Source organism: Anastrepha obliqua, chromosome 4, assembly GCF_027943255.1.
Source record: "Anastrepha obliqua isolate idAnaObli1 chromosome 4, idAnaObli1_1.0, whole genome shotgun sequence".
NCBI lineage: Eukaryota > Metazoa > Arthropoda > Insecta > Diptera > Tephritidae > Anastrepha > Anastrepha obliqua.
In genome coordinates, this window is record NC_072895.1 from 99,306,687 (window position 1) to 99,595,044 (window position 288,358).

Below are 288,358 nucleotides of genomic sequence, written 5' to 3' on the forward strand. Positions count from 1 at the left end.
TGCATTATTTTTGTTTTTTTGACGTTATAATATTCTTTTACGGTCTCTGTTCAACTCGAGAATATTCTGTTTTTATTTTATTTCTACAAAAACGTTCACTTGGAAAATTTATTATCAATTTTGATGAAATAATGCTTGCTAGATTCGGAATGGACAGAGGTATGAGTAAATATACTTAGTTATATACGTATTTCGCGAATAATAGCGGAGAACCGCATTAATTTGCAAATATGAAAGTAGTGAACAAAACTTTCCGTTTACGGTTTTTTTTGTTTTTTGGTTTTCAAAAAAAACCGGTACTTGGACACTTTTTGATCTATTTTTGAAATTAAATGCTTTTTTTTCATTCGGAATAGATAAAGCTAAAAGACTTTCTTCTAAAAAATAAACCTTTCATTTCACTATTATCGACAACATCCTCATTTCAATATTATCTCAACATAACTGTTTCAAGATTGAAAATCGGATAAAATGCAGACGAGCTACGAATTTTTAAGTGTCGGAAAACACTCAACATCTGGTTTTTAACGATAAATAAAAAATTTGAGGGTGTTGAAAAAAATATCACAGAAAAGTCTAGAGTTACGTCAGTTTAACAGCTGATTCTACCAAATTCACTAAAAGTGGTCTGCGAAGACAGCAATTTTCTATATGTTCTTAACCGTGTAGTCTGGTAGATAGTACAATATATAAAGGGTGATCAATCTATCGGTATCGCGTTTTAAATTGAAATAAAACAACGAAGATTCAAATTTGTGTAGAAACATGCGTGATATTTATTTTTTGAAGATAAGTAGCTGCACGTGAAACAGAAACCCCCTATTGGCAAACGTATCTCCAATCTGGTTACCTTTTACTACATACATACAGGGTTTGATTGAAAAGTAATAAGCCTTATTTTTTCTAAGCAGTTTTATTAAACCTTTTGGCTTATACAACTAATATTCTTCAAAATAGGACCTTCGAGCGTCAATACACCGCTGGTAGCGGCCCTTCTACTGCAGGAAACATTTTTTAAACTCATCCGCCGGAATCGCGTTCAATTCGGCTGTCACAGATTTTTGGTCAAACCCCATCAGGAGCAAATTGGTCACTTTTCTTGCTAGCGATAGGTAAAAGTTTATTTGCATATCTTGGTTTAATCTTCTTGAGGGGACCCGGTGGTCTAGAAATTTCAAAAAAATCGGTTTTTTGATTTTAGCTTCTATAGCCCAATATTATAGCTTGTACAGCCCATTAACTAGGTAGAGAGCGGCCCGCGCGCTCCTGTACCTCAAACTTTAAACTTATTTGTCTCGAAACGACTTTTTTCGGCTTGGCGTTGTCAAACCATTCAACCGAATTGTTGTTCACAACGTCAATGGCTATCGCCGGTACTAAAATCATATTATCATTTCAATTATTTCGTTTTTTTTATTACTAAAAAAACGATTTTTAGAGCATCAAACTCAAAACGGCACTATTTTGTCAAACAAATTTTTATTCTAGCAGCGGGGCATAGCTAAAGTCATACTGATTAATAACTTTTTAGGTTTGTGTGTTTGACCCAAGACTAACTGAAGCGTTTGGCGTTCTGCGTTGAAGCGATCACAGAAGAAGAACACGTGTTCCAGGCCCAATTTTCCTGGACGGCCAACTTCAGCGCCATTTTTAAAATAATTAAATTTAAAAAAAAAACCCTTGTTTTTCATTTTTGTATGTAAAAGAAGTTAAATAAAAAGCTTAAAAAATTTAAATCTCGTTTTTCATTTTTGTTATTGGTAAAAAATTGCTGAAAATACCCTCAATTTTCGAGTTCTAGACCAACGGGACCTCTTAAATAAATAATATCCTGGTATTAATAAAAATAAAATTATTATTTTTTTAAGTAGAAATCTGTGGGAAAGTTTCTCCATAATTAAATTTTCATTACTATTTAATCCGACCAGAAATTATTTAAATTTAGAAATCCTAACTATTTTCTTCAAACAGGGCTCATGCACATCGATTAATCAATTTGTTGGGAACGTTTTATAAATAATTTTATTTTCTCAATAATCACCATTAAACGACTCACAGTGCATTAACTGCACACAATCAACAACAATATACTCAACAACATCAGCGTAATAATTGGGCTATCGCAGTGGGGAGGCTCCACAACACACCACCAGCAGATAAACACCGGCAGTATTGGCAGCGGCAGCGGCAGAGGCAGCGCCGCCCCCCATCATACCATTGCTCTTCATTTAAACAGTGCTCTATGCAATTGCCCTCGCCTTAAAATATAATATTTGTTGGGTAGCGTCGCTAGCAGCGCCGCACCGTTCGTTGTGGTTATTCGGCTCATCGGTTGTTCGGTTCGCGACCACAGAACGTAGGCACATTACCCATGATGGAAAGAATAATGAGATAGCGCCTATCGTGGTACCGTTGCTTTGCTCTCAGCGAATTTGAGAATGATTTACGTGGTTTTAGCACCAGTATGGCCAGATTACCATTTTCGTAACCTGATTTAGCATGTTTTTTTTTTGTTATTTAGTCTCGGAGTTTTAGTTCTTTTTTCATGACATTTTTCTAGCCTGTTCTAATTAAAAGTAATGTTTATAATTTTGTAAAATTAACATTTTTTAAAAATTAGTTCAATAATTCACTCAGTTTTATTTAGCTTTACTTTTTTTAATATCTGGTCACATTGCCCGAGATTGCAGTTGTTGTTGGTGTTTTTCTGCTTTCAGCAGGCAAATCTCTCTCTCTCGCTGCTGCAGTGTTGCCTAGCTTTGGATATAAAAACGCACTAAAAAGCCCATTTAAAGAAAATAAAATACCAAATTTTTATTGAATTACTTAAAGAACTTTGTATGCGTGACAAATTGTCTTTAAAATGTGCGCTTTTTTAAATAAATGTGTTATAGTTATGTACAGTTTGATGTATGCGTTTTTTTGTTCAAAGAAACTCTTTTATTAAGGGTACGACTTTTTTGCTATATTTGAGGTTATGTAACTAAATAAAGTACTCTTTTTGTAAAAATGTCGTTATGCTTTTTTCAGTATTTTCTGGTATTTTGTTGCTTAGTTTTACAATGAATACATCTCTTGATGCCCTATGTCCCACTGAGGATTGAGAACCGGACGAAACGGTTACACCTCTATGGTTTTATTTCGCATTAAGTAAACTCAAACGCTTTTTAAAATGTGTAAAAAGGTTTTCAATATTAAGAAGAGTTGAAAGAAAAACATTTAATATGCATTAACTTAAAAGTAGCAAAAAATTAAATTTGCACTTTCGAAATATCAAATTTTATAAGAATCAACAAATTTGCATTAGCACTAAAATTTTCTCTTCTGACCTTTTTTAACCTTCTTTTGTTTAAAAAAAAAGAAACAAACACCAAACTTAAAAATTTTCGCATTTTGGGTATAAAAAAACACTAAATTTATTGCAAAGAGCAAATGGTTGGCAACACTGCACAACTCGGCAAACGTGACGTCACGCACTCTCTGAAGGGGCGCAATCTTGTTTCTGTCATTCTTGCATTAACCAGTCGAATGTTGATTTTTCCTCATCACCGTTGAGATGTTGAGCTGTTGAGAGTGCATAGCATTCGTAGTCAGCTAGCCATATAAGCAAGCTGAGACATTGAGGCAGTGACGAGCCAAGCAGCAGTCATTACAATCAGTTGCTTTTGGTATCTACAGCGAGTTGGTGTATTTAGATCGCAAAGCGTTGTCGCGAACTATTTTCCATACAAATTGTAACATTTGTATTGTGTATTGTAATTCATGGTGTGTTTTATTGTAATTCTAATTGGATGTGCGCGCGCGAGTGTGTGTGTGTGAAGCACATAGCACATTAGAATTAATAAAAATAAAATAGCAAAACATTTCGAACATTTTTGAATTCTCTTACCTGTACGAAATACTTGGCGCAGTGCGAAAGTGGAAAGGTAAATTGTATAGAAGGTGAAAATGGGGAATTCGTCTATTAAACAAAAACAAAATATAACAATGTTTATGTAAACTAACGGATGAAACGTAAATAATGGGAAGTAAGAATTTGGGATATTTAATGAAAATAGAACTGTTGTGTTAAGAAATTAAAAAAAAAAACAAGTTTCGTTTGTTTTCAAAAACAGACGCGGAAAATTTTTGTTTGTATTGTTTGTGTCAAAAAGTGTGGTTAGTGTTTGTTAAAGTGACCAAAAAGCCAAAAATAAGAGAAAATAATATATAAACTTTCTTAATGTTCAATTAGGCCCTGGTACTTAAATGCGTACAGATTAACCCTAGCTTGTAAGATGTATAGCGGAGGTTTTTCATAGTAGTTTTTTCCTTCGAAAAAAAAAGAAAAAATCGGTTAAAAAACCAAACCTGTGATAAATATACAAATATAATGATGTAGAATTAAGATTTATATCATATTCTGTAAATTGTGCGATAACATAAATTTTGTAACGTTTTCTACTTAATAAACTCTTATCTAATATATAAATAATATTTATTGTAGAACTTTTGCATTAAAGAAATAGTCCATTTTAACGTTTAATTGCTGCTAGTTATCTGAAAAAAGTGAAAAAAGTTCGTGTTGCATAAAAAGAAGTTTTAAAAATTCTAAGGCAAGGGATTAATGAAAAATATTTAAAAAAATATGAAAAAATGCCGTTGCCGTGAATAAAAATATCGGACATTGGAAATTAAAAAAATTATTATTAATTATTATTGCAAGACAAGAAATAAAAAATAATAAAAATAAAATAAAATTAGATAAACAGTGATAAAGAAGTGAAAAAAATAAAACAGAAATTAAATAATAAAAATTAAAAATAAAAACAAAAAATAAAAATGAAATAAACCAAACTGAAATGACTGAAGCGAAATGAAATACAATTTGAATAAAAAATATCGGACATTAAAAAAAAAAAATTTAACTATTATTGTTGTAAATGCAAGACAAAAAATAAAAAAATAATAAATAAAATAAAAATTTATAAAAAAATAAAGAAGTAAAAAAAATAAAAGTTAAAAAATTAAGTGAAAAAAATAAAACAGAAATTAAATAATAAAAATAAAAAATAAAAACAAAAAATGAAATAAACCAAACTGAAATGACAGAAGCGAAATGAAATACAATTTGAATAAAAATATATCGGACGTTTAAAAAAAAATTTTAACTATTATTGTTGTAAATGCAAGACAAAAAATAAAAAAATAATAAATAAAATAAAATTTTATAAAAAAATAAAGAACTGAAAAAAATAAAATTTAAAAAATTAAGTAATAAAAATAAAAAATAAAATAGACCAAAATGAAACGGGAGAAGCAAAATTAAATATAATTTTGTTGAAATAAAATGAAATTAAGTTAAATTAATCGCAAGTAAGAAGAATCGAAAATTGAAATTTGAGGAAGTTAGCCCAAAACAGCAACAATTATAACTTTAAAAAAGAAAAGTTTAAATTGTTAGAAATAACAATTTTCAAGAAAAAAAAAACAAAAAAAAAACACGCTATTCACAAAGAAATCTATAAAAATAGTAAAAAAATTATAACTTAGGAAGAACTTTCGAAACTATACACCTTTATGCTACCGAAGGTCCCAGCTAAAAACTAATAAACATAAGTAGGCCTATTAAAATTTTCAATTTAGACAAAAAAAAAATCAAAAAACGTTTGCTTGAGTTTACTTATAATTTTATTATTATGTAAGCTTTGAAAAATAAAAAATAAAAATAAAAAATAAATAAAAAAATTAAAAAAAAGATCTTATAAAAATGTCTGAAAATAAAAAATAAATAAAAAAATAAAAAGAAAAATCTTATAAAAATGTCTGAGGATTTGAAGTTTCTTTACTTCTGATGCCAAATATATTTCAAAGCGCAGCTTTTTTCCTATAGAAGATTTGCAACAAAGAGGTCATCAAAGTACAGCTTTTGGCTTCTAACTCCTTTATTTGTAAAATAATAATTATTCTCAGATCTATTTCTCTGCCACCAACAAAAAAAAAGAAGAAATTTGTGAAATGCTAAAATTTCAACTTTTCTAGAGATTTACACGCTTAGTTTTTACTCCTAAAACAGGCTAAATAAATAAAAAAAAATCCACTTTAGGATTTTTAATTATTGGAACTGCTTAGTTAAGCTAAAAAAAAAACTAAAGTCCGACTTGTGCAAGTAAATATCCGGCACATGCCGAGTAAACGTCTCTTGTTTGCAAAGCTGTTATAAATTTCACGGTTAATTAAAATAAAATACAACATTTGAATCAACTGAAAATTTGAAACAAAGCAATATACAAAAAAAACTACAATACATGCAAAAGTTAGCGCCATTTTCGCAAAAAAAAATAAAAAACAAACATCTAACGAATTACACAGTGCAGCGCAGCGGTGTTTTACGCATACCAACCCACAAATCTTATTTTGTTTTGTTTTTGAAAAATCAATAGCGACCAAATCTCAAATCAAAACAAATCCACCAATTCCGTCTGTGTAACACTGAAAGTGCTTCAAAAAGGCAAAAAAAAAAAGCAAAAAGAAAAAACAAACAAACAAATACAAATATAGAATTTATAAGAACAACTGTAAATGGTTTAACATAATAGCAGCTGCTGCATTCAAGGTTAGTACAAAATCTAGTAAATAATTAAAAACCAAAAAATAGAAAGTCTAGTTAAATTTTTGCAATACTCGCACTTACAAGTGTATGAGTTCAGTGAAAGGTGTACAAATGGCAGTTGGGGTAGAACAGGAAGTTGTGAGCGTGAAATTCCTTGACACCAATGCAATTTCTAACGCTGACAGAGCAATAACAATCAAGAATATTATCACCAACAACTTACCCATGAACAACAAATCGCAATGTGGCAGCGCAATGTGTAAAATGCATGTGTGTGCATTTGTATACACACAATTACATTTTTGTTGTTGCCTACCTTCTGTTGGTTGCCAAACATTTTCCTTAGCGATTCTCAATTTTGTTTTTGCTGTCCGCCTTTTCAGTTTTCTTTGCTGCTCCCATTTGTTAATGTGAGTACACCCGCGGTTGTTTGATTTTCCAACACCAATAATCATAGGCATCAACAACAACACAATGGTAACAACAAATGTGTTGATAACACATACCACCGGTCGTTTGGCCACTCACGTGTCGCTCACTTCTTTTGGATTTCTCTCTTGCATGGGCACTCACTGGCTCCCAAAGTGCATGAATACCATATATACGTTCTCACCGTTTAATTGCTTGACTTAGCGGTTATTGGAGTTGGTTTATTTAGTTAGGCGCATGCGTTGCATGCGTTGTTAGTGTACTCGTATATTTGGGACATTGTCAGTGTTGCCATACTTGGTATTTTTTTTAGTAACTTCATTCTGCAAAAGAGAAAAGTCGTCCATTGCAACTGTTGTTGGGTGTCAGGTTAATCGGAAAATACTATTTTTAAGCCATTTCTTTATCGCTTCTCCTATGAACCGACAAACAAATAAATAATCGACGAATTTAAAAAAATTGAATGCAAGTTTCATTAGTTGACGCAAATGCTGTTTAATTTATTCAGGTTCCTCGTTCCATCGACATGGTTATGGTAAATGTGTCCTTTCTCACATCCTATGCATATTCCCTTTGTTGTCTTGTTATTTGCATGAAGGAAAATGTAGAAACATGAAATATTTACCCAAAATCTTCGAATATTTTGAAGGCTTGAAATTGATGTTTGTTGATTTGGTTTTTGTTTTATTTGGAATACATTCCCTTAACAATTTCTTTAAACTCAGAGTATATTTTGCCATAATCGTCGTTTTCTCAACAGACGGTTTTAGTTTACCGGATTTGCTGGAATATCCAGTCTTGGGTTGTCACTTCAACAACACTCCGCAAAAACATACGTGGAGGTTTTTATGCTACTAAGTATAAAAACTTCAGAACAATAATAATTTTTAGTTTCGTTCTTAATCGAATTTGGTCCCTTTCAGTCTTTTATATTCACTATTATATATTATATGCAGCTAAAGCTCTAAAGCTGTTACTGACCGTTGTAAACGAATGTTTTATGCTTAATATACCTACTCTAGGCCTTGGTTTAAGCCTCACTGCAAACATAGAAAACCAGGATGTTTTCTAACAGCGGTCGCCGCTTGATTGGAAATAACAAATCTTTGGTCTATACATTCCCATAAAACTATCTATCTTTTAGAGTCGATAAAAACGGGCCCACTTGTGGGCTACGTTAAGGCGCACTCCACAAATTCGATGAAGCTTAGCCTAAATCTACCTGTGATGTACTCCTATGTATCTGTCACATATTATTATTATAAAAATTATTAATATTTTATTAAATTATTAATATTGCGTCTATGACCTAACATCAGCTAATTTTTAAAAGCATTAAGCGAAGCTAATGTAACTCCATTATGAAATCCAAATTCTTACAAAGCATAATTTTCTAACTAATATTTATTTGTCTACAAAAATTAATGATTGTTCTCTTACTTGGTGAATTGTAACTCTGATGGTTTATTTGAGTATTTCCTGGTAAGAGCGCTGCAGAAAATGTAGAGTTCGCTTGTGTTTCAATAGGAACTCTGGCCATTGTTATTATTGAAAAGTTGTGTGTAAATGTCGTAACTATATTTTTAACGATTATATTTAATGATTGTATGGGTCTCATGAGAGTAATATTTGATTGCGAGTGAGCAAATTAATCTGATACTAAGAAGGCCTAACCCATGTAAAGAGTGCGATAATAGCCATAGTTTTAAGTACGGTTGAGAGAACAAACTTCTCTGTGTAAATCGTGAATACCCGGCTCTTAGTAGATTTGACAGAATCAGCTGTTGAGGTGGCGTAATTATGGAGTTTTGTTTTAAGTTTTTTGTTTACAAAAACATTTTTTAAATTTTTTTTTCTTTTTACTCTCCTTTCTATTATTTTTCTTGTTTGCTTTGACCTAACCTAACATTTGATTCCTTTTGACAAACCGACTATTTTAACATTATCTTCCTATTTTTCGCACACATTTCTTCTCCAAGCACGTTGCCGTAAAGTTACGCTAATTTTCTATTTTAATCTGCTTAATTTTGTATTTTACCATTCTTGGGTGTTGAAAAATTTCACCGGGCATTAAAGCCTGGAGCTTCTTGTGTTGTTGTACTGCAGTTACTTTCAAAATCAACGCCATGTGACAGCTTGTAATCATTTTCAATAGAAACGGGTTTTTTTAATATATTTTTAGAGACCTTGCGTTAATGGTAGTAGGTGCCCTTGTATGTCTGGTAAATGGGGTTTAATACTTTTCCTCATCGTTCTTTAGCTTTGTTTTTTTGAAAGATCAAAGTTCTCTTGGTTAAAATTATGTAACGGGTGGTTAGGTTTCAAGGGCTGGTGTTGATTTTGAATAAAATACAATTTTTTTAGGAAATTATTATCATTTCTCTTTATTATGATAATATTGGTATGGTTCAATTACTTACTCCATCCGATGGTCCAAATTTTCGATGACGCTGAGGCATAATTGAGGTTCTATGCCGTTAATGTGCCGAATTATCTCATCCTTTAGCTCTTGAATTGTTGCTGGCTTATCGATGTACACCTTTCCTTTCAAATAACCCCACAGAAAGAAGTCCAACGGTGTCAAATCACATGATCTTGGCGGCCAATTGACATCGCCGCGACGTGAGATTATTCGGCCAACAAATTTTTCGCGCAAAATAGCCATTGTTTCGTTAGCTGTGTGACAAGTGGCACCGTCCTGTTAAAACCACATATCGTCCACATCCATGTCTTCCAATTCGGCCCATAAAAAGTTCGTTATCATTTCACGATAGCGAACACTATTCACAGTAACTGCCTGACCGGTCTCATTTTGGAAAAAATACGGCCCAATGATGCCGCCGGCCCATAAACCGCACCAAACAGTCACTCTTTGTGGGTGCATTGGTTTTTCGGCAATCACTCTCAAATTATCATTCACCCAAATGCGGCGATTCTGCTTATTGACGAATCCACTGAGGTGAAAATGAAGTGCGCGATATGCATTTTGATTAGAACGTCCGTTTTCATAATAAGCCTGAATAACTTTAACGCGTTACTCGATTGTATATCTTTCTATAGTTTAAATTGAGTTAGTCGGAAATTGAAAAATGTCACATGGAATGCAGAAAAAGACTTGACGTTTAGCTGTCACATTCAACATCGGCCCTTGAAATTGAACCACCCTTTAGATGTAATGTAGCCTCAAATTTGTAGTATAGAACAAGAGTTTATTTTGCTGTAAGCGAGAAGTTATAATATTTGAAAAATTCGGTTTCCCGCATGGACTATTGCCAATAATTGAAAACGGTGGTAACCCTCCTGCGCTTTTGCGCTTCCTGTATTTGTGCCTTTGCTGTGCCTTCTTTCTTGGGATCAATCTTTTTGCTCCAAATTAAGGAATTTTACAAAACAATCTTATGTTATTATTATCAAATTAAAAATTTCCTTTATTTTTGTCCAGCTAAGATGAAGAGTAATAAAAGCAATATGAGAGAGAGAGAGAGAGCAGTCTCACACGTTGGCTAACAACAAACGCGCTGGCGCGCTCTTCAAAACATTTACTTGTATATTTTCTCATATGTTTCGCACAAATAAATTTCATGAATATTTCTTGTGGTGTTATTATGGTTGTATTAAATTTTCGCCAAATATTGTGTTTTATGGAAATTCAAAGCGAAGTGAAACTCGGAGAAGTGCAATATGAAAATGAAGCAATAAATAAATCAAAGGGGTGGAATGGGTTGTGAAAACCAAAAAGTGGTGTAAGGCGATGAAGTGGCAATGAATCAGATACTACTTAACTGTGATAGCAATATTGGCTGAGAGGTAGTGCCAAGTTTGGCCGCCATAAATGTGTGCAGTGTAAATGTGCTTTTATCTACTGGTTAGTTAGTGCGGCATGCAAATTTTTATTTACATACGAGCGACTATTTGAGTGAATATTTATTTTTTGTATATGTTGGTAGTGGCAGTGCACATGCATACACACATAACGTGCGCTGCTGCGTACCCTGTTGGGAAACCGAGAGCACTGAGATGAGTGCGGTAAGGCTGATTGCCTTACATTGGACACATACTCACTAGTTGCAAAGAGATTAAATTTGGAGAGTGGTGCAGTAGGCGGGAAGCACTTGGGGAAAACGGAAATGATATTGCTTTGAACTTGTACATAAGAGGATTATTCTTCCGGTGTATTAAATATGCAGTGATGTCTAATAAGAAAAAGTGTCTAATAAGAAAAAGTCAAAAATCAGTCAGAATACTGCGCTGTGGTCTGTTCTTAGATGCCAACTCTTGCCATCATAAAACATTTTTTATTTAGCAATGACTCGCTGATACCGAACCCGCCCGCTGCTCTACGAAATCACTCGGTTAATGTAAGACAGAACACAACAAAGTTTGTATTATTTGGGTGTCTGGACATTGCACTATTACAGGGGACGAGTTGGCTGATAACTGGCTAATGAAGGCTCTTCAAGCATGCCACTGGGCCCTGAACCCTTTCTAGGTGTGAGTTCTGCATCGGTTCAACTATGGATTAAAGACTGCATGAGATCTACCCATAGCAGACGTTGGTCTGAGAGTTGGGCTGCTGCAGAGTAGGTAAGTGGTTTGTGAAAGAACCAAATTAGCGACCTCTCTCCTAAAACTTAGTAGAAATAACCTGAGAGTACTAGTGGGTGTAATCATAGGTGTAAGCCACTGTAATCAATCTGGGTGTAGTACAATTGTCTTATTCACTGAGTGCTTGGATTTGTCCAACCTCGCACAAATCTAATATCATCTAACCGAACCCGCCTCTAAAATACAAATACTTATAGAGTATGTGAGTATCCCTAAGAGCGCACTGATGTGACTCACAAAAAGAAAACTTGCATTTCGGTAACGTTTCTTCTAACAATGATTGACCGTCGGCAGGCAATAATAAATCTCTGAGTAGATGTTTGGAAAGAAAACTTGTTTATAAGAATTTTCGTCATTCGGGGGCAGTACAGATCCCTCTAACAACCAGCTAAATACCTACTAAAAGTTGTACGCACCAATTGATTATACTACTACCTGATGTCCGAGACTCTGTCTGCGAGTTTTCCAACGCTAATAATAATTTTCATTTGCAGATTACAGAAGAACAAGAAAGAAGAACAACTAAAAAGAAAACAAAAAAATCCGTATCTACAACATTTTTTTGAAAATAATGTATTCGATTTTTCTGCAGCTAAAATTTTTGTTTGTATGCAGATATAAAAGTTGGAATTGGAATTATAGTTATCCGAAAGTTTCCAAGCACTCAAATCACTGAAACCCTCTATTGGGTGTTTGGCCGAGTCCCTCTATCTATATATGATGCGCGTCTTGTTGTTTTTCTATAAATTGAGGCACCTACAGTTTTATGCTGCCTCCGAACGGCAGTTGTTCTTTTTTTTAAGGCGTTTTTTATGGCAGAAACTCACTCGGAGACTTGCTAATGTCAGCCGAGGAGTGACCGCTATTACGTAAACAAATCTTTATCTACCATTTAGTGCTTCACATTCCAGATTTTGAGCCCGGACACTACCGATTGGTAAACAGCAACAAATCCATTCGTCTGCGGCGGCTGCCAAACCAGTTATTTCTGTTAACATTTAATTATTATATCATGCAAGAAAATGGTAGTTCTGTTAAGTAGAAAACTGTTTCTTACCATGTAACTAATATAAAGCGTGGTTAAGTTTTAAGGGCCGGTGTTGATTTTGAATAAAATACAATTTTTTACAAAACTATTATCATTTCTCTTTATTATAATAATATTTGTATGACTCAATTACGTATAAAACAAAATATCGGCCAAACGGCCGCCGCGATCTCGGCGGCACACCTCCATTCGATGGTCCAAATTTTCGTTGACGCTGACGCATAATTGAGGTTCTATACCGTTAATGTGTCGAATTGTCTCAACCTTTAGCTCTTGAATTGTTCCTGGCTTATCGACGTACACCTTTTCTTTCAAATAACCCCAAGGAAAGAAGTCAGCGGTGTGGTTGACGTTAAGGTGTGGTTCACATTCAACATCGGACCTTGAAATTTAACCACCCTATACAACTGTTTTGCGGCTTGGCACAGGCGGCACTGTTTACGCCGACAAAAGAAGAAAAATAGCTTTAATCTATCCAGAGCACTTTTGGGTTGTTGATACCGAAAAGGCTTTAATGATTGCGTGAGCTTATATAAGAAAAAATTAAGATTTATCATGAATATGAAACAAATCGCACCCTAAATACGATTTTTCTAAATATCTCGTCTGTAGCGACCTCTTATTGCGTGACGCGACCAGTTGTATGGGAATAAATTGAAAAAAAAATAGTGAATTTTAATAAAATTTTTAACCACATTTGAAAGAATGAAATTTACTATAACTTTGTTTATTTATTTGTTATTTATTTCCATTTATTTATATACATATAACCTATACCTTTTAAAGCGTAAGATCTCAAACTCCTAAGGATTGAGCTACAACAGCAATTTGGTTAGGTGAAATGATTGAAGTGCCACTCTGGCACTCCGCTCGACAGCTCCAAAGCGCCGTTTTAATAGTGGCAATTTGAACGCCCTTCCAATGTATAATATTTTCTGGCGAAGAAAGCCATTGTAAAACAGACTACTCTCTGATAGGCTTTCAATACTAACTAAACCATCCAACACTCCCTTCGTTTTCATGTTAATCTCTCGAAAGAGCATATTTACTGGATATTCTGTTGGATGATCTGCATTTTCCTGCTGGGTATCCACAAATATACCTACCTATATACATTCATACATACATACGCACACAACTCTCTGTGAGTGCATTGAACCATCTGTCAGTTGGCAAATCTAGTCGACATGCCATATTTAATTTTTGCCATTGCTACTGCCATTAAATATGTATAGACTCGTACCTGCGGGTAAGTTTGTAAGTTCAAAAAATGGCAACAACAAGTGAGTTGGCAACCAGCAAAATACAGCAATATAATGACTGGTATTTGCTAAGCATTTATCTTGTATAAATATTTAATGCAAAAATGTTTTGCACCTCCACCCACTGGCTGGTTACACGCCTTAAATAACTTAGCAACAATTTTGTATATGTATGTAAATTCAGATGTGAGACCTGAGCAAATGCTTTTACGAATACATTAACACATTAGTGTGCCTTATATACATATATATATATGCATGTATGTTTGTATGTATGTTTGTTTGTATGTTTGTTTGTATGTATGTATGTATGTAATGATTGCACGTAATTTTACATATCACCTTATCATTGCTCAGTCTTCATTTATCTGCAATTGCATTTTCCGCTTGAGCTGCGACAAACCGTACAAATCTGCTTTAATCTTTTAATTACTTCACTGTTTTCTTCAATTTGCGCTTTTTTAACTCATTATGAGTGCCTACTTTGCTGCTATGCGTGTATGAGTGTACAGTTATAAATACTGAAATTTGGTTGTTGTACTCTAACAATGCTAATACTAAAGCGCTGCAATTAGCCACATATATAGTTACATACTCGTATATGTGAGACTACAGTGCTAGAGCGAATAGAGTATAAAAAAGTCGCGAAAATATTTTATATATATTTTTTATCTTGATTTTTTTAATATTTTTATATTATTTTTTTCTTAATTTTTTTAATTATAAGTTTTTTTTTAATCTTTGTTTTTTGTGTAGTTAAACTTTTTTCAATTTTTCTTCATTTTTTTAATTATTATTTTTTACAATTTTTTTTATACTTTCCGTAATTTTTTTTTTTACGTTTTCAATTTTTCTTAATTTTTGTAATTTTTATTTGTTTTTATTTTTATACTTTTTGTAATTTGTTTTTTTTTTTTGTTTAGTAAAACGTGTTTTTAATTTTTCTTAATTTTTGTTATAATTTTTTAATGATTTTTTTTTTTAAGTTTTTTAATATGTGTTTTTTTATAATTTTTTGAATTTAATTTTTGTTTAGTTAATTTTTTTTTTAAATTTTTGCTTTATTTTTTTTTAACTTAAACTTTTTTGTAATTAATCTTTTTATATTTTCATAACTTTTTCTCTAAAAGCGCATCTAAAAAATCAACTTCTCATAACTGTACCATCAAATTTTAAAAAATAATAAACTTTCGTTTTCCTCTTTTAATAATTTTTTTTTTTTAATTTTTTTTTTATACTTTTTGTAATTTGTTTTTTGTTTAGTAAAACGTGTTTTTAATTTTTCTTAATTTTTGTAATAATTTTTTTATTTATTTTTGTTTTTAAGTTTTTTAATTATGTGTTTTTTTATAAGTTTTTAAATTTAATTTTTGTTAGTTAATTTTTTTTTTCAATTTTTGCTTAATTTTTTTAACTTAAATTTTTTTGTAATTAATTTTTTCATATTTTCATAACTTTTTCTCTAAAAGCGCATCTAAAAAATCAACTTCTCATAACTGTACGATCAAATTTTCAAAAATTGCAAACTTTAAACAAAATTTTGTTTTTTTATATTTTTTGCATAAAGGCTAGGCCTATGCAGTGAATCTCGAATTCTGCGCATAAAAACATTCGAAATTTAAGAAATTTACATTTGTCTCGTTTACCACTGTTACCTGAAATGTCTGGGCATACCTCCACGACGGCCCCGCTTACCTTACCAGAATGGCACAAATTTTATATCTGACCACGAACTGCCGCCCCAGTAGTGGCACATAAAAGTTGCTTGCAAATGCTTTTAGTAAGACAAGATCAATAATAACCGGTTTGATTTGCCCAATTTTCATTAAAATTTCAAATTTTTTAGTCAGAAACTTCGTAACCTATGCAATTTTAGTATAAATAATCAAGTGCAAGTTTCAATTGGCTCAAAATTCGCCTGATTTTTGATGTTTTTTTTCGTTGAGGTGTTGCGCATTTTCTCCATATAACGAATTCACAATATTTATTTATTCATCAAATCCTCATCTTGATCATTGGAAATCTAGCTTGCGCTTATCACAATAGGAACTAGTGACCTTGGCTTTCGATTGGAAGCCGAATATGCTCAAGAAATCAAGCGATCTTTTATCACATCTTGCTTTGGATCAAGGTGAACATTTATTTAGGGTTATTATAGAAATGCTCCTGGATTCACCAAGTCGAGTAGTGTGATATTTTTCTTTTTCTTAAGGAATGCCAGAATATCCCTTTTTGCAAGGGCGCAAAGTTAATCAACCAAATTTGTTTTGAATAACTTTTGAATATATAAAAAATTTTGTTTTGAGTGATGGAAATCTTTATTTTGACCTTTACGCGTTCCATTGCTTGTCTGTTTGTATACTGCAGCAGTCAAGTTCAATTATAAATCTTCCGGTAGGGTGATTAATTTTGCGCCACTGTGCATAAATGCCTCCTCTAAGTTTAGCAGTTGTAGCAAATGCCCTAGCAAAGGCCAGAACGTGATCTATCCACCATATTTGTGAAGTGGAGAGAGAGTTTCTATTTGCCTAACAAACCGTCTGTTCCATATCTGTTTTTGTGAGCTTAGCGATTGTCTAAATGCCGCAAAGTTTAAGGAGAAACAAATTTTAGTCCCTCTATGTGCCGGATGTTTAGAGTAGCGTCAGAGTCTCTCTTTCTCTTTAAGTTATTCTCTATAAATTCTAAACCATATTTGCTCTTTTGAGCTCAGCGATTGCAGAAAACGTTCCAAAATCTAAACAAAACTTGATTGTAGACTGCTCACCATATCTGTAGAGTCAGTTTGATAATAGTCCAAGAATGATAGATTAAAAGATTGCGACATCTATGAGAATATTTCTGGCTGCGACGTAACAGTTCGATACAAGAGCTATAAACTACTAGGTTTGGTCATTCGAAGCAAAATTGTGAGAGTAACTTCGGTTGCCACTTCACCGGGAATTCGGCAGCAGAGTTTTGTCCACTCATATCACACACATATTCACACACTCGTGCAATCAGTTGTTGTGCAGACAGCAACAAAATAAAGTGAGTGAAGACTCTGTTGTTTTTTTTTCGAATAACACCAACCAAGGCAAATTCATTATAGTCCGGGAGCCAGGGGTCATTTTGATCTCATCATTTCATGCCGACTGATTTTAATACTGAAGGCAGACGCCATCCAATGGATGACGAAACCAACCGTCAGCTGGTGCAGTAGCGGTGGGTACGTGCGTGGGATGCTAAGAAACGTATCGAAAAAAAATTTCTACCAACTCATTTAATACCGGCTGAAATTTTTTTTGTGTATTGCTGACATTTAATAGAATAAGAAAAAAATAGTCAGCTGCGCCGTAGAGGGGGGAAAATTCGTCAGCTGAACAGGCGAACTTGTAAAAAAAAATTGAAAAGTAAAACTACTTAATGCCGATTGAAATTTTTTGACATAATTTTGGACACATATAAAAATATAATAATGATGGTCAGCTGCGTTTATAGGGGTGGGCAGACCGTCAGCCGAAGCAAGAATGTATCATTGCGTTCATACATCTCGGCGGCGCGCGGACTTTTCAATGCTACGACTGACGTCTTTTCCCCCAGCGGAGAAACAGCTGACTATTATTTTTCCATTTTCATTTACTACATATAATATTTGAAAATTTCAATCGGCATAAAGTAGTTTTACTTTTCAATTTTTTTTACAAGTTCACCTGTTCAGCTGACGTGTTTTCCCCTCTCTACCGCGCAGCTGACTATTTTTTTTATTCTACTAAATGTCAACAATACATGAAAAAAATTTCAGCCGGTATAAAATGAGTTGGTAGAAATTGTTTATTGACACATTTCGTACCCGACCACAATCACACCCACCGCGGGTGCGTCAGCTGACGTTCACTTTCGTTACTCATGAAAGCTAAATCACAAGTATAGTCAAGAACTTAACGGTATAAAAACGCAGTCCAAAATCGACCCCTGGCTCCCGCACTATTAAAGGTGGTGGCCCTAGGTCAACAACAATATTTTGTACATTTGATTGTCAAAGAAAAGTAAAGACAAAGTAGAAAACAAAGGATGAATTCGCCTTGTTTCACGCTTTGTGACACGACGAAAGAAAAAAATAAATCAACTGATTTACCGATTCCACCTTTCATAGATTTGCCTTCGCACCAACAAAAAATTTCAGTGTTTTCGTAAAACAAAAATCGCTTTCATGATCCCAATTACAGCAGAAATCATCTGGTTCCCTCAAAATCGCCGAGAGCAGATTAGTGCTCTGCTGTCTGTACATCGTGTGTTCGATAAATCTGCCCCTTAATTACAATAATGAAAACATTTCCCCACCTACATCGTATGCCAACTCAATAGCTGATTCCGTTAAATTTACTCAGAGTGGCATAGCGGTCACCGGCTTTTGTATTCTCTGCAACGTGATAACAACCTTGTATTACGGCAGAAGGGAATGAATGAAATAATATTTAAGTTCAGTTTATTCTCGTCTCAATTTTCTATTTTCTATTTGTTTATTTGTTTTTATTAGTTTGCTTGTCAGAGATTTAATAAATTTGTTTACATAATTTCTGAACCTATTGTAATCTCGTTTATTTGAAAATTAATTTACATCTTATTACTTCACATTCGCTTATCACATTTTTGCCTCTACTCTCCAGGTATGTATGTAGCTCTTATGTAGACATAACTACAGCATCTGTATGTGCGACATTTAATTGGAAAAAGTCACAAACATTTCAATTAGTCTTATTCATGTAAGCACATGGCAAATTAATTTGCAAAATTAATACTAATTAAATTATATTAACGACACTATGACATAATTTTTGTTTCTTTTGTGATTACTACTCACGCGTATAACCGAATAAATCTAGACGAAAACGAACATTCAGTAGACAACAAAATTCAAATCACAAAAATCAATAGCACTTTGTTGATAATTTTTTGCTCTCGCAATGAGTTCATCTTACATACTCATATTCGTGTGCTTGGCTTGGGTTGCTGCTGTTGGCAGTCATACAATACGTTTTGATTGCAATACGATTGACTTTGTGCTTCAGCATTCCTACATACATTCGTTTCGACGAATACGAATTTTGATGTTCCCAGTGGCGCTATCAATTGATTAACCGGGCCAGGCCGGTCAATCACCAACAAGTCAGTCAGCTAGAAAGTCAACAAACCGGCCATCACCAGCCGAATTGTCTGTCATGTGCAAGTATGGGTAAATGTGTGTGTGTGTGCGCGCTATGACAAATGACCAGTCAGTAAATGATGATTTTCGCAAGTGATAAGTTTTAAAATATATACATACATATGTACATACATACATACATACATACACGCAAGCATACGTAGTAACGTACACAAATCAAAACTAAAAATAAAATCAAACAGAAAACTATTTAATTGTAACCGGTTGGCGTATACAGGCTGGTAAAAAAGTAAATGCCCAGCTGCGCTTGACTTTTGCAATTAATTGAGTGAAAATCTGTGTCGGTTGTAAATATAAGATTTAAATGGATTTACAAGCAGATGGATGGAATGTGCAAATAAATTGATTAAAATATATACTCGTATATTTTTAAGTGTCTAGTAAAGCGAAATCTATTGGATTGGCTGTAGAGTTCGTTAATTTTGCATGAAATTAATTTGATACTTTATTGCATTTTTGATGAGCCTTATTTAATTAAATATTGGAAGTTATATATAAAGGGTGGTTAAGTTTCAAGGGCCGGTGTTGATTTTGAATAAAATACATTTTTTTTAAGAAATTATTATCATTTCTCTTTATTATGATAATACTGGTGTGGCTCAATTACGCATAGAACAAAATATCGGTCAAATGGCTGCCGCGGTCTCGGCGGCACACCTCCATTCGATGGTCCAAATTTTCGATGACGCTGAGGCATAATTGTGGTTCTATGCCGTTAATGTGTCGAATTATCTCATCCTTTAGCTCTTGAATTATTGCTGCCTTATCGACGTACACCTTTTCTTTCAAATAACCCCAAAGAAAGAAGTCCAACGGTGTCAAATCACATGATTTTGGCGGTCAATTGACATCGCCGCGACGTGAGATTATTCGGCCATCAAAATTTTTCGCGCAAAAGAGCCATTGTTTCGTTAGCTGTGTGACAAGTGGCACCGTCCTGTTGAAACCACATATCGTCCACATCCATATCTTCCAATTCGGGCCACAAAAAGTTCGTTATCATCTCACGGTAGCGAACACTATTCACAGTAACTGCCTGACCGGCCTCATTTTGGAAAAAATACGGCCCAATGATGCCGTCGGCCCATAGACCGCACCAAACAGTCAGTTTTTGTGGGTGCATTGGTTTTTCGGCAATCACTCTTGGATTATCATTCGCCCAAATGCGGCAGTTCTGCTTATTGACGAATCCACTGAGGTGAAAATGTGCCTCATCACTGAAGATGGTTTTCTTCGAAAATTGGTCATTCACTGTAGCCATTTCCTGCCACCATTCTGACCATTGACGACGCTTGAAGTTGCCAATTGCACCTTGTAAGCGTGTAAATGCAAGTCTTTATGCATAATCTTCATCAACGACGAGCGGGAGAGGTGCAATTGTGGGGCACGACGACGAGTTGAGGTGGACGGCTCTCCAACCACACTATCGCGAACAGCAGCAATATTTTCTGCAGTCCCGGCTGTACGAGCATGCACTGGTGTTTTCACATCTTCTACAGACCCGGTTTGCTCAAATTTTTGCACAATTTTTCCGATTTTACGCACATTTGAACGACTAAATTGACCGAAAAAATCACGAAGTGCGCGATATGCATTTTTTATTTGAACGCCCGTTTTCATAATAAGCCTGAATAACTTTAACGCGTTACTCGATTGTATATCTTTCCATAGTTCAAATTGAGTTAGTCTGAAATTGAAAAATGTTTAATGAAATGCAGAAAGAAACTTGAGGTTTAGGTGTGGTTCACATTCAACACCGGCCCTTAAAATTTAACCACCCTTTATATAATTGGGACTTACCCCCGGTTTGAATGTTTGGCCGAGCTTCTCTTCCTATTTTTGGATATTATTGGTTAATCTTGGCTTGGTTCATTTTTGGGTAAATTTATCTTTCCATCAGTTTTACTTCAAGAGCTTTTGAGCTGTCAGCCATCAGCTGTTTCAAGTGTCAGCTCTCAGCTGTTTCAAGTGTCAGGTATCAGCTGTTTCAAGCGCAATTTTTAGACCTCTCCGTAGTTCAACTTTGCTACTGAATAATTGCAAGTTTTGGAATATAAACCCAAGACTGTATGGTTAATGCATCAAAACTGCAAAACTCATTTTGCTCGACATGTAAAAGACGCATGCGATGCCACACCGAAACTTGACACCCTTTCTGTGCATCAATACCAGCCGCTGTAATTAAATTGTTTGCTTGCATGCCATAAATTGTTGATTTTAAAAATTAATACAATAAATACAAATACAAGTAGTTTGCTCAGATAACGGCCTCTCATACTCGTAGGTCTGTTCATCTCATTTAATCGTTAAAGGGAGCTTTGCTAAGGTATTTCTATAATAACTTTAAAGTGCCTGCTAATTCCAAGCTTGGCTAGTGAGGTTTACTAAACATCTCGATAAATTCCTGCTAATATGAAGAAGCTCTTCAATTCTTGTCGTTTTCTCAAGTGAAAAAGATAAATTTATAGAATAAAATGAGAAAGTTAAATTTACCAGCTTCGAACTTTGCTAGTGAGCTTTATTAATTGAGTAGTTAAACTATTCTTTCATTTAAAGTGCAGTTTAATCATGTAAATTTTTTCGCAGCTGACAAAGATAAATGTGCAAGTACTGAAACTAAGGTTGGTAATGTCTGTGAGTAAAACTAGGTGCTCTTTATTTAATTTTATTTTACTTCTCTTAATTAATTTCACTTTACTTTAGTTCACATTAAAGTTAACTACACTTCTCAAAGCTCCCACTTACTAACCGAAAGATTTCAGAAATAAGAAATAAACTCTGATTTTCTGCTTGGTGAAGTGTTTTCACTCCTCTTTATTTTACTAAAAATTGTTATATTATTATGAACTGTAAGGGGAACCCTTTATTGGTTCTTTGGCCGAGCTGGTCCTTCTGTTCATCGTGCGCGTCTTGATGGTTTTCTGCAAATGAAGGAAGCTATAGTTTTATGCCGCCTCCGAACGGCCAATAGTTTTTATAGTTTTGCCAGTTTTATAGTTTTTTATGAGGAGATTTTTCATAGCCTGCCGGGGGGCGACCGCATTTAGAAAACTTTTTTCTACCATTTGGTGTTTCGTGCCCGGAGTTTTAGGTCTGGGCGCTACCGAAGGGTAGTCATGGGTCAATGCATTCCGGCTACGATGGCCGTGGCTAAATTAGCAAACTTTTAAATTTGTATGCGAATATTTATGTACATATATTCGTCGGATATTCCAAAAATAAATTTTTTTCCTCACAAATTTATTGGAGCCCTATTTCTATTAATTTTGCGACCACAACTGCTGTGACATGGGTTGGTGCATTGTCGTGGTGGAAAAGAAAAGTCACTCGACTTCCGCGATCAAACGAATGCCAAACACAAAGAAATAGTCCGATCTGGCGGAAACTTAGTGTGTGCTCTTCTAGAAGATGCTACTAACGAAACATAACCTCGATACGCGCTGGTAGTGTCATTTCTTTGATTTTGCACGTACTTTTCAAAGGACCCTTGTATAATTTTTCTTTTATTTAATGTTGGCCTGTGTCACTAGCACTTTAACAGTTACGATTGAGTTTGAATTTAAATCTAAATTTGGTATAAATTCATCGATATTATTATAAAACAACTCGTTTTTTATTTTCTCCTCACAAGTACCTGAAAAATTGTACCAAAAATAAAAAAAATTAGTACACTTTTTTCTTGGTTTTTTAATTTTCATTTGTTTTTTTTATTTTTCTGTTCTTCAGAGTTATTTTAAAAATGATTAACATTTATTTAATTTTGGTTATTATAAGAAATATGTAAATTCTCTTTTTTTTGAATAAAGCTGGGGTATCATTTTCCGGTCCCTAGTAATTGGAAGTTAAAGGAGAAAATTTAATAATCGCCTTAGAGAGCTTTTTTATTATTTAATTCGCCAGCAGAACCTTTTTTGTGTGTTGCATTTCGCATTGCCTGTCAAGAGATGTCTAGCCGAGTGGAGTATCCCAACACTGGGATCTCTCTGCATTATTTGCTGAAGCTTACAGTGCACAATTTCTGTTTCCTAAAGTCAAGTGGTCACTGAACAATAGTTGAAGCCGTTGAAGCAGTAAAAGAAAATGCAGTACTCGTTTTAAAAGAAATGGACTTCCAGCACTGTTTCGAAAAATGAAAAATTAGCATTGGGAGCATTCAACATGATTCCGCTGCAGCCCATTAGGCAAAAACCACCCAGTAGTGGCTAAAAAACAATACTCCTGGGTTCATAGCCGCAGAAGATTGGCCGTCTGGAAGTCCAGATTTGAATACATTTGACTACAGTTTTTGATCAGAATTAGAGAACATGTCCTGTTGAAGATCTCGCAGAAATTTGGAGATTCTCAAACAATCTTTGGTTCGTGCAGCGACCCCACTATCCATCATGGAAACCGTGCGTGCTGCAATAGCTGAATGGCCTAATCGTTTGAAGGCTTGTGTAAAAGCAAATGGGGACCATTCCGAATGAAAATTTAAAAATTAATTTTTAACATGATTAAAAAAAATTATTAAAAAAGAATTACTAAAAAAAAATATTAAAAAGAAAATATTAAAAAACAATTATTAAAAAAGAATTATTAGAAAAAAATATTATAAAAGAATTAAAAAAATTATAAAAAAAAATAAAAAAATATTAAAAAAAATTATTAAACGAGTATTATTAAAAAAGAATTATTAAAAAAAAAAAAAAATATTAAAAAGAAAATATTTAAAAACAATTATTAAAAAAGAATTATTAAAAAAAATTATTATAAAAGAATTAAAACACAATATTAAAAAAAAAAATATTAAAAAAAAATTATTAAACGAGAATTATTGAAAAAGAATTATTAAAAAAAAATAAATATTAAAAAAAAAAGATACAATATTAAAAAAAAAATTATTAAAAAAAAAAATATTTAAAAAAAATTATTAAATAAAAATTATTAAACAAAAATATTAAAAAAAGTATTAAAAAAAAGTATTAAAAAAAATTATTAATATAAAAAAACATATTAAAAAAAATTATTAAAAAACAATTAAAAAAAATATAAAAAAAAAAATTTTTTTAAAATTATTAAAAAAGAATTATTAAAAAAAAGTATTAAAAAAAAGATATTAAAAAAAATTATTCAAAAAAAGTTATTTAAAATTATTAAAATTTATTAAAAGAAAGTATTATAATTTCATACCTATTTATAACGGACTTCACTTGTAAGAGAACTTATGACAGGACTAAGTACATCCCTCTTCGTTGCAGGTATAAAGAAGAGATGCGTATTGAATATTGATATTTGGAATAAATAAATATGCATGAAATGACAGTACATGAAATTGAAATTGAAATTTGAAAAGGTCGAGCCAAGGAGCACCAGCAGATTTGGTGGCTCCTAAAACACTTAGGCTAAAAAGCCCATTGTATTTAAAGCTCTGGAAAGGGGGTAGATAGTCAGGGAGGGAAGGAGACAAGTATCAGAGAAAGAGATAGGAAAGGATAGAGACAGAGATACAGATAGTTAGTCCTGTGAGAATTTTCCAGATTCTTTTGCAAATCTGTAAATATCCTCCAGTTTTAGAGAACGAATATTACTCATTCTTACGACATCGCAACCCAAAACTCGCAGCCGTGCTCTAGCAAAGGCAGGTCACTCACAGAGAAAGTGCTCAGTGCTATGCGCCTCCTCCAAGCATGACAGGCACACTGGGTCCTCAATGATTCCAAAGGTGGTCATATGCTGACCCCTTGGGTTGTGTCCTGTAATGATACCGACCATCAACCGAATGTCTTTTCTTCTAAGTTTTAGTAGAAAGTTTGACAGTTTTCAGTTCGGACTTGTCACAAAACACTTTGCAGTTCTGCAGCGTTCTAGACCGGACCATCGCTCTTCCCGCTCCATCTCCTCTCGATTATCCATTCGGCTTATTTCATTCTTGGACCCATGCATTCTGGATTGTTTTATTGTTCATGCAATGGAAATTTGACACCGAATTTCTTTCCAAATGAAACTGTGGGTGTCAGGTCGTCTTCAGTTGCCAAAAACAGTGGATACTGCTCCGACAGCAATTTGAAGATTTCTCTGCGTCTCGAAGTTCCATCTTCGTGCCAGAAACCATATTTATGGAGTCTACACATTGCTTTTATGGCTTCCTGTTGTATCTAAAGATCCAGGGGGAGCAAATCAAGCATAGCATTTAGGGCATCACTAGAGGTTGTACTCATAGCACCCGTGATGTATAAACATACACTTTTTTGCAGCCTGTATAGTTCCCTGATTGTGGACTTAACCATGCTCCGTCGCCACCAGACCACAGAAGCGTAAGGGATGATTGCTGTGTATATCCATAGGACCACAGCAGGTTTCAGTACATAGAATGTTTCATAGTGTCAATCGTGTGCTTCAATAGCCACACCTCGTATGTACGAGTAGCTCAAATAAAAGCGAAAAATTTTCCATCTCATTTAGCAGTGCATTCGCTTCCCTTTATTCATATATATTTACTTTCAATGATAATTATATTTTTGTATAAATCTGCAATTGTTTTCTTATCTTCCCGACGCTCTCAACTTTCTAAGCCATAGACACACATTCATTAAAAAAAAAACAAATACTTTGTTGTGATTGCACAAAACAGTTATTAACTCATTAGCCAATTGTCGCCACTCAAATATGTAAATTAAGTAATTGTGTTTGAATTATTTAAGAGTTTGAAAGAATATTCACATACCCGTCCATACGTATGTGTGCAAGTACGTGCTAGTCATGTGTCGTAATTGCGCGCGGTGAGATGCGAGAGAGATGCCCTAATTGGGCACCTAATTGATAAGAGTCTGGAAGATGTTAAATAACACTGTGGAACAAATTCAGGTTAGCAAAAGTTAGGTCCATTCTGAGAGTGGCGGGTGAAAATAGAGGCGAAATTAGAAGACCCGTATCGCGGCGTTTGTTTATGTTAGTTCGAATTTTTTTTTAATCGGCCTTCGAAGTTTGCAGTCAAATGCCGATTTTCAGTATATTGTTTATATGGTTTTTTGGCTATAACTCGTCGACTAATTGATATTTTTTCAATCTGTAAAAGCCAAATTATTGCTAGAGCCCTGTGTAATAATTACAATTTTTGAAAAAATTGATTTCGAAAATTTTTATGGTACTTATGAGGCAAAATGTTGGAAAAATTATTTTTTTTTCATGTTTTTTGAAAATATTTTCAACAAAACTAAGTCTTTTTTACATTTTGTGTGGTCTATAATATGCTTCTCAGTTTCTTAAATAAATGTAATTTGAAAAAAAATTGTCTTAGTCGACAATTTGCGCTTTAGGCATACAGTCATAATACAAAACTTGCGTTTTTTGAGCTTAATATTAATTTATTTCTCATTTTTTATTTACCAATTTTGTTCAGTGTTGGTTTTGAAGAAACATAGAAAAAGAAAATATAAAAATATGGAAAAAATATAATTTTGAAATGTTAATAATGAAAAGTTTTAAGTAGAAAAATAAAATAAATTAAATTAATAATTTGGCCAGCTGCCGTTTAGCAGGCGGCTGTGGATCAACATCACTGCTCTCTCTAATGTCTTGGTCATCGTCATCATCATCAGAGAGATCGATTATTTCGTCCAACAGATATTCTGGATTTTCATCTGTGTCTTCCCCTTCTTCCTCTGTTTCCTCGTCTTCCTCTTCTTCAAAGGTGTTTTTATACCACCAACAAATTTCAGCGAGTATCGCATCTGGAGATTTCTTTCCTCTGTACCTGAAACGAAAATAGTTTTCAATCGTTAACATGTTTAAATTGTGCACTCTGACCAAGATATTAGAAAAATCTAGGAATTCAAAATATGCACACTCTATAGTTACCTTATTTCAAATGGAAGCGCAGTTTGGTGATGACGTTCGCCTTGCTCATCAGATTCAGTTGGCAACTGTTGAGCGAGTTTTTCAAGATGCTGATGCAAGAGATGAATTTTGTATGACATATTAACCCCAATTTCAGCGAAAGCTGCCAACATGTTTGCAACAGATTGCCTGTAGTTTTCTTCACGTTCTTTACCCAAAAGTCCTTTGATGACTGCTTTCAATGCGAGCCATCCATTTAATTCTCGGTCTGTCAGAACTTGCTCAAAATCTTGACGACTCATTAGTTTCCGTATGTCGGGACCATTAACAACCCCTTCCTGAATTTTGGCCTTACTTAGTCTTGGGAAAATATCTTTCAAGCGGTTGAATACTGCTGGTCTTTTTGCGATACATTTCAAAAAATTTTTAGCAATGCCAAGTTTAATGTGGAGCAACGGCAACAAAATTTTCATTTCAGGAACAAGACTTTCGTGTAGCCTATTGTCATTAGGCCATTTTCGCCCAATTCGACTACTCCAGTTATGTTGTTTGTACTGGTTTCTTCCTTTAATACCTTCTCCGTATCGTGAATCCCAATCGCACAAAAAACACGGATATTTTGGACGGCCAGATGCTGTTAAGCCTGTAATCAAGGAAACTACTTTGAGGTCGCAGCAAATGCGCCATTGGTGTTCGTTATATTCGACTACTTCCAGAATGTCTTTCAATTTATCGAAAGTTTCACTAGTGTCAGTGCTATACGCAATCGGAACAGAAGGCATTCTATTTGTCTTGTGCAAAAGCACAACTTTTAAGCTGATTAGTGAACTATCGATAAAGAGACGCCAATCATCTTTTTTATAGGTTAACCCTATCGCCTCCATTAACTTTTCAATATCGTTGCAATAAGCGAAATTTTTTGCATCATTGACATTGAAGAACTTTTGTAACTCTTTTTGGCGTTTTCGATATGCTGTTACTTTTGTACCTTTCGTCAGCAAATTATTTCCTTTCAAAAATGACGCCAGTCGTTCTGATTTTTTCTGAGTCAAACACAAATTTGCAACAATTCCATCCAATTGGTTTTGTGTTATTAGGATTGGGTCCTTTGATGTTTTATTTGATGTACCTTCACCAGGGTTGAATTCTGAGGAGAAATCCATGGGTGTGGCAGGGGTGGTTGTAGTACTGATACCTGTTTGAAGATCAGTACTTCGGTATGTTGGTACTGGAACGAATTCTGAGTGCGGTAATGGTAATTGGACACTTGACACTGCTACATAAGTTTTATTCTTTGTTTTCCTTCTATTCAAAGTTTTATTGTAGTTGGTACATCCATAGCAATTTTCTTCTTGATGTGGGCTATTATCTGACCAAATCATTGGTACACCAAAAGGCATAGCCTTCTTCTTTTCACTTTTCCATTGCATAAGAATTGAATAGCAATTAAAGCAAACTTTTTTAGGGGCATAGTTTACGTCATTGATAAACTCTTGCGAGAAATATTGTCTATAGATTTCCAAAAAAGAATCAGTCACATTGCCGCATTTTTCATCGCTTACTATGAAACGTCCACAAATATTACAAAAATGGTTCATTTTACATGTTGGTTCCGACATTTTTAATACAATATATATTATAGAATGTTTTTTTTTGTTAATTTTATGAAACTGATACACTTAACTTAAATCACTCAATAAATGAAATAGGTTCCAAAAGAATGAATAGCAAATTTTATCACGACCGAGCGAAAATTAAAAGACATCAGCTTCGGCTGAGTTTCGAGTCTTAACTGAATCTTTATTTTTAAAATTAGTTCGCATGCAACACAAATGTTTACAAATATTATTTTAATAGCTATTGATTGTTCCTGGAAATTCCCTTTCTTAATTGTATTCTGGGAATTTCCTTTTCCTTAATTATTTTTGGAACATGCATTCTTCTCGGAAAATCCCTTTTTTAATCCATACTTAGCATTTCCTTTTCTTTAATTGTTTTTGGAATGTTCCTAATTCTTGAAACATCCCTTTTTAACTACTTCTACCGAAATCGATATTTATTTAATGGTTTCGGGAATTTTTAATTACTATGTGTTTACTAGGAATTTTGGGTTTTTTTACATTAGTTTTATGTAATGAATGTGTGTATATCGCACAAATTTTCGACTGATACTATATTTTTTTCCATGATATTTATGTCATGGATTGAAAACTATATTTTAGATAAGAAAAAAAGCGAAAAAAATGAGTTGCTTGCCAGATATTAAGAAATAATAAGGAAAACGTTAATTTTTCGAACATTTTGTGACTTTCGTCAAAGTAGCTGCCAAAGTATTTAATCCCGTAATTTTCTTTTCAAATTACATTTATTTAAGAAACTGAAAAGCATATTATAGACCACACAAAATGTAAAAAAGACTTAGTTTTGTTGAAAATATTTTCAAAAAACATGAAAAAAAAATAATTTTTCCAACATTTTGCCTCATAAGTACCATAAAAATTTTCGAAATCAATTTTTTCAAAAATTGTAATTATTGCACAGGGCTCTAGCAATAATTTGGCTTTTACAGATTGAAAAAATATCAATTAGTCGACGAGTTATAGCCAAAAAACCATATAAACAATATACTGAAAATCGGCATTTGACTGCAAACTTCGAAGGCCGATTAAAAAAAAATTCGAACTAACATAAACAAACGCCGCGATACGGGTCTTCTAATTTCGCCTCTATTTTCACCCGCCACTCTCAGAATGGACCTAACTTTTGCTAACCTGAATTTGTTCCACAGTGTAATTATTACTTCGTGAAATGTTAATTGTTTGACGGAAAACCAGTGGGGAATATGGGAATTCAGTGGAATTTACACAAAGAAAGGGTAGGCAGATTATTGGAAAAATTTTAGTTATTTGCAAAAAGTAATTACCCACTTTTTCACTGCACCAAAGTGCAAAATCAAAATACATATGAAAAGTTTAACTCTGTACTACTGCTACCACCTGGTGTGAATTCGCTTTACTATGTCCTCAAATGAGGTAGAACTACTTTTGCAATTAAATTCCATCTTGCCGTTTTTTTTTCTCACTTTGCTAGCAAATGATGTATCAATTTTCCAGCGCAACTTCCGACGCACATTTGCCGTTGGCCTCATTAGCGCCAAACTCCATCTACTCATTATTCTACATCACGAGTATTACAATTAATAGCCGTAGTTAAGATGAAAAGCGGGTAATTAAAAAAAAATGCACAAATAATATTAACAGAAATATGTCAATTAACCCATTTATTTGATTTACTGAACTCATTTAAATTTCTCTGGCGTTTTTATTTGCTAAACTTATTTTGTGCGCTAAAACAACGAAAAAAGTAGCCCGCCAGGCAACCACTCAGCGTGACAGTTAGGTAAAGCAACACGTCTATCACTTACTTTACGCTTCAACGCTTTGTAAGTACTCCAACAAAAAAATCGCGCCTAAAAATTAGAAATAAAATAAATAAAAATAAAAAGAAAATGAAAAAACAAAGGAGTGTTAAAAAAGTGAGTACTCATATCCACAAAAAATAAAAAAATAAAAGAAAAATGAGAAAAAGTGCACTTCAATGAAGTCAAATTCATTTACTAAAGGGTGGCTAAATTTCAAGGGCCGGTGTTGATTTTGAATAAAATTCAATTTTTTTAGAAAATTATTGTTTATTCTCTTTACTATGATAATATTGGTGTGGCTCAATTACGTGTGGAACAAAATATCGGCCAAATGGCCGCCGCGGCCTCGGCGGCACACCTCCATCCGATGGTCCAAATTTTCGATGACGCTGAGGCATAATTGAGGTTCTATGCCGTGAATGTGCCGAATTATCTCATCCTTTAGCTCTTGAATTGTTGCTGGCTTATCGACGTACACCTTTTCTTTCAAATAACCCCAAAGAAAGAAGTGCAACGGTGTCGTTGACGTTTACGTGTGGTTCACATTCAACATCGGCCCTTGAAATTTAACCACCCTGTATTACACACAATTGAACAAACGAATTTATAAGCCACCGTCACCGCGCTGTTATTGTTCTTACTGTTGCTGTCATTGACAAACGTCACTCATTCAATTAAGATGTCGCGTCGCAGGGAAGACAAAATATTGCCATGTCGTCGACAGCCGATTGATGCGGCTGAGCGAGTTGTAATTGTGACGCATAGATTTTAATAATCCGATTGGAATGAGTCATAGGCAGACGCAATTAGGCGTTTACATACTTTTATGTGTAACTATGCACATTAGGGTGTGTCGATTTGTGTGAAAATTATTACAAATATTCGAGTATAAAAGAGAAGAGAGGTCTAAATAAGGTGTAAGGTGTGTTTTTAAAGAGCTTTTTTCGTCATGAAGATATCCTCACAATCTTTTGTTACAAGCCATACCGCCTTTTTACTCAGTGTTGCTTAAAATTACTTAGTACAGAAGCTGACCTCTAAGTGGCGTTTTGCAAATTATGAAATTTTTTTTTTTTTATTATCAAAAATCTGTAATCTGTAAAAATAAAATATTTCTATAGTTCACGAGCTGCCGATACGCGCCTCGAAAAATGTTTTTTTTAGTGCAGTTTGCGTCCGTTGGCCAAATCGTACTAGTTAGAGCCAAGCTCGACGATTTTTTTTCTTTTCAAAAGTGCTCCGATTTAGCCTCATGGATCTTTCGCTTCAGTAGGTGAGCCAACCGAACCGTCGATTAGAAAGCATACCGCTTGATTTTATTGTTCTTAAAACCACGTGAGCATAGTCCCAACGATCTTTCTCCCTTTCAATAGGTGTCCCAACCGAACCGTCGATATACAACCGCATCCCCAGATTTTTTTATTCTCAAAAGCATCAGTGATCTTCCATTTTAGTAGCTGGGCCCAACCGAACTATGGATATAGAAGCACACCTCTTAATTTTTTGTTCTCAAAAGCATATGAGCATAGCCTCAGGGATTTTCCGTTTCAGCAGGTGCCTCACCCGACTATCGATATAGAGTCACATTCAAAAATTTTTTGTTCCGAAAGTGTGTGATAATGATCACAAAAACCCATTATTTTCAGCGGTACGGTAACATAGACTCTACGGCGATCAATCATCAATGTTTTCACGAAAGTATAAATTATTTCCGAAATTGAGCTGTATAATCGAACCTTAAGCTCATGTGATTTGATGCTTTCAGATTAATTTTTCTGAGACTATTTGAAAATATTGCTTTAATTAACAAACCATCATCATTCTCGTAGCATCACACTTCGAGGTGAACCATAGCTTCTGTTACAATTCGCTTCCACGTTACTCGGTCAGCAACTTTCTTTTTGATATCTGATATGCCCATAGCTCCAAAGTCGCCTTCAATGTCATTGCTCCATCGTTTTCTCGGCCGCCTCTTCTTCTGTCACCTTGTAGATTTGTTTGGAAGATCTTTTTAATAGCTCTCTCGTTGCTTATTTGTAGAATGTGAAGGTGCCAACGAATCCTTTGCGATTTGATGTACCTGATTACATTAAGGGTGTACCTTGATAAGTGTGTCTAACTCGTCGGAATGCGGTAAGTAGCGCCTTCAAGTCATACAGGTACATATATTTTTCTTAGAATCTTTCTTTCAAAACATTTTAACTGATCGGTTTAATGGGATTTCAGCATCCAGACTTATGAGCTATAACCTCACATCACAACCACAATTAAAATAAAACAGAGTTGACGACAGCCGCGAACTGCTATTCTGCTCGCAGTGGATTTGATGGAATCAGCTGATTTGCTGACTTAATAAGATAAAACTTGTTTTAATTTTATTTTTGCATTATTTCTGAGTGGAAGGAATGGTCTGCACAAGACTGTAGTGCTAATGATGATGACTGTTTTTCAGTCTAGTTGTTCTCCTTCTTGCTTATTTATTGTTACTTCACAGTCGGAACTACTCTCCTGTGTTCGCTGGCCCGTAATATATTATTCTTGGTAGTAAACGAAAATTGCTCCACCAGTCTGACCTGTTTCAGATGCTCTCGTGTTAGTTAGCATACATACATGTGAAATAATTTTGCGTTATCAATTTCATTAAACTTAAAAAAAAAAATATTTATTTGACGACTTAAGAGAAGCTGAGAACTGAGAAGCTAAACTGAAAAAAAGGAACCACATAAAAAAACCTTAAAACGAAAAAAATTTCGAATGCACTAAACCAAAAAAATATATAGATAATTTAGATATTTGAACACTACTCTCATGGGATATTTTTTTTACAAAAAATTAATTTAAAAAAATAAACTGAAAAAAGGAACCACTTAAAAAAAAACATTAAAACGAAAAAAATTTCAAATGCACTAAAAAAATATAGTTTAAGTATTTTAAGACTATTCTCTTTTTACAAAAAATTAATTTAAAAAAAAATATTATTAATTGAAAAGAAGTATTTATAAATATTTGAATAAAAAAAAAATTTATATATATAGATGAAATATTTTTTATATTATATATAATTTTTTTGTTTTACCATACGAATCAGCTTCAAAAATTCAAAATTTGTGTTTTCTCGCTATGTGTAAATTTTGAACTTTGCTCATCTAGCTCATCTAACTTTGCTATCTAAATAAATTCACAACATTTGCAGAGAATACAAATAGACAAAATTTACAAAAAATGGAGAAAGGTCGATCGGTGTAGGTAAACGCCGGACACAAACCATGGCAATAACGCGCACTACTCCAAGCGTTTATCACCCGCACAAACGCAGCGATTCCAGGACCGTAGAAACGGCACAAATTAACGCAAGGCAATACCAATAAATCCGACGCCGCAATGAGTAGCCCTTTATAGTACGCACAAGCACTAGCCAGGAAAGGGAAATGAGCGCCAAAAAGTAGGCACCAAAAAAACGCCAAAAAAATTGGGACCAAAAAACGCTCCAAACAGTAGGCACCAAGGAAATATAACGCCAAAAAGTAGGCACCTAAAATATATCTCCTACAAGTTTGCACCAACAAACAAGCGACAAAAAGTAGGCAGTGTTATTTCTCACTAGAAATTAGCAACCACAAAGAAAAACTCAGGAAAAATAGCCGAAAGCGTATGTAAGATTCATATAAGGTATAGCTCTCTCTCTCTCTCCTTTTCCTCTACGTTATATGTTTTTTCTCTCTCGCGGAACGAAAATGCCCAAAACATTGCATGATCTTGAAATTTTACTCTCCATTCTCGATGGTCCATCGACTCCTAAGAAGTTTAACTTAAAAAAAAAATTCCAAAAATTTCATCTAAATGTTGAATTTTTGTATCAATTTGTGTGGCTACTTGTGTAAGAATTGAAAAACTCGTAGTTTTAACGCGTTATGTTGTACTGTAGGGTTCCATAATAAATTTCCAACAATTCAATTATAACCTACAAAAAGAGAAAAATAAATATGTCAAAAAAAACTTTTTTGTGCTTAACATTAGTAGGTCTTATTTGACCCACCCTGTATAAGGTATAGCTCTCTCTCTCTCTCTCTCTCTCTCTCCTTTTCCTCTACGTTATATCTTTTTTTCTCTCTCGCGAAACGAAAATGCCCAAAACGTTACATGGCCTTGAAATTTTACTCTCCACTCTCGCTCATCCATCGACGCCTAAGAAGTTTTACTTCAAAAATTACAATATTTTATTTAAATTATGGTTTTTTTAATATAATTTTTTTGTTCCACCTTCAATTTGTGCTTACTCGCTATATGCAAATATTAAATTTTGCTCAATTGAAATGAATTTTCGGTGCCAGATTACATAAATTTATGCATTTGCTCTCTTTTGTCATTGCACAGCGCAAAAATACGCTCACCCTAATGCACGAGTACGGATTTGCATTTCAGCCCATTCTGCTGCATTGCTCTGTATATTAGGCGGCCTCATAGTCATAACATAGCTCAAGCTGCTGCGTTGCTGCGTAAATTGCTTAACTAATTTGTGGCCAAAAGTGTTCATTTGCTCATTAGTGACGTTTTGCTGTGAAAATGACACTTTGTATCGATTTTAATTTTTTGTCATTCCCCATCGTAGTAGAAATCGAGACTTTTGTTCATGAAATGAAATGGAATGGAAAATCTACTGGCGACAGTTGGCTTTGCATAATCCATTGATGGGCTTAATGTCGGCTGGAAGCACTCTGCGGAGGATGCACACAGATGTACTTATACATGTATATTCACTTATGCATACATATGTATATATGTATATGTATATGCATGTATGTGTGGAATGTCGGAGTGCCACTAGGATGCGTATGAGCAGTAAAGGAGGAGAACTTAAATTTGGCTCCTGCTGAGTACTATTAGGCCTTTCAGATTGACACGATAAAATGCTTTTACTTAGTTGAAATGTTTTAGCTACATATTTTCAAATATCTTTTGCATCCAATTTCAAAGAGGATTTTATTCTGTTTGTAGATAGTTGCGATTATAGATAGACGATAGAGAAGACTATATCTCAAAGGCAGGTAATTAGCAAGAGTAGCAGCTTCTGGTTGTACATTTGGCTTTGGGCGACTTAAAATCTGTTAGTGTTGCCCTATAGGCCTGACAAATGTACATACGTACATATGTGCAAGGTGGCACAAAATTAATCATCGAATTTAGTTTTTGAATAACTGTTTTACTAAATAAGAAACAAATAATAATTTTGAGCGATGGAAATCGTTTTTTTTATCTTTACGCGCTCCGTTGCTTGTCGGTCTGGGTGTTGGCAGCTGTATATGTCGTTCACAAGTGTCAAATATGATTGACGCACAACGTCATTTACAATTTAAATCTCTCGATAGGGTTGAAATCTCTCACCCAGTGTTGAATTTCATTAGTGATGAACTGAGCAGAAAATGTTGCTCCCATATAACGAAACCTGTTTTTGCACGTGCGGGTCTATTGCTGGGTAAGTGAGATATAATTTCAAACAATGTTAGGGAATACGACAATTCGGTAAGGTTTGACTAATAATGTTTCCAATATAGTTTTATAATTATTATTTTTAAAGGGTAGATACCTGTAGACTGCTATATTTTCCCTGATTTTCATTAAGATTGTTCAAAATGAAGAAGTCAATATATTTTTTTTTAATTGGCTACGATTTATTTATACATCAAAATAATATAAAAAAATTTTTTTTTATTTTAATCGTTTAAAATAGCAGATGTGCACTCAATTCTTTCAGGCAGGTTGTAGTGGGGCTTCTCAATCGGCGGCCATTGTAGCATCGGCGTCAGTGACCTGAACACAATAAATCAAAAATTTGTTTGTTTATTAATGTCATAAATTCTATATGAATTATCAATAAATGGAAAAAAATTAGCGGAATAAAATGCTTAAAAAAAAATGAATTTTGGGGCGAATTTTCCACTATTTTTCCTTCAAAAAAAATTATTTTTTCCAAAAATTTTCGAGAAATTGTAAATTCACATAGAAAGGAATGTCATAAAAAAAGTGTGTGCAAAATTTCAGGGAGATCGGTCAATAACTTTTCGAGTTATCGTGTACGCCAATTCGAAAAATATAGTTTTGAAAAAAAAACGCGTCTAAAGTTTGAATACATGAAAATTCACCCTCTCCCAGCGCTCGAACGCAAAGACCAGAGTCGTCGTCACGGTTGACGATCTATAATATAAGAAATACTTCAATTTACGTTCTAAAAATTTTTTGACATATTCTAAAAGGATTATAATAACATTTTACCAAAAAAAAATTTTTTTTCGAAATTTTACAGGTTTCTGTCCCCTTAAGTATTTTTAAATTTTTTTTGAATTATTTTTTTTTAACTATGAAACTTTGTAATTATATTTCCAGACATTTTTTATATCTTTTTCTTATAAAATCATAAATCAAACTACAACGAAATCCATATAAATAAAGTTTCAAACTATGTACAAAGTTAAAAACAAGTCGACACATTTTCTTCAATATCGCAATTTTTTTAATAAGAATTTTTAGAAAAATTCCTAGTACGCAGTTTTATAGTCCATTCAATTTTGGTAGACAATGTTTCAGTTTAAAGTGGCTCAAAACTCGCATTGATTTTTGATAATTTTTTTTTTTTGCGGAAGCTATGAGTTTTTTTCCTGTGATTGCTAGCAACGACAAAAGTAGGAAGTGCAGAGAGGATTTAGAGAAAACTTTAGAGCACCTTCTGCGTTTTTGTCCAGCTCCCAGGCATGGGAGCCCCAAAAAGCTTGAGTGTCTGGAGGATATCCCAAGAACAGACCCTCCTGCGCTACTTAGTTTTGCTAAAATCGTTCATATCCTATATGATGTCTACTTTAAATCTTAATAGAGGTCAGTCTCCATCCGGCATCGCTAGGAACCAAAAGGTCTATGCGTGGCTTAATGCCAGCCGGGTTAAGCTATGCATTTTTTCATGTAACGATTGCTCGATTTCCCTTTAAATTCAACGGGCTACAAAACTGCATATTCAAGATTTTTCCAAAAAGTTTTACAAATAAATGAATAGTCTCAACTATCAATTGGTAATTGGTCAAATGACGGGTCAACAATAATAGAGTTTAAAAGGAAATCAGCAGAATTTTAGCTCTTCTGCTACATAAATTAGTTATCCACGCATTCAAATTGGGATTTTTTCAATTTTTTTTATTTGTTTATTTTCTTTTAATTAATGAATGAATACCCACTTATTATTTTTTGTAAAAAAAGTATAGCCATTTCTCCAGCAAAATTCATATAAAACCATATTTACAACTTTTTACTTAAATTTAAATGTTCATCCCATTTCCACGGTTTTTAATTAAAATTTCTAAAAAAATTTCTCCATACAGTTTAAAAGCTTATTTAATTTTAGTACAATAAAGTACAAGTTTGGGGTTGCTAAAAATTCAGTAAATGACTTTTTTATATTTAAATTTTCATCCCAATTCCTCGGTTTTTAAGGGGGGCAGCTCCTCCAGACAACGAGTTTTTCAATATTATTTTGCAAAAAACTGAGAGTATTTATTACCGTAAATTGCATATTAATATTCATGCTTAAATAAATTTACAAACATTTTTTTGAAAAAAAAAAAATGGCGGCGCCATAGCTGCTCAAGCATGGATCCTTTAATTTGCGCCGTGGATTGTACAGCCTCTTGTAATCAACTGAAATCAACTAGATAAGATTTTTTCATTAAAACAATTACCCGCTTTACAATTACCTATTTTTACCGAAAAAAAAAAAAATTTATAGTGATAAAGAAAAAAATTACACGTTTTTTTATGAACAAACTGATCAAGACAATATTTTGAGTGACAATTAATATAAAATTTTAGATGCATGTAAAGACCAATATGTTAAGGAATATCCCTGCGAAATTTTAAGTTGATATCTTGATTATTTTTTAGTTATGTTCGCCAGCGTTAGTTATGTTCGAGAAAAGCGCGATTAAAGTTTTCGTTCTTACTCATCTTTCGTTCGACGCGCATCACTTCACTGACTTTATAGTGGGTTTTTAGACTTTCTATTAAGCTTATAACATTGCAAAGATATTCTGTAAAATAATATAAATGAATTTTTAAAACAAAAAAAAAAAAAAAAAAATGGCTAACTTGAAAGTGCTGGAGGAGCTGCTCCTCTTAATAAAAAAATTTCTAATATAAAAAATTAATTTCTATATGCAATTTTATAGATTAATAAAAAGAAAAGAAACAATCTCATTCCTTAAACCCAAAAACGTATTCTTTCCATCCTTACTCCCGCACAATAGTCAGCGGTTACACATTGCAACATTTACACATTGCATCAGTCGCGCCAGCAAGAGGAAGTGGGCAACCGCGGTAATAGCGCAGACCCACCCAAATTTAGCAAAGTTCTCAACCATCTGTGCGTTCCATCTGCCAGAAAAATGTGAAACACAGATAGCGCTTCAAGCAGTAAGAAGGCGTTGTTCCTAAGCAACGACAGGTGGGCATTCCCTTTACTTAGGACTGTAAGCGGCAGGCCAAACACCTACTCTGTCAGAAATCAAATAGATTAACGAAACCAACGCAAGACAAGTCTTGTCGAGGCCATATGCTCTCGAGAGGAGTGAAAAAGAAAAATTTAAAATAAAACTGCTTACCCAGATTTTTTTTAGTTTCTATTAGAAAGTTTGAAATTTTGATGAAAATTTTGCGAATTTTATAAATCTTGTATAATGTCTTAAACTTGGATTTATATGGTTTTTGTGAGATAATTTGCTATACTTTTCTAAAAAAAAATAATGAACAAGCAAAAAAAGAAAAGAAAAATAGGTCAGAACTGGTCAAAGTGTTGAGCTGCTGAAGCTTCTACGCGTGCTGTACACTTCAGGTTTTTCACATTAAGCGGCTAAGAAATCGATGCAAAACTGTTTTAGTACGGTTGAACCAAGGATGGTATAGCAGGTTTGGCTATCGGCTATTGTGAAAAAAAAAAATTGTGCGTGCAACTTCGGCTGCCACGTCACTGGGCACTCGGCAGTCGATTGCTGCTCGCTCGTTTCCCACGTATTCACACACTCCTCCAAGCAGTCGTTGTTCAGACGGTAACATGAGCGAAGACTGTGGTGATTTGTTTCGTATGTCACCAACATAATCCCAGTTTTTTTTTGTAAACATATCTGCTGTAACGTTAGCCCACCAGCTGCTTCCATCAAATCCGTTGAGAGCCGGTTAACGGTCAGACATTGGCCACACCTCTAAAATCGCTCACCATGCAATTGAGAAGATCATCGGTTGGGTGCTGCGTCACATGACGGATCTTGTGCTGGTCAATTTAGTTCAACAAATCCAATTTATACAAAATTGGAAAACAAATTAATGTTTGCGGTTAAAGCGACACGAGCTTGACGATTTCTATATATGTATAAACGACATATCAGACAAGGATTCGAAAAAAGATTTAGCTTCACAGCTTAAAATAGAAGAACAAATAGACATAGGAGACAGCTGGTCATACAAAGGTACTGGCTGTTATGCAGAGAATCGATTAAGTTGGTCATACTGCGCATTGTAGTTGGCCTATCCGTGGGGTTATGTAGTTAAACACAGCATACGTGCACACATACGCATGTAGGTACTATTTAATTTTCATAAAAGGTGTACTCACATCCTTAGCAGGCACAGAGAAATCCTAGAAAGAGACTAAGTAAACATGAATGAATGTATGTAGGTGTGTGTGTGTGTGTGTTGCTACGAACAAATAGCTGAAAGCGTACTGCTATCTATTGTAAATACGCCTACATATGTTTCTATGTACTTACATGCACATACACAGGTACATACATGCAACTCTAGCAGATTAATCAGAATACGAGTGAAATGTCATTTTCCAGAGCTATACGCATTTTATGTTTACATTCCTTACACTATCAAAAAATACATACGCACGCATGTCTGTATTTGCACATGCAAATGAAAGGCACTCCAGCCATAGTCAAACATACAAACACCCATACACATCTACATACGTGCAAGTCCATGCGTAGCACATCTTCAAGCTTTTGCTACAACCAAGCAGCAGGCAGGCAGTCACAAATCGAAATGTGCCATGTCCTCAGTAACGAGAAAAGTCATTGTATTCATAAGAATAATTGCGAAAATATTTAATTAAACTTTAGGCGATGCATTGCCAACAACAACGTCATTCACAACGTCAGCATCTTCAGCGAACGACCGACCTGCTCCCAGTCATCGCACAGCGCCACACTCGTTTTTCTCCGCCATTGTTGGCAACACAGCAACACAGTAGCATTTTATTTTGTTTACATTTGGGCTTAAACTGGGCGCCATTGTTATTACATAGTATTTATATGCAATTAATTTAAGTTGCTTCCTGTGAAATTTTCATTGCTGTTAATTGTATGCAAAATAATTCAGTTTCAAGCCTTTAAAGGTTATTTAATATTTAAAAATCATTAATCATTGCTTTAGTTGCTTTTGCTGTGTTATTGCTTTTGTTATTGTTGTTTATCTACATACGTAGACGCGTAGAAAATGACAGCTGCAGATTTTGTAGTTGATGAATGCATAAAAAATATGTAAATCCATAGCGTTCAACGACACGAGCGTGCAATGACACTGTCATTGAAATCGATAAAAACAAATCTAAAAATATAACTTGTTTACATACATACATACATACATACATATTCCTATTTCTATACATACTCACATATTCATATGTGCCTAGACATACATATACAGTGCCGCTCAACTGAATAGGTTTTGACTTCTTCTACCATTAGTTTGTGCTTGTGCGACGACCATTCACAAGTCTCAGGGAAGCACGTATTCTGAAGTTGTTTTCGAATATGATAAAAAACATTCGCAGTCATTAGTTTACGTTGCTTTATCTCGAGTCACTTGTATTGAAGGCTTGTGGACTATAACGAACGGAAATGATTTTAGATTCTACCATGGTCGACGAGCATCAGTCAGTATGTTTCATTTACAAGATGAATTCCGGAGACTATCGTTAAATGGACTGGAAACTGTGGATAAACAAATAATCGATTTCATGACTCAGAGAAGAGAGCTATCTGTATATACTCTTAATTGTCAAAGCCTACGAGCACATTCCGCAGATTTAACAGACTCTGTCATCCGCAAATCGAGTATAGTACTTTTGTCCGAAACTGGGTTAAACGATAACGAGGATATTAGTATACCAAATTTCAATTGCGTCATCAAATATAAGCGACTAAATGTTAGAGCTGGCGGTGTGGCAATCTACCACAATCAAGAAGATAGCGTAAATACTCGTATCGTCACACCAAACATGGAAATGACTGCAAGGCAGTCTCAGTCATATTCATCAACAGTCACATCAGTTGGCGATGTTTGCATTGCAGAATGTCAAACGATGAATGGAAAAACTATTGTCATAGCCGCCATCTATATCTCACCGAACCAAAATCTTGATGACATAATATATTTCATTCACCGCTCACTACTGGTTCACAGCCACGCAGGTGCAAATGCATTTGGAAGAGGCGAAGACAAAATTCCATTGATTCTCGGGGGAGATTTCAACGTAAATTTTGGATCCAATGATTCTTTGCCATTGATTCAATTTCTTCGAGAAACATTCGGTTTGCAGATAAACAATAACCCTAAAGAATCAACAACAAAATCCGGAACTACACTAGATGCAATTTTCACACGTTATCTAGAAAATATTGAATCACGTACATATATTTCATATTTCAGCTTCACAAACCAATTACATCAGTATTACCAATTGAACCACCAACAGATGACAGCATAATGCATGTATAGTTAATAAAATCGAATTTTGGTTACACAAATTTTATACTGTTGTATTTCTTTTGAAATTATCCCTGTCTCCTACTCTTCCTCTCTCGCTCTTTCTCTCTCTCTCTCTCTTATTCACACTCATTCACACCCAGAAGTTTCACTTCTACCACGTGTACGATGCTGCACATGATGTTTTTTTTTTGGCTTGGTTTTTATATTTTTTTTATTGTATTTTCAAAAACATAGCTGAAAATCTACATAATTTTTGGCTCAAGTGAATAGGTTTGACCAACAAAACTATAAAAAAAAATTATTCACAGCAATATTTCATGGCACTTGGTAACTTAAATAATAAAATACACTGTTTCTGCATTATTTAATATTTTGTATGACCGCCCTTATTCTTAATTATTTCAAACATTCGAGTTGTTAAGGAATCGTAATATTTTTCAATTTCACTCAGTGAAATAGTTGACCAGGCTTTTTTAGTTGTTTCAACCAGGGTCGCCGAATCTTGAAATTGTCTTCCCCCTTCACACACTCTCCTGGATAAAAATCCCCAAATGTTCTCGATAATACTCGTATTTATGTCTGGGGAGTATGGCGGCCACTCGAGCAAGTTGACATTCTGTTTCTTAATCCACTGTTTTGCAACCCGGGCTGTATGGATGGGGGCGTTGTCTTGTTAGTACATCCATTGAATAGGTCCAAAAATTTCGGAAAACCGGAGAAAAGCCTTTTGGAGCACAGTCTTATAGACATTTGCATTCATCTTTGATGAAACAAACTGCAGCTCGCAAGTTCCAAAAAACGATATACACCCAAACCATTACGCTACCTGTACAGGAGTGATGATGACTCAAAAAGCATTCCTCTTTTCGCATATCGTGAAAATAATAGTTGTAGCCATCCGGTCCGTCGAGATTGAACTTTTTTTCGTCGGAGAAGACCACAGCCTTCCACTCCTTGTTCCATGTCATGTGATCCCGCGCAAATCGAAGTCGCGCTTCCTTCCATGCATCATTGAGAGGAGGTTTTTTTTTTATTTTTAATCTCTTTAAGTGTTTAGCACTCCGAATAACTCGTTTTACCGTTGCCAAACTAGCATTTACACCACATTCATCCCTGATTTTACTGGCAGAGAGGTGGGAACTCGAAACAGTTCGAAGGATTAGTCGCCTATCTGATGCCGTTGTAGCATATTTTTTTCCTCCTTTCATTTTTTCCTGTAATCGGCTTCATTACGAAGAAAATTGCTTACCATGTTTTGGCTTCGGCCAATTTTCTTTGCCAATTCATTATGTTTTAGGCCAGATTCAACATAGCCTTCAATTTGACCTTTTTCAAAATCGGTTAAAGATTTTCCGTGACCCACATTAAAAAAAAAAATGGTATCAATTACTTTAAATTTAAGTAGACCAAAAAAATTATATGTTTTCAATCACGCAATCAATCAAAAAATGAAGTGAAAGTTGTCAAACCTAATCAGATGAGCCAAAAATAGACCACACGTTTAGCGAATTTCACGATGAAAGCATATCCCCCCTTATATTTTTTTGTCACATAAATTATGAGCAAACAAATGAATGTTCAAAACAAAAAAGAAAGAAGGAAAAAATGCCAGAGGAATAAAGAGAGAAGAAAAAATAGAAGAAATAATTTCAAGCCTATTCAGTTAAGCGGCACTGTATGTATGAACATATACGCTTGCATTCATATGAGATTAAAAGCGCATAGCCACCACACACATGGGCGCACGCCTAGTTGCCCATGCATTCATTCAGTTAATAGCATAATTTTTGTGCATTGGCCACAAACCGCTTTTGATCTTATCTTGTCTGAAGACTATTGGCAATACGTGAATTCGTTGCACTCTCCGTGCTGTGTCAGTGCATGGCATACTGCATATCAGCATACTGGGCGGCCAGCCATACTGCAAGTAAAAAAAAGTTGCCAACTATGGGTTGAATATTACAGTTTTACTAATAGCTGAGCGAATATAGAGAGTTGTGCATATCCACGGTGAACAGAATGCAAAGGTGTGACCAACATCAAACCATTAATCGGCACTCAGCGAATTTGAATGAATCAGCTGATTTGCTGACGTAATAAGGGATATGACAACGGTTTATTTACAAAAATATTCAGCAAAAACTGAGAGTGTGTTCATCAAATATGAGCAAATCAACGCAGCCTGTGCTACTTCGTTGCCGACTGATTGGAAGAGCGTAAGAATACGAGTGGGCAGAATTTTGCTGTCGAATCACCGTTGGCGTGGCAGCCCGAAATTACTCTCACAATTTTGCTTCGGATGGCCAAGCCTTGTAATCTAGTATCTTTTTGTTTCTAAAATAACATTATGGGTATATCACTTTTGGAAATTAAAGTTGTCGCTTTCAAAGTAATTGAAAATTTTCAAATTTTGTTCACATTTTTATATTAAGAAAATATTTGAGATTACGTTGTGAGAAGAGGCGTCAAGCTAAACGTTTTCTCCAATAAATTTATCAATACATTTGAACTTTCAACCAACCTTCGGCAAGGTTTTTCACACAATTTTTATAAATAAACTCTCTGTCTACGAAGTTAAAGGGAAGCTTTCAAAATTTTTCACTGCCTTCGGAATTAAAGAAAAGCTTTCAAAATTGATCAGTATTTTTTTCTGCCTTCGCAATTAAAGTAACACTTTCAAAATTATTCAGTATTTTTTTTTTTTAATTGGGTAGCTTTTTGTAAAAATGGGTGCTGTGAAATCGTCCGTCATAGTAAACGCGTGATCTGGCATACCTCAGGAGACACACTGTGGTGCACTGTTCTTTCACATTTTTGTTAATGATTTACCAATTCAATTTCTTAAAGCGAAATGTTTAATGTTCGCGGTTGATATGAAGTTATTTTTGAGAATCCGTAACAAGACTGACTGCAGTAATTTTCCAAATGAGTAGTTTACATCATTTGCATTATCCAAACTTCATTGGCCAAATGGTGTGCTGATTATTTGGATAAGCGCAAACTGTTGGACTTTCAGAGATAAGCTCTGATAGAAGAAGTTACTGTTCAATAATGTTTGTATACAATGCCCTTCATGGTTTCGTAAACTGTGGTGAAATTTATGAGTTGCTAAACCTCGATTATTTATCCTAAATGCGAATTGAGACAAATTAGAATTTTTAAGGACGCTATACATAGATCTAATGATGCATACAATGAACCGATGCATCCGAATTACTCTGTAGTTATAAATTTTAATTTAATTGTATTTAAACTTAATAAATAAATAAATAAACCCGCAAAATTTTGAATAAATAATATTCTTTTTTCCCAATAAATTTGTTGAGGTATATTTTTTTCAATTTTTTTCAATTGTAGTAGTTAATTTTTTTTACTTTTTTTATGAAAATTTCAAAAAGACCAATAATATTTCACTTTAAACAAATTATTTAGTACGAATGTTTTCATTATTTAATGAATCTGAAAATTTAACAATTTTTTTCAAAATTTTTCAATTTACTTCTTATTATACTTAGACCTATAAATGCACCAATTTGTAATAGATTTCGCGACAATGTCTGAAATACGTGAATCACGTGACATGAAATCGCTCAAAACAAAACAAGTAATGAAACTAAGCTTTGACTAACCTTGTTGACAATTTATTTAATAGAGTTCACCTGGATAAAGCTTAAACTTTAGAGAAAAACTAGCAAAAAAAGAAAAAACGAATATCTACTTGGTCACCCCCGAAGCAATCAATACTTTATTCATCGCCAATTTCGTACGATTATCAGTATTCGCGACTGTTGCAAGCTCGCTAGTAGTTCGTCCTGTTTGTTTTGTGATACTTTTTCTATGAGATTTCGTGAAACACAAACTCAACTCTTTGGAAATAACCTTCATCTTCTTTCAACCTAGCCCAATTTTCAACCTAGGTTAGGTTAGGTTGAAGCGGTTGTCCTGTGGGACACACTCAGGCTCATAGCCCATTGCGATGCCGCGTGGGGAGCTTTCCCTATTTCTCCTAAAACCAGTGTGTGCTTTTCAAAAATTTTAGAATATCTCCTATTTCTGCGGAACTGAGATCTTCCGATTAGTTAAAAAATTGTCTGCCGAGAATAGCAAATCTCCCTCTGTATAGAGCAGGACAATGGCACAGAAGGTGTAAGATTGTCTCTTCCTCTTCCTCATCAAGACAACTTCTGCAGAAGTCATGTGCTTGCACACCCATCCTTTGGGCGTGCCTACCTATTAGACAATGCCCCGTTATGCCTCAAATCAGTGTGCTAAGACTGTGCTTATTTTGGCTTAGCAAAGATTCTGTGCGTTTAGCACTAAGAGTCGGCCACAGTTGATGGGCGATTTTGCAGGTAGCTTCATTACGCCATCTTTCGTTTGCTTTCCTTACGATTTCTTCAAGGACAAGTAGCTTACATGTTTGTAAGGGTATGCCTATGTCATTGTCTATGCACTCATCGGTCAACTTGGTGCCGAGTCTCCCTAGTTCATCGGCTCTACAGTTACCCTCAATGTCGCGATGGCCAGGGACCCATATTATCCTTAGACGAAATGACTCAGCCATCTCGTTAAGAGATGTGCAGCATTTCATGGCTACCTTGGAGGTTGTGGACTATTTTGTGAGGGTTTTTATCACCGCCTAACTGTCAGTGAAAATGTAGATGTCATTCCGAGATATCGCATCACACTGTATCAGTGTCGCGGCTTTTATTATGCCATCAATTCAGCCTGAAAGACACTACAGTAGTCGGGGAGCCGAAAACTGAAGGAAATCCCCATATGTTCGGAATATACACCTCCGCCCACCCTGCCCTCGAGCTTTGAGCCATCTGTGTATACACGGATGGACTCGCCCTGTCTCACATCGTCCCGTTCCCACTCTTCCATTGACGGTAGGAGGGTCGTGAACGTTGTAATGGAAAGTGTGGGCGGGAGTGTTCAGCCTTATTGCCGTGCTACGCACGATATATAATATTTTGCCTGAAGATTTACCGGAAGGAAGTTTAATGTCGCATATAATGCTTTCGATGGTGTGGTTGACATCGCGCCAGTTATGAGAACAGATGCTAGTCTCTGAACCTTGTCAAGTTTTTTGATGTTTACCCCCTTCTCAAGGACATTCCACCATATTACAATACCATAGTAGAGAATAGGCCTAACCACTGTACTCCAGTACAAGTCCTAGATATTTCGCCTTTTCTGTTACTCTAAGTGGTTTACCTCCTAGGAATATGTGTTTAAGAGCAGGTGTTTTATGTTTTCTGCTAAATAGTTAATACATTTTCAACCTAGCTCTTATCTTACATCGCACTATCATTCCGATACTGAATGCTATGCTAGAATTTTCTTTTTCATTTGAATACTTTGTTCTATCCATTTCGACTTCTGCCCCTTGGCAACCCGTTTTTCTGGTTGTCATTAGTAGACGCTGCAGTGCCACACTGCATAATTATGGCCTGCCTGTTAGGGGTGGCATAGCTTGACTAATCTCAAGTAACAGTCAGTACCAAGCACATGTACGAAGTTACGAATTTATAATTTGTAGTTTGTTTTTATTTGGATTCTATTTTTATGTCGCAAACTAACACCTGCCTCAAGCTTTTATGTCATGTGATCTGCTGAAATTTTCCAAAATAAACTCGCTTCTTCACTTGGCCGAGCTTTCCCACGCACTAAATATTATTGACAAAAATTATAAAAACACATAAAATTTGATTCTTTGTAGGTTTAGAGCTTGTTTGGTATGTGGAATTAGTTGGCAGCTGAATGAAATCACTGTAATTTATCAATGAGCCGGTAAAGGTATTAAAAATAGTTTTTTTTTTGTTGGATGAAGGAATTGATAAGAAAGTTTTAATGGGATATGTTAACGATGCGTAAGAGGTTAATAGGCAATTTTACGGTTCAATTGATTTGATTTGGTACAAACCAGTTTAGTATAAAGTTTTGAGACTCGTAAATGGTACAGTAAATTCATTTTATCTTAAATTATGTAGTTGTACCAGAGAATGTTTTGTGGTTGATATTGGATACTGGATTTTGAAGAAGAAGTTGTTGTTTGATTAAATTTGTAAAAAAAGCGGATATGTCAGGTTGGAGGTGGCAAGATAATGTGAAAAAATTGCTAATTGTGAGAAAGTATTAAATGAATTTAAATTTTATCTACATTTTGAGGAAGATAAGAACGGAATGGAACGATACGAACGTCACCAAATATGTATGCAGAGGCACTCCGCATGGTGGGGTACTATCGCCGCTATTATGTTTAATTGTAGCAAACGAACTGCTCAATAAATTTGGCGGAGGGGCACCAAAACTAGTGGCATATGCAGATGACATAGCTGTAGTATGTAAATAGTTACGGGAAAGTACCTGGACACCATCAGTAATGTGATGAATAACGCACTTAAAACGGTACACCAATGGACATCTGCGCAGGGCTAGGGATAAACGGGGGAAAAACTGACATAGTACTTTTTACCAGGGAGTACAAGGTCCCGGCGTGGATTCTAGGCAACAACGAACTAATTCTCAAAGATCTTGCGACGTACTTCGGAGTAATACGAGTATTAGACAGTAAATTGCTGTGGAAGCACAATGTTGAGGAAAGGATGAAAAAGGGCAGTAATGCGTTCTACTGATAAAAAAGAAGGCTGGGCGTTACTTGGGGTCTATCACCCTCTCTGATGCATTGGTGCTACCGGCAGTAGTTAGACCGCTATTGCTGTATGGGGCCTTAGTATGGTGGAGTGCGACAAGAAAACTGACATACTTAATGTCACTGGAAAGGATTCAACGACTCGCTGCTCTGTGCATAACAGGAGCGATGAAAACCACTCCAACGGTGGCGCTGGAAATGATACTCAGCATGCCACCTTTTGATCTTACGGCGGAAAATCTGGCAGCGAAATCCGCGAGGAGGTTAATGGCTGCTGGGGTATTCACCTATAGAACCTTCGGACACAGCCCAATAGGAAAGTGGAGCTCAGATTGCACAGACTACATGATTCCGTACTTTAATTGAGAGAGAGGTTTCGCACTACAATTGAAGAGGAGGGATGGCACAAAGGCATGAAGCTTGGCCATAGAACTTTTCACATCTATACAGACGGCTCTAAAACTTTAGATGGAGTGGAAGCGGGTATTTACTGCTCAAAACTAGGGATAAGGCAGCCTATCAAGCTGCCAGACCACAGCAGTATTTTCCAAGCGGAAGTTTTTGCTGTGGGGAAAGCCGCGGAGCTAGCCTACACAAGAGCAAGAAAGAACTCAACAATTAATATATACGTGGACAGTCAAGCAGCAATAAGAGCAATAAGGTCATATTGTATTAAGTCCAAAAATGTTCGACGGAGAAGGGAGGCCATAGAAAAGCTAGCCGCAAACAGTAGGATGCATATCTATTGGGTGTCTGGTCACAAAGGCGTTATGGGGAACGAAATAGTAGATGAGATAGCAAAAAGCGCTGTTAGACTACCTTTTGAACAAGAGAACGACATACCAAAACCGCTAAATACTACAATATATAGAATGAAATGGACGACTACATGAAAAGGCGAGTGGAAGCTAGGTGGACTACCACATGGGACTATGGTGGAGTATCACGAGGTTTGACCACATGAAAAAGAGCAGAAGTTATGTGTAGAACTAACGACAAAAAACTGACTCAATTCGTACTTAGGCTCTCGCGAAAGGACTGCAGAACTATCATAGGTTTGTTAACAGGTCATAATCTATTGGCTGCACATGCGTACAAGTTAGGTATTGCTAACACGGACGAATACAGGAAATGCAGAGATGATGTAGAGGAAACTTTACAACACCTTCTGCCCGTTTGTCCGGCATTATTAAAAACGCGTTTAAAATGCCTGGGAGCCCCATTGTGTGAGGGTCTGGAGGACGCCTCAAAGTGGATCTCCCAGCTCTGCTTAGATTCGCCAAAAGCGCTGACATCCGACATGATGTCTACTTTCGGTTTTCATAGAAGTCGGTCTTCATCTGGTATCGCTAGGGACCAAAAGGTCTATGCGTGGCTTATTGCCAACCAGGCTAACCTAACCTAACTTAAAATAGTGCTAAACGCTTAAAAAGTTCTAAATTTATACAAATTTTAAAATACTAGCCGTAATTTTAAAATTGGCGAAAGATTGGCATGCACATTTTCTTAAAAAAGAAACATCTTTTCTTTTTCAAAACAAGTACTAAAAATGTTTTCTATTTGCTTAAGTGTTCGAAACGTACAAAATTTCAATTAAGGCTAAGAAAATATCTCGGCCTGTTGTTTTCGAAAAAATTCTGAAGCTTTAAAAAAGTACTAAATTTGTTAAGTTGCACAAAAAGTTCGAAGTTCTAATTATTAAAAAAAAAAGAAACCAAAGCAAAAAACTGAATAAAGTAAAGCTACAGGGTTTTCACAATATGTCAATTTTTTTGCGCTATTTAAAAGCTGTTGCATTAATTTTTAATACGAGGCAAAATGGCAAGTGTCATTTATATAAAGGGTGGTTAAGTTTCAAGGGCCGGTGTTGAATGTAAACCACACCTAAAAATCAAGCTTTTTTCTGCATTTCATTTAACATTTTTCAATCCCAGACTAACTCAATTTGAACCATGGAGAGATACATAATCAAGCAATGGTCAGAATGGTGGCAGGAAATGGCAACAGTGAATGACCAATTTTCGAAGAAAATCATCTGCAGTGATGAGGCACATTTTCACCTCAGTGGATTCGTCAATAAGCAGAATTGCCGCATTTAGGCGAATGATAATCCAAGAGTGATTGCCGAAAAACCAATACCAATGCACCCACAAAGAGTGGCTGGTTCGTGGTGCGGTTTATGGGCCAGCGGCATTATTGGGCGGTATTTTTTCCTAAATGAGGCCGGTCAGGCAGTTACTGTGAATAGTGTTCGCTATCGTGAGATGATAACGAACTTTTTATGACCCGAATTGGAAGATATGGATGTGGAAGATATGTGGTTTCAACAGGACGGTGCCACTTATTACACAGCTAACGAAACAATGGCTCTTTTGCGCGAAAAATTTGATGGCCGAATAATCTCACGTCGCGGAGATGTCAATTGGCCGCCAAGATCATGTGATTTGGCACTGTTGGACTTCTTTGTTTGGGGTTATTTAAAAGAAAAGGTATACGTCGATAAGCCAGCAACAATTCAAGAGCTAAAGGATGAGATAATTCGGCACATTAACGGCATAGAACCTCAATAAGCCTCAGCGTCATCGAAAATTTGAACCATCGGATGGAGGTGTGCCGGCGAGGCCGTGGCGGCCATTTGGCCGATATTTTGTTCTGTACGTAATTGAGCCATACCAATATTATTATAAAGAGAAATGAGAATAATTTCCTAAAACAAATGTATTTTATTCAAAATCAACACCGGCCCTTGAAACTTAACCACCCCTTATTATACAAAAACTGATTTAATATAAGAAAGTGTTTGTGTCAACATAATGAATTTGAGCTGTAGTTTGCGTACAACTACTATTTCACTTGAATTACATTGTTTTTTTTTTCGAATTAAAAAAATAATCATCCCTAATTTTTTGCTCACTAGGATTTCTGCTGACCACGAGCAATTAATTAATACTGATGAAAAAGTTATAAATTTTATAAGCACATTGTTTACATCTATACACATAAACACTTGACGCTATTTACTATTCAAATATTTTGCTATCGTAAAATCAAATAAATGTATCATATTTCATATATACATAATATACATACGTACGTTTGCACATTTCTCCCACGTTCGTTGCAAATATCTTCCTCGCCCAATGCCATCATCACTCAGTTCAGTATACAATTTATTCATTTCAACTGTCAATTTCGTTTCCTCTTCACAAACTACAGGCACTGTCACTTTCAATCGCTCACATAATTCGCTCCCGCTACTCTTCTTCCCCGCAATTTCAAATATATTTTTCGCATGTAGTTCCGTAATTTCTATTTGGCATTCACTTCAACAAATATTAATCAATTTTTCATTAAATCGTCCATTCAAACTATTTGCTTTCTACTTATTTACTTGCCACTTCACAAAAAGCTCGTGCCAAACAGTTATAGCTAACGAGAAATGAATTAGAATTTCGGTTTTTGCCGGTCCATTCTGATTAGAAGATGTTTGCGAGTAGCATTAACCGGTATTAGCCACAATAAATGACGGTTTGGGCAGCAACCAAAACTTTTATGTATTTAGATACAAATATAGCCGCATATGTAATTATGTATGATAGTTAGTTAGTGTGTGTGTGGGTGTCGCTTTTAACACCTTCAACCATTTATAATCTTTGCTGTTTTACTTCCTGACATTTAAATATAGGGGGCTGAGTTTGTATGTACATACAGTCCACGTCAAAAGAAAGTGTACGTTATAAATTGATAACTTTTGACTACTTACTTATTAACCTCTTAATTCCAATATATCTTTTATAAAATAAACGCACAAAAACTATGTAAATTAAAGTTTCAAACCTGGCATACAATTTGTAAGAATTCGGCAAATTTACATCTAATTTTTAAACTTTTTACTCAGAGTTTCTGAAAAAATTTCAACTATGCAATCCTACGGATGAGCAGGAGATAGTAGAAAGGTGGTTCGAGTACTTTAGAGAGCTGCTGAATGCTGATGAAATTGGTGCTTTTACAGATATTAACATACTTCATGCGAACAACAACACAGTTCTAGACCACCCTGACGAACAACCACCTACATTACAAGAAATACTCAATGCAGTCAACTATATGAAAAACTTCAAAGCGCCTGGAGAAGACAATATAACAGCTGAGCTCCTAAAAAACGCAAGTACTAGTTACATTGAACGAATGTATCACCTGACCACATTGATGTGGAACAATGAAACACTGCCAGGCGTATGGAACACAGCAATAATACTCCCCATTCACAAGAGAGGCGATAAATTAAACTGCAAAAACTATCGCGGGGTTTCCCTACTCAACTAAACGTATAAAACCTTCACAAGAATTGTTAACAAAAGACTTATAGGCCACTCGGAAAGAATACTTCCAGAGTATCAATGCGGATTTCGACCTGGAAGGTCAACAATAGACCAAATTTTTTCTCTCAAACAGTCCATGGAGAAATGTTTTGAGCATAACATTGGGCTGCACATGCTGTTGGTTGCTTTCAAGCAAGCTTTCGATAGCATCAACAGGAGGGCGATCCCCACAATATTTCATAAATGCAAAATCCCGGACAAACTAACCGGAATAGTGATGATGACTCTGAAATAAACTGTATCCAAAGTAATGATACAAGATAAAAAATCCGACCCCTTCAAAATTAAGACTGGAGTAAGCCAAGGGGATACGCTCTCATCAACAATCTTCAACCGTATGCTATGCTGTGCCGTCGATGAAGTAAGTGACGTAAAAAGGAATGGACATATTTTAAACAGAACTACCCAATTATTCGCATACGCAGATGACATAGCAATTGTCAGCAAAAATTTCCACGCCCTAACCAAAACCTTCGCTGATATTGAAATTGCTGCTAGTAAAATTGGTCTTGAAACCAACGAAGATAAGACGAAATATATGATGATGTCCAGACAAAATAAACGAATATCAGGCAAACTGAAAATTGGCGATTTTTCTTTTGAAATCGTTGAATTCTTTACCTATTTAGGCTTCAAACTGAGTAGAGACAATTCAATGAGCCTCACCATCGATGAGAGGATTCTAGTAGCGAACAGATCGTATGCGTCATTAACGAAACTCTTTAAATCAAAACTACTAAACAGACAATGCAAATTGACTCTGTATAAAACCATCATTAGACCAGTATTATGCTATGCAGCTGAATCGTCGAAGCACATAAAACAAAACTGCAAGCCTTCGAACGAAAAGTACTCAGAAGAATTTTTGGAGTAATCAAAGATCACGGCGAGTGGCGGATAAGAGGGAACGACGAGCTAGATCAACTGATAAAGGGCGAAAGTGTTATACGTTTCATAAAAGCGCAGCGGTTAAGATGGCTGGGTCACATTACAAGAATGGGCGGTACGAGAGCAAGAAGAAGGCCGAGAACAAGATGGACCGACGAATTAGAGGACGACATCAAGAAACTTAGGATAACGAACTGGAAGAAAGTCGCAAGCGTTCGAGACGTATGGAGGTCCCACGTGCAGCAGGGCAAAGCTCACAAAGAGCTGTAGAGCCAAAAGGTGATGGTGCAATTTTACAGCCCATTAAATTTTGGTATAATAAAGTGCAAGTTTTAAGTAGTTCAAATATCACACGGGTTTTTGAGATTTTTTTTCGGTTGCGGTCTTGCGCATTTTCTCCATTTAACGCCTACTCCTCATTTTTTATATGGAAGAAAACACCCAACGCCGTCGGCGGAAAAAATTGTTAAAAATCAAAGCGATTTGTGAACTACTTGAAACTTACACTTTATTATACCAAAATTCAATGGGCTATAAAAGTGCATACTCGAAATTGTTTTGAAAATTCTGAGCAAAATGTTTGAAATTCTAAGTAAAATGTTTGAAATTTTGATGAAAATTTGGCGAATTTTTACGAATTTTATACAAAGTTCGTAAGTTTGCTTTGTATGGCTTTTGTTGTAGTATGAACTATATTTTTATAAAAGAATATTGAGTTTACAAAATAGCTAGTCAAAACTTTTCAATAAGATACAGTGGTGCACATATAAGTGTGACTAATGATTCTTTGAGTGATTAATTTAAAGAAAAAAAAGAAGTGATTAATTTAAAGACAAAAAAATGTAACCAACAAAATGCCAAAATGCGCTTTTCTATGCCAATCATGGAAACCGTCACAAAATCGCATTTTTCAGCTAAAAGTTGAACGAAGCCACGATAGAGCTACTCCCTTCCTGATAAGAAGTTTTGTTGAATGTGGATAGGCATAAGCCCATACGGACTAGAATCTGTACAAAGAAAGTTTTTAGTGTTTGCATTAAGAGACTTTCGAGTGCACTCGACTTCCGAGATTCACCTCTACAATAGACATTTAAAGCTCATCAAACATGGTGGAAAAATTTAGAAGGTGTTACCAAGGGCAGACCTTTAAACTCTTCTCTGCAAATTCAAAAGAATCAACTGATTGGCTGGCCAGGGCCATGACACCAACATTCGCTTATGAAAAAACTAAAATTATGTTGGTGATACACGAAAAAAATGACCAAAGTCTTTGCTGATGTTACCGTCTGCATAACGACTGATTGGACGAGTGTGTGAATACGTGTGAAATTAGCGGGCAGCATTCGGCTGCCGAATATCCGGTGACATGGCAGCCGAAGGTGCTCGTACAATTTTGTTTTTCATCATAGTAGATCGGCCGAACTTGGTAACCTATCATCCTTGTCAATCCTCCTACTCTTGCAAACCGCAAAATTTGAGATTTATATTTATGGTTAAACTGCTCTAAATTTCGATTTCTAACCCATTTCTTCTGGAGGAAGTTAACCTTAATATTCCTTATCCAGTTCAAGGCACTCTAGGCCGCCCACAGGGGGAGTAATATCTCCACTCCTCTGGTTATGTGTTATTAGTAAAATCTTAACAAAACTTAAGGAGGAGGGGTAAAAGTGGTCCCGTACGCTGATGATGTGGTGTTAATGGCATCAAGACTGTGTCCCAATACGATCAGTGGGATCATTCAAAAGGCGCTAAGCGAGCTTAACTCTTGGGCTACAGGCTGTGACCTATTTACGACCAGATATAAGGTACCAATTTTTACTTTACCAAGCATTAACGGACAAACCCTCTCACTTTCACCCAGTGCAAAGTACTTAGGGGTAATTCTGGACATCAAACTTAGCTGGAAATTAAACATTGAAGAACGGGTAAAGAAAGCAGAAATCGCTTTATATGCCTGTAAACGTGTGCTAGGAAGAAGATGGGGTCTTCAACCCAGGTATGCGATACGGTTGTATAAGGCGGTTATACGACCAATTTTAACGTATGGCTCGGTAGTTTGTTGGTAAGCTCTAGAGAGAGAATACAACATCAAATTACTTAGCAGAATACAAAGATCAGCCTGTGCAATAACAGTCGGTGCAATCAGACCATGTCCTAGGGAGGCCCTGAACGCTCTGACACACGTTATTCCGGTATTCTATTTATCAAGAAGATGCCAACAATGAGTGCATTTAGATTAAATGAAGCGGGTCGCTAGAAGGAAAAAGCTCATGGCCATGCCAGTGTATTACTAAGACAAACCCAGTATAACTCGAAGAGGACTGACTACATCGTCCCGATGGTAACATTCATTTGGGAAACTTGTAGGCTACTAATCGCAGATCCCTCTTTTAAGGGCGATATCGCTATTCTTTCGTATAGCCAAGCTGCAATCCAGGCACTGGATTCGGCGACAACAACCTGTTAACTGGTGGAACAAAGCAGGACTAGCCTTACCACCTTGAGCGAAAACCATAAAGTTACCTTAATCTGGGTCCCGAGACATCGGAGCATCGAAGGTAATGAAAAAGCGGATGAACTGGCAAGAAGAGGATCTGCCATGAATAACGCTGTCAAGAGTTCAATTTCCCTAAAATGCCTTCGAATCGCAGGTTGTAGATGGAGAGACCAACCGAAATGCAAAATTAGCAGAACGTTATGGTCCACCTACAACCTCAAGCAATCGTCGCTATTAATAAGAACGAAACGACGGGACGCCTGGAGACTAACGGCAGTCATAACTGGCTTTTGGTCTGTGGGAGAACAAGCAGCCAAAAGGGGCATGTCTCACAAAACATACTGTCACAGTTGTAAACAACCGGAGAAAGAGGAAACAATCTTCCATTTCCTCTGCGAATGCCCTGCCCTATGGAAGGACAGAATGTTAACTCTGGGCAAACCGCAGTTCGAGAGTCTCGTGTAACTGTCTGGCTTAGATGTCAACAACTTGATAAGGTTCCTGAACCGCCTGGATATAGTCTTGCTGTAAATAACTGGTAAACATGTTAGTAACGAGGATGTGGCAACAAAATGGTGCGGAAGCGCTAGTTGGATTCTGGAAGAATCACCACTTAAACCAACCAACCAACCATAGTACAAGTATAACTATGTATAACTTCTTATTACGCTGATGATTTTTTTCCTGTAGCTGAACAGTTTTCGATTTCGGGACATAACGAACTCTGGACTTTCTTGACTTGATTCCAGAGAGAAAAAAGGTTCGTTCGTCGATTGGGCAGAAGGAGGGCAAGCTTTGGACTGTTACAATTGTTCAAAACAGTCGGCGGAAATAATAAAAAAAAGCAATAAGGGAACACTAAATAAATGGGTACATTTCGGATGAAGATTCTAGAAGACAGCTACTGAAGGCAGTAACTAAAAAGACAAATCTGGATAGCCGCAATATAACGTGTTCGCTTAGTCCTCTATAAAGGAAGTGATCTTGTGATCTTACCTAGAAAAACAAAAAAATAAAAAATCCAATTACGACTGTTGATATGCCCGACGATTGGCTTTGTTGCAAACATGTCTGATTGAGCGCGTAGTAGAAAATTTTTCGGTATTGCTAGATATATGTACGAATATAATGTGGCGCACAAGTAATCATCCAATCTAGTTTTTGCTTAACTTTTTAATAAATAGAAAAAATAAAATTTTTTTGAAGTGTTGGAAATCTCTATTTTGACCTTTACGCGTTCTATTGGTTGTCTGCGTGTATGAGGCTGCTGTCTACATAGTTCACAAGTGTTAAATATGGTATGATTGACGTACGATGGCATTTGCAAAAATTATACAGCTTAAGCACCCTAGTTTTGCACCACCAATGCACAGAATGGAATATTTGCAAAATACAGATTACTTTAGTTTACAGCCAAAATAATGCCCGAACCAGACTATACCATTCCTATATAAAACCGGTCGCTGAATACGAAAATTCACATATTTTTATCCCGGTCATGTAGTTTACGAGATATCGCCAAATAGCTGTTTTGGATTGAGGAAAAAGGTAGACGGAGATTCGAACCAACGTACTTCACGCACCATCCCATTCGGCCACGGCTGCTGCCTGGAAGGTATTTACAAAAAAGTAAAAAAATAAAAATAGTCTTGTTTTGCAAACATATGGAAATTGCGGATTTATAATATTAGTTTTGGGGAAAAAGAAATCCATTATGTTCTCTTAAAGTTTATGCTCGTTGTCAACGTGACATTTCACACTAAAAAAATCTTCTGCCGTTTTTTGTTCCTTCCGGTCAGTTGTGAGTTACAGGGTGTGGGTGTTAACAATGGAAGTCAACAAACAGAGAATTCGGTATATTTTACAGTTTTTCTTTGACAAAGGCGAAAATGCAAGCCAGGTCACTGATATTGTGAATGGTGGGTCGATTTAAAAGTCGCTCATTGCTCTGTGAAAATCGTATTCTAGGGATCAAAATAAGAAACTTTGCCGAAGGAACTATGCCTCTAAGCCGAATTCTGATGTGCCCCGATTCGGGTCGAACGAAAAATCCCACTTTGACCCATTTAGAGTGCTCCAATCGAGTCCAAATGTATGGCCGACCCCCACTAACTTTGGACGGCCGATCCACCCATGCCAGTGGCACACCCCCTGAAACTCCCCTGGGGGGTTCCCCATACAATCATTTCAAAATATCACCATTTTTGGCCTTTACATGAGAAAAGAAACTAAAAAGTTCGACCCAAATTGGGGGGCATTAGAATTCGTTTTAGAGGTATGGTTCCTTCGGCAAAGTTTCTTATTTTGATCCCAAGAATATGATTTTCACAGAGCAATATGCGATTTTTTTGCCTCCCCGGCTGCGCTCTGGTGCCGTTACGACAGAAAAAATATCTAATGATGCAACATAACCTCAATTATCGCACAAAATTTTAAGTTTTGCATTTTTAAGCCGAAATAACTGAAAAATATAATGTTGCGGGCAGTTTTGGACTTAGAGAAACAAAATGGGATCTGATCCTGTCACAAACACCAAAAAAAGAAAATCTCACAGTGTTACATAACCTCAAATAAGGCAAAAAAATTTAATTCTTGCACTACTAAACTGAAATATTTAAAAAGTTCGATGTTGTAGTCAATTTTGGGCTTAAAAAGGTGAAAAGCTGTGCTCTAATCCTAATACGACTCATTGATTACTTTCAGAGCCCGAGCTATGTCTTTGCCGTCGTAAAGCTCATGCAGCCATTGCCTGCGATACTCGCCGTCAACAACGTGAAAATATCCAAAAATCTTCCACAGAATCTTTCTCTCAAACACTCCAAAGGGCGCCTCATCGGATGTTAGCATTAGCTGTAGAGCTAATTACGTGCAATTTTGGTTTCGTCGATTTCGTTCAGGCTTTTTTGATGCTAAAGAAAAGGTCGATAATGTTGAAAATGTCGATAAAATTACAGAAATAATGCCGCTCAACATGTTAGTAGTCGTATCATCGCCCAGGAGCTAAAGAGCGACCATAAAACAGTTTCCCCAAAGTAATACATTGTAGGAAATATTATTTAATATTAATTCATTATTCATCTCTTAAAACTTATTTCTCTAGTAAAAATTTTAAAATATAAAAACTAGGTAAACAAATAATTAATTGGTTGTTAGTCGATTTTATCATCTGCTTGCCAGAATTGCGGCACTCTGCACTACGCAATCCAACTCGCTAAAACTAAAAACTAAATCGAACCGCTTCCTTCATTTGGTTTCTTTTCAGCCAATTCCGCTGGTGTTTTTTTTATTTCATTTCATTTCGTTTTAATTGATTTCATTATACTTTTTACTCAAAGCAGTCATTAACAATTTTTCGCTCGAAATTAAAATTCAGTTCATTGTTTAATTAAGCAATTATCGCTCTTATTTATGCCAAAAAAATCTATGAATAATAACTCCATTAAAGTTGATAACTGCATGAATCCATATGAAAAGCAAATATCTGTCGAATTGAATAAAAGGAAATTACTCTACAAATATGTCTGTATGTATTTCCAGTTGTAATTTTCCACAAATACATACATACATACATGCATACATATGGCACCTATGTAGAAAAGTAATTAACAACTTACTATTTTGCCTTTGATTATGAACTCTTTAGCCACCCACACAATCGCTCGAACATAGTAAACGATGTTTATTGGTGTTAACTGTAATAGACTCTTATCTGCAGCCATCCAATGTATAGACGACATAAATATTTATATATGTATGTGTGACAAAAACAACTAGTTTTTGTTGAAAGCTTTTCGGAACACACGATTTTTGCGGGAATAGGAAGTGGCATCAAAAGTTATCTCACTTAGCTATTACTATGCACAGCCACACATACATACATACATATATAGGTACGTAGGCACGTGTACACACGCATTAGCAAATATTAGCAGCGATACAATGAAATTTATTACGTGATGCTGATCTTCCTGTTTTTAGTTTTAGCTTTTATGGAAATGAGTTTAAGAGATAATACTTTTTTTACAATAATTAAAAATAAATTTATGTATTGTTTTGGTTAAACTCCGTCAAAAATAAGCAAAATGCAAGTAGATTTGCAATTTTTGAAGCTTTGGAAAATAATAGTCTTATATGAGGCACTTTGAGACCCATCGGAATTTTGAAAAAACTTTAAAATGCCGCAAGCTGTTGGAGATCGAGGTAGTGTGTTTTTTTAACTTATTGGCCCTGAAAGCGTCAGACGGATTTTTATAAAAAGTGCAGACCCAACTTCTCTGCTCGCTCGGCAAAAAAATTTGCATATGAAAGCAGCAACCAAGTTATTGTTTATGATTCGCCGCTGGCGAAAATGTTTATGTTTCATGAAACTGGTAAAACTCACTACTTTCAGTGCTGCCAAATCTCTCTCTTCAAGTGTTAGACAAGTTTTATTAGACTGCGTTCATACAGAGCCAATTTTGTTGCTTCACTTTGCAATTGTTAGTTTACAGTCAGCAATAACACTACGAAGAAGGAGAAAAAAGGGTGCTGCCTAAAGCATGAGCATCACAAGTACCGAACTGAAGCAGAAAAAAAATTGCCCTGTATGAATGCGGTCTTACTAATACTCATTAAGGTAGTAGTCTTGTCAAATACTAATTTTTTATATATATTTTTTAGGAATTTGTTTTTAAGAAAATAAAGTGCGATCGTTTGGATTTCACAGTATGTTATTATTTACATCAAATAGTATACAAAAATTCAAAAATACTTTTAAAAATTCAAAAGTACTTTTAAAAACTCGAAAATATTTTTAATGCTTCGAAAAATGCAAAAGAATAATTTGAAAAAAAAACCGTTTTCCATCACCAATGTTAAGGCTAGAAATATAAATAGAAACCCTCGGATTATGAAAAAATATCATTTAAATTTTATAAAAAGAAACTTTTTTTATTTATTTAATATTCTAACATTCTAATTATTTTGAATAATTTTTTTTTTTTTTTAATGAAGGGTGGTTGGTATTTTAAAGCATTTCGTTTGGTACAGGGGAAATTTAAAACTCGGTCCGAAGTAACAAAAAAGTTAAGTAAAATTTAAATTATTAAAAAAAAAAATATTTACCCAAAAAACTAAAATTAAAATTTTTTGTTGATTTAATATTTGGTTAATTTCACGCTTTTTAAATACTTTAATATTTTCAGTAATTTTTATTTTATTTTTTTTTTCATTTGTATTTTAAAGCATTAAAATGAAAAAAAATCGGTTCGAACTAACTAAAATTTTAAGTGAAAGTTTTTTCATTTGTTTAAATGAAAACTCTGTAATTTAAAAAAAAAGTAAATTAATAATCTGTAATCTGAAAAGTACTTGCTCTATAACATATTCAAATTTTATTCAAATAGAATGAACAGTTTCAAAACTATTAATTTTTAAAAGAAATGAACAATGAAAAGCTAAATTTTCAATTTTATTTTAAATCCTTTCCATCGCATTTTGAACGCATAGCGCCGACGACCAAACCTACAGTTTTACGAAAATTTCTGAAAACCCTGGAACAGTGTATTTCTGCACTTTGTAATATTTTTGACTTGTGCTTACCTTTAGTCATTCTGCTCTCATCGGCTGGAAAAAAATCACACATTTCCCTTTAGGTGCGCAACCAGGATTTTTCTAAGTCGCATGAAATTCAAAGAAAAACTATCTATAATTTCTATATAACTTACATATTTATAATTTCGACTCGTTCCTTATTTTCAGCAAATTCTTCTAAAATTCTCTCCACCTCGGGTGACTGAATCTCTATATATAGGGGTTTTCAGTAAGAGCGCTTCAACTTTTGAACTTTTTTGAATAAAACACAAACGGTTTGACTTTTTTAACTAATTTTTCGATTTCTTTTGTATGACCACCGAGTGCACGTTTTACGAAGTCCAATCGTTGAACCCAATTTTCGACCACTCTTTTGCATAAATCGGCCGAAATTCCAGCAATTTCGTGTTCAATATTGGCTCTGACTTCACATAACCCCAAAACAGGACGGCTTGTTAAATGGACCGTAAAATGGCCGTAATGCTCTTAAAGTAGCAGCAACAGAACGATTATTTTCATAAAAAATTTGCACGATTTGCAATCGTTGCTCAAGTGTGTAGCGTTCCATGATGAAATGTATTCATTAGTATACAAATGACAAGCGAAAAATAAAAAATATTGCGTCGTTCGCCCTCCCTATCGGAAAAAAGATATAAAGAGGTGTTTCTCCATCCAACTGTTCTTGTGACATCAAAATTCTTAAATGAACTCCCTCTCCTTTGATTAATGCCAAAATGTTTTCGCATTTCCACAAAATCCTCTTCACTCGATACCAATTGTGACTTAAAGCCTTTTTTACCTCGACAAGTTCTTTGAGTTTGTACCCCAAACCCCAGCTTGGTTGCGCGCATTCTTCCTTTTCAGCCATCCGTCGAAGCAAACTCGTACATTTCATTTTCGCCAGTAAATTTGCAAGCCATAGGCTTGAGATATTATGATTTAATAGTTTCCACTGTTGCCATATCAGCTGGACCGCAATAGCGATTTGTGCGTTTGAAATTTAAAACACTTTCAACATCGATTGTGAAACTTTTTGTGTTACAAAATTAGTTCCATAACAAACTTTTGCTGCGAAATGACTGTTTGCATTTCATTTAATTAGACGCTTAGTTCAACACAAACTAGAATGTGAAACTATTCACATTATTAGCTCTAAAAAAATCGAAGAGATTCCCTTTCAAATAAATTTCAATTTAAACAAGTGCAATAAAAATATTAAATGCACATCATGATATAGCCACCCATACACCCACGATTGAATCGATAAGAAATTCATGCTGTAGAAGACAAACAGCAAGCGGCAATTTCCACACACACACACACACACACACACAGGCGCATTCATATGTACATAAGGGTGCAGCGCTCGCCATACAAAAATTAAACAAAAAATTGGTAGTTTTCCATCAGAATTATAAAATTTATTATATTTGAAAGCTTTTGCCAAAATATGACACTTCGGGAATACGAGTATATAATTTTGGGGTAAAGGAAATCCATTATTTTCTCGATAGATGGCGGTAGTGATCGATATCTCGTGAAGTATGGATCAAACAGTTCAAAGTTTATGCTCTTGACATTTCACACTAAAAATTTCTTTTTGCTGTTTCTTGTTTGTTCCATTCAGTTGTGAGTTACAGGGTGTTAATAATGGGAGTTAGCACAGTGAGAATTCGGTATATTTTACAGTTGATAAAGGCATTTGGCGAAAATCCAAGCCAGGCCACTGTGAAGAGTGTATTGCGAATGGTGTTTATGGTGCCGATACTGTAACATGAAGCCTTCCTCTTCCTCTGCTACCACCGGCTGGTATCGCATCGATTACTTTCAGAGTCGGTGCTTTTATATCCATTCGGGCGACATGACTCAGCCAATGTAGCCGCTGGATCTTTATTCGCTGCGCTATGTCTATGTCGTCGTAAAGCTCATACAGCTCATCGTTCCATCGTCTGCGATATTCGCCGTTGCCAACGTGCAAAGGTCCAAAAACCTTCCGCAGCATCTTTCTCTCAAACACTCCAAAGGGCGCCTCATCGGATGTTGTCATCAGCTGTAGAGCTAATTACGTGCAATTTTGGTTTTGTCGATTCCGCTCAAGCTGTTTTTGATGTTAAGGAAAAGGTCGATGATGTCGAAAATGGCGATAAAATCAGAGAAATAATCGAAATTTGAAAAATTTTACGCAAAAATTATGGATTTCTTTTATTTCTTCTAATAAAGAGTGGCTAAAGTTCAAGGGCCGATGTTGAATGTGAACCACACCTAAACGTCAACGACACCATTGGATTTCTATCTTTGGGGTTATTTGAAAGAAAAGGTGTACGTCGATAAGCCAGCAACAATTCAAGAGCTAAAGCATGAGATAATTCGGCACATTAACGCCATAGAACCTCAATTATGCCTCAATGTCATCGAAAATTTGGACCATCGGATGGAGGTGTGCCGCCGAGGTAGCGGCGATCATTTGGCCAATATTTTACTCCATACGTAATTGAGCCATACCAGTATTATCATAATAAAGATAAATGATAACAATTTCCTAAAAAAATTATATTTTGTTCAAAATCAACACCGGCCCTTGAAACTTAACCACCCTTTATTAAAATTTATAGTGAGTTGAGCTGATTTGAAACTCAAAAAAATTTGAATGCAAAAATCTCATTACTCTGATTTTTTTTTGCTAAATTTGTTTAAAAACATTTAGGCAAACGCTTCTTCTATCATTAGAAGTAATTTTTCTTTATTTTAAATATTTTTAAAAATTATTTTTATTTATACAATAAGAAACTCCATTTTTTAGGCATTTGCAAATCAGTTCAGTTCATAAATTTTAATATATTAATTACCTTCTGAAATATTTTAGCGAAGGTCTTAAACTGCAATAAATTTATAACTCCGCTGGAAGAACGCCCCCTTTTTTCAGGGAGTCACCCTAATGAACACACATTCCTACGTACGTATGGGCACATACACATACATATATGGATGCTTGTAATTTCAGCTGTGCGTCCTTGCTGTGGCAGCAAAAGTTTCAACTGCAGCCGTCGCAGTGCAGTGCAGTGCGTCATTTGACCTACAAGCATAAAGTTTTCATTTTTATCAATTCGTTCTTGCAATTCCGAATGTGGTTGGTGTGTTGGCGAAAATCAAAATTTATTTCCAGCATGATTTTTATAATTTTCCATTTCTTTCCATTCTTTTAAATTTCTATGCATTCATATTCCTTTTATGCCATTAATGTACCTCGTTTCATTTCGCATTGGTTGAAAAAGAAAAAAATTATGGTGATACTGGCGGGACTTGTTAGTTTTAGTTTGCAAAAGCAAATCACTGCAGCATAAAGGGTGAAAGAAATGAAACTGAAAGTGAGTTGGAAAAAATAAAATATTACTAATTCTATGGATATGCGCCGCAAGCGCTAAAGTAATACAAAAATATATTTCTCCCCATTGGTTATGTGCGGGGGGGAAATGATGAAAATGATATTATGCAAACGTTTGTGCTTTGCAAATAGAGAGTTGCTTTGAAAGTGGGTCGTATGCGGCGCACCAAGCCAAACCGGTTCAACCGTTTCGTTTGGCATTTTCATTTTCAGTAATCCATTTTCACTGTGCTGCTTTCTTTAGCTGGCACTAAAATTTGTTGTTGCTCTGTGGTGTATTGTTTTTGCCCCGCTGCAGGGGCTGATAATCACAAAGGAATCAGACTATGAGATTCTGACAAACCCAAAAAAAAGGAAAGAAAAAAAAACAATGAAATAGAGTAAAATAAAAGATCTAAAATAATAATATTAATAATAACACCATGCAACAAAAATTTTCTTTTTTTGTTATCTGGCGTTTTTACCGAATACATTTATTTAAACAAAACAGAATGATTAGATCAATAAGTTAATCAATTATAAAGGGTGGTTGAGTTTCAAGGGCCGGTGTTGATTTTGAATAAATACATTTTGTTTAAGAAATTATTGTCATTTCTCTTCATTATGATAATATTGGTATGGCTCAATTACGTATGGAACAAAATATCGGCCAAATGGCTGCCGCGGCCTCGGCGGCACACCTCCAAAGAGCACCAAATGCAAATAGTTCCTTATCTAAAGGGTGGTTAAGTTTCAAGGGCCGGTGTTGCACACCTCTACCGGATGGTCCAAATTTTCGATGACGCTGAGGCATAATTGAGGTTGTATGCCGTTAATGTGCCGAATTATCTCATCCTTTAGCTCTTGAATTGTTGCTGGATTGTCGACGTACACCTTTTCTTTCAAATAACCCGAAAGAAAGAAGTCCAACGGTGTCATTGACGTTTAGGTGTGGTGCACATTCAACATCGGCCCTTCAAATTTAACCACCCTTTATTTTCGCCGTTGCTGTTTACAACCTCTTCCCACCTCACGACCAATATGTTGATGCCGCTCCGTCAAAACTCGCCTGCTCTGATGTTAAAAAAGTTGTTGAGCCTTTTTTTATCGCAGGTAAGACCCTTCTTATGGTTTGACAGGGAGCGGAGAAGATGCTAATCGGTCGGTGCAAGGTCTGAAGAATCCGCCGGGTTCAACTCTTGGAGTGTGGCTTGGACGACTTGTGCAACATGGGTATGGTTTGGACAATGTCGATCAGGTATTTTCAGTTGAATAGCCTCATGTACGCGATGTAGTTGGGCAATGTAGAGCAACTTGCTGTCCGTGCCATTCATTTCCAGTGCACCATGCCCTCCCAGTTCCAGCAAACACATATCATGATCTTCTTCGGATGAATATCCGGCTTAAGTCGCGACTTTGGTGTATCTCCTGGAGCCACCCACTCCTTTCTTTGCTTCATTTTGATGTATAGGCACAATTTCTTATCTCCCGCGAAGATTCTGTACACAAAGCGCTATTTATGACCGCCTGTTGCTGGATGGCGCGCGAGCTGCTGAGAAGCAATTTGAAAGCGACTTTCTTTGTTTCTTTCGTTGAGCTCGTGAGGCACTTTAGCTCCCGGGCTCCCAATTTTTCGGTAAATCCCATTGAACGAAGGTGATTAAGAACCGTTTTATGTTTGGGATTCATTTTTTCGCCAATCCATAACTGATTTGGCGAAGCTTCCCCTTCAAAAGTAATTTGAGACTTTCTTCATTGAATTCAGAAGGCCTTGCGCTGCGGGTCGTATCGTCGACACCGCAGTCGACATTTTTGAACTTTGCAAACCGTTTCCGTGCTGTAGACTCGCCTATGACACCTTTACCATACACGCCACAAATGTCCCGTGCTGTTTCGGCAGCTTTTTGACCTCGATTAAAAGCAAAGAAGAGGAGGTGTCGAAAGTATTGATTTTTGCCTCCTGGGTATTCCATATCTAAGCCTCAAAACTAATAAGAAAAAAGCTTAAAGTTTCAAAAGTCTAACTGAGAAAGTTAAAAAGGGAAAGTCGGTGGCATAAAATATTTCTTTAGCCGGCGGCATAAAATAATTCTCAACACTTAGCACGAAAAGAGCAAAGGTTCTACTCTGTATTTCGTTTTTTACTCTTTTTTAATTTGTTTTGTCCGGAGAAACTAGCAAGGACTTAGCCAACATTAAGTTGATTGTACTGCACTCGGGTTCCCTTTTTAATTTTCGTTAAACCTACCCGACCTTGGAAGAAATCCGAGTAGATCTTGTGGTGACAAGGAGCCAAGGTGGTCGCTTCTTAACACATCAGTGGCAAAGACTTCACGCTTGATTGGAGCGAATGCCGGGCAGTCGCACAGAAAGTGGTCCACCGTCTCATCCTCCTCTCCACATGCTGGGCAGGGTGCACTGTCTGAGATGCCTACCTTTTCCATGAGCTTCGCAAATAGAAAGTAGGTCGTCATTAGTACAATCAGCTGCCTATAGTCCCTTCTGCTTAATACCAGGAGAATCTGCGACAGTTGGTCGGACATGACGGATGGTAATATTAGTTTTATCCATCTGTAGCCTCTCTCGGGATGCCAAGCTCGCTTGTGGGTTGAAGTAACCCGTTTTCTAACCGTGGCTTTGATGGTTGCAGAAGGTAGTAGCAGAGCTCATCCTAGCTACTAAAGAGTCGGTCATCTCGTTACAAACTATACCCACGTGTCCCAAGACCCGTCTTAGCACCAGGATATTATGCCTACTGACATAGTTCAGCCTGGATTTACAGGACTCGACTTCAAGGTAGTGGTTGGGGGGCTGTCTATGGCCATGAGCGAAACTTTGCTGTCGGTGCAGACAAGTTCATTGCCTCTTGAATACCATATTCCTCCACTTGAAACACAGATGCGTACATTCCAAGAGCAAAGTTTAGTTTTATCCCGCTGGATTTCATGTATAAATCAGAGTCATACCAATTCCCATTGTGTGCTCAGCCTGCAGATAACTTTCAAGGCCTCCCCTTGGATAAAAACATTAAATGGTGGTAGGCTACCGTACCTGAAGTAGTCGGAAAAGCTCCGGTGCAATAGATGACTACAGTGCATTGTAGTCTCGATAAGGTCTTCCTGACTCCCATGAAAGAGAGTCTACTCATCCAAACCATTGATGCATAGGTGATAATAGGTCTTATCACAGGTGTGTGCATCCATAGGACAGCCAGAAGGCAACGTGTAACTTCCAGTGCTGCAGAGTTTCCTCTGAGCAATCAATGGGAGTAAATACTTTTTCATTAAATTTCCATAGCTCACACCGTCCATTATTAGCTTCATTAGTAGACTGTCTCTTAAGTGTTGCCATCTTTTAAACGCTACATATCAATTCCATTTAGAGTCCGGGTTCATCGGAAGTCAGCCACAATTTCCCCGCCTTCTTTTTTACGTACAACCATTTAAGTGTAAAGTTAGCGCTAAAATGTTGCAAGAAACTAATAACCACAAATTTTAATGTTGCTGCGGTCGTTGCTGTGGAAAGTGATAGTGACGTTGACTTGAAACTACCGTTCCGCATAGCTGCTAATATTGATACTGACAGCATGTTATTGATGTTGTTGCTGTTGTTGGTTATGCTTGCTAACACCGATTTTGATCAATTGTAAAGATGACAAAAGAAACTTTACAGCAGGAGCGCTTTTCCCGTTTAGGTTGGGAGTGCAGTCTTGAATTGGGTGGTTGGATTAAAGCAAAGTTTAGCTGTGGGCTACTTGATCCACTTACAAGACGTGCATTTTTGTTTACGCTAGAAAATTGTTGTAACAAGTAACTGTTGCGATCTGCAACTGAAAAGTGAGTGATGGCATAATAATTTCACATGATATCCAACGTAGAGACGTGTTTTGCCGCAAAATCGCAACATGAAATCAATCATCGCTATTGTTGCGTCTATAGGCCAAGCGGCTATGCAGCGACTCATGAATTTGAGTGGGACGCGTTGAAAGTGAAATTATTTTTTGGGTTCACAGTAAATAAATAAAAGTGAGGTAAATAAATGTAAATATGAGACAAAGCGGTTTTGCATGGAGAAAAACACACCAATACTTGTGTGTATGTGTTTGTGTGCGGATAATTGCAAAGTAAGCTGATTTTTGAGTGGGAGAAAATTGAAAATATAACCGAGATACAGTTTAAGCGTGGGATTATGTGGAATTATGAATTATGTGGGTAAAATTTGTTAACGAAATTTTTGTTTAAGAGAAAGTGCACTTCAGCTATAATATAAAAAAGAAATTTTTTTTATGTTGCACTAATTGCCAGTTTTTTGCATTATTACTTAACGAGCGAGATTAAAAGTGAGAAATAAAGTAAACAAATTTGGCAAAAATTAAAAAATGAAATGCAACGACAGTTTCAGGGGTTTTTTGTTTAGTAGAAACGAAAATCGTGTTTGAATTTAAAAATTTAGAGTGGAATTTTAATTTTTTTAATTTAATTTAATTTTTTTTTTGTTTAAATAAATTTTTTTAATATAATTTAATTTTTTTTATTTAATTAAAGTTTTTTAGTTTTCAATAAGATAGTTTTTTTTTAAATAGAAAATTAAGGCTGTTTGCTTTAGAAACGAAAATCGTGTTTCAAGTTAAAAATTTACAGTGAAAGTTTAATTTTTTTATGTAATTTAATTTTTTTGTTTAAATTAATTTTTTTAATTTAATTTAATTTTTTTTACTTCATTTAATTTTTTTAGTTTGCAATAAGATAGTTTTTTTTTTAATTAGAAAATTAAGGTTGTTTGCTTTAGAAACGAAAATCGTGTTCGAAGTTAAAAATTTAGAGTGGAATTTAAATTTTTTTTATGTAATTTAATTTTTTTTGTTTAAATAAATTTTTTTAATTTAATTTAATTTTTTTTATTTAATTTAATTTTTTTAGTTTTCAATAAGATAGTTTTTTTTTAAATAGAAAATTAAGGCTGTTTGCTTTAGAAACGAAAATCGTGTTTGAAGTTAAAAATTTAGACTTTTTTTATGTAATTTAATTTTTTTTAATTTAAATTAATTTTTTTATTTTCCGTAAGACAGATTTGTTTTCAGTTTTAAGTAGAAAATTAAAGGCTGTTTGCTTTAAGTTTTAAATTAGATTAAAACACGTTGTGGTAAAAAAAACTAGAGAATTTTTAAATACACATTTTTAAGCGAAACTTTGTTTATTTTATTTTTATTGAACATTTATTAAGATTTCTGTGTTTTTTGGTTTGATTAATTAAAGTTTATCTACTTCTGTTTTATTAGCTCGAGATGCCGAGATTAGTCAGATGGTTATTTTTTTGAGCATTTACTAAATTTTCAGTATTTGGTTTGGTCTTTTAAAGATTGCCTATTTCGGTTCGGCGGCCGCCGTAGCCGAATGGGTTAGTGCGTGATTACCATTCGGAATTCACAGAGAGGTCATTGGTTCGAATCTCGGTGAAAGCAAAATTAATAAAAATATTTTTCTAATAGCGGTCGGCCCTCGGCAGGCAATGGCAAACCTCCGAGTGTATTACTGCCATGAAAAAGCTCCTCATAAAAATATCTGCCGTTCGGAGTCGGCTTGAAACTGTAGGTCCCTCCATATGTGGAACAACATCAAGACGCACACCACAAATAGGAGGAGGAGCTCGGCCAAACACCTAATAGAAGTGTACGCGCCAATTATTTACTTTTTTTTTTATTTCGGTTTTATTAGCTAAAGTCCAGTTTTTAAGAAAACCAATAAATATAATAACAATAATAATCGGCGCTTACACCCTCTGTCCGGTATATCGCGGAGCTCCTGCTCCAATTTGTGGGGTGCGCCTTGATATTGTTCTACCAATCGAGGGATTTACATTTTTATGTCGATCCTAACGGAAGCTTACGACGAGCTTTTTCATGGCAAAAATATACTCGGAAACTTTTCCGTTGTCTGGTGAGGGGCAACCGCTATTAGAAAAACTTTTTTTCTATCATTTGGTGAATCATTCGTGGAGTTTTGAATGCAGCACAACCGAAGGGTTATTGAATTCCAAAACACTAAAAAAAATATAATTATATAGAGAATATCGTTGATCGATTATATTAAAGAAACTATGTATAAAATAATCGTGGCTTTAAGCGAACACCACAAAAAATTACAAAAATTTATGAAATTAATACTATTGTGAACTGGAAAATAGCAAGAAATTACAAAAATCGAAGGATATTCGTTGTTGTTGTTGGTGTAGTTGTAGCAGCATAAACATTCCCCATACATATACGAGGAATGCTGCTGAAGTGACAGTCCTTGATCGAATATAAATCCGGGTCGTTCCGGTTACGTAGAATCGACTGTCGTTGGAACGCTCATAGTCTCGCGTCAATTCATTCGGCTGCATCGGCCGCGTGTTATCCATAAAGAATTGGAAAGTAGAGTGAGAAGTGAGAAAAAATTGATTTATTTCAATTCAATAGATTTCATAGATTTTTTTTTGGTAAACATTTATTATAGATTTTTAGCCAGTAAATATTTTTTATTTATTAAATTCAAAGTTAAAAATTCTAAAAAAAATTCTGACCTCTTTATGTTGCTGACGCTTATTATAATTTTTTGTATTTTTATAGATTTTATTTCAACTTTTTTAAATGGAAAAAAGTAAAAAACTGGTGAACCTAAAAAATTGTAAAGCTAAGCATTTAAAGTGAAATATTGACTCCTTTTAAAAAAAATTTGACCTCCTTTAGTTATTATAATTTTTTTTTTATTTTTATGGATTTTAATTCAATTTTTTCAAATGTCGCGAAGCGTTTAAAGTGAAATATTGACTTCTTTTAAAAAACCCCTTTCTGTTATTATAATTTTTTTTATTTTTATAGATTTTATTTCAACTTTTTTAAATGAAAAAAAAACCAAAAAAATTTGGTGCGCCCAAAAAATCGCAAAACTAAGCAGTTAGGTGAAATATTGGCTCCTTTCATTTTTCTTTCAGCATTTAAACATATTTTAATTTTATTTTAATTTTTTTTATTTTAATATTATATTTTATTTTTTATTTAATACTGGTTCTTTATTTATTTAAATGCTGCAAATAAAAATTAAATGCTTTGTGAAAAAAATAAAAATATTTTTAAAATATTAAAATAAAATTTTTTTTTTTTTAATGGAAAGGAAATTTAGTTTTATTTTAGTTAATTTTAGTTTATTTTATATTCCGTTGTTCTACCAAAAATATTTTTTATACACGTACTCTCTTAAAAAATAAATTTGTTTAGGCTTTAAAGTAAAAAATGAAGTCTGAATAGGTTGCATTTTTTTTTTAATATTTTGTGTGCAGGTCTTGTCTTAGTAAATACATTTTTTTAGGCTTTAAATTGAAAAAATTAAATCTTTAGAGGTTTCGCTCATTATTAAATTTAAATTTAAAAATTTAAAATCTGCAGCTATGGAGTTTTGTTTATTTGGTTCGCTTTTGATTTTTGTAATTTATTGCCATCAATTTATAGTAAATAGTTTTTTTTTTCAAAGATTAAATTTAAAAAATATTTTTTTAGCAGTTCTGGTTTTCACATGTTTGATTGTCTTATTAATAATAATTATAGTTTTTTTTTTGACAAATAGTGTTTTTTATGTAACTGAATTTTTCTTCCACAAAAAATTATTTTTTGAGTGTTAGGTTTTCATTTTTACTAACAACATTAATTTTATTAACATTATTATTATAACTTTGGGTGTTTTTTTATTATTATAGTTTTTTTTACTATATGAGTTTTATTTCATCATTATTATTATCATTAATATTAATTTTATTAGTTTTATTCTCCGTTAGTTGTTTAAGCAAATTAAAGCTAAAGCACTGTCGGCTGAGTAAGCAAATATTTCATTGCTTTATTAAATTTTTGGCATTTTTGAAGCAAAAATTTTGTTTTGAAACTACTTTTTCTGTTTTAACTAACTTTCAATCGTTTAAACCAAAATTACTACTCGAAAAAAAAAACAATAAGAAATACATATTAAAAGAATTGATATTAAAAGTTACTGAGTATTTAATATTCTCCTTATCAAAATATTTATTGAAACGCAGATTCTTGTTGGAACCAAGAATGATAGAAAGAAATTGCCCCCATCAAGAGTGCGTGACGTCACGTTTATCCGAGTTGTGCAGTGTTGCCAACCATTTGCTCTTCACAATAAATTTAGTGCTTTTTTATACCCAAAATGCGAAAATTTTTAAGTTTCGTGTTTGTTCCTTTTTTTTAATTTAAAGCTACCGAAACTTTAAGTTAAAAAAAACTGTATTATTAAACAAAAGACGGTTAAAAAAGGCCACTCTGAGAAGATTTTAGTGCTAATGAAAATTAGTTGGTTCTTATAAAGTTTGATAATTTGAAAGTGCGAGCTTAAATCTTCTTCTCTCAACTCTTCTTAAGAATGAAAACTTTTTACACATTTTAAAAAACGTTTGAATTTACTGAATGCGAATTAAAACCATAGAGGTGTAATCGTTTCGTCCGGTCATCAATCCTCAGTGGGACATAGGGCATTAAGAGGTGTATTCATAGTAAAATAAGCAACAAAATACCAGAAAATACTGGAAAAACCATAACGACATTTTTACAAAAAGAGTACCTTATCTAGTTACATAACCTCAAATATAGCAAATAAGTCGTTCCCTTAACAAAAGAGTCTCATACAAAAAGAACTCATAAATTAAATTGTACGTAAGCATAACACATTTATTTAAAAAAACGCACATTTTAAAGACAATTTGTCACGCATACAAAGATAAAAATTCAATAAAAATTTGGTGTTTAATTTTCTTTAAATGGGCATTTTAGTGCGTTTTTATATCCAAAGCTAGGCAGCACTGCAGTAGCGAGAGAGCGATTTAAATGCTGAAAGCAGAAGAATATCAACAACATCTGCAATCCCGGGCAATGGCGCCAGATGTTAAAAAAAGTAAAGCTAAATAAAACTGAGTGAATTATTTAACTAATTATTAAAAAATGTATATTTTACAAAATTATAGACATGGCATTTTAATTAGAACAGTCTAGAAAAATGTCATGAAGAAGGAACTAAAACTCCGAGACTAAATAACAAAAAAAAAAGCTAAATAAAGTTACGAAAATGGTAATCTGGCCACACTGGTGCTAAATCCACGTACCTCATTGTCAAATTCGCTGAGCGCAAAGTAACGGGACCACGATAGGCGGCATCTCATTATTCTTTCCATCGTGTGTTGGAACGTTTTCTCGTTTATCTGCACTTGCTGTGTTTGCTGGTCGACCTCAGCTTTTATTTAAGTTACGTCTATTCGCATACAATAGGCCTTTGGGATCTGCTACTTCATTTCGTTTTCGTGCTTCGAACTCCTCTAATAACTTCACTTTCAGCATTTCAAGTTTCGGTAGTTTTTCATGAGTCTAAATTGCAGTTCTAAACGTAACGAATACGAATACTGTACAATAGCAGGGTGGTCAATGGTTCATCTATTACGACCATATCCATTTCTACTAGTTTATCAATAATGTCGAAAAATTGTCGTAAATGTTCGTGCATATCATCAACGTGCATCATTAATATAAGCGATTTGAGAAACATCGCGTGACGTGCTGGTCCGCGGGATTGATATACCGAATGAAGCTTATCCCAAATACCCTTCGATGTACGACATAAATGCTTAATTTGCTGTAATTCGCTTGGAAAGATTGATAACACCAAATCTGACTTTGCCTTGGCATCGCTATCTATCCATTCGTTCACTGCTTCGAGTGGCGCTTCTGGTTTTGTACAGCTGCCATTCACGCATTTCCACATCACATTATTTATTAAGAAGGCATCAACCTGTACTTTCCAGGTATCAAAATTTTCTTTATTCAGACGTTTAATGTTAATTGTCGAAAAACTCATTTTTAAATTTGTACTTTTGAAAATCACGTTTTTGCGTTGCTGTTTCTATTGATTTCTGCTTTCTTCTGCTGTCAAAATCTTTTCTTTGAGGCTTTTGCTCACAGTTGTGGTTAAATGGGAGCCATCCAGGCGCCGTGGAAGCGTGCTGGGCCCATAACCTATTAAAAATATGTATGGGGTGAACGATATGAAGTGTTACTTATTCAAAACGCCTTCACTTTTTTGTGTGAAATTAGTTCTTATTGATTTCAAAGACAAAGTTGTTCAAAAATGATTACAATTTTAACATATATTCACTTTAGCTCGATATGACCACCTTTTTGCCTTGACTTAGCCTTCAAACGGTCAAAAAATTAGTTGCATGCTGCACGAATGTGATCTTGAGGTATTTTGGCCCATTCTCGTATAATCACTTTTTTCAGCGCATCCATACTGCCATATTTTTTAGTCCTCACCTTGCTCTCCAAAATGGACCAGATGAAATAGTTCATCGGATTTGAGTCTGTCGAATTCGAAAGCCATTGTGTGGACGAAATGAAGTGTGGAACATGATTTTTTAACCATTCTTGGTTCACACGAGCTTTATGAGACGGTGCCGAGTCCTGTTGGAACGTCCATGATCTACCACCGAAATTTTTGCGTGTCCACGGCTCTAAAGCATTTTCCCGACAATAAGTCGCATTCACTTTGACACCAGGCTCGATAAAAACGATTGGAGAGCGTCCATCAGCGGTCACTGCGGCTCAAACCATTACTTGCGATGGGAAATTGCTTCGAGTGGCCATACGCCATACGTAGGCACAAATTCTCGTATGAGCGTTCGGTTAAGTAAACACGATCGTTTTGAGTGTTTATGAACTACTCAATTGGGAAATTTTTTTCATCAGGAAACACAATGTTAGGAAATTCGCCACGCTCGTGCAAGCGCAACATCTCCTTTGCTCTTTCGCACCGAACTTTTTTTTGCTGGGGTGAAAGATGAAAGATCGTGTGCTTTTTAGAACTTGTAAGCCTTGACCCTGAGCTCATTTTTCAATATGCGTCGAATGCTGTCTTGCGATATGTTCAGTTCTTTGGCCATTTTTCTTCCACTTCGACGTGGATTTCGTTCAAGTCGAGCCTTCACTTTCCGAACCATTTCTGGCGTTGTTGCAGTTTGTTTTGGTCCTACTCCATAGCATTTTGCAATGCACAAACACAAACATTTTATTCACTTTGAGGTGACTGAGCTCACGAACAATGGCTGGTTGTGATTTTCCAGCCAAATATAACGCAATCACTTTATTACGTTTGAATTCCATCACAGAAAAAAAAATTCAACAAAACTGAGATGCAAATGCTTTTAATGGCTTATAAACAATATATTGAACTGTCATTCGAATAATTTTGACGTTGATGTCATAAGCTGTTTTACAGATAGAAGCAGTGTGAAGTTGCTAACATTTCGTATCACCCTGTATTGAAACGCAGAGTCTTGTTGGAAAGTGTTCTCGTTTGTTCGATTAAACAGGAAGTGAAAAAATGTGTGATTCAATAAACTGTCATAATTGACATTTAGTCTGTGTAATATAGGTGATGCCAGATTTGTGATATATTATCCATTTCAACATCCATTAAATAAATATAAAAAAATTAAGTAATTTCTGAGCAGAAAAAGCAGAAATTTGTGCTCTAATTTTTTGTGTTTAATTTCAAATTTCTGTTTTTTTTTTGCAAATAAGAAAATAATTACTGAACTGCTGGTTGTTTTTCTCGATGCTTATTTACTGTGCTTTTAACGAACTAAATACTAAAATGACTTTTTTTACATTTCACCATTTACTCTAAATTCATTTCTACTTACCAAATTAATTAAATCAATCTGTAATAATTAACTCATCTCTATGACACTCGTTTGCCTCTTTGCAAACAAAAAATGCACACTGATTTATCAAACCGCAAAAGCCACATATTTTTGATCACAACATTTTGCGTAATTATGTGCAAAGTTGAATGTAAAAAACGAGTCTTTGCTCAACCACAACAATCAAAAATAAAATGTCAGTCATTTGCTAAGCCTTTGCATTTAAATAAAAATAATCGCTTTATTTTGTTAAAAATAGAAAAACTATTCGCTTAATATTTACATTTACAATTACTATTTCCAAGTTAATTGATTGGTATTTACATATCCTACCAAATCGCACACATACATACATACGTATGACACAATGAAACTCGCCATATCATGAGCACTTGCGCTTATGTAAACATGATAAAAAACTTGTTGTATAAACACCAATTCATTAACTTTGATGCCATAATTTATGATGCAATTTCCACCACCTATTGAAAAATATCTACCTTTTATTAAAATATCAAAAACTTATTACCTCATCAATAATTTTTAATTAATATTAGCAATAATGGCGTGGCGAATATAGCCTTGAAAGTTGTTTATGGCGAGATATCCCCGCGGGTGTTTGTTGCGCGCTACTCAATTTTTCTATTATATTTTTCACACAAATGTCAACTTTGAACAGTAGATGGTTTTTATAAGAACTTTTTTTTTCAGAGAAGTTTGCCGAAACTTGGCAAGAGCGGACCAAACATAAAATAATACTTTTTTAAGGTCGGAAGCAGAGCTCGAACTTACGTTCCTCGGGTTAAAAAGCGATATTCCATACAAAACTTTATTCGGGTAATTTTACTGGGATGTTGCAAAGTTAAAATAGTAAAGGGTTTTCCCTTCAGAGGTGTTATTTTGATATTCTAAGAAAAATGCTATGTTTTAATATAAATGATCGGATGTTTATTTCATTATAAAGAGGAAGGTATGCCGTTAATAGTGAAAAATAACATCAGGCAAATGACCACCGCGACCACGCTTACAGAAAAAAAGGAAATACGGATTTTTTATTTAAAAATTAATGTTTCAAAAAAAAAAAATCAGAAACAAATGTTGGAACAAGCTTAAAATTTTTCTCTAATACAACATATTCTAGTACGGGAGCCAGGGGTCATTTTGACCTCATCATTTCATGCCGGCTGATTCTAATACTGAAGGCAGACGCCATGCAGCGGTAGCGGTATAAAATGACTTGGTAGAAATGGACCTCTGACTCCCGGACTATTCCTTTTTTATTAAAAATGAAAGTTTTCAAATTTCGATATAATGCAAAATTAAAGATATGAAATTTTTGTACAAAACAATATAAAAAATGGCAAAATTTAAAAACAAAAAAAAAAAAAACAAAAAAAAAATTAATTCTAGGTGAAAAATGTGAAATTTTGTGAACAAATAATGTAAAAAAGTTGGGTTGGCAACGAAATAATTGCGGATTTCACTCATAGATGTCTTGAATAGAATTGAATTTTTAGGTTTGCAGGCGTAGTAGAAATGTAAAACACATTTTGTTATTTGTTAGTTGGCAATTCAGCTGTCAATCAGTAAAAAATGGTTTTCCATCGGTTGCGTAGTTTTCGTTTGGCGTTCGTTGAAAAATGGAAAATCAAAAGGAACATTTTCGTAATATTTTGCTTGTTTATTTCCGCAAAGAGAAAATCGCATCGCCAGCTCATAAAAAGTTATGTGGAGAAGAAGTTTATAGTGACTAATCCATAAAAGAATTTGCCATATTTCGTTCTGGTGATTTTTCACTCAAAGATGAAAATCGCTTTGTTCGTCCAGTTGAAGGTGATGACGCCCTAATCAAAGCAATCATCGATTCGGATCGTCACAGTACAACACGTGAGATTGCAGAGAGGCTTCATGTATCACATGCATGCATTGAAAATCATTTAAAACAACTTGGCTATGTTCAAAAACTGGATACATGGGTTTCTCACGAACTGAGAGAAACGCATTTAACGCAACGCTTTAACAGCTGCGATTTGCTAAAGAAACGTAATGAAAATGAGACTCATAACCGGTGATGAAAAATGGTTTGTTTACAACAATATCAAGCGAAAAAGATCGTGGAGCAGGTCAGATGAACCAACGCAAACAACATCAAAAGCTGATATTCACCAAAGGAAGGTTTTGCTATCAGTTTGGTGGGATTACAAAGGAATTGTCTACTTTGAACTCTTACCACCCAACCGAACGATCATCTCTGATGTCTACATTGAACATCTAACGAAATTAAACCATGCAATTGAAGAAAACCGGCCCGAATTGACAAATCGAAAAGGTATTGCATTCCATCATGACATTGCAAGGCCATACATATCTTTGGCCACTCGGCAAAAATTATTTGAGCTTGCTTGGGTTGTTTTGCTATATAGTCCTGAACTTGCGCCATCTTATTACTTTTGTTTCGATCGTTACAAAATTACTTGAGTGGTAAAAATTTCAATAATGATGATGATGTCAAATTGTACCTGATTCAGTTTTTTGCTAATAAAAACCAGAAATTTTGTCAACGTGGGATTATGCTGCTGCCCGAGAGATGGCAAAAGGGCATTAAAAAATATGAGTTTGTTTATATGATGATTAAAGTTTGGAAGCAAAGTATGTCGTTTTTAAATAAAAGTTAAATTTAAAAGGTTAAACATTTTAACAGTAACAAACACAAAACAAAAAAAATGGAAATAATTAAAAAAAATTCAAACTGAAAGATATGAAACTTTGTAAGCAAATAATGCACAAAACATAGGTATAAATTTGGAAATAAATTTTGGTAAAAGTTGAATAATTTAATAAAGAAGTTAAAAAACATAAAAAATATAGATTTTTTGTATAGAATTTAAAGTTTTGGAAGTTCGAGTACGTCGGAAGTTAAGTATGACTTTTTCGAATAAAAATTAAAGCTTTGTGAAAAAATTGGAACTAAATTTTGGAAAAATTAAAAAACAAAAAAAGTTCAATAACCGCGTTAAATTCGTTCTTTCTTCTATTTTTTTGCAAGGTATGTGACTGCTCTAAGAGTATTTTATATGCAAATACGCTATGATCGAAAAGTACCGGGAAGGTTATGTTTACTGTTTTCTTCGATTGCCAAGGCGTAGTGCACCGTGAGTACCTTCCATCGGGCCAGACAGTCAATATAGAATATTATTTATCTGTTTTGAAGCGTTCGAGAGATGCTGCGATGCGACTTCTTTTTGTTTCCCAAGTTGAAGTTACCCCTTCCTGGAAGGAGATTTCAGTCGATAGAGGAGATCAAAGCGAATGCGACGAAGAAGCTGAAGGCCATCTCTTCGTCGGCCTACCAGTGGTGCATGGAGTACTGGGTTAAACATTGGCACATGTGTATTGCTTCAGATGGGTCATATTTTGAAGGAGTTAAAATAAATTTGCCTGAAATTTAACTTTTTTTTGTTTTATTTAAACATTCCCGGTACTTGCTGATCATAGGGTATAAATATAGTATTATAAATCCATTAAATAAAAGAAGTGTGATTAAAAAAAATAGATATAAAAACAGTACTTTGAAGCAATTCTGATTAATCGGTTACATGGGTTTCGTTGGTTTAAAAAATCCATTTATTTTTTTTTGCCTTATTAATTTCTACAACATCTCAGGAATATTATTCTAAATTTTCAAGTCGATCCGAATAATAAATTCAGAGATACAGCCTTTGAAATGTGTGCGCTCCAAGCCATTTTTATTGTTATAAAAAAATTTTAAACGCGTTTTTCTCGGAACTGTGTTTTCAAAGTCGGTTGTCAAATGCTTTCGAAAACTACTTAACCGATCTTGATGAAATTTTACACGGGTGTTCGAAATACAATTTACTCGTGCCTGAACGAAGGATTTTTTTTTTTCAATTACAACTATTTAAAAAAAACAAAATGTCATGCAAATTTGACCGAAATTTTCATTTTTTTGCAAAAATGTCTGCCAAAATTCCAATTTTTACTTTTTTTCGTTCCTTCGTTCAAGCACGAGTTTATGGTCTTAACTAAAGAACTTATTTTTGTTTTTTCATTTTTGATGAGCCTGTCAGGAGTTATGCTGACAACGCGAACGCACCTTTTTTCGAGGGGTCAGCGGAAATGATGTCACAATAGAGGAGTTTTAATTTTTTTTTTTTGAAAATTTCAGAAATTATTCTTTAAATATGTATCTATAAGACAGAACAAAGTTTGAATTAAATAAATAATTTTTTACATACAAAAAAAAAAAATATTGAAAATAGGCTTTTTTTACCCGACGAAACCCATGTAATCCCTTAAATTTAAATATTTCTTTATCTACTTTCAATTCCTTTCTCCTTTTTCATGCTTCTTCTTTCCCACACAGTTCCACATTTTGTCTGGTTTTTTCTCTACTTCAACTACTCAATTGAAACTGCGTGAATCCAAATACGAAGACAATCAATACTATCAGCCAACATTTGCACAGCCGTAATTCATTTATTGCCAAGGTGCCACGCCAAACAGACAAACAGCCACACATGACACGCTACATCTACGAACTGGCCACGTTTTGTTTTCATTTCGTCCAAATTAAGCAACGCAGATAAACTGAAAAGAGCAACATTGATTTTCTCTTACTGCTAAATGTTAAATGTTGTAAAAATAAATCAAAGTATAGCGCAATAGAATCCAATTAGTTGTATTTGAAAGTGGCTCAGAAATATTGTGGCGTGCCACTTGCCGCTGGTGGTGGGCTGCTACTGATTTGGCGCGATACACCCATTCCTACACTCACACACACACACACACACGCCCTCACATGCATAAGTGGTTACATGCACATGCATTTATGCGCCGACATTTAGCCGCCCGAGCATGGCATGCCAGCTCAGTCTGTCAGCAATTAAATCCAGTTTGTCATGTGACGTAATGTGACACTGCTGCTGTGGCCGCTGTGGCCGCTGCGGCTACTTGCACTACTTGCATCAGCCCACCGCCAAATCAACTTAGCCACACATGCCGCACATATGCCAGTGCACTTATATACTTAGGCATCTACTTAGACACTTATGTGTCTATCTACTGCCATACTTTCATATCTACTTTTATGTGTTGTTGCTAGCCTCAGCAGCTAACGAACTTATCGTACGAATTGCATTTCAACTAATTGCTTTTAGTTATATTTGGTATTCAATGAAACAAGTATTGGCTATATACATACCTACATATGAACATATACATTATTTATATTTGATTTTCAAATAGCATTGCTATTTTCGCAACAAACTCAACCAGTTTTAGATATTCGCCATTGTACACAGAATTTTTAGATTGATTTTGCGATTATAACGTCTACGTACGCACTATGCACCGTGATTTGTAGATTAGCACATACATAGTAAGTACATACAAATGTATATATGTATGTGTGAGTATTTGTATGCGTGTATGCATGAATATGTTCCAGTTTGTATATGTACAGCAAATATGCATAGAACTTCTTTCTAATCACTGCCCGCCCCTTTTGAATAGCTGGTTTATTAGCTTACTCGTTTGGACCCGGCATTTTGTTGTACTGAATCTTAAATACTACCGGCAGCAGACTTTGCTTTTGCTGTTTCCATTTGAAAAACGTGCAAAAAAACATTTACTTAATTCATTTAAACAGATTTTGTTACTCATTATGCAAATTCGCTGTGGTAGGCAACATCAAATCGCAAATAGCGTAATTTTAATTTGACACATTTTTATTTTGTTTTTTTACTGCGTGTTTTATGTACATTCACCTAATTTAATCATTTTATCTTTTAAAAACATTCGTAGTATTTTTCATGCAAAATTTTCCTCGTAAACTTTTTATAAAAATATAGCTCATTGTGTAACAAAAACTTTATAAATCAAAGCTCTAAATTTTGCACAAAAGTTAACAAATTTTAAAAAATAGTCATAAAAATTTTAAAATTTTGATTCAGAATTAAAGAAAAAAAAACATTCGTTTATGCATTTTTAGAGATCATGGAATTTCGGTACAATAAAGTGTAAATTTTGCGTTGTTTTCTGAAATTTTTTTCTACTGATGGCATTGGGGGTTTTCTTCCATATAAAAAAAATGTGGAGTAGGCGTTAAAGGGGAAAATGCACAAGACCGCGTCCGAAAAAATTCTCAAAAATCAGTGTTATTTTTAATCTACTTGAAACTTTTATAAACTTTATTAATGAGCCTTTGTTTTTGATATATAATGAACTATGTTTTTGTAAAAACTTTACTAAAAAATGTAGCATGGAAAATAGGGCGAATGTTGGAAAAAGATGAAGTGACTAAATTAAATGACCAGAACTGTACATACAGTCAACATCAAAAGAAAGTATAAAGCATATATTGACAAGTTTTAACAATTTATTTATTTACTTTTCAATTTCCATTACTATTTTATAAAAACACAGTTCATATTACAACAAAAACTATGCAAAGCAAAGTTTCAAACTTTGTACAACATTTTTAAGAATTAAGCAAATTTCCTTCTAAGTTTTGAAGCGACGTTATCTTGCTCATGCGTCGTTACCTTGCTTGAACTGCGAGCGAGAGCGCGGAACGAACGACAAAGAGGCACAATCGGCTCCCGCGTTCGGCAACGTTCGACACCTGCCTCTCTCCTACTTGAGTGAGAATATAGGTATATGTATGTGTATGTATATATATGCGCATATGTATATAAATTCACATATTTGTATTTGCATATGCCTTCTTCCTGTGTGCATGGTAATGAACCATTTCTCTGTTGAGAATAGGACGATGATAGGAAAAGTAGGAAATGAGAGGGAGTGTTTCGAGTGTAAAGTGTCTTGAAAAAGGCAAATCGATGATGTTGCCTCTTAGTGTTGTTGACTTATTAACGTCTAATGCATAATCGGAATTGCACCTTCCATGAATTTGATAAATGTTTCTTAATTTTTCACCTTTGTGTAAATGTAACTTGATCAATTCCATTGCGATTCCATTTACCTCCTTCTATATCCATACAAAATATCTGTCAAACAAATAAAATTAAAATTTTCTTTTGAACCATTCCATTGAGAGAATTTAATAAAATTTCAAATTTTTTTGTTTTTGATTTTTCAGCTTTTATATATTCAAATTGTCGCTGAATGAATCATAGAGAAAAATATGAACTATTATTGTTGAAGTTTTTTTGTTGTAGTTTGTAAGGAATCATGCATTTCTAGATTTATATATATGTATATATATACAATTGGCGCGTACACCCTTTTTGGGTGTTTGGCGGAGCTCCTCCTACAATTTGTGGTGTGCGTCTTGATATTGTTTCGCAAATGGAGGGACCTACAGTTTCAAGCCGACTCCGAACGGCCGATATTTTTATGAGGAGCTTTTTCATGGCAGAAATATAATCGGAGGTTTGCAACTGCCTTCCGAGGGGCGACCGCTATTAGCAAAATGTTTTTCTTAATTTGGTGTTTCACCGAGATTTGAACCTACGTTCTCTCTGTGAATTCCGAATGGTAATCACGCACCAACTCATTCGGCTACGGCGGCCGCCTAGATTCTAGATTTACTCAGAATAAATAAGTAAAAAAATATGTTTTTTGTTGTAGTAGGAGTTATACCTATTTTTATAAAAAAGAAATGTCAATAAAATTAAAAGCCAAAAAAAAAAAAATAAAAAAAGGAATTCCAAAAAATTAAAAAAAAGGTTTAAAAAAAAATAATAAAAAAAAAATGTAAAGCTTTCAAATCGTCATTGAATGAATTATATTGAAAATTATGAAATATTATTTTTAAGGTTTTTTGCTGTGTCTCTAAGAAATCATGTGTTTCTAGATTTACCAAGAATAAATAAATAAGTAAATACAATTTTTCTTGTATTAGAAACTATATTTTTATAGAAAGAAAATTAAGAAACAATTTTTTTTTTTAATAAAAAAAAAATATTTCAAAAAATTAAAATCAAATTTAATTTTCAAATTGTGACTGAAGGAATTATAAACAATTTTTTTAAAAATAAAAAAAAAAAATATTTCAAAAAATTAAAATCAAATTTAAAAAAAAATTTAAAATTTTTCAAATTGTCACTGAAGTACATATGTATATAGATAAGTGTGACCTATTATTGTTTAAGCTTTTGGCAAAAAACAATCCATTTCTAGATTTACGGAGAATGAATAAATAAATAAATACAGTTTTTCTTGGGGTATTATATTGTATTGAAAAAAAAAATTAAATAAATAAAATTAAATTATAATTAAAAAATAAAAGAAAAATAAAAAATTACAAAAAAAAAAGTTTTAAAAAATATAGCCAAAGCACTCCCTGAGTGGTACGCCAGTACACCATCCTATCAATTATTGCGCACGAGAATAGAATACAGCAGAATGCGCTAGTATACAGTTTTATTTCGCTTGAACATAATTCAGTAAACTTAACACTGGTTCGTAACTAATGCAAAATGCAGGCGGAGTATCCTGCATCTTATCTGTCGAATTTAGTGCTATCGAAAACCAGATGCAATTGACACTTCTAGGACTCTGTCATTCAAAATTCCCCTGTTCTTTATGTAAAAAAGAGAGGAGGAATGCGAACTAGTTCTGTTGTCAAATACACCAGAAACGAACCAATTTGATATTTTTGAATTTTCCTGCAGGGATTTAATGATTTATGACTGTTGTATAGGGGGATTACATAAGTACATAAATACTTACATTTGTATATGTTCGTATAAATAAGTTCAAGTGTTACCGAACTGACTTTGAGATTGTTTCCTTGTTCATAAATAACGATCAATACTACTTACATATTTTCACGTTTGCATATTTCAAGCACAATAAATTGTCTTAGCGAAATATGTGTTTGCACCCATACTTACATATGGATATGTACGGGTATTTTTTAAACGTAAATGGGCGTAAATTTACGCAATATATTACTTATGCATCACAGTATCCATTATTCAGGTGGGATAAAAACAATTACCGGGTTACTCTACCTAAATGTGGTCATAACTTAACTTCTATTGAAAATCTACGCAAGCAATAAAAGTACTCACACCAGCAGCCGGCAACTGTAGAGTGAGTGGGAGACCTTCTCATTGCGCCTATGTACCGTAGGTTTGCGAGTATAAGTAACGTCATGGCTCTCGCTCTCTCAGAGCTGTTGTTGTTTTTTTATTTCACCGCAAAAATGCTAAATGTAACAATGAAGTTTGTATAAAACTTTGTATGAAGCGTTATGTGTATAAATGCCGAAGTTATGAGGTAAAATGAAAATAGGCTACGTTTGGCTAAAAAAAAAGTTCGGGATTGCCTTGCAAAACTCTTTTAAATTTTTTAACATTTTAACATTTTTTTCACAATTTTTTTTTTTTTAACTATGCACATTCTTTGCTGATCTACGACAAGTTGAAAGTTGTAAGCAACACATTTTATGATTTACCGATGTCTGCTATGGTTGTAGTGACTGTAGCAATTCCCAGAAAGTGTGAAAAAAGCTAATGGAAGCGTAATTAATAGGCTTTTAAAAAAATTAACATTCTTATTTAACTGCGTGATATATTTATCTATTTTATAAAGTCATTAAAATGTTCTTTTTTTGTTTTGATTTTAATAATTAAGCCATTTCCATACGGCAACAGACAAAACACTTTTCCGTTTATTAATGATCAATCACATTTCAATAAATGTTTAATTGTCTAATTTAATTTATGGATACAAAGACTTATAGTGGCGACTTGGTTATTGCTATTTTTTTCACAAGCATTTTTATAGCCAATAAACTTGATCACAATATTGGGCGACTTATACGTTTGAGCAGTGCGAATTGAAAAGGCGGAGGTAAATAAATTTCATAATTTCTTACGCGCCACTGGCTGCTGTGAGCATAAATGAAAGTGCAGTTAAATGTATTTAAAAATAGGCAAATGTATTAGCGATGATATGTACTAGAGATCGCGGGATTTCGGGATCCCGATTTGTAAGTCCCGAAAATATTTGCCAATCGCGGGATTTTCAGGAAAATGTAGTTGAAAGTATGTAAAAACATGCATATGTATTAATGATGAGTGGGGATAGAAATCGCGTGATTTGCGCATCCCGATTTTTTTTTAAGAGAATTTCGGTATTTGTATTTTTTTACGAAGCATTTGCTTATGTAATAGCTGTTTTGGGTTGTTTTGTCCTTTTCATTATATAAAGCAAGGTAATAAAGGGTTTTCCACTAAGGGGTGTTATTCCCGTAAAAGATCAATGGTTTCGTTGCTTGTGTGGCACGTAGCGCGGTCTTGTTGTAAATAAACGTTGTCCAGATCAATACCATCCAATTCCGGCCATAAAAAATCGTTAACGATTTTTCGATAGCGCAATCCATTCACCGTAACTGTTGCTCCAGCTTCATTTTCGAAAAAAGTAAGGCTCAATGACACCACCTTTATGGGCTAACCGCACCAAACTGTGACCTTTTATAGATACATTGGCAGCTCTTGCAATTGTTCTGGCTGATCTTCACTCCAAAATCGACAATTCTGCTTATTTACGTACCCATTGATCCAAAAATGAGCTTCGTCGTTGAACACAATTTTTCGATAAAAAAGTGGATCTTCGGCCAACTTTCCAAGAGCCCATTCACCAAAAATTCTGCGTTGCGGTAAGTCGTTCGGCTTCAATTCATGCACCAGCTGTATTTTGAAAGGTTTCACACCTAAATCCTTTCGCAAAGTTTTCCACGTTGTTGAGTAACAGGTAACAGAGGCCCAATTGCTGCGAACGGCGACGAATCGACAATTGATGGTCATCATTAACACTGGCCGATACAGCTGCGATATTTTCTTCAGTTCGCACTCTACGTGTTAAGCGTGTTGGTGGTTTGATGTCCAATAATGTAAATTTGGTTCTAAATTTAGTCACAATAGCTCGAATAGTCGCTTCAGTGGGTCGATTAAACTGACCATAAAATGGAAGAAGCGCGATAAACTTTCTTAGCAGAACACGCATTTTTATAATAAAATTCAATGATTTGCAAGCGTTGTTCGTTTGTAAGACGATTCATGGTTAAATTATAGACCAAACTGAAGATGTTTGACAGTGAAACAAAACACGAAACGTGCGTCAGCTGTTTAAACCAACTGTTCAAAAAGCTAGTAGCTAAAAAATCATCCGTTATATAGTCATTTCCCACCTTATCGTTTTTTGAGGGGATTTTATATTAATATTTTTTGCATGATTATCAGAAAGTTGTAGCAGACTTTGACTTACGCTACGCACCATGTTTTTTGCTTTTCCTTATAAAATTTTATACACTTGAATATTGTTTGAAACTATCAAAGTTGTCTGCGCCGAAATAAGTTGGGCAAAATACAAGCGGTTTTATCTACCTACCTCTGGTGCCTAGATATACATAAGTACGTTTGTGTGTATGTGCATAAATACACGTGTTATAACACATAAACATATGTTTCTTGCTTGTTAATGTGCTGCTTTTTATTATAGAGACAATTAATGGTACAATTAAATAATTTCATTCACACTCCACATTTGTATGAAAGTTTTTTCAGCCTCTGTAAGCTGGTTTAAGACAGTAAAAATATAAAATTAAGCGGCAAAGTGTTTTTTGTTTCAATAAAAGTTGTTTTAATAGTGGACTGTATACATGCGTCTGGTAATTTACGTGAAAGTCGATTAACATTTTTTTATTGTAGTTTAACGATAATTAAAACATACGGACAATTGCATGTTAAACATTTATTGTTATATGCCCATATTTTAATGAAGGCTAAGCCAAAAAACACTTGGCAGAAAATGCGAGAGCATTCATAAGTTCTGTGCTCACAAGCAATAGCCGAAAATGGGGATTTTAAGAATAAAGATTTTATAATTCAATTTCTTCCTGAGGCGACTTAGGTACTTATTGCATGCGATAAAAGAACGATTTAAAGTTCAAAGATTTTACTAAACTGTTGGGGCGCTGCAGGCGGCGAAAAAAGTTTAGTTGGAGAATTTTGTTCAGCAGAACAATGAAATAAATCGAAGTTCAGATAAATGTCTTTTAATATGTCTATATATGGTAATAAATGTCCTTTTACATATAAGTATTTTTCTTTGTTAGATTTTGTTCGACTAATATAAAAGGAAGCTGTACGGCTTTTTTTCTGCAAAGTCTTTTTTGAAGGGCACGCGGCCTGAGAAATTTTTAATTTGCGGTGAACAAAATGTTCTTCCATTTAGACATATGAATAGCTATAGAATTGCGGTATATTTTTTTGATATATCATCATTTGCAAGAATTGCGCTCTTTGTAAGTTGTCGAGACAAAAAAAATATTTTTGATATTATTGGCTTTAACGAAAATGGCGTGTTTTTTAAGTTAAACATTTTCAAAAAAAAACATTTTTTTTATAAAGGGTGGTTAAGTTTTAAGGGCCGGTGTTGATTTTAAATAAAATACAATTTTTAAAAAATTATTATCATTTCTCTTTACTATGATAATAATGGTATAGCTCAATTACGTATGGAGCAAAATATCGGCCTCGCCGGCACACCTCCATCCGATGGTCCAAATTTTCGATGACGCTGAGGCATAATTGAGGTTCTATACCGTTAATGTGCCGAATTATCTCATCCTTTAGCTCTTGAATTGCTGCTGGCTTATCGATGTACACCTTTCCTTTCAAATAACCCCACAGAAAGAAGTCCAACGGTGTCAAATCACATGATCTTGGCGGTCAATTGACATCGCCGCGACGTGAGATTATTCGACCATCAAATTTTTCGCGCAAAAGAGCCATTGTTTCGTTAGCTGTGTGACAAGTGGCACCGTCCTGCTGAAACCACATATCGTCCACATCCAAATCTTCCAATTCGGGCCATAAAAAGTTCGTTATCATCTCACGATACCGAACACTATTCACAGTAACTGCCTGACCGGCCTCATTTAGGAAAAAATGCGGCCCAATGATGCCGCCGGCCCATAAACCGCACCAAAAGGTCACTCTTTGTGGGTGCATTGGTTTTTCGACAATCACTCTTGGTTTATCGTTCGCCTAAATGCGGCGCGGCAATTCTGCTTATTGACGAATCCACTGAGGTGAAAATGTGCCTCATCACTGAAGATGATTTTCTTCGAAAATTGGTCATTCACTGTTGCCATTTCCTGCCACCATTCTCACCATTGACGACGCTTGAAATGGTCTAGAGGCTTTAGTTCTTGAGTCAATTGCACCTTGTAAGCGGTGAAATGCAAGTCTTAATACTCATCAACGACGAGCGCGAGAGGTGCAATTGTTGGGCACGACGACGAATTGAGGTGGACGGCTCTTCAACCACACTATCGCGAATAGCAGCAATATTTTCTGCAGTACGAGCTGTACGAGCATGCACTGGTGTCTCACATCTTCTACAGACCCGGTTTGCTCAAACTTTTGCACAATTTTTCCGATTGTACGCACATTTGAACGATTGAATTGACTGAAAAAATCACGAAGTGCGCGATATGCATTTGGATTTGAACGCCCGTTTTCATTATAAGCCTGAATAACTTTAACGAGTTGCTCGATTGCGTATCTCTCCACGGTTCAAATTGAGTTAGCCTGAGATTGGAAAATGTTAAATGAAATGCAGAAAAAAACTTGACGTTTAGGTGTAGTTCACATTCAACATCGGCCCTTAAAATTTAACCACCCTTTATATAATTGGCGCTTACACCCTTTTTGAGTGTTTGGCCGAGCTCCTCCTCGTATGTGTATTTAATTCTTTGAGCTTCGCCGTTTTTAAATAGGCAGACTAAGAAATGAGCTCACATACTTAGACTAAAAACTACAGGTATGTCCATCAGGTTGTCAGAAAACATTTACGGTCCTGTAAAAAAGTGGTCATAAGAACCACTAACTGAATTATTTGAATACAGTCGACTTGAAAAACATACTTTCAAGAAAAAGGCGTTAAAAATTTTCGGTGCACCACCGACATATTATGTCAAATCTCTGAGTGTATTTCTGCGATAAAGTAATATCTCATAAAAATCATCTGCCGTTCGGAGGTGGCATAAAACTGTAGGTCGCTCCATTTGTGGAACAACATCAAGACGCACACCACAAATAGGAGGAGGAGCTCGGCTAAACACCTAACAGAAGTGTACGCGCCAATTATTTATTTTTTTTTATGCAATTTCTACTGTATTAAGTTACCTTTTAAACAAAAAATAAAATGATATAATTATAATAATTTTTAAAAATTACCTGACGTACTTCAAATGCCTTCCCAGAAAGAATTTACGACTTTCAATGGCATATCTTCACTAATCGATAGTAAAGTTGGGAAATATATGTAGTTGACTGACATGATGTGCGCTCAGAGAATTAATCTGAGCCCATCTATGAGCTGAATGAATATTAACCAACTCATTCCTCTACTCGTACAGCAATGTATCTTTCCTCTCTACTTTGGCTCTCACTATCACATAGATTGAATTATGGCAGCCACAAAAAAACTTAACTTTAAGCTGCAATTACTGATGCCATAACCGTAACCATAACAATCAGCTGTTCTGCTCAAGCATATGAGCATCTCTGTGAACGATTATAGGTGCCACACCATAACGCCATAACCATAACCGTAGCCATATGTATCTATTGGATTTTGGTTTTTCCCCGTAATCGTAAGCAGCTGTGAAATACTTTACATTTGTTTTGATATTCGCGATAAAAATTTAAATATCAGAAATTTGTTTTGCGATAAAAATATGGATTAGTAGAAATGAAAGAAGAAAAATTAATTCAGTTAGTAAAAAATTATCCGTTATGACTAAATGCAATAAATTCTACCTCAATATCAGCTGCTTATGGCTACGGTATGACTAATCGGCAAGTGCTGTAATGTTGCGCGTATGGTTATGCTAAAGGCTATGGCGATATGGCTGCGGCACCACTAATTGCAGCTTTAGGCAGCTGAGTATTTTTTAAAAACAATAGCAGGGAGTTAAAATTCTTTGTAAACACATTTCTGATATGCATTCCATGGCCACCTTGAATGCTATTCTTCAAGAAAAACAGCATACGTAGCTATGCTGTGGGCGAAATAATATTGAAAAATATCAAACCATTCCATTGAAAAAAAAAAAAATTTGTGCCCCAAAGTCATCTAACATCAAGCAGCGAGGCTCATAATACCAATTTACTTTTTGTATAATTTTTTGTTGCTGTTAATTTTGTATTTTCTTAACTAGTGTAATGTTATTTAAAATGATTATTACCGTGACGCTGTCACTGACCTTCGAAAATTTCTTCAATTATAATATTCCGCAGCAAATTAACGCCACAGGCTAATCGAGGGGCAAGCCTGCAATTATTAACTTCCATGAAACTTAAAATAAATTGCTACGTACCTAAAATAAGCATCAACATACACATATACACCGACGCAGGTAGTTAAAATAAAATATACGGTATTCTGCATGATGAAACCTTAAGCCGACTAAGCTGGTCATTTTGGCGCACCATTAGCATCATTTCATGACCCCGATGCTGCATTTGAAAACAGATAAATAATGATTTTTACACTTTGCACAGTTGTGGTAGTTAAAGTTTTCAGTGACTAAATATGTATTAAAGGCTAAAAATAACATAGAAAAATTGAAAATAAAAATATTTCATTAATACAAATTATTGTGGTTGGAAACAAAAGAGGAAAGTAAATGCTTCAGCCTAAAGTCAGGGTAGTATTGCCGAAAAATTAAAATTAATTATAGTCTTATAGGTATGAATTTCATGTTTTCTATAATAAATTATTTATTGTGAAATATTTACGATTTAAAAAAAAATGCTAAGATTTGTACACTTTACAAGTCTGTAGTAGTTAAAGTTTTTAGTGACTAAATATGTATTAAATGCTAAAAAAAATAGAAAAAAAAGTTCATTGATGTATTAAATGTTAGATAAAACAAAGAAAAATTAAAAAAAAAGCGGAACTTTCTCCACCCATATTCCATCAAGGGAGGAGTGGACCGGGGGCAACACTTGGGGATAGGGCCTGGTTAACCTGTTCACGGATGGCTCGAAGTTGAACGGTAGGGTTAGAGGAAGAGTATTCTGCAAAGAGCTCCCCATCAAACTCAAATGCAGGCTACCGGATCACTGCAGTGTGTTCCAAGCAGAGGTGGACGCAATTTAAGAAGCACCTGACTGGCTACTTACTTGCGTAATAACTGTTAAGAAGGTTAATGTTTACTCCGATAGCCAAGCGGCAATTAGGGCCCTAGGCTCTATTATGGTGCATTCGAAACTGGTCAGGGAATACCTGGTCTCTCTCTCGATTGCATCAGAATTCTTCGATATAAAGATAATTTGTATGCCTGGTCACAGTGACATTGCTGGAAAAGAGAGGATCGGGATCCCCTTGACAACATGCGCTCTACTTCTGGAAGGATGAGCTTTGCACCAACTCAGCGAGCGCTGGGTAAGTACACGAACGTGTAGGGTCGCGAAGTCCTTCTGACCACGTTTGGATAGGAGGCGTTCGAGGGATATTCTGAGGATGACAAAATCTCATGTCTCACATTTCGTGGGCATCCTGACGGGGCACTGCTCGCGGGGTACACATGCCGTGAGACTCGGAATCAATTCGAGTCCTTTTTGCGTCAGCTGTATGGAGGATGTGGTGAAATCATCTCAGCAACTGCTCCTCAGCTGCCCAGCTCTCGTGGGACTAAGATTCAAACATCTTGGTTCTCACTTCTTTTATGCGCGTTCATAGTCCACAAACACACAACCCTCCCCACCCCTCTCCCTTTTGTCCTATCGTCCTTTTCCTTCACCTATGTTCCCCCTCTTGCAATGGTATCACAAAGGATGAACCAAACTTCTTTCGTCCATGTGGGCCCATTCTATGGGCAACCATCACTACTTAACCTAACCTAACCAAATATTCTTTTAAAAGTTGAAAAAAAATTTCTTTTTTTTAATTTTTCTAATATTTTTTTAAAAGTTGAAAAACATTTTTTTTTACTTTTTCTAATATTTTTTTAAAAGATGAAACATTTTTTTTTCTAATTTTTCTAATATTTTTTTAAAAGTTAAAAAAAAAATTTTTTCCTTTTTCTAATATTTTTTTTTAAAGTGAAAACCGTTTTGTTTACTTTTTCTAATATTTTTTGAGAAGTTGGAATATTTTTTGTTTTTTAGTTTTCTAATATTTTTTTAAAAGTTTAAAAAATTTTTTTTTTCATTTTTCTAAATATTTTTTTAAAAGTTGGAAAACATTTTGTTTTTAATTTTTCTAATATTTTTTTTGAAAGTTGAAAAAAAAAAATTTTGAATATTTCTAATAGTTTTTTAAAAGTTGAAAAACATTTAGTTTTTACTTTTTCTAATATTTTGAAACAAATTTTTTTTTTAATTTTACTAATATTTTTTAAAAGTTGAACATTTTTTTTTTAATTTTTATAATAGGTATATTTTTAAAAGTTGAAAAAACTTTTTTTATATTTTCTATCTATTTAAAAGTTGAAAACAATTTTTTTTAATTTTTCTAAAATTTGTTTTTTTTTAATTTTTTAGTTTTTCTAAAGGTTTTTTTATATACAATTTTTTTTTTAATTTTTCTAATATTGTTTTAAAAGTTAAAAAAAAATTTAATGTTTCTAATATTTTTTTATAAATCTCTAGTTTTTCTGAATTTTTTTTTGTAATTATTCCAAATTTTTTTTCTTATGTTTTTCTTAATTTAATTTAATTTTTTTTTCCATTTTCGTTTCTATGCTTTTTTACTTGCACCACACCTTTCCATTTCACATTGCGTTACTTACTCGCCCTTCGCCATATTTCTTTTCAGTTGTTAAAAAATAATTAACTTACCCACCCAAATTTTCGCAAATGTTTGTTAATTACAAAAGCAAACATTTTAGGCAACAAAAGTTATTTAACATATAATTATTATATGGCTCAATGTGCTTAGAGCAATTTGAAACTCAACTTAGAGGAATTAACAAAACCAACAAAGAAACTAACACAAACTCAAAAATATAAAACAAAAAAACAAAACAATATACCAGCTCAAATATTATTTCGTTTTATTTTATTAATTGGATTGGCTTTAGTGCATTTGCCTTACTGATTAACATTAGAATGCCGATAGATCATAAAATTGATAATACAAGGTGGGACAAAATTAATCTAATCTACAAAATATCTACATTTTAATAAAGAAAAAGTTTGTAAAAGTTATGTGGGAACTCTCTTTGTAATAATTTTTAAAATAAAACACTTCAAATCTATTAAATTGTATATCTACAAGGTGGCGCAAAATTAATCACCCCACCGGAAGATTTATACATTTCTTTTTCAAATGGCGTCGTACGTCAATCCTAATTTAATTAAAAGTATGATACAATTAAGCAAAAAAGATACTCAAATACGGGTGGCGCAAAATTAATCACGCTATACGCAGATTCATAATCATATTTGACACTTGTGAACTAGACAGCTGCAACAGCTTCAGTACACAAGCAGACAAACAATGGTAAAAATAAAGATTTCCATGGTTCAAAATAATGTTTCTATTTAGCAAAAAAGCTAATCAAAAACAAGATTGGATGATTAATTTTGCGCTGCCCGTATATGTGTACCTTTTTTTTTAATTGTATCATATTTTTAATTAAATTATGATTGACGTACGACGCCATTTGAGAAAAATATATATATACGTCTTCCAGTGGGGTGATTAATTTTGCGCCACCTTGTAGGACCAATGACAATCGTTCCCTTGACAGTCGGTTCTACGTTACCGGAACGACCCGGATGTATATTATATCCGGCCAAGGATTGTCGCTCCAGCAGCATTGCCTGTGCATGTATGGGGAATGTGCTGCTACAACAACAACAACAGCAACCAGTAATATTTAAATAGAATTTGCAATCAATTCTTGAAGCGTGATTATTCATTTAAAGCATAATTGGTTCGTTGTGAGTTTATGTAAACTAATTTATTACTGGAGACAGTATTTACGTTTATTAATTATGGGCCCCATAAAAGTAAAATTAATATCTTTGCAGTTTGAAACCACATTTTTTGATTCCAGTCCCACTTTTTATAGCGCACAAATTGATTCTGCATAGCTTTAATTTGTTTTTATTTTTGTGTTTTCAGGTGCCAATTTTTCGCTTCGTTATTTAACTATCGCAGACTCAGCTCGAGGTAAGTTTTTTTAAACATTTGTAATAAGCCTTTATTTTGAGTTGTATACAAGTTTGCGAGGCCCTATGCTTCCACAGGAAGTGAAGCAAGGGAGGAAAAAATGCGCGTAAAATGTATCACTAATGGACAGATTTTCTATATAGAATTTCAAAATTATAATTTGCGTCAGCGTGAAATCAGCCTTTCTTGGAAATATTGCCAAAACTAATAAATTATTTTTCACGTGCTTGAAAAGTTGAGTTCTTTCTTTTTAATCAAATGCAAAGTATTTCGTATTTCTTTACGGCTTTCTAGTTTTAAATGATATCGTTCAGCTTTAGCAATTTTTTATATATTTCTGGACTTCATTAAGGGATTAGGTACGGTATGAAATTCAAAAAATATTTTTTTTATTAAGGAGTTAGGGGTAGTCAGAGGCCCGAAAATATTATGATTTTCAAACATTTTTATTTCCTAGTGAATTGCTTTATTTTACAAAAATAAAAACATGGCATTAATACATCATGTTCCGACTTGACTTTAGCAAAATTTCAAATACAAACATGAATAATTGTAAAAGTTATCGCTGTTTGTGTGGAGCCCGTTTTTCCAGAAGTCCCTTGCGGTGATCATCTCAAGCCCTTGGAGGTCCATCTAAAATCAATCGGACAAGAGAAATTAGTTTTACTAATAAATAATCTTGTGCCTGATCGAAGCGTTGTTTTTTTTTTCAAAATTAACAATAGGGCGGCCTTAGGAAATATTTTTCAGATTTTCGAGAAAGAAAAAACCGAGAACTAATTGTTAAAAAAAATCTAAATTTTGAAAAAAAAATCCCTCGATCAGGCACGAGTTTTATATATATATCAAAAGCAGTATACATTTATTGAAATTCACCAAGCTGTTTTTAAGTTACAATGATCCCCAGTTCAAAAAACATAGTTTTCACTTCAAATTTTCACACAATATTTTTAAGATATTATGCTTTAAGAAAACCCAAAAAATTCTATTTTTTGAAGATTCTGACTACGCCTATCCCCTTAAGTATTTCAATATATTACATAGTTTGCTTTTTATAAAGACTTTAAGTAAAGTTAAGTTAGACGGACTGCTTTCAAGAGTTCACACATTTCACTAATTTTAATGTTGAGAGCATTGAAATTTCCCTAAAGTTACTTACAATTTTCCCTACAGTTTTCTAATATTATGCTTCAACCTTTCCCACGAAAGGGTATACTCGCACTCGTTTAGAATGTCCAGCTCCTCGGAGAAAACCGAAGCTCTTTTTTCGATGTGCCAGAAATTTATTCGACAGAGGTTGTCTTTTTCTCATGTAAAACCCCCTACAAAAATCGATTTGCACTGGTCTGCTCAATTAATAATTACCAAATTACTTATACTCGTACTTAGCTTCGTTAGTATTTCGGAAGGCAGTCGCCTGCTCATTTCTAGTCCAGCTCTTCCGTATTAAGAAAGAGTTGAATGAATTGGAGTGAATTTCAGCGAGGTTGTGGGAGATCAGTGAACAGAGGGGAATTAAACGTTTCAAATGATTGACAACAAGTACATTACAAGAAATTTTTATTAAATTAAAATTGTTGTGGCATACAGAATTGCATTAAGAATGAGAATACTACCACTACAACAATTTGGTTGTTAGCTAAAGACAATGGGAGTGATTTGTTCAGAAAAAAATTTCTAAGAGAATATCAGATACAATTTTTTTCTTAATTTAAGCATTTCGTCTTATTTTTTAAGGGCAACTGTTTATTACTTATAAACTAGCATAGTTCAAAACATGAAAAAAACCTTTAACAGGGTTGCCAAAGATAAAATAAAAATAAAAATGAGAACACTTAAAAACAATGTCTACGTTATGAATATCAAAGTGGAAGTATTTAGCGCGCTATCATTCAACAAATATTTCGAATAGGGTTACCATGGCTTTTTTATGATTTAGTTTTTGTTTTATTGCTTTGTCGTTTCTCAAAATGCAGTTTGTGATATTTATACAATAAATTAATTTAAAACTTGAAATAAATTTGCCAAAGCGCAAAAATATGTAAAATAAAAAAAAAACACTTAAAAATAAACACTGCATTGTGGACATGAAACTGGCAGCATTTGGAATGTTATAATTTAAAAATTATTTCATATAGGGTTACCGCGTTGTTTTTTTCATATTTATTCACTAGAGGAATGTAAATATTTTAACACAGTTCCACAAGATGTAAGTTTGTAATACTTATAAATTAATTTAAAACTGGGACAGGGTTGGCTTAATGCAAAACTGACTTTTCAGAAGGTTACGACATAATTTTTTCTACAGAAATACAAATACTAGGTGGCGCAAAATCAAACACCCTATCAAAAGATTTATAATTTTTGCAAATCGTGTCTTACCTCACTCATATTTGACGCTTGTGAACTAAACGGCTGCAATGGAGAGTTTAAAGGGCAGACAAAATAAAGATCTCCGTCCCGCAAAATCATTGCTTTCATTTGGCAAAAAAGTTATTGAAAATTTTGCGCCAGCTTTTATGTGAACTTTTAGCGCCTTTGCATGAGTTGGCAACAGATTTTAAATGTAAAGGGCGGTTAAGTTTCAAGGGCCGGTGTTGATTTTGAATAAAATACAACTTTTTTATTACAATTAAGCAAAAAAGATACTCAAATACGGGTGGCGCAAAATTAATCACCCTATACGCAGATTCATAATCATATTTGACACTTGTGAACTAGACAGCTGCAACAGCTTCAGTACACAAGCAGACAAACAATGGTAAAAATAAAGATTTCCATGGTTCAAAATAATGTTTCTATTTAGCAAAAAAGCTAATCAAAAACAAGATTGGACTTGCGCCACCTTGTAGGACCAATGACAATCGTTCCCTTGACAGTCGGTTCTACGCTACCGGAACGACCCGGATGTATATCCGGCCAAGGACTGTCGCTCCAGCAGCATTGCCTGTGCATGTATGGGGAATGTGCTGCTACAACAACAACAACAGCAACCAGCAATATTTAAATAGAATTTTCAATCAATTCTTAAAGCGTGATTATTCATTTAAAGCATAATTGGTTCGTTGTGAGTTTATGTAAACTAATTTATTATGTCTCCAGTATTTAAGTTTATTAATTGTGGGCCCCATAAAAGTAAAATTAATATCTTTGCAGTTTGAAACCACATTTTTTGATTCTAGTCCCACTTTTTATAGCGCACAAATTGATTCTGCATAGCTTTAATTTGTTTTTATTTTTGTGTTTTCAGGTGCCAATTTTTCGCTTCGTTATTTAACTATCGCAAACTCAGCTCGAGGTAAATTTTTTTAAACATTTGTAATAAGCCTTTATTTTGAGTTGTATACAAGTTTGCGAGGCCCTATGCTTCCACAGGAAGTGAAGCAAGGGAGGAAAAAATGCGCGTAAAATGTATCACTAATGGGTGTTACAGATTTTCTATATAGAATTTCAAAATTATAATTTGCGTCAGCGTGAAATCAGCCTTTCTTGGAAATATTGCCAAAACTAATAAATTATTTTTCACGTGCTTGAAAAGTTGAGTTCTTTCTTTTTAATCAAATGCAAAGTATTTCGTATTTCTTTACGGCTTTCTAGTTTTAAATGATATCGTTCAGCTTTAGCAATTTTTTATATATTTCTGGACTTCATTAAGGGATTAGGTACGGTATGAAATTCAAAAAATATTTTTTTTATTAAGGAGTTAGGGGTAGTCAGAGGCCCGAAAATATTATGATTTTCAAACATTTTTATTTCCTAGTGAATTGCTTTATTTTACAAAAATAAAAACATGGCATTAATACATCATGTTCCGGCTTGACTTTAGCAAAATTTCAAAAACAAACATTAATAATTCTAAAAGTTATCGCTGTTTGTGTGGAGCCCGTTTTTCCAGAAGTCCCTTGCGGTGATCATCACAAATCCTTAAAGGGAAAAAAAAAATCAGTCGGACAAGAGAAATTAGTTTTATTAATAGATAATCTTGTGATGCCTGATCGAAGCTTTGTTTTTTTTTTCAAAATTAACAATGTGGCGGCCTTAGGAAATATTTTTCAGATTTTCGAGAAAGAAAAAACCGAGAATTAATTCTTTAAAAAAAATCGAAGTTTTTGAAAAAAAATTCTTCGATCAAGCACGAGTTTTTTATGTTTTCCAAAAGCAGTATACATTTTATTGAAATCCATCAAGTGGTTTTAAGTTACAATGATCACCAGTTCAAAAAACATGGTTTTGTGAAAAACGCATTTAAAGTTTTTGTTTTTGTTTGTTTCTGCCCGAGCTGCCTTTGTTAATTGTTGAAAATAACTCGAAAGTTATTTGTCGGATTTACTTCAAATTTTCACACAATATTTTTAAGATATTATGCTTTAAGAAAATGCAAAAGAATCCACTTTTTGAAGATTCTGACTACGCCTATTTCAATATATTACATAGTTTGCTTTTTATAAAGACTTTAAGTGAAGTTAAGTTAGACGGACTGCTTTGAAGAGTTCACTCGTTTCACTAATTTTAATGGTCAGAGCATAGAAATTTCCCTAAAGTTGCTTATAATTTTTCTTACAGTTTTCTAATATTTTGCTTCAACCTTTCCCACGAAAGGGTATACTCGCACTCGTTTAGAATGTCCAGCTCCTCGGAGAAAACTGAAGCTCTTTTTTCGATGTGCCAGAAATTTATTCGACAGAGGTTGTCTTTTTCTCATGTCTTTTCCCCCTACAAAAATCGATTTGCACTGGTCTGCTCAATTAATTACTTATACTCGTACTTAGCTTCGTTAGTATTTCGGAAGGCAGTCGGCTGCTCATTTCTAGTCCAGCTCTTCCGTATTAAGAAAGAGTTGAATGAATTGGAGTGAATTTCAGCGAGGTTGTGGGAGATCAGTGAACAGAGGGGAATTAAACGCTTCAAATGATTGACAACAAGCAGGCAAGCACACACAAGTTCATTACAATAAATTTTTATTAAATTAAAATTGTTGTGGCATACAGAATTGCATTAAGAATGAGAATACTACCACTACAACAATTTGGTTGTTAGCTAAAGACAATTGGAGTGATTTGTTCAGAAAAAAATTTCTAAGAGAATATCAGATACAATTTTTTTCTTAATTTAAGCATTTCCTCTTATTTTTTAAGGGCAACTGTTTATTACTTATAAACTAGCATAGTTCAAAACATGAAAAAAACCTTTAACAGGGTTGCCAAAGATAAAATAAAAATAAAAATGAGAACACTTAAAAACAATGTCTACGTTATGAATATCAAAGTGGAAGTATTTAGCGCGCTATCATTCAACAAATATTTCGAATAGGGTTACCATGGCTTTTTTATGATTTAGTTTTTGTTTTATTGCTTTGTTGTTTCTCAAAATGCAGTTTGTGATATTTATACAATAAATTAATTTAAAACTTGAAATAAATTTGCCAAAGCGCAAAAATATGTAAAATAAAAAAAAAAACACTTAAAAATAAACACTGCATTGTGGACATGAAACTGGCAGCATTTGGAATGTTATAATTTAAAAATTATTTCATATAGGGTTACCGCGTTGTTTTTTTCATATTTATTCACTAGAGGAATGTAAATATTTTAACACAGTTCCACAAGATGTAAGTTTGTAATACTTATAAATTAATTTAAAACTGGAACAGGGTTGGCTTAATGCAAAACTGACTTTTCAGAAGGTTACGACATAATTTTTTCTACAGAAATACAAATACTAGGTGGCGCAAAATCAAACACCCTATCAAAAGATTTATAATTTTTGCAAATCGTGTCTTACCTCACTCATATTTGACGCTTGTGAACTAAACGGCTGCAATGGAGAGTTTAAAGGGCAGACAAAATAAAGATATCCGTTCCGCAAAATCATTGCTTTCATTTGGCAAAAAAGTTATTGAAAATTTTGCGCCAGCTTTTATGTGAACTTTTAGCGCCTTTGCATGAGTTGGCAAGAGATTTTAAATGTAAAGGGTGGTTAAGTTTCAAGGGCCTTTGTTGATTTTGAATAAAATACAACTTTTTTATTTACTATTGTCATTTCTCTTTATTATGATAATATTGGTATGGCTCAATTACGTATGGAACAAACTACCGCGGCCTCGGCGGCACACCTCCATCCGATGGTCCAAATTTTGATGACGCTGAGGCATAATTGAGGTTCTATGCCGTTAATGTGTCGAATTATCTCATCCTTTAGCTCTTGAATTGTTGCTGGCTTATCGACGTAAACCTTTTCTTTCAAATAACCGCAAAGAAAGAAGTCCAACGGTGTCGTTAACGTTTAGGTGTGGTTCACACTCAACATCGTCATCATATTAGTTTTGAACAGATAAAGATAATAAAGGGTTTTACAATAACAGGTGTTATTTAAATATATAAAAGGCTATCAAGAGAGGATTAACCACTTTTTATGGCCGGAGTTGGATGGTATTGATCTGGACAACGTTTATTTTCAACAAGACGGCGCTACATGCCACACAAGCAACGAAACTATTGATATTTTACGGGAAAAGTTTCCGGACCGAGTTATCTCTCGAAGAGGTGATCACAATTGGCCACAGAGATCTTTTGATTTAACACCTTTTGACTTTTTTCTTTGAGGCCAAGGGAAAGAGAAGCTCTATGCCAATAACCCAGGGTCGATTCAAGACCTGAAAGATGGAATTCGTGAGGCTATCGAGGACATAGGGCAGCCACTTTGCAATTCGGTTATGCAAAATGTCATGACAAGGATATTGCCCTGTAAGCGTAGCCGTGGTGGTCATTTGCCTGATGTTATTTTCCAGTATTAACGGCATAACTTCCTCTTTATAATGAATTAAACATCCGATCATTTATATTAAGAAATAGCATTTTGAATACCAAAATAACACCTCTGATTGGAAAACCCTATATAATTCTAAATAAATGAAACCAACATGAAACCAGGCACGAAAATTTTTGCGGCAAATTTAGAATATCAAATTTGAAAAATATGACGGTAAAATTTTTCCAACATAAATTCTTTAATGCCTCCCTGTAAGCAAAAAGCTGTCTGTACCAGAGTGCATACTTGTACGCGTGCACTGGTATAAAAATTTCAGCTAAAAAACAAAAACACTCACAAACTATTGTAATAAGAAATAATTGAAATCGATCCGTAAAAATTATAGCTGCGGCACCTACGTCAATAAGTAGGAAACATGCGATAAATAAAATACACTACCTTTAAGTATTTCTTTATTTACCTATGCTATTGCACGTATATGTGTATTTTGTCACGGGAGCTGATGGCAAACGAAACGATTGTGGAAATTCTAAGTGTTCTACTATTTTTAGTCGATAGTAAATAAGAACACAGTTTTTCTTCACCCGAACTATGAAAAGAAACAACCTGACGACGCAAAACAGTCAAAACTGCCAACAAAAAAAAAAACCAACTAAGAAAACGTAAAGGAAATTCTACAAAAATGTAGGCGCTGGGAAATGTGTGCACTATTTATTCTAGAATTGTGTTTAAAAATAGAAGCAAAACACCATTGGGGTATTTACATGCTTGCATTCATGTTGGCACATAAAGAGTACGGAAAAACCAACCCATTTCCTTGCATTCATCATTATCGCTCATTTTCTTTTGCTTCCTTACCTGCCCCACAAAAAAAAACAAAAACAAAAAAAACAACAAACAGTCGCAGTTGTATTACCCACAAATGCTTTCATACTAAATGGCTTGAAATGCGCTTATTTTTAGTTACTCATACGACATGTGCGCCCACAGGTACTTATAAGCACACACACACATACATACATGCATTAAAAGAAAAACACACCTCTTGGCTTGCTGTCACCGCAAGTTGACACTAAACTCAACTTGACAACTAACTCAACTGATCAAATATTAGCAGCATTGAAATGGAGTGTTTTTGTTTTCTTAGCGTATCGCACTCAAAACGGCCATTCATTGAACGCTGATAAATGGCGCGAATGGCTGAAACACGTGCCAATCGCACGTTGGTTTAGTGAAATTTTAGATTTTGCGCGCAACGACTAATGATTTGTTTTTGTTTTTTTTTTTTGTTTTTATTATATGATAAATAATAGTTGTGTGGTTTTCTTAAATTTTGCACACTTGGCATGTTAGACACCCAGTAAATAGTAAATAATCATATTCTCAAAAGAGTCAATTTCAATTAAAAATCTGACACATTTTGCTGGCAGCCGCTGTCATATAAAGTAATTACCGATAGCTTTCTGTACATGCACTGATGCATGCTCACATACTTGCATGGGTATTTACATACAAAATTTCCTATTATTTTCTCAATTTTGTAGCAAATACACACATCGGGCCTTTTGGTGATGCACTACAATATTTAATATTCAACAACTTTCTGGTGCGTTTGCTTTAATAAAACCCCGCAAACCAAAATACTCGATATGTTCTTTCACTTCGTGATTGGCAGTGAATGAAGAGAGTTAACTCAGCTGACATTTCTAACTTGTGTTAGCTGTTCTAAAGAAAGTCTTGACGTGAACTCACTTTGTGCTCGAAAGATGCGCGGAATTGTAATCAAATCACTAACCAGACTAAATACCAGAAAATACAAATATTCTCCATGAAGATCTATACACTTTTGCATGCGTTTGAACCAATTGTCGAAGCACTTTTGCCACTCTGAATGAGGTACCTCCAAAACATGCATTCTGAATGCCGCAACCGCTTCTTCAGGTGTCGAAAAACGTTGACCTCTCAGTTTGCTTTTTTACGTACGGGAATAAAAAGAAGTCATTCGGTGCCAAGTCAGGACTGTACGGCGGATGACCCATTAATTCGATGTTTTGGGTGCTCAAAAATGCAGTTGTTTGAGCCGATGTGTGAGAGCTCGCATTGTCCTGGTGAAGAGTGATCCGTCTTTAGCGATTGGTTTTCCTAATTTCTTGGAAGACAACTGGCAAACAAATGGTTGAGTACCACTCAGATTTTACTGTTCTGCGTTGTTCTAGTGGTACGGTTGCGACATGTCCAGTTTTTCCGAAAAAACAGGCGACCATTTGCTTAGAAGTGCTTCGTGCACGAACAACTTTTGTTGGATTTGGCTCATCGTGAAACACCCATAGAGTCGACTGCTGTTTACTTTCGGGCTCATACGCGTAAATCCATGATTCATCACCTGTCACGATGTCATAGACGTGTTTCGAAGCCCCGCGATCGTATTTTTTGAGCATTTCCTTCGACAAATCGACACGAGCCTTTTTTTGAGCGATTGACAAATTGTGTGGGATCCAACGCGAACAAATTTTTTTGACAGTCAAATGTTTATGCAATATTGAATGTATGCTGGTCCCACTAATGCCTAAGATTGTCTCAATCTCACGATAGGTCACATGATGATCTTGCAATATCAGTTCGCGCACAGCATCAATGGTTTTCGGAACAACAACTGATTTTGGACGACCTTCACGAAATTCGTCTTGGAGTGAACTACGACCACGATTGAATTCACCATACCATCGATAAAAACTGGTCCTTGATGGAGCTTCATCGCCAAAAAATCAATTAAGTTCATCCATGCGATGTTGCTGAGTTAATCCACGTCGAAAGTTGTAAAAAATAATCGCACGAAAATGTTCACGATTTAATTCCATTTTTGGACCGAGATGAATCTTTTAAGTTACTGTAAACAATACAAATAGCGCTGGTATTTCAAAACGTTCTGAGTACGTAAAAGCCAAAAAATGTCAAACTTTGCGATACATCTGCCAGTTGCCAGAATGCAACACCAGGGTGGCACTTACTTTTCGAATGCCTCGAATATTGTAGGTCCACACAACACAGGTTGAAAAATACTTTGGTACGTCAGAAAAAGTTCTACTGTTTGATTTAATGAGCAAGCAAAGTTCACATTAGGTTAATACAGGTTAAATGAACTTCACTTACATAAAAACACACCGAAAGATTTCTCCAATCCCATTGCCACATGCCCTCAAACCAAGGCTATGATCTCGTGAATCCAATCAGGTCTTCCAGCTGGACTCTCAACGATTGAAACAAAGAGCAGCCTTTGCAGTTTACTTAGCTTGACTACCTGTAATTATTAGAGGAAATGAAATATGATGAGCCTTTCCCCCGCTTTCTCGAAATGGCTTTAGTCAGCCATATCACACAATTTAAAGCACTGTTTTAGGGCGGGTTGGTAAACAATGTTTCCTTTGTTTTGGTCGAGATTATTTATCTATTTACTTATTTAATTTACTTGTACATCCTCCCTGGGTCCGAGAGATACTTTTTCCATTTATAATTCCTCAACGGAGAAGCGAGCGGTGTGCAACATTTGGAGACAAGGCATGGCAAACATGTTTACGTGTGGCTCGAAGTTGGACGGAAGTGTTGGTGGAGGAGTATTCAGCGAAGAGCTTCCCATCAAGCTCAAATGTAGGCTTCCGGACCATTGTAGTGTTTTTCAAGCGGAGGTGGCCGAAATTAACCCCTTGCCGTGCTTTAACGAGTTTGACTTTTGATGGAAATTTTGGGCCAAACATGAATATGATGAGCCGGGCAAGTCGGGTCAAACGTAAATATCACGAGCCGAAGTCGTGCACATATGGTCGGGACAAACATAAACATCACGAGTCTGGGTTGTGATTGAATGTTCGTTTCTCTCTGTACGCCACCAGAGTTAGTCACCAGGCTCATAATTGCTGTTAAATCATCTTTAGATCTGTTTACCACGCCTTGAAGCGTAACACTTGGGCCCGAGTTTCGTCGAGCTAAATAGCAAGGCAGGGGGTTAAGGAAACATTGGAAACTGTAATTACTGTAAAGAATCTAAATACCTACTCCGACAGTCAAGCGGCAATTAGGGCCTCGGGATCGATGTTTGTGTGTTTCAAATTAGTCGGGGAATGACTCACTTCTCGCTCGATTACATGTAAATACTTCGATATTACGCTTATCTGGGTTCGCGGCCACAGCAGTATAGAGAAAAACTCCTGGCCTGATGAGCTGGCTAGACAGGAGATCTTGAAAACGGTTTCATTTCAAAACGAGTGGATTAGGATTCTCTTGAGAATTTGTGGGCTACTTCTGAAAAAATGGGCCTCGTGTCAACTCAGCGAGCATTGGGCTAGTGCGCAAGTGTGCAAATATGCAAAGTCTCGAGATTCTTTTGCCCACAGGTAGATCGGAAGCGCTCGAGTGAACTTCTAAGGCTAACAAAGCCGCAGCTCTCGAAATTTGTAGGTACCCTTACTGCACATTGTGCGTTAGGGGTCCATGCGGTGAGACTTATGATTGCTTTAAGTTCATTCTGCAGAAGCTGTCTCAAGGATGAGGTGGAATTATCTCGTTACCTTCTCTCCAGCTGCTCTGCTCTCGTCGGGCAAAGATTTAGACATTTGGGCTCTCGTTTTCTGGTTTTCTAGTACATCTGCGGATATTGCTGGTTTAAATATTTTACAACTGGTGAAATTCATCTGTAGCTTGAAGCTGTTAATACGAACGTTGTTGATCGGCATCCTTAAATCCAAAGCCGCTTCTTCAACTTCTTCAGGGAATACAGGATATGCCCTTGCCATGGTGTAATTTAAATGTCCATGAAAAGAGAATCTATCTAGAGTCAAATACCACACGAAGATCAATAATTTCACTTGGATTGGGCTTAGAACCGCCAACTTGGTATGAAGTAGGTGCAGGAAGAGAACAAGATTTAAAATGAGATACATAAAAACACTTCTTATGACCAAATATAGTATCGAATGCCAGCCACAGCAATGCGGTGATTTCTAACATTTCGATCTGGTAATACAGGAGTCGAAGGTGGGGCATGCTCTGGTAGACCAGTCATCGAAAATGTAGATTAAATCTCGGAAAGCATGGAGTTGGATTGGATTGTGAGCACTGTATTTAATGTAAAAGAGGATATTTATCAGAGGATGAGAGGATTTATCTGATTTATTCATCAGAGGATGCTGTGTATTTAACCCAAGTTATTATACGTTAGCTTCATCGTCGAAATAAGGCAAAAAATACTCAGCAAATTTTGTTTCACCCAAAAGTACAAACGCTCAGCGAACTTCTCAATGCGCCCTTTTAGTATTGATTTCATAGTGAGCCGTAGTTCCTTCTTGTTAAAAATCTCTAGTTATATGCCTGACTGGGTAGCAAAACCCCACCTGTGCTCCATAGAATCTGCAGTTCATGGGCGCCACTCTACGCGATTCATTTATTCACATGTGTGTGTGCACGTGCACTTGCGCATATGTAAGCCAGTGCGCTTATGGCTGATATCGCAATTTACGCTTGAATGATATTATAGTTGACATTAACGCGCTTTGTTCGAGGCTTGTTTGCTGTGTATGTATGTGTGTATGCATGTATGGAGTATATTGCCTTCACAAGTCTGCCCGCCCGCGTGTTTCCAAGAACCTGCAGTGGCTTTTACTATCACCGGCACTGTGGCAACGCAGCAGGTAACCACAATTTCCTGGCTCGCGCTTCGCTTGAGTAAACACCTACATGCATACATACCCTACACATCATTACGCAGAGTCAAATGAGTTGGTAAAAGAATTGCAATGAAGCCATTGTTTGTAGCAGCTCAAAAACAAAAAAAAAAAACAAAAAAAACGAAAAAAAGAGGAGAAAAAAGAAAAATTGAGATTGTCGAACGCAATTATCGCTAGCGGATATGCGTTATTTTACTCAGTGGCTGTGCTATGAACTTTTTCTGACTCACACACATACATACACATTGATGGCTGTTTGGCGTAACAGCATAACTGACTTTAAAACTTTTTCGCTCATAGTTCAATAGAGCCATGCTTTCACAGTAAAGTTTAATATTTGCATTCAATTTTATCGAGACTTCTGCTCAATATACAGATTTTAATGAGTATTGCTTTGAATATTGCATTAAAACTCAGCATTTTCGCGCACGGCAGGTAGAAAGTGCTAACTCAACATATGCGGTTTTATCGAAAATTACCACTATGTGAGTTTTACTATATTTATTTTTGCTAGAGCACAAGCTTGCAATTCAGAGCGTGCCAATATAATTCAATTTTAATAGTTGCATTATCAGTTTTTAAATAGTTGGACTTCAGTCCAATGAGCCAATGCACAATCATTCGAGCCAACTTTTTGTGTATTTGTATAGGAAACTACGATTAATTGAAAGAGGAAAGTTTCACATTTTGCGATTTCATTACAGAAGTCTTGCTTAATTAGACCCTGAAGAGAATGCACATTTATGAGGGTATGCACGTAGGTATGTATACTCGTATGCCGTCCTCCAGATTCTCGCCACCTTCTGGTTTTTGTCTGCTTTTTATTGATTAATCGGGGAAATTCGAAGACATATTTCTTTTCGAAAACAATCGCTTATTAACATTTGTAAGGTAAACTATTTTGTCGATTGATTGAGGAAATTTGAAAATATGTTTCTTTTCGCTAACATTGGAATTTATTTCTATTAGTCAGTGAAATTTGTGGAAACTTTTCTCCTATGTTTTTGCGATTAACACAAATGGTGGTTAAGTTTTAAGGGCCGGGGTTGATTTTGAATAAAATACAATTATTTTAGAAAATTATTGTCATTTCTCTTTATTATGATAATATTTGTATGGCTCAATTACGCATGAAACAAAATATCGGCCAAACAGCCGCCACGGCCTCGGCGGCACAACTATAAATTGAGATATTTTTCCCCGATTTTTTTTCGGCGCACGGCTTTTCAATAACACAAGATTTTTTTGTCGATTATTTGTGGAAAATAGAAAATATGTTTCTTTGCAAGAACATTTTCTTCTCTAATTTTTTTATCCATTAATGGGTGAAATTTGAGAAAATTTGTTTACCGATTTTTTTACGATATTTTTCCGATTAATATATTTTTGGATCGATTTATTGGAGCAATCCCAAAGCATTCGCCTTTTCGATAACACGTGATTTTTTTGTCGATTATATGTGGAAAATTGAGAATATGTTTCTTTGCAAGAACATTTTCTTCTTTAATTTTTTTATCCATTAATGGGTGAAATTTGAGAAAATTTGTTTACCGATTTTTTTACGATATTTCTCCGATTAATAAATTTTTGAATCGATTTATGGGAGCAATCCCAAAGCATTCACCTCTTCGATAACACAAGATTTTTTTGTCGATTATTTGTGGGCAATTGAAAATATGGTTCTTTGCAAAAACATTTGTTTCTTTAATTTTTTTCATCCATTATTGGGTGAAATTTGAGAAAATTTTGTCACCGATTTTTTTACGATATTTTTCCGATTAATAAATTTTTGAATCGATTTATGGGAGCAATCCCAAAGCATTCATGCCAAGCAAATATGTTTCTTTGCAAAAACATTTGTTTCTTTAATTTTTTTCATCCATTAATGGGTGCAATTTGAGACAATTTTGTAACCGATTTTTTTACGATATTTTTCCGATTAATAAATTTTTGAATCGATTTATCGGAGCAATCCCAAAGTATTCGCCTTTTCGATAACACATGATTTTTTTTTCTTTGATCTATTAATTTGGGAAATTTTTTCATCGATTATTTTCGATATTTTTCCGATTAATACAATGTGTTTTTGTATCGATTTATCGGTGGAACTCCCAGCCGCTCGTCTTTTCGATAACATGTGGTTTTGCAAAGTATTTAATCGATTAGTTGGGGAGGTTTAAAATGTGTTTCTTTTCGATAACATACGTTTTTTAATTTTTTGATCTATTAATCAAGAGAATTCGAAGAAATTTTTTTCGATAACTACCGCTCATCAAAATAGTTTTTGAACGATTTATCGTGGAAATTCGAGGATGTTTGTCTTCTCGATAACATGTGATTTTATCAATTAATTAAGGAAATTTGAAAAAATTTCGTTCTTCAATAACACATATTTTAAAATTTTTGTTTGATGGAATTGGTGGAATTTAGATGCACGTTCGTTTTGATGACACTATTTTTATTGTACTTTTGTTATCGATTAAATTAGTACATGTTTATCGAATAACTAAGGAAACCCGAGAGCATGCTGCCATTCGCGAAAATCGATTGATTTTGGAAACTATTTTGCGCTTATCTTGCGGAATTAAATAAGCGCAAAATAGTAACTTTTGTTCTTCGCCCATTTTTCAATCGATTAATTGGTGAAGATTAAAGCATGCTATATTCGATTGCACTTATGTTGTCACAGACTGTTTACTAGAATAATCGCGAAAATTTAAGTGAATTTGTTTTTTTCGATTGCAAACGTTTTTTCCAACTATTAATCGGTTAATCAGGAAATTTGAAGAAGTCCCATACTTATTTTCAAACAATTTTTTGATAAAATATTAAGGAGAATTCAAAGGCGTATTTATTTTCGATAACTCGCGTTTTTATAGATAAGTCGATACTTCTCTTTTATCGATTTTTTATCTCTTTATCGAGGAAAGTCCATACAGAAGCCGTTTTTTCGACGGAACTTGTTTTCCAATCAGTTATGCTTATGTGGAAGCCTCTCAGTTAGGCTAGAAAATTTACTAGTATATATTTTGCTTGCCCAATTTTTTTGGCCGATTCGCTGTCAGTATGCAGGCATTTGCGTGCGTGAAAATTGCCAGAAAATGCGCCAAATTTTAGCATTCCAGCATAATTATAATATTAATTTGTATTCAATGCAATTAAATTCAATGTAATTTCCATACAATTTTTTCAACTAAACTTTTGTTTTATTGCTTTTGTTGCACTACATAAACAATTCTCTATAATATTTATCACTTATTTTAATTTTGTTAAAAAGTCAACACGTTTTATCTCTGTAAAATGTAGCAAGGCAAGGGGAACGAACGCAAGTGCAGGCAGAAGCAGACGAGAAGGACTGCAGTGGAGTGCATGAAACGGAAACACTGTAACACTGATTACAAACTGCGCATAGCAACAACAATAAACGACAAGAATTATGTATGTAATATTTCTGCAAACAACATAACAGACACTGCTCTCGTTTGTCATGTGGCAAATAATAGTAATGCGTATTTGTTATAATAAAATTTCGCTTATTTGCCTTTGAACTCGCATTAGCTGTGCAGTAGATAAGATAAAACTGAAATTTATTTACACGTGTCTACTACTACTATTACTGCATTGAAGCCATGAATGGTAATGTAAGGAACGAAAAAATTGGATTCACAGCTAGCTTAATGATAACTCTGTGCGCAAAATACTTTTCTAGCGAAACGCCAGCAGACATACATACGTACTTGCATATTATGTCCGTTCGTAAATTGCGCGAGGCGCCAATTTTAAAAAAAAGTTTTTTGTTTTTATAAATAAATGGAATAATATAAAAAAAAATTGTTCCAAACAAGATTTTTTTTTAATTTATATGTAATAAAAGTATATCATCTATATAACATATTTGTAATGTTAATTTTTATTATTTTTCCATATTTTAGGTTGAAATATACTTAAAATACTATACAATTTTCGTTTTGGAAAACATTTTTATTTTGTAGGAAAATATTTTTTTGTGAAAAATTTTGGGAAACATATTTTTTTATAAATTTTGTTTATAAAATTTGTGTTTAATAAATTTTGATGCTTCATAAATTCTTTTATTTCACTATTTTATCCTGTTTTTTTAAGATTAAATAAATTTAAAAAAATTTACTATAAAAAAGTTATTTTGTTCGAAAAATGTTTACTAAAAAATTTTATAAAAAAAAAAATTTATAAAAGAAAATTAAAAACAAAATCTTTCCTAGAATCTTTTTTGGATAAAATATACTTAAAAATTTTCGGAATTAAATATATGGGCATTTCCACAGAAATGTCAACCGAAGCCAAAAAATTCAAAGTCTATAAAATTATGTTGTTTTAACATATTTTTATAGGGAATCTATTAAATGTAACTAATGTAAACAAATTTTACATTTGTACAAACCACATTTTGAAATATTCGAATGCAAAGTCGAACCAGTGCAAAATTTCCGTTTTAAGCATTTCTGTTGCATGTTTTGTTTTGATTAATGATCTTGATGAGATATATTATGCCGTGACATTTGCGTTTTTAAATCTCGGTTTATATGTAAAGAATGTAAGAAAAATGTAAAAGGAACGATGCGATTGCCAATTACGGTAAATTTCTTCTTTGATTTACCGTATAACTCGATGTCGCGTGCGACATTGAAAAAGAACATTTGTTATCAGTGATATATATATATTTAAAAAAAATTTATTTTATAAAAATTTATTTTGTTCCAAAAATGTTTACTAAAAAATTTATAAAATAAAATTTTATAAAAGAAAATTAAAAACAAAATCTTTCCTCGAAACTTTTTAGGATCAAATATACTTAAAAAAAAAAAATACTTGGAAAAAAATTTTATTTAAAAATTTTGGGGAAAAATATTTATTTATGAATTTCTTTATATAAAATTTTTGTTTTATAAATTTTGGTATTTTATAATTTTTTTTAATGTATACTTTTTTTAAGATTAAATATGTTTAAAAGTATTTAAAATTTATAAAAATTTATTTAGTTGTAAAAATCTATACTAAAAAAAATTATAAAACACAAATTTTAAAAAACAAAATCTTTCTCAAACAATTTTTAGGATAAAATATACTTAAAAAAATTCTTTTTTTTTAAATAAAAACAAAATCTGTTACAAACATGTTTTAGGATAAAATATGCTTCAAAAACATTCTTTTTTTGGAAAAAAGTTTAGTTTGTTGTAAACATTTTTTGGGAGAAATTTTGTGAACAGCTTTTTTTTATAAATATTATTTAATAAAATTTGGTTAATAATAATAATTTAATAATTTTTTTAGTATTAAATATGTTAAAAAAATGTAAAACTGAAAAAAAGAAATATTTTGTTGTAAAATGGTATCCTAAAAAAATTTATAAAAATTTGACCTTATTTGTATAATATTTGGCTTTATTTATATAATAATATTTGGCTTTTAAAACTCCATACCGAAATTTTCAACATTCAAGAAATCTCAAAACTATTGATAGTTTTAAAAATTTTTTCAGCTTACTCCTTCTTATGTAAGGCTTGTTTTTTTGGTAGAAAAACAAAAATTATCCGAAAATATTTATAAAATATTTGGCTTTAAAAACTCTATACCGATATTTTGAACATTAAAAAAATCTCAAAATTATTAATATTTTTCGGAATGTTACTTCTTATTACCCAAGGTGGCGCAAAATTAATCACTCAATAGCAAGATTTATTTCATAATGGCGTCGTACGTCGCACTTGTAAACTTGTATAATGTAACTGTATACAAACATACAAGAAATGGAGCTCGTAAAGGAAAAAATAGCGATTTTCGTCACTCAAAATCATTTTTTTACTTAAAAAAAGTTTTTATTAAAAAAAAAAAATAGTTAACATTTTTGGAGACTGAATTAAAACTAAACTATGCAGGGGAATAAAACTTGGAACTTTTTACATAAATTTATAAAGCCTACAAATAATTAAAAACTCTCAAGCCAACAACAGCAACAATCTAAAGTACTCGAAAATTAATTTGTAATTAAAATTAAATTGATCGCATGCAATGACTGCCACTTCCGCACTCTCTTGCTGAGTTAACGCCAAGCTGCAATTATCTACAAAAACCCAACAGCTAACAGTAGCACCAGCAGCAGCAGCAACGATCACTAGCGGCTGGTAAGAGCGGCAATTTGTTATTATAAACGAAACAAAAGCAAACTATCAACAACAATTTCTCCTTTGACACCCAGTCAACAGTAATCGAGTGAAAATATGATTAATCACAAATGCGGTGGCAATTGTTGCTACCACAAAGTGCCTATCGTTGCGGTTGCAAGTTGCCACAATAGCATCGATGTACCACACATCCATATGCATGATGAGAAGCATCTACGCCTGCTCCAGCAAACGACAGAAATGTGGCATACAATTCAATTAAACTTGCATTACAAGAGTTTTACTTCGAGTGGAAATTAACGCGGTTTCATTGTTGCAGTTGCAAACAGGCTGCTGCGCTAGGTTAGTAGCATCAGCAGTTGCAAAAACAACGCGCAATATAAACTGGGTGCAGAGTTTAAAAATTCACACCAAACGGTGGCAATTCTTCTGGCACCTCGCAAGCCAGTGAACGAATTCTGTGTATACAGCTGTATATGTACATAGTATGTAAGTAAGCACGTGTGTGTGTGTGTGCATGGGTGGCTGTATGTACGCCACAATTTAGTAGTCATTATCGCTTTGACTTAGTTGTTTATCCATTTGCTTGTTGTTGTTTTTATAGCAGCAATTGTGCTCATTGTGATATCGCTACTCCGCCGTGCATCTGCTGTGATCGTGGCACCCATCCCGTGAGTACCCAACCCATATACATACTTAAATATCTACAAACATATGCCATCAACAGCCGCCACTCATTTCATATGACATACTGCTGCATGTCTACCCATGTCTATCGAACTGGTTGACTGGCTGCCTGAGAAACGGATGTTGTTGCAACTTCATTATCACTGACAGAGCAACGCCCAGTGGACTACTGAAGCAGCCAACGGAGTAACATCAGCAGACATAATTAAAGTGTCATCAATTTGTAAGCGTCAATATGTAGTTGATTGCTATTGCCGCTAACCGTTTGTAAGTGAGTGTGTGTGCGTATGTGTGTTTTTGGATTTATGTGCGCATGTGTTGCCATATGTTTGCAGTGCTTCTAAAGTGGGTAGCAATGGCAATGCATACATTTCACAATCACCACACAGATCTTATCGATGTGTAAATTCGTCACATTTGCTGTAGACACAATATATTTACATATGTATGTGTGTGTGTGTATGTTAACAGGGTGACTTCATGAACGCATTAATGCAAAGTGGCAGCAGTCTCTTTGTTTATTTCCAAGCGTTACTAGATGAAAATTATCATTTTGCGCAACTATTTAGTTGGGAGTTTGTCTTCCACTTTCGTTGAGTCTATGGGGCTTTATTATTTCTCTAGAGACAGAAGATTGCTGCTTTGCAATAGAGCGTTTCCATGTTCAAGTAGTTGGACATTGTCGTCAATTCTTCCAAAATTAGTTTATTTTCATGCTAGGGTGTAAAAAAAGTGCACTGAGAAATTTACGAAAAAAAAAAATTTATTAATTCAATTTAGGCACGGCACATTGACCAGGTAGTATCAGTAGTGCTGTAATTTAGATTTATTCTATTTCATTTGGTTTTTAAATTATCAAATTTTAATTAGTTTAAACTGAATTGTCAATATTTCTTTATAGATTTTGGCCTTTTATAGACCTAAAACAAAAACAAAGAATACATTGTTATTCTTGTGTTTGCTCTACTGCTAGTAGCTGTTCAATGTGCCTTGAATATAGAAAATTTTGGTATATAGTTTTTTAACGTAAATAACTTCGGCTGTTTTTAATGTTTTTATAATCTTTTTTTTTAATTTTAGGATGAAATTTACTTTTTAGAAAAACTCTTTTGGAGCAAAAATATAGTGTTTTGTTGAAAATTTTAAAAATATTTTTTTTTTGTCATAAAGATATTTCCGCCCACTACATTAAATGCTTTGCCGTTGGCTAATATGGTTTGAATTTTGATTTGATTTTCGCAAACATTTTTACCCTTATTTTTGCGGCAATACATTTTCACCTTTTTATATGCTATTATCAGTATAAATATGTATATATTGTATAATACTTGCACAGCTAGAGCAGAATTTATCAATTCTTTATACTAATACAGTATTAGCAAGACTCATAAATAAATCGATGGGACTCCCATACATAAAAGCAGATTTCTCGTAAGGCTTTTGCTACGTTTTATTTGAAATTCGGACGTTATTATTAAAGAAATAGTGAAAAGCGCGTATCTTTACGTACATTCGTAGATACTTTCTGAGTTTATTTCATAGGTCCAAAAAAATTTTTTTTGCTGACTAGTGTAGTGATAAAAAAACGTATTATTAAATAATAATATTAAAGAAATTGTGAAAAGAGCGTATCTTTACGTACATTCCTAGAGTTTATTTCATAGATCCATTTTTTTTTTGTTGACTAGTGTAGTGTTAAAACACACGTATTTTTACATACTTTCATAGATATTTTATGAGTTTATTTAATAGGTCCAAATACATTTTTTTTGTTGACTAGTGTAATTTACAGAAAATAACTCGTATGACTTTTACTACCTTTTATTTGAAATTCGGACGTAATATTAAAAAATGGTGAAAAACATCTATATTTACGTACATTCATAGATACTTTCACAGTTTATTTCCAAAAAACATTTTTTTGTTGACTAATGTAATTTACAGAAAATAACTCGTATGACTTTTGCTACCTTTTTTTTGAAATTCGGACGTAATATTAAAAAAATGGTGAAAAACGCATATAATATATTAACGAACATTCATAGATACTTTCAGAGTTTATTTCACAGGTTCAACTAAATTTTTTTTGTCGACTAGTGTTGTGGTAAGAAACACGTATTTTTACGTACTTTCATAGATATTTTATGAGTTTATTTCATAGGTCCAAAAACACTTTTTTTGCTGACTAGTGCAATATACAGAAAATAACTTGTATGACTTTTGCTTCCTTTTATTTGAAATTCGGACGTAATATTAAAGAAATGGTGAAAAACGCGTATATTTACGTACATTCATAGATACGACTCAAAGTTTTTTTCATAGGTTCAAATAAATTTTTTTGTTGACTAGTGTAATGGTGAAAAACGTATTTCTTTACGTACTTTCATAAAGTTTATTTCATAGGTCCAAAAATCATTTTTTGTTGACTAGTGTAATGTTGAAAAGCCATATTTTGCGTACTTTCATAGAGTTTATATTATTATATAGGTCCAAAAAAATTGTTTTTTTGTTAACTAGTGTAATTTACCGAAAATGAAAAGAAATATTTTAGAAACCACTTAATGTTTCTCTGCCACATATATTTACAATTATCAGTGAAAAACCACCGCTTACTGACTTTTGGGCATTGGCATGTATGAGGCGCACCTCTGGGTAGATTAAGTTTGAATATAAAATAATTTGTATAACAAAATAGTTTTCCTTCGGCCGGCAATTTTAACATTATCAAGCATGTTCTGCAAATCGTACGATCTGAAGTCAGTGCTGTTTTAGAAGATCACTGACTTCCACGGTACTGAGACCTTCCGTTTCATTAAAAAATTGTCTACTTCAAATGGTAATTCTACATCTGGATAGAGCTGGATAATGGCAGAGGAGGTGCGAGATCGTTTCTTCGCCTTCCTCATCTAAACAGCTTTTGCAGGCGTTTCGGAAATTTCTTAACCACAAGGCGAACATTTTTCCGCTAAAGCGTTGATGATGCAGTCTCCATTTGAGAAACTCATTACTTTCATAAGAAATATCAAAAAGAGGTTTTTACAAATCACACGAATTTTAGAATATGTCTGTATACTAACATTTTGAAATATACGCATTTTTTATTTTGAAAGTTTTTAATTTGCGTTATTAGTACCTAAATATCAACAACAATGCCATTGCCTTGTTTACCATTTTCCGCGCATACTACAATTTTATTATGCAAATTGCTTTATATAAAAATAGCAGCAGCAATCATACGCAGCACAGTAAAACACAGCAAATGATAACAAATACAAGTACAAAAATAAAAATGAAAACAACAAAAAATTACAAGAAGTAAGTGCAGCTTATACAGTATTTGGATTTCAACATTTCCATTTGATTACATTACAACAGCCTGTCAGCTAGCGGCAGATATTGTAATTTTTGCTCAACAACATTTGCGCTTCAAAGCAAAATAAAAAAACAAATTGAATGAGGAAAAAATTAAAATTACAATCTAAAACAACATTTTCCTTCCACTTTGTTGTCCAGTCCATTTTCTGTTTTTTAGTTTCTTTCATTGACTTCTTCATCTTTCATGCTGCTTGTTCTTGCAGCTCTCTTAAATCCATTCGTACTTGTTTATAATTGTCGCAATGCGTTTGTATGTGCGTGTGTGTGTGCAACATCTGTGTGCGATTATTCTTTCGACCATTCATTTGCTGGCAAATTGTTTTTAACTTTTTGTTTTTTTTTTTTCGGTAAATTCAGCTGTTAGAAGAGACTCTTTTTCGCACTTCAGCACTCCTTTGATCACTTGAGACCGTTTCAATTTTTTATTTTTGGTTTTGGTGTGTTTTGGTACTGAATTTGTATTCCCTTTTGCTTTCATTATTTGCAGCAAATGTTCTCAGCTGCTTAATTTGCAAAGTCTTTTATTAGTTCTCTGTGATTTGTTGCTTTTTGTTTTTTATTTGTATTCACGTTGTAGCCTCCAATTTCCATGACCACTTGCGATTGGGTCTAATTAATATCCTTTTGCTTCAACAGCTTTTCACTTATTTAAGAAGATTTATTTGTTGCTTCAGAAAGGCTGGTAGCAAAATAAAGAGAATTATTACATACTTATATGTGTATGTATGTATGTGCGTATGTATGGACACACAACCCGTGAGGAAAGTTTGTAGGAAATAATAAAGACAACTTTCAGCGCAAAACTAGTACGATTTCAATAATTGCAACTGACTTTCCTGCTTCTGCTGCGAGTAGGGACATCTGGCTTCAGATTATCATTCAAAAATTTTGGAGTTTCGTGTTTGTTTCTTTTTCCTTTAATTTAAAGCTACCGAAACTTTAAGTAAACGAAACTTTATAATTATACAAAAGACTGTTAAAAAAGGCCACCCTGAGAAGATTTTAGTGCTAATGAAAATTTTTTGACTCTTATAAAATTTGATAATTTGAAAGTGCAGATTTTATTTTTGTCTCCATTTCAGGTTATGCAAGAATATTAAATCTTCTTCTCTCAACTCTTCTAAAGATTGAAAACCTTTTTACACATTTTAAAAAAGCGTTTGAACTTACTGAATGCGAATTAAAACCATAGAGGTGCAATCGTGTCTTCCGGCCAACAATCCTTAGTGAGAAATAGGGCATCAAGAGGTGTATTCATTGTAAAAATAAGCCGCAAAATACCAGAAAATATTAAAGAAGCCATACTGACATTTTTACAACAAGAGTACCTTATTTAGTTACATAACCTCACATATAGCAAAAAAGTCGTTCCCTGAACAAAAGAGTTTCTTTCAACAAAAAAACTCATACTTTAAATTGTACATGTTAACTATAACACATTTGTTTAAAAATACGCACATTTTAAAGACGATTTGTCACGCATACAAAGTTCTTTAAGTAATTCAATAAAAATTTGGTATTTTATTTTCTTTAAATGGACATTTTAGTGCGTTTTTATATTCAAAGCTAGGCAACACTGCAATAGCGAGAGGGAAATTTGACTGCCGAAAGCAGAAGAACACCAACAACAACTGCAATCGCGGGCAATGCCACCAGATGTTAAAAAAAAGTAAAGCTAAATAAAACTGAGTGAATTATTGAACTAATATAATTTTTAAAAAATGTATATATTATAAAATTATAAACATTACATTTTAATTAGAACAGGCTAGAAATATGTCATGAAGAAAGAACTAAAACTAAGTTAGAAAAAAAATGCTAAATCAAGTTACGAAAATGGTAATCTGGCCATACTGGAGCTAAAATCAAGTAACTCGTTGTCAAATTCGCTGAGAGCAAAGTAAGGGGACCACGATAGGCGCCATCTCATTATTCTTTCCATGATGTGTAAATATGATGAAGAGCTCAGCCAAACACCCAAAAAGGGGTGTAACGCCTTGATGTTGTTCCACAAGTGGAGGGACCTACACTTTTAAGTCGACTCAGAACTGCAGATATTTCTTATGAGGAGCTTTTTCATGGCAGAAATACACTCGCGATTGTCTGTCGAGGCGCAACTGCTATTAGAAAAAACTTTCAATAGTTTTGGCATTTCATGCGTGAATATTCGAACTTGCACACTCCCGAATGGTAGATTCATTAGCATTCACAGCAATCAATTCGGCTATGGCGCCGACTACTTCATTTCTTATTAACCTGTCGTTGCCGTGCATCCAAGCTTTGTGGTGAGTAGCTACTTGGAAGAGCCTTGGTGAGTCTGCTTTCGAAAAGGATAAAATACTATATGAGAGCAGATTAAGACTGTCACTTGCAAAGAGAACAAATGTGACGAAGCGAACGGTTTGGCGAACGCGCCTAAAATTTGCATTGTGAGTGGCGAATGCACTACTTCGCCGGTATTATGTCATTGCCATTTAAGACCAATAAATTAGTTCATTTGCGTGATTTATACTTGCAAATTTGTGTACTTATACGAACTTCAACAGACATTCTAGGCCGGGAATTTTATGATGACGGTACCAAATCTATATCTTGTTATAAATTATCTACCGGGCGCTTTTCTGGGTAACTTTCTTTTTCACCTTCCGTTATCGTTCCCCATGATGCGTCTGTAAGATTGACTGCTTTTTGCAGGCGCAGCAACCCATCCACGGTAAGTTCCAATGGCGTTAAGCTTCGCTACGTGTACGACTCTACTCCTTTGGCCTTAGTTTCGCGTCGGTTTGTCGAAATTTTTCATTAAGTTTTAGTTTGCAGTTCAATCAAACCTCAATAGTACACGCAAGTAGGTAACTACGGCCTCACAAAGTAATTAATTTCTTACCTTATTCCACTACGCATTGGAGGAGCAATGGCGTTAAATTCGGCAGCGAACTCAGCTCTTTTTAGTTGAGCCGAAATTTCCCATTCCTTTAGCGACGTCTGGGGTTTTCTCCACTACTGCTTTTGGAACTGCTGCGTTGTTGTCCGTTTTGTACTAAAAATTATACAATATTTTATTAAATAGATTTCCATTTTTTTGATGCGAACAAAATAAGCAGTAGCCAAAGTTTGACAGTAGTGGCGAGGCGAAAGTAGTTTTTTCGCCAATGGCAGTACAGAAAATTAATTTTCGTCACTCGTTCGCCATTTTGTGGCGAATTCGCCGAAAATTCGCATCTCACAATTCGAGACTGCTAAATTCGCCTATATTTTCATACACTTCGCAAGTGGCAATACCAGCCTAAACCTTTTTCATTGCATTCTACTTGCTCGTATAAACAAATTGCCACCCTTTCATAATTTTATCGATTCTATTGGTTGGTTCATTTACTTGGACTAAGTATTGCAACTGAGGTCAATACTTGACACTATATTTCTTCACAACTCTCGACGCCTGTAGCCTCAAACGAGAAATATAAGTCGGCATTTGAAGGAATTCGTAGTTCATTGGCTATATACAAAAGTTGCCTAACCCTAATCCCATGTCGTTTCATTGGGCACCTTAGTCCCATGGCCATGTGTCCGTTCTTATTTCTACTATATAACGCCAACAGAAAATTTTTTTAGGTGGAAATACCACACTTTTGTGGGAACCTAACGTCTAAGAATACCAAGTCAAAGTTTGTCACTTATAGTTTTCATTTATTTATTTGCGGAATCTGAGCCTCTAACTATAAAATAACATCTCCTAAGACTTACACCCTTAAGACTGAAGACTTAACGCAACGGGTGAATTTACCTGTAAAACATAAGGGCATGGAATTGGATGAAGAGATTCCGAACAACAATAGAATATGAAGAGTGGAAAACAGAAGCATGAAACCTAGCTCCAATACTCTTCATACATTCACTGATGGCTCGACAATGTTTTTTGGTATGATTTATTGGGCAGAGCTAGGCATCAAGTGGCCATTTAAGTTCCCTGACCACGGCAGTATCTTGCAAGCAGAAGTTTTTGCTGTAAGAATGACTGCAGAAATAGCACTTGCAACGACATCGAGCAGCTCTAAAATAAATTTAATTTAGCCCTAAACGCATACGAAATTTCAGCTCAAAACGATTCGCACAGAACGCAGTCGAATTACAAGAAGTCTACTACAAAGAAACGTACAGATCAAGCTCTATCAGGTACCACTAAGGGCTAATATGTCCATGTGATGGCTTTCAGCCAGCCAGGTCAACCTCATCTAAGTCGTAATCACATATACTGCCACCAGTTGCCTCAGAGAATTTATTCCTTTTAAGAAAATGGTGCATGAAACACATCACAGAAGAAAAGATAACCATCCATACGCCCGTCGGCTAACAGCTATAAGTCAACTCCAAAGTACAGCGATATAATTTCATTCAATTTCTTTGCATGTAGGACAGCAAGAAATCCAGTAATGCTTTTCTCGGAAATCGATATCGCATACTTTATGAGCTTTCTACGCTGCGTCGCGCCATTTCCGGCATACATTCTGGTCTGATAATTACAGGCACAGCCTAGCTGTGGAGATTAGAAGCAATTATTCATCTATTTGGCTGCCAAATTTTTGCACGTTGTCTATTATGAAGTGATAGATGAGCTTGCGATGTCACTCAACTGGTCGTAGTTATCATAGCTGTAGTGATAAAAGTTTGTCCAGATTATTTATAAGTAGATTAACGAGCCGTCATAAAATGTGTTATTCAAGCAAACTTTTGCGGGTGGGGTACTTTTGTTCTATTGAAAATTACAGTCCTTGTATAAGTATTTATTTTACTAAATTGAATAAAATAATTAACTCACGTCTGTATTCATATAATAGGTGCTCGACGAATTACTAAGCTTTGAATACTTTTTCGTATTTAAGGGGGGAGCCTGCTTTAGAGGCTACAAAAAATCGATTTTTTCGTGGATTTTTTTGGGAAGGAAAGAAATATTCGATTGAATCGAAACTTTCAGGTTTTATTGCTATATATTTCAACAGTCTTCTCAAATTTTTTCATTAAAATATATGTCATATTATGCCTGGTACAAGCTTTTTGCCGAGGCGCCTGCAGTGTGCATGTGTCGTGCTGCGGTAAAGATGCAAGTCGCAATTTTCATCAGAAACCAAAAACAAAAAAAAAAATTATTTTAGTATAGCATAGCTTCTAGTTAAACCAAGAAAATTAAACAAAAAGTGAGAAATTCAACAATTTTTCGCTAATTAAAAAAAAAAAATATTTTTTTTTGAAAAACAAATTCACTTTAGATTGTTTAAAAAGTGGGTTAATTATAATTTTCTTAAGGTTTTTTAGGTTCAACTAGAAGAGAATTTAATTCCGAATACAATCAATGTTAACTCGTTTCGATAGGACGTTTAACTTTTTCCCTATCTTTGCCGCCAATTAGGAAAAATCGTAAAAATAAAAAACCGAGAAATCGGTTTGCTCACAATTTCTTCTGTAACTCCGAAAATATTTTGAATTTGCTTCTAAAATTTTGAGGACACATTCTTGGATAGTTTGGAAAGACATTTCAAAAAAAAAAAAATCGATATTTTGAAGCCTCTAAAGCGGCACTCCCCTTAATTTCTTGGTTTTTAGCAATAGGTTCAGCCCTATTTACTCTTTCATACAAGCATTTTATGTGAGAGCGCGCCCAGGAACTCCGCTGAGTACTTGGCAGCACTGCCATTGCCTGGCCTGATAAACAGCTGATATACGAAATGTTGGGCTGTCAGGTATAAGGCGCTAAAAACTAATTGACGAATTAATGGAAAAGTGCCCGATTTACAAAGATTATCAAAAGTCTATTTCCATTGGTTTCAAAGTCCAAAAAGTTTACTGAAAGTTCGGTTGGTAAAACTTTATTTGAAACCTTTTTATAATCGCAATAAACTATTTAAAAAAAATCAATTTTCAAATTAGTGTACATAAAAAGCGATGGTCCGGTCTAGAACGCTGCAGAGCTACAAAGTGTTTTGTGACGGGCTTGTCAGAAAATTGTCGAACTTTCTACTAAAACTTGGAAGAAAAGACGTTCGGTTGATGGTCGGTATTATGATTATGACACCTCCTCTAAGCAAACAGTCAAATCGGGTCCTCAATGATTCCAATGGTGGTCATATGATGGCCCCATGGGTTGTGTCCTGTGATAATAGCGGCCATCGACCGAATGTCTTTCCATCTAAGTTTTAGTAGAAAGTTTGACAGTTTTCTGTTTGGGCTTGTCACAAAACACTTTGAAGTTCCGCAGAGTTCTAGACCGGACCATCGCTCTTTATGCAGATTGCCTACATAATCGCTGATCCAATTCCTGATTCCTGCAGAACTGATTCCGATTATTGGCTCTGGTCCTTGCGGGGGAACCGCTGATCCAAGGTTGGCCAATTCGTCGGCGATTTCGTTTCCTTGAACACCGGAGTATCCCGGAACCCATATAAGTACAAGCCTGTTTTGTCTTGCGACAGAATTGAGCTTCTTCTTACATTCTTGAACCATCTTTGAGGTTTTCTTCGCGTTCTCCAGGACCTTCAGTGCAGCCTGACTGTCACTAAAAACTCCAATCTGTTTCCCGCTCCATCTTCTCTCGATTATCCATTCGGCTACTTTCAGGATGGCAAAAACTTCTATTTGGAAAATAGTTGCCATTCCCCCATAGCGTAGTGATACTTATTACTATCGTTTAAGTACTATCCGGCTCCAGACCCTATTTCATTCTTGAACCCATCGGCAAAGAAAACATCCGTCAAACCTCCCTGCATGCATTCTGGATTGTTCTATTGCTCACGCAATGGAAATTTGACACCGAATTTCTTTCCCAATGATACTGCTCAGATAGCAACCTAAAGATTTCTCTGTATTCCGAAGTTCCGTCTTCGTGCCAGAAACCATATTTATGGAGTCTACACATTGCTTTTATTGCTTCCTGTTGTATCTTAAGATCCAGGGGGAGCAAATCAAGCATAGCATTTAGGGAATTACCAGAGGTTGTACTCATGGCACCCGTGATGTATAAACATACACTTCTTTGTTGCCTTTATAGCGCCCGGATTGTGGACTTAACCATACTCCGTCGCCACCATACCACAGAAGCGTAAGTGATGATTGGTCTGATAAGTGCTGTGTATCTCCATAGGACCACAGCAGGTTTCAGACCCCAGGTTTTACCAAAGGTTCTACGGCATTGCTGAAAAACCCTCAATGCGCGATTCACCTTCAGTGAAACGTGTGTCTCCCAACTCAGCTTCTTATCCAAGATTACTCCTAGATATTTAACTTCATCGGAACACCTTTCAGTGTTGGAAGACTGAGCCATCCAATTTCCGTTTTCTCGTAAACAAGGCTATGGTTGTTTTGTTCGGATTAACGGAAAGACCTTGTCTCATGCACCAGTTATCGATTTTGTCAAGAATCCTCTGCAATTTCGGGCAAAGCCTCCGTAAGGATTTATCCGATGTTAGCTCACTGACATCGTCCGCATATGCTTGGACATGAAAACCGAGTTCCTGCATCTCCGCTAGTAGAGTCTACGACGAAGCACCGCAGCAGCGGAGAAAGAACACCCCCTTGGGGACATCTTTGCCTGGCCCTGACTGTGATTTGTTCGTCACCGCTCCCACCAGCGGTTAACAGCCTCATAGAGAGCATGGAGTATATCCATTTTACAGAGGTTTGATAAACTATTTATATATTAACGGCAGAAGAACATATTGAACCGAAAGTGGCATTATCAAAAGCCCCCTCAATGTCCACGAAAACGCCCATTGTGTATTCGTCAGCTTCCAGCCCGGCTTCAATCTTGCTAACAAGATCGTGTAAGGCTGATTCACATGATTTTCCACTCTGGTAAGCGTGTTGATTTCTACTAAGTGGACTTCTCGGCAATACTCCCACTCGAATATGTTTCTCCACCACTCGTTCTAGACTTTTCAACACGAACGATGTCAAACTGATTGGTCTAAAACTTTTTGCCAGTGAATAGTCGTCTTTTTCTGGTTTCGGAATAAATACTACTCTTACGCGTCGCCATTGGTATGGTATATAACCAAATGCAAGACAATGAGATGTGGCATTACTGCCGAAAGGTATAAAAAATGCACATTATGACATCTCGCGTTCACGAGAAAAAGAGTTTCGCTCTCTGGTCATCTACTATATGATAGAAGAAAAGAAAATGTGCAAAACCAACGGTAATTGTTTTCAGTTCTTCTTCTTCTGCAATACAGTAAACATAAATTTTAAAATGCAATGCGAATGCAAGCAGAAATTAATCACAGAGGCTGCCCGGCACTTCTTCTCACTGTTTGTGAGGTTTTTCTTTTGCCTTTCCCTTCTATTCATCTCCTGCCCTTCGCATGAGAAGGAAGAAAAATGGACTGTCAAAGGATTGACTAAGCACCATGTAGAGAAGGAAATAATGGCCTAGCACATAGTTTGCTATCTACAAGGTGGCTCAAAATTAATCACCCCATAAAAAGATTTATAATTTTTGCAAATAGAGTCGCACGTCAATCATATTTGACACTTGTGAACCAGACAGCTGCAGTATACAAACATTCCAGCAATGGAGCGCGTAAAGATCAAAATAAAGATTACAATATAATACATACATATATCGAAATACTTGTTTTTTGTTGTATGTAGAAAATATTTTTTATTATTAGATAATAATTTTTTATTATTAGAAAACATTATATTATTAAGAAAAAAAGTTATTCAGAAACAACATTGTATGATTAATTTTGCCCCCAGCTACTTGAATCCATTTTCTAAGGAACTTTACTGCGTTGGTGAGTACTGCACTTAGTTGAGCGAGTTGTTGCTATGCTCTCTTGGCAAATCAATCACACACTCTGCTAATTATCGAACTTCACTACGTAAATGTATTTATATGTATATGTACATACATATGTATGTAGCATGTGTGTAGACAGACAAGCAGCATAAACATAGCGCATGCATGCATTTGTATAATGTTTGCTCTCTTTATTGATTTCAAAACACCACCACCAGCAAGAACATGCACAGCAGGAGGTGCTATAAACTTATTGAGTAATCAGTGCACGCACAAAATACAACGAAAAACAAGTGCTCAGTATATCTAATTACAAAAACAGTAAACATATGATTGCGTGATTAACTAATTATTAACATGCGCGAAGTAAACAAATAAAAATAAATCAAAGCCTAAAGAAACAAACAAACAAAAGTACGGAAATTGCGATTGCTTTACGAAATTCCAAAAAAAAAAGGAAAACAAAAGAGAAAAACAGAAATAATGAAATAATGGAATAAGTTATGCTTAATTTCATATGTACATTCATACCAGACATATTCAAATCAATGCACTTTCATTTAAAACAATTTTCTATTTACATAAGAATTCTATTCAGCCATGCGCTTTACGTAAGCATGTAAGTCACTGCTTAAGTAAACAAATTGCACAATTGAAATTAGAAATGAATTCTTTTGTAGTAAAATTCTAATATGATTTGTGACGCAATAAAATGTGTGCAAAAGGAGAATTTGCCTACTTACATATACATACATACTCATGCATGCACTATGTATACAAGGTGGCGCAAAATTAATCATCCAATTTTAGTTTTAAATAACTTTTTTGCTAAATAGAGGGCGGAATGTTTGGTGAGCGATGAAAATCTTTAGGCGCTCTATTGCCTGTTTGTTTGCATGCAGCAGCTAAACTATTGAAGCGTCTGATTTTCGCTGTTACTAACTGTGGGTATTTGCTTATACATTTTCGTCAGAAGCGGCTGCTCAGTCATGCTATGTTATTTTCTTTCTTGGTAATTATTTAAAGCCTGTTAGGTATGCTGTTAAAAAAATTAAATGAAAAAGGAGAAAAAATTAAATAAAAAATAAAAACTGTATGAAGGGAAGGTGCGTATTTACCAAGCCAAAATCAATGGCGCAAACTTTTGTTTTCACTGACTTTTGTTTACGCGCGGCGTTGCACTCTAGCATTATTTTTTATCTTTCATTTCTTTGGCGTTTATTCGCTGTTCCTCTGTACGATTTTCATGTGTTTATTTCTTTTTCGCTTTAAAGTAATTGTTATTTTGCTTTACCTGTTTATACATTTTTTTTTTGTTTTTCACTGAAGGCCCACAATTATCAATGCAACCCGCAAAAGCCAGCGAAATAAATAATAAAAAATAGCACAAAATAAATTTCAAACAAACAGAGTAGTGAAAGAGCGCTACATGTACGAAATAGAAGCAAAAATAATGTGAAAAAAAGTTGTGAAAAAACAATTTTTTTTTAAATACAAAATAAATTTTAAACAAACAAAGTAGTGAAAGAGAAAACGAAATAGAAGCAAAAATAATGTGAAAAAAAATTTTAAACAAGATTTGTAGAAAAAAAATTTATAAAAAAAAATTAAAAAAAAAAGAAATATTTAAAAAAAATGGGAAGAAAAAAAAATTACTCATTCACAATGCTGTAAAAACAAATTCAAATAAATAGCCGCATTGTATAACTTAATAATTCAAAGCATAAATCCCAATCGATTTTAATACATAAAATTGCACTGGCAGCAGCTTTGTCAGCCGCCACAATCAGCAGCTGCATACGTATGTATGTATGTATGTGCATGTAATCTGAATTTTTTCTACAACAGCACGCTTTGTTGCAATATTTTGCTCGTACAGCTTATGGCTTTTTACTGAACTTGCACATACACACAACATACATCCATACACATACATACATATGTACATATATAACACAATACTTCGCCCACAATGCCGCGTCTATGCACCGCAGAGAGTATTAAGCAGCAGCGCTGCCGTCAACAAAAAAAAACCAAACAAATAAATAAAAAGACTCAACTACATAAAAGAAAAAAAACTAAAAAAAAAAAAATATAAAAAAATAAAAAAATAAAACAATAAGAAAAGCTCTTCAAATTTAATCGTTTGTTGTTGGAATTTTGTGGGTTGTGCAACATGTTTTATCATTTCCTTTCAGCTGCTCTGTCGCTGCTTCAATTTTAGTTTGGCTCATTTTTTATCATCATTTATATTTATTATTTCATTTTTTTTGCGTTTTTTTGTGGTCTTTCCCTCAATTTCTAGTCTGGATGACAATAAATCATTGCGCCATTTTGGCCCGTTGCCAAATGTTACCAAATTCCCAGTCGCTGCATTCGAATAGAGGGCAAATATAACACGCATTCACATACATACATACATACATCCAAACATACATACATACATACATACATACATCCATACATACATACATCCATACATACATACATACATACATACATCCATACATACATACATAAATACATACATACATCCATACATACATATTTACATAAATACGTGCACATGTAACAGACTTCGAATGTTGGAAGTAGTGTGGCTTCAGTCTATTTGTATTATTGTAATAACCCACTTTTGCAGCATAGTGAAAGTCCCATTTAACTTGAGTAGCCTTTTTTCAAACTACTGATAACCTTAACCTCTCATCACTTTTATGAGAGCACCGAGTGGATTTCTCGAATGCCATTGTAATATTGTACACTGAAAGCAAATGACATCGAACATTGCCAGCATTTAGAATGCAATATGAAAAGTGTACTAAGCTTCTTTCATGCAGAAGCCGCGCCGTTCCTTTGATGCTACATTTTGCAATCATTGATTTTCGAATTGTATGTGGTTGTTGTTGTTGTGCTTGTTGTTGCTGTTCTAATTCTTTAGCGACGGTAAACACTAGCCAGCAATTTATGAGGACTCCTACTGCGGTGAAGTCCCTTAAGCGGCTGCCAATCTGCCCGGTTGCGATAACAAGGACTAGACTGTATATCTACAACTATGACAGCTGATTCGTCTTTTTTTGGGTTTTTTTGTTGTTTGAGTGGTAGTGTTTTCTGAACTAGGAGACACTTAATTGGCGTCTAGCGCCATTTTGATACCTAAATTCTCGATTGCTTCGGTAGTTGAGTTTGAATTTACAGGAGTACTTTTTTCTACAGCCATTTCGCTGTGTCTAGGAAGAGTAAAAGATACCTAAATTCCGAGCCTGCGAGCTCGTCAATGCCGTTGAAGAATGGTTCGCCTAAAGCTAGTAAACTAGTAAACTAGCTTTTGATAGATTCGTATAATTGCGAAGATAGTGAACAGGAGTTTCCTTCTTCCTCACTTCCTACAACTGCTACTTATATTTTTGTGTGATAGGTTTAAAATCGTCACGTGCCCGGCTATCTTCCAATGTTCTATGAGAACCGCGGTTAATCCTGGTGTGTGCGGTCGTCCGTACCCAGCAGTTGTTTGGTCTTTGAAATGTTATAGTCAGGACGTGTCTTCCTGTACATCCTCGGTAGCCCCTTGCAATGCTGGGATATCGAGACTATTGAGTTGTGCCTTAAAATGGCTGAATGGAACCTCTGCTAGTTCCGCTTCATCCCAACCTAAGGTTGATCATAGTCCAGCAAGCTGGTCCATCTTCGCATCACACTCGACGTTCTTTTGTTCCAGAACCCACACTAAACTTGGGTCGAGCCATTGACTAAGCTAGTTGAGTTCCTCTACAAACTGTTTATAGTTTCTCTGGCAAGTTTGGAAGTTATAGTGTTTGCGTTTACCGTCTTCATAGCAGCTTACCTAGCCCTGATAGCAGCTTGCCTAACCCTCTTGATTCCAGCTTTTGAGATGTCGGAGATGGATTTGCAAGCTTCCCTCATTGCTAGAAATTCTGCCTGGAATGCGATAGCTTTGTTTCGGGGCATTAGATCGTTTTTAGATGGTTGTAGAGACTCAGAGTAGAAATATGACCCTACACCGCGGTCCACTTTGGGCCCGTCGGTGAAGATTTCAGCACCAAAATATCTAAAGATTTGTCTCTAATTGGAAATGCCACAGACAAATCTTTAAGAAGTCAAGGCTTGGTGATAGGTAGTCGGTCTGTTATAGGTAGTGGTGTTAACAAATGAGGCTAAGGGAGGTTTGCTGGCAACAAACTAGGGGGCTACGCCAGGCGAAATCCTTACTGGGAGGATTTAAACCAAAGTGGTTTAGAAAACTTTTAACCCTCCGCAAGGATAATCTAAGAATGCTCACGGGATATCTTCCCGCACAGGTCACTGCAGACTGCGAAGTCATCTGCATGTGATCGGAATTTAATCTACGGACTCTTGCCGTTTCAGCGGCCAATCCCAGGGGACTCCAATGCACCTTCTGCTGGAATGTAGCGCTATAGCGCGGAAGGGGTTGAGACATCTTGACCAATTGCAGGCAGAGAAAAGGCACATACGCTCAATCCAACCCAGCTTTATGCTGAGTTTAATTATTAATTTAGGGAACTGGGTTTGTATGGGGTACTGTGTTAAGTAAGAGTAGAGGGCACAAAAGACCATGTGGTCGAAGTGCAAACCTCACTCATATATCTATTTGTCTATCAAGCGATGGTCTTTGTAGAAGGGTCTTGCTGTGAACATACGCTTTAGTGGTCCAGCTTCCTATTTATTTGAGTCTGACCGCGCTGAAGATCTGTTGGATGAGTAAATTAAGTGCATCGCTTGATCACGCGCATAATGCCTCTGTTACTTGAACACAAACTGATCTTTGTAACCCCTGGTTGGTTTGGCTTGGATGCAGCTTTTAGCGAATTTACTTGCCCCTCACTTGCAGTATTGTCCCTTTCTGTCTACAATACGCTTAAGCCAGTCTCCTACCTAAATCATATCTTATTAGAGTGAGTGTTTTCGAGATTACCTACATGTTTTGTTTGTCTTCAACGTCCACTTTTTTCATCAGCAAATAAACATTATGGATGTGAGAAATACTGTAATCTTTACAAAAATTCTCTCCATAGACCGTTAAGATAGCCTGGTATCTCCTCAATCACATTAAAAAATCGACAGCCCGGATGCCTTAATTTAAAGTTGGGCAGCTTATGAGTAAGCGCTGAGTTGATGTTCCCTCATCATCCTCGAGCGAGCTACCGAAAATTTGTTGGGCCTTACTGGATGGCGACCCATCCGACTACGACCTTTTCAAGACAACTACCGGCATCGCGAATTGTGGATTTGTTAATTCCAGAGGCTCCCTCAAACGCATCCGATCCAGACGTGAGCAGACGGACTTTGCGTACCTGATTATTAGTATTTTCGCTATTACTTGTTAAAGAAAAAAATTAAAACAAATCAATAAACAACTTCAACTTTGCTCTTTATTACATAAAATTTGATAAGCTATAAAAGTGCATACCAAAACTTTTCTATAAATCCTTATTAAAATCCGTAGGGTTGTGATGAAAATTAGTGGAAATTTTCTAATTTTTCTATGAAGCTTAAAATTTGGTTGGTATATTTGGTTTAGATTTATATGGTTTTTTCTTAGACAAAATTGGTAAAAATGTTCAGGTGCTTAGTTTTTTTCGCGGGCTGTAGCGCTTAACTTCATTTTTAAAGAAAATTGCTAAGAAAAATAAATGTGTAAAAAATTGAGTTTCGCTTAGTGTTTCCATTAAAGCGCCAAAGCCAAGCAGTGGTCTTGTAAATCCACTTATACCTAACCTATATTTTCTTACTTTTTCGAAAGTTTTATTCCAGCGCTCGTATAAGAGTGTGCGAGTGAGCCTGTATTTACATATCTTCCTACTTAAAATAACTATTAGCATACATTTCCTTGCTTATCTCATTCATCTCGCAGTGATTACATAGTTTAAGCCCAACTCTTGAGCCAAAAACAGCGAAGCACCAACCTGCTTCCAACTACTTGCAACAATAAAGGATACCACTTCACATTAGGCCCCGCTAAGCTCGACCAATCCCAAAACGTGTAACTGTAAAGCAGGAAAAATCAATTTCCTTACTTTACTGGCAACGCCGCACTGCAGTGGATTGTTGCCAAAAGTAGGCTAAATGGAAAGAGCGAATGGAGTAAACCGCGCAACGCTGCCAACTACCAACTGCATCTTCCAAAGTAACGCAGCCACCATCCAACGTAGCCACAATTGGCAAAGCAGCGAAGTTGGCGCGAAGCCATTTAAGTTAAGCAATTTTTACACTTTCTGTTGTTAATGAAACATGTGCAACGAAATGTTGCGCCTGCTCCATCTCCTCCACAAGTCCCCAACCTTGGCTAGATGTGTAAACGCTTAAAAGGAGAAAATAAATTCTTGAAAAGAAAAGTTAAAAGAAGACGACAGTGAATGTGCTATATAAGTAATTGATGGAATGCGCGTGGTAGGCGATACGAAGAGTAGCTTGAAGTAGCAAACATGGCAAGTTTTTCCACTCGCCTCCACCCATCTTCAGAGCGATGTGTGCGGCCATTATGTGCGCGTGGTTTTTTTTTTTTTTTTTTTTTTTGCGCGAAGCATTTAAGGACTTCTGCCATGTATTCCACCAAGTGAGCGTGCTCAAGTCCAAATCGATGATGAAACAGCCAATAGATGTATGGCGCGTCGAACATGATTTGCCACTGTCGAGTGACTTAGCGACTTCACTACTTATAAGTTTGCAGCAGCTTTGCTTGCTTGCTTGCCGAGCAAGTTGGTAAACAACACGAAAACGAAAAACTAACAAATGAGCTGTCGAGTGTAAATACTAACAGCCAGCTAGCCAGCCGGACAAGCAGCGACGGAAGTCACGTTTTTCACTTGAAGCATTGCTACTAACCAGCCGGATGGCGGGCACGTTGACTGCATGACGAACTCACCACCGAATGTCAAGAAAATGCATGTCCATAAAATGGGGCGGCGTTGGATCGAGGCGAACCGCACGGGAGTATACGGTGGCCGAAGAAACTTTGCATGGTTTTATACCATTAACGTTTGACGGTTTCAGAAAGGAGCGAAATGGAACCTCTTATATAGATTTCATCAGGATTATAAGCAGTGTCGGTAATATCACAAATTGAATCATTTCCAAACCCTCCCTGGCTCACTGTGTGCCAAGAAGCTGGTTCAGAGATTTTCCGGATAGAGAGTTTCTTTGGGATACATTGATGCTTGCCAGCGGTGGTTGTTGAAGTGACGACTGGCATCAAGTGGTCTCTATTCACATAGACAGACACTTTGTGTTTCGGTTTCTAAACGCTCTCGATTGCTTGTCTCATCTCCCAGTAGTTCCTCTGCCCGTGTAATTAGTCGTAGAATGGTGCTAATGAGCTGATTTTATGCGGTTCATCGAAATCATCTTTACGTGTAGTACAGTTGAATTTTCTCAATAAAGAAGATCTTTAAAAATATCTATCTGAGCTTTCCATGACAGTTGGGCGTACCTTACCTGAACGATCTGGATATGTGTCCGACCAAGCACTATGACTTCAACGGCATTCCATAAAATGTATGAAGAATTTTTTTTGCTGTCACAATAAGAACCACAACATTTATCTGGACATCATCTCTTTTTCTGAATTTTCTGGTAATCATTGGTCTACTTCTTCAAAGTTGAATGATTTTCTCACAAAAACAGTCGCCATTGCTGGAAAATATGAAATTTAGGAAAACTTCTTAGCAGAAATTTAGCCACTATTTTCAAAAAATTTGCCATACTCAGTCTTAAAATGAACTGTATTGAACACGCAGTTAGCAAAATCCACGAGGGAAGAAGTCTGCGAAGAAAGATTTAAGTTTCCCATCGTATTCTATAGCCTGCATATACTCAGATGTCAAAGATGATAGATTACCAGGTTTGCTGTTTACCTGTGGTGAAAAAGGAAATTGTGAGGTGAACTTTATCTGCCATGTCACTTGGGGATACCGCAGCCGAATTCCGCATGATAATTTCACGCATATTCACACACTCGTCCAATCAGTCGTTATTCGGACGGCGCTGAAGTGTCATTGGTTGATGTTTTTCATATAGCACCAACACAAACTCAGTCGTTACTCCTTAATACACGTGAAGTGACGTCAGCCCATGAGCTGATTCTGTCAAATTTGCTAAAAGGCGAATAATGGTCTGTTAAAGAGCTAACTTTTGAAAACTTCTCACCATGCTTAGGTGTAGTAGTTGGATGGGGAAGCGTCAGGATCTCTCAACACGGCTGAAGGGAGACAGAGAGTTGAGCATTTCGCGGTCCGCTCCTCGACTCTTAGTGAATTTGACAGAACCAGATATTCAGCTGAGAAAGTCTAAATTTTTATTTAGTGTTTTTCACTATTCACTATTTTTTATTTTATTTTACTATTTACATTTTTTCTGAATAATCTTCTTTGTTTACTTTCATCTAATTTTGCTTTTAATTTTTTAACAAATCTTCGCTCTTTTTAGCTCTTAGTGATAGATGAAATTAATTCTGTATTTATTTTTAAACTTAATTCATGCCATTAAATATGGAATTTCTTAAATGTAATTCAAATGGCTGTCGCTGCTTCACCAGCACTGCTTCAGTGTCTAATGTAGGCTAAGGAATTCACGTAGAGAAAATAATCGAGGGATGTCAATTCGCTTGACAGGGGCGGCCAATTAATGAATGCCCGACATGAGAAGACCCAGCCGTCAAGTTTCCTTTTCACAACATCAACATCGTTGATTGGCTTTCTATGGCCATACTGTGAACGGATATATCGATGTTGTCAAGCTCTGGTCATAGAAAGCCGCTTAACATCCCTCATAGAACAGGGCTTAACATAGAGAACCATTAATGGGAACGATGGTTCATTCCATATTTCGAAAGAAATAAGGTCCGATGATTACGCCATGCCATAAACCGCACGGAACAGTCAATATTTATGGAAGCAGGCACTTGTGGATTTTATTCACTCAAATAATGACAATTTTGTTTGTTGACGTTGTGGTTGTGCTAAAAATTGACCTCGTTCGAGAAGATGATTTTTGGCTAAAATCTCGATCTGCGTATTTACAACTGAGCTGGAGTTTGGATAATATTTTTTAAAAATTTCCACAAGCTCGATAAGCGTGAAATGCCGGGTAAAATGGTGAACCTTACTGAATATTTTGTTGTGATTAATAGCTGCTGTGTCATAATTCCTTGGAAAAATTAACACTTCGAGTAATTTTCGCCAAAGCGACATGTCGCTTCTGTCGCTTTTCTACTTCGGCTTGAGAGCTACGTGTCTATAAAGCTCGAATACAAGCGAGCTTCTTGTGGCTTCTACTCCGAGGTTGCCCTCAATGCACCCTAAGTTTCAACACAATAACAGAGCACTTCTTACATCCCTAGATGCCCTGGTCCTTTTTTTGTTTTTTGTTTTTCGTTTTTGGTTTTTACAAGCAATTTTGCTTCACTGTACATACAACTGGAACCGTTGCTACGGAAGTTTGACGCTGCATTACTGGCCAACCAAACTTACAACTTTCCGTCGTCGCCGTTGGCGTTGTGCATGTACCAGTCAGTTCAACTTTTAATTCCTTTCCGCTATATTTTTTATTGCATTATTTGCTGCTTTGGATATTTTTCAAAGTTTTTCTCTTCCTTCTCACTCCTCGAGCAATTTATTTTACTTAAAATGTTTCGTGTTGCTTACTTTTTTTGTGAATGTTTTTCTTTTTTTCCTGGAAACTAACACATGTTTGCTTGGGGGCATCCACAGAAACAAAAAAAGGAAAACAAAAAAATTATAAAACTTATGAATGCAACGCTCGTTGCTGCAGGCGCTCGTTGTTAGTACGTTCGCCGTCCGACTGTATGCAGGGGGGCATGATGTGTGCGGTTTTGAAACGTGAGCATTTTGGAACGTGATTTATGGTGATTTTTGAATGAAGTAATTTTTCTACGATTTGTTGTTGCAACTAGCGCAAGTTAGTCGCTGGCCAACGACCGACGACCGACGGGCGTATACGGATGGATACATCAAAAGTTAATACCGCCATTGGACGCAATCGTTCATCCGTTCTAGGCAATTGATGGCTTGTGGCAAGATTAACCCGCCAGCCGAATGAGTGTATGATGCAAAGTTAATAAACTTTAGTCGGAATGTGTGTATGTGTGTATTTGTGCTAAAAGAATTTTCTTTTGTAGAGTTTGCATAACAATTTGAAGAATTGGGTAGGCACTGCTAGCGGTCTTGTACGAAATGATGAGAGTGTATTAAAAAATGAGCACAGAAAAATACCACAAAATTAAGAGCAATTCATTAAAATTGAATTCTTGCTTCCTAAATAGTGGCGGCTCTAACAAAGCACATAAAAAATTTACAAATTTAATTAATAACAACAAAGTAAATCAAATATAAAAACTAAAATGCATATAATATACCAACATCCTGAACTTTGTTTTAATCTTAAAAAATAAAGCAAGATTTTCATAATAAAAATTAAAATATAAAGAAAAAAATAAAAAAAACAGAAATAAACGAGGCAAACGACTCACTACCATATTACTGTAAAGGAAAATAAAACAATAAAAATAAAAAAATAACTTAAAAAATAAAAAAACTAAAAAGAAAATATAAAAAAATTAAAAAATAAAAAAAAAAAAATAAAAAATAAAAAATGCGCTACGATATTTCTCGTTAAAAGGAAATAAAAATAAAAAAATACTCAAAAATAAATAATAATATTATAATAAAAATTACAGAAGAATACAAAAAAAAAAAAAGTAAAGAGTTCTCGGATTTTTGCTGAGACTTTAGAAATAAAAATAAAATTAGAGAATTAAAATTACAGAAGGAATAAAAAGACAAAATAAAAAGTTTTTGGTTTTTCCCGAGACTTTCCAAATAGTAATCTTAAAAAAAGGGGAATCATTACTTCTATCAGATTCAGCTATATATCTAGGAGTTATTCTAGATAGGAAGTTGAGTTGGAAATTGAACATTGAAAACAGATGTAAAAAAGCTTTCATAGCTCTTTATACTTGTAAGAAAGCTATAGGCAAAACCTGGGGTCTTTCACCTAGGATCATTTATTAGATATATACCTCGATCATCAAACCAATACTCTTCTACGGTGTGGTTGTATGGTGGACAGCACTCGAAAACGGTGTAGAGTAGCCACAATTGATCGAGTCCAAAGAACAGCCTGCCTCCTGATAACAGATGGTTCAAAACAAGACGGAAAAGTGGGATTTGGAATCTTTTCCAATTCCCCTCACATCAATCTATCATTTAGATTACCCGACTACTGTAGTGTATTCCAAGCGGAAGTATGCGCTATCTGGTATGCTGCGAAAACTATCTTAGAAAAGAGAATATCACTTGAGGATATCCGCTTTTTCACTGGCAGTCAAGTGGCCGTTCGAGCACTCAGCTCCTCTTATATCCACTCAGAGGTAGTTCGATCCTGTCTCTTATCTTTTAACGAGATAAGTGTTCAGAATTCTGTCCAAGTTATCTGGATACCGCAAGAGCTGGAGCTGCGCAATCAAATGTTAGTAACTTACCCACAATCCATATTCCGCTCTCAACATGTAAAATGCTCATTGATCGAGAATTTCACAGTATTGCTGATCGGAGGTGGCGAATGGAAACTACTTGCGTTACGACCAGACAAATCTGGCCATCCTACAATCTGAAACAGACAAAAACCCTTATAAGTATTTCGAAACACGAACTAGGCATATAATATCTCTTATCACCGGCCACTGCCTTTTGAGCACTCACGCACGTCGGCTCGGGGTTCCTCAAAACGACCTGTGCAGATACTGCGAGGACGAAGATGAGGAAGTATCGAGCACGCATTTGCTGTGCAGTTGTCCCGGTCTAGCCAGAAGTCGACTCGCTCTTCTAGGCTCTCCAACAATTGGCAATATTTCAGTACTCTCGAACCTGAAAATCGAATCTCTCATCAAATTCTCGAAACGAATTAATATCTTGGACCAACATCTATATTAAAAATTTCGGTTAGGTGGGGAAATCATATAATATAATGAGCTCTAGGGCAACACAACGGACCCAACTTGCGGTCTATGTGGCACTCCGATGTGGGGTCACCCTTAAACCAACCAACCAATCTTAAAAAATAATAATCATAATTAAAATTAAAAAGAAACCAAAAGTTAAAAGCAAACTAAAAATTTAAAAAATGTAAAATGTAAACCAAAATTAAAAATACCTAACAACTAAAAAGATAACAGAAAATATAATAAAAAAAGATCCCTGATTTTTGCTGAGACTTTTTAAATTATGTGGTAATCGTAAATCAATAAAACAATTCACGAAAAAGCATTAAGAAGCATTAGTAGCAATAACATATACGACAAATTGAAAGTAAACAGAAATGAAAATGTAAAAGTAAATAAAAATAAAAGTAAAAAAAATCACAGAAGAAATACAAACAATAAAAAAAACTTTAAAAATTTAAAAAACAAATCACTACATTGCTCATCAGGAGGCAACCCAAACCCATTTCAATTTTCCACTTAGTTATTTTTTAAAACACAAAATCTATTAGAAAACAAACACCTGTCGTATCTGGCACACGCCAAGTCATTCAACCAAATCTTCGAGAAAATTACTAAACATTTCCATTTCTTCAAAGTTTTCTCTCCTCGTTCGGATGCAAATATAATATTTAGTGTATGTACCTATGTATGTAAGAATTTTTCGCTATATGAGTGTTGAAAGTATTTCTAAAATTAATTTCGTCAAAAATTCCGCAACGGAATTTCCAATTTACGTATCGTGTTTTTTTGTTTGTTTTGTTTTTTGTTGTTGATGGCATTCAAAAATAGTATTGATGGGTGGAAATATTTTTTTTTGTTTCGCGGTATTATTTAAATATTAGAAATCCAAGAATTCTACTAATTAAAGCAAGCAAATATGTAAATGTATGTGTATTTGTATATGTATATGTATATGTACATATGTATATGTATAATTGTATGATTATTAGAGTGCGGTTCATAGGAATTTGGAGGCGTACGATTCATGCAATTCGAGGTATTAAAATTTAATGTTGCACTGCCAGGAAACTATGAATTACCGTTGTATATATTGATGAATTGATATAAAAATGGTAACTTTTAGTCAAATGCATACATGAAATTGTTGTAGTACTCAACTGGCACTCCCCAAGTAGCACTAAATACCGACATAGGTACATAGAGTAATTTCGGGTATTGTGATATGGGAGGGTAATGTGGTATACCACATTACATTAAATGTACAAACTATTGGCACCAAAAAAATTATGTACTTTGCTTTATTTTGTTAGGTCATGCCCAAGAAAGGCGATATTCGAAAATGGGATGCCGAAAGTATGAGGAAAGGCATTTTAGCTGTGAGAGGAGAAAAGATGGGTATACTCTTGGCTTGAAAAACATTTTGTGAGCCATTTGCAACGTTACAAAGAGCCGCTCGCAGTGACCGATCTATAGACGATAGTTTGAACACGCCATTAGGACGTAAACCCGTATTTAACCCAGATTTACTAGGTAGCGCAAAAGTAACCTTGCGATGTTTTTTGGCTGTAATTTAAAAAAAAAAAATGAAAAACTTTGATTCTTCTTGTGGATTATTTTTATTTGGTCTTTTAATTTTTCTTACATCACGTCGAGAATATGATGTCATGTAAATGGCCGTCGCCACAGTTGATTGCCATTTGAGCCCTTTTTATGGCATTTTCCATCACTTTGGCCAAAACTTATGGCGATAGGTCCTCACATTCTTGACGGATATTCTGTTTAAGAGCTGCAAGAGTCTGAGGCTTGTTGACATAAACCCGCGACTTCAAAAAGCCCCACAAGAAGAAGTCTGGAGCGGTCAAATCAGGCGATCTTGCTGGCCAGTGCAAATCGCCAAAACGGGAGTAGGCGCCCGGGAAATGCATCCTTCAGCATATCGGTTGTGGCATATGCAGTGTGTGCCGTTGCACCGTTCTGTTGGAACCACATGTTTTCCAATCCCAATTCATCAAGTTGCGTCAAAAAGAACTCGTTGATCATTGCTCTGTAGCGCTCACCATTCACAGTAACCGTTTGGCCCGCGACGTCTTCGAAGAAAAAAGGTCCGATGACTCCTGCAGCGAAAACAGCACACCATACAGTGACTTTGAGCGGGTGTAATGGCTCTTCGTGGGTTACACGCGGATTTTCAGTGCCCCAGAAGCGTAAATTTTGCTTATTTACGTACCCGTTAAGATGGAAATGGGCCTCATCACTCATGATTATTTTTGATGAAAAATCATATTCCTCTTGGTGGTGATTAAGGATGGCTTGAGCGTATGTTAGACGCGATTGGCGGTCAGCAGCTAACAGCTGATGTACCGTCTGGACTTTGTACGGAAACATCTTCAAATCTTGTACCAAAATTCGCTGTAAAGACCGTCGACTGATACCCATTTGCGTGGCACGTCGTCTGGTCGATGTCGACGGCGCTTCCATGACATCCTCGGCTACAGCAGCAATATTCTCTGCAGAATGGCTACTCCGGGGTCTGCCACGCTTGCCAGCATCTCGTGTTGTGCCAGTCTCGGCGAGGAAATCTGCGACAAAATTCACGTTGTGCCAAAGTCGCCGACCGACTATTGGTCAAATAAATAGTCAGCAATATTCCGCGTTCTGGAGCAGTGTAGCGTAACATTGTTTATTAACGTGTATTTCGCATGTGTTTACTACACAAATGTCAAAACAGCACTGGCATTAGGGGCCCATCACAAAATTTATAGCATTTTCTGATAGGAGGATTACTTTAGCGCCACCTGTTAGAAATGGAAATAATAAAGTATGTTAAGGATATGGAGTCGCGGTTTTGGGGACTCACTCGCAGTGATATCCGCTCTCTCGCGTTTTAAATAGCAAAGCGCAACCATATTGACAACCCATTATTTCTTAAAATTATAATTAATAGAAGCTGTTAAGTCAATATTCTGAGTGACAATTCGCTTTACTTTTTACGAAATTACAAAAACGTAGCATTTAAATAGTTTTTGATGTGAATTTTTAAATATAATTTCCGTTTGTTTTTCGTCAAAATATTTGTGCCCACTACTGTATATTAAATACTTCTATATACTTACTTACTCATGAAAATTTTTCACATAACAACAGGTTTCTAGACCCATCTGTATTAAGTTTCGTAAACAAATTTTTGCCCCAAGAAAACAACAATTTTCACGGTATAGGAATGCAAGTTTATGAATTGAAAACAAAAACAAAAAGAAAGCTAAATGAAATTTTTACAGACAAGCAGCGAATGGAAAGCAAATAAGTTTTAAATGCAAACAAATTCTAATAGGACACCACACTAATTTCACTACTCTTAACACCTTTACTGCCACAATATTTTTATATGAAAATTTACTTACTCAATTCTTTTATTGTTGCAATTAGTTGTAAACTTTGAAGTTTATCATAAGTATTCTCTTTTGAAATAAAAGCATTTTGCTGAAAATTAAAAAAAAATTTCATTCATAAATTTAAAAAAAAAATGTGTTTAATTTTTATTTTTGTGCCGTAAGTGTCATTAATGCACATGCACTGATTATTCAGTATGCTAATACAGAAAATAAACGCTTTTCAGCGGCGCCTAAATAGCACATGGCACTCAACGCGTTAAAGTGTTTAGCCGTGAAAGCGAATATGCATACGATTGTTTTTTTTCTGTGATTTAAAGATAAATTTACTAAAGTACAAGTGTATAAATTTATAAACAATTTGTATTGTACGAGTATATGCGCACAGGTTTATCGCTTCGAATCTAAATTTTTATATATTTTATATTCTTAGTATAAATACAAAAATAGAATTGTTTACGAATTTAGAATTAAATATGTACGAAAAATGCCAAGGCACTAAATTAGAAAGCATAAAAAAATAACTCAAGGTACACTAGTGGGAAAAATTAAGGGATACACAAAAATACATTCCCACATCTTTAGTTGGTTGTTTCTTTTTTAGTTCTTTTTTTATACTTAAAAATATTAATGAAAAAAATGTATATGTCAAATAAAAAATAATAAAAAAAAATATGTTTATATATAAAATAAAAAATTAAAAAAAGAATTTTAAGTTTTAAATTTTTTATTAATATTTTTAGTATCATAAATTTTTTAAATGCGTAGTAATGCTATTGCTGTAACAATGAAAGTTGATTTTAAATTTATATTTAAAAAAAAATTATTTTAAATTTAAATTTATTTAATTTTTTACTTAAACAAATAAATTTTTGTTTTAATTTTGAGAAAGTTTAATAAAATAAATCTAATTTAAGTTTAAAAAATATTATAATTAATCTTATTTTTGGTTTGTTTTTAATGAAAAAAAATACAATTTAAATATCGTTTTTTTTATAAATTTTGTATTTGAAATTTGAACTTTTTTCTAATTTTTTTATATCATTTTGGTGTCTTAAATGAACAGCAATGCAACTGCTATAACAATGCAATTTTTTTTATTTTATTTTAAGTTTTTTATTTAATTTAAGTATACTGTTTTTTAATTTTAAAATTTTTATTTTTTTTTTATTTTGAAAGAATTTCATTTTTAAGTTTAATTAAATTTTCTTTTTTAATATTTTAATTAAAAAGAATCTAATTTTAAGTTTAATGTTATTTAAATTTTTTTTCTTAGTTTTTTAATTTTAATTTTTTTTAATTTAAAATTTTTTATTAATATTTTTAATATCATTAATTTTTTTAAATGGATACTAGTGCTACTGCTGTAACAAGGAAAGTTTAATTTTAAATTTATATTAAACAAATTATTTTAAATTTTAGTTTATTTAATTTTTTACTTAAATAAATAAATTTTTGTTTAAATTTTGAAAACGTTTAATAAAAGAATTTAATTTAAATTAAAAAAATATTATAATTAATCTTATTTTTCGTTAGTTTTTAATTAAAAAAAATACAATTCAAATATAGTTTGTTTTTATTAATTTTGTATTTGAAATTGAAACTTTTTTCTATTTTTTTTGTATATCATTTTGTGTCTTAAATGTATAACAATGCAAGTGGATTTTTTTTTTTTAATTTTAAATATTTAAATTTTTTTATTTTATATAATTTTTTACCTCAATCATTTTTTTTTAATTTTTAATTTTAAAATTTATAATTTTTTTTTTGATTTTGAAAGGATTTAATTTATAAGTTTAATTAATTTTTTTTTTAATATTTTAATTAAAACTAATCTAATTTCATTAAAAAAAATGTAATTTAAATGTTTCTTTATAGTTTTTTATTTGATATTTAAACTTTTTTCTAATTTTTTTAATATAATTTTTATGTTTTAAATGGATTTATTTTTTAATTTTAAAATATTTAAATTTTTTTATTTTACTTAATTTTTTATTTTAAGTAAAACAATTTTTTTTTATTCTAAAATTTTTTAATTTTTTAGTTCAAATAAAACTTTTTTTAATTTTAAAAGATTTTAATCAAAAATAATCTAATTTTAATTTAAAAAAAGTGTAATTTAAATGTCTTTTTTTAATTTTTTATTTCATATATAAACTTTTAAAAAATTTTATTTTTTAATTTTTTAGTTCAAACAAATTTTTTTTTATTTTAAAAAGTTTTAATCAAAAGTAATCTAGTTTTAATTTAAAAAAGTGTAATTTAAATGTCTTTTTTAACTTTTTATTTCATATATAAACTTTTTTAAAATTTGTTTTTTAATTTTTTAGTTCAAATAAATTTTCTTTTAGTTTTAAAAAGTTTTAATCAAAAGTAATCTAGTTTTAATTTAAAAAAGTGTAATTTAATGGCTTTTTTTTAATTTTTTATTTCATATTTAAACTTTTTTTTTAATTTTTTATTTCATATATAAACTGTTTTTAAATTTTTTTTTTAATTTTTTAGTTCAAATAATTTTTTTTGTAATTTTAAAAAGTTTTAATCAAAAGTAATCTAGTTTTAATTTAAAAAAAGTGTAATTTAAATGTCTTTTTTTTAATTTTTTATTTCATATTTAAACTTTTTTAAAATTTTTTTTTTTTAATTTTTTAGTTCAAATAAATTTTTTTTTAATTTTAAAAAATTTCAATCAAAAGTCATCTAATTTTAATTTAAAAAAAGTGTAATTTAAAAGTCTTGTTTTTAATTTTTTATTTCATATATAAACTGTTTTTAAATTTTTTAGTTCAAATAATTTTTTTTTTTAATTTTAAAAAGTTTTAATCGAAAGTAATCTAATTATAATTTAAAAAAAGCGCAATTTAAATGTCTTTTTTTTAATTTTTTATTTCGTATTTAAACTTTTTTCTAATTTTTTAATATAGTGTTTTTTCAACTAATGCTACTGCTGTAACAATGTAACTTAAATTTCTTTTTAATTTTAATGAATTTTAATTTTTTTTCCTACTTCTAATTAATTTTTTACTTTGCAGAAATCAACTTTTTTTAAGTTCAAAAAGTTCAAACAAGAAATTTAATTTCAATTTTAAAAAATTTTTTCTTATTTTAAAAATTTTAATTTAAATATTTTTTTTTTATTTCATATTAAATTTTTTTAATTTTTTTTTTTTTAAATACATTTTTTTCTGAAATGGTGACCAAAGCTACTACTACAATATCGTAAAAGTAGAAGAAAGCAAAAGCAAATGCAATGCAATGAATTTATAATTCGCTTTGAAACTTAATTTGCAATACACAGCTGACCTTCTGAGAACTTGAAATGAAAATGAAATACTGAAATTATCGCGTCTATTGAGTGAAAGAAAAACTAAAATAGCACCAAGTTGTTTATTTAAAAATTAGAGCTAAATGCCAAATTATGTATGTATATATGCATGCAAATAGACTGAAAATTTGCATACAATTTTTGGCAAAATAAATTTGTGGAATTTTTCGTGCACTGACCCCGAACGAAATTGGATTGAAAAATAAATACAAATACGAGTGCAATGGCGTGGATGCTAATAGACAGAGCAGAGCCACATATACATATAAGTATGTACTTATACTTCTAGTGAAAGGTATGCATGACATTATATATGAAATGCTTTTAGCGATTTTAAGGCGGTTTTTAAATTGATTTGCGACATAGACTGCACTTTCGTTGTTTAGTCGAAACTTCAACTGATTGCCTCTTCTATAAGAAATCGGCGAAAAATTCAACAGATATGGATTACGATTGGAAACATATCACATAGAATATAAACGAAGAAAAAATGTGGCATGTCTGCAATCGCAAGAATCAAAAGACCAAATCAGAACTAAATTTGTTGAGGTAGGTAGCCAGAGCATTTCTGTAACCGTGGGTATATTAAAAGGGTCAATGCCTTAGTCAAATACTGTGTAGATTGAGATCACTAAATTTCAAGGCATGCACTTGACCAGCCCGTCCTGAACAGTATGAAACGTAGTGGCGTGCCGTCGACATCGAAAACTGATGAAAACATCAATAAAGTGAAACAAAAGTTGATCAATAACCGCAAATTACCCAACAGAGAGCTGGCAGAGGACTTGAGCATTGCTTATGTATCCGTTCAGAACATTCTGGTTAATGAGTTGGGTTTGCGCCGTGTTGCCACAAAGTTGGCTTCAGAGGACATGCATTTCAGGCAAAACAGGACCTAACCAGATATAAATCGTGGTCGTTCCAATTACGTAGAACCGACTATCGTGGAAACGCTCATTGATATTGCCAAAGACACGATTTCCTAGACTGAATCCGACCCAACATTCATCGCGCGCATCACTACTGGATACGCGGCATGGGTTTATGAGTACGACACGCAATTGATACATCAGGCGAGTGGGTGGAAAGCTCCGAATGAACGAATGAATCAAGACCAAAAAATACTTAGTTTTCTTGTAAAAAAGAAAGCGTTGCTTTGGTCATGGTTTTTAGGGATTGCAACGGTGTTGCACATCACGCAGTTTATTTGGCCATTATGAGATGTTTACATGAAGCAATTCGCTAAAAAACAAAGAATTTCTGGGAAAGCAACTCGTGAGTTTTGCCCCATGAGAACGAGTCGTGCAGTGCCCTGATTATCTGCGAATTTTTGTCCAAGAATTCACCTGATATGGCTTCTTGGGATTTTTTTCCGTTTGATCGAGTAAAAAACAGCCGAAAGAAGTAATGAAGAACTCGAAGAGGGCTCGGAAGGCTATACCCAAAATGGAGTTCCAGAAAATTATCGAGAGCTGGATCAAACGCTGGCATAAGTGCGATGCAGTTATTGGGGAGTACTTTGAAGGCGATAATATCGCTTTTGAAGAATAAACTTCTATTTCAAATGATCTGAATATATTCCGGGAAATTTTTGCAAAAGATGGCATCAGAACTTTTCAAATAAACTTTGAGTTTTTTTTCGAAATTTCAAAATAGACTGTCCTATGTACGAATAATTTAGAAAATGTTAGTAATATATTGGACTTAGGACATAGACCCGTCCATAAAAAAAACCCACGTTCCCGTTGTGATCATACATTTTAAAATTTAGTTTTTTTTTTAGATTTTTGTTTTTCCTTGTTTACTCCTCTCGGGAGCATAGGGCCTCGACAAGATTTTTTCCTCGTGCACGGCTCTGTGCTGTTGTTTTTGCACCGTCCCATGTGATGTCGGCTTCTGCTAGTTCTGTTTTGGTCGACCGCGACCTATAATCCTTTGCGGGTTCCAGTTTAGCGCCATTCTCTTGATGCTATCTGGTGGTTTTCTCAATGTGTGACCCATCCTTCGCCACTTTCTGCGTTTGATGTGCCTAAGGATGGGTTCCTCATACGTTAATCTCCACAGTGCATCGTTACTGATGGTGTTTGGCCAGAATATTCTGCAGTTGATGCGGAGGCATTTTTTATTTTTTTTATTTAATTTTAACTAATTTTCAATAAAAACATAGTTCGTTCTTTAGCGAAATCCAAGTGAATCAAAGTTCCAAGCTTTGTGGGAAATTCAGCAAAATTCCTGAAATTTTCATCAAAATTTCCAACTTTTTATTAACATTGCAATAAAATGCAAAAATTTAAAATTTTAGTGTTATAAAGTGGGAGTTTGAAGTGCTTCGAAAATGGCGTAGATTTTTAACAACTTTTTCATTCATGGTGTTGTGGATTTTCTTCCAAATAAAACATATTGAAAAGTGCTTAAAGTTAAACAAAAGGAATTAACTATCAAAATGCGCAATCACAAGGAGTGCGTGCTTTTTCTACACCTACGAGTGTACATATGTATATACTTTACATCTTTATTTGTTACCCATACTTCCATATGCAACCCTATAACCAGCCTAAACTGTGCTTCCAAAAGCCCACGATTCTAAGTTGCTTACATGATAAGTTGCTCAAATGCATTATAACTTAGTTACATTTGAGTACTTTTACTAATAGTCTCAGCAATGATTTGGAATTTAAACTCCTCCCGCCTATTTAAGTCACATGCATAGGAGTATGCAACACGAACATTTTAGTTGCCATTCCAACTGAACTTCATAAGCCTTTGAGCCACTTTAGCAAAAGCCAAACATTTTTTACGTGTCTAACCAGCATAGCAACCTTGATGGCACATTCTCTAGCGTTTGTCTAAATATTCCATGAATATTTGTTAAAGTTTTCATGTAATACCCGCTCACAAATTCTCGAACACGTGACTAGACAAAATTAATCGATTGATGAGTGAGGGAATGCTGAGTGATAAGATGATATGAAACTTACATAAAATGGAAAGTTTTGTAGAGGAGTGATTTGATTAATTAACAAGTAAATTGAAGGTTGAAAAGCGTTTGTATAGGTGTATATTCAATTTTAATACTTTTGAGATATTTGACATGCGCACAGTAATGAGCGCACACGAATAATTTTATCTAAAGGGGCTACAACTACTATAAAGGGGCTAAAAGTTACAAAAACTTCTTTATTAAAATTTTAAAAAGTTTAATAATAATAATAAAAATAATAAGAATTTTGTTGGATGTTTGACCGAGCTACTCTGAAAATATAGTCTCTCTTGCACCAATTTCTCTGTAGTGTTGGAGTGATTTGCTTCTCTGGTTGCTAATAGTTCTGCCTGGAACACACTGTTCAATTGGTTTGGATAAGTTGAGCAACTCTGAATAGAGGCCAGCTCCCACACCACAGTTCGTGTTAGAACAGTCAGTGCAGATTTCAATGTCGAATCTACCAATCACCTTCCCTTTCCTTCATTAGACTCTTAGTGAAAAACATACCGTAAAATCTTTCTTGAAGTGAAGGTCGGAAATTATGAAGTCTGATTTGGTTTTGAGCTGTGATGTCTAAGTCTGATGGTAAAAGATGCCAGCAGACTAATGCCGCATGTGTTAGTATCTCTTACAATGGCTGTGTAGGACCAGTTAAATAGGTTTGGGTGAATAACCCATATTTTACCCAACATTCTCCCCCTATTTTTGGCGTGTGTCCTGATATTTTTCCACAAATGGACGAACCTTCAGTTTTATGTCGCTTCCGAACAACAAATGGTTTTTATGAATAGAAGTCCACTCGGAGGTTTGCAGAGTTTGCCTGCCGAGCGGTGGCCTTCTTCTTCTTAATTGGCGCGATAACTGCTTACACGATTTTAGCCGAATTTAACAAAGCGCGCCAGTCGTTTCTGTCTCGTGCTAACCGGCATCAATTGGACACACCCAGTGAAGCCAAGTCCTCCTTCACCTGATCTTTCCAACGCAAAGGAGGCCGTCCTCTGCTACCACCAGCTGATTGTATCTATTCGGACGACATGATCCAGCCAATGTAGCCACTGGATCTTTATTCGCTGCACTATGTCTATGCCGTCGTAAAGCTCATACAGCTCATCATTCCATCGCCTGCAATATTCGCCGTTGCCAACGTGCAAAGGTCCAAAAATCTTACGCAGAATCTTTCTCTCGAGCACTCCAAGCGTCGCTTCATCTGATGTTGTCATCGTCCAAGCTTCTGCGCCATACGTTAGGACGGGCATGATGAGAGCCTTGTAGAGTGTTAGTTTTGTTCGTCGAGAGAGGACTTTACTGCTCAGTTGCCTACTTAGTCCAAAGTAGCACTTGTTGGCAAGAGAGATTCTACGTTGGATTTCAAGGCTGACATTGTTATCGGTGTTAATGATGGTTCCTAAATACACGAAGTCTTTTACAATCTCGAAATCATAACTGTCACAGTGACATGGGGGCCAATACGCGAGTGCGCCGACTGTTTGTTTGAAGACAGGAGGTACTTTGTTTTGTCCTCGTTCACCACCAGACCCATTCGCTTTGCCTCTTTATCCAGTTTGGAGAAGGCAGAACTAACAGCGCGGTTGTTAAGGCCGATAATGCCAATAGCATACGCCAGCAATTGTACGCTCTTATAAAATATTGTGCCTGAGCGTTGAAGTTCGGCGGCTCTTACGATGCTCTCCAACATCAGGTTAAGTAAGTCACACGACAGTGAGTCACCCTGTCTGAAACCTCGTTTGGTATCAAACGGCTTGGAGAGGTCCTTCCCGAGCGGTGGCCGCTCGCTTATTGGAAAGAAACTCTTGCTATTGTATCAAAGAATTTTAAGAGTTTATTAAATATTAATTGGAATATTGATTTCATTTAATTTCTTTGTCAATGACAATTTACGATTACCCGTAACGTTTCCTTCTTGCCTATTTCGTTTAGTGCTCCAGCAGCAACACTGCAGCACATACTAGTAAATACATATCTAGAAGAGCCTTTTCGCATGCTTTTGCTTGAGATTTTGCCGAGTTTTTATCAAAAGCTATTGTTCTCTTTTTTGCTTCCTTCATTTTTCCATTCCCAACCACAGCTGACTGACGTATGCAGGCTGCGGCTATTAGCCATTAACCTGTCGTTCTTTTAACGCCAAACTTCGCATTCCGTTGCCACTTTGGAAAAGTATCAGCTACTCATCATCATTTATTGTGTCTCCAAGACTACCAACCAGGCATTGCCTAGAGACTAATGATTAATTAACCATCTACTCTATCATACCCCCCGTCATAGGCAATTACTGGCGCCCATGCCGTGTAACTCTTTTGCTGCTTGGCATTGCAAACTCGTTCTTTGAACTCATTTATTACGAAAATTATATGAAAACTATTCGCAGAATTTCATTTATACTTTTTGTGCTGGATGTTCCAAGTTGAAATAGCAATTTTACTGTATAGTTTGGGTTATAGTAGATAGTTAGTATACAGCGCGTGGAGTAATGTAGCGCTAGGACTAGAGTTTCGACAACTTGTTTAATTCTTATTTAATTTTGTTAATTTCTTTATAAAAATATAATTCCTTCTCATACGAAAATTATACAAATCCACGTATATAAATTTGTGAAAATTACCAAAAACATTCAACAAATTTTTATAAATTTTATAAATAAAAAAAAAAATCAACACATTTTTATAAAAATGTCACACTTTTTCATTCGAATTTTTAGAAAAATTTGGAACATGCAGACAATTTTGAGATAAGAAAATTCATGATTGGCTCCAAAATCGCATTAATTTTTCACAATTTTTTTGCTGACGGGGTTGGGTGTTTTCTTCCATATAAAAAAAATCGAGCTTTCGCCAGAGGTTTTGCACAAAGGTTATTTTTTTCGAAGCGTAGCCATGGTTTTGTACGAAAACTTTAAAAGCAGATTTTTATGCTGTTAAAATTTATATTATGGGCTCTATAACGAAAATGAAGAGATGCATATCGAGGATTTTTCTTGAGTTTTGGTTTTGGAGAATAGTTAGAAATTATCGAAATTTTTGGATAATCTTTTATATTTTTTTGCGAGAAACAAAAGAAGAAGGTAACAGCATTTTGAGAATTGAATATATTTTGTAAAGTAGTAAGAAACAAAATTTTGAGAATTTCGTGACTTAAGGCTTTCAGACTTACTTTAAGAAAATCTTTACTTTAGGTCTTTAGAAGCTAAAAAGTCGCCATTGGTCAAAATCAAAGCGGCCGAACTTTACTTAGTAATTATAACAGACAGTAGCCTCCATGACTTTTCACTATAGATAAATTATTATTATTAATTTTTTTTTTTTCAATAATAAAAATAACACAGTGATAGTTTCAAAACCCGACAAGCAGGGTAACCAGTGGCTAAATCTAATTAGGAAACATTGAAGCCAATGGTACGGATTATTTTCCAAGGCTCTATCGACTTAAATTCGAAAAAATTGGAAAGTAATGAGGTCAGAGTCGGTTTAAAACTGTAGGTCCCTCCCGTTGTGGAAAACCACGCCAGAAATTGGAGGAGGACCTCTGCCAAAGATCTAACAAAAGTGCACGCGGCAATTATTTATATTTTTAATGACGAATTGGGTTTCTTCTAGTCTGTAAATTTGGATTTCAAATATATTTAAAATGAAAGCTAACCTCGAAAACGGCCAGTGCCGTTGAATTCGGCGTAAGGAAAGTAGGTTTTGCCGCTGGGCGCTCGGTTTGACGGAAAAAAATTCTCCTATTCGAGCGCCGTGTAATATTTCCAATGACTAAAATTGCATTTTAGTAGAAAATGAAAAGAGGAACTCTATGGTTTCACCAAAACTTCGCGACGAGACGGCGTTGTATTCTTAAAAATCAGGTTAAATATTTCGGACTTATTAATAATTTTTTATAAAAAATTTTTTTAATTTTTTTAAATTTAACAATTTTAATTTTTTTTGATAAATTATTAATATTCTTAAATATCTAAAATCATGTTAAATATTTCGAACTTATTAATACTTTTTGATAAAAAAATTTAATTTAATTTTTTTTTTAATTTTTAAATTAAAATTTTTTTTTTTAATTTTTTTTATAAATTATTAGTATTATTACATCTTTAAAATCAGGTTAAACATTTCGGACTATTAATACGTTAATACGTTTGATAAAAAAAATTTAATTATAAACTTTTTTAATTTTTAAATTTAAATTTTTTTATACATTTTTTTGATAAATTATTAATATTCTTAAATATATAAATCACTTTTTTAGTTGATTCCCTTAACTTCGAAACAAAATAAAAAAAGTTCTGGAATAGTTTTTTTTTTTGAAATAATAAATTTTAGAAAATTAGTATCAACAAACACAAATCCTCCAAATTTGGATCTCCTCTATTATATTTAAATTTTTTTATACATTTTTTTAAAATTATTTTTAAGATAGTTAACTGTTTTGATACTGTTTTTCAGCCTTTAAATGTGTTCAGCATTAAAAATGTGTCGATCGGAAAAAATTTTCGATTCTTAAAAGAATGCCCCTCACACACCTACACAGTATTTTGTACAAGTAATTAAAGTGACGAGTGAGTCTTTCAGCCGTTGTGTCATATTGTCAACAAAAGTTTCATTTAATTACTTTTAACGTTGCCCCGTGGGGAAGTGAAATTTAACCAAGTTGACACTATAGCGTTCATGCGCCCAAAAGTGCGCTACATATTTACTATTAACTCTGCATGCCTGCGTTTGCTTGTATTTCTCCATGTATATGTTTATATGTGTATTGCGTTTATCGATTGGCCCATGCCCCTTACTTGGATTTCGCAAACTGAATAAGAGTATAACTGCCTGAATGTTTGAGTATTCGAAATTAAATTAAAAGCAGGAGGCTAGAGACGCGTTTTCTCCCAAACTATGCACTCATTTAAGTTTTACTCTGGCAAGTCATTTAATTTATGCAGTAAACTATTGAGCTTTTAGTTTTAATATATTTCAATGGCCGCAAAGGCGTCACACTTTTTAAGGCCTTCTCAAATCTGGTTTGCAAAAAGTTCAGTTGGTCTGGGAAAAATAAATTTCGCAAAGTAGATGTAATATAGTAATTTGTGGTTATATATTGTATATATATGTGTATGTATGTATATATATGTGTGTATTGAGGCACACACATCCTTATGAATTTAAATTTATTGCTGGTACTATTTTCTAATTTTTTTTACAAGTTTTGAAGGACTTATAGCTTTAGTTGAGACTTTACTAACTACTTTACTTTAAGCTTGAACAGAGCTGCTACATGAATTTAATATAAAACCAATTATTTATTTAAAGACTTAAACTAAGGTTCTTTAGCATGAGGAAGTGTTCAAGAGTTCTTAACGTCGCAGCCAAGTCTTAATTCTTTGTTGATTTCTGTTTTTTTTTACGATTTCATTTCAGAATGCGAAGGTGAAATCTCCTTCCAATTCCACTTCTTATTTGTATCTTAGCTTTGAAGTCTGAAATAAGGTTTCTTTGTCATACAAATTTACAAATTTTATATTTGCATGTCTTCCTCCTACACTAAAGATTTACGGTATTCTTCGTTTATGTTTTAAATAATCACACTCAAGATGCTCGTCACAAATAGGAGAAGGAACTCGGACAAACACCCAAAACGTGTGTAAGCGCATTTTATATATTATCGTACTGAGCCTGCTGGTGTTAACAATTTTATGGTGCATGTGGGAAAAATATTTTACATAAAAAAGAAGAAATATTTTACATAAAAAAGGAAATAATAAATGAAAAATAAAATTGCCCAAGAAAGGCTTCTTAAAAAAATGAAAGTTGTTTTTCAAACACTGATGCTTGATGAAGTTAAGAAGACTGTCACATAGAGCAACGTTGCGACTCCACTATAGAGAATATCTGAAAAATTAAGAACAATAGGAAAAATCACTGTATACGTCGATGAATTCTTGCGAGTATTTATAAATTTGGAATCAACGAAAGCACTGAGAAAGCCGAGAAAACAATGATTCCTTCTAAACATTCTCCAACAGCTACCCAAGTAAGAAGTTGAAATTATGTTGAATAAAAGTCTAAATTAAAGATCAATAGTTGCTGCTCGACTGGTCTAAGGAAATACCTCGAACTCCACTAAGCCACACTAGACCAGAAGAACACCGCACCAAACTATCTGAGTGGTCGGCACTCGTTAGTAATCTTTCGAGACCAAATTTCTAAACAGAGCAAGATAAAGCAAGATGTTTCGCAGGTAGGGTGCCCTCTCACCCTTGCTTTTCAACTTCAACATACCGAAGCTCCTCCAGAGAGAGTTTCCCTGGTCTCCTATACTGACGACTGTACGATAATGGTGTCGGGCAATGGCATTGATGACCTGTGCGCCAAAGTAAACGACGACCTCACCTGCCTTTCTTGCTTTTTCACGGCAAGGAATGTACAACTTTGCCTCACTAAGTCCATGGCGGCCCTCTTTATCATCTGAACAAAGGATGCCAAACAGCAGCTCAAGGTCGAAGTCGACGACTTATCAATATCGACTGTATACAACGCCCAAATTTTGGGAGTTACTTTTGAGAGTTTGCTCTCCTTCTCTGCGCACACAACCGCAATTGGTACTTAAGTCCAAACCCGCAACAAGGACCTCAAGTCCTGAGACAAAGTCAAAGAAATGTTGCTGGCGACATTTAAAGCAATTGACCGGCCGTTTCTAAATTACGCACCGCCTGTCTGGTCGCCTGGAACTAGTGTTACGTAGTGAACAAAGCTTCAGACATGCCAAAATACTGCTATTCGGACATCGACGGGATGTCTCCTGATGTTCCCACTACAACACATACATAACGAGCCACAGATGCTCCTTGCAAGGGAGCACAACAAACTGCTCAGCAAACAGTTTCTGCTGGGGTGCTACCGTAGGTTGCAACGTCCCGCTTGAACCGTCCCGCTTGAACCAGAGCTGCCTTCCAGGCACGTCAGGAGACACCTCTTCAATTACGCCGACGAGATCCAGTACAAAACAAATCGACAACTACTGAACCGGACTCTAGAACCAACCTGTCGAAACAGCTAGTTTCCTGGGCCTACAGTTCGAAGAGCTAAACGAAGGTAACCAGTGATCCACATTACGATGACAGGGTTAAGTAGAATGCTACAACAGCTCTGCAGCTCTCATTTCGGATATAAAACTACCTACGATTTGCGTTACCCATATCACCTTGAGAGGAAACTATTCAGAAGCCACTGAATATTTTCGAATATTGATAACACTTCAATATCTCGAATGTTATTATTTTTCTTAGTTATCAGCGTGTTTGTGAATGTCGAGTAGGGACTAGCGCCCAACTAGTTCCCAACTAGTCCCAAATAAATACAACTAATAATATCATCAAATAGATTTAGACAGCTAAAAACATTAGCTGGCGATGGCCTACGAAGTGCTACTGTGCAAAAACGTACTAGTTACGGAGTAGACTGGGGTGGAGCACCAATTCACTGCTTTTAATGCACAAATGTGTTCACTGATGAGTTTGTAAGCAATCAGTGTCATTATACCATTAAAACAACGCGCTAGATGTGTGCACATGCACATATGTGTGTATGTATGTATGTATGTTTACATGCACGAGAAGAGCTAAAGGCAATGAACGCTGGCTAGCAGACCCACCTACAATTGACGGGTGTGCAGTTGATGAGTCGACGTGAGTAAGTAAACACAATAATACCGGATTAAATACTAAAGCAATGTCGATTCTAAAGCGGATACTAAATAGCAACAACACCACAAACTAAATAGTATCTTGTCCGGCTGTTGTACGGCGTGTTAAAGATTCGGTGTGGCTGTTGGCTGTGAATGTGCGGCAAACTGCCGCCAGCAAAACAGCAAAGCAACCAACTAAGCAGCTTGAGGCGGCAAGTCAGTCAGCCAGGCTATGAGTCAAGCAGTCAACAAGGTAATAAGCGAAATGCATGGACATAGAGTGGTGGCGGCTGCGGTTATACGATAATCGGGCGTGCCATAAGGCAAGCAGCACTGCTGGAACGAGAAACGGAAAACAGAAAAAAAAACACAGAAAAGAAACAAGGGCCTTACTCACCGAATTATGTGCGGCTCATGCCAGGTCAGAACGACGTTCGCTCATATGTATGTGCTCATGCAGCCAACTAACCAACCCACAATGAACACAGGATTATGAAGCATTTTATTTTAAGCAAAGTGCAGTTTTTCAATTTTAATGCCTCGTGGCAGTCATTCTACGTGCCGAAAAGCGCACGTAAAAAGTGGCAAAGGCTCGCGCACAGTTGGGAAGGAGAATGCAAACGACAGGCTCCGTATGCCGTAGCGCGAATGGCGTGTAGTGGATATGCGCGCGTCGGTGGATATTAGTACATACATAAATGCCCATACAGTTCGGGTCAAATGAAAGCGCAACAATATTTAGTCCAGTTTTGACTATTTTGGTTTCCTGATTTGAATATTCGTTAATTTTTTATTAAATTATAGGGGTTTGTTCAACAAAAGCCATATAAATCACAATTTCAAGCTCTATATAAGGTAGTAGTCCGGTGTAACGACCGAAATTTTGACGTTTTTTCATTAATCTTTTTTAAAAAGAAAATAAAATGCGATCGTTTTAAAGTTTTTACATGTTTTTATTGGTGTTTTGAAGTATATTATATTAAAAAAAAAAATTGTTAAAGTTAATTTTATATTAATTTGTTTACAATTTTTGACGTCAAGGGACGTCAAGGACTCCACTCCTTAAAAAAAAGATGAGTTCGTTCGGGGAAACACACAGCCTTCCAAAGTCATCTGAAATAAAAAATTCAAAGCGATTATTATTCTGTAGACTTTATTTTAGGTCCCGAACCTAAAATATACATAAAAATAAAAAACAAAAACAAAATGGCGGACTTGTGAAAAAAGTTCTTAAAATGTAATTTTTTTTCTTCATAAATTGTTTAAATTAAATAGTTTATTATTAAAAAATTAAATGTTTTAAAGGTCCGGGATCTAGATATGTGTGTCTAGAATAACGGGTTAAATTTTTAGCCAAATCGGTTTAATAGTTTTGAGTCAGTGATTCCCCGAAATTTCGAAAACATGGTTTTGAGAAAAACGCTTTTAAAGTTTCGACAACAGCTGCTATTGTCCTGGCACACGCTTTCATACACACTACGGCGCGCTCTCTTATTTTAGCTATAACTTTAAAAATAATTAAAATTTCTGTCTGAAATTTTTATAGTATATTTTTAAGATGTTTTTCTTCCGAAAAATGTAAAAAAAAAATTCGATTTTTTGAACCCGTCACACCAAGCTACTACCATAAAAATTAGAAAAATTCCATGAACGTTCACGGTTTTTACTACAAATTTTTGAAACGATATTTGGTAATGGCTTATTAAAATTTAGCAAGTGCAAGTTGAAATTGCCAAAAACTCGCTTTGATTTTTATATTTTTATCTTTTTTTTTCTAGACTGTGTTGTGCTTTTTCTCCATATAAAAATGAGTTGAGATGTGCTATCGTTTTGTCGCGTGGTGTATCTGCGCTAAAGTTTCACGGATGATAAACCAAAATGTTGACAGCTCAATGCGATTACAAAGCGAATATGAAATGCAATAATTTCAATTTTGTATTCACTTTTTAAATTGTTCGTCTTTTTATTTTGTGAAAGAAGGCTAAAAAATAAACGAGCCAACAGCCAGTCACTCGGAGTGTGCGCAATAAATTTATGTTGACTGCATGCGGCATGCGTTTATCCTTTTTATTATTATTATTACTTAAGTTTAAATGCTTTTTTATATACAATATATTTGTATGCATGTATGTGTGCATGTGTGCATGTGGCATGCAGGTTTCACAGTCACTCATTGAATTATGATGCAGCTTAATTTGCTCAGCAGGCGACATTCGACTGCCTTCAGTTGCTCGCCCGCAGTATTCGTTTCTTTCGTAGTAGTTTGCTTTATTTTATTTTAATTTTTTTTTTTTATTATTCATATTATGGCTTTTCGTTGCGGCTTTTCTGTTTTGATTACTCATTCTTCTTGTTTTGGTGGGGCTGGACAATGGGCCCATTAAAAATACATTCAATGCGACAAGGCTGCTATAAATTCACACATACTTACACACACACACATCGGCTTGGCCGCCATTCCACTTATGAAAATGCAAGTAGGCCGTTTGGCCATTAAAACGCACTTTTGTTGCTGCTCTTACAACACATTTTCAATGTCAAATGCCACAGCGAGGCAATGAATGCAATTTTTGATGTGAATTTTTGATGCATTAAATGCGAAATATATTCGTAATAAAATTATTTCATGGGAGACGACAATTTAAGTAAAGAAAATTGATTTAAATGTTGTTTAAAAAAACAAATGAATAAATAAATATAATATGTAAGATGAGATAAACTGAATTATTTTTCATACCCTTGTACGTGGGTATTATAACTTGTTAACATAACGATTATTTGAACGCGCAAAGCTCATCATCCAATTTCGTTTCGGAATAAGTTTCTTACTAAAGAAAACATAATGATTTTTGAGTGATGGAAATCTTTATTGGGACCTCAAGCGACCCATTGCTTGTCTGTCTGTTCGTATACTGCAGCTGCATAGTTCAGAATTTCTCAAATGTGATCGACATTTGCAAAAGTTATAACACCTTCCGATGATTTTTTTGTTATATTTAGAAATGCATTCAACCAAAACCATATAAATTAAATTGTACATCCTTATGGAACGTTTACAGATGCCATCCAACGGGCGTTGATAGACCTAGAGGTGGACAGTTGCATTAGTAACTGGGTCATTTCTATGCTAGAAACATCTCTATCATCAAAGCTAGTATGGGTAATATCAACATAACCAAGAAGGTCCACGGGGGCACTCCACAGGGGGGAGTATTATCTCTACTTCTATAGCTATGTGTCAGCAAAATATTAATAAAACTAGAAGTGGGGTAAAAGTGGTGGCGTACGCTGATGATGTGGTGCTAATGGTGTCAGGACTGTGTCCCAATACGATCAGTGGGATCATCCAAAGGGCGTTAGGCGAGCTTAACTCTTGGGCCACAGGATGTGGCCAAAGTTTAAACCAGCGTAAAACAGAACTTATGCTTTTTACCACCAGATACAAGGTACCAACTTTAACCCTACCAAATACCAACGGACAAACTCTTTCACTTTCACCCAGTGCAAAGTACTTAGGGGACTCCAAACTGGAGTTTAGCTGGAAGTTAAACGTGGAAGAACGAGTAAGGAAAGCAGAAATTGCTTTATATGCCTGCAAACGCATGCTTGGAAGAAGATGGGGTCTTCAACCCAGGTATGCGTTATGGTTGTATAAGGCGGTTATACCACCAATTTTATCGTATGATTCGGTAGTTTGGTGGAAAGCTCTAGGGAGCTTTCAGATCGGGGCAATCAGATCATGTCCTAGGGAGGCTCTCAATGCACTGACACACTTTATTCCAATAGACCTACACATTAAGAAGACGGCAACCATGAGTGAATTTAGGTTAAACGAAGCGGGCTACTGGAAAGAAAAAACTTATGGTCATGCTAGTCTATTATTGCGACAAACCCAGTTAACCTCGGTGACGACTGACTACATCGTCCCGACGGTAACAACCTAATACGGTTCTTAAATCGCACAGACTGGATATGGTCTTGTTGTAAATAACTGTTAAACAAGTTGGTATGGAGGATGTGGCAACAAAATGGTGCGGAAGCGCTAGTTGGATTCTAGATGAATCACCACTCTAACCAACAAACCAATGAAACGTTTAAAAATATCCAAAAATATTTAATCTGAGTTTTATAGGTCATTAAATTTTAGTGCAAGTTCAAGTGCAAGTTTTGTATGGCTGAAAAATCGAACTGATTTTTTTTAATTTTCTTACATAACAACTGAAATTTATAAAAACTGATCCACTCCAGCTTTTTTCTTTTTATTTTTATTTTTTCAAACTGCCTTGGGCAATCTATAATATAAAGTAAGTCGAGTTTTCCTTCCTGACGCTATAACTCCAGAACGCACGAACCGAATTCCACAGTTTTGCATTCGTTGGAAAGGTCTGGGGCTCCGTGAGGTTTACAGCATGTACTCTGCTCAGTTAATTTCATGTGACATTTATTATGCGCACGTTCTTGCAAACGCTAACTTAAAACCGGTATTGCGTTCACTGTGAAATTGTGAAATTGAGGTTAAAGTTATTCGTTTCCTCACAGTTCAATTGGAAACCATCAAATCAATCACGCGTATTGTGCAAATTTTTATTCAACTTCAACAGTAGGCGTTTGTCCTTAAGGTGGTAAGTTGAACTGTGTAAAAAATGTGGGTCGTGAATTTGAGGTTAAATTCACCAGTCTGTCCATAGTCCAAAATGCCGAGAGGACGACGTGCGAACATCGGTAGTATGGCAGAAGCGTGGACTACCGCATGCTCATATCCTAATTTGGTTGTTGAACAAAATACATTCAAATGAAGTGGATGACATCATATCAGCTGAAATTCCTGATCCAGTCCTGATCTCCATCTACACGACATTGTGGCGACACAGATGGTGCATGGATCGTGCGGTGCATTAAATCCATTATCGCCTTGCATGGCTGATGGAAAGTGCACAAAACGATATCCGCGACCGTTAGTTGCTGAAACAGTCACAGGGAACGATGGATATCCAGCTTAACGTCGACGTTTAAAAGAAGATAATGGTCGAACTATCAAAGTTAAACTTCAATTTCAAGAGATTAAGATCGGAAATGACTTCATTGTACCATATTGACCGCTGCTATCACGAATTTTCGAAACACGTGCGAACGTTCAGAGTTGTCATTCGGCCAAATCAATCAAATATTTGTGCAAGTACGTCACAAAAGGCAGCGACATGGCTGTGTTTGGTAATGCGTCGGAAAATGCGCACTTCCAAACAGGCAGATACGTCAGTACTAATGAAGCACTGTGGCGATTACTGTCATTTCAAATTCGTGAAAGATATCACACAGTTGTGCATTTAGCAGTGCATTTGGGACAAATGGACAAAGAGTTTACTTCACTGAGGCTAATGCGGCGCATCGAGCTGAGAGATCGACAACATTGACTAGCTTCTTTGCAATGTGTGAAACAGATCCATTCTCAGCGACGCTGATATACGTTCAAATGCCCACTTTGGAATCAATCAACAAAGAAATTCCAACGTCGCAAACAAGGAACCCCAGTTCCAGATTGGCCACAGGTGTTTTCCAGTGATGCGCTAGGTCACATGTATACTGTTCATCCTAGAAATTATGAATGTTTTTATTTGCGACTGCTGTTGGTAAATGTACGTGGACCAAAATCCTTTGCCAATTTGAAAAGTGTGAATGGCCACCAATGCCAAACATATTGAGAAGCAGTGTTTGCAGGATAAATTTAGAAAATCATTGTTTTTCACGTGGGCGGCTAAACGTTGCGTGTTCACGAGTTGGGAAACCATCCGCTTTGTTTTGTTAACGTCACACCACAGAACAAAAAATGTGGTTTACCAAAGATCACTTAAATGAAACGAATAATTCGCGGACACGTATAACGCTTCGATTCAGTATTTACTTTGGATTCACTTTCATTCTTTACTTAGAGAAGTTCAACTAAATTACACTTCATTTTTGTAATCGAAATGAATTTAGCACTGTTGTGAAATGAAATAAAATTTGTTGCTGAATTTAAACGTAGTCGTACAAGCCTTGAAGAGGATCCACGTCAAGGACGTCCAAAAACAACAACAGAAATCGTAGAAAAAATACAGGATACCGTATTGGAAAATCGCCAAGTGACTGAAAGAGATTTCGTAGAAGCATCTCATTGGACAGTGTAAGTAAGCAATATTTTGACTGAAGTATTGGGTTCCTGAAAGCTGCTCGCATTCGCTAACAATGCATTGCAATGGAACAAAACCCCTTTCGAAAGCGACTTTCTCAGCAGCATTCAGAGCATTTTCGATAGGATAAAGTCGATTTTGTGCGTCGATTCATCATTACGGTTGAGACATGGGTCTATCGCTATGATTCTAAATCAAAACCGAAGGCTAGAGGGTGGTGTGAACCTGGTTCTGCGGTTCGGAACCTGCGGTCCAGTTCCTGGTTCGTGTCCAGAAATCGACCAAGAAGGTGCTAGCATTAGTTTTTGGGATGCGGAAGGAATTTTTTTTGTGGATTACTTACAAACTGGTAAAACAATAAATTCTGCATATTATTGTAACCTTTTAGATCAGCTGATGGAAAAAATTTGTGAAAAAAGATTCAGGATGCAAAAGAAAATCATTCCTTTGTATCAGGACAATGCACCGTGCCACAAGGACATTTTGACAATGGCTACAATCTATGAATTAAAATTCGAATTGTTGAGCCTTCAACGGTGTTCGCCAGATTTGGCACCTAGCGACTAACATCTATTTCCAGACCTAAGAAATTTCATGCGTGGAAAGCATTTTTCAGCAAGTGACGAAATGACGAAATGTCGTCATAACAGCTGTGGAAACGTATTTTGCAGCCCTACCAAATTCTCACTTTAGGTATGAAATTCGTAAATTGCAATCCCGTTGGTAGCTGTGTATTGATGTTCAGAGAGACTATACTGAGTAACGAATTGTATTTCAAACCAAAAAATTTTATTTTTCTCATCGAACCACAAAACTTAATAAGCAACCTGTAGTGCCGTTAAAACTTTTTCGTTTCCTAAAAAGTCTGGGACCCTATTATTTGAAGGTTAGTTAATGCTCATTTTAAAATTGTCAGCTCGTTTCAACTTCAACTTTTTAGTTTTGCCGTAGCTTAGGAACCAGCAAATTTATCTTAAGTTAAGTTATCTTAAGCAATTAAGAAAATGAAAATTCCTAAAGTGCTTTTTAAAGTTAGGAATATGATAGTTAATTGACTCGGTACGCAAAGCTCACTTTACTGATTAGAAGAGAATGTAGACCTGCAAGCAATAAAATCCAGCATATTTGGCAATCCGTTGAGAAAACGAAAATGGTTAAAGGTCACTTTTAGTAAAGCTCACTTTATCGTTTAAATGAGCAAATGGCGTGGAGAATCATTAATTGCTATTGAAAGATTATACTCGTATGTACATTAACCTTCACTAGTGATTTTGGCATTTTCTTTGTATAGTTTTGAACTATGTTTCAAAAGCACTAGCACACACAGCGGATAAAAATTTTATTTAAGTCATTATGCCTATTTTAAAATTAAAGCATTTTCTCAGGGTTTCTTGTCAAGGTATGCCATAAATAAAATTTGTTAAAAGAATATGAGATAAAAGATGGGCTTTGCACAGTAAACGCGTTGAATATGTTAGTAAACTAATTCTTAGACTAAAATCTTATTCTAATATAAGTGGACAAAAAAGGTTTTTCTTACCGCCAAGCACAGCTACTTAGCAATAAAGTTAAAATAAAAAGTGTTTCCGCCCATCATTCGTGATGCTGATTTCGCTACAGCCTCAGGTGCGCCCGCGAATATGGCAAGCATAATTCGTTGTATCTTCTTAATTTATGCTTTTGCTCCACAGCGTGGGTCCAAGTAGGAAGCGTTTGGTCGCTGAACAACAGCAAAGCGTTTGGTGGTAAAATACCACATCTGTTTCGTTAACAGCCGCCTAAGATAAATCAGCGCTCCAAATTGTTGTCAACATCACTTAGATTTTTTCGATTAGAATTAATTTCAATAACAAACAAATATCTGCTATCATAAATTTGTTGGATTGTTGTTGCGCTGCGGCTTTATCATACATAATCTAACTTATAAGTCTCTGTTCTCACTGCGTATGCGAGGGAATGCGCGTATAGTGGCACACGGGCTTGACTGCTGCCTACAATGATCACCGTCCATATAAGGCCTTTGATATCTATTTAGCATTTGAATCACGTTTTTTCGAAATTTACATTCACGTTTTGATTGCTCATTCGTGCACACATATCTACATATATAGATATGTGTGTGTGTGTGGGTTTATGTGTGTCCAGCTGCTTGTTTATGCCTTTTGCATATTAGGTTTGTTTAGTGTTTCCTTTTTTGTTATACCAGCTAGTGGCGACTGTAGCCAAGTGACTATCAAATTGATTTTTACTACTATTTCACTACCGGCAGCGCACAGTGTTTTATGTGCGTAGATGGGTGCATTATTTATATACACATAAGCATACACATAATATCCGAAATGCATATATTTTATTACGCATTAGTAAAGAATTATGACTACTCTAAAGTATTTATTTTGCATTTCACGCGGAAGCGATGTTCGCAAGCGTTTATTTGAATATACAAAAGTGCTCTTCAATTTTAGTTATTAGCTGTGTTCTTTTCGTAAGCGACCTGTAGAAGAACACTAGTAAATTTAGTAAATTACGTGGAAAGCAACAACTCAAAATATTCTACCTGAATTGATATAAACGAGTTGAGTTGAAAGCGTGTAACTATTTACGACCTGATTAAGTAGCGTAGAAAAGTAAAAAAATTAGGCTATTTGTGATTGGGATTCTGGAAGGTACAAGGGAAACTCGAGCTAAATGCCAAACTTTCGGATACAAATACAGTTGCGAACAAAACTCTCCGTACGACCCCTTTTTTCTTAATTTCTCCCGATCTAAAGCATTTAAAAGGAATGTAATGATGCAGTTTTGTTTTGAGTCTAATTAAATAACAAATGTAAAAAAAAAAATATTTTCAGTATTTACTTTAAAAGTTATTCACGAAAAACCAAAAAAAAGCACTGAAAAAAGTGTTCATACGTTATATTAAGACACCTATTTTGCTCTTCTTTTCTGCGAATACTTAACTGTAAAGTACCGTTTGTTTTATTTTGCGGTTCTACTTTGCATTCTTCTTAAAATGTATGTCATTCTGCCTTTTGAAAAAGTGTACGATCGGAATAATGTCGCTTTGCAAAGAAATCTCTACTGATTTGAGAAAATTAGTTGTTGAGTGCAGAAGTGATAAGAAATCCTTTGGTGAAATAGCTGATTTATTACATTTAAGCAAGTCTACGGTACAAACTATTTGTAATCACTTTGAAACATCCAATTCTCTGGAGAGTAAGCCACGTAGTGATGAGTCCAAATACAACATATTTGGATACGACTTGCCGTCGCCAAAGTTTAGAGAAAACCAAACACTGCCAGGGATCCTAGAAATCTGATTCCGACTGTAAAGCATGGTGATGGCAGTGTCATGGTTTGGGGAGCAGTTGCAGCCACAGGAGTTGGAAACCTCGTTTTCATTCAAGGAAATATGGATCGCTTCCAATACAAGACCATTTTGGAACAAAACCTGATGCCATCCGTGGGCAAACTAGGCCTAGGCTCGAGCTGGATCTTCCAGCAAGGGAAATAAGGAAAAAGGGTGGTACGGAGAGTTTTGTCCGCAACTGTATAAAACCGAGACGCATCCATAAATGATAGCAGTAGAATTTCTGATTTTTTTTTTTTCTTGCAATTTTGTGGTTTCAGGGCCAAAACGATCTGCTTTTTTTGTTGTTTTGCCTGTTGGTTTGAATTTTGATTGGAATAAATTGCAAAAATAAAATCCTTGCAAAGAAGAAAACATGCAAAATGGGTTTTGTACTACTGCTATCACTTTTTACTTTCGCCTTGAATAAAACGAAACGTCCCACTGCTGGGTACACAAATAAAACAACACTGGAAAATGGAACAGCTGTCAATGTAAAATATAATACATATATGTATAACCGATTTCAGGTCCCTTTTTGCAGTTCGAATGCAGAAGAATGCAGTAGTTGTATGGTAATTTACCTACAGTAAGTCAAAAAAGTGTTGGCACCCACAATTTTTTTTTATTTACAATGATTTTCATGCCACATTTTTTCGTTGATTTTGTATGAAAATATAGTTTTTAGTCTCTACGACGTTTTCTCTTCAACAAAACAGAATTAAAGCAACGAGAATTTTTTGTCTGAAGCAAAAAAGCAAACAAGAAAAAAAAAAAACCAAACAAAAAAAAAATAATTAAATCTACGTCGAACTTGTATTCTGTTGTGCTCGAAATAAACGAGCTATAAAACAGCATATAAAAAAAAGAAAATATCTGAGTGAAAAGTTCGGAATTTTTTTTGAAAATTTTATGAATTTTCGAACTTGTATTCTGTTGTGCTCGAAATAAACGAGCTATAAAACAGCATATAAAAAAAAGAAAATATCTGAGTGAAAAGTTCGGAATTTTTTTTGAAAATTTTATGAATTTTTTTACTTTTGTACAAAGTTTAAAACCTGAAAACACGTTGCTTTTGTTGTTGTATTACATATTTATTTTATACACAATTAACGAAAAACTACCCTGAAAAGCATGGCGAATATTGCACAAAAAAAAATCCACTGTGCTAGAACTTTTGTGACTCACTGTAGGTGTAATAAATCTCAATTATACATATTGCTCGTGTGCAGGAAGAGTGTCATAACTTAAAAAAATTTAAATAAAAGTTTCACATGTTTTTGAAAATTTGATGTATTTTTTTAATGTTGTATATTTCTAGTTTGACAACTTTAAGTATTTTGCTTTTGTTGTAGTATAAAAATATATTTTATGCAAAATTAAAACAAAACTGACATATAAAGCTTGGCGAACATTGCAAGAAAAAACGCACTGTGCTAAAACTTTTTCGCCTCACTGTGTTGTGTGTATTGGAAACCACAAATATACATACCGCTCGTTTTCAGCGGAATGTCATAACCCAAAAACTTAAATATCCTATGTTGAAAGTTTTATGAATTTTGTTTATTGTTGTAAAAAGTTTGAAGCCTTGAAACATGTTACTTTTTTGTAGTATGAGATATATATTTCATATAGAATTAAAGCAAAAACTTGCATGTAAACATTGCCAATATCATAAGAAAAACTCACTGTGCCAAAACTTATTTGCCTCACTGTATGTGTGATAAATTAAAAATATGCGCATGGTTCTTTTGCAGGAGAAGCGTAATAATTCAAAAAATTAAAAATTCTGAAATTAATTTGAATTTTTTTTTGAAAATTGTGTGCATTTCTTGTTGTAGTATCAATTACATTTTTATACAAAATTAAGGAAGAAAAATTGGCATGAAAATTACAGCGAATAGTGTAAACAAATCTTACTGTGCCATAACTTTCCTGACCCACTGTATTATTCTCACTAAATTATTTTTTTTTACAAAATTAACGAAAAAGAATGCGATTATTGCAAAAAAATCACTGTGCTAATACTTTTTTGACCCACTGTTTGTATCATAAATCCCAAATTTACATGCCGCTCTGAGTAAAAAGCTCGAAATTTTTTTGAAAATTTGAGATATTTTATTAAATGTTGTGTAAAGTTAGAAATTATATTGTTTTTGTTGTAGTATCGACTATATTTTTACTTAAAATTAATTAAAAAAAAAGACATACAAAATAATGCGGGCAAAAACTTTTTTGACTCACTGCCACTCATAACTTGGAAGATAGCGGCTGTTTACAAATCTCTCAGTTAATATTTTTATTTTTTATTTTGCGCTACTATTTTTTATATTTTTAGCTCCTGAGCGATGCTACGACTACTAATATGCCGGCCAACTTTGATTTTATTTCTGTGATTTTATTGACATTTTCGACAACGGGCCTGCCTGTGCGAGGTGCATCTTTAACATCAAAAATGCCAGAACGTAATCCACAAAACCAAACCTTTATCAAAGAAAAGCTGTAAAACGTACCTAATTTTCTTTTTCTCGACTTCTCTTGTTAACAGCCCGTAACTCACAACTGAATGGAACAAACAAAAAAAAAAGCAAAATAATTTTTTTTAGTGTGAAATGTCATGTTGACAGCGAGGATAAACTTTAAGTTCTTTGATCGATACTTTACGAGGTATTTATCACTACAGAAAATAATGTATTTTCTTTCCTCAATTCCTTTTTTCTATTTGGCACACTTTTCACAAACTGAAATTTTGAATTATTTTATATTTTTTATTAACTTCCTGGTGAAAGTTGAGAACAAAGAGCAGCTTGCCATGTTTGAAGGCAGAGTCGCTAAAAATGAACCGGAAGAGAAGTCTTTTCTGGGAAAAGAGAGATCGTATCTACTTGTACTATCATATGGAAGTGTTTGCAGGCCAATACTTAAAAGACAGGTATGCAGAAAGGCTGGTGGTTGCTTTCCGAAAATCGTGAAAAAGCCGCTAAGCGATGAGGAAGAAAGTCGATTTCTCATCTCCTTTATCATATAACTGCTTTGCACTGTGCCGAAATAGACTTCGACAACTACTGACCGCATTTTAAATCACTTAAAGCAACTGCGGTGATTCATAAGCAATACTAGATGCTGAATGTAGTACAAGTTAGTCAAGCTTGGGTATCGCAATGAGCTTTCATCATTGGCCAAACGTTTGCCAACGACTTCAGTGTTTGCCGTACTCATGCTGACCTCGCCTAAGGTGTTATCAGTCAAGTGCCAAGAAATGTATAGAAGTGTCATAAACTAAATTTCAATGTCATATTTCTGCTTTTACGTTCAAGTTTATGTTCACCGTTATCTCATTCTTTACATACTGTAAATATTTAAACAGAATTGATTATTAAGTTTTTCCTCGACTTATTCAAACTATGCCACTGCCAGGCGGGGCAAGCGGTAGTGGCGTGTGGGTCCGCATTACAAACGAAAAAAAAAATATATTTTTTTAATGTTCTGCTAGTGCACACTTACACATACATATTTATGTACATTTGTAAACTTATATTGAATTAAATTTATTCGACTCGCATATGTCGGCATGCTTCCATTTTTTGGAGTTCTCATTTATGTGGATATAATAAAGCCCATACAAATAAGCTTGCAATATACACTCGTACATATTTGTAACTCATTTCAATGTTAGCTTGTTTTGCGTCCCACATTTGAAACTTTAGAATATGCGTGTGAATGCAGATGTATTATATTTTGGCATATCTCAAATGTGGTCGGAAACTTTTAACATCTCAAATGCTCACTCTGGACGCACATGTTTAGCACGCATAATAAGCAAAAGCACGCTCATTTAAATTTGTGCAAACGCACACATTTCTACACACAATCAGATTTATGTATGCCGCCATAAATTGTTATAAATGCTGCTAGTGGCATCCATCAAGGAGTTAGCAAACTTATCCATGTCTTTTGTTATGCTAATCCTCAGCCTTTTGGCGCCAAATTGTAGCTGATTAATTTTTTTTGTTTTTTCTGTTATTATTCTAATTTTTTATTTCTTTTTGACGTGCCCATAAAGAATGTAGCTGACAGGCGGATTTACGTGCATATATTCATCACTTTTCGCATACCTTTTGTTAAAATTAATTTTTGAAATTAATATTTCGCACCTTTCTTAGCATTCATGCAAATCAAGCAGGTAGGCAGGTAGGGCGTCAATCATGCAAAGTGTCAAAGAGGCACCTCATCCGCTGCGCACGCACATTGTGAGCCTGTGCTTCTACGCATACAATTATGATTCGCCCACACATACACACGCTCACACACACACACACACACCTCTGAACCCTTTATATTGATAGGAGCATTATTTCAGTGCAGCTGAGCATGGATTCAGTGCAGCTGAGGTGTGAACGATTCATGCGATTGTGAGGCTTCCTATTTTCATCAAACTGCACCCGGATTCCTCTTTTCGATTAGTTTATTGTTCTCACGCGTTAATTTGTCTTCCTTTAGACATATTTTGTTTGCATTGTATTGATTTCTGCAATGATTTACTTGTGTATACTCGTAAATAAAGGGTGGTTAAGTTTCAAGGGCCGGTGTTGATTTTGAATAAAATAAAAGTTTTTTAGAAAATTATTCTCATTTCTCTTTATTATGATAATATTGGTATAACTCAATTACGTATGGAACAAAATATCGGCCAAACGGTCTCGGCGGCACACCCCCTTCCGATGGTCCAAATTTTCGATGACGCTAAGGCATAATTGAGGTTCTATGCCATTAATGTGCCGAATTATCTCATCCTTTAGCCCTTGAAATGTTGCTGGCTTATCGACGTGCACGTTTTATTTCAAATAACCCCAAAGAAAGATGTCCAACGGTGTCATTCTCGTTTAGGTGTGGTTCACATTCAACTTCACACTTGAAATTTAACCACCCTTTGCATATAAAGTGCGCTTCATAACTATGACACCGGCACTTACTGGCAAGTTTCCACAATTTATTTGTTAACTATTCAATTTATCCAATTTTTTTGGGAAAATAAATGTCATTCCGAGTGCCTAATTTTGTGCAAATTATGGGGTCCCGGTGGTCTAGAATTAAAAAAAAAATCATTTTTTTTTTATATTTCGAAAGTATGGGCTTTTAAGAATATACAGTCAAATTTTCGTAAGGATATTCCCAGCCCAGTATTTTTCGTCACGCGGCCACTCTCAAAACTTTAAACTCAATTACTTCCAAACTATGCTTTTCGACCTGGTGTTGTCAAAAAAAAAAAAAAACTATTCAGCCCAATCGTCTGAATTTTTAATTTGTCACAACATCAATGGCTATCGCCCGTACTAGAATCATATTATTATTTCAATTATTTCGTATATTTTTGATTAAAAAACTGAAAAAACCTTTTAGAGTGTTAAATTCAAAATCGCGCCATTTTATTAAATTTTTTTTTATTCTAGTAGCGGGGCATAGCTACAGTCATACTGATTAATATTTTTTTTTTTGGTTTTGGTCTTTCAGATAAATAGGAGAGTCAAAAACACCGTCCAGGTCTAATTTTTTGGGAGGGTTAACTTCAGCGCCAATTTTAAAATTATTAAAATTAGAAAAATAATTCTTTTTCCAATTTGGTATATAAGAAGTTAAATTTAAAAATCGTTTTTCATTTTTTTATTGCAAAAAAAAAATCCTAAATATACCGTAAATTTTCGAGCTCTAGACCACCGGAACATAAAATAAGAAATTTTTATAAAACTATCAAATTTTTAATAAGAACATTTAGAAAATTTTAGGGATGCAGTGTTAAAGCTCATTGAATTTCAGCTCAATAAAATGCAGGTTTGGAGCAGCGTTGATTTTTGATACTTTTTTTCATTTACTGCTCGTGTTGGGTGTTTTCTTCCATATAATATAAAAAAATAACGAGCTCTCGTTAGATGGAGAAAGTGCGCAATACCAGCAAGGAAAAAAATTATCAAAGATAAGGCAGAATTTTGAGCCACCTAATATGGCACATCATTGGACCAAAATTTAATGGGGTGTAACCCTGGCCGCCGTAGCCGAATGGGTTGGAATTCACAGAGAGAACGTTGGTTCGAATCTCGGTGAAACACCAAAATTAAGAAAAACATTTTTCTAATAGCGGTCGCCCCTCGGCAATCAATGGCAAACCTCCGAGTGTATTTCTGCATTGAAAAAGCTCCTCATAAAAATATCTACCGTTCGGAATCGGCTTGAAACTGTAGGTCCCTCCATTTGTGGAACAACATCAAGACGCACACCACAAATAGGAGGAGGAGCTCGGCCAAACACTCAAAAAGAGTGTACGCGCCAATTATACATATATATATATAACCCTGCATACTAAAAAATAGTCTAAAGATTCAGATTAAAAAAATTGAAATTTTGTAAAAATTTTGCATTTTTTTATAAATTTGAAAATTTGTTGAAAATTTTCAATTTTTATATAAATTTGAAATTTTGTTGAAAATTTTTAAATTTTTATAAATTTGAAAGTTTGTTGAAAATTTTCCAATTTTTTATAAATTTGAAAGTTTGTTGAAAATTTTCCAATGTTTTATAAAGTTGAAAGTTTGTTGAAAATTTTCCAATTTTTTATAAATTTAAAATTTTGTTGAAAGTTTTTAAAGTTTTTATAAATTTGATTTTCTTTTTAATTTTTAAATTTTTTATAAATTTTAAATTTTTTTTTTAAATTTTTCAACTTTTTATAAATTTGAAATTTTTTTTTTAATTTTAAAATTTTTTATAAATTTGAAATTTTTTTTTTAATTTTAAAATTTTTTATTAATTTGAAATTTTGTTGAAAATTTGAAATTTTTGTACGCGCCAATTATATATATATATATAACCCTGCATACTAAAACATAGTCTAAAGATTCAGATTAAAAAAATTGAAATTTTGTAAAAATTTTGCATTTTTTTATAAATTTGAAGATTTGTTGAAAATTTTTCAATTTTTATTGTATATAAATTTGAAATTTTGTTGAAAATTTTAAAATTTTTATAAATTTGAAAGTTTGTTGAAAATTTTCCAATTTTTTATAAATTTGAAAGTTTGTCGAAAATTTTCCAATTTTTTATAAATTTAAAATTTTGTTGAAAATTTTTAAAGTTTTTATAAATTTGATTTTCTTTTTAATTTTTAAATTTTTTATAAATTTTAAATTTTTTTTAAAATTTTTCAACTTTTTATAAATTTGAAATTTTTGTGAAAATTTTAAAATTTTTTATAAATTTGAATTTTTTTTTTTAATTTTAAAATTTTTTATTAATTTGAAATTTTGTTGAAAATTTGAAATTTTTTATAAATTTGAAATTTTTTTGAAAATTTTTCAATTTTTTATAAGTTTGAAATTTTCTTGAAAATTTTTCAATTTTTCATAAATTTGAAAGTTTTTTGAACATTTTTCAATTTCTTATAGATTCGGCAAAAAATTTCAAACTCTCATTCATATAATATTTATTGTAGATTGAACTATATTTATATAAAAAAACTATAAAAATTAGTAAACCGAACAAAAGGTATTTAAATCTATTAAAACCAGCGCGATTCTGATTAGCTGCCAACGGGTGTAACACATGGGCTGCAAAGTCCCAAAGAAAAAACTTTTGTTTTGTTCAAAATTAGCTTTATTCATGAACGGAATTTCCGTCAAGAGCAGCGCCATCATTCCACTGCCGCTTTAACATTTCAATACCACTTTTGTAGAACAATTAATCTTTTTCCTCAGAATAGACCCCAATTTCAGCGATAACATCTTCATACGAGCGAAATTTCTTACCGGCGAGCATTTTTTAAGGTCTACGAACAGCCCTCAATCGCTGGCGAATACGATAGATGTGGGAGCAATTCGAAGTTCAATTCAGGTTGGTTTTGCTATTGTTTCACTAGTGACTGACTTCGAACAGAGCTTTCACATAGTCAAATGCTCATTCAATATAAAGCCAGCACATTGTTTTGATATATTTACGATGTCAGCTGACGCACGCAATTTCACTTTTCAATCATTCAAAACGATTTGGTGGATTTTTTTTTATGTTTCCTGGTGTTACCGCCTCATTTGGACGTCCACTGCGTTGTGCATCAGCGGTGCCTCTACGACCATATCTGAAGTTAGCAAACCATCGTTTTATGTTGTTTGTTTGTTTCTCATGGAGTGGAGTCCCCATAACACTTTTCAAGTCATTGCTTCGCTTGAACGGAATTTTTTCCCATCAAGAAGCAGTGTAAAATTAAAACACGAAATTATTTTTGATCCATTGTTTTGAAAATAGCAAAAGTAGCGTTACTCTTAGCACAATAACTCACGAATTAATGAATAGAATATCATGAAATTTTAACGGTGTCTTCTTAAGGTTAGTACTAACTGAAAAAGAGGTGAATGCAATAAAACTAGTGCCATCTATGTGTTAGGCCTGGGACTTTTCAGCCCACGTTTTATGTGCGTATATGGCATAGTTTTCATATATACAAACATAGAGAAGTATGCATTTCCCAAGTAGCGCTGAATAGCCCAATTTGGGTTGCCTTACATTGTATTGGCGCTACTGATATATACATACATACATATTCATTCGTCTATATCCACACAATAGAAACCTCAAGCTTCTTCCAGGGTGCCAGGTTGCTTGTATTTAAATGTGAATATATACATATATACATACATAAATTGATAAGCGTGCATGTATAGAAATATTTTGTATTGTACTCCATTGTATTGAAAGTATATATAAATGGACATACTCGTACATACCACAGTAAGGCATCCGCCCATAACAACATGCAAGGTATTTATGCCTATGGATACGTGCATACATATATGGATATGAACATGCTTATGTGTTAGTGTGTCAAGAGCCTTGAAAACGTCAATAGCCTGCCAGAGAACAATGACTTCTACATAAATGTTCATACTCGTGCATTCACTCCCTAAAAATTGGCATGCCTTGACATTTCGGATTAAAATGTTTAATATTTTATTTTCATTCATTTTCACAAATACAATGCCCACCTATGATTACTTATTACCCTCATTACCAGTTCCGCGTGAGTCGCGTGGGTAACGTTAGTCGCCTTAGTCACAAAGGCTACCAGGTCGATCTAGAGTACGCATTTAGCACACATCATTTGTCTAAAATGTTCCATAATTCCATTGAGAGTTACAGGTACTTTTGTTGGATTACAAATATTTTGCATATCCAATCAGAAATGATAGAATGAGAACATACGACAGATGATGGAGAAAAGATAGTAGCCTGTTTTAATTTAATTAGTTTAGTATTTGAGGCGGGAGTAAGTCACCTTGGTACTGCGACTAGCACTGATCTATTCGATTATTGATTTTTACCAAACAAATCTACTGATCAACAAATTTGCGTTGCATGATATTTTGTTAAGATGACAGTTAGTTAGGCCGTAAGCTTCTAGTTACAGCACACCTAGGAAGTGAAAGCTGTATCCGGTAAAAGTTTAGCGTTGGTCCTTTTTGGAAACCGTGAAAAGCCTACCTGGCCAGTTGGCCATCGGTGTGGGACTTTAACCCTAACTAAAACCTCCTCCCGGCCGAACGGTTACGCCTCCCACAACCTTGCCGTTAAGTAATGCGTCGGAAGGCCGTTATCGAGTACTTTTACTCAAATCGTCAGTCTATGTCAGTGCCGGTAAATGTCCGGAGTTCACGCGGCGACGACTCTTCGCCATTGTCAGCAGCCTGCTGCGCCTATTTTGTTGTCTGAACTTTGCCTTTTGGGTCTATTCTTCCTCACGCAACATTTTTGTTATACGCGCTGAAGCTACGCTAAAAGCAATCAATTTTTCTGCTTTATCGTACATTTGCGTTATGAGGTTCACTTCTTTTGGGAATTCACCAAAGGCCTTAAAGAGCTCATTTCTTTCGTTGTCAAAACGTGGGCAAAGTGTGTCAGGATAGACAGGACGAAAAGGGTTGCTTTCCAAATGAAAGCGGTGCAAATATTCCTTGAAACATGTATGGCCGCTTAGCAATTGGGTTACATAAAAGTCAACCTCTCCGTGCTTTCTACCAAGCCACGAGTTAAAAACTCTGCTGCAGAATAAGTCGAAATTCGATTAATCAGCGGAAATAGTGTTGTCAATTTTCCGCCAAGAGGCTTTGATTTAACTTGCTAGGAATAAATGTTAGAGCAACCAATCAGACACGGTTTAAAAGTTGAAAGTTAAATCGAGATTTCCATTAGTACGATGCTGGCGACACCTGTGAAAATGTATTGAAAAACGGGTAGACAGATTGGGATATTACAAATCCAGCTGAGGGACGCAAGATTTTCTCTTTTCAATAAATAAAAAATCATTGAAAAATATTCTTGCGTTTTTTAATATATTTACAACCGAAATTAAAATTAAATTAAATTAAATTTCAAAGGCTAGATGAAATGAATGAAAATGAGGTTTGCGCTTCGACCTCATAATCTTTTGTGGCCTCTGCTCATCCAAATGCAGTTCCCTTAATAAGCCTAAGATGGAGCTGGGATGGGCCGAGCGTATGTGCTATTCTTCCGGCTGCATGCGGCAGAAATATTCCGCTTTGGCGTCACATTTGAGAAGAAGCTCTGTTGGAGGCCAGTGGCAGAAACGACAGTAGTCAGTGACAATCAATCTGTAGTGACAGTGCAATCTTCAGTGACCTGTGATAATGCCCGTGGGTATTTTCAGTTTAGCCTTAGCGAGGGTTATGAGTTGCCTGAATCTCCTTTGATTATACCTCCCCAGTGCCAGGTGCCTGGCCTTCTAAGCTTCTCTTTGATGGTGTGTTGTCTCATAGCAAGGAAGGGCTTGGGTCCTTTTAATAACGAGGTCGCAGCCTCTCTAGCCAATTTATCCGCTACTTTGTTCCCAGTTATATCCCTGTCTTTTGGGACTCTTATCAGCCGGCACCCTTTACTTGTTTGTAGATGAATAGTATTGTTGTAGTTGTTGGAGCTGTTTACCAGGACCTCCCAATGCGGTGGTGTAATCACCGATCATCATCATGTAACTCATCTAAAGCTAGGCTCAGGAAACGCGCTAATTCGAGAGGTTAGGCACAGAGGAAGAGGGGTGCTAGATGAGTGTGCATACCCTCTGCATGTGATTAGATGGTTAGTATCGTGCGGTGTGCCTTCGCATGCCGGGCATATATTGAGTATGTCGGGGTCTATTTGGGAGAAGTAGAAGTTTAACCTACTACAATATCCTGATGGTAATTGAGCTAATCTTACGTGGGAGCTGAAGCTCTTCGTCTGCAATAGGCGGTGGTTGAACTACGGTAACGGCATTCGGGGTCGGGAATTTAGAAAGGTGGGGAGAATCTCGTTTAAAGTCAGCTTGTATACAGCCCGATCAAGTAGTTGCAGCTGTGTTCTGTCTTGGAGATCCTGTCAGTGTAATTGAAGAGATGCCTTTTGACTCGCCTGGTAGAGGGCTCAGGATCTAGCACAGTGACACCCAAGCAGAAATTGCTTGCTGATATTGTTCGCCGTTCATGTATTCTTGCCTGTGGCATGGACTCTTATCAGATAATCAGATAGACCTCTCCACGTTCCTCTTCTCTAGTGCAAACGCTAGATGGACCACCCTGTACTAAAATGTAAACTCTTTATACACATGAAATATTAATATTTAGTAATCGAACAGCAAGAATTGCTAAAGTGAAAAAGTTGTTTTACTTACACTTGGGTTTAAAATAATAGGAACGCGAGAAATTATCAAATTTTAAATATTTTGTTTAATAATTTTTTTTTTAACTTTATAAACATATAGCGCATTTTACAACAAAATCCATATAAATAAAAGTTCCAAACTTTGCACGAATTTCAACAAAATTTACCAAATATCAAACAATTTAATTTCAGCAATTTTTCAATTTCATCCTTTTAATAAACAATTTTTAGAAAATTTCAAGGTATGCAGTTTTATTGCCCATTTAATTTTATGGTAGTATAGTAGGGTGTATGTATAAAGTTGCTTAAAAATGACGATCCTAAAAATTTTCACCTATATAAAGCACATATTCGGAAGTTTTTAATATAGAAGAAAATGCTCGACATCTTAGCGAAAAAATATTCTCAAAAATCAATTAAAATTTTGAGCTGCTTGAGACTTGCATTTTTTTATACTAATATTTAATGGGCTACAAAACTGCATACTACGCATTTTTCTAGAAATTTTGGGCAAAAAGTTGGAGGTTTTGATGTACAGGGTTTGATTGAAAAGTAATGAGCCTAATTTTTTTTAAGCAGTTTTATTAAACCTTTTGGCTAATACAACGAATATTCTTCAAAATAGGACCCTTGAGCGTCAATACACCGCTGGTAGCGGTCCTTCCACTGCACGAAACATTTTTTAAACTCATCCGCCGGAATCGCGTTCAATTCTGGATCGCCTCGATGGAGTCGAAACGCCTCCCCTTCGGCTTTCTTTTCAGGCGCGGGAACAAGAAGAAGTCCGGAGGGTATAGGTCTGGGCTGTATGGAGGGTGGGGAAGCACCGGAACCCCCATCTTGGCCAATGCAGAGGTGCAGAGGAAGGCGGTGTGCGCCGGCGCATTGTCGTGATGAAGGGTCCAATTGTTGGCGAGCTCGGGCCGAACCCGGGCGACGCGGTTTTTCAGCCGAAGGAGCACTTCTTTGTAAAATGCCGCATTTACAATGCTTCCTGGAGATACAAACTGTTTAGCTGTATGCAAAATTTGATCGAGTAACGTTGCTCCAACGATCGCTGCATTTTCGCCACTGAAAAACCCTAACACACTTTTAAAACAGCTTGCACGCGCGGAGCGAGGTTGACTGCACCGCTGTTGCCCGCGAACTGGGACCGGTTTCTAGTGGAAGGGGAAGGGCCAACGATCATTTTCCCCCACCAGCCGATTCGGTTGATCGCTTGGCAGACGCTCCGCGCGGGAAGGCTTATTACTTTTCAATCAAACCCTGTGTATTTTTTTTGCAATTTGTGAAATTTATGTGAATAAAAAAAATTTGAATACAAAATAAGTTAATTAAAATTTGGTTATTCAACACGCTCCTATTGGTTTGAACTCTAGTGTAAGTAAAAAAATATGTATGTATGTATATATGCTATCACCAGCATTCTTTCTTTTATCACCAACATAATTTTGTGTAACAATTTTTCAAAAACAACACAGTATTGCTTTTATCTTAACATAAAAGCAATCACACATTATGGACCCGCAAATACGTACCGAAAAACATTTACGCACATCATAAATTAGAACAATCGATGCAAGACGCGCAATACTTCTGTAATATTCAATAATGAAGCAATACTCGAAGAAGTAACGAAATTTCCTTTGATTTTTTTTTTTTTTGTTTTTATTTTTTTTTTTAGCAGATGACAGTACAGAATAAAAAGCGGACGTTTGCGTCGAGCCTCCGTTAAGCGATACTACATAGATATTTTTAAACACCGTAAATTTATTCAAAGCACAAACACACATTGCGACGGCAAGCGCAATTCCCTGTCATTTATTTAAAGACGAAATACAGGTACTTTAAGCTAATAAAAACTCATTTATTAATAATCCGACGCTTTCTCTTAGCTTAGTGCGCAAACTCTCTTACGCACTCTCTTCTTACCGTTATATCTGCACCCATCAGCGTCACCTTTCTTTAAAGCAAAAGCACGAATGGCAAAGCATTTGCTGCCAATTCAATTTAGCGTCGACGAGGTACAAAATTCAAATCTTATCAGCGCTCCGATGCGAGAAGCAAAATACAATAACAATTGACTGAATTTAACATCGTTTAATGATAAAATACGTGTTTAGCCTAAATTAAAATATAATCTAATTTCTCATTGCAGTACACTTGCGGCATTCAATGACGAGATGTATGTCGAGAACTACGGACTCAGTGCATAAGCGGAAAACGTAATCTTCACAACACAAAACGAAACGTGTCGGCGTATGAAAAGTGATTTTTAATCAAATGTCCAAACGAAAATTGTCAGCGTGCGTTAGCGAAGCGAAACATTTGGACGCGTAGCAAAATTATTTATTGTAAAATAAGGAGAAAAAAAAAAAACAAAAAAAAAGAAAAAAACCAAAAATTAGTGTACACTTCCAGCGCGTATTTTGTACTAAACCTGTGCTTGGTTCGTGAACAATACGCGGTAAAACGAAAATTCTCAATAATAAGCAATCATAACAACTCAAAAGAAAATGTGTTCGAAGGAATTGCTGCTGCTGGCATGCCTTCTACTGCTCGGTGGTCTACGCTTGACCTCCACCACCACCACCACCACTTTTGTGGCGGCCATGTCCATTGCCAATCAGGATCTCGATCGGTACTTCCGCACCGCAAATGCAACACAAATACTCGCCACCGAAGATCGTATACTTATAGATGTCTATAATTATGCCTATTTGAATTATACCTATCGCAATGAGTATGGCAAATGGGAGAAAGTGTCATTTGTCGAGGAGAAGGCACGTTATGGTGAGGGTAAAGTGTTAAATCGGGAAGGTATACTTGTGCATGTAAGTCAGGTTGGCGATAAGACGGACGATACAGCTTGTTCGTCCGATATTTCGGGCACAAATGGCAATGATTTTCCACCTCAGGGCTGGATTGCATTGGTGAGACGTGGTCAATGCACTTTCGAGGAGAAGGTGAAGAATGTGTATGCTCATGGAGCGGGTGCTGTGATCATCTACAATGATAAACAAGTCAGTAATTTGGAAAAGATGCAAATAAAGGACCAAACACGTGAGTATGCAATGACATGGAGTGAAGAGTACAGTGTGTAATATATGTATGGACATATCGATGGTTTTCGAGAAAAGCGACACAACTCAAATTCGGAGTTCTGCCATTAAAAGCAAAAATCAACTACAGAGTTTATATATTTTTATCTGGAAAAGCGTCATAAGCGAATCTTGAAGCAATTCTGAGAGATGGCGGTAGTGTCGTTTTGTCAGATGATCGAATTGGCGCGTCAATTATCTAGAAAACTGACCCACCTCAGTATTTTGTATTTTTGGATTATGTCACTTTTCTCGAAAACCATCGATATGTATGTAAGTTAGAATTCTGTGGGGTTTTGAAAATAAAGGCGCTTTTGAGAAGACGCGCCTAGATGTTGTTTTAAAAGAAAACATGTAAAAATGTAGATTCTTTGAGGTTTCACAAATTTTATTCAAAAGACGACTCTTAATAATTATATTTAAAAAATGGCATCATTTAAATGTCCGCCATGAATGCCAAAACACTCGATTCATTCCGTCAAACAGTCGATTCATGACTCTTTAATTATCATGACTCTTTGAACGTTGAGATATCGATGCTGCAGGCTGTTCAGCAACACTTTACGCTGCAATATTCTCAACAGAACGCCCAGTTCTAGGTCTGCCAGTCCGTTTTCTATACGCGACGGCACCAGTTTCTTGAAATTTGCTCACCAACCTTTGCTTTGTCGACTCTTTCGCACGATTATTTCCATAAATAAAATTCACGCATTTTGCGATATGTTTTTGTTAAAGATCGACCATTTTCATAATAAGTTTCAATAATTTTAACGCGTTGTTCTATCGTGTAAAATAGTACATCTACTTGGGGCACCACCGTCTAGAAATTATTCACTACTGACATCTAGGCAGGCGTCACTTATGAAAGTCCCTTTACAACTTACTTCGTCCAGGCTCGTTTTCCTCTAAGTAAGATCAATGACCACTGATCTCTCGTAGAGAAAGTTTATATTTTAACTATATTTGTATTAACAAGGACTCTTAAGCTGTCGCTATGAATGAATAATGAACAGCTCGAATAAAGCATAAGATGATTTAGGTTATTTCGTCAAAAGATCGCATAATAGTGGCTGCGGTGCTTGCGATGGCTCTTTTCTGTGTTTATAGGGAAACATACTTTGATTACTTGACTATTTTCATGCAGCATTGCCTTTTTTAAAGTTTTCTAAAATCATGTTTTGGTTTAGTAATAAATTTTTTATAAGAAAAAAGACATATCTTACTTTTTATTTATTATTATTATTTATTTTTTTAAATTCCAATTTGTTTATATGTATATATATACAATTGGCGCTTACACCCATTTTGGGTGTTGAGCCGAGCTCTTTCTCCTATTTGTTTTTTGCGTCTTGATGTTGATCCACACATGGAGGCACCTACATTTTTAAGGCGACTCCGAACGGCAAATATTTTTTATGAGGAGCTTTTTCATGGCAATTTGTTTACATGCCATTTTATAAATTCGAAGACGGGTTCCACTAAGCGGGTGTGTGAGTCTATTATCTAATCTAAATTTATTAAATACTTGCCCAACAAATATGGATGTTTTTACAATAAATCAAAGATAATAATACAGAAAATATCATAATTAATATTTTTTCTAACAAGATAATTTAAAATAAATTTCGAAAATGGCTTACCCAAGCAGATTTCTACAGAGCCTGTTGGGGAGATTAGTGGGACTCATTGCCAGTTCATTTCAGATAGGTAGGAGTTGTACGGCAAAACGTTCTTTTAGAAATTGTAATTTTTTAGACAAGTGGACTGGAACACGAATATTTTAAAAAGTTTTTGGTTTTTTGTTTAAGCTCATTTTTTTTTATAAAACAATAGCTCATTTTCTAATAAAAACCATATTTATAAAATTTTCAAGTTTGTTTTTTTTATAAATGTTTTTAATTCGAATTTCTAGAAAAAATTTTGGTATGCAGTTTTATAATTGTTAAATTCTAGTACAATAAAGTGCAAGTTTAAAGGTGATGAAAAATAAATGTGCAAAAACAGAAAAACAAAAATACCTCACACTAATCAAAGTATTGATGTGTTGCCATTTGCCGCGCGCTGTATACATATATACGAGGTATGGCTATTAAATAATTAGGTTGACGCTGCTATAGAGGAAGTACAAATGCGCCTAACGCCAGCGACCGCTGTTCAGCGTGAGGCCTTCTCTTTCGTATGCCGTACTTCGCGCTTCGGTGAATGTACGAGTTAACTGTAAAACCATAGCCTGCGTCTGCATTAAGTTATGTTTTTGTTTCACTAGACGAATGCTATTTGCAATAACGGAACAATGAATTATTGTGAAATTTCTGATGAAATCCGTCACTGAAATTAAGCCTGAAAATCAAAGCACTAGTTAAAGTGACTAGTAGCCTCATACTCTTCATGGAAAACTCTATGCAAGAATATGGAAAAGTTCGGAAGTACAACTCCTGCATTTTTCATCAAGACAATGTCTCTAAATCATTCCGCATTGCCTGCCAATAATTTTCTAGCCAAGTAGAGTATGCGAGTCTTGAACTATCTGCCTTATTTACAGGATCTTGGGCTCAACTTAAAAATCTGCATTAAAAAGAAGAAACAGATGGAACAGATGGTTTTTTTTTATGAATAGCTGTAATTATTTTCGTAATAAAACTGTTAATGGTAATAATAGCTTTTTAATTTTTGTTTAGTGATATTCGTGATTTGATAACACTTGAGCGCGTACATTCATGCATATACAGTGAAATTTTTATTACTTCGCTAATCTATTGTTAATTCCATTGTTTCTTATGCCAACATGATTTTCAAAAACATATTTTACTCAACTCATAAACACACCGGATACTGCTAATAAATTGTATTTAAATTTTTGATTATGATTTAAAAAACATTTGAAAGTGACTAATATACTACATAGTAGTCGTAATCGCAGACGTATTGATGTGAGTTCTAATAGAAATTATTATTTCTGCAGTTGAAGAGTAACTAATAATATAAGCCATTACTTTATAATACGACGGCCGCCGTAGCCGAATGGGTTGGTGCGTGATTACCATTCGGAATTCAGAGAGAGGTCGTTGGTTCGAATCTCGGTGAAAGCGAAATTAATAAAAACATTTTTCTAATAGCGGTCGCCCCTCGGCAGGCAATGGCAAACCTTCGAGTGTATTTCTGCCATGAAAAAGCTCCTCATACAAATATCTGCCGTTCGGAGTCGGCTTGAAACTGTAGGTCACTCCATTTGTGGAACAACATCAAGACACACACCACAAATAGGAGGAGGAGCTCGGCCAAATACCAAAGTGTACGCGCCAATTATCTATCTATCTACTTTATAATTACTTTGTGATTGTTTTTCCTTGTTCACTCTACACGGGAGCATAGGGCTTCGACAAGACTCAGTCTTGCGTGGGTTTCGTTAATCTATTTGGTTTCGGGCAGAGTAGCTGATTAGCCTGCCGCTGACAGTCCTAAGTAAAGGTAATGCCCATCTGTCGCTGCTTAGGAACAATGCCTTCTTACAGCTTAAAGCGCCATCTGTGTGTCAAATTTTTCTGGCAGAAGGATCCCACAGCTGGTTGAGGACTTCGCTAAATTTGTTGTGTCTGTGCTAGTACCGCGACTGCCCGCTTCCTCTTGCTGGCGCCATTGATGCAATGTGTTACTGTGTCTTTTACTTTATTTTTTTCCTTGTTTTAGCAATCACAATGCAAGTAATGCGCTGACTTTTTATGCGAGAGTAAGGATTGGAAGGATAAGGTTGTTGGGGTTGAGGAATTAATTTTTTTTTTTATATAAACTAGGAAAATAAGTAAGTTTGGAAAAGTGCGAGCACGTGCTTTACGTGGGATTCGAACCCACAACTTCTAATATGGCAGGCTAGTGCACTTACGCTAGACTACCAAGGCCTCTGCTATTATTATTTTTACATTTATTTATTTATTAAAAAGTAATTATATAGAAATTCTCTGGTTTTTAATCGATTATATTGATATATTTCGATTACTCTTATTATTTTATTACTATTATTATTATATAATAATTAAAAAGTAATTGCAAAGTAATTGATTATCCTGTATCGTTAATATATAATTTTATTCACAAACAATCAGAAACTACTCAAAATGGGAATTGGAATAGGAATGATTACAAAGTAATTATAAAGAAATGAACTGGTTTATAATCGGTTTTGATGAAATATTTCGATTATTATTACAGTAATAAATAATTGGTTTTCCCATTTACTTGAATGTTAAAGCTAATAATTAAAACGTACTTAAATAGTAATTGATTATCTTGTAATTTTTATCGCTAGTACGTGGTTTCAGCTACAAAAAATTACAAAATATTAAAAAAAATAAAATGGCTGCAAAGTAATTGTAAAATCGGCATGATTACGAAGTAATTATAAAGTAGTTAACTAGTTTATATATTAATTGATTATTTTGAAATATATCGATTAGTTTTGTTTCTATTATTGTTTTTCCAATTATTTTAATATTAAAATTAATGATTAAAAAGTAGTTACCAAGTAATTAATTGCAAATGACTACCTTGTCAAGTTTTTTGGTTAGTAGTAGTTAGAAAAATTACAAAGTAATTATAAAGTAATTAACTGGTTTATAAAACTATTGATTAAAAAGTAATTACAAAGTAATTAAATACTAATTTTCTACCTTGTGATGCCCACTAATCTGAAAATGTTCAAAAATCGGAATGATTACAAAGTAATTTTAAAGTAATTAACTAGTTTGGACTCGATCATATTGACACTTTTTGATTACTCTAACTACAATATTTTATTACTATTATTATTACCATTATTATTGTAGTAATAGTATTATTATTGCATAAATATATATTTTTATAATTATTAACACTTTTAAATATTTTTATTTTAAATTTCAGAAAATTTTTAAAAAGTTAGGATGATTGTAAAGTAATTATAAATTAATTAACTAGTGTTTAATCGATTATATTGGACAATTTGAATTATATTATTATATGTAGTAGATATTATTTCTATTGTTGTTTTTCCATTTACTATATTACTAAAGCTAATGATTAAAAAGTAATTACAAAGCAATTAAATAGTATTTTACCACCTTGACATTTTTAGCGCTAATACGTGGATCCATCTACAAAAAAAGTAGAAAGTATTGAAAAAATGAAAATGGTTGCAAAGTATTGTTATTAAAATTATTATTATTATCATTATTAATAGTTTTTTTTATATAAATATAAAATATAAAGTAAATATAAATTTGCATTTTTAGTTTTTTCACAAAACGTTTAATTTTTTTAAATGGTCTTAAAGTTTCAAAAAGTATAGTGGTTTAAAAAAAATCGCATAAGTTTGAAATTATGGAAATATGCTTATCAAATGAAAAAGCACGGTGCATATTTTAAAAGTTTCTTCCCTATAGTTTTACTGTGGTAAAATACATCAAAAATGTCTTTTAAAATAATTAGCCTTGAATATCCTTAACGATTTTCTTTCAAATCTTTTAATAAAAATATTTTTAGTAAATTGTTATATGCACTCTCACCAATACGAATTTCATCGCTCTGCCTAAATTACTCCAAGATATATACATATATCAGGGTTAGGAAGCTTCCTTACAAGTATCAGCGAGCTTTATAACTACAATTTTTTTCATACATAAGAAAATCGATATGTGTGCGAAACTACGGTTCAAATATGGGAAGTTTGCATTTTTAGTTTTTTTTTTTCACAGAATGCCAAGACTTTTTTCATGAGCCCTAAAGTTTCAATCAGGATAGTTGCTCCAAAGCTACCCAGTTCATAAGGTACTAAAATGGGGGTAAGAGTAATGAAAAGACGCTTTTTTAATAGTCAATTTTTTATACCCAGTATATGAATTTTATTTAAAACAATAACAATAAAATATGCACAATTAATCATAGTAAAATATGTATGTAAACATTTTCATATGAACATTCCACTTGTTTTCTTTTCGATTTTAGGCAATATAACTGCTGTGATAACTTATCTGGAAATCGGCTTAGAAATGGCGAGAATCGTTGATCAAGGATTGGAAATGCAGGCCGCCATTATACAGGGCAGAAATGGTAGACGGCCACTAAATTCGCTAAACAAGTATGTTTGAAGATTTTATGATACTTTTATTTAATGCAACATTTGGCTGATCGTTAACGATAATGTCACGCAATACATTATTCTAATATATTTTCGAAAAAATGGTATTTAGTTATAGTTGAGCGCAGCTGTGTCTGGCACTTTGACCATATATTGAACACATTTTCACTATGCGTATTCTATCTTTAGGCCGAAATTGAAAGAAAATGTTAGAATAGAGAGCAAATCTGTGTTGTGTTATAATATTCATGTCATTGGCAGTACAAGGTGGCGCAAAATTAGTCATTCAATTTTTTTAAATTAATCTTAATAAATAAAAAAATTTAATTTGAATGATTATTTTCATATTTTCGTGCTTCATTGCCCATCCGCTTATACATATACTGCAGCTGTCTAGTTCAAAAGTGTCAAATATGACTGATGTACGATACCATTTGCAAAAATTATAAATCTTCTGACTGGGTGATTAATTTTGCGCCACCGTTTTGTAGTTATGTAATATTTTTTTTTTGTGTATATGCACTCCACGACTCTGCCTTTGACCCCGATCTGTGTGCTGAATTTGAAAGTTTTTTAAACGCAGTTGGGCTGTGTCCCCTTGATTTTTCTGGCATTGCATAAATTTCCTGTGAACTAATGCGGAAGAACACCGTCAAGCACTGAAAAAATGGTGCAAAGATAGACCACATCTACTGAAGCATTCTTTACTTGCGTATTTATTTGCTTCGTGTGCAAGTTATAGCAAATATTGAATAAAATATTATGCACCCATCAAAGTCACCGATCAGCTGTGAGTCATTGCCATACTGATGTACACTACTACCTGTTTGTATGTAACTATGTGTATATGTAAGAGTTTTCTGGCACTGACATTAAAACCTGTAGAGAAAGTGCTTACTAATAGGAATTGCTCGTCAGTTGAAGAAAGGATGCTCTTCGGTTGTTGTTTCCACTTATCGTCTGAGTACCCACGCACGCTAGAGAAAACGACTGCCAGCATTGCTTAATGCTCGCACACAGTGCGCAGAGCGGTGCTGTGCTGAATAAAGCCGCACTATTATTGCTTTTATAAGCTGTGAAGACACTAAACGAAAAGCGTTTCAAGACTTTTACGTAAACTGAATTTTGAAATTTTCATCAGATGTTGGAAAAATGCATTTATTTGGTAGCACACCCGCAAAAGGTTCTGAGAAAAAAGTTGCAATTCGTCTCAACTTATGAGTTCAGCTTGAAAGCTTAGTATAATCAGATATTTGGATTGCTTCAAATACCTTTTTGCTTGGCGTTCTCTAACACTCTTGGTCACCACATCTTTTGGGGTATAAATTTGACCTTCCCGGGCTAGATGCGGTGGTTGACTAATACGAAAGGTGACCACGTCTTTGAAAAAATATTTTGATTTTTTCTTTGAAACGGTTTTCGTCCGAAAATCTTCACCCCCATAACTCATTGTTCAAATTTGAAAAAAAACCAAAACGCAACTGGATACCAGATGAATTTCTGTAGGCTACGTAGTCAATTACGTGGTGTTATGATATCCCTCGCAATCAGATTGTTGTCCACCTGCAAATAGGTATTCATGTAAAATCTCTCCGTTTCAGCCTTTGCTGATCTTCAATTAAATTTTATTTTTTTAAGAAATTGTCCTTTTAAGCATTTTGCTAATTTACAGATTTCACGCATTGCTCTCAATAGCCGTTTACGCTTACATAATATTACTGTACCAGATACAAATTTAGCATACATACATATGTATGTGTGTATGTGTATATATGTGTACAAGCAAATTTTAGAATGAAAAGAAAACACTTTGTGTATTAAAAACTGCATTGATGAGATCAACTGGTTATTTTAAAAATATAAAAATATTTTATGAGCGTCAAATTTCGTATAAATGCTTGCATTGATTATAATACTAACCCAACTTGAATGAATATCAGCGGCGAATGCAAATCTTTCAAACAGCTGCATATGTGATGGGTTTTTGAAATAAAAAATTAAATAAAAAAAATAAAAAACAGGCTGAATATGAAACAAAAAAAGTTCTTTATAAATATGTATGTACATTAGGGCCAAAATCGCTTGAGCGGTTATCGCGCCACTCAAGAAGAAGCTGTATATTAGGGTGTATCACTCTTCATACCAAAAAACGAAAACAAAAAAAACGACAAATGAAAAACAAAAAAAAAATCGGTGCCGTTTTTTCCGGATTCATAAATTTTTTTATCTGCTAAGACCTGTAACAAATAATTTCGATAACATGGCAACTGTACTAATTTAAACATACCTTCAAAATTTGATTTCTTTTAGGAAAAGTTATTTTCAAAAATATTTCAGCCAAAAAATAACCTAATGGCAGTTTAAGTTTAAAATTTCTGAATAAAAAATATCTACAAATTTTGCCAATAGCCTCAAAGCAGTGATTGAGTAACAAAGTCTGGGAACGAAATGGTAGATAAATTAGCTAGAAAAGGCGCGAAATCTCTATTTATAGGCCCAGAGTCATTTAGTAACCTAAGAAAGAGTAACTTCTCCTCAAGAAGCAATGAACTGTGTTGTGGAAAACAGGTAGAGAGACAGATCTGTATGTGTCTGCAGTGACAGTAAAGCTGCACTCAAGGCCTTAGGCAGCCCTTCAACCACTTCAAAGGTAGTTGAGTCATGTAAATCCAAGCTGAACTATGTCCGTAGACATAATATCCTGATGCTAACATGGGTTCCGGAACACGTTGATATCGCGGGTAACAAGACTCTTTAGGATAGTCTCTGAGGCCAACTTCTTTGGCCCGAAGCCCGTTTTGCCAAATTTTCTACCAAAAAATTCAATTTAACCTCGAAAATGTCATTATTTTTGATTCCGTTAATAAAATTTTTTAGGGTTTTAATGTAGATATTTTACACTCAAAGTTTTCTATCATCTGAAGCGTTGGTTGACTTAAAACAACCAAGTGGTGATTCATTTGGAATCCAACTAGCGCTTCCGCACCATTTTGTTGCCACTCGCTACCAACTTGTTTAGCGATTATTTACAGCATGACTATATCCAGTCCGTGTGATTTAAGAACCTTTGCAGGTTGTTGACGTCTAAGCCAAACAGTTGTTCGACATTCTCGAACATTGGTTTGCCCAAGGCTTTCCCATTCTCTGCTTCCTTAGGGCAGAGAATTCACATAGGAGATGAAAAATCGTTTCCTTTCTTCTGGTTATTTACAACTCTGACAGTGAGGGATGCTCATTTTGGCAGCTGGGGTCTCATTTTGGATAAAATATTTTAAAAAATGAATTTCTTTTTATAAAAAACTCGATTTTTGGATGTACTTTCGAATTGATCCAGCTCATGTTAATCTTACTGGTGGTAGTCTTAAGGGGTAACACCACTGTAGAAATTTCAAAAAATTGATTTTTTTTTATAAGCTTAAAAAATTCTTTGAACCTTTTAAAATACAGAACAAAAAGTTTTATACGTTACCGAAGTTTATTTCATAAATATTTTAAGCTTTTAACCAAGCGTTAGTGACTGCTACATAACGATTTCTCCAAATTTCCAAACTTTAAACGCGTTTTTCTCAAAACACGTTTTCTGAAATTGGCACGCAGCATAACTCAAACAATTTTAAATATTTTTAATCAGGTTTTTCACTACGTCTGTATAATAACCTTCTTAAGAGAAGAGCGTAGGGGATTTTCGATAGATTAATTTAAACGATTGTTATAATTATTTAAGTGTCGTTTTTTAGTCCAAAATAGAGTTTTTTTCTTCAAATGCTTGCTAATTCCACAAAAATAAATATTTTTTAAATCCCCTACGTGTTTCTCTAGCTATTCTTATCTAGATTAAGAAAAAAAAATTTCCTTGTTCCAGATTAAAATTTGCACCCTCTGTGCTGCGTGCCACGGAGCTCCTTCAAGAGAAACCACATTACAAAAATGTCTCCAATACCGCCATTTTGTAAAATTTTTCGATCAAACTTTGTAGTTTTGTATTTTAGTATATATGTAATAACTTCCCAAATCAGAGTAATTGTTTTCCCTTTCTCTCTATACAAAAAAATTCTTTAAAAATCGTGTTTATTTTACGCGTGTAGAGTGGTGTTACCCCTTAATAAATAATATTATTATTATTACTTGGATGCTGTACTAAAAGACCATATATGTACAGGGTTGTTAATATTCGACGAACCCATCTGGCAACCCTGTATCTTTTGACAGAGACATCAGATCGCTTAATGACATACCGCGTTGGAAGCGTCAGTCCAAGCAGATTTTTACTATGGAACAGTACATGTCACGCGAGCGCTCCCAAAATATTGAAATTTACATTCAACAAAAGAAGTAAATTGTGAAAACTCAACGTGAGTATAAAAAATTAAATAATGTGAAAAGTGCGCTTTCTAAGAACATCATTATCGTTTGTACGAAAGGTTTTCGACTGGTGATGCGACCAAGGCGATCGGATGAGAATATTGCTATTGTACGGGCCAGTGTTGAGACGTCGCCAAGGACATTCCAAAATCGCCGTTCTCAGCAGTTGGGCATTGCTCGGACCAACGTATTATCCGCATTGATTTGCATTTATTCCTGTATAAGATTCAATTGACGCAAAGATTGTTGCCTGCGAACAAGTCTCGTCGATTGGAATGGGCCCAAAAAATACATGGGTCCGTTGTATATGGGCAACCCTGTATATATAATTGGCGCGTACACCCTTTTTGAGTGTTTGGCCGAGCTCTACAGTTTCAAGCCGACTCCGAACGGCAAATATTTTTTATGAGGAGTTTTTTCATGGCAGAAATACACTCGGAAGTTTGCTATTGCCTGTCGAGGGGCGACCGCTCTTTTTTCCGCAGCTTTTTTCCGGAGAGCCACCCTAATGTGCCTACAAATATTACACGGTCGAGCGAGCACAAAGAGCTGCGCATATCGCGGTACCGCTAAGTGGCTCTCAGTGAATTTGATGGAAACAGCTGTTAAGTTTACGTAATTGTAGATTTTTTTTACACTTAAGGGTTGGTAAACAATTATTTTCATTATGTTATCTTACGTTTTTGCATTAACCTAACCTAACTAGCGGCCGCCGAAGCCGAATGAAGCCATATATATATAACCTAGCTTTTCCGTTTTGCTTACAAAAGCTGACTATTTTGACGTTCTCTACTTAGTTCTCTCACACACCTCATCTTAAATTACGTCATGACAAAATTATACAAATTGTTCTACGTCAATCTGCATAATATTTTATGCCATCTTTCTTCTAGTATTCGCATACATATATGTAAGTACCTACATACGTACCAGTAAATATGAAATGATAAACATTTGCATACCCACGTCGCTCTCAATCAAATATTATTTTTGAAGAATGACTAGCAATTGATTAAATTACAATGCAGTTATTCTGTTTTCTACTTTTAGAATTTTGTTTATTAGGATTTTTGGTGCAGATGCAGATTTGTTAAGAGCGACGTCCTCAAAGTATATGAACTTTTAAATAAATAAATATTTGGTTTTCAGCGGCTAACAAAGACATGTTTGCGCATAATTTATTAATTTATTTGACATGAAAATTTGCTTAAAGCGAATTGCAGACTGATTGGTTTTGCAAATTTATGAAGACAAACTGACACGTTTTGCAATATGTATGCAAATTTATTTTGTGTGTTTTTGTGGATTGAAATTTGCTTCTTAGTGAAGTCCAAAATTAAGTAGTAATTTCAATAAACAAATCTCCACACTCATCATGAAACACGCGATGAATGCACCTAACACACACGCAGCCAGCCAATGCATAGACTCTAAGCTGTTAAGTGATAAGCAGCAAACTGCCCTGTAGTCAAATGTAGTAGTTGAAAATTACCGCGTCACTAGAATGAGACTCAGGCCCAACTAGTCAGGCAATTGACTTTTTTGAATGCAAGTAAATGGTAGTTTTTATTTGGCGATGTGTTACGAGATGTCAGTTGACAGATTTCTTTCCGTAATAAACCAGTCGCCAACTAGTTCCAAATAGAATAGTCCAATTATGGACCAAAACCAGTTATTTGAGATTAAAAAGGGTAATTAAAAAATTCAATTATTTCATGAATACACAATTAAAACCTTTTGATTAAGTATAATATAATTTAAAATATCGGCTGTTTTTTTAGCTGCATGAGAACTGTCGATATCGATAACTATGGTTTGATAGCTGAAAATGATAAGCTATGTTGATATTTCAGTTCACTAAGAATTGGCAAGTCATCATGAATCATTTCCGCTTCCAAATTCTGGAAATTTACTTTGAAAGAAAAATAAGTCTGTTCGTGAAATGCATAGAGCATTGGCGACATCATCGGTCCTTGGTGAACGCTATTTGTCTATTTTGCTTCCAAAAATTAGTCAACTGAACATCGATGGCATTTTGATTATTGTTATTGTAGCAGTATAAACATCTTCATATATATACGGCGAATGCTGCTGAAGTGACAGTCCTTGGTCGGATATAAATCCGGGTCGTTCCGGTTACGTAGAAGCCACCGATTGTCGTGGGAACAGACACTTTGGTTCCACAAAACGATACAGCTTGCCATAAATCGCGCCGAAAAATCGATTTATTGCATTGAATATTGCAATTGAAACTACCATTGACGCCATACGACCAGATTTATTGGAAAATTAGCGAATGTAACTTGTAGCCGCGGTGGACATATGCCGGATATCGTATTCAAAAAATAAATGCCATGAAATTATCTATCTGATTATAAATTTAAAAAAAGTCATTCCATCAACATTTCTGTCTTGTGTTGTCATTTTAAGTTCTCAAGCTCTTAAAAAACACCCGAAAGCTCGATAACAAAAATAGCCATTCACCAATTATCAACTCAAATCAAGAACGTGAACGAAAATTCTCTCCTAAAGAGCAGAAAAAGCACACAATTTTTAAGGAGCCCATAATTTGCCATCACTCGCAAAAACCGCTAGAAGAAATATCAGCTGAGATGGTTTAAAAAATGTTGTGTTGTCTAAAAAAAAGTACCATAAATATACTCACGTTTTTTGTAGTTAAAATTTCCACTTTATTGCTTATTACTATAAAACGCAAGACCAGAAGTGCACAAAAGACCAGATTCCACAAAAAATTGTTTGTTTAATAAATTTGTTAGCTTTCAAAAAGTGCAATCATATCAAGGCGAATCTATTGAAAGTGAAATCAGTAGACCAGCTGAATTACTTTTTTCTTTCGCCGTTTAAATTAGGATGTCAGCTCAAAATGAAATTGTGAAAGCTTCCATTCGCACGATCGCGGTTTGCTCTTAGTTTCAACTGCTTGTCGGCTTCTCAGTGCAGTTCGATATTTTCTTCTCTACTTTCTTTGATCGTAACATTCTGATATATAAGATTTTATGTTTGGTCTAGTGCCTTTAATGAATTCGCCTTGAATCGCTTTAAAATCATATGTTTTTGTGATGGATCATTTTCGAACTTTTTGCTCGCTCAATTTTTATGTGATGGAACATTTTTTTGTGCTATCGAACGCCTACTTACGAATTTTTCTTATTAAATACAATTATTCCAAATTATTACAAATTTGTGTGTTATCGAACACAACTAATATTTATTACACAGCCTTATTTAGCGGCCTTAGAATTGCTTATATTATTATTCTTACGTTCGCAAGTATTTATAAAGAGGAAAAATAAATACATCAATATTTCACAATTTATATCACTCCAGAGATTAATAAAAATCATTTTTAATTACATGTTATCAAAAGTAAAAGATTTAAGGAACAACAAATAATTTTTTTTTATCTTTCCCAATAAATCTAAATATGTTTGCTTGGCCAAGCGACGATATATTCAAGTTCATACTTAATTTACAATTGAATATGTGCACGTTTCATTAGTTTACAACATATCAAAATAAAAGTTAATCAAAAGTCGATGTGAAATAAAATAGATGTGAATAAATCGTTTTATAATCGGCACAAATCTGGTCTTTTTCGGACTAGTTCGAATTAAGTAAGAAAATTCAAATTGTAATCCAGTATTTTTTCTGGCTAGCTTTGTGTTTCCCTCCAGGGTAGCTAAGAGTAGCCAGCGGCCACACACATGCTTACATACATATTCATATATGTTTACACCTATCGGGCGCATTCTTCTTAGCTGCTGATGCTGACTGCCGACTGCCGACTGCTCTCTCGGTGCAATGGCATTAGCGGCCAGCGGCTGACTACGCGCAAAAATAAATAAGAACGAACGCAGACGAAGAAAACAAAAAGTATGCAAATAAAGAATGTATATAATAATAATGAAATCAAAAGTGTATAAAAATAAATATGCAATTCTCAAAAGGACAGCGAACTCTCCATAGAGTGTAAACGCACAAAACCCTTTCGAATGTCCAATGGTAAATATAGATTTGGAAATGTATAGACATAACAAAATAGTTATTATAAGTGAGTTCGGTAAACGATAGCTGAAATGGCTACCCAAAAGGTCAGTGGCTTTACGCGAAGACTTGGTGTCGAATGCACGCCAATGCCAACTCTTTTGAGTTTGTGCCATAAGCATTCATGCATATGTAAATCAGGGATAGCACAAGCCCAAAAGAAGAAGAAGGCAGTTGGAAAACACTTGATTACTTAACCTTATATTTATTATTTAGAATTTCTTTAATATTGATGGACACTTCAGCTGCCCTCCTTTCAGTTGTGTGACAACTTTTATGAGGTTCCAAGAATTTGTCAATAAGACACAAGAAAATTCTGTTACCAGTAAAATTTTATTATCGATCTGCAATAGTTGCTCTCTTTATATACAGATGCCTACGGAAAATTCTAAAAACATTCTGGCTGTCCTATGAGCCAGAACACAGCAGAAGCCAGTGCAACTAGAAGTCGGAAAGGGAAAATGGGCTGGATTGGTCAAGCCACCTACATTCTTGATGTATACTCCCTGTCCCTCTTCTATCTGTCTTCTTCGCACTTCAGTTGGATAAATTTGAAAACAGTTTCTGAAATCGCTAGAGAACACTTGTGGTAGGTTAGGTTAGGGTAGGTTGAGTGGCTGTCAACCGACAAACTCAGGCTTTTTTTTTCTTTTTTTTGTGGAGGAGGGGAAGCAACAAAAGCCTATGGCCGAAGCCCTGGTGTGCGACTTCAAACCAACTAAATTGAGAAAGTCTACAAAAGACCTCATATGACAATAAATTAGTCTAAATTATTACTTATCATAAAATTTGTAAATGGTTACACCACTGGTTGTTTTTTCTCTTAAAGGGTTGCATACGTCCAGCAGCGCCACAAATGTGCTAAAAAAAAACTGTTTTAGAAGGGATAACAATGGAAATAAATATTGAGTTGTCCGGAAAGAAATTGCCGATTTTTTAAAAGAAAGTAAATACTTTTTTATTAAAACTTAGAATGAACTTTAATCAATTATATATATTCCATTTTGTTCGATAACCTTTAGCCATCTTTCCGGCAAATTCATTATTCCGCGCTCATAGAACTTGTGGCCTTTATTTGCAAAAAACTGAACCAAGTGCGATTTTATAGTCTCGTCATTGCCGAAAGTTTTACCATTTAAGGAGTTCTGCAGAGACCGAAACAAACGGTAGTCTGACGGTGCAAGGTCAGGGCTATATGGTGGATGCATCAAAAGTTCCCAGCCAAGCTCCCTCAGTTTTTGGCGAGTGACCAAAGATGTATGCGATCTAGCGTTGTCCTGATGAAATATGACACCTTTACGACTGATCAATTCTGGTCGCTTCTCGTTGATGGCTGTATTCAATTTGTCCGCTCGTTGGCAGTAGACATCCGAATTAATCGTTTGGTTCCTCTGAAGCAGCTCAAAATATAACACGCCCTTCTAGTCCCACCAAACGGACAGCATAATCTTCTTTTGGTGAATATCAGCCTTTGAAGTGGTTTGTGGCGCTTCATCATACTGGGATCATGATCGTTTTCGATTGACGTTATTGTAAGCAATCCACTTTTCATCAGCAGTGATAATCCGCTTCAAAAACGGATCGACTTCATTGTGTTTAAGATGCATATCAAAAGCGTTGATTCGGTTTGTTAAATGAATTTCTTTCATGTGGTATCCAAATATCAAGCTTTTTTACCAGTCCAAGACTCTTTATATGCTTATGAATGATTGATTTTGGTATATTTAACTTTTCTCCAATCTCACTCAATGTTACATGACAATCCAATTCGATTAAAGCCTTGATAACGTCTTCACCGACATCACTTGGCCGACCTGAACGTAGGTCATCTTTAAATGAAAAAATTCCAAAACGGAGTTTTCTAAACCAATTTCGACACTGTCTTTCTTTTAAGGCTTTATAACCATAAAAATCACGCAGCTTTTTAGCAACTTTCTCTGCGCTTTTTCTTTTATGGAAATAATAAAGTCAAATATGACAAAAATGCGCTTTTGTGGGCTCCATATTAAAATTGACGCCAAACAAACAAATATAAACAAAATTACGCGCACTTATTTTCTAAAGCAAGCTAAAGGTTAGGTTAGGTTAGCCTGGTTGGCAATAAGCCACGCATAGACCTTTTGGTCCCTAGCGATACCAGATGGAGACCGACCTCTATGAATCCCTAAAGTAGACATCGTGTAGGATGTCAGCGCTTTTGGCGAATCTAAGCAAGCTAAAAGTGACTCGTAATAACTGTCAAACGAAAAAATTTAAATAAATAGTCACAAGCTGTTCAAAACAATTATCAACGCCGTCCATATGTAAAATCGGCAATTACTTTACGGGCAACCCAATATATAAACATTAAAAATTTTTATACATTGTTTATTAGTACTTACTTAAACTTTATAAAAAAATATATTTTAATTTTTCTTTACAAAAATTAGTATATAAAAAATCACGTGACCCCAAAGTACAATGAAAAAAAAGTTGCTCAACGGTCTGCATCATTTCTCCTTGAAATGTTGATGGATATGTAAAAAGTAAAAAAAAAAGCAAATCAATTCTATAGAGAAAACACTTTCGAATATTTAAAAAAAACCGCATCTAAAACATATTAAAAACTGTATGAGTTATCATGCAGACCCTGCCGGAAAAAATAGTTTCGAGAAAAACGAGTTTAAAGTTTGAGTTACAGGAGCGCGCGGAGCGCTCTCTACCTGGTTAATGGGTTGTAGAAGCTATATATAATATTGGGAGTTTTCGCATTAAAATTTCACAGTATATTCTTAAGATATTATATTTTCAAGATATAAAAAAAATATATTGTTTCTTTAATTCTGGACGTATGTAACGCCTTAAATGAGTGAAATAGCTTTAAGTAAAAATATTGATTAATGCTTAAAAAACAGAACGCAATAAAGAAATGGATTAAAAAAAATTGCCTTGTCGTATTCGTCAAGTTTAGATAGATTTTCTGACTTCCCAATTTACTTTCACTAATTGTGCTCGTTGATTGCTGAGCGTCCCAACAGACTACTTGGCAATCAGTTAACACGTGTGGGCGCCATTTTGTTGTGCCTCTTATGTCTCAGTCTACCTTAGTCAACCCACTTTAACTTTCCAATCTAGCAGTTGTGTATTCTTGTGATTTTTTCATGGAAGTCGTAAATGAAGCTGTAAAGGGCGATAACAAGGCATGCATGATTATTTAGCTATTTTCCATTTTAAACGAAGGCAATTGCCGCAACTACAATAGAGATTGGCAAAGGGGTTTTACTCCTCCGGCACTCGGTTTTATTATCCCTTACATGTGCACATTTATCGCTCACCTGTACTCATTTGGTCATAAACCATTCATTCAGGCGTTACCAAGTACTAATTTTATGAGCATAACGAGCTTCATTGTAAAAAATCGACTAGACTACCTGACTTTGACATATAAATAACTGAGCTATAAATAAACTACATGGCTACACAGGCGAAATGCCTTCATATTTTTAATTTTTCCCAAATTATTAAGGCAACCATTTTCACTAAACTAGAGTGTGTACTTTAGACTTTGTTTGGATGCTTGTTCCCGTTTACAAGTAGCCTAAAATTTATTGCATTTGGTATCGATATTAAAATAGACCATTTTACGACATATTCTGATAAGATTAAACTGAAGTTGGATTATCGATATTAAGATTAGCAAAAATTGAACACAACACGCCGCAAAATTTTTGCAGTAGCGCCTAGGTAAATAAATATATCAGCATATACAGGGTGGGTCAATGACAAATATGTTTTTTAAGAATTAAAAGAAAATTAGCAAATCGCAGACATATTCACTATTTCTCGAGCGCGATTTTATTGAGGTGGGTAACTTTTCTGATTGCCTTTAGGTTAGGTTAGGTTTTTGTGGCAGCCCGCTTGGAGTAGCCAACTCACTTAGTTCATGTAGGCCGATGGTGATACCACTGTGTAACACGACAATGTTAGTGTTTATATATCATTGAACCATTAAGACACTCTTATAAAGCGTAGGATAGGTTTTATCCCATCATGGGATAGTTCGGTAAGAGAGTAAAAATAGTATTTTCCTCACAACCTCTACTACTAGCTATGGCTGCACTTTTGCAGAGGAAGTGTTCTACTGTTTCTTCCCGTCCCTCGTCTCTACAACTTCTGCAGTATTCATGCGAAAATACTCCCAGTCTAGAAGAGTGTCTACCCAACAGCCAATGACCGGTGACACAAGCCACGACCTTCGAGATGTTGTCTTTTGAGAGATTGAGCAATTTTCCCCTGACCTTTTCTTATTTCTTTTTTTCGCCTGACCACGTATTATATTTTTTTCTCTCCATGACCTATTGGGGTCTCCTGGAGAATATTATTTTTTGTCCTTAATTTGCAAGTTGTCATAGGAATTCCAATACTGCATTTGTTTTCAAGCAGTGGCTAGCTAAGCGGCCTGCGATTTCTTTCAATATCTCTCTCTAAGTCCCGGAACCGATATAAGGCTTATCTTCAAGACGATGCTAATATCATTTAGAGCAGCCAGGCATTCCTGCGCAAACTTTGATCTTATTACAACTGTCTCCATTGATTTGATGGTCGCCTGGTAGATATTTATCGTAGTGAGAAGATATTATCTTAGTTTTTGTTACGGTACACAGTTACCTTCTTTATAGCTTAGACTTCTGCCTGGTAGACGCTACGTTGGACCCGAAGTCGGACAGACAATTCTAATTCTAATTCTTTTGAAAAAAAAAATTGAAAGCCTACTTTATTTTCCAGCTTGGGTCCATCCGTATATAAATTAATTTACCCTCTTCTGCATGGTCATTGAGTTTGCCACTCGCTTCTTGACGTGATGTTAGTCTTGAAGCGTCTGCCGAAGGTGGGTTTAGGGAAATAGTAATCGATTTCTTGATTACAACTACTCATAGTATGTAGAATTGAGGCGTGGCCGAATCGCCGGGTCTTCCATAGCGCCATACTATTAAGTCTAAGCGCTGAAGCGGCGACCATCTGTTTTCCTATCAGATTTAGAGCAAGCACCTCGTGCACTTTATTTGTGGTAGTCCTTAGCACGTTCCCGCCGGCGCTGTTATTCATGGTCTTCGCCCACAGACGGCAACGTTTACATCTTTTCGCTCTATCGGAAGCGATTGCAGGTTATACAAAACGAAATTTTTTCATAAGGGTAGTCGTTTATGGCTTCTCATCTCATAGGTGCCGTCTAATAAAGTACCATTGGTGGTACACGCCGTCCCATGAAGCAATCTTGTGCGGGCCACCGCTGGTACACGCCGCCTCATGAAGCAATCTTGTGCGAGCCACCGGTGGTACGCGCCGGCGTGAACGTGTTAAAACGCTGGTGATGCCTAAAGACGCAGTTCTTTAGACTTTGCTCAGCAGTTTCTTATAAATTGCCTTTTGAGTTGATGGCCAGCACGCGATTATTCCATATATGTAGTAAAATAGGCCGAACTACCGAAGTGTAAAGCCAGTGCGTAATACGAGGTTTTAACCGCGATTGCCAAATCGTCAACGCAAGCAGTGACGTGGCAACCTCTTTTGCTTTCAATTTTTTGCAATTTCTAGCTCTATCTCATGAGCGGTTTTTGGTATTTTAAGCCCTAAGAGTCTGAGTCGTGTTTTAATTCTCCGTACTATACCGATTTTCAACCTTATCCCATAAAAAAAGTTGTCCGATTTAGATCGCAGCTCGGTAGAGGCCAATTGGCATCATCAAGTTGCCTGTCACCACGGCTACTGAACTTATTGTGCAAAAAATAGTGGTAGTTTAGTGGACTGTATGACAAGGCGAGCTAGCCTGCTGAAACCAAATAACTTTCAAGTTTATATCTTCAGTTTCAGCTCGTTAGCTGGATTAGCATTTCCAGCTACATATTCGAACAACAAATACAGGGTTGTTATATTCGACGGGCCCATCTGGCAACCATGTATCTTTTGACAGAGACATCAGATCGCTTAATGACATACCGCGTTGGATGCGTCAGTCCAAGCAGATTTTTACCATGGAACAGTACACGCTACGCGAGCGTCCCAAATTGTTGAAATTTACATTCAACAAAAGAAGTCAATTGTGAAAACTCAACGTGTGTATAAAAAATTAAATAATGTGAAAAGTGCGCCATTCTAAGAAGACCATTAAACGTTTGTACGAAAGGTTTCTAATCCAAATCAAAACCGACCAAGGCGATCGGATGAGAATATTGCTCTTGTACGGGCCAGTGTTGAGACGTCGCCAAGGACATCCCAAAATCGCCGTTCTCAGCAGTTGGGCATTGCTCGGACCACTTTACAACGAATTATCCGCATTGATTTGCATTTATTGCCGTATAGGATTCAATTGACGCAAAGATTGTTGCCTGCGGACAAGCCTCGTCGATTGGAATGGGCCCAAAGAGTCATCGAAATGGCTGAAGATCCGTCGAATATGGGCAACCCTGTAGAATAATGATGACCACCACAGTAAACTTTTACTCCCAGCAAATGCATTGACTTCTCGTCAATCTTAAATGCATTTACTTCTTATCCAAATCTTTTTAGAAGTAAATGCACAATTTGTTGCCTAAATAGCTCTCACTTTGAAAATAAGTTTGCAATATTTCAAAATTTTTGGTTTACGCATAAGAAGAGTTCTCTTTCGTGTCACTGAGGTATAATACCGACTGACAGTACAAATTTTGGGCGTGCAGTATTTGTCAGTGTTCAAATAAGGTATGACTCAAAAAGATGCTCGCATTTGCACTACCCGTTATAGAGAAATGCGCATACGTTTAAGCAAAATGTACAGTAGTACGAGTATTTTATGGTATGCACGCACGCCCGTACAAAATGTATGTGCATAGCTAAGTGTAGCATGCCAATTTAAAACTTGAAATTGTGGGCAATCAAATTGCCAACTAAATTTACGTATTAATTTGGTAGCCCATAGACGTAGATATAGGTATTTATATCTATATGAGTGCACACCTGCATACCTGCTTGTCGGAACGTTCAGTTACCCGCAGAGAAATCGAATGCTTCTTATGTCAGCTGGATAGCTTTTTCAAGCTTCAAAGTCATAGCTGGTTGGCGAGACCGAATGCAAGTTATGAAGTTTAGATGAATCTGTAGTGCATTTTCAGTGGCTCTCGGGACTGCAATGAATCTAAAAAAAAAAAAAAAAACCAGAAAATTTCTTAAGAACTCTTTCTAATGTTACATCTTTTAAAACTAAAAAACGTGGTTTTATTAAAAAAAAAAGGATTCGAATTTTATTTAATTAATTTTATTTACATCGAATTTTTTTTTTTTTGCTGCATGGGAACTATAGAGGTCGATGATTTGACAGCTATGATTTGACAGCTGAGAATGGCTGCAACTGTGTTGACGTTTCTGTTCAGTAAGGTTTGGCAAGTCAACATGAATCGTTTTACGCCAGATCAACGCTTCTAAATTGTTGAATTTCTTTTTTCCAATTTATAACATCTGTCAACTTTTGACACTTAGTAATTTTTATAACAATTCTGGAAATATAAGCGTAACCTTAAATCATTATTTAAAGTACATTTCTTTTTACAATATAAGAGGGATAATGCAAATAAGAATTATATGACATAAAACGTAGAACAGGTTGATGTTTATTTAAGTGTTGAAGTATCTGCTAGGGCTGTCGGCGTTATTCGTTTTAGTCTTCGTTTTTGCAGTTCTGAATGTGGAATTTTCAGCATATCTTCGTTTGTGTGTGTTAGTAGTCTGTGAATATGCTTGCATGTGCTGCATTCTCGAATGACGTCTTCCATAAATTTAATTTTGAGGTCCCTGTGTATATCGTCATTGGTTATGTTTTTTTTTTACGAGGAGGAAGCATCGAAAGCCTAACCCCGTCAGTGTGGGACTTTAACCCGAACTAAACCTCCTACCCTCAAAATACAGATCCCCCGGTACAACCGTTAAGTATTTGTCGGGAGGCGGTTTGAGCACTAAGCTCAATGTGCGTTATTGTCCTGATGCAAACCCACTGTTTAGGTAATCTGATGAGAGAGCCACCCCTGTCATAACAGTACTCCCCCACCCACCATGTCTCTGTCCATACCACAGAAACGTAAGTTTCTATGTCTGGTATCGTCAGTTCACCTGCATCCAAATAAATTTATCTAGAAAGTGGTTCTACAGCACAGCCGTAAGTTACTAAATCTACTACTACAAGAAAAGTTACTACATCTACTACTATGGAATGTCAGCTATTTAGTGCTTTGCTTTCGCTTTTTCGCCTTCTCTCCATTTGTCTCATATCATTGAGTACGAACGTCATTGTTTATGTATCAGGCTGCGTTTGTGATAGTTCTTAGGATTTTTGATTGTAGTCGTTGCACTATTTTAATGTTTGATTTGCTTGCTGTTACCCATAGTTCGATGCCATATTTCCAGATCGGAATTATAAGAGTTTTGCAGATTAACAATTTATTACCAAGTGAAAGTCGCGAGCCGTTTCGTAGTAGCTAGTAGAGTTGTCTGAATCTGTTCTTAACTTCGTTTCTCTTTTGAAGTATATGCTTCTTCTAGGTCAGCTTTGCATCAATTACTCGCATTATATCATATTTAATGACTTTATTATTTATGGTCAATATTTGTGGATCGTACTTTCTGTTTGTGTATATTACTTGGATAGTTTTATCTGTTTTAATTTCGATTCCCCATGTATTGAACCAATCCAGTGTTGTGTTAAGTAGCTGTTGTAGTTTATTTGTGGCAACATTTATGTTTTTGTTAGATGTCTTTAAAACGCTGTCATCAGCAAAAGTTGCAATCATGCTATCGTAGCTTGGGCAGGGTATATCAAGTGTATATACCTATAATGTATAAGAGTGTCCCCAAAATGCTTCCTTGGGGAACACCTGCTTCCATACGTAGTACATCAGAGCATTCGTCCTGATATTTAATATAAAAATAACTTTCATTAAGGTAACTCCGCAAGAGTAGATAATAGTCAGTTGGAAGTATTTTTTTTAATTTGTGTTGAAAATTAATTTGAAAAAAAAAATAAATATGTTCGCGAAGTTCATAGAGCACTGTCGGCATCATCGGTCCTTATTTCTGTTATCGCGATCTTATTTGTTGGCGAAGTTCATAGAGCGAAGTGTTGAGGAAGACGCTGAAATGTCGACTCGGCGTCGTTCTCAACTTGTTGGCCTTTGTTTTTTTTTTTTTTTTGTGGAAAATTTTACATAAGAATCTTGGCCTATGTGGCTATAAAATACAGCTCGTGCAAGAATTGAAGCCAAATGACAATCGATCGCGTCGCATTTTTACTGATTTTCACTCATTAAGATTTATTATTATATGCTAGTAAAAAAATTGGACTGATCGAATGAATCGGTAACTCGTAGCCGCAGCGGACCTTATGCCGTATATAATATTAAAAAAATTCCCTGAAATTCATCAATAAATGAAAATGAAAATCATACAGAAATAAATTAATAAATTCCACTTGTCAATAAAAAAAATTAAGAAAATGAAAAATAAAAATGACATGAAGTTAGCTACCAGAGTATAATAAAAAAAAATATTTATTTCTGTTTTGTATTAGCATTATAAGTTCTTAAGTTCTTCTCAAGCTCTAAAAAAGCACCCTGTACATGAAAGATAAATAATTGAACGATTTTTGAAGCTCTTTGGGAGCAAATTTTTGGCCATTAGTTAACTATTTTGGGACAATTTAATAACTAGCAAGAGCATTTTGTGCTGCTCAGGCGCTTTCACGCCTATTTTTATTTTTATTTCAGCAAATTTAAGACCTTTCTTTAGAATATTTATTTGCCCATTAAATTGGAAATGTTGTATATATTTTTTTTAAAAAGTAAAAAAAAAAAAGTAAATTACGAATATTTTTTAAAATTATTTTTCTCTAAATGTACTAAAAATTATTTTACAAAAAGCTAGTGAATAAAATCTATTCTTTTCAATAATTTGTTGACCCTTTTAAGAGCAATTTAAGACATTTCATACGCTTTTCATCGATATATATTTTTTTACTAAATTTTATAATTACTTAAGATATCACTTGATGATCCTATTGTACTTATAAATTGGTATAATAAATGAAATGAAAAATGAATAAAAAATAATAATAATTAAAAATTAAAATTAAAAATAATAATTTCATAAATAATAGTTTTAAAATCCTTTTTTTTTTTTAAATTTGTGCCAGCATTTATTTTTCAATTTAAAAATAAAATAACGCAATGAATTAAAAAAAAAAAAAAATAAATAAATAAAAATATAAATTCATAAATATAAGCAAAAAAAAATTTTATGCCACACGAAATATTTCGCATTATAAAAAATTCACTCTTACAACCACCACTTGAATAAGTCGTGATTTTTTTAGGCTAGTTGCGTTTAATTTCCTTCCCGCCTTTAAGTATGAAGTATGTTGGGCTTTTTGACGTGATAACGTCTTATAATTCGATGTAGGCGGCTGCACGCACCAAAAAATGCGAAGTGGCCTTCCTCATGCGGCGTTACCTTGTTCATGCGGCGTTACCTTGTTTGAACTGCAAGCGAGAGCGCGGAACGAACGACAAAGAGCACAATCGGCCCCCGCGTTCGGCAAAGTTATGTATATAAATTCACATATTCGTATTTGCATATGCCTTCTTCCTGTGTGCATGGTAATAAACCATTTCTCTGTTGAGAATAGGACGATGATAAGAAATGAAAGGGAGTGCTTTGAGTGTAATATGTCTTGAAAAAGGCAAATCGATGATGTTGCCTCTTAGTGTTGTTGACTTATTAACGTCTGATGCACAATCGAAATTGAACATATCTTTCATGAATTTGATAAATGTTTCGTCATTTTTCACGTTTGTGTAAATGTAACTTGACCTATTCCATTGCGATTCCATTTACCTCCTTCTCTATATCCATACAAAATATCTATCATACAAATAAAACTAAAGTTTTCTTTTGAAAAATGCAACCATTCCATCAGTATTTTCTTATGACGTTGTCACGTTAAACTATCGTCAGTAAACCGACTTTACAGATAACCTCTTTTTATCATTTCATTTGCCGAACATATCGCTGCATATGTCATAGGGCTTATGAAATGTCCTAAAATGTTTATAATATTTTATAGAAATCAAATGCAACGTAAAGGCTAGTATCTTTTCAGTGGCGAAATTTCGCCAGCAACATGCGTTTGACTTACCGTAAAATGTTGCTAGCAACACTGATTGTCCCATGAGAAGAAACGTAATTTATGAGCATCGCCACAGAAGCAATAGGCGAATTTTGGTAAGAAAAGTGTTTTAAACAAAGTAGCATACATATACATTGACATAAAAAAATTTAAAGAAAATTTGCATACACTTTTTGAGAAGACGTTTCGCTTGAAAGTTCCATATCTTCGGAGTACTCGTACTCGGGCACTTCACTCGCACACGAGCTGTTGAACTGTACTAAAATGTTGCTGGCATTTTGCACGGTGTTTTCACGGCGTGAACTGATAGAGTACTATGACACTTTGTCGTGAGACACATATGAAATTTCTCGCATATTTCATGATAATCCAATGTGTTTGGATTTTGACAGACACTTCATGAGAAACGCAAACTTATTACTAATTTAGTATTATGGTTGATTAAAAGGTTCCAAAAAATATGCATTTCAGTGGTTAATTCTTGTACCAAGCCTCAGGAAATGTTTGACACCAAAATTATTTGTGATTTCATGTCCGAAAGAAACCGGAACGACCTTGTAAAGAACAAATTTTAAATAATAATCCCATCGCAATTCCTTTATAATCTTATCTAATATCAAGTAGCAATTTTTTTCATATCTGCTGATTGCTTAAAGCTTTTCCTGTAGGGTAATCTCTATGGTCTACATGCAAAAATGCTCGACTGTCGTTGTTGTTTTGATAAGGTGAATGCCGCAGCACAAGCATTAGATACCTAAATAAATTGAATTTTTACTGCCCATAATAAAGATTAGGTGTGGATTTAGCATAAAGTCGTTTTGTGGTATTAGAGAACAAATTCTCATTCATTTTTTAACTGTCTACAAAGTGACAAGCGACAAGTGGCAAGTGGCAAATCAGGCAAAATGAATGTGTCTAAGTCTAAATTGCTCAAACTGACATACAGCTGGCAAAGTTTTTACGTGCTTGTGGGCATTAAGCTCAGCGCAGCACACCTGTCATACCATGCAATAGCATAGCGGAACGTAGTTCTCCGCACTTGCCTGCGTACTTGTATGCATATCAGTAGAAGAATGTGCAAAATTCGGTTAGCTCCTGTTATCTGGTTGTTTTTGTTTTTTTTTTTGTTTTTCATGTATCTACGAGTACTTGCCTACTTGTTTTGGTTAGATATTTTTTTATTGTTCTTTGTTTTTATCTGTCTCTGTCCACTTCTTTTAGTCAGTCACTTTACACGTGCGTCATAAATATTTACTGGCCCATTGCCGCACAAGGTTACTTTTGGCAATGAAAAAAATTTAGCACTAGCCACCCACTGTAGCGATATGCATAATTACCTACATACATACACGAATGTATGTGCGATGTTTACAAAATAAGAAAACGTAAAAAACTGCAAACAAAGCGTGTCGCTACCGTTTACTTTTCGTATCTTTAAAATGCGATTTTGCGACTTCTGTTATTGCGGCAAAATATGGATGTTTCTTGAACCGGCCATAGCCATGCGACGATTGTAGTTATCTACTTATAGCTATTCGTAATTGAATCACGACAATGAATTGCCTATTTACATGCGGCACACATACAAACATATGTACGTTTTGCTTAATAGCTTAATTTTATTTGCACATTTTCATGAAAAACATTACAAGGCAATTATATGTTATGTGCTTAGATAAATGTGCACAAAGTCTCTTACGAGAATAAGTGTGCAACCACAAAAAAAAAAACAAAAAAAAAAAACCAAAAAAAAACAATACAAAAAAAACAAATAAAAACTTTTAGTACCACAGACAAGTGATTTTCTATTGTTGGCAGCTTAAGGTACTTAGATAAATACATATCGTTTGCCGAAATAACGGTATAACTCAAAAAATTAAAAATTCGAAAAGCGACTTGAATGTTTTCAATTATCTAAAAACAAAACTTTATTCGAGTACATAAGGACTATTTTGCTACAAATGGGAAACACTCTACCATAGGCAAATGGTTCGGACTCTTGCTCATGGTTTTGACTCTCTGTGTCCATACCAAGAGCCTAAAGGGGGTAGTATTCTGTTTCCATTTCACGTGGAATAGTGGTCAAAATCCACATACAATTCTTAATCGTGAAGTATGTGTTAAATTTCACAATAATTTCACTACAAATTTGTCCTCTGTTCAGCCTGTTAAAAAGCGCGCTACATGTTGCCAACATGATGCTAGCAACATTTTTTCACCGCTCTTTAAATTCTATTTCTTATTTAAAATTTCGTGCAAAGTGGCAGTTTGTCGAATTTAAGAATGGTATTCAAATTGAAATTCAGTAAAAATTTAAATTTTAATAGAATTTCAGCGACAGTCAAGCTGCGTGCGAGCAAGGTTCTGTTGTCGCCATATTGCAGCTCTCTTCTGGTTAACTCCCGTAGAAGGAGTAGGTCAAACGTCTCGAACGTGCATGAAACATTTGTCTTATCTGGATTCCATGGGATAGGAACAGAGAGAGAAATAAAATTGACGATGAGCCTTCCTGGAACCGTTTTTAGTTGCCTCCATCTTAGATATCGCGGTCCCCTGACCGTTGTTAAAGAGAAACTGCACAATGTTTTTCTCAAAAAGCGCAAGGCAGATGGAGTTCTTTCTTATCGTGTGCTAAAACTTTGAGAATCCCTCGCCATTCAATTTTCAAACTCATAGTGGTGTTCACCGGTCACTGGGTGATCGGCACTCATGCGGAGAAGCACTGGATGGCTGCAGATGGTTTTTTTCCTGCCTGTTTTGTAATTTTTCGCAGGTGGTGGTTTACATTCTAGTATCAAAACGGCACTCTATTGTTACGTGAAGCTTTCCCACGGTACTCTTGGCATGTAACCTACCTACCTAGAATTACAGCATTAATTGTATGTATAAAACTCGGTAGTGAGTTCTTACGAGTAGAAATAATCGCCTATAGGTTTAACTGAGAAACAGCTCGACTTCCAATAAATGTTAAGTCGGTTGAATCTTCTATGAGTAACTCTCGTAAGATTACTCCAAGCATTCATTCAGTAAAACAATATTTGTGCGTTTCACTCTTAACTTCTGTTAGGCTGTGGATCGCTTTCAGAGTCTCCGCTTATAGTCGTCGCCTTAGAGGAAAGATCCAAAATTCCGGAACATAATGAGGAATTATTTACGAGACCGCAAACTCCTCTATCAAACGCCGGAGGGCTCTCGATGTATGCACAAACGTCATATCCGGCGCGTCACAAGAATCAATGCTTGGTTCCAACTTGTGGAACATTAGTTATGACGATATATTTAATATGGAACTGCCCGATAGTTCATTTTTAATCGGATACGGTGACGATATTGCAGCAATCATCCCAGCACGAAACTTAGAAGAAGCTCATAGAAAACTTAACCAAGTCATGTTATGGACAAAAATGTGGCTAGATTCACGTGGCCTCAAATTAGGCACAGGGAAAACGAAGTTAATACTTCTACATAATCAAGAAGCAGAATTCCACTAGAAGTTAGCATGTGAACTCCAACACGCCAACCAAAAAAACGGATTTTAAAGTACCTACAGATAAGACTAGACCGAAGACTAACTTTCTGGGCCCTAATAAAACAAGCAGCATAGGAAGCCGCACCAACCCAAAGGAAGCAGGAAAATAATGATGGCTACCACGATTTCCATTCTCTCATGCGGAGCTGAACTGTGGGCAAATGCGCTAAGAACAAATCACCGGCGTAAGCTCCTAGCATCGGTACAACGAACGAGAGCTCTTAGAGTTGTGTCTGCCTACTACACAGAATCAGGGCCAGCTGTTCAAGTGATGAGCGTTTCAATACCGATGACTTACTTGCCCTCGAAAGGCAAATGCCATGGGAGTTAAAGAACAAGAAAATGGAAGAAAGAAATAGCAAACCTGCAGAAACTCGAGGCAGATGGGCGGCTAGGCTAATAAAAGATGTCGCTACATGGACAGTAGGAAATTTGGTAGAGGCAAAGGTATGTATTTCCAGAAATACTTGCTCAAAACAAGGAAAAACGAATTTTCTGCATGCGTATATGGTGATGCAGTCGTATTCAAGATGACGTTGAAAACACTTTTTTCCAATGCGCACGAATGCAGTCGGTCATGTAACCACCGAGGGTGCAATCGACAAGATGCTAAGCAACGATGGAAAGTGGGAAATCATTAGTGGGTTCGCGGAAAATATACTCTAGATGAAGAAACGGACCTGCCGACACATAAGAATAGGCCTATGAAATGAGACTTTTTTTAATTTCCAACGTTAATTAACAAAATATGGTTACAAATTTAATCTTCAAAATAGTAGCCATCGCTAGCGACACATATTTTCCATCTCTCAGGCAATTTGTGGATGCCGCGCCAAAAAAATTGGCCGTCTTTGGCCCCAAATCAATCCTCGAGTCATTTTTTGGCTTCTTCGTGAGAAAGCTCTGCTCGGAAAGTGCGTGGCCCATCGATGCAAACAAATGATAATCGAAAGGCGACAAGTCTGGTGAGTAAGCCGCATGCACCAGCGGTTCCCAATCGTACGTCTCCACCAATTCCCGGGTTGCTCTTGTTCGATGTGGCGGTGCATTGTCATCAAGAAAAATCACTTTGTGACACCAATCGGCATATTCTGGGCGTTTTCGGTGAATACCTCTGTTCAAATCGGCCAATTGTCGTTGGTAGCGTGCACCGTCAACTGTTTCACCTGGTTTTAATAGCTCGTACCATATCATACCACGCTGATCCCAGAAAACCGACAGCATTGCCTTGCGGCCGAAGCGATTTGGTTTGGCCGTTGTTTTTGGCTTGTGGCCGAGCGGACCATATGATCGTTTACGCTTGGGATTGGAGATATACACCCATTTTTCATCACCCGTAACGATTCGATGCAAAAAAGATTTCCTTTTGAACCGGGAGAGCAGCATTTCACAAGTGGTTTTTCGATGTGCGCAAATCGTAATATAGTTTGAAGGCACGAAATTCGATATTTTTAAGAGCGACAAAAATGCATTGTTGTATGAAACGTAAGAAACAATGAACTGAATATTGTTGACAGATGACAGACGAAAAAACAAGACATTTGGGAAAGTTTAAAAATACTCCTAGCGACATCTATGGACTAATAGCTAAAACTCACACTTCACAGGTATACACTTGGTAGAGCTTTGTAATGAAAAATATGGAACGCCACTCTGAAGTAATGCGCATCGGTTCCAGAGGGGCGACGATTCCAAGCGAAGGGGAGTTTTTTGGTCCCATGACATACCACTGGGGCGACCATAACTTTGATGATGCATTAGGGATTTTAAACCTACTATACGCGAAAAATATGACGGAAGTGTCTCTTCTACCCCAAAGGTTTTCTTGTACTGCTCCATCTATAGCATTTTGATTGTGATGGCGGTGAGATCAGTCTTAGTTTATAAGAGAAACAGCATAACAATGAAATGATTGATGTCAAACAAGGCCTTACTTACTGTTCCTTTCACTGGGAGGTTTAGTTCTTTTTATTGTTTTAAAAATTGTTATAATTTGTCTACTTTCAATAAAGTATACAAATATAATCACATCAAATATATTCTATGTATGTATGAAATTAAGTTTTTATAAATACTTTTTCAACAAAACAAAGTTATACCCTTACGGATTTACAAAAAAAAACAAAAAATTGTTATTGCTACCACAAATCGAACTCCTAACAGTGTCTCTTTCTTCCTTTGAAATGTATTATTTCGATATATCTATGTATATATATATGCATTTTCCTTACGCTATTTTTAGATACTACAAGAAAATCGTACAGGGTAGCCGCCTGCATTTTGGATGAAATTCGGATATGTTGTAGATCATAAAAAAGTAAGTTCGTAGTATTGTTCTCGTTTGTTGAGTTGCAAAAGTTGTTCACAAAGTTACATACATACATAAATACAAAACAATGTATTAGTTATGTAGTAGTGCGATGCGATATACAGTTCTACAACATATCCGAGTTCATGCATTGTTTGAAGTTGAAAATAATATTGAATAATAATAAGAAATCAGAAAAAATATATCAATACAGTGCGCGCAAAAAATGTTTGCATATAATTGTTTTCAAAAAACAAAAAAAAAAACAGAAAAAAATGAGCTAATATAATTCAATAGAGATTACATTTCGATTTTTGATCAGTTTTTTTCACGACTTTTTTTCTCTTTTTTTTGCACAATTTTAATGTAGAGTGTCGCTCAAGACTTAAAATCTGCATAAGCAAAGCGTCAGCCAATTTTTCGGTGACGTTATTTTTTGCGCTTAAGAGAGGCCTGTACGGCTAAATAAATAAATTCTCGTATATTTTTCGCCTCATTTTGCATTTTCCTTGCATTTTGGGTAAAAACTCACAGAAACGAATTTTTGCAGAAATTGACTAGTAAAAAACATAGCAGGCAGTTTTACGTTTTTTATAGCAAAAACCAAAAAAAAGAATGATAAGAAATAAAATTAATTGCGTTAAAATATTTGCAAAGAAATATGCGGGAGTAAAAATATATTTAAAAACTATTATTATATTTTCAAAATGTGAATTTTTGAAATCACAAAATTTTTTCCAAAAATATTTTACCTTAAAATCGCAATTATATACTTATATGTAATTCTATACATTTTTATTTTACATATTAACACAGTTTTAAGCTTTGAATGTTGTTTTTATTTAAGAAAAATTAAATACTTATAAATATAAAGTGTGGTTAAGTTTCAAGGGCCGGTGTTGATTTTGAATAAAATACAATTTTTTTAGAAAATTATTATAAATTTCTCTTTATTATGATAATATTGGTATGGCTCAATTACGTATGGAACAAAATATCGGCCAAATGCCCGCCGCGCCCTCGGCGGCACACCTCCATTCGATGGTCCAAATATTCGATGACGCTGAGGCATAATTGAGGTTCTATGCCGTTAATCTGCCGAATTATCTCATCGTTTAGCTCTTGAATTGTTGCTGGCTTATCGACTTACACCTTTTCTTTCAAATAACCCCAAAGAAAGAAGTCCAACGGGGTCAAATCACATGATCTTGGCAGCCAATGGACATCGCCGCGACGTGAGATTATTCGGCCATCAAATTTTTCGCGCAAAATAGCCATTGTTTCTTTAGCTGTGTGACAAGTGGCACCGTCCTGTTAAAACCACATATCGTCCACATCTATATCTTCCAATTCGGGCCATAAAAAGTTCGTTATCATCTTACGATAACGAACACTATTCACAGTAAGTGAAATTTGTGAATTTTGGAAAAAATACGGCCCAGTGATGTCGCCAGCCCATAAACCGCACCACGCACCAGTCACGCTTTGTGGATGCATTGGTTTTTCGGCAATCTCTCTCTTGGATTATCATTCGCACAAGTGCGGAAATTCTGCTTATTGACGAATCCACTGAGGTGAAAATGTGCCTCATGACTGAAGATGAAGTGCGCGATGTGCATTTTGATTTGAACGCCCGTTTTCATAATAAGCCTGAATAACTTTAACGCCTTGCTTGATTATGTATCTTTCAATAGTTCAAATTGAGTTAGTCTGAAATTGAAAAATGTGAAATGTAATGTAGAAAAAAACTTGGCGTTTAGGTGTGGTTCACATTCAACATCGGCCCTTGAAATTTAACCACACTTTACTTAAATATCTTCGTTATGACTTTACGAGGCTCAAGCCTTGATTATCACAGTTTACTACAAATATATCTCAATTTTATTTACTTATGTAATTTTGTAAATATGTTGACTTCTAATTTGTTTCTCACTAAATTTTCTTCAAATATTTATTCTTAAATTTTTAAGAATTTTATATAACAAAAGGAATTTTATGCGCTTAAATATCAAAAACTTTGTATACCATTTTTTTACAAATTTTATTGCATGTACTTCGTAGAACCTCAGTGCTCTTCGTGTCCATCTCCTTCATCGTGCTAATGGTCATTTCGCTGGTCTGGCTGCTATTCTACTACATACAACGCTTTAGATATCTGCAAACAAAGGACCAGCAATCGGTAAGTTCTCTGAAAAGTTAAAATATTTGCGGTTTACTAAGCTGCAGTTTGTCGGTTTTTCGTATTTTCGAATAAGTAATAAGCAAGGGTTGAGCAGCCAAGCAGAGGCAAGCATGTGAAATGGCAATTAGGAGAGAGGAAAAGCTGTAGAACATGGAACTAACTGCCATTTGGTCCTTGAAGGGCACAATTTTTCTTTTAATTATTACATACATTTTTACATATTTGTAGTATTATAACTCATGAGTGAACATAGTGAGTACGATAGGTTTAATAGTGTTGGACATAAATTATTGGCGTACTTGTAAAGGGTGATCAATTTAGAGGTATCGCAATTTGAATTAAAAAAAAAAATTCAAATTGATTGGGGGCAATCTTTATTATTTTTGTGTAGAACCATTCATGACATTTACTTTTTAAAGATAATCCCTTTCAAATAATGCTCGCAACTGCGCCATAATTCGGCCATCCGTGAACGTTAATTTTGAATGACTCGCTGGAGTACTTCGGCCGGTATCTGGTGAACAACTTTAGTAATATTGGCTTACAATACCTCAATCGAAGCTCGTTTATCCACAAAGCATTTAAACTTTACATACCCCACAAATAAATATAGTCGAAAGGTGTAATATCACACAATCTTCGTGGTCAATCCACCTCTCGTTCGAGACGAGAGTTAAATTCCTCAACGAAACGACGACGCAGTAAATCCATTATTTCAAGTATGGGCTGTCTTTTTGGAATCAAATGTTGTGGAGATCACGGGCTTCAATTTCCGGTATCAAAAAGTTGTTCATCATGGCGCGATATCGTTCGCCATTCACTATTACATTGGTGCCAGCTTCGTCTTTGAAGAAAAATGAGCCAATGATTCCTCCAGCAGCCCATACGTCGCACCACACAATTGTTTGGGCAATGGGTAAAAATGCGTGCTCTTGAATAGCTTCGGGTTGCTCTTCAGCCCAAATACGTCAATTTTGCTTATTGACGTAGCCATTAAGCCAAAAATGGGCCTCATCGCTGAACATCGCTAAGTTGGCCTGTGCGCACGATGAAGATCGCAGAGCGTCGATTTTCGTAATAGAATTATACGAATTGTAAATTTGTTGTTGAGGCGTAAGCTTGTCCATGATGAAGTGCCAATGAATACTGAAAAAATTATGTATTTAGTTTGGCAGTAGTAACGCACGATCTTTCAAAAAAACCTTATTGAAATAAGTGCCTTCAATCTGATCACCCTTTATCTGTTATCGCACACTGTTTTTGTTTGAGAGCACCTCTACTAAAATTTTCTGAGGATAATTTTTGTGAAGAATTTTAACCCGTCTATCGACCCTACAAACTTAATATTTTTCAGATTTAAAAAAAAAACGGGTCGAAATTACCAATACGGTTAAAAAATAAAAACAAATGTTTCACAAAAATATGAGGCATTAAATTTCATTATAAACTCTCAAAGACAATATTAATGGCAAAAGTATCGGTCAGTCCATAAGTTCGTGCTTTTTTCCCTTATTTCACTTTTGTACGATTTTTGCATACAAAAAATTATTTGCGGAATATAACGGAACTATTTATATTTTCTTTGATATAATATATTGTGCATTCAACAAGTGATTTTAATCGCGGATAGAAGTACGTGTTGTTAAAAAATAAAATGGAATCTTCGAACGCGTCTAAGAGGCATATTTTGTATTTTTTTATAAAAGTGGTAAAAATGCAACAACTGCTGCTGCAGAAATAAACACTGTTCACGGAGAGGATACCGTGAGTGTAAGGACTGCGCAAAAGTGGTTTTCAAAATTCCGAAGTGGTAACTGCGACGTGGAGGATGCCCCGCGCGTTGGTCGTCCTGAAGTCTTTAACTCCGACGCCTTGCTCGAATTCGTGGCAGCTGAACCAAATTTGACAGTCGATATGATAGCTCAGAGGTTAAATTCATCGCATGGAACAGTTCACAGGCACCTGGTTCAATTGGGAAAGGTTTCAAAGCTGGGAAAATGGATTCCGCATAGACTTTCCGTTGCCAACCTTCAGCAGAGAGTAAATGTGTGTTCTCAGCTGCTGCAACGGCTTGAAAATTAAAGTTTTTTCAACCGTATCGTTACTGGTGATGCAACATAGGTCCTTTACAATAATCCTGTTCGCAAACGCCAATGGTTAGATAAAGATGAAACACCAGAACCGACCCCTAGAGATGGCCTTCACCCCAAGAGGATTCTCCTGTCTATTTGGTGGGATATGGCCGGTATTGTTTATTATGAACTTCTGGAACCAAACCAGACAATAACTGCTGATTATTATTCTCATCAGCTATCCAACCTAAATGAGGCACTTAAAAAAAATCGACCGTCTTTAGTGAATAGACGCAAAGTTTTGTTTCACCACGACAACGCAAGACCTCATACCGCAAGGCAAACATTAGGCAAGCTGATGGATGGACGGATGGCAGCTAATGCCGCATCCACCATACTCTCCGGATATTGCACCTTGTGATTATCACCTTTTCCCTGGACTTTCATCCTATATGAGTAACAAGAACTACTCCTCAAAAGAAGCTATAAAAAATGATGTCGAAGCGTATTTTGGCTCAAAGGACAAACAATTTTTTGAGCAGGGAATTCAAAATTTGCCTAAACGTTGGGAAGACATTGTAAATAATGTAATAAAGGAAAATATATTATTGATTAATAAATACTTTAAACATCTTTTTTATTAATTTTAAAAACACCTTTAAAAAACGCACGAACTTATGAACTGACCTGATAGTTTTTTGCGATTTTTTTTTAAATAAGTCAGATCGGCTTGAAATCAAATTATTATGATTTCTTTACATTGTAAAAAAAATGTGACGTTTAGTGCCCAATCGGTGAGGTTTCCGATGTTATACAGCTCTTAATCTTTTACAATTGCCATTTCAAAGCCGTTTTTATTTTTATATTTCTCATTTTGTCGCACAGTACGCCAACTTTGATTTCAGCTCACACCTCCCTTTCTTGTGCTTAATATCTAAGTTGCATTTAAATAATTCCTATTTATATAAATTTCTTTATCCGCAGCGTCAATTGTGTTCGGTCACGAAAAAGGCGATCATGAAAATACCCACAAAAACCGGCAAGAGCAGCGATGAAAAAGATATGGACAGCGATTGTTGCGCCATTTGCATTGAGGCCTACAAACCATCCGATTGCATACGAGTATTACCCTGCAAGTGAGTAGAAATGAGATTTTGCTACAAATTACAGTTTTTAGTCAACTGAAAATGTCTTTACACTTTTACAATTTCTCTCCAACTACTTCCACTTAGGCACGAATTTCACAAGAACTGCATCGATCCGTGGCTAATTGAGCACCGCACGTGCCCCATGTGCAAGCTGGACGTGCTCAAATTTTATGGTTTTGTGGTGGGTGATCAAATACACACGACGCCAAGTCCGCAACACGTGCCGCCCAATATCGATACGATGGGCGGCGAAAACGATGTGGAAGTCATTGTAGTTGCGCTAGCACCGCCATTCTCGGCGGCACAGCAGTCATCGCCGGCACAGCAACAGCAACAACAACAACATCAAACATATTCAAATGCCACTAATGCCCCAAATAGTGCAGCGCAGCAAACGCAAACACAGCTGTCAGCCACGTCAGCGTCGGCGTCCGCGTCGGCGTCGGTGGCAGCAGTGGCGGCGGTGGCGCATGCGCAGCACCAACACACGCATTCGCACACACACGCTCATAATTGTAATTTGGCTAGTAGTGATAGTCATAGTCATTGTAATTGTAGCAACAACATGCAGGGTGATAACAATTTTTGCCATCAACAACAAAGCAATAACTTAAACAGCAGCAGTAGCTGCAGCAGCTGTCAGCATGGCTGTGGGCATACGCGCAGCGGCAACAACAATACGGCGACTGGTGCGAATATTGTGCGCCGCAATTCTGCGCCATTGGTGCTGCAAGTATCCACCGCTAGTCACCAAGTGACTGACGTTTAACTGCGCACAGCCAGTGAGGCATGATCACAACAACAAAAACAACATCAAACGCCAAATAGCGGTGCAGCAGGAGCCAAGTGATTGTTGGAAAGCGTTGAATATTGGAACTTTCGTCGTTTGTCTGGTGCTGCGCGGCAATGCAACTCATCAAAACACACATGCACACATACACACATACACGCATACATTTCGATGCTACACACATCACTGTAAATAATTTTTGCTGTGCAACATTTAGTTTGTTTTCCTTTAATTTTTATTTTATAGATTTTAGATTTTTATTGCTAGTTTTTTGTTTTTTTTTTTTTTTGTTATTGTCTGCTAAGTTAAGTGCTAAATGTTAAACGATAAACGATAAACGCTAAAAGCTATATTAAAAAGTAGGTTTTAAGGAACGTAATTTATATTTAAGTGTACAGACGAGAAAAAAACATTTTAAGACTTTTTAAGACTAAACGATAACTTTAACGAATGTATAAATGTATGGGTTATGCATATTGGTATTTGGGCAGACATTTGCAGGTCGATTAAGAATATTTCTGACACTTGAATGTGAATGCCATTCAATTAGTATGCGAACGAGTGACTATCGGCCAGAAAGCGTTATAAAAATAGCGCACCGTGAAGAAAATGAAGTAGCCTGTTGAAGCAGAAATTGAATTCCCGTGTGTTGTAGGCCTTTTACACCCCTTAGCATTCATCCATTATCCAGTGAATTTGAGAATCTACTCGCACATGCTTCATCTAGCGTGAACTGGCAACCAGGCAACCAGGCAACTGGCAATAATACAACTGACTTTTCTATATTGGATATATCCTTGCATCTGTTTTTTTATGTTTTTACTTGTCTTCTAAAATGTTAATTTTTAAGAGCTATAGGAAAGTTTTTCAAAAAAAAACACACGTAAAATTCAGAAAAATGCATGAAATTTTTATTTAAGTCGATAGTACAGTCCATATAATTTAATGTTTGAAGATTATTTCATGCAAATGTTGACCGTGACTGCGCTTCAAATGGTCCATCCGCTTAGTCCAATTTTGGCATACTCTTTCCAATCTTTCGGCCGGTATCTCACATATAAATGCTTTAATGTTGTCTTCCAATGCGTTAATTGAAGGAGGTTTGTCTGAATAGACATGGCCAATTGACAGGTCCCGAGCGTGAAATAAAATGTTCACCGAACTCGCCTCTCAACAAGTCCATTGTTACGCCTGCTGTGTGGCATGTAACACCGTCTTGCTGAAACCACATGTCATGCAAGTCAAGCTCTTGCATTTTGGGCAAAAAAAAGTTGGATATCATTTCACGGTAGCGCTCACCATTCACAGTTACGTTACGATTCGCAGCATCTTTGAAGAAGTACGGTCCAATGATACCTCCAGCCCACAAACCGCACCAAACTGTGACCTTTTCTGGATACATTGGTAGCTCTTGCAATTCTTCTGGCTGATCTTCACTCCAAAATCGACAATTCTGCTTATTTACGTACCCATTGATCTAAAAATGAGCGTCGTCGCTGAACACAATTTTTCGATAAAGAAGTGGATCTTAAACTTTCTTAACAGAACACGCGTTTTTATAATAAAATTCAATGATTTGCAAGCGTTGGTCGTTTTTCAGACGATTCATGGTTAAATTATAGACCAAACTGAAGATGTTTGACAGCGCAACAAAACACGAAACGTGCGTCAGCTGTTTAAACCAACTGTTTAAAAAGATAATAGCTAAAAAATCACCCATTAGCACACCAATTCGAGAGCAGTCATTTGGGGATATCGACTGCACTTTCCCATTACGGTGTTGTGCTCGTGCTTTTTTAATGTGGCCAAAACCGTGCAAATATCGACTAGGCTTGTAAAGGCTTTTGGCTTGTGAATCAGTCAAATGAGCCTAAAGTCTCTCTAGTTCCAAATTGCTCTTACTAAATTTTTTCAAAATTAAGGAAGCGTTAAAATTTAGAAAAATAAAAAAAATGATAAAAATCGGCTTTTGGAAAAAATCAGTCAAATGAGCCTAAAGCCTCAGCCCTTACTAAATTCTTTCACTTAAAGTTCCATATCTCCGCAAGTTTTCCTCTAATTTGCTTGAAGTTTTTACACAAATTTAAGGAAGCATTAAAATTTAGAAAAATGTAAAGCCTTCCATTTACTTCAATGTTCATCCACTACAAACTAATTAATTTCTTGTTCAAAGAAAAAAATACTTTGGAAGTATGAGAACCTAACTGACCATAACGCAATTAGCGAGCGCTTGTAACCAGGCCCCAATTGGCTACAAAACTATCAACCCTTTTTTTGTTGTCCACGCCACGAAAAGAGAAAAATCTTCCTGCCTTTGAGTACTTTCACGGTTGAGTTTGTAATTCTAGCATTTCCAAAAATTTTTGGACCACTTCTTAATTGCCTTGAACTACAGCGAAACGAGCAGCCTCTACCTTTGCAGCAAACAATTTCTGATAATCAAATATTTGATGGCAAACTTGAGTTGCTGCGGTTAAGGTTGCTTAAGAAAATTGAATGAAGAAAATTTTTATTTGAAGTTTACATTGCGGCTAGTTAAGAAAAAATATTTTTAACGAACGAGCAATTTGTTTTGAATTTATAATATAAGTTGCATACAATACTTAAGGAGTGATTCTGTTTAGTCTTTGGAGACTTTGGATTTCAATCTTCTTCTCCAATTAGGCGCGATTAAGAAGAATAGCAGCCTACGTATTCACGTGATTTTTTAAACTTTCATAGTGTGCTTTGCACACTAATTGCCTTTTTTTATTGTGTCGGCTACCGAGTCAATATATAGGTTGCGCTCGAGTTCGGATCTATGGATAAACCAAGGAGAAAAATTTAATACTAATATAATTGGAATCGTTTATCGTGGGCTTTGGGACTACAATTACCGTAATTGTGATTTGCATATTTTCGAAATTATGATTACTATTTACAATTGTAATTCAAGGCTCATTCGATGGATGATTACAAGATTCCTAATTTCAAGAATTTCGAAATCACGATTGAAAATGTCCCAATTTGCTCCTTCTCATCTAACTCTTTTTTCAATTGCCATTCGACCTGAATGCAAATTATACCCTCCACTATTTCACAATACTTGCTGCAGTCCCATTGCTCTTACAAACTCTGCTCTTCCTTTGGCTATACTGGTGCCTGGTGTTGCCGTCTTAATTTCCAAAAAGATATTGCATGCAAACAGCAGCTAAATTTGTGTCTCTGGAGTGAGTTGAAAAAGCGAGCCGGTGCAGATCTCTTCCCAGTCTGCATTCACGCTTTACGAAGCCTTCGAGTTTTCTCAAATTATTCTGTGAGGAATTTAAAAGGTTTTTAAAACTTTAGAGACCAGCAAGGATTTCCCCTTGGCGTGTACCTGTACATAGTATAATGCGATGCCAGTATTTGTCATGGACTGTTTGCTTCTCTTCTGAACTCTTCATTCATGGTGTGCTATACCACCACCTGGTAGGGTTTGGGCCTTATTAGTATAGTTTCCGCAACTAAATTGTGTAATGGTTCAAAATTTTGCTCGCCTTGAATAACCTCCCGGCATAAGATTCTGTTCCACGCTTCCCGGTTTCAGGCTAAAAAGATAAAGTCTTCTCAAGAAAGCCCACTAGCGAAAAACAGCTGACATGCAGCTCCCCATAAGCAATAACTATAATCCTGAATCCTCTGAACACTTGACAAAGAGTACATAACGCCAAATGCCTATTTTGCATATCGCATCAAAGTCAATATGGATCGTCCGATTGGACTAGTAAACCACACTACAGATATCGCCGATTATTGAAGAAATCTGACAACTACTTTGAGGAACAAAAAAATTGCTACCGAAGTAATTTTACGCATAGGTCTAAGTTAATTGGCTACCTTAAGCAGACTGCCACAAAAACCTAACCTAATGTTACGTATAGCCCGCAAAAACTATAGCAATTCATCGACTTTGACGTATTTCGACTATTTATTTTTTTAATTAATTTTTTTTTTATAAAAATATAGTTCATTCTATAATAAAGAGCACATTAATTGAAGTTTCAAACATTGTGCAAAATTTATGAAAATTCGGTAAATTTTTATTACAATTTTAGTTAGTTTAACTAAGTAGTTTAAATAATTCAAAAAATTGTTGATTTGATGTACGAGAAAATGGGTAACACCGTGAAGAAAAAAAAAATTATAATAAAAAAAAAGAATTAGATTTTCTATCAATTTCAAATTTGCTCTTTTTGCTCTTTGTTCTACTTAAATTTAATGAGCTATAAAACTGCGTACCCAATTTTTTTTTTAATGCTGATTAGAAAATTTACAATTTTGATGAAAATTTGTAAATTTTTTATAAGGGGTTTTTAATAAGAGTTGTTATTTTGATATTCAAAGAAAAATGCTAGTTTTTAATATACATGATCGGTTGTTTATTTTATTATAAAGACGAAGATATGCCGTAAATAGTGGAAAATAGCATCAGGCAAGTGACCACCACGACCACGCTTACATGACAATATCCTTTACATAAAAATGTTCCATAACCGAATTGCCAAGTGGCTGCCCTATGTCCTCGATAGCCTCACGAATTACATCTTTGAGGTCTTGAACCTACCCTGGGCTGTTAGTGTAGACTTTCTCTTTCAGGTGGCCCCAAAGAAAAAAGTCACAAGGTGTTAAATCACAAGATCTCGGTGGCCAATTGGGAGACAGCTCGAAGACATGTCTTGCATCATGTCTTGTATGTTAAAATTTCATAATTTAGCTTAATTTGTAGAAAAAATTAATTTCTGAGTATCAAAGACAGTTCGAAGACATATCTTGCATCATGTCTTGTACGTTAAAATTGCAAATTTTTGCTAAAGAAACAGAAAAAGGATTCTTTCAAGTATACAAGACAGTTCGATCACATGTCTTGCATCATGTCTTGTACGTTAAAATTTCTTAATCTAGCTTAATTTATGGAAATACTGGATTTCTGAGTATACAAGATAGTTCGAGAGATAACACGGTCCGGAAACTTTTCCCGTAAAAGATCAATGGTTTCGTTGCTTGTGTGGCACGTAGCGCCGTCTTGTTGAAAATAAACGTTGTCCAAATGAATACCATCCAATTCCGGCCCAAAAATCGTTAATCATCTCTCGATAGCGCAATCCTTTCACTTGTAACACCTGTGGGCTTAATATGGTTTTCGTTAGACAATGAGTTATATTTTTATAAGAAAAAAATATAGTGAACATTAAGAAAAAGAAAAATCGTCCAAGCTGGCCAAAGCGTTATAATTTTTTTTTTAATTCAGATTAAAAGGTTTGAAATTTTGATGAAAATTTGTTAAATTTTTCCAATTTTTTTATGAAGTTTATAGTTTGGATTTATATGGGTTATGGTTAGAAAAAAATAAAAATCTTGAGGTGCTATATTTGGTTCATGGGCTATATATACTACATACTTCTTTAAAATATTTTTTTTTAAATATTGAAAAATTGCTGTGAAAGTCTGAGACATTTTTTTGTTGTCGGGACAACTAGCAAGTACAGCACGCAGACAATATTAAGGCCATTGTATTACACTCGGGTTCCCTTTTTAAGGTAGTAGTCCGGTATAACGACCAAAATTTTGACGTTTTTTCATGAATCTTTTTTAAAAAGAAAATAAAATGCAATCGTTTTAAAGTTTTTACATGTTTTTATTGGTGTTTTGAAGTATATAAAATTTTTTTTTTTTAATTAATTTTATATTAATTTGTTTAAAATTTTTGACGTCAAAGTGGAGTCCTTAAAAAAAAGATGAGTTCGTTCGGGGAAACACACAGCCTTCCAAAGTCACCTGAAATAAAAAATTCAAAGCGATTATTATTCTGTAGACTTTATTTTAGGTCCCGAACCTAAAATATACATAAAAATAAAAAAACAAAAACAAAATGGCGGACTTGTGAAAAAAGTTCTCAAAATGTAATTTTTTTTCTTCATAAATTGTTTAAATTAAATAGTTTATTATTAAAAAATTAAATGGTTAAAGGTCCAGGATCTAGATATGTGTGTCTAGTTAAATTAAATATTTAGCCAAATTGGTTGAATAGTTTTGAGTTAGTGATTCCCCGAAATTTCGAAAACATGGTTTTGAGAAAAACGCGTTTAAAGTTTCGACAACAGAAAGAGGGGACGGTCAGAGCAGCTGCTGCTGGCGTGTCACACGCTTTCATACACACTACGACGCGCTCTCTTATTTTAGCTATAACTTTAAAAATAATTAAAATTTCTGTCTGAAATTTGTATAGCATAGTTTTAAGATGTTTTTCTTCCGAAAAATGTAAAACAAAAACTCGATTTTTTGAACACCGGGCTACTACCTTCATTATCTTTAAATCTACCCGACCCCCGAAAAAAGCTAAGTACGTCTTATGGAGCCAAGGAGCCAAGGTGGTCTCTGCGCATGCTGAGCAGAGTGCATACTTTGTGGCTACCTGGTTTGTGAAAATACGACTGTCGCTGGAGGCTCTTCGGAATTATTACGGCAGTTCATTCATTATTCCAACAGTTTTCAATAAAATAAACGGAAGTGATACCTTTGGAAGAAAAAGAAATCGATCTTCTATGTAAGCCCCTTAAAATTTGTAAAATATTAGTGCTTAACGAATTTTTAATCTTTCTTTGTAATCCAATAACAATTTTGGCAGTTGCCTGCTTACTAAATCAAGTGAATACATATTTGTTTTTGTTTTTGTTTGTTTGTATATTTGAAAGCGTATGTTGTAAAAATAGGAAAAACTCCACTAAAAATCTGCAAATGTCTTCCTCAGACAGTAGTATTTAAAATTAATATACACACATACAAACATACTTATGCGAACCTACAAATAAAATATATAGTTATTTAATTGTTTAAGCATACAAAAGTACAGTTAAACATTAGTAGTAGAGCGCTAAGCGAGCAATTGAGTGTTCCGAGATACACACAAACGCTAAAGTCATAATGACTATTGACTAGTCATTTATTAAGTGAATAAAGAAATCGTATGTGAAGTAATTTAGAACAGCAAATATGTGTTACTTAAACTACAGTTAAAATAAAATTAATAAAATATTAGCGAATAAGCCAGCGAAATATGTGCAGAATAATACCTAAAATGCAGATTTGAAAACCTTCCTTCAAATGTACTATACAAAAATAGTTAACTAAATATGTGTACATACCTACATACATATGCATAAACAACTAAATACATACATACATACATACATAGAATTAAAAAAAAAAAATCGTAAAGATATTTTTTTATGATTTATTATGTACTAACTATGCCTTTCTTATGTACTGAGCATTTTTTTGTGTAGTGGAGTGAGCGATGTTCACGAGCGGTGCTTAGTAGGGTAGTAAATTAAAAAAGTAAAAATATGAAGAAAAAAAACTAAAAGAAATAAAAAATTATTGTATAATAAAGACATGCGCTTAAAATGTAATATTTTGCTTACAATCATTCAATACACTAGGCACATATGCATATCTAATATATGGAACTTAATTTATACATAAAAAAATTCTTTCACGGTGCATTTTTATTTGTATATTAATTATTTGTTTCTACACCTTGGTTGCTAAATTTCATGCATATAGCTGTTTATTTTCTGCTAAATTTTATTTGCAGCAGGAAATTTGCTAGATCACGTGTGAAGAAACATTAGAAAATGTTCCGTACTTGCATTAAGAAAAAATGTTGCTAGCAACATTCTCTTGCAACATCAGAAACGCATGGTTCTAAAACTTGGTAGATATGTACATATTGCAGATCTCATTGTTGAGCGACATATTCTCTCTTTTCAACATTATTTTATGCAACAATTTTACGTACCACTCCTGTGAGAAAGAACATGTCGCTAGCAACATTATTTTGCAACATCAGAAAAGCATGGTTCTAAAACTTGATAGATATGTACATATTGCAGATCTCATTGTTGAGCGACATAGTCTCTCTTTTCAACATTATTTTATGCAACAATTTTACGTACCACTGCTGTGAGAAAGAACATGCTGCTAGCAACATCTTCACGCACACGAGCCACCAAGGCATATCGAATAGGTGGTAGCTGGAACAAAATCAACAATTGCACGCATTTGGTGGTTGCTTTTAGTTATTTGATTGTCCAAGCAATCCGATTCTGCTTATTGTGAAAACTGAAAATAGAAATTATATTTAAATAGATTTGTTTACTATTAGCGCAAAAGTGAATAGTAGATCCCTCTTACATCTTGCGACAAAACGACAGCTCATCAACTTATTTCACCAGTTAAGGGGGGCCTCTTATCAGTGGCTTCAAAAAAAGGTGTTTTTTCTCAATTTTTTTTCGAGGCGAAAAAAGCGACACATAGGAATAATCTTTTGCATTTATTTGAAGGCATGATTGAAGAGTAATAAACAATTTTTTAACATAAATAAAAAAAACAAAATGGCGGACATATGAGGGATCTCGCACAGCTTCTTGTTGCGCGCTAGTAAAACGGCGTGAAAGATTGCGGTCGTAGTTTTCACCTGAAACACAAAAGAAAAATATTCTCTTATTCAGAAGGCTTTTCCGCATATAATAGACTACTCTTGTATAAAAATAGGAACAAACACAATTAATTATTGAAAAAAAGTGATTTTTTTTCAAAAAAAGTGTTAAATAACATTAAAAAATGAATTTTTTTTTGTATTTTATTAGTTAATTAGTTGCGCATTTAAATTATCTTTATATAGATTATCGGTTTGAAACGATAACTTTTTTTTTAAATCTTACACGCCATTTTCAAAAACATGGTTTTGAGAAAACATGTTTCAAAGTTTCCAGAAGGTAGACAGAATACTCACACGAGGCACGGTACACAGGCCTGTAACTCCGAAATCACTTTGAATTGCGCTATAAAATTTTGAGGGCGTATTCTCCTATAATATGTCTATCGATTGCAGTAAAAAAAATCAATTTTTTGAAGCCGACTGATAAGAGGCCCCCTTAAGAATATTTTTAATTTTTTATTTTCTTTTTGTGAATTTTTGTAGAAACGTTTAGCTCATTGCCTAATAAAACCGATATAAAATAAATTTTCAAATTACATCCACAATTTAAAAAAATTTCACAAAATTTTCATGCCAACTTCAAGGTTTTTAATTTTTTCTTTTCTTTCTTTGAATTTTTGTATAAACGTTTAGCTCATTGCCTAATAAAAGCTATGTATATAAAATAAATTTTCAAATTGCATACAAAAATTAGAAAAATTCCACAAAATTTTCATGCCAACTTCAAGGTTTTTATATCATTTTATATTTATTATAATTTCTAGAAAGATTTTTGGCATGCAGTTTTATAGCTCACAAAGTGTTTTATAATATACTGTTAGTTTAAAATTGCTAAAACTACCATTGATTTTTTATAATTTGTTTCCTTCATGGTGTTAGTATTTTATTGATACAAGAGGGCGCAAAATTAGTATCCAACTTTGTTTTTGAATATTTTTTTACTAAATAAAAATGTGATTTTGAGTAATGGAAATCTTTATTTTAACCATTACGCCCGCCATTTCTTGTCTGTTTATATACTTTGGCTGTCTAGTTCACAAGAGTCAAATATGATTGATTATTAAGGGGGAAAACCGGTTTAGATCGATAAAAAAATCGATTTTTTTATTGCATAAATCGTTGATTTCAGAGAAAAATTGCAACTTCAGAAATTCCCACCAACAAGACACTCGGATGGCGATCGTCTATGGACAGCACGCTCTAACGCCACTATCTCCCGCGGAAATAGCTTCAAAAAAATTTTAAAGTGTACCTAAAAATAAAAATAAAATATTTTCTAAACTTAAAAAATTTCTGATTATTCCTTCTTTGTTCAAAAAATTCTCGAAAAACACCAAAATGTTGGCCTCCTAAACCTGTTTCCCCCTTAAGAATTTCAGCAGTAACCCAATGGGGTGGCCACGATTTTCTGCATCTTTTGCTTCAGCTTAAGTGTTACAGGTTTTCCACCTTCAAATGTTTGTCTGTTTTGGAAAAATTTATAAGAAAATCAGAAAGAAGAAGTAAAAAAAAAATTAAATAAAAAGTATGTTTTTATGCTCTTCTCATTGAGGGTTTGTTTTCTCCAATATGCAAAGTAAATAAATAGGAAAAGGATAAATATATAGTTTTTTGAAATTTCGGTTCTATATCCATACAAATTTCTATACTCGTACATTACTAGACCGAGTGTGTTGAATTTAGCAAACGTCACTATTCAAATTATTGTTGTATTACGAAATTCTTACAGACTTACATACGATTTTTCGAGTCTTGTGTCTGCTTTGTCGAAAACTTTAATTTGATAATTTAAATGATAACAAAAATTTTTGTTTCAGTAAAAAAGGGTTAGGTAAGCACCAAGGCGAATCTACTAAAGGTGTTGTTGGTAAATCAGCTGATTTTTTTTTTTGTTCTTTCCCCGTGTCCATGTGGCTGTCAGCTCAGAATGAAACCTGGCGAACTCATTACTTTTTGTGTAGTTTCCAATACTTTGCTTTGACAATCAAACGTACAGAACGTTGTTGTTTGTCTAGTGCCACCACCTTTAATGATTGAAATTTGAAATTTGAAAAGGTCGAGCCAAGGAGCACCAGGAGATTTGTTGGCTCCTAAAACAAGCATGACAGGCACATTGGGTCCTCAATGATTCATATGCTGACCCTATGGGTTGTGTCCTGTAATGATACCGACCATCAACCAATGGTCTTTCATTCTAAGTCCTTAAAATGATTGCGCCTTGGGAAGCACACCTTAATTATTATTTTTCTTTTCTTTTTTCTTCTTCTTTCTTTCTTTTTTTTGTGTTTTTGTTTGTTTTTAATATTTCGCAAATTATCAAATCAAATTACCTTCAATTAAGTTTGTTTTAATTTTTTTGTTTTTACTTTTTATGGTTTTTAATTCTTGGCAATTTTTTCCTCTACAATAATTTTTAAAAATTTGTTTTATTGCTAAAAAAGGTTATGAGCCAGCATTAAACATGGTTTTATTGTGGTAACTCCATAAATAAATGAGGTTTTTTCGTATTTATTCAAGTATGAGTCTGTAACTCGCCGATTTCCGTGGTAGCGCCTGTGGATCGATTTCATGTACTTCAGGCATAGCGGAGATGGGTGACAATAGTAGAAATGTTAATGATAAAAAGTGAAGTGCGAATTTTGCTTTTTTCAATTTTGAAACATCTTTTTTCGCTAGAAAAACTGGGAATCTAGCAATTTCCTAAAATTTTTTGCTGATTTTTCTTCTTAAATAATAACATCTTAGAATGATAGTGAAATTTTCTAAATGCTTATTTCTCTTTAACTTCTTCGAAACAGTTCAGTACATAAACTATTTGATTTTTTTTTCGTTTTTAATAATTCACACTAAATTGAACTCAATCTAATAATTTTAGATTTTTACATAATGTGCCAAAAGGACAACTGCAGTTAAAGCCACATATTTCAAAATAGAAAAGTATACAGTGTTTTAATGGCTTTTATTACCTATAAAGTACACAATCCACATTTCATGTCAGTCATAATATACAATAAAATCAAAACGATCGGCTTAAAAAAAAAATTCTATAAAAAATATCTATAAAAAATGAGTATTTGACCAGACTACGCCCTTAAAAAGCGTCTTTTCACACAAATTAGTAAGCATACAAATAATATTTTTTAAGAGCCATACGATATGGAACAAGAATGAATCTTAAATGAAATTGCAAAATTAACAACAAAAAAAAAATTAAAAAAAAAAATAAAAATACATTACAAATAAAAAAAATTAAAAAAATAATAAAAAATAAAATTAAAATAAACGAACAAAAATTCTAAATACATTTACCTTACCGATGCCTGGCTTAGTTCCCTAATGTACTTATATAAATATGTATAAGCACTATAATAATATCTAACTTTAATACCACGCATACTTACATACATACATTTACAGTTTTATATGCATATGTTTGCATATTTTTCCATGTAAGATATTAATATTTTTTTTTTCATATTTAGATATTTATGTATGAATTTATATTAGGATGGCCTAAAAACAGTTTTTTTCTTGATGCTATGACCAACCATTTTAGACAACTATGATACTTGTAATATTTTTTTAATTTAATATAGGGTGGTTAAGTTTTAAGGGCCGGTGTTGATTTTGAATAAAATACATTTTTTTTAGGAAATTATTGTCATTTCTCTTTATTATGATAATATTGATATGGCTCAATTACCCGTGGAACAAAATATCGGCCAAATGGCCGCCGCGGCCTCGGCGGCACACCCCCATCCGACGGTCCACATTATCGATGATGCTGAGGCATAATTGAAGTTCTATGCCGTTAATGTGCCGAATTATCTCATCCTTTAGCTCTGGAATTGTTGCTGGCTTATCGACGTACACCTTTTCTTTCAAATAACCTCAAATAAAGAAGTCCAACGGTGTCAAATCATATGATCTTGGCGGCCAATTGACATCGCCGCGACGTGAGATTATTCGGCCATCAAATTTTGCGCGCAAAAGAGCCATTGTTTCGTTAGCTGTGTGACAAGTGGCTCCGTCCTGTTGAAACCACATATCGTCCACATCCATATCTTCCAATTCGGGCCATAAAAAGTTCGTTATCATCTCACGATAGCGAACACTTTTCACAGTAATGGCCTGACCAGCCTCATTTTTGACCAAACCGTCACTCTTTGTGGATGCATTGGTTTTTCGCCAATCACTCTTGGATTATCATTCGCCCAAATGCGGCGAGGCAAGTCTGCTTATTGACGAATCCACTGAGGTGAAAATGTGCCTCATCACTGAAGATGATTTTCTTCTCGAAGTGCGCGATATGCATTTGGATTTGAACGCCCGTTTTCATAATAAACCTGAATAACTTTAACGCGTTGCGTGATTGTGTGTCTTTCCATGGTGCAAATTGAGTTTGTCTGAAATTGAAAAATGTGAAATGAAATGCAGAAAAAAACTTGACGTTTAGGTGTGGTTCACATTCAATATCGGCCCTTGAAATGTAACCACCTTTTAGTTAACCATCGAGAATTCTCCCAGCATTGTATGTTTCGTAGATTACCCAGACTTGGGCACACACGCAGATAGTGAAAGACCCGTTACCTTAGATTCTTCTTGACTGCAACTTAGTAATGTTTTTCTTTTACTTTTCAACTATTTTTTATAGCTGTCCAAAAGCCCCCAAAAATTGTACACAATTTTACAAATTAAAGAAAAAGAAACATTTGCATAGCTTGTTTTTTTATTTTTGGCCTAAGAAACTTTTAATAAGAAGCTAACATATTCTCTTTAAATTGTTTAAATATTTTGTGGTTGATATTTAATAAATTTTTTTGATATTACATAGAAAATTTTAGGCTTTTTAAGGTCGCTAAAGAAATAGATGAAGTTTTAGTTTTTTTTTGTTTTAAATAAAGCATTGGGGATCACTTTTTGGACATTGATTGAATTGATGGGAAATTACAATAGTAGTTTAAATAATATCCATTTTCCATGGGAATTGAATGGTAATTTAGGCCTTCAAAAATCGGCGGCAAGGGTAAATATCAAATAAAACAAGAAATAAGAAAAAGATAGGTGTCTCATTTTTTTTACCATAGCACAAATTTTGGGGATATTATCAAGAAAAAGAAACAAATTTTTGCCACACCCTAATGTAGATATATGCCTGAGTTACCTATGCAAGTCAACCAACCGATTTCATTAGTCATTTAATTTGAAAATATTGTATTAATCGTAGCTCAAAGCACATACACGCATACATACATAAAGTATCATAGAAACATTTGTAACGAATTGCGTTAATTTCAATTTTGTACATAAATACTTATAAACACTAAAGTACATACCCGCAATATATGTATGTATGTATATTCCTTACAAATACACTAAGTACGCTAATTAAAAGTTACGAAAAAATATGAATTAAAAGAGAAAACTATTACATTTATGGAATACATGAAAATATAAGCGAAAAATTACTAAATAATGCTGACATTTTTTATTTCTCATCAACGCAAGAAAAGAAAAGCTTCTCATCCCCCATCAAAGCGCACACCCCAAATAGGTGGAAGAGTTCGGTGAAACACCCAAAAAGAGGGCAAGCGCCAAGGTGTCACAAAATATGTAAATCGCACTATCGGAATTTTTATTATTATTTTTTTTTCTGCAAGTGGCGCCGGACGTCAATCGTATTTGACACTTGTGAACTTAAGGGGGGAGCTTCATGCAGAAGCCAGCCTCAAAATCGGTCATTTTTTAAACATATTTTTAAAGATGATAAAGTAATTACTATATACTATTTTGAAGCTTTAACACAACTTTATTTAATCTTTCGAGAGTACAAAAAAAAATGTTTTCCCAAAATGGCGGCTCAGGATCATTTCTTGTCGGCTGCCTACGGCGCGAGGTCCCAAACTGCTCTATTTATTACTCTTAATTCATCGATCTGAAACAATAAAATGAAGTTGGTTTTTTTTTTAGAACATTTTAACGGAAAGGATGCACCTATAAAATAAAAAAGCAAGTATAAAATTAATTATAAAATAAGCCTTTGAAAAAAAAGTCAGAATTTAGGGCTATTTTATTGATATTTTTAACCCCCAAAAAGTAATTTATGAACGCGAAATATCTGAAATTTTAGGTTTATCCTTTCGATGGTAATGTATAGAAAGGCCTCACCAAACTTCAAACAAATCGGTCGAAAACTTTTTGAGTTACAACACGAGTATTTGTAAAAAAAGTCGTTTCGAGATAATTGAGTTTAAAGTTTGAGCGCGCGGACCGCTCTCTACCTAGTTAATGGTCTGTAGAAGCTATAATATTGAGAATTTCGGCATGCAAATTTCACAGTACATTCTTAAGATACTCAGCCCTATCATAGAATTCGTCGTAGACTGTTTTTCGTAGAAACTAAGAAATTGTAGTCATACAATTCGAATAGCTCCGAACGTACATTCGAAATTCGTAGATTAGCATTCACCGAATACACTCGTAACGTCAAATCTTAGAGTTTCGTACAATTTTTCTACGACGATGTTAGACTAACGGACAAAAATTAGAACAAGTAATAAAAAGAGTATTTAAAAGGAAACAAATAAAAAAGCTGTAAATGTGAGTCCCATATTATATACAGTAGGTTCTGTTTTTATGCGGCTTTTTTTTATGCGGTTTTGAAATAGTGCGGTTTTTTTTTTAATTACAAAATGCATGTCGACCTATCGGGAATTGTACATATAAACAAGATTCTAAACCAGCTAAGCAAAAACTCATCACAGATTCATGCGGTCTATGGAACGTATCTATAGTTATAATATGGGACTAGTGCCCTTTTTTATGCGATTTTCTTATATTATTTCAGATTTATGCGGTTTTAGCATTTGAAACGTATCTATAGTTTTACTATAGAACTAGTAGCTTTTTTTATGCTGTATTTTTTTATGCTGTTTCTTGCGGAACGTATCTACCGCATAAAAACAGAACCTACTGTATATATAATTGGCGCGTACACCACAAATGGAGGGACCTACAGTTTTAAGCCGACTCCGAACGGCAGATATTTTTTATGAGGAGCTTTTTCATGGCAGAAATACACTCGGAGGTTTGCCATTGCCTGCCGAGGGGTGACCGCTATTAGAAAAATGTTTTTCTTAATTTTGGTGTTTCACCGAGATTCGAACCGACGTTCTTTCTGTCAATTCCGAATGGTAGTCACGCACCAACCATTCGGCTACGGCGGCCCCATATTAACTAAACTATAAATAAAAAGAAATTTTTGAAGTATATGTACAATAAACAATACGGTAGCAGTAGGCCACTTTGTTGGCGCTAATAAAGGAGAAATCAATCATGGCATTGATCCTGTAGTGGCTCTTCTGGTTGTAGTAGATATAATTTTCCTTTGGTGGGGGAAATAATTTGTATGTGCGTTCCGTCTACACACAAAATGATGCCAGGAAATCCATATTTTTGATAGAATACCATCTTGCTTTGCCGTTTTTCATTGGCTCTCATGCCGAGATTTACCCACTGAGGACACAATCGTGTTTGTAGTGACACCAATACGTCGTTTAGTACATAGCTAAATGTCGAATGCCCCATTGGCACGTTGAAATCTTTGCCAACTCCGTGTTGATAGCCTCCCTCCGCAAGAAACCGTGCCACAGAGGATAGTCGGAGTTATGGACGATGACCTTGCTGAGCTTGCGCTGTCTTTAATGAAACTCAAAACGTATGTAAATGTAGCTTTATTTAACCGGTAATTTGGGATAAACCTATTTTAAACCGAATTTAAGTAAACTTTTTAGTAAAAAAACTTTAAACTTTAAGTAAACTCCTTACCAAAAAGGCAAGCACTTACAATGGTTCGTCCATATCGAGAGGGTTGCTGGCATCTCTTAATATTTTTCGCTCAATTTTGAGACTCCGTTTAGTTCTCTCTTCCTCCATTAACACAACCGCACATGCCATTTTAATATGAAAATTCAGCTAACTTGATTATTTGCCAAATTGTCTTCTGAACATTGAAGTGAACTGTTGTCGAAATATTAAAATTTGACATTTGAGTTTGGCGGCACTTTTTTCGTGTTCACATGGAACCCACGATTCAAATTTTTTCGTATTCGTAGTAGACATTCGCATACGTAGGTTTTCTACGATGGATTCTATGATAGGGCCGACTATATTTTCAGATTATCGAAACAAAAAAAATCGTTTGTTTGAGGCTTCTACATGAGGCTCCCCCCTTAACAGCTGCAGCGTGCAAAAAGTCAAAGGTCAAAATAAAGATTTCCATCACTCAAAATCATTTATTTAGTAAAAAAGTTATTCAAAAACAAAATTGTATGATTAATTCTGCGCCACCTTGCATATATGTATGTCTTCTATTACCCATTTTCGTGCTTCGCTAGATTGCTTGAAAATGCTCGATGCTGTTTAAGTGAATATCTGCGTTTGGATAAATAAAGTTGAATATTATTAAAGTAAAAAAAAGATCATCTTATCGCGAGTCCACATTCAAGCACTCATTTCTTAATACACATAAACATTTAGCTTTCTTTTGACAGAAATAATTCAAGATCTAAGAACAAAATTATGAGTGTGAACCGCTACAAACAAGAACTGCTCTGAATTCAAGGCGAATTGAATTTCATAGGGGGCGCCTTCCAAAACAATTGCTTTATTTTTCGCGATTTTGTGAAGTCTGACGTCAGCCCCCTTTCCAATACAAAACAAACAAAAGGAGAAGAAATAACATATTTGTAAAAATCTTGTGAACGGATTGGTAATATTGTGGGATTTAAGGGATTACATACGTCCAGCAGCGCCAAAAATGCGCTAAAAGAAAAACTGTTTTTAGAAGGATTACCAATAAAAATAAATATAAAAAAAATTTATAAATTGTTTATTAGTACTTAAACTTTATAAAAAATGTATTTTAATTTTTCTTTACGAAAAGAAGTACATAAAAAATCACGTGACCCAAAGTACAATGAAAAAAAGTTGCTCCACGATCATTTCTCCTTGAAATGTTGACTGATCTGTAAAGAGTAAAAAGAAAAAACTTGTGGTTATAGCCTGTCGAGCCGGATTTTTGAATTTCGAAAAATTTTGTAATTTACGGCATTTTAAATACTGTTTTTACGCTTTACATCATAAGTGACACACTTTAATTATGTTCATAAATTTTTTTGAATAAAAATATCAAAAATCCAGCTGGACAGATTATAGAGAAAACACTTTCGAATATTAAAAAAAACCGCATCGAAAAATATTAAAAACTTCAGACCGTGCCGGAAAAAGTAGTTTCGAGAAAAACGAGTTTAAACTTTTAGCCACAAATGAAGGACAGCTACCGGTGCGCATCAAACTCTCGTCGGACAGTTACATTTTCTACCATAACTTCGTATCCATGGGCAATTTTTACAATCGACTTCCACAGAAATACGCCTAAAGCTATAAAGAATAATAATCTCCAAAAAAATTCGATTTTTTGAAAACTCTGAACGTATGTAACCCCTTAAACTAAACAAATTAATGAAAAAGCAAACTCAAAAATATATAATATAAAACCTCCAAATGCGGCTTTTTTGCGTTTTTACGCGGAAGACACCTGCTCTTCCTCTTCACAAACAAGTAATTCCCCTTGCTTTTGTTTGTTTATTCATGGGCTCTTACGACAAGGCGAATTCGGAAGGCGCAATCTTGTATTCTATCATTCTTGGCTTGAATTCACATCACATCAGTATTTGAAAGCATCGGAATTTGTATAGCGCGTCTTTATTGCTAGAATTTAACATTCATTCTGTTAGTAAAATTCGATGGTTTCGGTAGTTTTCACTTCATGTGCAATCAAATACGAGAAGTTGTTTAAAATATGGGTAGAAGGACAATGTAAACTACTTTGGCGGAAAGAAAATTAATATTTAATTTGCGAAATGAAGTAAAAGCATTAAAAGAGATAATAAATTTCTCAAATGAAGCATTTCAGCCACCCCCAGCATTTTGCAGAAGAATTCGTTAAACTTAAGACAGCGATCAGGAAGGCCTGAAGAACAACTGAAGTCTCATCCTAAGATCGTAATTATTAGAAAAATCAAGCGAGATGGGGGCGCACTTCTGCCTCAGAAATTAATAGGAATCACGCTGAGATTTGTAGAATAAACCTTAGTGATGAAACTGTGCGAAGAACACGTAGAGCTGCTGGTTATAGTGGGTAAATTCCACGCATTAAATCGCTTCTCTTCTTTTTCTCAATTGGCACGATAACCGCTTACGCGATTCTAGCTGAATTTAACAAAGCGCGCCAGTCGTTTCTTTCTCGTGCTAACCGGCGCCAGTTGAACATACCAAGTGAAGCCAAGTCCTTCTCCACCTGATATTTCCAACGCAGAGGAGGCCGCCCTCTTCCTCTGCTACCACCAGCTGGTACCGCATCGTATATACATACATACATAAACATGCATAACATTATCACTTTCCCATAACGGGCCCTACATAGCGATAGCGTCACATAAGCACACCAACATTATCACGTATTTTCTTTTTTCCTTCAGTTCCTCGGCAGCGAAGAAAGCATTTTGGAGTATGAACCCGATCGTCCATCGGCTGAAGCTATCGCCGCTAGAGCTGCTGCTAATGGAAATGTCAGCTCAACAGGCACCGCCGCTGGCCAACGTGTTGGCGCACTTGACGATCTCATGCGCAGTCGTGACTTTGTCATTGATTTTCCGCGCATTTTTGTGCTAGACTCTGGCAGCGTCACAGGCACACACGAATCGCTATTCCCTTCACGTATACCCGAGCGTTCGCAATCCTCTATGTCGCTGGCGCATGCCAAGGACTGGATGTCCGCCATGACCAACAAACTGGACGAACAGCATGGGTTGCGTCGTCTGCGTCGAGGCGTGGCGCGCGACGGCATGGATGAGGTGCGTTTGTGTCTATGCCTGTAGATGTATGTGCGTAATTATATCAAATTAAATTTAACTTTCATTTTTTTCCAGAATTTGTTATCAGTTTGCGCAGAAGCGGTGAAGAAACGTCGTTCACGTTCCGCCGATGGTCGTTATTCGAGTAGCTATCAAGCGCGCCACCAAATGATGCAGCTGCAAAGTGCACTGGAGTGCGGGTATGGTGAGGAGGAAGCATTGGACGCAGGTGTATCCGGTAGCGGCGGAAATAGTTTGCGCCCCCAATCTACTATAGTGGACTTAACTGATGCTGTTTATGCGCAATCGCGTCTGCGCCAACAGCAAGACACCAACGTAGAGCTACCTCATCATCATGACAGTGTTATGTTGCAAGCGCGTCGCCGTTCGATAAGGCGCTGCAGCGAAGCGGACATACAATTGCATGAGTTGCCCTATCGGTCACCGGTGAGCAGTCAAAGTGGTAGCCTTGCGGGCAGCCGTGAGACGTCGCCTCCACCCGATGTGGCAATCACGATTCAAATTAACGGTGAAGGCATCAACTTGGAGTAGGAGTTATAGACTGGACCAAACGCTGTAAAGAGATACTAATAGTACGAGCTCTTTAAAATATAGATTCCATAAATTATGCCGAATAAAATAAATATCACAGTAGGTGGTGCACCTATATTGCAACCTGCAACTTCTTCCTATCTACACAAAAATATGATGATTGATGATGGTTTGGATGTTCACAAAAATTGCAAATGGAACTGATGATTGTGAATAATAAATGAAGCGAAAGAAGGGAATTACAAATCGTTTATTTGTCTTGATCAAAATCTAAAAAATAAATATTCTTTAAATATGTATCTCTAAGCATTACTCTGGAAGAGTACCAAAAGCCTTTTTATAGCAATTTATAATTTATGTATGAATATTCTGAAAGGATCGCGGACCTACTTATAGCGAGCATCAAACCATTACGCATCAAATAATTCATTTAAGGGAGGAAGTAAGTAATTCTGAATAAGGAGGATATGAAACGAGTTGGAACCCTATTTCCATTAATATTGCGACTACAACTGCTGAGGCGTGAGCTGGTGCGTTGTCATGATGGAGAAGGAAAATCACTCGACTCCCTCGTTTCAAACGAATGCCAAACACAAGGAAATACCTATACCGATCTGGCTGAAACTTGGTTTGTATTATTTCAAGAGATTTTACTAACAAAACATAGCTTCGATATGTGGCAGTAGTTTTTATCTCTGACTTTGCGCGAACTGTTCCAATGACATTCGTATAAAGGAATTCCGAAACACACAGGCCTCCAGCCTTTTTTAAGCAGATCTGTGGAAGGAGTTAATTTCATAAAAATTAAAAAGAAAAAATATAGTACCATCTGCATCAAATTGTGTGCTGTAAATCATATCTTATGGGAACAGCGCAAAAATAACGTTAAGGGGTTATATACAGTTAGAAGGCCGAAAAAAGCGAATTATTCAGAATTTTTTCTAAGAAAAATGTTAAATTTATTGATCTAAAAATTTGGACTCATATTATGTTACGAGGGGTGCCTTTTATATGTCGGGATTAGAGAACTAAAACAAATATTAACCATCGAAAATCACTTTATAGTTTTTCAAAATATTCTCCATGAAGATCTATACACTTTTGCATGCGTTTGAACCAATTGTCGAAGCTCTTTTGTCACTCTGAATGAGGTACCTCCAAAACATGCATTCTGAATGCCGCAACCGCTTCTTCAGGTGTCGAAAAACGTTGACCTCTCAGTTTGTTTTTTACGTACGGGAATAAAAAGAAGTTATTCGGTGCCAAGTCAGGACTATACGGCGGATGACCCATTAATTCGATGTTTTGGGTGCTCAAAAATGCAGTTGTTTGAGCCGATGTGTGAGAGCTGGCATTGTCCTGGTGAAGAGTGATCCGTCTTTAGCGATTGGTTTTCCTAATTTCTTGGAAGACAACTGGCAAACAAATGGTTGTGTACCACTCAGATTTTACTGTTCTGCGTTGTTCTAGTGGTACGGTTGCGACATGTCCAGTTTTTCCGAAAAAACAGGCGACCATTTGCTTGGAAGTGCTTCGTGCGCGAACAACTTTTGTTGGATTTGGCTCATCTTGAAACACCCATACAGTCGACTGCTGTTTACTTTCGGGCTCTTACGCGTAAATCCATGATTCATCACCTGTCACGATGTCATAAACGTGTTTCGAAGCCCCGCGATCGTATTTTTTGAGCATTTCCTTCGACCAATCGACACGAGCCTCTTTTTGAGCGATTGACAAATTGTGTGGGATCCAACGCGAACAAAATATTTTTGACAGTCAAATGTTTATGCAATATTGAATGTATGCTGGTCCCACTAATGCCTAAGATTGTCGCAATCTCACGATAGGTCACATGACGATTTTGCAATATCAGTTCGCGCACAGTATCAATGGTTTTCGGAACAACAACTGATTTTGGACGACCTTCACGAAATTCGTCTTGGAGTGAACTACGACCACGATTGAATTCACCACACCATCGATAAACACTGGTCCTTGATGGAGCTTCATCGCCAAAAAATGAATTAAGTTCATCCATGCAATGTTGCTGAGTTAATCCACGTCGAAAGTTGTAAAAAATAATCGCACGAAAATGTTCAAGATTTAATTCCATTTTTGGACCGAGATGAATCTTTTAAGTTACTGTAAACAACACAAATAGCGCTGGTATTTCAAAACGTTCTGAGTTCGTAAAAACCAAAAAATGTCAAACTTTGCGATACAGCTGTCAGTTGCCAGATTGCAACACCAGGGTTGCCAAATCCCGACATATAAAAGGCACCCCTCGTATCTTGCAGCTGTATTTTAAAACTTAGTATTAGTAAAAAATTTATTTGGAAAGGAGCTGCAGCTCTACAAAAATCTCGTAATTAATCGAAGGAATTAGCAAAATAAATTTTTTTTAAGGAATGGCGGTTTCTCAAAATAAAAAACAAAAAATCGAGTTTTGACCAAAATTTCGACCTTGAATTGTTTACAAACAAAAAAAAAAATTATCGGTGTGAAAAAATATTCGATTAATTCTTCTTCTTCTTAATTGACGCGATAACAGTTTACGCGATTTTGGCCGAGTTCAACAAAGCGCGCCAGTCGTTTCTTTCTCGTGCTAACCGGCGCCAATTGGACACACCAAGTGAAGCCAAGTCCTTTTCCACCTGATCTTTCCAACGCAGAGGAGGCCCTCCTCTTCCTCTGCTACCACCAGCTGGTACCGCATCGAATACTTTCAAAGCCGGAGCGTTTTTATCCATTCGGACGAGATGACCCAGCCAACGTAGCCGCTGTATCTTTATTCACTGCGCTATGTCTATGTCGTCGTAAAGCTCATACAGCTTATCGTTCCATCGCCTGCGATATTCGCCGTTGCCAATGTGCAAAGGTCCAAAAATCTTATGCAGAATTTTTCTCTCAAACACTTCAAGCGTCGTTTTATCGGCATGATGAGAGTCTTGTAGAGAGTTAGTTTTGTTCGTCAAGAGAGGACTTTACTACTCAATTGCCTACTTAGTCCAAAGTAGCACTTGGAGGACAAGTTGGATATTCGCTTAGCGCTTGCCGCTGGATATTTTAAAAATCGTTAGCGGAGCCTACACTGAAAACGACAAGCATTTAATGTGGTTTTCTATTTAAAATTTCCACTTACTTGGATCCTTAAGAAGTGCACCGTCTACTTTACTTGCTTGGCTCTAAGCAACTGTGCCCGATAATATAGAAGAGAATAATTATTTTCAAAATTCTTATAAATCTATTTATGCGTCGGGTATGTATTAATGACAATACCTTTTATATGGAACAAAACCTCATCACCATTATCATTGTTAGCTCAACAAGCCAGTCCGGGTCTTGGCTTGCTGTAATCCTTGTCTCCAGTTCGATTTATCCCTAGATTGAGTTCTCCAACGAAGGATCTCCTTTGGTGCGTATGCTTTATCTGCCCTATAATGTGGTCAGCCCATCGTAGATGGTTAAGGTTTATTCCCACGACAATATCCGATTAGTTATACAGTCTTTGAATCGTATTCTCCAAATGCTGTTTTTGCAAACAGCACCAAATATTTTGTGTAGGATTTTACGCTCAATACTGTTGAGTTTTTGCTTGTCGGTCTTGTTGAGTGTCCAATTTTCAGCAGCGTATACAAGGACTGGTGCGATAAGAGTACCATAAATTATTATTTTCGCTGGGATTGAAAGAATGTGACGCTTTAGGTGTCTTTGTAATGTAAAGTAGCATCAGTTCGCGGCAAGTATTATCTCATAGAGTCCTATTTTAAGACTTTGGCCGATGCCCTGCACTGCTTACCCTTATGGTGATGACACCATTGCCTTCGTCTTGTCTGCGTTAAGTGATAATTCCATACCTTTTGTCGCTCTATTAATTTTGAAGTGAAACTTCTTTTGTCTCGAAGGATGAAACGCTGTGAGGAGTAAAACCATAGCGTTTCATCGATATGTGACGCTACGCCAGCGCCATCTGTTAAAAGCGTGGCGTGGATGAAACGCTGTGAGGAGTAAAACTACGCTAAACTACGTAAAACTCACGCTATGCCAGCGCCATCTGTTAAAAGACTGGCGTGGCGTGTCGTCGTGAATGTAATGCGGTCGTTTATTATTGCATTCTTATCGAATGTAATTTGTAAATATGACATTTGATTGACGGCCGCCGTAGCCGAGTGGGTTGGTGCGTGATCACCATTCGGAATTCACAGAGAGGTCGTTGGTTCGAATCTCGGTGAAAGCAAAATTAATGAAAACATTTTTCTAATAGCGGTCGCCCCTCGGCAGGCAATGGCAAACCTCCGAGTGTATTTCTGCCATGAAAAAAATCTGCTCATAAACATATCATAAAACAAAATGAAATAAATGCATAAAAAAAAAAAAAAAAAAAAATTTTCTTGTGATTCGAACCAAGGATTTCGGATCGGAAGCCCACATTGCTAGCCGCTGGGCTATCGCGCTGTGCTGTCGCCGCAAAATAATGTATCATAAATCTGTTTACCATACCAAAGACCATACACTTTGCGAACGCATTTCGGTGGAAACAGTTGACAGTTATCCCAAACACAATATTATATTAGTAACGCGAGACGCGTCATAGAGTGTGTGTGTAGTTTTGAGCAAATCTTACAAACATATTTTGTTTTGTTGATTGATTTCTGTTAAATATGGCATCAAATCAACAAAAACTGAAACCGAAAACAGGTGCTGAACGGCAACGTGAGTATTTGGAGCGTAAAAAATTAAGAGCTACTGTTGAACACCGTGACAGTGAATCCTCCGGTTGTACGATAAGTGATAATTTGTAGTACCAACAACAAGATGCGGAACTACCATTGATGCAGTATTTCATCGATACCTTGATAGATTAGAATGTAGATCATTTTTTACGTATTTCAGTTACCATAAAGCCCTTGTTTCATTTTTGGAAAACGAATCCAATAATGATAATGACAATGCCGAGAACCAAATGTAATTGAGTACAATAAATTCATTTCTTTTTATATTAAAATAAATAAATAATTCTGTTTAATAAAATTCCATTCCATGCTTTCCATGACTTCTGCATGCATTATATTGAAATAATAGTTAAATTATTGATTTGTTGATAAAAGAAGTTTCACTTCAATCGTGCGGGTTCCGTGAACTACCACACACTTTCTTTTTTTATAAAAGTTTCTTTAAGGTTATCAAGGGATGTTTGGATGAATAAAGTCCAGATCATCTGCATATGCCACGATATGTAACGGGTGATCAATTAAGAGGAGTTTTTTTCATTTGCGTTTTTTTACAGATCGCGCGCGAGTTGTGGCAAACTGTCATCGTGGATTTGTTGAACAGCGTTTGGCATTTCATCATGGAAAGACTCACACCGCAACAACGTCTACAAATTGTTCAACTGTATTATGAAAATCAGCGTTCTGTGACGAATGTTTTTCGTGCGCTTAGACCGCATTATAGTCAACATAATCGGCCTGCATTAAACACTATTCGACATACCATCAACAAATTTGAATCCGAATATTCATTGGTGGATAATTCTCGACCGAATAGACCACGTCCAGCAAGAAGCATTGAGAATATAGCGGCAGTAGCAGAGAGTGTACGTGAAAACCGCGATGAATCGATTCGGCACCGTTCTCAGCAACTTGGACTGTCGTATGGAACAACTTGGTCAATTTTACGGAACGATCTTCATTTAAAAGCATACAAAATACAGCTCGTACAAGAACTAAAGCCAAATGACCTTCCTGCACGTCACCGTTTTGCTGATTGGGCTCTTGAAAAGATTGAAGAAGATCCGCTGTTTTCGAGCAAAATTTTGTTCAGCGATGAGGCGCATTTCTGGCTCAATGGTTACGTCAATAAGCAAAATTGCCGTATTTGGGATGAAGAGCAACCAGAACACCTGAAATTGAATCTAATGATCTCTACGACATTTGGTTTCAACAAGACGGAGCCACTTGCCATACAGCTCGTGAAACAATGACTTTATTGAGAAGTCATTTCGGAGAGCAGCTGATTTCACGTTTAGGACCTGTGAGTTGGCCACCAAGATCTTGTGATATCACACCTTTGGACTTTTTTCTTTGGGGATTCGTGAAGTCCAAGGTCTATGCTGATAAACCAGCTACGATTGAAGCTCTGGAAGCCAACATTACGCGTGTTATTCACGACATACCAGTCGAAATGCTCGAACGAGTGATTGAAAATTGGACCTTCAGAATGGACCACCTTAAGCGTAGTTGCGGCCAACATTTGAATGAAGTCATATTCAAAAAGTAAATGTCAAAGAATGTCCTTTCAAATGATAAATAAAGGTTTTGAACATAATTTACATTTTTGTTTTTTTTTAACTATTGAAAAAAGCACCTCATGATTGATCACCCGTTATATACCTATGAAATGAGACTTTCAGCTATTAGTCCATAGATGTCGTTAGGAGCATTTTTAAACCTTCCCAAATGCCTTCTTTTTTTCGTCTGACATCTATCAACAATATTCAGTTCATTGTTTGTTACGTTTCATACAACAATGCAGTTTTGTCGCTCTTAAAAATGAAACGAATTTCGTGCCTTCAAACTACGATTTGCGGACATCGAAAAAACACTTGTAAAATGCTGCTCTCCCGGTTCAAAAGGAAGTCTTTTTTGCATCGAATCGTTACGGGTGATGAAAAATGGGTGTATATCTCCCATACCAAGTGTAAACGATCGTATGGTCCGTCCGGCCACAAGCCAAAAAATGGCTCGATGATTGGTTTGCGGCCAAAAACGACCAATTTTTTTGGCGCGGCATACATAAATTGCCTGAGAGATGGGAAAAATGGCTCGCTAGCGATGGCTATTATTTTGGATATTAAATTTGTAACCATTTTTTGTTAACAAACGTTTGAAATTGTAAAAAGCATTGCTTATTTCTTTTTCAAGGGTGAGTTTAAATAGCAGGCATGAAAGTTCATCACCTTATTTGACCCATTTCTTGATATACATAAATTCTGATGACAGCAAATTTCCAATTTTGACGACGGGTCTAACATTTGCTAGTGCTAATTTTGTTAGTCACATATGTACATATGTATGTGTTCGATTCCAAATTCGTCCATAGCAACGACGAGTTGGGTTCGTGCAATACTATCATTTGCAGCTTTAAAGCAGTGCTGTCCAAAATGAAAAATGTGAGTGTATAAGTGAGAACGAGAGAATGGGAGCAGCCCAGTGGGAAATTTAAACCAAAATAAATAAATATTGGATTGGAGTAGAAAATTTTTGTGGGAGGAATCGAAATGCCTTTTGATATTACATCTATAGCTTCCTTGGAACGACTTGTAACATAAAAGGCATTGCAAGTCGCCAAAGGCATTTTCTAGCATAAAAAAGTTCTCACAGGGCATTGTATTGCATACACTAAGCGTCGCAGACAAACTCGGTGTTTATTCGTTGCTGGTTTGCTAACGACTGAACGATGGAGAGTAAGAATACGTGTGATCAATTGATGTATGGGATGGACAGCACTGCTTTAAAGTCAATAAACAAAAGAAATGTACAAAATACAGCTTTTATAAAAAAAATTTCACTTCAATCTACGCCAGCAAACGAAATCTTGAATTACAAAAGACTGTTAGCAGCGATGATGCTTTTGATTCTGACAATTGCTTCAGTGCTCCACATCCAACTGAAAAAAGTGTGACCACCAACTAAGTCTTTGTGGCGACGTCTAGTGCTCAAATTTGTGTATGTAGACAAATCTTAGTGGCGTATGTATTTCAACGCCACTTGAGTCACCCTGTGGCAGTACACTTTCGAATGGTTTGTGTTCTCGTTAGTGCTTAGCAGCGGCACCTAGCGGAAGATAGCACACCAGCACTAGAGCCACCCGGCGGTGAAACTTATTTCGTAAAGAGGAAACGTGCGCAGGTATTCGAATATATATAAAAATTATATCTGATAAGTAAATTTGAAAGCATACGAAAATATAGGGCCATGCATTGCAAATTAGCCGCCAAATTAATCATTCAATTTCAATAACTTTTATTTTAAGTAAACCAAAAAAAAAAATGATTTTGAGTGATTGACAATTTTTATTTTGAGCTTCACGCGCTCCATTGCCTTTCTGTTTCCATACTGCAGCTGTTTAGTTCACAAGTATCAAATATGATTGATGCATGACACCAGTGGCATTCTTTTTGTGCCACTCTGTATAATAATAGTATAACGCTTCTACAAGGTGACGTCCAAAGTTATGGTGTTGTAAGTTACATCCCCAGCTGACTTCCAGTGAAAGCTTGGTGACATTCGATTCAGTGGAAGCGAAGTTATTGCGTCTAAAGTGTCAGTGAGTTTGTGTCATCGGTACAAAAATGAGTTTCGAACAAAGAGCTAATATCAAAATTTGTTTTAAAATCGGTAAAACGTTTACCAAAACATTTGAATTGATGAAAAAAGTTTATGGCGATGATTGTCTATCTCGTGCCAGAGTTCATGAGTGGTTTACACGTTTCAGAGATGGTTGTGAGGACATAAATGATAACGAACATACGGGCCGTCCAAAATCAGTAATCACCGAAAACTCCATCGAAATTGTTCGTAAATTTATCAAAAATGAATCGAAATCATCGTTGAAATTCATGGAATCGGAGTTGAATATCTCCAAAACATCGATTTATCGCATTCTACCTGATCATTTGGGCTTACGAAAGGTCTGTGCACGTTTCCTTGCACACAAGTTAACTGAGGACCAAAAATGGCTCAGAATTTAACATTCGAAAGACCTCATTAGAGGCGAGAAAAGACGAGTACTTGTAAACGGTAATGAAACGTGGTGTTTCCAACATGAACCTGAAACTGAAACTAAGCGTCAAAGTGTTGAATAGAAAGGCCCAGACGAGCCACCACACAAACAATCTTGTTTGGAGAAGTCAAAAATCAAGTCGATGCTCATTTCTTTCTAAGATTCCAAGGGAATTGTTCACAAGGAGTTCGTGCCAATGGGCCAAGCCGTCCATGCAATTTTTATCTTGGTGTTTTGAAGCGATTGTTGCATGGCATACGTCGAATTCGCCCTGAATACCGCAAAGGAGGAAGCTGGCGCTTATTGCATGTCATGTTAATGCACCATCTCATCGATCCACTCCTGTGACTGATTTTTTGACTAGAAATCGCATTTTAACCATCAATCACTCCCCTTATTCGCCTGATATGGCTCCCTGTGACTTCTACCTATTCGGAAAATTGCATTTGACCATGAAAGAAAAACGGTTTGCATCCGTAGAGGCCATCCAAAAGGCTTGTACCGACATCCTGAAGGACATTCCGGTCAATGACCTGAAACACTCTTTCGAAAAGCTTTTAGATCGCGCAAAACAGTGTACCGAGGCCAGAGGGGACTTTTTGTAATAAATAAACTCGAAGTTATCAGAACAAAGGCTCCTGTCGTTCCTTTTTTAGCTCAGTCTTGTATATTTTGGACTTCACCTTCTAATAATAAAATTGTATAGCCTATAGTCTTACTAATTTGTTAAACGGGTCTTTATAAAGGGTTTTGTTTTAACACTTTACGTACATTCCTGTCGTTTCGATGGCGCCCAATACCAGTTGACATTTTGTTATTGCTTTTCCTCATTGTTTTTCTTGAATTCTTCGTACAGCTTTAGTCGTTCAGCTGAAGTGGTTGCTTGTAAGTACTGTTTTAAAAAGCTAGCATCATCGAAACGACGAACAATGTCTTTTGTGTGACTTTTGCTAACAAGCAATATTTTTTTAGGAATTTATTTTTATGTAACAAATTAATATGACAAAACAATATTCATTAAATGACGAGGAAAATGAAAAATTTCTGTCTGAGGGCAATGACATTAATGGATCGGATGAGGATGACGGTGTGATAGGCGAACTGGAGTCTGATTTGGGCAAGATAAGTGAAGATAAAAATTCTTCTTCAAACTTTTTTGCAAACGAAGACGATATCCTGTTGAATATTTTGCGTGAAAAGCCTAAAATAATACATTTCCGAAAACTATATTGCATGGAAAAATTCGTCAAAAGCTAAGCTAAGTACAAAGCTAAGTCTCACAGATACATACGGACAAAATATCGCGCATCAAGTGCGTATCCCTGAAAATTGAAATTAAAATTTTAAAAGATCGAGCCATGGAGCACCAGGGGATTTGGTGGCTCCTAAAACACTTAGGCTAAAAAGCCCATTGTATTTAAAGCTCTGAAAAGGGAGTAGATAGTCCAGGAGGGAGGGAGAAAAGTATCAGAGAAAGAGATTGGAAAGAATAGAGACAGAGATAGAGATAGTTAGTCCTGTGAGAATTTTCCAGATTCTTTGAAAAATCTGTAAATATCCTTCAGTTTTAGAGAACGAATATTACTCATTCTCATAACATCGGAACCCAAAACTCGTAGCCGTGCGCTAGCAAAGGCAGGACACTCACAGAGAAAATGCTCAGTGCTAACCGCCTACGCCAAGCACGACAGGCATATTCGGTCCTCAATGATTCCAATGGTGGTCATATGCTGATCCCATGGGTTGTGTCCTGTCATAATACCGACCATCAACCGAACGTCTTTCCTTCTAAGTTTTAGTAGAAAGTTTGACAGTTTTCTGTTCGGACTTGTCACAAAACACTTTGCAATTCTGCAGCGTTCTAGACCGGACCATCGTTCTTTATGCAGATTGCCTACATAACCGCTGATCCAATTCATGATTCCTGCGGAACTGATTCCGATTATTGTCTCTGGCCCTTGTGGGGGAACCGCTGATCCATGGTTGGCCAATTCATCGGCAATTTCGTTTCTTTGAACACCGGAGTGTCCTGGAGCCCATATAAGTACAAGCCTGTTCTGTCTTGCGACAGAAGTAAAGCTTCTCCTTACATTCTTGGACAATTTTTGAGGTTTGCTTCGCGTTCTCCAGGGCCTTCAGTGTAGCCTGATTGCCACTGAAAACTCCAATCGGTTTCCCGCTCCATCTCCACTCGATTATCCATTCGGCTACTTTCAAAATGGCAAAATCTTCCGTTTGGAAAACAGTTGCCAAAGCATAGTGATACTTATTTCTATAGTTTAAGTACCATCCTGCTTCAGACCCTATTTCATTTTTGGACCCATCGGTAAAGAAAATATCCGTCAAACCTCCCTGCATGCATTCTGGATTGCTCCATTGCTCAGGTAATGGAAATCTGACATCAAATTTTCTTCCAAATGAAACTTGATACCCATAGGTGCCAAAAAAAGGCTTTAGGTGCCAAAAACAGTGGATACTGCTCAGATAGCAACTTCAAGATTTCTCTGTGTAGTGCGTGGCCCTACTCGCTTGTCCATAAAATATTGCGGACCCACTACAAGTTGGCCAATGGTAACATTTTTTTTCGGTATACTCAATATGGCTTATATAAATATTTATGTTATATACTTCCATCGTAATATATTACAATTAGGGTAGAAACCGCTTAGCCGCATAAAATTAATGAAATCTTTACACTCTGCTTATATTCAGGCGACTTAAATAAAATAGTTAAAAACTTCGGCTCGACAAAACGAATGAGTGCGCTTGCTGAACAAGATGGGAATGCAGGAAAATTTGCGCGATTTCTCCAGCATCTAAACGGCGAATGCCTAAATCTTCATGTGCCAAATGTCAAAGAAGCTCACGTGTTTTTTTGTTGTTGTTTTTTTTTTTTTGTGAAACAGGTTTCAAAATGCCTTCGCACTTGCAGCGACCGCCGTCTACTACATCGAGTGGTGTGACCACTAAAACAATCCCTCCTCTCCTTCTGGGGAGACTCCCTTCCCGGGACTACTTTCTGTATTACTTCGGAAGGGCCCACAACGGCATCCATAAACGACCAATTCTATTCTCCCACGTCTGAGTGCATCATATTTGTAGCCAGCTCTCATGCTATAGGCTTGTCTTCTTGTGTCTCTATTTGTGCGGCTTCGCTTTGGTGAGCATAAAATTCAGCTATGTGCCTCATGTGGAAAAAAGTTTGAAAGTTATGAAGCAAGATTTTTTATTTTATTCTTAAGCTAAAAAATTACCTTAATAAATAATTTGTGAAATTTAATTTAATTATTTATGTTACTTTTTTATTTAACTTTGCCAGAGGTTATGAACTAAAATAAAAAAAAAAAGAAAGAAAATTAATTTACTTTATGAGCTCAATATCTCGCTAAAATAAATAATCAAGTATTTTTAATTATTAAATAAATATTCCGAATAAAAAATGGCATTCTTATGGGTGAACGATATGAAGTGTTACCTGTTCAAAACACCATAACTTTTTTGTGTGAAATTAGTTTTTATTGATTTCAAAGGCAAAATTATTCAAAAATGATTACAATTTTAACATATATTCACTTTAGTTCGATATGACCACCTTTTGCCTTGACTATAGCCTTCAAACGGTCAAAATATGAGTCGCATGCTGCACGAATGTGATCTTGAGGTATTTTGGTCCATCCTATAATCGCTCTTTTCAGCGCATCCATACTGGCATATTTTTTAGTCCCCACCTTTCTATCCAAAATTGACCAGACGGAATAGCCCATGGGATTTGCGTCTGGTGAATTCGAAAGCCATTGTGTGGACGAAATGAAGTGTGGAACATGATTTTTTAACCATCCTTGGCTCACACGAGCTTTATGAGACAGTGCCGAGTCCTGTTGGAACGTCCAAACCATTACTTGCGATGGGAAATTGCTTCGAGTGGCCATACGTAGGCTCAAATTGTCGTATGAGCGTTCGGTCAAGTAAACTCGATCGTTTTGAGTGTTTATGAACTGCTCAATTGGGAAATTTTTTTCATCAAAAAACACAATGTTAGGAAATCCGCCACGTTTGTGCAAGCGCAACATTTCCTTTGCTCTTTCGCACCGAAGTTTTTTTGCTGGGGTGAAAGATCGTGTGCGTTTTGGAACTTGTAAGCCTTGACCATGAGCTCATTTTTGAATATGCGTCGAATGCTGTCTTGCGATACTTTCAGTTCTTTGGCCATTTTTCTTCCACTTAGACGTGGATTTCGTTCAAGTTGAGCCTTCACTTTCCGAACCATTTCTGGCGTTGTTGCGGTTTTTTTTAGTCCACCTCCATAGCGTTTTGCAATGCTACCAGTATGATTGTAACGTTTTATAGTGCGACACACAAACATTTAATTCACTTTGAGGTGACTGAGCTCACAAACAATGGCTGGTTGTGATTTTCCAGCCAAATATAACGCAATCACTCTATTACGTTTGAATTCCATCACAGAAAAAAAGTCAACAAAACTGAGACGCAAATGCTTTTGATGGCTTATAAGCAATATATTGAACTGTCATTAGAACAATTTTGACGTTGATGTCATGAGCTGTTTTACAGATACAAGCAGTGTGAAGTTGATAACATTCATATCGTTCACCAGGCGTTGGGGGCCTAGGTGCAATCAGGGGTAAGTTTTATAAGTGGATGTCGCCGTTTCGACGAAAAATGCCTTTACCGTTCCAAAAATTAGATTCTTCAAAATTTATTTGAATTTAATTATTTAATTTTTTACTCCTCTCGGGAGCAGAGGGCCTCGACAAGACATTTTTTTTACGTGGGTTACGTCAATCTATTTGATTTCTGACAGGCTAGATGATTAGCCTGCCGCTACCAGTCCTAAATTAGGAACAACGCCTTCTTACTGTTTATTTATTGTAAATTAGATTCGTAAAATTTAACATTCTCTCAGGTTTTACTATTTATTATTCTAAATAAGGCCCTTAACAATTATATGTGAAAAATTACATCATTCAAATGTCCACCATGAGAAAATCTACAGGCGGGCATAAGTGAATTGAAATTTTCAAGCACTCCCACACACATCCTCTTGATATCAACAATCTCGATCCGAATGTTGTGTTTCAGCTCTGGAACTGCTGTTAGCTTAGGCTTAACTTTTCAGAAAACCCGAGTCTGGCCTGTCAGTTACTTTTATACTCGACAGCACCAGTTGCTTAAAACTTTTTCACCAACATTTGAATTTTGAACTATTTCGGTCGATTATTTCCACCAAAAAAAATCGCGCACGAGTTTTGCGATATTTTCTTCTTAAAATTTGATAATTTTCATAATAATGATTTTTTTCCGGGAGGCATATCACAGCTTGGACTCTTGCTGAGCAACCAAAAACTATACAGATCGCTTAATGACATACCGCGTTGGAAGCGTCAGTCCAAGCAGATTTTTACCTTGGAACAGGACACGCCACGCGAGCGCTCCCAAATTGTTTAAATTTACATTTAACAAAAGAAGTCAATTGTGAATACTCAACGTGCGTATAAAAATTTAAATAATGTGAAAAGTGCGCCTTCTAAGAACACCATTAAACGTTTGTACAAAAGGTTTTTGACTGGTGATGCTCTTTCTAATCCAAAGAGGCCAAATCAAAACCGACCAAGGCGTCGCCAAGGACATCCTAAAATCGCCGTTCTCAGCAGTTGGGCATTGCTCGGACCACTTTACAACGAATTATCCGCATTGATTTGCATTTATTCCCGTATAAGATTCAATTGACGCAAAGATTGTTGCCTGCGGACAAGCCTCGTCGATTGGAATGGGCCCAAAGAGTCATCGAAATCCGTCGGGTCCGTCGAATATGGGCAACCCTGTATAGTAATAAGTAGATTATTAATTCATTTGTTTGGTATAAAATATGTTTCTCGTAGTAGAATAAAATTACTTACATTTTAACTGTATTTTATAGCACAAATATAAAACCAACTTTAAATTGAATATTCCAATTCGTATTGCACTCTAGCGCGTATTTAATACTCGCACTACCTTAAATTCTGTAGAAAATAAATACAACGTTGAACTCTCAACGAAAGGTTTAGAGTCCCCATTCATCCCTGCTCACCATAGTAGTCATATAAATCGTTAATAACGCAATGTCAATCAAGCAAGACAGAAATGCTGGGCCGCGTTTTGCATTGAGTTCAAAAGATTTCATATTCTCATTCGCATAATTCTTTTCCAGTTTCTAAATTTCATTTGCGATTTATTTTGAGAGCCCACAGCCCCACCAACAAGCAAAGCACCAAATTTCAACGGCACCGAAAACTCCTCCTCCTCCTTCAACTAAATAATTATAATCATTTGCTATTTATATTCTCACTACCAACTTCCGCATGAATTCCGCTGATATAGTAATTTTAAATAAACACATCCAAGGTAGCAATAAATCCTTTCCATCAATTAAACATTTCGACACCATTTCGCATGCAGAGTTTCCCCAGAATAATAAAATAAAACTACCTGTGGGAGGAGGAGGAGGAGGAGGAACAAATTCATACATATTTAGGCAGATTGGCTGAATGCTCGAGAATCGTTGCCAATATATCCGCTTGATCTTCACCGCTTAGGACAGCTGGGCAGAACCAAAAATAATTATGAAATAAAACAAAAATCAGATACGCACAGAAGACACAGGGAGTGAGCGAAAAATGGCAAAAAGCAACAAAACAAAAATAAAAACAAAAAAAACCATACTCACTGCCACTACATCGACGCTGTATGCGGAATTGGTACCCAGCGAAATCATCGTGAAGAATCGTTGCAGGCAACCGGTGGTAGGCAACCAAGTTGTTGATGCTCAACCGATGTTTATAAACTTAAAGGCTGTAATCACATTAGCATCAGAGCCTTTAGTTATCACCTGTGATGCCGAATGTGGCACTGAATTCACGCATGCTCGTACGCGCAAAACTACGCACACATACACACATATAATACAGCGCGCGAAATAAATACAGCAACTCAACATTTTGAACAATTTTTTTAAATTTAAATTATTTTTTTGTGAAATTAAAGTGCATTATATAATGAAGAATTTAAAAAGACTTTGTAGAAGGTTTAGAAAAATTGAAAAAAATACTTCAAAATTTTTTAAAAAATTTTATAAAATTTCGGGTATGCAGTTTTATTATTAAATTTTAGTCTAACAAAATGCAACTTTCAAGTTGGCAGAAAAGTTGATTGCTTTTTGATCATTTTTTTCTGCGTATTTGCTCCATATAATAAAGATACAATTTTTTCTCTAGGAAAAAAATTATCACAAATTTCAGGTATGCAGTTTTAAAGCGCATTAAATTTTAGTGTAACAAAGTGCAACTTTCAAGTTGCCAGAAAATTTGATTGATTTTTAATAATTTTTTTCCTAGATGGTGCTGCGTATTTGCTCCATATAATAAACATCGAATTTTTTCTCTAGGAAAGAAATTATCACAAATTTCGGTTATGCAGTTTTAAAGCGCATTAAATTTTAGTGTAACAAAGTGCAACTTTCAAGTTGCCAGAAAATTTGATTGATTTTTAATAATTTTTTTCCTAGATGGTGCTGCGTATTTGCTCCATATAATAAACATCGAATTTTTTCTCTAGGAAAAAAAATTATCACAAAAACAAAAATAATTTTGAACCACTTCAAACTTAGTACTTTTTAATCCAAGATTTCAATTTATTTAATTTCGCTAATTAAGTCAACGATAAAAACTCTAGGAAGGTTCAATGTGTAGAAGTCAACACAAGTGGGGAAAGTCACTGATTGCCATTCACTTGGGAGTGGTCAGGACGATTATTCTACGTCTAGATAGCTGGTTGTGTGCTGGGTTTGTGACTCGCCACGTAAAAATCTCCCATTCAGGGACAACACGAACAACACGAACAAAGCCTCGGATGAGGACTGCCCATACCGATGACGACCACTGCCGGCCAAGATCGCGTAAGCGGTTATCGCGCCAATCAAGAAGAAGAAAAAGCTTAAAGACTAAATTTACAAAGTTATATAAGAAAAACTTAAGGACTAAAATTAAATAGACAGTTTATTTAACACATAATAATTGAATCTTAGTGACTTAAACAGAGACTTTAGCATCGCAAAATCAAGAGCAACGCTTCGATTAAACTCTGGAACCGATTGAAGTCTTCAAATCCCTTTTGTAAGAGCGGCGAAATTAAAGTAATTAAATCTGAGAATTTCCAAATAAAGTGGATTAGGGTACAAGGGTTTTTAATGAGAGGTGTTATTTTGATATTCAAAGAAAAATGCTATTTTTTAATACAAATTGTCGGATGTTTATTTCATTATCAAGAAAAATCTCTTCCCGTTAATAGTAAAAAATAACATCAGGCAAAAGATCATCACGACCACGCTTACAGGACAATATCCTTTTCTTCAAATTTTCCATAACTGAATTGCAAAGTGGCCGCCCTGTGTCCTCGATAGCCTCACGAGCTCCATCTTTGAGGTCTTGATTCGACCTTGGGCTGTTGGCGTAGACCTTCTCTTTCACGTGGCCCCAAGGTAAAAATTCACAAAGTGTTAAATCACAAGATCTCGGTGGCCGATTGTGATCGCCTCTTCGAGAGATCACACAGTTCGGAAACTTTTCCCGTAAAAGATCAATGGTTTCGTTGCTTGTGTGGCACCTAGCGGCGTTTTCTTGAAAATAAACGGTGGTTAAGTTTCAAAGGCCGGTGTTGATTTTAAATAAAATACAATTTTTTAAGAAATTATTGTCATTTCTCTTTATTATGATAATATTGGTATGGGTCAATTACGTACAGAACAAAACATTGGCACACCTCCATCCGATGATCCAAATTTCGATGACGCTGAGGCATAATTGAGGTTCTATGCCGTTAATGTACCGAATTATCTCATCATTTAGCTCTTGAATTGTTGCTGGCTTATCGAGGTACACCTTTTCTTTCAAATAACCCCAAAGAAAGAAGTCTAACGGTGTCAAATCACATGATCTTGGCGGCCAATTGACATCGCCGCGACGTGAGATTATTCGGCCATCAAATTTTTCGCGCAAAAGAGCCATTGTTTCGTTAGCTGTGTGACAAGTGGCACCGTCCTGTTGAAATCACATATCGTCCACATCCATATCTTGCAATTCGGGCCATAAAAAGTTCGTTATCATCTCACGATAGCGAACACTATTCACAGTAACTGCCTGACCGGCTTCATTTTGGAAAAAATACGGCCCAATGATGCCGCCGGCCGATAAACCGCACCAAACAGTCACTCTTTGTGGGTGCATTGGTTTTTCGGCAATCACTCTTGGATTATCATTCGCCCAAATGTGGCAATTCTGCTTATTGACGAATCCACTGAGGTGAAAATGTGCCTCATCACTGAAGACGATTTTCTTCGAAGTGCGCGATATGCATTTTGATTTGAACACCCGTTTTCAAAATAAGCCTGAATAACTTTGAATTATGTATCTTTCCATGGTTCAAATTGAGTCAGTCTGAAATCGAAAAATTTCAAATGAAATGCAGAAAAAGCTTGACGTTTAGGTGTGGTTTACATTCAACATTGGCCCTTAAAATTTACCCACTCTTTATTGATGGAGGATTATAAATATGAAATATCATTAATAATATCTATTTCAGTTAACGACAACGACCTAAAGTTTAAGCTTTTGGGTGCATTAACACAAAAATCTTAGTTGGTGTTTTCTGAGACCACGACATGATTGCATTTGAAAAAGTCTGCAAAAAGATTTATGTAGTCAGCCAAACTCTTCAAAAAAATGCCCTTAATTTCAGTCTGGTTGGAATATTAGAACAACCCTTTTTCGAAATGATGTATTTCCAAACAATTTTTGGTTCCCTTAAACTCCGCTTCGCATCGAGAAATATACATATTTATTGGGCTATAAAACTGCGCACTCGAAATCTTGCTAAACATTTTAATTCAAAATTATTAAATTTTGATGAACTTTTTTTTTTTAATTCCAATTCAAAATTATGAAATTTTGATGACTATTTTTCGAATTTTTTTCAATTTTTTACAAAGTTTGAAACTTTGATCAATGTACTTCTTATAGAATGAACTATATTTTTATTAAAAAAAAAATAATAATCAAAAGATAAATAAATAAGTGAGTCAAAACTTGCAAAATGGTTGAGGGGCTACATTTTTTTCGCGAGCTGTATCCATACATATATACATATGTGGCATGAAGTTGAGAACGAATATATTTAGAATATATGTACCCTTTGATCAAAAAGTACCGGGAAGGTTATGTTGACTGTTTTCTTCGATAGCGAAGGCATAGTGCACCGTGAGTACCTTCCATCGGGCCAGACAGTCAATAAAGAATATTATTTAACCGTTTTGAAGCGTTTGAGAGATGCTGTACGTCGCAAACGGACGGAAATGTAGGCAAACAATTCTTGGACTCTGCATGATGATAACGCGCCATCGCACCGAGCCCAAATTGTGCTGGATTATTTGACCAAACACCGAGTAAAACCATCGTACAAGCGACGTATTCTCCTGACATGGTCCCATGCGACTTCTTTTTGCTTCCCAAGTTGAAGTTACCACTTCGTGGACGGAGATTTCAGTCGATAGAGGAGATCAAAGCGAATACGACGAAGGAGCTGAAGGCCATCCCTTCGTCGGCCTACCATGAAGGATTGGGTTAAACGTTGGCACATGTGTATTGCTTCAGACGGGTCATATTTTGAAGGAGATACAATAGATTTGCCTGAAATTTAACTGTGTTTTGTTTTATTTAAACATTCCCGGTACTTTCTGATCATGGGGTATGTGTGTATGTCTGTACACGTAAGTATACAAGTAGTAGTAGAAAGTGTACAACGACAAAAAAGAATATCCCACGATCGGCGGCAACACGTACGCGTGCGACTTGCTGCACACAACTTGCCATACTCGCTTATCCGATATGCATGTGTGTGTGTAATGTGGTATTTCGATACTCTACTGCCGCTGAGGCAGCACTCAGCAGTTGACTGCCAGCGCTGTTTTGGTTCATTTAAAGAGTGTCTACCTTTTGCTTCCATAAACTGACTTCCACAAAATTCTGCACTTCTACTTGCCACTTCCTTCTCACTACTATGCCCCTCCTCACTGCTATGCTCGCATCACCCAACCGAGGCCGAGGTTTGAAATGCGTCTGTTTGTATGTATGCCACTATCAGGCTCACATCCACACAAGCAAGTGTGCGTGCCGAAAGCGTTTGGGGCGCGTCGATGTGCTGAAATAAATGGGCGTTCCACTAACTTGCTCATGGTGAGGGAGCATTAAGCAACAACAATTGCAAAAATAATAACAAAACTGAAAATACCTTTAAAGGAGAGCAAGGAATGTCGAAAATAAAATTATATCTTCTTCAGACGTGTTGATGTCTATTAAGGCGAATAAATATTTTTCATACAAATTGAGTCAGACAGGCCATTGCTGTGGCAAGGCATGCAGGCGGGCAGTGTTAGGAGGCAGACGGTAGGCGGTAAGCGGCTAGCGGTGGCTATGCGCACACTTTAGTGGCACTGCATTGACAAGCAGTTGGCGATTCAAGAAGCTAACAAATGCCCTTAGTCCAGTCTGCTCGGAGCAAAATCAAATTTCATTCGATTACACTGTGGTACAAAAAAAAAAGTTGCAAAAAAACTTTGGATCGGACATGGTGAGGGTTGTAGCTTATGAAAAACTGAAAATAATGGTATAGGAGAAATTTCCAATACACCCCCAAAATCTCATTTTATGGCCATAAAACCGTTTTTCAGTAGGTTGATGTGAAGAATAACTCCTAACTTCGCCAATTTCCATCCGATTTCGAATTTGCTTTTTTAGTTCGAAAGAACAAAAACAAGCCTTTTTGACAGTGTGTTAACATTTTTTCTGAAATGACAACTGACGAGACTGTAGACGGAAGTATTTGGAATTTTTTTATTTTTTCTCTATTTTTTCGACTTTGACATAATTTTTACGATATTATCCGATATTGAGGATTTTTTTTAGAACATTACCGTTATAGTAAATTTAATTCTGCGTCGAATGAGCTATATTTGACTGTAATTGAATTAAAATTAATAGAGTTGTGTGAGTTTTAAGATTTTATTTTTTTTTTTTACTAATTTGGTATGTAGGTATAACTTACGCTAAATGGGAATAAGGACGTGTTTTGATGCGTTATTATAGATACGTAATATTTATTGGAGTGTATATGTATACATAAGAGTACACCTTACTGCATACAACAGAACTGGTTAGAACTTACGAAAATATCTGACATATTATAGCACTTTTTTTTCAATAGAAATATGAAAAAGCTCCCAAGTGTACCAAAGTTCACACTGTACATTGATTAACAAAAGAAGTTTGTTATTATAATTTAACCTTATTAAAACGTCAAAGTTTTATTGTTTGTTTCATTGAAATTCAAGAGACAAAAATCAAAACGTTGCCAGAAAAGTCGAATTTCTCAATATTCTCGGATGATGTGGCATCATCAGCCTTATCATAAACCAGATGATTGTTATTTTTGTAAAACGGACGTAAACGGTCATCATTATAAAACTCGAAAGCACATAAAGTATGCTGATGTTGCAACTGTTAAGAACCCCGTAATCTTGGAGATATGATTAACTCAACTGCAGGTCATGAACTGAAGGAAGTTCAACTCATTGCTGATGATGATCAAACTGATAACAATAAACCTGATGATGAAGAGTACTTTCCGTCTGGTTCTAAGTCTTCAGAACGACACATTGTATCAAATTCGGATTTTCAGGGTCTTTCTCGTGATTTACATACTTCTATCGGGAAGACAATCTGAAACGCTCGCTTCTCGATTTAAACAATGGAATTTAGTTGATGACGACTTCAGATGAATGATGATGATCGAATTTCTTACAGAGAAGTATTCAAAACTGATGAAGAAATGACAAATGTACCGTACCATACTAAACTCCAAAGGGCCGTTTCCAATGCATTTTTAAGTTTGGAACCAGTGCCGTTGTGTACTGCACCGTACCATACCGTACAGTGCTGCACTGCACAATACTCCAATAAATATTATGTGTTTATAATTACACTTGTTATTATTTTCATGCTTCGAAACGCATACCAAATCTCGTAGTAAAAAAAAAAATAAAATCTTAAAACTCACACAACTCTATTAATTTTAATTCAATTACAGTCAAATATAGCTCATTCGACGCAGAATTAAATTTACTATAACGGTAATGTTCTAAAAAAAATCCTCAATATCGGATAATATCGTAAAAATTATGTCCAAGTCGAAAAAATAGAGAAAAAATAAAAAAATTCCAAATACTTCCGTCTACAGTCTCGTCAGTTGTCATTTCAGAAAAAATGTTAACACACTGTCAAAAAGGCTTGTTTTTGTTCTTTCGAACAAAAAAAGCAAATTCGAAATCGGATGGAAATTGGCGAAGTTAGGAGTTATTCTTCACATCAACCTACTGAAAAACGGTTTTATGGCCATAAAATGAGATTTTGCGGGTGTATTGGAAATTTCTCCTATACCATTATTTTCAGTTTTTCATAAGCTACAACCCTCACCATGTCCGATCCAAAGTTTTTTTGCAACTTTTTTTTTTGTACCACAGTGTTATTAATAATAATTTTTGTCTTCTTGGTTATTCAAATGTATGGCAATTGAGCGGCTGCAAACAGTTTGTTGGCGCACTAAGTTCGAGTTGCGTATATTATTTGGCCAATTTGTGGGTAAGCGGTTCTTTGATAACAACAAATTTCATAAAGCAAGTGGTGAGCCCACACAACAGGGCTAAATTATTAAGAAAGATGCATGTCGCCCGTCGAATGTGCACACCGAATATTGACACGTTGTAAAGAATGCTGAGGTGTGACCAACTTCAGACCGTTAAGCGGCTCTCAGCGAATTTGAAAGAATCAGTTGATGAGCTGACCTTATATGAGTCATAACGACGGTTTTTTTTTTACAGAAAAACCGAGATTGTGTTAAGTAGGTAGGTGAAATGGTTGAAGTACCACTCTGGCAATCCCCATGTAGCACCACCAAAGTGCCGCTTTGAAACCATTATGAGACCTCTAACAGGCAGATATCACCAGCCAGCCAGACCTGTTGATATAATGGAGAAGCTTGATGGGATTTAGGTTGGCGACTGCTGTCGAAGAAAGGAACACCCAGTGACCTTAATCGTCTAGCTGCCACACACGGACATTTACAGAGGAAGGGTTCAACAGTCTCCTTTTCTGAAGGATCCCCATAGCTTCTGCAATGGGGTTAAATGGTAACCCTAGCTATTCCGCGTGTGTGCCGATCGTCCAGTGACCGTTAAACACAACTACGGGTTTGAAAATTGAATGACGATGAGTCCAAAGGACTTTCTGAGTCATTTGTGTTTTGTACTGGGACCAAAGGGTTTTCAAAATAGCACATGAAGAAATTGAGCTCCATCATTTCTGAGCTTTCCTGAGAAATAATTCGTGCAGTTCCCCTTGAACAATTGTCAGGGGGATGCCTATGACTGGGTAGGAGGTCTCTGAGGCCAATTCAGTCCCCCTCCTAGCAAGCTCTTCAGAAATTTCATTTTCCTCTATGTTCCTATATTCTGGAACCCAGATCAGAGAAATGTTACCTGCACAGCCAAGAGATTTGATCTCCTCCTTACAGGAATTTACTATGTAGTTTCGTTCTGCACTATGGCGTCGTCAGAGTTAATATATCCCTCGCTCCCGCGTTCCCGAAGCAGTTTGCATGCCTGCAGGATCGCAAAGACTTCTGTTTGAAAAGCAGAATTTCATTCACCTACCATGGTTTTGTGTGTGTTTTTTTTTTTGCCTCTTGGGACCAAAATTTCAACTGTTTCTCAAACTACTGTTAACTTTTTCATTTTCTATATTTTCACCTAATAAATACCTAATATTATCGCTACTAGCAATTCTGTTTGCATAACTGTTTTACTAAATAACAAAAAAAAATTACAAAGGGTGGTTAAATTTTAAGGGCCGATATTGAATGTAAACCATACCTAAACGTTGAGTTCTTTTCTGCATTTCATTTGACATTTTTCAATCTCAGACTATTTCAATTTTAACCGTTTAAAGATACACAATGAAGCAACGCGTTAAAGTTATTCAGGCTTATTTTGAAAACGGGCGTTCAAATCAAAGTGCATATCGCGCAGTGAATAACCAATTTTCGAAGAAACTCATCTTCAGTGATGAGGCACATTTTCACCTCAGTGGATTCGTCAATAAGCAGAATTGCCGCATTCGGGCGAATGATAATCCAAGATTGATTGCCGAAAAACCAATGCACCCACAAAGAGTGACTATTTGGTGCGGTTTATGGGCCGGCGGCATCATTGGGCCGTATTTTCTCCGAAATGAGGTCGGTAAGGCAGTTACAGTGAATAGTCTTCGCTATCGTGAGATGATAACGAACTTTATATGGCCCGAGTTGGAAGATATGGACGTGGACGATATGTGGTTTCAACAGGACGACGCCACTTGTCACACAGCTAACGAAACAATGGCTATTTTGCGCGAAAAATTTGATGGCCGAATAATCTCACGTCGCGGCGATGTCAATTGGCCGCCAAGATCATATGATGTGACACCGTTGGACTTCTTTCTTTGGGGTTATTTGAAAGAAAAGGTGTAAGTCGATAAGCCGCCAACAATTCAAGAGCTAAAGAATGAGATATTGTAATTCGGCACATTAACCGCATAGAACCTCAATTATGCCTCAGCGTCATCGAAAATTTGGACCATCGAATGGAGGTGTGCCGTCGAGGCCGCAGCGGGCATTTGGCCAATATTTTGTTCCATAAGTAATTGGGTCATACCAATATTATCATAATAAAGAAAAATGATAATAATTTCCTAAAAAAATTTTATTTATATTAATTCAGAATCAACACTGGCCCTTGAAAATTAACCACCATTTATTAAGTGATGGAAATTTTTATTTCGTACCTTACGCGCTCCAACAAGACAGAGGGAGCTACTTGGTATACAGCCCGTGACACAGTGGGCTTACTGCGTCGTTTTTGGTAGCAATTTATCTCTCGTCTCAGACCAGTGGATTGGTCACCAATATCGTGCGATATTATACCTTTGTACTTTTATTTGAGGGGGTATGTGAAGTTTAAATGCTTTGTGGATAAACCAGCATCGATTGAGGCATTACTGAGGCCAACATTACTTAAGTATGTCGCGACATTAACATATTATATATCTACAAAATATTTGAAAAAAATATCCATTAGCTGCAATGACCGCCTCGATTTGGGCTCAGAAACGCTTGCATGTCCGAATTAAATGCCCCTTATTCATATTGCGGCCACCGTAGCCGAATGGGTTGGTGCGTGACTACCATTCGGAATTCACAGAGCGAACGTCGGTTCGAATCTCGGTGAAATACCAAAATTAAGAAAAACATTTTTCTGATAGCGGTCGCCCCTCGGCAGGCAATGGCTAACCTCCGAGTGTATTTCTGCTATGAAAAAGCTCCTCATAAAAATATCTGCCGTTCGGAGTCGGCTTGAAACTGTAGGTCCCTCCATTTGTGGAACAACATAAAGACGCACACCACAAATAGGAGGAGGAGCTCGGCCAAACACCCAAAAAGGGTGTACGCGCCAATTATATACATATATATCTATGTCCCCAACTACAGTATTAATTAAAAAATATGATTTCCTGCTTTTGCTCTCAGATGAAAATGATGATGACTTAGATGACCTTCGATGGTTCAACTTAGTGAGCAACAGCTAACTTCAAACTTTTCCATTAAAATATCCAAAAAATTATGATAGTAGACTGAAACATCGATAAAAGGGTCTGAATATTTCAATAAATTACAATCATAGTTTCGCTTTCAAAAAAACTGCACTGAAAAAGCTAAAAAATCAGCCTCCTAAAGTGATTGCCCCCTAAAATCGAAAACAAATGAAAAGATGATCTTTAGTATGCAAATTAACTTCATACTGTGCAACACTTCACAAAACCACCAAAGAGAATTTCATCAAAACCTAACGAATACCCAAAAAAATGCCTTGCACCCCACTCAGCTTTGCACCAGTAGTTGATGGCACGAAGCACAAAGCGCATTCAAATCACCACTTAAATGAAATAAAGAAGAATTTATGTAATTTTGAGCACACACAGTTGGTGCTTTCATTTGTATACGTGCAGCGACGAGGTATACGTATATATGTGGCTGCACAGTCTATGCTATTGCTGAGGCGACAGGACTACATCAATGCATAGATAGCAGCGTTTTTGGCATGCGATCACGTACAAGGCAATGGAAATCAAGAGGAATAAAATAAAATTACCCGCGCAAGCATTGAGCGTATGGAAATGTAGTTGTGAGTTGGTGACTGTGTTGGAGGATACGGTAGAGAGCAGTTGTAAAGTATTTCCATAGCTTTTCGAGTGCTCAATGCACGAGTAAATGCAACAGAGACAAGTACAGGGAAATAGCTGGACGGGACGAGCGTGCAGCAGCTTTGTAAATGCTTTAGGGATTGCGAGCAGTTTAGTCAGTGCAGTCAAAAAGCCAGACAGACAGATAGACAAATATGTAGGCAGCTAGACAAACTGACCAAACTGACTTAACGCAAAGACATGCAGACCTACTTGAAGCTGCAAGGCAGTCAGCGTAACACCCACCAATCGCGCCAAGCTATGCTCGCTTCTACCGCCACAAACACCGCCTGGTTGTCTAGCAACGCGCACACACTGGCTATTGCTGTGGAGCGTTAATCGCAACTGAAATCTATAGGCAACAAAGCAAGCTGCATAAAATGCCCTGCCTTACTTAGATCGCAATCGCGTAGCTCAATAGTTTAAAAGGCTATAATGTCTAAATGCCGCTGCCTAGCAATATCAATATCATCAAGTTCGCTGCTTAAGTTTTTTGTTTTACAGCGCATATACACACAAACAGCGCTGGGCACAAATGCTCAACGTACTGCGTACCGCGCGCATTTCCTTTCTTCCTATTACTCGTACATTTTTTATTTATAGCTTATTTGGTGTAGAGATATTTTATTATTTCTTCACTTTGTGGCTAAATGGACGGATGTGCGGACTGTGGACTGTGGAGTGCTGCGCAAATTGCTTTGGGCGACATGGCACAGTCAGCACTCAATACTTCATCGATCGTTTTGCGATCGTTTGATCTTTTGACTGATTCATTCAACTGCCAAGATGCGACTACAATATTCGTTCGCATGTGTGCTTGTATGTGTGTATGCATGCATGTAAATTTGTAAGAATTCAAGTATTATGCAAATTTGTGTTGTTTTATTTTTGTTATTTGTACGATACCAAATCGTACCACTGTAGATATGTAAGCTAGCATATTCGTTGCCAATGATTATGTCTATGCCGATGTGGTAATACTCGTACACAATTCAATCACTGCTCGGCGGTAGGACTACAAAAGAATTACTATCGGCGTTGCGCTTCTATGTTGTTAATAAAATTCAAGAAAATGCAAGTTTGCGTCGTAGTTAAGGCAGAAAGCGGTAGAAAATACCTCAAATGAATTTGAGTTGCAGGCATTATTGCAATTTAAGGAGCCATAAAATGTAAGAGCAGGCAACAAGAAGCATTTCATAAGATTATGCATATTTATAATAAAACGAATGCATTGCATAAAAAAATGTATAATAAAATTTAATGGAATATAGAAATATAATTTGAGTTCGAAATAGTGGTAGAAGGCTTGGTTGGATGGCATAGCTCTTTGTAATAAGGGTTCGCAACGAGGGGGAGCTTCTTAGTCTGCGGACATACCATTGCTGCGATGGCAGCTTTGACGAAGGCATTTTAAATCGCCTCATATTTTTTTTTTTTTTTAATACAAACATTTAACTATATATAGGTATACAATGTTTGTTGACACAACAACTAGTTTAAAGGAAACTAACAAGCAGTATGATTTTTTTGTGGGCTTTTATGAAGAGAGTTTTAAAATCTCTTCTTTACATTAACTACCGATAAGATCATATGGTTTTTTTCGCTGGAGTCGTCGGGTTAGGCCTGCGGTGTTGAGAAGTTTGCTGAGGAAGCCAGTTAGTTAATGTGCCTCTGGAACCTCTTAGAGTGGGTTTCTGCTTGTGTTTTAATAACTTCAGCGACCGTAGGAGTGCAGAGGTCACGATGAATATCTGCATTGCGAACGTACCAAGGTGGGTTGACAATATTTTTGATAATTTTATTTTGAAATCGTTGAATTATGTTAATATAATATTATTTTGACTGGCGCAGCCCCAAATTTGAGCGCCATAAGACCACACGGGTTTGATAATTTGATTGTATATCATTATTTTGTTATATATGGAGAGTTTTGAATTCCGTCCAATGAGCCAGTTCATTTTTAATATTTTCAAATTAAGTTCGCTTCGTTTTATTTTTATATGCTCCTTCCAACGTAGCTTAGCATCGAGGGTTATACCAAGATATTTGGCAGTATTTGCGTATGGAATTGGAGCGCCTAGTAGCATTATTGGGTGATGGTTTACTTTTTTATTGGTAAAGGTCACATGAATTCATTTGTTACTATTTAATTTTATTCGCCAAATTTTCGTCCATTTTTCTACTGCGTCTATAGCGATTTGAAGTTTAGTTGCAGCTACTTCGGCGGTTTTTCCTGTTGCGAGGATTGCTGTGTCGTCAGCAAAGGTGGCGATCATAGTGCTTGGAGGTATTGGTATATCTTTCGTATATATAAGGTAAAGAAGGGGTCCAAGGACACTTCCTTGCGGCACGCCAGCGTTTATTTTCTGCAGTTTGGAATACTCATTCCCTTGTTTTACGCGAAAATACCGTTCAGTTATATACGATTTCATAAATGCACTGTATTGAAGTGGCAGGCATGAGTTCAATTTGTTGATAAGGCCTTCATGCCAAACCTTGTCAAATGCTTGCGCGACGTCCAGGACGATGTCCTATTTCAGCTGTAATTCTGTGCACCTGATCTATGGTGGAATGTTTACAGCGGAATCCAAACTGGTGTGAAGGTATCAGATTGTCAAGTTCAATTATTGGTTTTAAGCGATTTAGAATGAGCTTTTCTAGTTGTTTTGAAATTTGTGGCAACAAGGAGATTGGGCGGTATGAAGAAACAATATGTGGATCCTTACCTGGTTTGGCAATCATAATCATCTCTGCAACTTTCCACAGGCTTGGAACATACTGGAGTCGGATCGACGAATTGACTAGATTGGCTAATTTTACTAGACTTCTGTTGGGTAGCTGCTTTAATACTTCCGCTGGGATTAAATCAAATCCAGGTGCCTTTTTGTCTTTTAGTTGCTTTATTTCTCTTTTCAGTTCGCTCACATTTATATGTGGGATTAGAGTTGTTTCTTGATCTAAGGAGAGATATAAGTCATCGGATTGGCTCTCGTTCGGTTGAAAGGTGTTGGATAGATGATTTGCAAATGTTATAGCTTTATCTTTATCACTTCTCGTCCAGGTGTTATTTGCATTTTTTACTGGCAGAACGTGACAGTTTGGTCTTTTTAAATATTTTGCGCATTTCCAAAGAGAGTAGTCATTTCTTTTATCAGCTGTCAACTCAGATAAATATCGACTCATTGACTCATTTTTTAAATTATTTATTTCTCGTCTAAATTCCTGAGAAGCTTTGTTAAGAGTGGCCTTATCTCCAGGGAATCGTGTGTGTTGCCATTTTCGCCGGCGTTGTCTTTTCCTTGCTATGCATGAAAAAAAAAACAAAAAAATGGTTGGTTGAAGTGGTCATTCTCCATGAATCCAATGCACAATTAGCGCTTTCGCAGCACTTTGTAGCCACATTCTCGCTACCAAAAAGTTTGCGTGTTATTTCTTCACGACTATATCCAGTCTGCGCGATAGAGAAATCTTATAAGGTTGTTTACGTCATACCAGCCAGCTCTTCGAGGTTTTCAAAAAGCGGCTTGCCAAGGATTAACGTTCTCGCCTTCCGCAGGGCAGGGCGTTCACAGTGGAAGTGGATTATAGTTTCCTTTTTCTGGTAGAAGGCTGAGAAATTAGTAAAAAAAAGTTAAAAGTATTGTGTAGACCGTTGTCTTTTAGGAGTAGCACCCGGCGGTTTTCCCAAGTCCGGTATTACTCCCTTTGCACACTCTAGCGGTTAGCTGGTCTATTGCTACCTCTCCTAGTCTAAATAAGACCCTGTTGGCCGCCTTCTTCTCATAGTAATTTTGCTTGGAGGTACGGACATGTTTAGCCGGTCCACCCCATTCTGCGCTTATAAACTACCTAGAGGTACTAGGCCCCTCTATGGCAACCTGCCGGTTAAACCTAGAAGCAGGTGCCGACCCCCGCCTTCTATAAGAGGTTGAGGTGGGATGGGGTTTTTTTGTCCTAAGCAGAGTTGGCACCGCAGCTCCTGCTATCGACTGATTTGAGGCCGGTGCACCCAAGCCTCCTCACCCCCCGCTGCCTCTTGCAGTACTCGAACTGGGACCAGCCCTTTCGCTTAGGCCCCCTCTAGCTCTTAATAGCTTCGGTTTGAGCACTGCTTGCTCTCAGCTGTAGCAGTAGTCGAAGCCACCTTTGTTGGTTTTTCGGGAGAACCGACCTCCTTGTAAATAATGTTTTTCCTGTTCGAATTCATTTTTGGTCCCGCGAATGTCGGACAAGGGAGGTCCGCCTGTACAGAGGTCCGTGATAGAACCGGAGGTCACCAGGTATCCGGAGCACTCCGTTCGAGACTGGGCTATTTTTGGTATGGGTCCCCCGCCAAGCTAAGCCTCGGCACGGGTCGTATAACACCTTGTTCCGACCCAGAGCAGAGCTTGGTCATCGTTCAAAAAGCAGCCCGAAGCAAGGAAATGGAGTGCATTCGCTCAATACTGGAATGTATTCGAGTGACTACACTATCATCCATTGGTAAGGTCTGGTTAGTGATTCGCTAAGCCTCCGCACCACGGCAAGTTGTCTGCCTTCACGGAGGCAATGGCAAGCATACGAGTGCATTTTTAGCGTGAAAAAGCTTATAGTTTCAAGCTAGGGTCATCCGAGTAGGGAATGCATAAAAAACATCCTCTCCATTGGAAGTAAATCGGGTCATTAGAACTCAAGTGATATTTCAACTGAAAATCGGCGTTTTTTTCTAATAAAGGCAACCTTCGTAGGCAATGGCAAACCTCTGAGTTAATTTCTGCCATGAAAAAGCTCCTCAAAAAACATATTTGCCATTCGGAGTCGGCTTAAAACTCTAGGTCCCTCCATTTGTGAAACAACATCAAGGCACACGCCACAAATAGGAGGAGGAGCTCGGCCTCAAGCTCAACCTAGCAGAGGAGTACGCGCCAATTAATTATTTCTCTAATACACTTGGCATAACTTCAAGTTCATGTATACCTTCACCCTCCATTTACTACCAAATACAATACGAACGGAACGGATCATAAATTGAAACAGATCTCCATCAGGATTGCATTTGCGTGAAGAGATGTTATCCGGATGTCAACAATACACAAAAAAAATTACAGCCGGTATTAAATGAGTAGTTAAAAAGTTTTTTCGACACGTTTCGCAGCATCCCACGCACGTACCTACCGCTACTGGACCAGCTGAAGGTTGGTTGTGCCATCCATTGGATGGCGTCTGCCTTCAGTATTAAAATCAGTCCGGATGAAATGATGAGGTCAAAATGACCCCTGGGTCTCGGACTGTAATATATCTTCTTCTTAATTGGCGCTATAACCGCTTACGCGATTGTGGCCGAGTTTAACAAAGCGCGCCAGTCGTTTCTTTCTCGTGCTAATCGGCGCCAGTTGGACACACCAAGTGAAGCCAAGCCCTTCTCCACCTGATATTTCCAACGCAGAGGAGGCCTTCCTCTTCCTCTGCTACCACCAGCTGGTACCGCATCGAATACTTTCAAGGTCGGAGCGTTTGTATCCATTCGGACGACATGACCCAGCCAACGTAGCCGCTGGATCTTTATACGCTGCGCTATGTCTATGTCGTCGTAAAGCTCATACAGCTCATCGTTCCATCGTCTACGATATTCGCCGTTGCCAACGTGCTAAGGTCCAAAAATCTTACGCAGAATCTTTCTCTCGAACACTCCAAGCGTCGCTTCATCGGATGTTGTCATCGTCCACGCTTCTGCGTTATACGTTAGGACGGGCATGATGAGAGTCTTGTAGAGTGTTAGTTTTGTTCGACGAGAGAGGATTTTACTGCTCAGTTGCCTACTTAGTCCAAAGTAGCACTTGTTGGCAAGACATATTCTACGTTGGATTTCAAGGCTGACATTGTTATCTCTGTTAATGCTGGTTCCTAAATAAACGAAGTCTTTTACAACCTCGAAATTATAACTGTCTACAGTGACGTGGGTGCCGATACGCGAGTGCACCGACTGTTTGTTTGAAGACAGGAGGTACTTTGTTTTGTCCTCGTTCACCACCAGACCCATTCGCTTTGCCTCTTTATCCAGTTTGGAGAAGGCAGAACTAACAGCGCGGTTGTTAAGGCCGATGATGTCAATATCATCGGTATACGCCAGCAATTGTACACTCTTATAAAATATTGTGCCTGAGCGATTAAGTTCTGCGGCTCGTACGATGCTCTCCAACATCAGGTTAAAGAAGTCACACGACAGCGAGTCACCCTGTCTGAAACCTCGTTTGGTATCAAACGGCTCGGAGAGGTCCTTCCCAATTCTGACGGCGCTGCTGGTGTTGAGCAACGTCATCTTACATAGCCGTATTAGTTTTGCGGGGATACCAAATTCAGACATCGCGGCATAGAGGAAACTCCTTTCCGTACTGCCGAATGCAGCTTTGAAGTCGACAAAAATATGGTGTGTGTCGATTCTCCTTTCATGGGTCTTTTCCGAGATTTGGCGTATTGTGAATATTTGGTCGATGGTAGACTTTCCAGGGCTAAAGCCACTCTGATAAGGTCCAATCAGTTGGTTGACGGTGGGCTTCAGGCTTTCACACAATACGCTCGCTTGTACCTTATAGGCGATATTTAGAAAACAAATCCCGCGGTAATTGGCACAGATTGCAGGATCGCCCTTCTTATGGATTGGGCAGAGCACACTTAAATTCCAATCGGCAGGTATGCTCTTATCCGACCATATTTTACATAGAAGCTGATGCATGCACCTTACCAGCTCCTCGCCGCCATGTTTGAATAGCTCAGCCGGCAGTCCGTCGGCGCCTGCGTCTTTGTTGTTCTTTAGCCGCCTTATCGCTATTCTCACCTCGTCATGATCAGGTAGCGGAACGACAATTCCGTCTTAACGATTGGGGTATCGGGATCTTCACATTATCGGTGACATGCGCAGCTGTCACTGTTTAATAGGTTCGAGAAGTGTTCCCTCTATAATTTAAGATTGTTCTGTACGTCAGTCACCAGATCGCCGTCTTTGTTCTTACAAGAAAACGCCCCGGTCTTAAAACCTTCTGTAAGCCGCCGAACTATCTCCTTAGAATTTTCAGGTGTTGTTCCTATTGGCCAGCATCTCAAGCTCCTCGCACTCACGTATTTCGGCCTCTCGTTTCTTCTGTCGGATAATACGTCTCTCTTCCTTTTTCGGTACGTAGGGAACGAGAAATGTTGCTCGATTGCTCGCGCATGCCGGTTTGTTGGGCAGTGCTCTCCGAGAGCAGGAGTGAGAGTCGAGTGGCGAATCTTCTGGCTGTCTGTTGTGATTGCAGCTTTTCGATGTCGAAAACTCTTTAGGTAGATGCACGTTTTTTGCTGCACAGAGGCGTGTGCGCAGTTTGGCTGCAACAAGGTAGTGATCCGAGTCAATGTTGGGTCCTCGGATCGTGCGTACATCTAATACACTAGAAGCGTGTCTTCCATCTATCACAACATGATCGATCTGGTTTCGTGTTTTTCGATCAGGAGACAGCCAGGAGGCTTGGTGAATCTTCTTATGCTGGAATCTGGTGCTACAGACTACCATGTTTCGGGCCCCGGCGAAGTCGATCAGCCGCTGTCCGTTACCGGATGTTTTGTTTGTTTTTGCAGGCTGAATTTTCCGACTGTGGGACCAAAAATTCCTTCCTTGCTCACCCTGGCGTTGAAGTCGCCAAGCACGATTTTTATGTCATGGCGGGGACAGCGCTCATAGGAACGTTCCAAGCGCTCATAGAAGGAATCTTTGGTCGCATCGTCCTTCTCTTCCGTCGGGGCGTGGGCGCAAATTAGCGATATGTTAAAAAAACGGGCTTTGATGCGGATTGTTGCGAGACGCTCGTCCACCGGAGTGAACGACAGTACTTGGCGACGAAGTCTCTCTCCCACAACAAATCCAACACCGAATTTGTGCTTCTTTACATGGCAGCTGTAGTAGACGTCGCAAGGTCCTATGTTTTTCTTGCCTTGTCCCGTCCATCGCATCTCTTGAATGGCAGTGATGTCAGCCTTTACTCTCACGAGGACATCAACCAGCCGGGCTGTGGCACCTTCCCCATTGAGGGACTGGACATTCCAGGTGCATGCCCTCAAATCGTAATCCTTATTTCGTTTGCAGTGGTCGTCATCCGTATAGGGAGGTCTCATCCGAGGCTTTTTTAAACTTTTCCATGGGGGGTGATTTTTAAGTGGCGGGTCCCAAACCCAGCGCACCACCAGCTATCCTGGAATGTTTCGCCTTCTCACATTAGCTCACTCCCGAACGGGTGTTCGGAACCTACCCAGAGGATACGTGGGCTAATCCCGGCCGTTGTGAGCTGTTTGAACCATATGCAGAAGAATCGTCCTGGCCATTCCCAAGTGAATGGCGATCAGTAACTTTCCCCACTTGCGTGGACTTCTACACATGGAACCATCCTCCGGACTGTAATATATACTCGTACTTATAATAATTATTATTATTGATTATAATCAATGCTTCTCTAGTATAAGAAATGACTTCCAGATAGTTAAGGAAATTCAAATACACTACCAGCCAGTACTCAATAATCTAACACACACACATACACACACACATATTAAAATAAGCGAAATCGCATATTGGCTAACATGCACTAATGTTTCTGTCATTCAATAAAATCTATTTCGCACATCCATTAGGCCATGGGCACTGCCACATGTCACACTGATGCTACTAAATGACATTGATTGTGCTTAAAACCCATAACGAAATAAAACTGCACGCCAATAATACTGCATTCCAATGCACGCAGCAGCACAGAAACAAACATACATACATACAAATTTATGTATATATGCCTATGTGTGCACTACAAATATACTTATACCTAGTATATGAGATATGCGCATAAGTAGGCTTTATTAGACAAAAGAACTGCTGGCATATGTATGTATGTGCATAGTTCCAATACCTAATATATATGAACCCGTGTGTGTGCGTGCGTGCAAAAGCATTTGATGGACAAAAGTAACCTTAAAATTTCTGATGAGTGTGTAATACTAAAATGAAACGCACTGACACTATTGCCAATAACTGCCCGCTGCCCGCTGCCATTTGAGTAGCCACATATGGGTGTACATATATTTGTAAAAGTATTTATGCGCAATTGTTGCTTTTTGCTGCCGCAACAAATCGATCAGCAACAAGCCGTAAGCAGCTGCCAACAATAATCCATAAACAGCAAATGATCAACGGCATTACATAAATACTAAGCGGCTCGTGTAATAACACAAATAAAAAATATGTACATACATACAAGTACATAAAAAAATGTGTTTATGTATGCAACTGGCTATGTGTCAGTTTAACAATGGCGCAGATCGCATAGCGAATCGGGGTAGCACAACCAATAATGCTATTGCCACCAACACAAATACCACAAAGGCGCACGAGCGTATACAGTCGGCTGCTGTAAGGACTCGTTAATCGATCGATTATCGTTGTTGGAATTATATAACATTAGCAAACGCATACACACATGGTTACACTTTCATCGGTTCGGCATTCGGATCGTTTGTTCAGTTGAGCGAACTCATTGTCGAGCGCCTAGTGAGTATTAACCAGCCAATCGTAACGAATTGCCGAAACAATTAAAAGGTCCGAAAGTCTATTAGTAGTGTGAAATAAAATCCAATCATGAGCAGCAAATGTGCAATGTGTTAAATGTGTATTGGAGCGGCATCAACGAATCGATCCCTACACAAACAAAATATTATTGAGATCACAAATGAATAAAATCAGCAGTGTGGAAAGTATACGAGTTAATAGGGAAAATAAATGCAAGATGGCGCAAAATTCAAATCATCAAATTTTGTTTTTGAATAATTTTCTTACTAAATTAGCAAAGGAAAAAATTATTGTGAGTGATGGAAATCTTTATTTTTACCTTTACGCGCTCCATTACATAAATTTTAAATGTTTCGATGGGGTGTTTAATTTTGCGCCACGTTGGAAACAATGTTTTGATAAAAAAAAAACAATAAAAAATATTTTTTCTAAATATCTCGAACTCAGCTTTAGTTTTCGCAGATCTTCGAATACTTTTAAATTCTTCCAACTTTGTTTAAACATTTGTTTCCCTTCCCATATTAGTGTAAGAAAAATCAACTGACCCGTTGCGTATTCTTTTATTGCTAAATAATCATAAAATGTACGAAAATTTAAAATACAAAATATTGGTTCTTTTAAGTTCTATATGCCGTACAAAGTTCACAAAGGAGTCAGAGCCGATCTACACGATGGCTTTTACTACACCCGCGTGTCCAGTTTTTTGGTAAATAGTCTAGACAAGTCAACGGGGTAGGTCTGCACGCATAGTCAGCGAAATCGAGGAGTTTTTCTGACATTTTGTTTTCATCGTATTCAGATTTTCGTATTTTAATTCAAGTGAACTTTGGGCTCGTGCTCAACGACGAATGACCAAAGAAAATTGCCCATTTAAATGTCAAAAACACACAAGGAAAGCCGTAAACAAAAAGTGATCGTGCAAATGCACGAAGATTTTCGAATACTTCTTTAAAAGGGAATGTGCAAAAAACTCTGGATGAAAAGGCATGGTGTAAATTGCCATTTATTTATACAATTTATCGATTTATAATTTTTGCAAATTACGTCGTACGTCAATCCTATTTGACACTTGTGAGCTGGAATAGACAAACAAATAGACACGCAACGGCGGGAGTATTGGTTAAAATTAATAGATTTCCATAACTCATAATATTTTTTTTTATTAAGTAAAAAAGATAGTTCCAATCTAGACGATAAGTTTGGACGTAAGGAGTATTCTTGAAGGAATTAGGACTGGAACTATCCGTTCGTCTACCTGACTACAGACAGAGGCTCTAGCTATAAAAGAAGTGGCTGCATACCCCTCCACTGAACCCTCCCCGAGAGTGCCGACAGGTAGACACCACAGTTCTCATTCTGCCCACAGTTGAGAGGTAACTAGCTAAGGTAAGACTTCACGGACAAGTTTCCATTACTCCTTAAGAGTAAAGCATTTGTAAATGGAGTTATACTATGGTGTGAGGTAAAAGGCCGGATCAAGGTGTCATGCGACCCGTGCCGAGGATCAGCCTGGCCCAGTCGTTAACGTGAGCTTACGGATACCTGGCGCCCTCCGTAATAACTAGCCTTGCCTGTGTAGTTCGGAGCTATGCACAGGTGGACACCACCTATGAACCTAAACAATAACAAAAAAACAAAAACTAAAACAAACAAATAAACCTGAAGGGACAGCAAGCTACGAGAAACGAGCAGCGTTAAAAACGAGTTCTCAATCTGCCACCACGATGACTGAAGTTAAACTTAGTCAGAGTGGACAGGCGGCAAGGGCTGGCACTGGGACTGAGGTTAAGCCTAGCTCCAGTACATCGGCACCTCCTGTGACAGTCGTCGGAACGAAACCAAGTAGTCGACATCCTGTGGCTATGCGGAGAGCTGGGGAAGATACTGCCACAGGTAGCACTGAGGTCAATGCTCCGGTCGGAAAATGGCCGACAGTAGGGATCACCGATCCAACCAAAGCAGGGTACTTGGAGAGGCGTAATGCCGTCAAGATACTTAAAAGGCTGCACGAAACACCACCAACAACGGAGAAGCTGACGAAGGAGGTAAGCGAGTCGATAGAGTGGGCGAAGAAGGTACTACCTAACTTGACCCTCGAAAAGCCAACCACATCGTCAGCTGCCACCAAAAGACAGAGGCCTACTGAAGAGGTCAAACCGTCAGCAAAAAGACCGAAAAATCGAGGCATAGTGCCTAATAAAACTTTTGCAGAAGTAGCCCGCAATCGCATCATCATCGGCTCCTGGATGAGGGTGATCCCGAAGGAAGAATTCCCAGGACCCAATGGAAATGGGTGCAGGCTGCTCTAACTAATGTGCCGCTGGAAGTGCTACTAAGCAAACCAGATCCGCCACCATCATATACTGACGCTGGCTGGTATCAAGGCCAAATTAAAATTATAGCCTACGACGACGAAAGGTCGGTAGAGCTATGTAAAGCAGCAATAGCGAAGATCGGGGAAGTCTACCCAGGAGCGAAGCTCGTGGTAGTAGACAAAACCTACACCCTCTGAGCCACAGCTAATCATGCAAATAATAAGTGCATGCAATCTAGGTCTTCCAACGGTAGGCTGGAAATTTGTCAAGGCTTTTGACAATACTGAAACAGTAGACGGGGTTGTGACTAAATGTGCCACAATGCAAGAAATGCTGTTGGTAACGAACGACTCGCTAGAGCTTTTGGCGAAAAGCGAAGATATCATAAATTACGGTTTTGGCAAAGTTTACAGACCAATTAGCCTCAGAGATCGAAGGTAATAAATAACATTATCCAAGAGGTCAATAGTCATGGAGAGATGAAGATACTACTGTGGGCAAAAAGTAAGGTAAATTTGGTTGTAAAATGAAAAATCTTTATTTATTCTTGTAAATCAATTTCATCCCCTTCAAAATAATCCCCTTTCGATGAAATACACTTATGCCAACGATTTTTCCAATTCCCGAAACATGCCAAATAGTCCATTTCCGGTATAGCCATCAGCACCTTCTGCGACTCAGCTTTTATCTCATCAACCGACCCGAAACGCATTCCTCGGAGTGGTCTCTTGAGTTTTGGGAATATTCAGAAGTCACACGGAGCCAAATCAGGCGAATACGGTGGTTGCGGAACGATATGCGTGGAATTTTTGGCGAAATGGTCACGAAGAACGAGTGCAGTGTGAGACGGTGCATTATCGTGATGCAAAAACCAAGAGTTGTTGGCCCATAATTCTGATCTTTTTAGACGAATTGCTTCACGTAAACGACGCATAACGCTCAAATAATATTCCTTATTAACAGTTTGGCCAGGTGGAAGGAATTCATAGTGCACCACACCACGAAAATCGAAAAAAAACTGTCATCTGGCCTCGCCTTTAGCACGATATTCGCTTGATTGGTCGGTTGTTTTAGGGTCGTAAGCATAAATCCAAGTCTCATGTCACGTAATGATGCACTTGAGCTTGTCCTGATAGTCAGAAAGCATTGTTTCACACACATCAACGCGACGACTTTTTCCCAAGAAATTGAGAGTTTGCGGTACCAAACGAGATTTGACTTTTCGTAGGCCCAAATGGTCTTTCAAAATGGTTTTCACAAATCCTTCTGATATTCCGATCATATCAGTAAGGTCTTTAACAGTCAACCGACGATTTTTGAGCACTAACTCCTTCACTTTATTGACGTGTTGGTCATCTGTTGACGTCGATGGTCGTCCGGAGCGCTCCAAGTCATCAACACGTTCTCGACCCTCTTTGAAGTCTTTGTACCACTTATAAACATTTTTCTGCGACATGGTCGAATCACCAAATGCCTTCTGCGACATGCTAAACGTTTCCGCAGCCGAAATTTCATTCCGCAAACAAAATTTGATGGCACTTCTCTGCTCAATCAAATCAGACATTGTAAAAATCGAAAAATGCACCCTTGGTCGTTTGGTAAACACAAACATAAATATATTACTGATAATGACATTCACATGAAAGTTGGCCCAGATGTTATTAACAGTGCTGCCAACTCATGAAAAAAATAAATAGAGCGAAATTTTAATCCCGCGAAGTTTGACAAATAAATTCAGGTAAGGTGAATTGCCCACAGTAGTAAATGTGTAACAGCTAGGCTACTATGACCTCAAATAAGAAAGAAAAGGACAAAGGAATTGCTTAGCCTCTCAAGAGATGATATCTTGAAGGTCGTGGCTTGTATATCCGGTCATTGGCTATTTGGGAGGCATACTTCGAGACCAGGAGTTTTCCCCCATGAATATTGCAGAAGTTGCAGAGATGAGGAAGAGGAAGAAACAGTTGAGCACTTCATTTGCAATTGTCTAGTGCTACCTAAAATTAGAGCAAGTTGTCTTGGTAAATACTTTTCCACATCTCTTACAGAAATGTCTGGCGTGGGGATGAGATCGATTCTACGCTTCATAAGAGCAACAAAATAGTTCCACGAAGGAAAGTAAATGGGGTTCCCGCGGCACAATGGTATCACAACGGAGATCTAAGGTCTAAGTGAGTTGGTCGTACAGACCGACTACCACCATAACCGAACCTAACCTAAAAAATTTCAATTATTTCAAAATCAAATTGATGATTAATTTTGCGCCACCTGGTATTTTTGATAATAAAACATAGCGAAGAACGCCACACTCTAAGTATTTTTAATATTTATTTTTAATTAATATACTTAACTTCTTCTGAAACCTGGTACGATGCGTAAGGTGGATGAAGAAAAGCTTAACATATTTTAGCGAAAAATTCTACGTCGCATTTTTGGACCTGTGCGGTTAGATGACGTCATGTGTATGGAATTCTTCATCTTAAAGCTCGACCACTTTCCGAACAAGTTTCAATAAATTTATTTTTCGTGTAAAATTGTACATCTGTGTACTTGACAAATGACCAAAGAAGACCTACAAACATCATTCTGTCCATATTAACGCTACTAGTCGGAGCATAGGCCAGAATTTACAGAAGTGTTGAGTTCTCGTTGCTCTTTTCTCTTTTCTCATATGACATATCCAGCATTTTCACTGGGCGTATGGCAATATTTCCCTAACGTCAACATAAAATTAACTGAAATTTTTCCAAAACAAAAAAAAAAAAGAAAACACCATAACATACCACATAATGTTGCACCTGTAAAAGTATGGCACCAAAATGCTCAGCTATTATTGCAAAAAATTTTATTGGTAGTGAAAGTGAAACTGAAATCGAAAGTTTAGAACAATTTTCTTAGAATTTATGTTACTCATAAACATTTTAGAAGAATTTTTCTTTCAGTTCACATTTGGGTTCCTATGCATATCGGCGTTTTGGTATGTTCCTATGAGCATTTCTTTGCACCAAATTTGTTCACTTGCTTTTTCACACACACATACACATTGGAGACATGCAAGCTCTGCTTGCCCACGAACACATTACGCCTCTCTGATGCTTTTGTTATCAATGTCTCTTCTGCTGCCGCTACAGCTGACGCCGCCACCGACAGTTTGACTGTAGCGCGCCTTGTGCGCATATGCAATAGCAACAACACAATTTCGCACTCGTAAAAACGACTCTTCATTATTTACAATTTTGTTCCGGTACATAAATAAAAAATTGTTTTCATTCTTTTTCATCTGCAAAATTTTAATGTTCTGCCTTGTACGAATATCTGCTTGTCTACTCGCTGCAGTGCCTCTGACTATGGATGTGTCTCTTGCTTGTCACAGCTTGCCCATGCGCTAGTAGGATGACTGGCTGCATGGCTGCTTGACCGCTTGACTGTGCGCCGCGCTTGCTTCTGCTGCTTGTAACGCTTGTCGGCTCATCTATTTGTTTGTCTGTCCATATGTTCGTCCGTCCGCGCAACCAAGTGTGATGACAGAAATTTTGTCAACGCCATTTAGTTATTGCTGCCGCTGGTGTTTGCCACTATTATGGCGCTGCTAGTGTTAGTTTTTTGCAGTTGATGTTTTATTTCTGAAGTCTTACTGCTGCAACTCGCCGACAACCATTCGACGCTTTAGCTCACTAACTCATGGTCGATAATTACAAAATGGCAATAAGATTAATGAAATTTCTGCTTTTCATTTTCGTTTACATAAAATTTAGTTGGTTCGTTGACTTATCCGTACTGCGCTGGATGGTGTTGGTGTTGTTGTTTTTTACAACACATATACTTATACATGTTTTTTGGTGCTATTGGAGTTGCTGCTGCCCGGGCAATATATTTCAGTGTCTGTCCTTTTTTCCCTGCATTATATGTTTTATTATTGTTGTGTGTTTGTGTCGCTTATTTTATGGCCATTTTTTTGCTGTGTGAAGAAGACACTGCCAACAGAAAGATTAGTTGTGGCAGTTGTTAAGTTGGATGTTCATACTAAATGAAATTTAAATAATAGTTTTTTACTATAAGTGGCCATAAAAGATGCCAAGGTTTAGGTTTCGGTAGGTTGATTGGTTGGTTGGTTGTCTGACAGCTCCTTTGGCTGGGCGATTGGTCGGTGCTCGGTTGGTTAGTTACTAGTGAGTGAATGTCAAAGCGTGTGACTGAGTGGCTGTAAAGTGAAATGGAAACGAAAATGAAAGGCTTTTATTATCATCGCGAAGAAAACTCGGCAGCCAAATAGTCAAATCACCAAATAGCGAAGTAAACAACCGAAAAATCTGTCAGACAACCAACCAAACAAATCGTAGAATTTGAAGTAGACAATTTGAGTCCTTAACCCTTGAGCTGGTGTAATAGAGGTGGAAAGTTTTTACCATACTTCGTTTTTCACTAGCGTTGCCACATGATATTCCTAATTAACAAAAAAAAGAAAAAAAATAACCTTAATCAGAAATTAGACTTTTGTTTGTGAATTATAAAGGGTGGTTAAGTTTCAAGGGCCGGTATTGATTTTGAATAAATGAAATTTTTTTTAAGAAATTATTGTCATTTCCCTTTATTATGATAATATTGATGTAGCTCAATTAGGTATGGAACAAAATATCGGCCAAATGGCATCCGCAACCTCGGCGGCACACCTCCATCCGATGGTCCAAGTTTTCGATGACGCTGAGGCATAATTGAGGTTCTATGCCGTTAATGTGCCGAATTATCTCATCCTTTAGCTCTTGAATTGTTGCTGGCTTATCGACTTACACCTTTTCCTTCAAATAACCCCAAAGAAAGAAGTCCAACGGTGTCGTTGACGTTTAGGTGCGGTTCACATTCAACATCGGCCCTTGAAATTTAACCACCCTTTATATTTCCAATATTGCCTAGAAACGATTTTGTTTCAAAAGAATTTAGACAGCGTTGCCATATTTTTAATATAAAAAAATAAATTTAATTGAAAAAAATGAATATTAATATCAATTTAAATATATTCATACTACAAATTATACTTTCTTTAAATAGCGTTGCCACATAGTATTTTTCATCCCACGAATTTTTATAACTTAATAAAAACACAGACTTATATTTAAAAAATATGGAATATTTCAGAAAAATGTAAATGGAAAAGCTTTACTTTAAGAAAATCTGAATAGTGTTGCCATATTTTTAATATAAAGCGATTATTAAAATAAAGATAAAAAAATATGTAAACTTGTATTATAATAATGGAGTTGATAAGAGAAGAATATATATTAAAAAAAGCTTTAATTAAAAAAATTGTTTTAACAAAATAGCCTTGCCATATAATATTTTTAATCCAAGAAATTTATATCACTTGATAAAAATAAAGACTTGTATTTTAAAAATATGGAATCTTTTAGGAAAAATGTAAATGGAAAAACTTTACTTTAAGAAAATCTGAACAGTGTTGCCATATTTTTAATATAGAGGGATTAATAAAATAAAGAGAAAAAATATCTTAGTATTAATACTAATTTCAATGTATCAACATTACAAATGCCACCTTTCTCAAATAGTGTTGCCACACAATATTTTTAAGCCAACAAAATTATATATATAGATTGATCAACATGTAAACTTGTATTAAATATATTATAATATTATTAATTATAAAAATATATTTTAACAAAATTCACTTTTATTAAATAGCCTTGCCATATAATATTTTAAACCCAAAAAATTTATATAAATTTATAAAAACATATACTTATAATAATATTTAAAAAACATTAATTGAAAAAACTTTATGTTAAGAAAATCTGAACAGTGTTGCCATATTTTTAATACAAAGCGATTAATAATATAAAGAGAAACAAGTATCTAAATATTAATACCAATATAAATTGAAAAGTAACCAACAATTAAATGTAACCTTCTTTAAATAACGTTGCCATATCTTCTTAATCTAACAAAGTTATAAAGGCAACATAGACCTGCATTACTATACAGCATTGCCATATTTTTAATGCAAAATAATTTAAAAAAATAAAGAAAAGGGAAACGCAGTATTTTAAAATAAATAACAAGAGAAATGTATTCTTCTTAGCTTCACAGTCCGTGGTGGATCATAGCTTCGTCAACAATTTTACTCCATTTTATTCTTTCCATGACTTCATCTCTCCAGTTGTGTACGTTCATTTCCTTAAGATCTGATTCAGCGTCATCTAACCATCGAAGTCATCTAAAAATGTTTACTTAAAAAATAATATATTTTGTATATAAATTGAACAGCGTTACCATATCTTTACTTAAAAAATAATTTGTTTTGTATATAAATTGAACAGCGTTGCCATATCCTTACTTAAAAATAATTTATTTTGCATATAAATTGAACAGCGTTGCCATATATTTACTTAAAAAATAATTGGTTTTGTATATAAATTGAACAGCGTTGCCATATCTTTACTTAAAAAATAATTTGTTTTGTATATAAATTGATCAGCGCTGCCATATATTTACTTAAAAAATAATTTATTTTGTACATAAATTGAACAGCGTTGCCATATATTTACTTAAAAAATAATTGGTTTTGTATATAAATTGAACAGCGTTGCCATATCTTTACTTAAAAAATAATTTGTTTTGTATATAAATTGATCAGCGTTGCCATATATTTACTTAAAAAATAATTTATTTTGTACATAAATTGAACAGCGTTGCCATATCTTTACTTAAAAAATAATTTGTTTTATATATAAATTGATCAGCGTTGCCATATCTTTACTTAAAAAATAATTTGTTTTGTATATGAATTGAGCAGCGTTGCCATATATTTACTTAAAAAATAATTTATTTTGTATTTAAATTGAACAGCGTTGCCATATCTTTACTTGAAAAATAATTTGTTTTGTATATAAATTGAACAGCGTTGCCATATCTTTACTTAAAAAATAATTTATTTTGTATATAAATTGAATAGCGTTGCCATATCTTTACTTAAAAAATAATTTGTTTTGTATATACCATAAATTGATCAGCGTTGCCATATCTATTACGTAAAGTAGTTAAGAAACACAAAAATATGACATTTCAAGGGCTTGTCCCAGCTGCTTAAAAATTCGTATTAGGCCTTACAATAGCAGTTCCAGTGTCCTGCGCTCGCATAACCCTAAAGTTTTGCTACTGTGAAAAAAACAACCAAAAATACAAAAGTCACTTTTGTGACCATCACTAATAGGCGTACCTTGCCTGTAGAAGGCATTGAACTGCATCTCACTCCTAAGCACGGAGATGCGCACTGACAGTGATTAAATAATTATGTATTCACACATGCATATGTAAATATGTGTGAGTATTAGTAGATGCCACAAGGAGTCCACTCCCGTTTTTGTTGTTTTCTTCGCATTTTGTTAAATGGGTAGAAAATTTGCGTTGACTTCCTAATTACAAGTGACTATTTCGAACTTGATGTGTTTTGCTGTTGTTGTATGGCTTAGTAATTATAAGGTATAATGTGTCAAATTGTGTTGTTGTTTTAAAAGTCATGCTGATTTCATAGTTTAAAATGCAGAACAGCAATGGTAACTTTTTAATTTTGAAATTTACTCTGATTGCCTATTTCTCGCTCTGCTCTACGCTTTTGCAAATGAATTGTCGCTCTTTGATTTCGTTTAACTGAAAGTTTAGAAAGGAGGATGACTAAAATCAATTATGTGTTCACATGGAAAACAACATACCCACGCTGTGGCGATAGTCAATAAACTTGACTATTTTTAATAATCATTAATCTGAATTTATGTTGATGACAAATCAGTAAATACAGGTATATTCGTATTTATTTTTCACCTTCGGATGTATTGTATAGTAGTTGGTGGGAAAGCGCGTAGAGTTGTCAGTCGCCTTATTTTTTTCCAATGCTTATCGCAAGTCTTCGACCGTCGTAGCCGCATGGGTTAGTGCCTGATTAGCATTTGGTATTACTCGATCTTGAATCCCACTGTCGGCGTGGAGCATCAAAATGATGAACATTTTTTTCTTAAATATCGATCGCCAAGTAATGGCAAACCTCCATGGTCTGTCATGGATAAACGCCTCTTAAAAACTATCTGGCGTTCGGAGGCGACTTAAAACTGTACGTCCTTTCATTTGTGGAAATAAATCAAATAGCTGAAGGAGCTTGGCCTAACATCCAATACAGCGTGTAATCCCCTACTATTATTTTTATTATTTTCGCAAGTTTTCGCCTTTCCTGCCGAGCCTTAAAATGTTCTTAATTTAAATCTTAATCTAGTTAAAAATTGGAATGCTTTCTAGTGCTAATGTAAAAATGTTTCCAAAATGGAATACTGAAGGAAAGTTTTGATTTTCAGTGATTAAGAAAAACTATAATTACAGTCTGTGCCAGAAGAAAAGAACCAGTTTTTTCTTGTAACTTCAAGATGATTCAGATGCATTTCGTTCTGCTTTTTACTGTGTAATAGTCCCACTCAAGGGCAATGACGCCAGTTCTAACTCAGGTTAGTATCGTTCGAAACTTTCCTGTAAACGCAACCAAACATAAATGAGTGAGAAGTACGCGAAGCGTTTTGAGGCGTTATTTTTTCCACGCATTCGAAAGGGCCGAAATTATCTTACGCCGCGGCTGAAAAACTGATTATATATATTATATATAATTGGCGCGTACACAGTTTTTGGGTGTTTGGCCGAGCTCCTCCTCCTATTTGTGGTGTGCGTCTTTATGTTGTTCCACAAATGGAGGGACCTACAGTTTCAAGTCGACTCCGAGCGGCAAATATTTTTATGAGGAGCTTTTTCATGGCAGAAATATACTCGGAGGTTTGCCATTGCTTGCCGAGGGGGACCGCTATTAGAAAAATGTTTTTATTAATTTTGCTTTCACCGAGATTCGAACCTACGTTCTCTCTGTGAATTCCGAATGGTAATCACGCACCAACCCATTCGGCTGCGACTGCCGCCGTATGATTAAAAAATTAAGCAAGTTTGTTGTGATGTGAAATCAGCGGTATAAGGTGTACAAAAATGTTGATGACTTTTACAAGCGCGTCTTGAGGCGAGTTACTACAAAAAAACGGGATAAAGTGATCGTCCAACTTTTTAAGCGGGACCCTTCTTCGTGGCTACGCCAAGCACAATCAATTCTTGCTAAAAAGGGAATAGATGTGAGTATCAACACCATCGAACGTCGACTGAAGGAGGCGAACATATCCTACCGTCCCACATCATCAAAACCACCACCATCATCGAGAAAAACAAGAAAATGGCAACGCAGTATTAAACTGGCTTTCCCAGTACTCAGACGCCAAACCTATTGAAAATATGTGGGGGAACTATGAAAACGCTTCTTGCCGGAAGACCAGTCCATGATTTGAAGCAACTCCTGCGTCAAGTTCGTAAAATCGAATCCTGTTTGTCGACGAGCTAAGCAGAAAAGCTGGTTCAAGGCACGAAGAAAATGCCAGGATATACCCGACAACGATGAAGGCTACAAGATCTATTGAGTAATTGCGACTCGTAGTTTTGTACGTACCTTTTTTCTGACACAGACTGTACCTAGGAAAAAATATCTTCGCCAAAAATAAATCCGATCCTCGCTATCGATTTGTTTGAAAAAAAAAAAAAATTAAAAACACCTTGAAGCTTCTTTTTGCTAGGCCATGCTAGGCAGAAAGCAAAGCAAGAGGCCCGAAAAATAATAATTTTCAATAACTTTCTTATGCTAGTCAATTTCTTTATTTTACAAAAATAAGAACATAGCGTTAATATACCATTTTTCGACTTGACTTAGCAAAATTTCAAAAAAGAAATTTCTAATTATAAAAATTAACGCTGTTTGTGTGGAGCCCGTTTCTCCAGAAAAAAAAATCCTTCGATCAGGCACGAGTTTTTTATGTTTTTAATTTTATTGAAATCTACCAAGCAGTTGTTCAGAGGTCGGCACTCATTGCAATCAGTGGGGCGCTTCGAAGGACTCCTACTCTGGCGCTCAACGCAATGTTAAATGTGGTAGCCGTAGACATCGCAGGCAGAATTGCCGCTCCACGTACCGCAATCAGACTGAGCGGCTGGAGCTATAAGCTCAACCTCACTTATGGGCACTCAAGCATCCTTAGAAGCTTCGAGCTCATCCCTCTGTCAACAGACCAGTGTATACCCTCATTTAGTCCAACCGGAACATTCTCCACTCTCATCCCGTCAAGGGAAGAGTGGACGGAGGGCTACACTTGGGGGCAGGGCCTAGTGAACTTGTTCACGGATGGATCGAAGTTGGAAGGAAAGGTTGGCGGAGGAGTCTTTTGCGAGGGGCTCCCCATCAGACTCAAATTCAGGTTACCGGACCACTGCAGTGTGTTCCAGGCGGAGGTAGCCGCAATCAAGGAGGCATCTTATTGGCTGCTCAAATGCGTACTAACAGTCAAGAAAGTAAATATTTACTCCGACAGCCAAGCGGCAATAAGGGCCCTCGGGTCTATGAAGGTGCATTCGGAATTGATCAAGGAATGCTTGACCTCACTTTCGACTGCGCCCGAATTCTTTGACATCAGCCTCATCTGGGTTCCCGATCACAGCGACATTGTGGGAAACTGTCAGGCGGATGAGCTGGCCAGACAAGGGGCATGTGGGGTGATTTCCCCGCGAAGGGAGAAAATTGGGATCCCCTTGGCTACCTGCGGTCTGCTCTTGGAAAGATGGGCATCGCGCCAACTCAGCGAGCGCTGGGCAAATACACAAACGTGTAAGGTCGCGAAATCCTTCTGGCCACGTGTGGACCGGAGGCGCTCGGGCGAGCTTCTGAGGCTGACAAAATATCAGCTCTCCAATCTAGTGGATTCTTTCACAGGACACAATGCGCGAGGAATGCATGCTGTGAG

General features: G+C 35.6%; 1 protein-coding gene across 4 annotated transcripts; it reads left to right on the forward strand.

Annotated features, from left to right (window-relative positions):
• The first annotated feature begins 3,583 nt into the window (after nt 1–3,583).
• On the forward strand, nt 3,584–239,688 carry LOC129243880 (E3 ubiquitin-protein ligase goliath). Of its 4 annotated transcripts, none has more exons than XM_054881287.1 (10): nt 3,584–3,926; nt 6,022–6,595; nt 96,420–96,467; nt 180,701–181,605; nt 187,620–187,752; nt 215,263–215,380; nt 218,440–218,591; nt 218,688–218,784; nt 238,456–238,830; nt 238,906–239,688. In XM_054881287.1, exons 4-10 carry the CDS (start codon nt 181,059–181,061, stop codon nt 239,380–239,382), a joined length of 1,899 nt encoding a protein of 632 aa, XP_054737262.1. In that variant the 5' UTR covers nt 3,584–3,926; nt 6,022–6,595; nt 96,420–96,467; nt 180,701–181,058; the 3' UTR covers nt 239,383–239,688. The 4 variants fall into 4 exon arrangements, with proteins under 4 accessions (XP_054737262.1, XP_054737263.1, XP_054737264.1 ...); XM_054881288.1 differs by having other exon boundaries at nt 6,056–6,595; XM_054881289.1 differs by having other exon boundaries at nt 6,423–6,595.
• Nucleotides 239,689–288,358: the final 48,670 nt, after the last annotated feature.

What these genes read in the sequence shown, in the direction of transcription:
- LOC129243880 (XM_054881287.1), top strand. Translation starts at nt 181,059, where the DNA reads ATGTGTTCGAAGGAATTGCTGCTGCTGGCATGCCTTCTACTGCTCGGT. An exon ending in GCAAATAAAGGACCAAACAC is followed by an intron (nt 181,606 to 187,619) that starts GTGAGTATGCAA and finishes TTTCGATTTTAG; the next exon opens with GCAATATAACTGCTGTGATA. An exon ending in CCACTAAATTCGCTAAACAA is followed by an intron (nt 187,753 to 215,262) that starts GTATGTTTGAAG and finishes TGTACTTCGTAG; the next exon opens with AACCTCAGTGCTCTTCGTGT.